The 252,774-nt window shown below is 42.4% G+C and overlaps 4 protein-coding genes and 2 pseudogenes across 18 annotated transcripts; 2 read left to right on the top strand and 4 right to left on the bottom strand.

Moving 5' to 3' along the window:
- Positions 1–48,172: 48,172 nt before the first annotated feature.
- On the bottom strand, positions 48,173–81,558 carry LOC112244777 (cartilage intermediate layer protein 1). 2 transcript variants are annotated; one of them, XM_024412556.2, is made up of 10 exons: positions 81,175–81,557; positions 72,035–72,133; positions 70,226–70,495; positions 65,800–65,982; positions 64,868–65,023; positions 64,414–64,731; positions 62,302–62,410; positions 61,997–62,154; positions 52,166–54,585; positions 48,173–52,051 (listed from the first exon to the last, which is right to left on the bottom strand). In XM_024412556.2, the coding sequence occupies exons 1-9, from the start codon at positions 81,236–81,238 to the stop codon at positions 52,181–52,183; spliced, it is 3,762 nt and encodes a 1,253-aa protein (XP_024268324.1). In that variant the 5' UTR covers positions 81,239–81,557; the 3' UTR covers positions 48,173–52,051; positions 52,166–52,180. The 2 variants fall into 2 exon arrangements, with proteins under 2 accessions (XP_024268324.1, XP_042179001.1); XM_042323067.1 differs by lacking the exon at positions 70,226–70,495 and having other exon boundaries at positions 81,175–81,558.
- Positions 81,559–85,322: 3,764 nt separating this feature from the next.
- LOC112244736 (yjeF N-terminal domain-containing 3) lies at positions 85,323–159,502 on the bottom strand. Of its 2 annotated transcripts, none has more exons than XM_024412507.2 (6): positions 159,297–159,502; positions 100,479–100,587; positions 94,210–94,320; positions 87,192–87,305; positions 86,824–86,974; positions 85,323–86,128 (listed from the first exon to the last, which is right to left on the bottom strand). In XM_024412507.2, the coding sequence occupies exons 1-6, from the start codon at positions 159,350–159,352 to the stop codon at positions 85,932–85,934; spliced, it is 738 nt and encodes a 245-aa protein (XP_024268275.1). In that variant the 5' UTR covers positions 159,353–159,502; the 3' UTR covers positions 85,323–85,931. The 2 variants fall into 2 exon arrangements, with proteins under 2 accessions (XP_024268275.1, XP_042179000.1); XM_042323066.1 differs by lacking the exon at positions 159,297–159,502 and adding an exon at positions 106,928–107,050.
- A 1,318-nt stretch (positions 159,503–160,820) lies between these two features.
- Positions 160,821–161,734, top strand: LOC112244749 (annotated as a pseudogene).
- Positions 161,735–162,941: 1,207 nt separating this feature from the next.
- Positions 162,942–202,308, bottom strand: LOC112244754 (transcriptional repressor p66-alpha). 9 transcript variants are annotated; one of them, XM_024412522.2, is made up of 11 exons: positions 202,226–202,308; positions 176,567–176,880; positions 174,073–174,202; positions 173,812–173,943; positions 172,099–172,173; positions 169,976–170,110; positions 169,281–169,475; positions 168,810–169,077; positions 166,854–167,257; positions 166,056–166,281; positions 162,942–165,459 (listed from the first exon to the last, which is right to left on the bottom strand). In XM_024412522.2, the coding sequence occupies exons 2-11, from the start codon at positions 176,872–176,874 to the stop codon at positions 165,320–165,322; spliced, it is 2,013 nt and encodes a 670-aa protein (XP_024268290.1). In that variant the 5' UTR covers positions 176,875–176,880; positions 202,226–202,308; the 3' UTR covers positions 162,942–165,319. The 9 variants fall into 9 exon arrangements, with proteins under 9 accessions (XP_024268290.1, XP_024268295.1, XP_024268292.1 ...); XM_024412527.2 differs by having other exon boundaries at positions 166,155–166,281; XM_024412524.2 differs by having other exon boundaries at positions 169,281–169,451.
- A 6,256-nt stretch (positions 202,309–208,564) lies between these two features.
- Positions 208,565–215,740, bottom strand: LOC112244757 (MAU2 chromatid cohesion factor homolog). Of its 5 annotated transcripts, none has more exons than XM_024412532.2 (19): positions 215,486–215,740; positions 215,138–215,155; positions 214,638–214,709; positions 214,427–214,522; positions 213,977–214,071; positions 213,795–213,822; positions 213,196–213,351; positions 212,864–213,010; positions 211,995–212,085; positions 211,806–211,909; positions 211,537–211,614; positions 211,323–211,397; positions 211,130–211,213; positions 211,000–211,049; positions 210,770–210,847; positions 210,555–210,666; positions 210,086–210,176; positions 209,842–209,969; positions 208,565–209,644 (listed from the first exon to the last, which is right to left on the bottom strand). In XM_024412532.2, the coding sequence occupies exons 1-19, from the start codon at positions 215,738–215,740 to the stop codon at positions 209,570–209,572; spliced, it is 1,833 nt and encodes a 610-aa protein (XP_024268300.1). In that variant the 3' UTR covers positions 208,565–209,569. The 5 variants fall into 5 exon arrangements, with proteins under 5 accessions (XP_024268300.1, XP_024268302.1, XP_024268301.1 ...); XM_024412534.2 differs by having other exon boundaries at positions 211,332–211,397; XM_024412533.2 differs by having other exon boundaries at positions 214,644–214,709.
- Positions 215,741–216,043: 303 nt separating this feature from the next.
- LOC112244759 lies at positions 216,044–222,202 on the top strand (annotated as a pseudogene).
- The last annotated feature ends 30,572 nt before the right edge of the window (positions 222,203–252,774 follow it).

Raw genomic sequence — 252,774 nt, 5'->3', positions numbered from 1 at the left:
CGTCACAGTCCTGGAGGACCTTGTCCATCAGCCTCTGGAAAGTCGCAGGGGCCCCATGAAGGCCAAACGGCATGACCTTGAACTGGAACAGGCCCATTGGCGTCCGGAATGCAGTGTAGGCCTTGGATTGTTCATCCAGGGGCACCTGCCAGTACCCTTTGCAGAGATCCAATGTGGTGATGTAATGAGCTCTACCTATTCTCTCCAGTAAGTCGTCAATGCGGGGCATGGGATAGGCATCAAACTGGGAGATGGCATTCACCTTACGGAAGTCCATGCAGACGCGCAAAGAGCCATCCTTCTTTGGGACAATGACAATAGGGCTGCTCCATTCACTTGAAGATGGCTCGACAACATCCATCTCTATCATGGTGTGGACCTCTTCCTTGAGGGCTACCACCAGCCTCTCAGGCACACGGTAAGGATGCTGGCGGACAGGGTTCTGGCCAGGTTTCAAACGAATGACGTGTTCCAGGACTTTGGTTCTTCCTGGTCTCTGACTGAAGAGGGCCGGATACTTGCCAAACAGCTGCTTCAGCTCATCTTGCTTGTCTTCTTCCAGGTGAGCCAGTATGACTTCTGCTCGTTCTTTCCATGCCTCTGTGACTCCCTCCGACTCATCCTCTTCTACTCTGCGGACCAGAAAGGACTTTCCTTTGGAGAGTTCCTCTTTCTCCTCCCAGGCCTTGAGAAGGTTCACATGGTAGGTTTGCTTCTTCTTACCCTTGTCCGGGTGCAGCACCTCGTAGGTCACTGGGCCCATCTTCCTCCCGATTAGGTACGGTCCTTGCCATTGCGCAAGGAGCTTGCTGGTAGACGAGGGAAGGAGGAGCAGGACTTTCTGTCCTGGCTCAAACTCTCTGTGGCGAGCGTGCTGGTCATAGCCTCTCTTCTGGGCCTTCTGGGCTTGCTGAAGGTTTGCTCTAGCTTCCTCTCGGTACCGTTCCAACCTGTCTCGCATCTGGAGGACATACTGGACAATCCCCTGTCCTGAGGTAGCTACTGGGGAACCTTCCCAGCACTTCTTCAGCAGGTCCAGTGGTCCTTGCACTGGCCATCCATAGAGGAGTTCGAATGGCGAGAAACCTGTCGATGCCTGAGGCACCTCCCTGTAAGCAAAAAGCAGAAAGGGTAACCACTTATCCCAGTCTTTATCAGTGTCAGCCACAAACTTCCTCAGCATGTTCTTGAGCGTTTGATTGAATCTCTCTACGAGCCCATCCGTTTGGGGATGGTAGGGAGTAGTCCTCAAGCCTTTAATGCCCAGCTGTCGGTGGAGTTGAACCATCAGTCGCGAGGTGAAGTTTGTCCCTTGGTCCGTCAGGATTTCATCTGGGATTCCTACACGAGAGAAGAGCTGAACAAGAGCACTGATTATCTTTGGAGTGGTTATGGAACGGAGTGGGAAGGCTTCTGGGAACCGGGTGGCATAGTCACAGATCACCAATATATACTTGTAACCTGCACTACTCTTCTCCAAGGGTCCAACAATGTCCATTGCAATTCTCTTGAATGGGGTAGAGATAACTGGCAGTGAACATAGAGGAGCCCGTTCAGACCTACGGACAGCACTGGTTTTCTGGCACGTGGGGCATGATTTGCAGTATTTTTGTACATCAGTATACATGGAGGGCCAAAAGAAACGGGAGCCTAGCCTAAGATAGGTCTTATGTTGCCCTAGATGGCCTGCCCATGGAACTGTATGTGCAAGGTTGAGAACAAGTGGTCTACAGGTAGATGGCACCACCAACTTCCTGCTATCTGCCTCTGACCCAAGGTAGAGTATGTGGTTGTCTACTGTGTAAATCCCCCCACATAAAGATTGACTGTCCCCAGCTAAGGCCTTGTCAAACAAACATTTCAAGGTTGCGTCAGACTTCTGCAGAGTAGCAAAATTTTGTGGAACATCCCATTGCACCTCTAACCCAGACACATCAGCAACAGGTACAGGGGTTCCCACATACTTCTCAAGACGCCGCTGGCGGCGTGACTTTCTGGGCCCTTTGGTTCCCCCCTCGCACAGACTATCACACAATTCAGGCAGAGGTTGTAAACCAGCTTTGGCCTGGGCACGAGTGACAACTGAACATGCCATCTGAACATCAGACTGGCAAACTGACTGCTCATATAGCTGACCCCCCACACTTCCCAACAGATCAGAGAGTACAGGCACATCCCTCCCCAAAATCATCTCAAAAGGTAGCTTCTCCATTACCCCAACTTTGAGGAGGTATTTCTGACCCTGAATCTCAACTGTGAGCTCAGCTGTGGGCTGCTGTGACTGGTCACCATGGACACATTGGATCAGTGTCTGATGACCATAATCAATGTCATTAACAGGTATATTACCTTTTCTGATCAATGACAGGGAACTGCCGGTGTCAATCATTGCAGTAAGACTTTTACCATTCACTTTTACAGGTACCAAGCATGACCCTTCCCGAGTCTGTCTATTCTGAACACCATCCCCCTCTCTGGGTACATAACAGTAACCTGAGAGCTTGGATTTACGTAGCGGACACATTGAAGCTTTGTGCCCCTGCTGCCGGCAGTAAAAACAGGTCAGACCCCTCCCATCAGAGCGAACTGCATGATCCCTTACCTCCCTCCCAGACACATAACCCCCAGAGTTACCTCCACCATCTCTGGCGTTTCTGATGTCCCTTGTGTCTCTGAGACTCCTTGGAGCGGGTGCTGCAGGTTGTGGTGGGCCCCCTTTACGTGCATTAAGATACTGCAGTGCAAGCTTGGCCGCCATAAGCCCGTCCTTGGGCTCGTGCTCTCGGACCCAGGTTCGATTGTCGTGTGGTAGAACTTGTAGAAGTTGCTCGAGGATGATGACCTCCCGATTTCGTCCTGTGTCTTCTCCCGGTCGAACCCATCGTCGGTAGAGACCCTTGAGGCGGTGGTACGTCTCTGTCGGCGACTCACCCGATGGCGTTGATGCAGCTCTGAAGCGTTGACGGTAGGTTTCCGGTGAGATGTCAAACTTCACCAGCAGCGCTTCCTTCAAGCCCTTGTAGACATTGGCCAGCCCCTCATCCATTGCTGTGTAAGCCTCTAAGGCCTTGCCCGTGAGCAATGGGACAAGCCTGCAGGCCCACTCTACCTCAGGCCACTGCCACGTCTTAGCCATGCGCTCAAACCTCAGCAGGTAGTTTTCAATGTCCTCCCCTGCTGGTATGAGGGCATCTTTGGCTCCTTCCTCAGGAATGCTGGAAGATGGACGTTAACACTGCTGGACTGGTCTCCTGGTGCTGGCCTCATTACTGCTTGGGGTGCCTGCTGTGGAGTTGAAGTCCCTGCTGCATCGAGCCTTTGTCGTCCTGGTGTTGGAAGACCCAATCTTGGGCTCTCACTGACGAGTTCCGCCTGGTGGGGAGCTGTGAGGATAGATTGGCGTAGGCCACGTAACTCCTGCTTGAGGTCTTCGTCCCTCCTCTCAAGGCAGGTGAAAAGTTGCTGAAAAAGGGTTACCATGGTTGGGTGTGGTTCTGGTCCCCCAACTGCTCCTTCAGTCAGCAGCTCACCCAGTTCTGGTTGTCTTTGGCCCCGCGGTCGGGCTCCTAGTTTCTCATACTTGACCTCTTCTTCACCAGACGATTCCATGGTATTCCACCCCGGTTCAACTTCAGGTACCTTTTCTGACAGTTGATGCTGTTGCTGAGAACGCAATCCTGTACGCATTCCTTTACCTCTCTTGTTGGAATTCACTGATTTGCGGTACGCCATCCCACCACTGCCACCATATGTCACGTAGAGTAGGCCAGATGGCTAAACTGGATAACCTAACCTCTATAAAAATAAAAAGATGGCGGAACCGCAAAAGTTCTTCTGTGCAAAGGTGTTTATTTACAAGTGATTCCGGAACAGAAAACAACAGTACTGCCATCAACGTCTACCTTATGGGATAGCTTAACAACAATGCTGCCCCATCCACAGCTCAATCCAAAAAATCCCCCTTAAAGACTGGAGAGAGGCTCCTTTTGTAGGGCTAGCCCCTCCCCTCAGAACAATTAACCCTAATTAATTAATCAATTAACAATACAAACCTACATTTTCCATGAACTAAACATACTAAAGGATATACATTGCAACACGGTTTTAAACAATATCACAACATAACATTTACAACATTACTGACAATATCTTTCAATATGCCCATATGCATTAATGAGCCATTTGGGACAGGCACTATAAAGCCAACCCAATTCCCTTAGCTCGGGTCCTTTTCCAGCATACCCAGAAGCTACAGAGATGGAGAGAGAGGAACAGAACAAACAAACAATGCGCTCATCCACAACATTGATAAGTATAATAATTATTGTATCTCTCAAATATGAACATTGACAAGTGTGAAATGCATGCACCAAGACAGAAGTTAAATTGTGTGTCGACCCACATTGTTAACTTATGGTATAATGGCGCAGGGAGGAGTGATGAATATGTGTGTGCGTTAAAGAACCAAATGCTGCCCGCGGCCAGTGACGGACTTCTACGTCACAACCAGATCTTCACTTTCTTGGAAATTTCTCACATGGAATAGTCTTCATTTCTGAGAACAAGAATAGATTGAGTTTCAGAAGAAAGTTCTTTGTTTCTGGCCATTTTGAGCCTGTAATCGCACCCACAAATGCTGATGCTCCAGATACTCAACTAGTCTAAAGAAGGCCAGTTCTATTGCTTCTTTAATCAGAACCGTTTTCAGCTGTGCTAACATAATTGCAAAAGGGTTTTCTAATGATCAATTATCTTTTAAAATGATCAACTTGGATTAGCTAACACAACGCACCATTGGAACACAGGAATGATGGTTGCTGTACGCCTATGTAGATATTCCATAAAAAATCAGCCGTTTCCAGCTACAACAGTCATTTACAACATTAGCAATGTCTACACTGTGTTTCTGATCAATTTGATGTTATTTTAATGGACAAAAAATGTGCTTTTCTTTCATTAGCAAGGACATTTAAGTGACCCCCAAACTTTTGAACGGTAGTGGAAATCAGGTGAAACATTTAGAAATTACAGCACTTAAGGGAGAAAAAGTATTGGGACAAATTTACTGTAACTTTACTACTTAAAGTATTTGGTCCCATATTCATAGCACGCAAGTACTACCTCAAGCTTGTGACTACACATTTGTTGGAAGCATTTACTGTTTGTTTTGGTTGTTTCTGATTATTTTGTGCCCAATAGAAATTAATGGTTAATAATGTATTGTGTCTTTTTGGAGTCACTTTTGTTGTAAATAAAAATAGAATATGTTTATGCCTCTGTCTCACTCATCATTATTCACAATTCAGTCAGGATTATCCATAGTCACGGTAGCATCCACATTAATGTGAAAGTGTTTAGAAACATTCTACTCTTATTTACAATAAAAGTGACTCCAAAATGACACAATACATTATTTTCCATTCATTTATATTGGGGGTCTATGTAAACAGTGCTGTAAACGGTTCACCCAATATGGATGAAAATACCCTCAAATTAAAGCTGACAGTCTGCACTTTAACCTCCATAAGTCATTGCATCATTTCAAATCAAATGCGCTGTAGTAGAGCCACAACAACAAATGTCTCAATACATTTGGAGTTCACTGTACATGTGCAGTCTAGGTATTTTATTTTTTTACCTTGTGTGTAGAAGAGGAGTATCAGGAGCAGAGTACCCAGGTTCAATGGAATGCCCATAGTGAATGGACTTCAGCTGAGCAATTGATGTGATTGGAGACCTGTGAGAAATGTCATTCACTGTCTCCTCTTACACTTCAGCTTTAAATAGGCCTTGGAGGAGACCAGGAATGAATCATCTATGCATATATGTTGAGTGATTGACACTGAGAGTGATGAATGACAGAGCTTAAACCCTTTCCCTTTGTGTGCATGTCATTTATTTCAGGTTGATATATTTGCATTTACTGCCTTCAAAGCACTACAAGCAAGACACCAATAGTAGTAATGTTGAAACTATAGCTAGGCTAGTTATGGACTGTAGGGGTCTTTCAGAGCATCATGGGACTGAAAGGAAAGAACATAAATGCCTTTGGGTGACATTGAACAAATATGCTGTGATTTATGTTTTGAAGATTTATATGTTGTGAAGGTCGCTTCTTGTGTGTGACCCAAGGCTGACTCGTAATTTAGTCTACTGGTGCATAATTTAGAATAAATCAAGCCATATGGTGGCCTGTGATGCACATACTGTACATCTGTCAAAATGTACAATCGAATGCCTCTCATGTAAAAACAGTAGACAGCTTTGAAGATTCTCATTCCCTGTTCATGGCTCTTCCCCGTTCAAGGTCATGGCTCTTATAAGTCTCTTTTTCTGCCATCGGACCCCAGGTAACGTTATTTAAACTTAACCCTAGTCAAGAGTATCGAAATAGGAATTGTTGGGTTTTAGGGTTCATTGTACCCAGTGCTTTGTGATCCGATAGGTTTGTCTGGTATGGGGAAGGCATTAAAGTCCTTTGGGAAGAAAACTAAAGGATCAAGTGACTAGAATCTCTTATATTTTATTAACCTGCACAGACAACAGTGAGCGTCATGGTCAATCAATCTACTTCAACCAAAAATGGAAATAAAATTATACCACTATTAGACATTCATGTGAGGCATATCTCAAAAGCAGATAATGATGTATCTTGGAAGCTTGTGGTTTCTAAAAGGCTCTTTTAGGTTTGTCAAAAGGAGAAACTGACTTGAAAGGTATGGGTACCCTCTGTCGTAAAATACTGAAATATTCTGCTTTTACAAACTGTTATGCTGTTTTCAAATGAAACACAATACCTTGCTCTTGTTAAAGCTTTTATAATGTATTAGTTTCTGTATTCTTTTTGAAAATCATCTGTGGAGGTGATGTACAATTTATTCAAGTGGAAAAGTAATTTTGGATTGTAATTGAACTTCAGGGTCAATGATTGGATCATGGACTGTCACACAAGTATCAGAGCTATCTGACTCAAGGATTTAAGTCTAAATCACTTTGAGGAATTTCCATTTTTTTATTTTTTTATTTGATTTGCCTTTACCCCTTTTTTTCTCCACAAATTCGTGATATCCAATTGGTAGTTACAGTCTTGTCTCATCTCGGCAACTCCCGTATGGACTCGGGAGAAGCGAAGGTCGAGAGCTATGCATCCTCTGAAACACGACCCGCCACCATTAATCTTACACATTTTGCATTTCACCCCTTTCTGCATAGTGCAATCTGTTTCTACTTACTTCAGTAGATTTCCGTTCAAAACATAATAATAGCAGGCGGCAGGTAGCCTAGTGGTTAGACCATTGGGCCAGTAACCGAAAGGTTGCTGGATTGAATCCCTGAGTTGACAAGGTAAAAATCTGTCGTTCTGCCCCTGAACAAGCAGTTCCCCCACTGTTCCCCGGTAGGCTGTCATTGTACATTAGAATTTGTTCTTAACTGACTTGCCTAGTTAAATAAATGTTTTAAAAAAAAATAAAGCAATGAAACTGTTGGCTTCTCTTCTCCCTATGACCTATGTGAACATATCTACATCTATTAGTCGGCTGTCTCACACCCACTCAAAGGGATGCTGCTTCCTGTTTACCATGCAAACCTAAACCAAAAGTCTACTTTCTGATACTTTCTCACCAGGTGACCCTCCTTTCTCGTTACGTGACCCTCCTGTCTACCTCTCTTGTCCTCATATCAGATGTCAACATCATGGGGTGAGTTAAACTGCTCAAGATATATTCCTTCATGGGGTGTATAAAACCTACAAACCAGAAACAACCTATTTCCCTTGGCTAAAAAGGGGTACCCCTTTGTTTTTGGTAAGAGTATAAACTGACCGCGTAGCCCCAGGTATGTCTATTACATACCTTCCAGAGTCTAGACTGAATAATACCCCCTTTCATACCTGAACCACAAGCTTTTATTCTAATTGATTGGAATAGTGTGCAACAGTGGGTTTTGTGAGAAGGAAAGCGAATAAGAGAAGTGAATGGTCTCTGGGAGCTGTGTGATGGCGTAATGGGAATCACAGGAGGCAGAGAGAAACTGAACAGAGAGGAAGCCCAGCAGGAGAGGCCTTTATCGTCAGCTTGTCAGCTTTATTGGGACTGTGGGGATTGAGCGCCGCCCGGTTTAGCCAACAGCCATTGCGGTCGAAAGCAGGGGAAAGTAATGATAGTCATAAAAAGTCCATCAATAATGGTGAAAATTACATGTTTATTAAGAAGAAAGGAAAATTACAACAATAAAAGGAAGACCTTGATCATTGTGTCGCACATCACGGTGAATTCGAAATCACATATGTGGTAGGCCGGGGGTTCATTCATTGTCTACTGTCTACTGGTGGATGTGGCTTTAGTTCTGTGGTATGATCATGTCATAAAGAAGTCTACGCCCAGAAACACATGATTGGATCTGTGTTGATAGGATGGAGAGGAACTAAAGACTGACTTCCTGAGTCCTCCATCAGCGCCTTTCTGATAGGTCTGTCCAGATAACTAGCTACAATGCCTCCAGCCTGTCTGACACCATGCAATGTTCATTATAGAAGTAATCCTCAAAACACTTGTCAAGCGTGCTCTCTGAAGCTGTTCACGTGACAGCTGTGTTGTCTTTGGGATTCATGGTTGAGAAAGTACAAATCAAGAGACATACGATTCATATCTAAAGTCTAGATGCTGTTATTTAGACGAGGGGGGAGAAACATTGGTCAACATTCTATAAGGCACATAAACTAGATTATAAACTTGGTGGTTCCAGCCCTGAATGCTGATTTTGTTGACAGCCATTGTAAATTCAAGCAATAAGGCACAAGGTATATGAACGACACAACGTGGAGTGCCTGGATACAGCCCTTAGCCGTGGTATATTGTCCATATACCACAAACACCCGAGGTGCCTTATTGCTATTATAAAAATAAATGTTTTGTCATACCCGTGGTATATGGTTTGATATACCACGACTGTCAGCCAATCAGCATTCATGACTCGAACCAAATCAAATCAAATTTTATTTGTCAAGTACACATGGTTAGCAGATGTTAATGTGAGTGTAGTGAAATGCTTGTGCTTCTAGTTCCGACCATGCAGTAATATCTAACAAGTAATCTAACAATTTCACAACAACTACCTTATACACACAAGTGTAAAGGAATTAATAAGAATATGTACATAAAAATATATAGATTAGCGATGACCGAACGGCATAGGCAAGATGCAGTAGATGGTATAAAGTACAGTATATACATATGAGATGAGTAATGTAGGGTATGTAAACATTATATAAAGTGGCATTGTTTAAAGTGGCTAGTGATACATTTATTACATCTCATTTTTAATTATTAAAGTGAGAGTCAGTATGTATTTAATTATTCGAGATTTGAGTCAGTATGTTGGCAGCAGCCACTCAATGTTAGTGACGGCTGTTTAACAGTCTGACGGCCTTGTGATAGAAGCTGTTTTTCATTCTCTCGGTCACAGCTTTTATGCACCTGTACTGACCTCACCTTCTGGATGAACAGGCAGTGGCTCGGGTTGTTGTTGTCCTTGATGATTTTTTTGGCCTTCCTGTGACATCGGGTGGTGTAGGTGTCCTGGAGGGCAGGTAGTTTGCACCCGGTGATGTGTTGTGCAGACCTCACTATCCTCTGGAGATCCTTACAGTTGTGGGCGGAGCAGTTGTCGTACCAGCCTTACAGGATGCTCTCGATTGTGCATCTGTAAAATTTCTTCAGCCTTCTGAGGTTGGATCTCCTGGATACCTGGATCTCGCAGCTAGCTAGCTGCTATCCGTGTGACTATCGGCTTATGTCGATCCCAGAGCAAACATAAATTATTCCGGAGCTAGCCAGCTGAAGAGTTCCATCAGTCACTTGGCAGGGTAGCCTAGTGGTTAGAGTGTTGGACTAGTAACCGGAAGGTTGCACTGACAAGGTACAACTGCCCTGAACAGGCAGTTAACCCACTGTTCCTAGGCCGTCATTGAAAATAAGAATTTGTTCTTAACTGACTTGCCTAGTTAAATAAAGGTTAAAAAAAAGACTCCTGGGCTACAATCACCTATCCGGACCCGTTTTACTGCCAACGCGGAGCCCCACCGGGCCTTCACAACTGGACTACCGACGTTATCTGCCCGATGGAGTTATCCAGCCGAGGGAGTTATACCTGAACGCTCATCTGCGGCCCGCTAATCGTTAGCTGTCTTATTGGCTGCTATCTGAATAGATCTATTGGACAATCTTTTTCCTTTTTTCTTGGGCTTCTATAACTATATCTATTTTTTGGCGAATTGGATTGATCCCCTCTACCACACGGAACCCCACTAATCCTACCGACGGAAACACATGAGGTGGCTAAAAACAGACCACCATCCTATGCTAGCTTGCTACCGATGGTCCGGCTAGCTGTCTGAATCGCTGTGACCCCAACCAACCTCACTACTCACTGGACCCTTTTGATCACTCGACTAAGCATGCCTCTCCTTAATGTCAATATGCCTTGTCCATTGCTGTTCTGGTTAGTGTTTACTGGCTTATTTCACTGTAGAGGCTCTAGTCCTGCTCACTATACCTTATCCAACCTATTAGTTCCACCACCCACATATGCGATGACATCTCCTGGTTTCAATGATGTTTCTAGAGACAATGTCTCTCTCATCATCACTCAATACCTGGGTTTACCTCCACTGTATTCACATCCTACCATACCTTTGTCTGTACATTATACCTTGAAGCTATTTCATCGCCCCCAGAAACCTCCTTTTACTCTCTGTTCCAGACGTTCTAGACGACCAATTCTCATTGCTTTTAGCCGTACCCTTATCCTACTCCTCCTCTTTTCCTCTGGTGATGTAGAGGTGAATCCAGGCCCTGCAGTGCCTAGCTCCACTCCTATTCCCCAGGCGCTCTCTTTTGATGACTTCTGTAACCGTAATAGCCTTGGTTTCATGCATGTTAACATTAGAAGCCTGTTTTAGAAGTTTGTTTTATTCACTGCTTTAGCACACTCTGCCAACCCAGATGTTCTAGCTGTGTCTGAATCCTGGCTTAGGAAGACCACCAAAAATTCTGAAATTTTCATCCCTAACTACAACATTTTCAGACAAGATAGAACTGCCAAAGGGGGCAGTGTTGCAATCTACTGCAAAGATAGCCTGCAGAGTTCTGTCCTACTATCCAGGTCTGTACCCAAACTATTTTAACTTAAAAATCCACCTCTCTAAAAACAAGTCTCTCACCGTTGCCGCCTGCTATAGACCACCCTCTGCCCCCAGCTGTGCTCTGGACACCATATGTAAACTGATTGCCCCCAATCTATCTTCAGAGCTCGTGCTGCTAGGTGACCTAAACTGGAACATGCTTAACACCCCAGCCATCCTACAATCTAAGCTTGATGCCCACAATCTCACACAAATTATCAGTGAACCTACCAGGTACCTCCCCAAAGCCGTAAACACGGGCACCCTCATAGATATCATCCTAACCAACTTGCCCTCTAAATACACCTCTGCTGTCTTCAACCAAGATTTCAGCGATCACTGCTTCATTGCCTGCATCCGTAATGGGTCAGCGGTCAAACCACCCTCACTCATCACTGTCAAATGCTCTGTGAAACACTTCAGCGAGCAGGCCTTTCTAATCGACCTGGCCGGGGTATCCTGGAAGGATATCGATCTCATCCCGTCAGTAGAGGATGCCTGGTTATTTTTTTTAAATGCCTTCCTAACCATCTTAAATAAGGATGCCCCATTCAAGAAATTTAGAACCAGGAACAGATATATCCCTTTGTTCACCCCAGACCTGACTGCCCTTAACCAACACAAAAACATCCTATGGCGTTCTGCATTAGCATCGAACAGCCCCCGTGATATGCAGCATTTCAGGGAAGCTAGAAACCAATATACACAGCCAGTTAGAAAAGCCAAGGCAAGCTTTTTCAAGCAGAAATTTGCTTCCTGCAACAAAAACTAAAAAAATTCTGGGACACTGTAAAGTCCATGGAGAATAAGAACACCTCCTCCCAGCTGCCCACTGCACTGAAGATAGGAAACACTGTCACCACTGAAAAATCCACTATAATTGAGAATTTCAATAAGCATTTTTCTACAGCTGGCCATGCTTTCCACCTGGCTACCCCTACCCCGGTCAACAGCACTGCATCCCCCACAGCAACTCACCCAAGCCTTCCCCATTTCTCCTTCTCCCAAATCCAGTCAGCTGATGTTCTGATAGAGCTGCAAAATCTGGACCCCTACAAATCAGCCGGGCTAGACAATCTGCACCATTTCTTTCTAAAATTATCTGCCGAAATTGTTGCCACCCCTATTACTAGCCTGTTCAACCTCTCTTTCGTGTCGTCTGAGATTCCCAAAGATTGGAAAGCAGCTGCGGTCATCCCCCTCTTCAAAGGGGGGGACACTCTTGACCCAAACTGCTACAGACCTATATCTATCCTACCCTGCCTTTCTAAGGTCTTTGAAAGCCAAGTCAACAAACAGATTACCGACCATTTCGAATCTCAACATACAATCTCTGCTATGCAATCTGGTTTCAGAGCTGGTCATGGGTGCACCTCAGCGACGCTCAAGGTCCTAAACAATATCTTAACCGCCATCGATAAGAAACATTACTGTGCAGCCATATTCATTGATCTGGCCAAGGCTTTCGACTCTGTCAATCACCACATCCTCATCGGCAGACTCGACAGCCTTGGTTTCTGAAATTATTGCCTCACCTGGTTCACCAACTACTTCTCTGATAGAGTTCAGTGTGTCAAATCGGAGGGTCTGTTGTCCGGACCTCTGGCAGTCTCTATGGGGGTGCCACAGGGTTCAATTCCTGGACCGACTCTCTTCTCTGTATACATCAATGATGTCGCTCTTGCTGCTGGTGAGTCTCTGATCCACCTCTACGCAGACGACACCATTCTGTATACTTCTGGCCCTTCTTTGGACACTGTGTGAACAACCCTCCAGGCAAGCTTCAATGCCATACAACTCTCCTTCCGTGGCCTCCAATTGCTCTTAAATACAAGTAAAACTAAATGCATGCTCTCCAACCGATCGCTGCCTGCACCTGCCCGCCTGTCCAACATCACTACTCTGGACAGCTTTTACTTACGAATACATGGACAACTACAACTACCTAGGTGTCTGGTTAGACTGTAAACTCTCCTTCCAGACCCACATCAACCATCTCCAATCCAAAGTTAAATCTAGAACTGGCTTCATATTTCAAAACAAAGCATCCTTCACTTATGTGGCCAAACATACCCTCGTAAAACTGACCATCCTACCAATCCTCGACTTCGGCGATGTCATTTACAAAATAGCCTCCAATACCCTACTCAACAAATTGGATGCAGTCTATCACAGTGCCATCCGTTTTGTCACCAAAGCCCTGCTACCCTGCTAGGTAAAGTCCCCCCTTATCTCAGCTCGCTGGTCACCATAGCATCACCCACCTGTAGCACGCACTCCAGCAGGTATAGCTCTCTGGTCACCCCCAAAACCAATTATTTATTTGGCCGCCTCTCCTTCCAGTTCTCTGCTGCCAATGACTGGAACGAACAACAAAAATCTCTGAAACTGGAAACACTTATCTCCCTCACTAGCTTTAAGCACCAGCTGTCAGAGCAGCTCACTGATTACTGCACCTGTACATAGCCCATCTATAATTTAGCCAAACAACTACCTCTTTCCCTACTGTATTTATTTTATTTTATTATTTTATTTATTTTGTTCCTTTGCACCCATTATTTCTATCTCTATTCTGCACATTCTTCCACTGCAAATCTACCATTCCAGTGTTTTACTTGCTATATTGTATTTACTTTTTTTTGGCTTTACCTCCCTTAAATCACCTCATTTGTTCACATCGTATATATACTTTTTTCTACTGTATTATTGACTGTATGTTTGTTTTACTCCATGTGTAACTCTGTGTTGTATGTGTCGAACTGCTTTGCTTGATCTTGGCCAGGTCGCAATTGTAAATGAGAACTTGTTCTCAATTTGGCTACCTGGTTAAATAAAGGTGAAATTTAAAAAATAATAAAAAGAGGCGCTGCTGCACCTTCTTCACCACGCTGTCTCTGTGGGTGGACCATTTCAGTTTGTCCGTGATGTGTATGCCGAGGAACTTAAAGCTTTCCACCTTCTCCACTACTGTCCCGTCGATGTGGATAGGGGGCTGCTCCCTCTGCTGTTTCCACGATCATCTGCTTTGTTTTGTTGACATTGAGTGTGAGATTATTTACCTGACACCACACTCCGAGGGCCCTCACCTCCTCCCTGTAGACCATCTCGTCGTTGTTGGTAATCAAGCCTACCACTGTAGTGTCATCTGCAAACTTGATGATTAAGTTGGAGGCGTGCATGGCCTAGTGTTTAGAACATTTGACTAGTAACCGAAAGGTTGCAAGTTCAAATCCCCGAGCTGACAAGGTACAAAATCTGTCGTTCTGCCCCTGAACAGGCAGTTAACCCACTGTTCCTAGGCTGTCATTGAAAATAAGAATTTGTTCTTAAATGACTTGCCTAGTAAAATAAAGGTAAAATAAAAAAAATGGCCACGAAGTCATGGGTGAACAGGGAGTACAGGACAGGGCTGAGAACGCACCTTTGTGGGGCACCAGTGTTGAGGATCAGTGTGGTTGGATGTTGTTTCCTACCCTCACCACCTGGGGGCGGCCCGTCAGGAAGTCCAGGACCCAGTTGCACAGGGCGGGGTCGAGACATGGACGAAATGCTGCAAAAAAACACTACTAAAGGACACCAATAATAAGATTTAGTGTTCAGCCTCAGAAGTTGCAGCCCAAATAAATGCTTCACAGAGTTCAAGTAACAGACACATCTCAACATCAACTGTTCAGAGCAGACTTCGTGAATCAGGCCTTCATGGACAAAGGACACCAATAATAAGAAGAGACTTGCTTGGGCCAAGGAACACAAGTGATGGACATTAGACCGGTGGAAATCTGTCCTTTGGTCTGGAGTCCAAATTTGAGACCCACCATGTCGTTGTGATATGCAGAGTAGGGGAACGGATGATCTCCGCATGTGTGGTTCCCACCGTGAAGCATGGAAGAGGAGGTGTGATGTTGTGGGGGTGCTTTGCTGGTGACACTGTCAGTGATTTATTTAGAATTCAAGGCATACTTAACCAGCACGGCTACCACAGCATTCTGCAGTGATACGCCATCCCACATGGTTTGGGCTTAGTGGGACTATCATTTGTTTTTCAACAGGACAATAACCTAACACACCTCCAGGCTGTGTAAGGGCTATTAGAGCAAGAAGGAAAGTGATGCATCAGATGACCTGGCCTCCACAATCACCTGAACTCAACCCAATTGAGATGATTTGGGATGAGTTGGACCGCAGAGTGAAGGAAAAGCAGCCAACAAGTGCCCAGCATATGTGGGAACTCCTTCAAGACTGTTGGAAAAGCATTCCTTATGGAGCTGGTTGAGAGAATGCCAAGATTGTGCAAAGCTGTTATTGGGTAGTTAAGGAAAACAAAAACATCACATTTGCCAAAGGCATGTCGTGCTGTGTGTAGTCTGTAAAACTAAACAGGAGGATTTTCAATGATGATATAAGACATTGTTCACGAGAACATCAACTCAACACAGTCTCCCAGACATCTAGCTACCTCATTGATGGACTCCCTGCACCCTGACAGACTTTTGATTTAGATCCTGGCATCTCATCTGATAGCCCTGCCTGCCATGGTAACCCAACTTTAGAGATGAAAACTCTTAACTGGATCCAAATCAGTTATTTTCACCATATAATTCAAAAACATTGGCAGCAGAAGACTGAGAAATTGTGGCTTATTGAATAGAGACTGATAGAACATTTTTGGGCCTCAGTCTATTTATTTTCCTCTATGGAGTGTTCTCTTCCCCGATTGAAGGATGTACTTCTAAAGCTCTCCAGCACTACAACACTGTAATTCTTAGAACAATTGAGACTTAAGCAGTACATAATCACAGCACACAATTGGCATGAACCCGGGAGGGATTGGATCGGTAATCAGAGATACTTAATATGATGAGCTAATGTTGTTAGTAATGTGCTGGCTATAAATAGAAAACCTGCTTCAGCTGGTTCTCCTCTATCTCCATGCAGAGACACGGGCATGCGCTCTGACTGTGAAGCCATGGTCAGTATGCTGTTTATTTCCATTGAATAAAATGCTTCATAGTCTTCCCGTAGAGCAAACAGCAGCTAAACCACAATGAAACTCCATCAGTAGTAACCTTCAATTTCAACTTCTCTATTCTGACGGCACCCATCATGACTGACTAGTCAAAATGACTGAACGGCCAGCATCACATACCAGTGGAAATTGGTGCAGTTTAAGATGAGAGAAGACCATAATTTTTTTTAATGAGCATGGCCTTATTTCTATTACATCATATTGGATGACTGTCATTCATATTCCATTCACCCAGTTCACTGTAACATCGATAGCTTACTACAACCTAGCCTATGAATGAATGTTTACAGCGTAGGTCCACAGGTTGAGAAATTGTAGTAATCAAGGTGACAGATATTGAAACATTCAATTCCGCCTTTTACTTACTGGCCTGCATCTAGCTGATCTAGGGTGTAATCATTAGTCCAACATTTGCAAACAAGAGTTTTTATTGGACAAATTGAGGTATGTTTATCGCCGTTTTGTTCCGTTTGCTTCTGTTTAAGAAACATTTTTCAACCGAATCGACAGATACATACAATTCAGCATGATCCCTTTGATCACTGTATAATTTGTTCTCGCTCTCCTCTTCTCACCTTTTCCCTTCACTTGTGGACTTCAGACACATTAGCTGTCTGTGACCAGTCGAAAAAACTTTTCCAAGCCAAACATTCATATTATAACCGCTAACCGCTACACACAGCCTATGTTGTTGTCACCATATTATAATGTCACAGTCAACATAGCTACTAGACCTAACGCATTAGTAAACACACTACTATCATGCAGTACAGAGAGAAAGGAGTTTAGCAGTTACACAAGCGGGCCCTGGTGGCAATAAATTAATAAAACCAAAAGCTTACCTTGACTTAGAGTTTTGGATAGCCATAGTCAGCTAACTAACATAGCATCACTCTCTGTGTTTGAGTAGGCTAAACTAGCTAGCTGCATTCACTAACTAAGTAAGTGAACGTGAAAGAAATATGAAATATAGCGAGAACTCTCTCTCGCTTCTTCTTCATTTTTTAAGAAATTAATTTGTTAAACTGTTCAACTATTGTCTTTTTCTCTCTGAATCAACTACTCACCATATTTTATACAGTGAAGTGCTAGCTAGCTGTAGCTTATGCTTTCAGTACGAGATTCATTCTCTGATTCTTTGATTATGCGGACAACATGTCACTTCATTCTGCAAAAGCTCTGATAGGTTGAAGGACGTCCTCCGAACGTTGCCACCCCCTTCCATTGTCTATGGAAGGGGGTGAGAACCACGGGCCTCGTAGGTTTTGTATTGAAGTCAATGTACCCAGAGGAGGACGGAAACTAGCTGTCTTCCAGCTACACCATGGTGCTACCTTGCAAAGTGCTGTTGAGGCTACTGTGACCATTGCAAAACAGTGTGTTTTATTAAATTCTTTGGAGACGTGAATATAAACTCAGCAAAAAAAGAAACGTCCTCTCACTGTCAACTGTGTTTATTTTCAGCAAACTTAACATGTGTAAGTATTTGTATGAATATAACAAGATTCAACAACTGAGACATAAACTGAACAAGTTCCACAGACATGTGACTAACAGAAATGGAATAATGTGTCCCTGAACAAAAGGGGAGGGGGTCAAAATCAAAAGTAACAGTCACTATCTGGTGTGGCCACCAGCTGCATTAACCTGTTAAGCTTCCCCCCTACTTTTTCGGAAATTCTGTTAAAAATCGCGCAACATTTTGGCGTCCTGCTACTCAGGCCAGGAATATAGTATATGCATATGATTAGTATGTGTGGATAGAAAACACTCAGACATTTCCAAAACTGTTTAAATCACGGCTGTGACTATAACAGAACGTCTGTTTCATAAAAGCGCAGGAAAATCTGATCACTGGAGATGGAAAAAAGTATCCATGCGCCACTCCCATGAATTGTTAAAGGTGAACCGTAATATATTAGGCCAAGCTTGCAGTACCTACAGCTACCACAGGATCTATAGAGTCTCCTCATTTGAATCTGAATTGATTCTTGGTAGATCCGCCCAAAGGGAACCGATTCTCTCCGACCACCGACCCGAGGCATTGTCTGTCTTTTTCTCCGGACATTTTTCCACACGGCAGGCTATCGAATTTACATCGCCTCCTGATGATTTTTATAGCTTATTAACGTGTAGTTATACCTAAAGTTGCATTAGAAAGGTATTTCGAAGTGTTTTGTAAAAGTTTATCGTCAATTTTTAACTTTTAAAAAATGACGTTACGTTATGAAACGCTCTTTTTTTCCGTTTTCCACACAGTCTTCATAGATCGATATCTAGGCTATATATGGACCGATTTAATCCAAAAAAAGACCCAGTATTGATTATGGGACATCAAGGTGTGCAAAGAAAGAAGATGGTCAAAGGTAATTAATGTTTTATATTTTATTGTGCGGTTTGTGTAGCGCCGACTATGCTAATTCTTTTGTTTACATCCTACGGGTCTTTTGGGGTGTTGCATGCTATCAGATAATAGCTTCTCATGCTTTCGCCGAAAAGCATTTTTAAAAATCTGACACGGTGGCTAGATTCACAATGACTGTAGCTTTATTTTAATACCAAACATGTGTATTTTAATGAACGTTTGCGTTTTAACTAATACTATTAGCATATAGCGTCGCGCATGTGCATTTCTAGAGCTCTAGGTGGGACGTCTGCGTCTCAAGTAAGCTCAAGAGGTTTAAGTACTGCAGTGCATCTCCTCCTCATGGACAGCACCAGATTTGCCAGTTCTTGCTGTGAGATGTTACCCCATTCTTCCACCAAGGCACCTGCAAGTTCTCGGACATTTCTGGGGGGAATGGCCCTAGCCCTCATCCTCCAATCCAACAGGTCCCAGACGTGTTCAATGGGATTGAGATCCGGGCTCTTCGCTGGCCATGGCAGAACACTGACATTCTTGTCGTGCAGGAAGTCACACACAAAACGAGCAGTATGGCTGGTGGAATTGTCATGCTGGAGGGTCATGTCAGGATGAGCCTGCAGGAAGGGTATCACATGAGGGAGGAGGATTTCTGTCCTGTAACAAACATTGTTGAGATTGCCTGAAATAACAACAAGCTCAGCCCGATGATGCTGTGACACACCGCCCCAGACCATGACGGACCCTCCTCCTCCAAATCGATCCCGCTCCAGAGTACAGGCCTCAGTGTGACGCTCATTCCTTCGACGATAAACTCGAATCCGACCATCACCCCTGGTGAGACAAAACCGCGACTCGTCAGAGAAGAGCACTTTTTGCCAGTCCAATCTGTCCAAGCAACAGTGGGTTTGTGCCCATAGACGACTTTGTTGCTGGTGTTGTCTGGTGAGGACCTGCCTTACAACAGTCCAGCCTCTATCAGCCTATTGCGGACATTCTGAGCACTGATCGAGGGATTGTGCGTTCCTGGTGTAACTCAGGCAGTTGTTGTTGCCATCCTGTACCTGTCCCGCAGGTGGGATGTTCGGATGTACCGATCCTGTGCAGGTGTTGTTACACGTGGTCTGCCACTGTGAGGACGATCAGCTGTCCATCCTGTCTCCCTGTAGCTCTGTCTTAGGCGTCTCACAGTACGGACATTGCAATTTATTGCCCTGGCCACATCTGCAGTCCTCATGCCTTCTTGCAGCAAGCCTAAGGCACATTCACGCAGATGAGCAGAGACCCTGGGCATCTTTCTTTTGGTGTTTTTCAGAGTCAGTAGAAAGGCCTCTTTAGTGTCCTATGTTTTCATAACTGTGACCTTAATTTACTACCGTCCGTAAGTGTCATGCCCTGACCATAGAAAGCTGTTTATTCTCTATGTTGGCTGGGGCGTGATAGTGACTAATGTGGGTCATCTAGATGATTTGTTTGTCTATGTTGGCCTGGTATGGTTCCCAATCAGAGACAGCTGTTTATCCTTGTCTCTGATTGGGGATCATATTTAGGCAGCCATTTCCTGATTTGTGATTTGTGGGATCTTGCCTATGTTTAGTTGCCTAATAGCACTGTGAGCTTCACGTTTTGTTTGTGCTTTATTGTTTGGTTTGGTGAGTTGCGATTTATTAAAATACGTGGAACTCTACGCACGCTGCGCCTTGGTCCAATAATTTCGACGAGCGTGACAGTAAGCTGTTAGTGTCTTAGCGACCGTTCCACAGGTGCATGTTAATTAATTGTTTATGGTTCATTGAACAAGCATGGGAAACAGTGTTTAAATCCTTTACAATGAAGATCTGTGAAGTTATTTGGATTTTTACGAATTATCTTTGAAAGACAGGGTCCTGAAAAAGGGACTTTTCTTTTTTTGCTGTGTTTATTTAGTATAGTTTTATCTAAAAAGGATAACTTTTTAAATGTTTCACTTTTTACATTTTTCTACAATTCACCGAAGAGGATGGTCCTCGCCTTTCTCCCCTGAGGAGCCTCCACGGTCACATACCCTATATACCACATGTACCAGGGAACCCAAACAAAAGGGGACATTTTTCTTGAAGGATTATAGGAGTCAGATGAAGAATGATACTTTGGCATTGAAAAAACCCAACCACAGCCTGTATCTGAAAGACAGACATGACCCAGTCTGAAGCATCATGCCATGCTTAGAAGATAAATAAATAGAGGTTGTCTTGAGCCTGAAGAACATCAATTATATCAGCCTGTGTGGATGTTTTGGTGTTCTGCTCAAATCATTGTGATCTGCAAAACATATGGTGTTCATATTCCAAGGTATCAGATGTACATCAGAATAATAGGGGATGGAAACATTTCTGCCAATAAAGCTCCTCTAACTTTGACAGACCCATTAGGAATCAGTCAGTCACAACATGCAGAGATCAGTGGCAGGATGCCAAATTAAAAGCATTGTACACTCGAGATTGTATCTGTGGCTCCTCAGAAGAGAGAACATGAAAGAAAAAAAACTTGCAACTGATTAAGCATAGTAAACAAGTCTAGTGCAATGTTTTCACCTCACTCTAGATTAGATAGTGTTCTGTTGCGGCTGTTGCGTCAGACACAACCACGTAGATCAGATGAAGGCTCTTAGTTGCCAAATCTGTTTTGGTTTAACGCGATCGGATGAATCATGCAACTGCATGATAATGGTTGTGTTGGAGGAGCTCATGCCCCCTTTTCACTTCTCCATTCATTTTTCAGACAGAAATACACGCTTAGCCCGAAATAGAATCCTCTTTAAAGTCAGCGCTGTCTGAGGAACACAGAGCCCCAGGAAAACTACCATGGGATATAGACCAACAGTAGATACCTCTGTCTGTAGACATATCCAGTGTTGCTGATCACAGACAAGGGCCCTGAAAGGCTAAAGTTGCTGTCAAACAGTGTGGTAAAGAAAAGCAAAACATTGAAACAGAATTGTATAGGTTTTCACTGAAAGCCAAAGAGGTTTGTAAGTGGGGACCTGAGACTCCAAAATATTATTCATTTTGTAGGGGTCATTTGTAATTAATAAGCACCGAAAGGCGATAACTATATTTAGACATTTCTCGGTTGAGACCAGGGAAATAATCGAACATCCAGATGTAGCTAGCTCGCCAAGTCCAGTTTTGGTCAAATGTTGTAATTGGTCATAGGTTTTCACCATGGAACTTGTTAGTGGAGGATTCATTACTGTGGTGTGAATACAAATGCAACTCTTGGTTATTCTTGCTGCTGGGCAGTCGAAATGAAGGAGCCTTCATGGAGATATTCCCAATGCCACATGGAGTGACAGACAACCAAGCAGCCTCTCTGGCTCCCACGCGGATGTGTTGCAGGCTTAACAGCCAGAACATGTTAGATCTCTGCTGACATTTCTCTGAAAACCAAATTGGATTACATGGGAATGAATGCCTCATTTTCCATATGGGTTGTTTGGTTGCCACATCCTAGCAATATAGCCAATCAGAAATAGGCTAGTGGTCATTCCTGGATGGTCGTATAAAAATATTTTACTGCAAAAGTGGTTAAATTGATAGATTTTGTAACACGGAACCCAAACCGGCTGCGCGGGTGCGCCATCGTGCGCTATCGTGCATACATTTATTTTGTTCCTCTACACCAAATGTGATCATGACACGCAGGTTAAAATATCAAAACAAACTCTGAACCAATGACATTAATTTGGGGACAGGTCGAAAAGCATTAAACATGTATGGCAATTTAGCTAGTTAGCTTGCACTTGCTAGATAATTTGTCCTATTTAGCTAGCTTGCTGTTGCTAGCTAATTTGTCCTGGGATATAAACATTGAGTTGTTATTTTACCTGAAATGCACAAGGTCCTCTACTCCGACAATTAATCCACACATAAAACAGCCAACCGAATAGTTTCTAGTCATCTCTCCTCCTTCCAAGCTTTTTCATCTTTGAACTTATATGGTGATCGCATCTACACTTTCATAGTATTACCACGACAACCGGCAAAACAGTTCATCTTTCAATCACCCACGTGGGTATAACCAATGAGGAGATAGCACATGGGTACCTGCTTCTATAAACCAATGAGGAGATGGGAGAGGCAGGACTTCCAGCGTGATCTGCGTCAGAAATAGAAAGGAGTTGGCGCACTCGAGCAGTGCGGGTGCAATACATTTATTTTGCGAAGCTCGCACACGCAACATGTCTGGTCTGGTCAGCTTCTAACACACCGCCTTAACTCAAAAAGTGCAGAATTTTGCCTGGCTGGAGGAGGGGTGGTCCACCTAAGCTCATGTAACTCAAAATTGCAAGCTCTGATAATGCTAAAATGTGGAATAGAAGTAGTCAGTTGTCCCTACATACACAAACAAACATCATTAACAAACATATATGATATCTTAATACATCTTAGAAATATATATATAGAACTGTAAACACAATCAACGATGAATATTTATGATAAAAACTTTTTCCAGTCATATGTTTAGCCCCTACTCTTGCAATTACGTTAGGGGGCCCCTTAGATTTGACTCCAAATCCATTATGGATGCCACATTACCATTAAATTGTGGTTTAATCACCTGTATATGTACAAGTTTGTGGGCCTTCACATCATAGGAATTGCCCTCTTCCAGCCATGTGTTATTCTGCACTGTTTGAGTTAAGGGGGTATGTCACAATATCTATCACTCTTTAACAACTTTGCAGTAAAATATTTTTACACAACCATCCATTTCATATATGGGAGAGTCTTCTTATATATCGGGTAGGTGTATCTCAACATTTCTGGGGACTTGTCACTAGGCTAAAAGACCCCACTCTGTCTACATGGCCTTATTTGACAGGCAACATGTGTGGCGCCCCCTTGATCTATGTTGAGTGCTTATATTTTCATTTTCTACAGAGATATTGTTATTTGTCTGTAGGCACACTCCACGCGGAAGGTTTCTTGACACGATTGTGCAATGTCTTTTTTCCACTTCAATGTTTATCTTTAGTTTTGAAATTAAGTGGAGATATAATATCTGCATTTCAAATGTGTGAAAACTGCAGGCAATGAAATATAGATATTTTGACTGTGATTGGGTATAGAAAGGTTTCTCAATAGAGCCCTTTAGTTCACCTTACCGGCCTTCTGAACCTTGAATTGAGTGCTACTGCCCTAGGGAGGCTGTCTCCACACAGGCAGCACACAATGGTATTGGGTATTTGGCTGTGACTGAAAAGAGAGGCAGATATTTGGGAATAGAGCAGACAGACAGAGAATGGAAGAGGGAAGGAATGAGGGGGACAGTACAAAGAGTATATTTAGAGGGGTCTTGTTCGGGCGGGAGGAGTTTTTCTAATAGTTATTGTACTCACTGAGCAATTCTCCTTTAATATTGTGCTTGTTTTTATCTTCCTCCCATGTTTTTGGAAGTGAGTTGAATGATATAAACAGCTTCTCCATACTTTGCATAATGACCTCTATATTTCACTATCACACCTGCTGTTAGTTGACCTGGCTCTGACTCCAGCAAGGGTAGGTAACTCAGAGCCATTCGGGGGTAGACGTAACATAGTACACTTAAATCCAGGATACTCCAACTAGAATGATATGTTACGCTTCATATGGTATATTCATTTGTAGATGTCCATCATCTATTTTGTATGATATGTTACGAATTACAATTTATGTGATATGTTACGAATTGCAATTCGTACAATGTGTTCAGAATTTACAAAACGTAGCCTAGTGGTTGTGCCAAAGGTTGCTGGTTTGAATCCCCGAGCCGACATGGTGAAAAAATCTGAGCAAGGCACCTAACCATAATTGCTCCTATAAGTCGCTGGACAAGAGTGTCTGCTAAATGACAAAACATTTTCTTTTTAAATGTAATGTTACGAATTGCAATTTGTTGTGGCTAATGTTAGCTAGGTAGCTAGGTGGCTAAGGCTGCAGATAGCGAGGGGTTAAGGTTAGGAGTTACGTTAAAGGGTTAATGTTAGGGGAAGGGTTAGCTAACATGTTCAGTAGTTGCAAAGTAGCTAAAAAGTAGTAAGTAATTGCAAAGTTGTTAATTAGCTAAAATGCTCAAGTTGTCCATGATGAGAGCCACACAACCTTTGGGTTGCTAGACGTTTGCGTTATACACCCACCCACCCTCCCTACTTTTGTTTTTGCCTTAGCCCTTTCCTGCAGTCAATGACCAAAAGTGCCCTTTGGGTGGATTGTTATTCATATTTTTCAGAATTTCATAGTTAATAAAGACTACAAAAATCTGGTGTTTCCATGTCAAATGGTTTTGTTATATTTCAGTCTTCTGTGATGTATGTAAAGTGTAATATACTGGGATGCATTTACTATGGTACATCTAGTCTATGAAACCAGGCTGTTTGGGACCACTTTCAAATAGAGGAGGAAGTGCTAAAGAGCAGGTAAGATTTTTAGTTTTACGTTGACAGTATTTATCCCTTTCTGTGAGATGGTTTATGTTTTGTTTCTCTTTCGGGCACCATGAGAAATGGAGAGGCCAATGTGCTCTAGCACTCTTCCGGGTTAAATGAGGACACAGACTACTGTCTCAATCTCCTTTGTTACAGAAGGCCCTCTAACGTGAGGAGAAGAGTGGTGGTCTAAGTTAAAATGGCGAATCCATCTGTGAGCGCTGACGTCCATCTTTGTGCGCTGACGGCATGGCCTTGGCGTTCTCAGCATTTTTTTTCTGGACCCACAGCAAATCCTGGTGATCAGGGCCTGCTCATCTGTTTGGTCCAGAGTTCTCCTGCATGTTGTCTGTTTGTCCGCCCCCATCGTAGGGACATGCTGGTCGTCACGTAACTACCCTGGTCCTCCATGGAGCACTGAATGGCGTCTCATCCTTCACGCTGAGGACAGTCGTTTCTTTGGACACCCTGTTATGAAAGCCATTTCAGTGCTCCAGCGGTTGATTTAAGGGTTTCAGTGAAAGGTGCATTGACTGGTTTGGGTTAGGGTTGCTCTGAGAGGCCCAAGAGGGGCAGAACAGAGTAAATGGCTATCAAAGACCAGACAGACAGTCTAATGATAGCAGTTGCTTTTTCTTGGGACTGATGGATGTGTAAAAAACAACAACTCTAAAGGTGTCCAGAGCTCTTTTTCTTCCAACATGCACCTTTTGTAGAAGCCATTTCCTCACATAAACTGCTACTCCATACAGGCTGAGTGTTACTGATAGTACGGTATATCCTCGAAATTCACTCCAACTTTGTAGCGAGGGTAGTATTTTGATGTGAGGAAATGGAACTGAGGTCAGGTGCTGTTTGAGGAAGTGGAGGGATTGGGTAATGTTGTGGTGGCTAGCTTCTGGTGCAACTGTCTGTCACGGTGTATAAGTGCCCTCGGGTTCAATTTCAATGGGATTCTTATTCATGACTTTGTTGCTTCCACTGAATCCCAAAATAATAACTGTTCACATAGTGGGACAGTCGGAGAATCCATTATGTTATATGAGAGAAATACAGCCTAAGGACTGTAAAAGTATTCATATAAGCCCAGGAAGAGAACACTGTGAGCTCTGGAGAGGAAATGTATAATTCTTGCCCGTTTTATTGGTGTTATTGTTTGGGAACAATACTCTGTTGTGCCTGAATGATTCATGCCTCTGACCGCTGGCATTTAGCAACAACACTAATATGATATTCCTGTTGTGGACGGACAAGGTGTTTTTGATATAACAGGTCGCTGGTATGTGGGAAACATTTGTGAAATAGCTGGAACTGGGGCTGAAGATTGGATTGGGTGGAAGGATAGAGGGAGAGAGGAAGGGGTGGACAAGAGAGAGAGAGGGCCGGTGGTGTAACTGCACGTACATTAGACCTGTATATGGAAAAGTGCTCTCTGATGGGAAAGCTGTCAGGAGTTGAGGAATGGGATCCGGTGAGGGTGTGCTTGGGACATGGCAGCAATGAAATGGAAGGCTTCCGCTCGGTAATGTCACACCGCTGATGCTGACGAAGACAGCTCCCAGACAGAATTATGGAATGGTTGTTGAGAGCAACGGTAAGGGCGGCTATGCAGGCCAGGTAGGCCTGTGATATGTCTCCGGGATGACAGCGTAGAAATAAACAGCTGTCTCTATGACAGTAATAAGAATGTCATATTTAGTGAGAGGCTTGAGGGATGCATCGTAGGGGTCTTTGGGTGCCTCTCTGATCATTTCCTGTCTAGTGATCATCATCAGTAATAATCAAGCCCCTCAGCAGCCAGGTGACTTATCAACTAATAGAAAAATAGCCCTCCTCTAAATACATACAACTGCTGTGCTACTGACTATAAAGATACATTTCTAAGCTCCCCTCTCTTCTGAAGGCATGGCAGTGATGCAACCATGTTAGATTTATACTGGCTTCATCTGAATGGGGATGGAAGAAGTTAATTTTGATATATTTGCTTTAGCTTTTATAGGAGAGTTTTTGTGTAATGGCCATTTATTCTTCAACAATTGTAACTGTTGGGTACATAATACAAAAGGATACCGTATATCTTTAAAACAATTATCATTAAAGTACATACTTACTCACCAAGCCCAAATCAAAGCAACATTAAATCTCAAGACAAATATGGTTATCATTGGAGAGGATAAAATAAAACAAATTGAAATATTGTCTTGTCCATTTGCAAAAGTGATTTCTGTCTTTGGCCTTTGTTCTCTTCCAACCTTCCAACAGAAAGAAGAATGAGAAGGAGAGCGGGGAAAAAAAGAGGTAATCTCAATGTGCCAGAGCAGTTGCAACAATTATCTATGGTTTGACCTGAGCCATCAGAAACAGAAATAGATGAAAAACTGAGGAGAGTCATGAGAACTTTCTTCCGGGCCTCTCAGCGGAGCTAGCAGAGATGCATGACTATGAAGGCCTCCGGCTGGAAAGGCACTCAGCACTTCATCAACTGACTCCACAGAGACGGTCCAGCTCCGGATCTCTCAGAAGTCTGTCGTATCGAGGTAGAGATTCTCTGGGACAATGTGCAGACTTCTCAACCACCCTAGTCCTGTGAGCTAAACTATTTTAAACAGGTGCTAGCACTCTGTAATGGAGGTTTTGAAGTGTCCATGCACCATGAGTACCTGTGGTGGCTGTGCTGGCGAGGCTTAGGATAGTGATAATAAATTCTTTGTTGACAGTGACCGTTTCAAGAGGCAGAAATGTTGTCCTTTTAACGAGGTGAGGACATGTTTGCTGTGTGGTTCTGATGCACAGAAGCACCATTATCTTCCATATCCGTAAGTCATCTGTATCTAACCAGGATGCTGCTGACTTGTCGTTTGACATACTGATGACCCTGTGGATCATAATCTAGACATGCTCAGAAACTTAATCTGAATTTCATCGGAAGAGAACAAAAATATTTTCAAATCAGCTTGACTTAGTGCCTTCTAAAGGCCTTGGGTCAAAAGCACAGACAGACCAGGTCACAAGCACAACCATTCTGACAGAAAAAGCATAAACCTGTTTTCGCTGGAGACCAGCCTTCGTTATGTTTTCGCTATGAGGCCAGCCTTCGTTGTGTTTTCGCTATGAGTCCAGCCTTCTTTGTGTTTTCGCTATGAGACCCAGCCTTCGTTGTGTTTTCGCTATGAGGCCAGCCTTCGTTATGTATTCGCTATGAGACCAGCCTTCGGTGTGTTTTTGCTATGAAGCCAGCCTTCGTTGTGTTTTCACTATGAGGCCAGCCTTCGTTGTGTTTTCACTATGAGGCCAGCCTTCGTTGTGTTTTCACTATGAGGCCAGCCTTTCTTTGTGTTTTCGCTATGAGACCCGCCTTCGATTTCTTTCAAACGTGAGACAGCATACAGAATAAACTAGATATCCTAAATAGTGTTGTTTGCATTGGCTCAAATAGGCTATACAGCACTAACTCAGCCAGCCAGGAGTGTCTGTAGGTGAGGATGGGGGAGAGTGACTGATAAATTGTTTCATCCAGGAGAGAGATTTCATCTGAGCATGGGCTCAAATCATCAGTAAAGTATAAACAATGAATTATTCAAAAAGATAAAAGCAATACATTCAGCACAGGTTTACACAATATGTGCAGGGTAATGTCCATGAATGTGTGGTAGCGTCAGCCACCCCTAAGCCAGATAACATTATCCTAACAACATGTTATGGGGCAGAGAGAAAAATGTGCTGTTTCCTGCAATTATACACATTTTGCCATGAGGCTGAGAACTTAAAAGTTTTAAAGCTAATTTCCTGTAATGTGTGTGACCAGGAAAACAAATAACATGTTTCCTGTAAAATAGGAGAAACGATGAGATGAGAAAATTGGTTTCAGGAAAAGATCTCAATAGAATACACATATTTGTTACAAAGTGTCAAGGGTCAATTATCTGGTTCATTACATTTGCTTTGTAGAAAATGATAAATTCTCAGTTATCATCAAAAGATATATATCTACATAAAAAAAATATTCACATACTTTCATATCCTAACAATGAATTAGTGTCTATACCAAAATAAATGCTTTTCACTTACAAATAGTGCAAAATACATGCCATGCCAGCATTTATAACCATATACATGTATAAACATAACCATGTATAACCAATTGTATGTATGTTTGTCCAACACATCTCAACAGATTACCCACTATAGTAGTGCAAACATAAATGTTACACAATCGACCACAATGACCCCCACTAGCCGTACTACAGCTAACAGTAAAATACATGACCAGCTAAGCATAGACCTGGGTGAAGCTAGCCACAATAAGGATTAGCCTCAAGCGGGATTTGCGTTTTGCCTTCAAAATGAAAGTGCCCCATGGAAAGTGATTCAAATGGATACAAATATTGGAATCATGCCGGCTTGACGTTCGCAACAAAAGGGACACAACATGGAGACAAGATAACAAAATATATTTATTAAATAAAGTAAACTAAATACAATTAACAATGGTGCGTGTAATCAGTAGTGTTAGTGAGTGTTTGCATGCATATATGTGTTGAAAGGTGCCAAAGCAAACAAACAGACAGACAGAAAGGCCGCAACCAAACTCTAACAGTGTGTCTGCATGGAGAGTCTCCTCAATGAATGGGGAAGAGGTGTATTTATCCCGGGACACACCCGAGCCCAGGTGTGCCCATTTCGCTGACGACCCTCCTGGCTCCGCCCACTGACATCCTATTAAGGAAAACAAGAGCAAAGAGAAAGAATTCGGCAGACAGAGTGGGAGGGTGGTCACAGTATTTAGACTAAACAATGCTGAACAAGGTCAGAATGTTTTAATATCAATTCAACAAAAGACAATTATTAGTTAATATGACACAAAAAAAACAGTTGGTGTCACACTGTGGATGTTTTAGACTTTAAAATTGCATTATGGGCATACTCGGAGGAGTTGGGTTAAATGCGGAAGACACATTTCAGTTGAAGGTATTCAGTTGTACAACTGATTAGGTATCCCCAGTTTCCCTTTTAATGCTTGTCTTGGGCAGGAGCTCACCGGAGCTAGATACCTGCACCTGATACTGTTTGAGCTCCTGTTCCTCTTATGGAGTATTAGCTCAAAAGTATTGTGGAGCTCCTGCACCTAAAATTAAATAGTACCGGCATCCAAAATGAGTACCGCCTATTTTAGTCCAAGTCAAGCACTGCGAATACTTATATGTACTGTATCACCTTTCCTATGTATTTGGGGTCAATGAAATTGGGTATCCGCCTACTCTGTAACATTCACAGATTAAGGACTTTGAAACCGGTGTGAAATGAGCCACATTAAGCTCACTAGTCAACCTACTATGTGCTGAACATTCATATTGCAATGTACAGGCTTACCTATGGATCTTGGCTCCATTAATTGGGGTATCAGCCTAATCAGTGACACCCACAGATTACAATTCTGAAGAGTTTACACAAATATGAGCGTTGTAGCTCATAAGGGAATTTTAGCTGTGTGAAATCCCCTCACTATACAGCCTATTGTGCGTATTGACATTCATATTGCAATGTACAGCCTTCCCTATGGTGGGGGCCATGAATATTAGCTGCAATGCTAATATTTGTCTAAACTCTTCAGAATTATAATCTGTGGACCCAATATCCATAGGTAAGGTTGTACATTGCAATATGAATGTTCTTTACATTGTAGGTTGACTGGTGAACTTAATGTGGCTCATTTCACGCCGGTATCAAAGTCTTGCAATAGGTGCTACGATGCTAATATTTGATATTTGTGAAAACTCTTCACAGTTGTGTTCTGTGAGTGTCACTGAGTAGGCTGATACCCCTTTTAGGGAGGCTGTACATTGCAATATGAATGGGGGGGGTTGTGAGTTCAAATCCCAAGTGAGGTTGACTCCCAAGTAATGACTCTGCAAAACCATGCGGATCATTATCATATTTCCCAAAATGCTCTATTGTGATTTAAATTTTAGAATGGTTTCTTTCAATATCTGTGTTTTTTAATGTACATTGATTGACAAGTGATGCACCACAGTTTTGCGGGTGCCCCACAAGGTCGGAGCAAGATATAGGTCTGAGCAAGGTATAGGTCTGAGCAAGATATAGGTCTGAGCAAGGTATAGGTCTGAGCAAGGTATAGGTCTGAGCAAGGTATAGGTCTGAGCAAGATATAGGTCTGAGCAAGATATAGGTCTGAGCAAGATATAGGTCTGAGCAAGGGTATAGCTAATCTCATACTATTCAACGCACTTTGACATGAGGCTGAGAGAAAATGTTGCTGTTTTAAATAAAATGAGGCTGATCGAAAAGGGGATTTAAACATCACTTTACAAGCCTAAGCATAATGTGACTTAATGCTGGTTTTTCTTTAGCTTATGCTGGTCACAAGTGTCAAAAACACAGCAATGGCTGGTCGCCAGCATAAACGCAGCGAAGGCTGATCACCAGCAAAAAACACAACAAAAGTTAGTATGCCAGTATAACTAGCTAGACCACGCTGGTCAGACACGTTTGACCAGCATCAGACCAGCACTGACCAGCAAATGTATGCTGGTCTTTGCTGTTTTTGTCAGCAGGGAAACAAAAAGCGAAAAATAGAGAAACTGGCATCAGAGATAAATATTGTTGCTTTGATTAATACTTGCACTCCCCTGTGCCCTTTCTGAGATTGCAGTCCACATGCTGCATTGTATTTTCTATTTCATTCTCTCTCTTTTTCATTATCTGGACCCTTCATAAGCAATGCTCACTTACCCAGATGGAGAGAGCCCCCCAATCATAAACCCCATTAGATGTCTACCACACGCACTCTCATTCCCAGTATGACACAATACGACTGCATGGGGGGCAATGTATGAATAGAGAAATAAGGCTGCTCCCACCAATGATCTTTATGGGTGATACAGTATACTCTCCTGGACCTTGACGGAGCTCTGTTCCTCAACATGTTCCACCCTGATGGGTATGTGAGACTAGCTGATGCTGTAATGTAACAGCCTGAAAGTGTTGTTCTTGCTACTAGTCTAGAGGTACAGTATGATGGCACGCAGCTTTAAAATGAACTTGGGGGAAAAACCTCCGCAAAATGTATGGAGCCTACATATGTTTCCTGATAACCGAAGACAGACTTGTTGGACCCTGTGGAGCCTGTCTGATTCAATTGAAGACTGAAGTAAATGTTGGGGGTTTTAATGCACTCCAATTGGAATTTAATGTAAACCACATCGTTACATCTTAGTGTAATGCATTATCCGTACAGAGAGGCAACCTGTTGTTCATTTGGGTTGACTGTGTGCTGGAGCCAGAGGTGGGAGCAGCCAGCCGGATGCAGAGACTGGACATGAGGTGTTTTGGGATCCCCTGGGCTGTGGAGGTCTGACACCAGTGGTGGACATACCATTAGGCAGAAGAGGCAATTGTATCAGGCCTTACATCATCAAGGGATCTCATGAGCTGGGAATAACTTAAAATAATAATACTAGTAATGCTCCGCTCGAGGCCACCCCCCTGACAAACGACCAGCAATCATGGGCTGCTCAGATCATTACTCTCATTCTGTCTTGCTTCAGCAGGTAGATTAAGCAGCAGCAAAATCTGCGGGAAGCTTCAAAGTTGCAAAGGAAATGGGGAGGGAGGGGGGTGTTCCTGGCCACTGTGCTCAGGAGGCCTGGAAACTGGTCATATTCAGGACATATCTTTGTAAGGACTGTGTTTGTGCAAAATGTTTCTTTGAAAAAACAGCGTGGCCAGCTGAAACACTGACTGTTGCATCAATTGAAACTGGACGTTCTGAGTAAGCATTCTAATCACAATGGATGCATGTGGTGTAAAAAGTACCCAATTGTCACACTTGAGTAAAACAGTAGATACCTTAATAGAAAGTTACTCAAGTAAAAGTGAAAGTCAACCAGTAAAATGCTACTTGAGTAAAAGTATAAAAGTTTTGGTTTAAAATATACAGTACCAGTCAGAAGTTTAGACTCACCTACTCATTCAAGGGTTTTTCTTTATTTTGACTATTTTCTACATTAAAGAATAATAGTGGAGACTATTATCAAAACTATGAAATAACACATATGGAATCATGTAGTAACCAAAAAAGTGATAAACAAATCAAAATATATTTTATATTTGATATTCTTCAAAGTAGTCACCCTTTACCTTGATGACAGCTTTGCACAATCTTGGCATTCTCTCAACCAGCTTCATGAGGAATGATTTTCCAACAGTCTTGAAAGGGTTCCACATATGCTGAGCACTTGCTGGCTGCTTTTCCTTCACTGCGGTCCAACTCATCCCAAATCATCTCAATTGGGTTGAGGTCGGGTGATTGTGGAGGCCAGGTCATCTGATGCAGCACTCCATCACTCTCCTTGGTCAAATAGCCCTAACATAGCCTGGAGGTGTGTGTTGGGTCATTGTCCTGTTGAAAAACAAATTATAGTCCCACTAAGCGCAAACCAGATGGGATGGTGTATAGCTGCAGAATGCTGTTGTAGCCATACTGGTTAAGTTTGCCTTGAATTCTAAATAAATCAACAACTGTGTCACCAGCAAATCACCCCCACACCATCACACCTCCTCCCCCATGCTTCACAGTGGGCAGTCCCACACAAAACACACGTCCAGGCTGTGAATAGGTGTGTCCAAACTTTTGACTGGTACTGTACTGTACGTAAGTATCAAAAGTAAATGTAATTACTCAAATATACTTAAGTATCAAAAGTAGAAGTAAAAGTACATAAGTATCAAAAATAAATGTAATTACTAAAATATACTTAAGTATCAAAGTAGAAGTAAAAGTATAAATCATAGCCAGGGGCACACTCCAACACTCAGAAATTATTTACAAAAGATGCATTTGTGTTTAATGAGTCCGCCAGACCATAGGCAGTAGGGATGACCAGGGATTTTCTCTTGATAAGTGCGTGAATTTAACAATTTCCCTGTCCCGCTAAGCATTCAAAATGTACCAAGTACTTTGGGTTGTCAGGGAAAATGTTTGGATTAAAAAGTACAATATTTTCTTGAGGAATGTAGTGAAGTAAAAGTTGTCAAAAATATAAATAGTACAGATACAGCAAAAAATGACTTAAGTAGTACTTTAACTTCTTGGATATAGGGGGCGCTCTTTTAATTTATGGATAAAAAAACGTGCCCGTTTTAAGCGCAATATTTTGTCACGAAAAGATGCTCGACTATGCATATAATTGACAGCTTTGGAAAGAAAACACTCTGACGTTTCCAAAATTGCAAAGATATTACCTGTGAGTGCCACAGAACTCATGCTACAGGCGAAACCAAGATGAAACTTCAAACAGGAAATGAATAGAATTTTTGAGGCTCTGTTTTCCATTGTCTCCTTATATGGCTGTGAATGCGCCAGGAATGAGCCTGCCCTTTCTGTCGTTTCTCCAAGGTGTCTGCAGCATTGTGACGTATTTGTAGGCATATCATCGCCCAGTGTCCTTTGTCTAAATTGGTGCGTAATCTCCAAGCTGCACGCATTGATCCATGTGATTGAGGGGAGAGAGGAGACTTCCACAAACGATATATCATCGAAGAGATATGTGAAAAACACCTTGAGGATTGATTCTAAACAACGTTTACCATGTTTCAGTCGATATTATGGAGTTAATTTGGAAAAAAGTTTGGCGTTTTGATGACTGAATTTTCGGGTTTTTTTGGTAGCCAAACGTGAGGCACCAAACGGAGCGATTTCTCCTAAACAAATAATCTTTCAGGAAAAACTGAGCATTTGCTATCTAACTGAGAGTCTCCTCATTGAAAACATCCAAAGTTCTTCAAAGGTAAATTATTTATTTGAATGCTTTTCTGTTTTTTTGTGAAAATGTTGCCTGCTGATGCTAACGCTAAATGCTACGCTAGCTACGCTAGCTGTTACACAAATGCTTGTTTTGCTATGGTTGAGAAGCATATTTTGAAAATCTGAGATGACAGTGTTGTTAACAAAAGGCTAAGCTTGAGAGCTAGCATATTAATTTCATTTCATTTGCGATTTTCATGAATAGTTAACGTTGCGTTATGGTAATGAGCTTGAGGCTGTATTCACGATCCCGGATCCGGGATGGCTAGTATCAAGAGGTTAAAGTATTTTCACTTAAGTACTTTACATAACTGCCGATTTGAGCGTACGCTGCAGGGACCACTGTAGAATGATCACACTGGTTTGTTGGTACGTGCCAAAGGGTTAATAAAGCAAATCTAAAGAAAACACTACTGAAGTTTTATCAACACATCTCCTGCGCTACTCACTAATAGAGAAGCCTTGACCGTTGCTACTCCCTCTTCTGGGACGGCTACAAGGCCCTCCCCCTCCCTGCTTTATGCATGTCATATCACACCTCCATTCTACTCCTCCCCTCCTATAGGAAGAAACTTAAACAGGAAGTACCAGTGGTAAGGACTGTTCAACATTGGTCTGACCAAGATTGTTTGACCACAAGGACAGGGAAATGTTCCAGGTTGTCTCAGAGAATAGCATTGACAAATACAGTGACTGTGACTGAGTTCATCAGGAAGAGGATATTGTTCCCACTGTGACGATTGCAACTTATCCAAACCAAAAATCATGAACAGATGGCAGAATTCTCTCAAACTGAACCACTTTTAACCATGGCAAGGTGACTGGTAACATGGACGACACCCGAGCCATGGCCTGTTCACCCTGCTACCCTCTAGAAGGCAGATACAGCACAGGTGCATCAAAGCTGAGACCGAGAGACTGAAAAACAGCTTCTATCTCCAGGCCATCAGACTGATAAATAGTCACTTCTAGCCGGTCTCCGCCCAGTACCCTGCCCTGAACTTTAGTCACTGTTACTAGTGGACTACCACCCGGAACTCAACCCTGCACCTTAGAGACTGCTGCCCTATGATCGTAGTCATTGAACACTGGTCACTTTAATAATGTTTATATATTATTTTACCTACTTCATATGTACTGTATATACTGTATTCTAGTCATCCTATATAACTGCTGTACACACCTTTTCTATTCATATACTGTCCATGTCTATGCAAACCATTATGTAAATATACAGTATATTTATATTCCAGACTGACATTTCTCCTTCTGATATTTATGAATTCCTTTCTTTTTATTTGGGGTATTTGTGTGCATTGTATTGTAAGGTATCACTGCACTGTTGCAGCTAGAGAAACAAGCATTTCACAGCACCTGCCATAACATCTGCAAAATATAACATTTGATTTATTTGAATTTGATTTTGATGTATCTGATGCTGTCTAGACAAAAAGACTATGGCAGGTCATACTCTCTTTGGCCAGACAGCAGCAGATGCATGGGCTACATATTTAAGACAAAGGGACGCTGCTGCGCTTGCTTGGATGCTTTCTCCAGTGAGAGAGTTTCAGCGACTCTTTGGAGGCTGGCATTATTTTGGATGAACGTGCAAAGGTAACCTACTTTTTAAAGTGATTTGTTTGACAATCAGATGAAAATATGATGACTGGTTCATTAAAAGGTAATACATTTTTTACAGTTAAATTATGTGTTTACTATAAAACCCCTATAAAAAAGATGCCTGGGTCCTCCAACTCATTAAGTCTGCCCCTGTCTGACACTGAACAGGGTCATATTGTGGTATAGTCGGCAGTAGTGAAGAAGAATCCACTAGAGGGGAGGAGGAAGGGGGAGGGACAGGGTCCTCGGCAGCTGGGACTGTCAGCTGACCCTGGGCGCAGGAAGCAGACTGGAACCGTCTTAACACCCCTCCACGGGCCACTTTGCATTCCACTGCTTCCCATTTTATACAGGGCTTTGTGCAACGGCTACCTCACTGCCAAGTCTCTCCAACCGCTGCCTTCAAATTCCTCCAAAGAAGATGGATGACATGGGTTCTATTCTAACTCATTTTATGGACTTTCCAGACACTTTGCTCAATGAGGAGAAGTGACAGTGGGACTTCACAAGTTTCATGTTTTTGTGAGTTTGGAAAAAATACATGTTTGAGTCATGTCTGCCAAGTCTGGCTGAGGGATGAGTAAGTTCACTACTGCATTTCTATGCATTTTTTAATACACTTTTAACATGAAACGATTAGACATTTCCCCAGGGGAAACTTTTTTGGAGGAACAATTTTGTTTTGAAAAATGATAAATGTATTCAGTGGCCTTGTCCTAGTGTGAATTTACCTCATACAATTTAAAGCACTTTAAGCACCTGGAAAAGTGTCTAGACAGTATACTGTAAAACCCAATCCATTATAATTATAAAATCATCAGTAAAACAGGCAGTAGCACTATGTTTTTTCCTCAGAGAGATCCTATATGGCAGGCCAGAATGGCATTAACAGGCCAATGATTAATCAATCATTCTAAGAAATCATACAATGCATACTCCATCATCAATAATGGACCAAACTAACTCATATGCCACACCATGACAGCATCAACACAGACCAACCTGGCCACCTTGGGTCTCCCTCTGTGGTTTCACATAGTGACTACTCCCCTCCTCCTTCTCCTCCTCCTTCACTCCTCACTTCCCTCCCCTCTGTTTTTCTGGGCCCTGCAGACAGCCACTTGGAGAACAAGGCACATTGTGTCTGGATATGATCATGAGTGAAGAGACATAGAGACAGGAATACATTGGAGTCTGATCGCTCCTGCAGACCTGCAGCAGAGGAGAGAGGTGAGGACAGGGGTTAGACTCTGCTTTAGGAATGACACAATCTTTACACCCACTGCAATACCCTAGCTCTGTTGTGATCTGATCCCCCATGAGTTGGAGTTTTTCCTGGAAATAAGAACTAACAGTGAAAAACACTTGGCCCTAGTCATAGCCTTACTCATAAGCAGAATAATCTGGAACGGAGATGGTATCTTCAATCTGATTTATTTTAATTTGATTTATTTAACTAGGCAAGTCAGTTAAGAACAAATTCCAATTTACAAGGACAAGCCTAGAAATAGTAGGTTAACTGCATTGTTCATGGGCAGAACAACAGATTTTTTCCTTGTCAGCTCGGTGATTCGATCTAGCATCCTTTCAGTTACTGGCCCAACACTCTAACCACTAGGCTACCTGCCCACCCACAAAATGTTATTTGTTTTGCATTCAACTTGTCCTTTATTACCCAGAACCTAATGTATGTGCTTACATGGCACTATGATTTGATCTAGACTGTAGCCACACTCCTACATCAGGTGAGGATTATTCCTCTACTCTCATTCTTTCACAATCTATCTAAGCTGTTGGCAGGCGAGCAATGACAGCTGTGTAACATCACAATGACAGCTGTGAAGCATCACAATGACAGCTGTGTAACATCACAACATACATAGAAAGCCTCGGTCAATAGAGAACATGTAGATTACAACAAAAAGTCAATGTGAGTTTGAAGAGAGGAGTGTTGACAGGCCAAGAAGTTAGATGGAGGAGATGGGAGTACAGATATAGGATCTTAATTTGAGCCAGTTTACAACAGCAGGAAAATAATCCTGCAGCAACAGGAAATGTCAATTATTATATGGATTATAATTAATGGACATTTTTGTAGGGATATATATATATTTTTCATAAGGGAAAATCAAGTTGAAAAAAACTACAATACGCTTTGCAGGAAAGTTATCCTGCAACAGGGTGATCAAATCAAAGTCCTATATCTGTATACATTCACTGTTGTATTTCAGCATCTTCAACACAGTGATATAGCCTATGCGCTCACATAACTGTGTTACCCAGTGTGTATGAGGAGCAAACCCAAACAAAAGTCATTTTTCATGCTCTCAAAACATTCCTCGGTGCATTTAATTTCTGAATGCAGATGACTCCGCGATTGCCTTGTGAAGGAGTGTGTCCTTTATTTTTTATAGTTTTGGATATTGAATACAGAAGGTAGAGATTGACAGAAGGTATCAGGTTGACAGGCCTTGCTTTAATCTCATTTACAGTTCAAAAAAAAAAAAAAAGTGGACCGTAAGTGAACCCTAATCAATGTGCTCTCTGAGGACACACTATTGTTTCCAGAGGAACTCGCTACAGGAGAGTTTCCTGTTAAATTCCCACTGCAGATGTAGGTTCTTAATTAGAGCCAGTTTGCTACAGCAGGATAATAATCCTGCAACAAAAGGAATTGTGAATTATTATGTGGATTATAATGAATGGAGAAATCAAGTCTGAAATTACAAACCTTAGAACACTTTTTCAAACTCAAATACACTACAAGTTGTCATTTTCTCAGCAATAAAATTCTCACCAATAAAAGAGTGATCAAATTAAGATCCTACATCTGTGTGTCAGGGTCGTGTCTGGCGGAATATACAAGCGATAAAGAAAGATGGACACATACCTCCATAATGATCAGGCCAAAGGAAATTGCACATACCTTACCAAACAATCTTATTACTTGTACCACAAGTAACTTTGTCTCTAATTCATCTCACCTGTTGAAAACGGAAAAATAGCTGGATAATTGCAAGCGATGAGAATGAGGCATGTTATTTACTGTGAGCAGGTACTGTTATTAACCTTTAGCTGGTGCTTTCACATAATGAAAACCATATTAGCTGGAAACCTATCCCCTCTCCAAGGTTGGCCAATGTGTTAAGAGACTCCTGAGGGTGGTTGCTGGAATGAGGACAGTTTTTTGGGAACAAGAGGAGGCTAATGATGGATGAGTTTGGGCCTCACTAGCTGGCAAATAACTTGTCTGAGAAGGGATTTCTCAAGGCCAAATGTAGCCCTTTGAAAACAAAGTTACACTGACCAGTGGCAGAGAAAGTTGTTTGCTTGTAGAAACCAAGTTCATTTATAGACAATTTGGACCCCGGTGGCTGTTGACTCTGTAGCATATGAGGATGTGTAAAACTTACTCCTCAGCCTGGTGTCCCCACTTACGCCAAAGAATATCTATCTTTTCTGGTGGCACCGACTGGTAAACCGCTTTTGGAGGGCGGTCATGTGTGCTAGCAAGGCAGAGGTCTCAAGTGCGCGCCAGGTATGGGCCGAATCAGGAGGAAGGGATACTCGCTAAGCAAGTAGAGTGATGTAATTTACACTTGCTTGCAGCTACAGTATATTTACTTTTATTGTTGCCTTACGGAGTGCTGTTTCCATTTTCCAAAATGCATATTTCGTCTTTATTTATGAATAGAAAATGTATAGCCTAAGTAGTTTTGACTCAACATCAGTCTTGACCTTTACATTTTTCCACTTTATAGGCTATGAGGACGGACATGTTGCCAAGACAGTGTTTTAGACCAAAGCCATCTCACCCACTTCACAACAGTGTAGGCTATTGTGGGTGACTGGGAACCAGAGGAATGTATTTGAAGAATGCTCTATAACTGATGAATTCATAACCCCACCTTGTTACACAGAATTCTTAGTTAGAACCAATTAAGCAACTTTTGTGCAAAGTTGTGAAATTCCTGTCTACAGCCTAATAGTCAGGCATTGTTGCATTAAAGTGAATATAGAGAGCCTTCAGAAAGTTTTCACAGCCCTTGACTTTTTCCACAATTTGTTGTCTTACAGCCTGATTTTAAAATTGATTACATTTAGATATTTTTGGTCACTGGCCTACACACAATACCCCATAATGTCAAAAGGGAATTATGTTTTTAGAAATGTTTACAAAATTCAAAGCTGAAATGTCTTGAGTCAGTAAGTATTCAACCCCTTTGTTGTGGCAAGCATAAATAAATCCAGGACTAAAAATGTGCTAAATAACAAGTAAGAGGTTGCATGGAAATACTCTGTGTGCAACAATAGTGTTTGAAATGCTGTACCCCACACATACAATTATCTGTAAGGTTCCTCAGTCGAGCATTGAATTTCGAACACAGATTCAACTATAATGTCCAGGGAAGTTTTCCAAAGTTCCAAAGGACACCTATTGGTCGATGGGTAAAAAAAAAATCTGACATTGTCACGTGAGTTGGGGTGGGTATTCTATGTTCTATGTTGTGTATTTCTATATTTTGGCCGGGTAGGGTTCTCAATCAGGAACAGCTGTCTATCGTTGTCTCTGATTGAGAATCACACTTAGGCTGCGCTTTTTCCCACCTGTGTTTGTGGTAAGTTGACTTTGTTTAGGGCACATAGCCTTTAGCTTCACGGTTTGTTTTTGTAGTGTTTATTGTTTTGTTCGGTGTTATTTTCCAAATAAAGAGAAAATGTACACTCACCACGCTGCACCTTAGTCCTCTTCTTTTAACGGCCGTGACAGACATTGAATATCCCTTTGAGCATGGTGAAGTTATTAATTACACGTTGGATGGTGTATCAATGCACCCAGTCACTACAAAGATACAGTCGTCCTTCTTAAATCAATTGCCGGAAGGGAAAGAAACCGCTCAGGGATTTCATCATAAGGCCCATGGTGACTTTAAAACAGTTGCAGAGTTTAATGGCTGTGATAGGAGAAAACTGAGGATGGATCAACAACATTGTAGTTACTACACAATACTAACCTAATTGACAGAGTGAAAAAAAAGGAAGTCTGTACAGAATAAAAATATACCAAAACATGCAATAAGGCACTAAAGTAAAACTGCAAAAAATGTCACAATGAAATTAACTTTGTCCTGAATACAAAGTGTTATGTTTGGGGAAAATCCAACACAACACATCCCTGAGTACCACTCTTCATATTTTCAAGCATGGTGGATGCATCATGTTATGGGTATGCTTTTCATCGAAAAGGACTAGGGAGTTTTTTAGGATAAAAATAAATGGAACCAAGCTAAGCACATGCAAAACCCTAGAGGACATTATTTTAAATAATAATGTGCAAATATTGTACAATCCAGGTGTGCAAAGCTCTTAAAGATTGACCCAGAAAAACAACTGTAATCGCTGCCAAATGTGATTCTAACATGTATTGACTCAGGGGTGTGAATATTTATGTTAATGAGATATTTCTGTATTTCATATTCAATACATTTGCAAACATTTCTATCAACATGTTTTCTCTTTGTCATTATGGTGTATTGTGTGTATATGGATGAGAACAAAAAATCAATTTAATTTGTTTTGAATTCAATCTGTAATAAAATGTTCTATAAATCAAGTGGTATGGGTACTTTCTAAAGGCACTGTAAATCTAACAACACATGCACTAACACAAGTAAACCAAATTTGACCGTTGCGTCTTCCTAATCAGTCTCTAAGACAATTATTTTGTCTCCAAAATAGATATTCATTATCAACCTAATCCTCGATTGAGGTTTTTTATTTGTTTATGAGTATTATGAGTTACTATGAGTGTATCCTGACACCATTTCATGTCATAGTAAATCGTCTTAAGAAGGAGAAAAGTGGATATTTCCTTTCCTTCCATGGATTGAGGCAACATCCAGTGCTGACCTAAAGTCTCTCCGGCCATCTTATAGATTTGCTAACACCAGCCTGCTGTGTAGTCACGTAGGTCGTGCGTCGGCAGGCTGGTGGGCAAATAAAAAACCCTACTGTGTAATGCTTTTCCCTACTTTTATTTGTACTCCATAAATCGGACCAACACCTTTTAGCATCTTCAAACTCCTGAAGTGGGAAAATGACTATCATTGTGGGCACCAGGCAGTGGTTACTGGTTTATTCATATTTTTCATCACCTAGTATATATAATTACTGCTAAAATCATGTGCTTTCACTGAGGTCCAGTGAGGTCAAATATCATGACAGCAATAGCATTCACTCTTTCTGATATCTGCATGTATCCCTATGTGACTATACAGCAGGCCTACCTGTGGAAGTAGATAAGAGATCAGAACAAGGAGCCTCTGTTTTGGGTTGTGGTACTAGACAGTTAGTCACGTCACATATCTACTGCCAGCATTAGGGCTTTTACTATAATAGAGATGGAAACAGAGTTTATGGAAGCTGAAGAAACACAGATCATGAGAAGTAGCATATGTACATTTTGGAAAACACACAAAATAATTGTTATTTGCATAAGAAAATGTTAAAATGTCTCTCAGTACCATAAGGAAACATAACTTTTAATGGTTTTGGATCTTTTGATTTATTGATTATGACTGACTTTCTCCATACTTGACACTTCATATGAACTGTCATCCGGAGTAGACCTGCTTATGATATAATATAAAATATAACAACTTTGGCCTTTATGAAGTGACATCTTCCAAACGTTTCCATAACATCATAATCATATCTCCATTCAATCCATAAAGCTACACCAAAGTTAAGCATCCAGCAGGCTCTTTTTTAATATCATATTTCAAGAACATGGATTATATCTTAAATTGGGGCATGCAGGAAATTATACATTACCTAATGACATCATAGTTATAGTCTAGTAATAACTAAGTAATTCATCATGAAGGGTAGAAACAAAATAGCTGTAATTAAACATGTTGTATTAAATAACTGTTAACAGTCCACAGCATGGAAAAGTCAACCTGAGGATGTCCCCTTGCCAAATACCTGACAGAGGCAGTCTGGCTTCTATCAAATTATGGAACGTCTGATATCCAAAGAGAATAATGAGCGCTAGAATTGATCATTGAGAAAATTGTTTTGAACTATTTGCTCAATATATAAATGTGCAAATGTACTTCCAATGCGGTGTCTCTACCCCTGAAAGCTAATCCTGCAGCTGTTTTGTATTCAGTGCCCAGATATATTGGTGAATGTGAACTACACTAAATAAAAATATAAATGCAACATGTAAAGTGTTAGTCCCCTGTTTCATGAGCTGAAATAAAAGATCCCAAACGTTTTCCATATGAACAGAAAGCTTATTTCTCAAAAATGTTATGCAAAAAATGAGTTTAAATCCCTGTCAATGAGCATGTCTCCTTTGCCAAGATAATCCACTTGACAGGTGTCTGTTCCAAGAGGGTGCATGACCTTATACACATAGCTGTTTCCATCAACTTCCCTTCATGTCAATGGATTACTGGAAAATAAGCCATTTGTTTCTCTTTATAATTCCATTCATGAGCAAAAACAAGGATTGAATTGCCTGCAAATTATTTTGTTAACATCTCACCCAAATAGTCCCACGGGGTAATGATCTTATGTCCAAGGTTAACATAGTTGTCAGATGAGGTGTTTGGGGTTTACTTGGAAGTGGTGGTCTGACTGCTTGTCTGTTGCATTTTGAAACGCCAGTAGCTCCGTGTTGGTATGTCCTAGTGTTGACTTTCTCAACATTTTGAAATGTGTATTCTTAGTCAGTGAAGTGTGTGCAAAAACAAAATAGTCAGAGGCTATACTAGCAACTGTGACAGCAGTATTGAGTAGTGGTGTAGAAAAAAATTGATACCATTACACACTGGGATATTATTTTTGATGATATATCATATTGCTAGTTTGTTGTATCTGCACCCAAAATCCAGTATTTTTCCTTCATAACTTGTTCTCCTTTTTAAATAGGGAGCCAACATGTTTTCAAGTCTTTTATTTCTATGGCTCTCCCTTGTCCCTCTGCAGCAGACATATGGTGAGCAATATGTTTGGAACATCGAACCGCAATACATGTACAATTATGTGAATAGCAATACATAACATATCAGAACCTAGGTATGGTGATAATATCATATCATGAGGTCCATGGCAATTCCCATCCCTAGTATTGAGTGTTATGACACGTTCTGCCCAGAGTGAGCTCTCTGCTCATGTCAAAGATAAGAGTCAAGTTGTGTTTCTTTTCTATATTTCCAGCTGTCACGTATCCACTGTTCAACGTAAGTACTTTTTCATTCTCCCCTCTATGGAATCTATATACAGTATATATTTTGTATTTTCTAATTATATTTCCAATATTCCAATATATATTTCCAATATTTCTATTATATTTCCAATATTCAAATCTTACTGGCATTAAGGACTGCTGGAAAAATGTAACATTTAAGTAGAAAAGTGTCAGATCTTCACACCTTTAAAATGCATTACTGTAAGGTGGAAGAGTATTATATTGAAACTGGTGTGAGGTAACTGAGGTCCAAAGCAGAGTCCCACTACAATGTCCTGATATATACCCGAACCTCTTCCTAACTCCTTTCCTCCAAGCTAGTGTCACCGTGGACAGAGCTTTTCATTATTGTACCTCAACCATTTAACTGCGGACGTGTCCATCACCTACATTTCATCAATGCATTTTGTTCACGTCAGGCTAACCCTCAAAGAAAAGATTACAATAGCTATGAATAGCTATGAATAGCTCCAGTTAAGTTACAGCTACATTAAAAAGCCATTAGTTTGGCTGAGTTGAGGTTTTAAATGAAATAATCCCTGCAGTAGCACAGAGGGAACAGAAACACGAGCCCAGCTATATGACCCCCACTTCAACTGGAGTCTGCCATTTTTAGTACCTAGCTGAGATCCAAAAGAACCCACATGAAGGGTATTGTAATTACTGGTTATGGTCCTGTAATACGTATTTATTAAAGCCTTGTCAGCATTTCCCCTTTGACCGATGCACAGACAGGTTCTTGCCTTACTGATGCAATGGCAAAGGAAAGACTGGTAACTGGCGTCAGCGACTCAGGACCTGAAATGGGCTATTTAGTCAAGAGAAATGTGTTATCTATCCTCTTCTACACTGGCAACAGCATTTACTACATATTCTTATAAGGGCACAAGACGAGACCCAAATGCAGACACAGGAGGCAGATGGTTGAGCTCCAATATTTATTACACCAAAAGGGGTTGGCAAAAGGCAGGTCGTGGACAGGCGAGAGTTCATAAACCAGGTCCGATTCCAAACAGAACAAGGGGATAGGCAGGCTCAAACAGGCAGAGTGGTCAGAACAGGCAGAGTGGTCAGGCAGGCGGATTCGGCGTCAGGACAGGAAGGGTCAAATCCAGAAGGGCTAGGAAAAAAACAGACTGAATAATAGGAGCTAGGAGAAACGTTGGTTGACTTGGCAAAACAAGACAAACTGGCACAGAGAGACAGAAATTCCTTCGGACGGGTGCCAGCATCAGCAGACGAACGAGTGTTCCCAAGACCCGACCTCTCACACCGGCATTCTCGTAGGTGCTCATCAATGGCGATGAGGGAATCGAGGTCCCGTGGTATTTCCAGAGCTGCGAGCTCATATGCAGTAGTTTGAGCTGCCTCTCTCCCGGGCACCGGAGAATCAAAAACCTTCGGCACTTCTGCCATGAATTCCTCCAGGCTGTGGCACACAGCAGATTGCTGCTCCCACACAGTTGCTGCTCAGGATAGCACCCTTCCGGACATTAGCATGATTAAAGACTATCTTTGATTGGTCCAACGGGAACGAAGAGGGCTGATCGCCTGCATAACGCTCCAGAGGTAAGCAGGGTTCTCAAGGGGCCAGGAAAGGTTGAACAAATCCACTAGTAGTAGAAAGGTTACTGGGTGATTGGGAGGTCTCAGAGGTGGACGGCTGCCTATGAGCTAACTCACTGATTTGCTCCATTATAGTCTTGAACCCTTGGTCGTGGCGTTCAGTCAGAGAACGCAGCCCTGGAAGGTACAGCAGTAGCTCCTCATGCCTCCCAATGGTGGCTCCCTGTAGGGAGACAGCGTGATGGAGCTGGTCTCAGTCTGCTGGGTCTGTCATTGCCAGTTCTTACTATAAGGGCACAAGGCGAGACCCAAATGCAGACACAGGAGGCAGATGGTTGAGCTCCGATATTTATTACACAAAAGGGGTAAGCAAAAGGCAGGTCGGGGGACAGGCGAGAGTTCATAAACCAGGTCAGAGTCTAAACAGTACCAGGGGATAGGCAGGCTCAAGGGTCAAGACAGGCAGAGTGGTCAGGCAGGCCGATTCGGACAGGACAGGCAAGGGTCAATACCAGGAGGGCTAGGAAAAGACAGAGACTGGGAAAAATCAGTGGCTAGGAGAAATGCTGGTTGACTTGGCAAAACAAGACAAACTGGCACAGAGAGACAGGAAAAACAGGGATAAATACACTGGGAACTAATGGGGGAAACAGGAGACACCTGGGGGTGGGTGGAGACCATCACCAAGACAGGTGAACCAGATCAGGGCATGACACTTCTTCTACAACAACATTCAGTATATCTTCTTCTTCTACACTGGCAACAACATTCACTACATCTTCTTCTTCTACAACATTCAATACATCTTCTTCTTCTTCTTCTACACTGGCAACAACATTCACTACATGTTCTTCTACAACATTCAATACATCTTCTTCTTCTTCTTCTACACTGGCAACAACATTCACTACATGTTCTTCTTCTACAACAACATTCACTACATCTTCTTCTTCTACAACATTCAATACATCTTCTTCTTCTTCTTCTACACTGGCAACAACATTCACTACATCTTCTTCTTCTACAACATTCAATACATCTTCTTCTTCTTCTACACTGGCAACAACATTCACTACATGTTCTTCTTCTACAACAACATTCACTACATCTTCTTCTACACTGGCACCAACATTCACTACATCTTCTATCCAATAGATGTTCTCACACTTTTCCAAAATAGTGTCAGTGAAAGTGTGGCTTGCCGTTCTAGTTTTCCCTCCTCACAGCCTCCTTATGGGACTTTATTATGATAATATTTCCATTGGCGTTGAGTGCTGTGAGGACAGGACCTGTGCCTTGTGTTTAATGATTCATCACCTGAGGGGTAATATTCACTGACAATTGAGATCATTGTGTATTGTGTATTTGGTAGAACAATCACTTTTTACTGGGTCCCGCGTATATGGTCCAAGAGTAGTATTCACATTTTGTGGATCCAGATGTTTCCGAGTAATCTGTTGTTTATTTTATTGGATTACATTCACAGGTTGTCCTTAGCCATTAGGGGACCCATTGTTGATGTAGGAACTTTGCAATATAGGCTATTAACTAACGTTTGTCTCTCATATGCAAAGCTCTATTTTTGTAATTTGGTGTTTTTTGTAACTGTAGATGCCGGATACTGTAGATGCTACTTCTGTGGTTTCTCGTGCCATTTGATATTCCTTGTTATGACTGTTGTGTTTTGTGTCGTTGAAGTTATGAATTATGCAAACCCAGTTATCCCTTAATCTTGTTGGGGGGGGTTCAATATCATTCTCACGATACCTCACGTCAATGGAATATGCCCTTTTGCCAATTACTTTTTTGAAACTCACATTTGCATATTTCTGAACTATCATTGAATACACACATATGACATGTATCAAGTCAGGACATAATATCACCGGAAATTTTACAGCAAAGGTTTATTTACAATTCCTTATACATTTAGTAAATTCCATACAATACACAATTTACACATGAAAAAGAAAGACAAATGGGCAACGCCATGCAGTACATGTCATGTAATGATTAAACAGAGAATTCTCAGAAATGGATTTATATAATGCGTTTATGGGTCCCCAAGACATCTTCCAGAGCACAGTGGCAACCATACAAGTCTCTCTTAATAGGTCAGACAATATGGAAAGATCCAACGCTCGCTTCGCCAGAGGATATTCCTGAATAAGTTACAGTCTCCCTGAGAGCAGCCAGACTGTACAGGAGAGGACAGATGCATGTACTCATGCTGGTGGCACAGGCACACTCAGAAATCAACCTGAAGCCAAGGCAGGGCTGTATAGTGTCAGTCAGTCTACAAGCACTAGTACCTCAACATTCTACAGGACAAGTGGGAATACGAGACTGTTGAATTACCATGGAGAAGTAGCGAAAACTAAGTGAACATTTTTAAATTGTCATTTATCACTTATTATGTGAAATGTGAAGCACGAACCTGTCTGGGAATTTTTAGAACCTGAAACTGTGTCTGGAATCGAGGGGATCATGTCATTTGACTATTTCTTCTGTATTAAAAGGAGATCTTTGCAATCTGTTTTCTGTTTGAGGTTTTTCTTCCACAACATCGCCATGTTTCTACATTTGAATAGGAAACTCTCTTCCATTCCTCTCTCCTCTTAAAGCTAATGCATCAGGAAACTGGAAACTGATTAGAGACTGTTCGGATAGTCCTTACTATTTCTCACACAATGTGTTATGTAACATTGGCAATTATACTTACTCTGTCTCTCAACCTCCCTCAAAGCCTCTTCATGAATCATCTACCAGTCAACTTATCAGAGCACGTTACCTTTAAACAGACTACTTCCAGAAGTGACAACTACAGCTTCAGATAAGTGATGGACAGCGAGGCCAAAGACCACCTTTCCCCCCTTTTTCTCTACAACAGCTCTCTGTAATTATTCAAATCGATCACAAGATAATCTCACCCTTCTCCCACAAGTGACTCCAGAAGCGACTCCTCTTTGGTGTTGCAAGTCCTCCAGTTGTTGAACAGTTGTTGCTGTGGCCCCTCTCTCTCACCTCACACCCTACTGTGGTTAATGAGAGTTATCTTTTCTACACGTGGACCCAATTACCATCATCTTACTCGTAGCCTGGATGCAACAATCTGCTCCAAATAAGCTGATTGGTTTATTTTAATGAACTGCTGGACTGTCCATTCTAAGAGGGTTTAACATGCCCATGATGGTAGAGGTCATTGATAATGACTAGAGGGCCATAAATGATAATTTCCACGTAACGCTTTCTAGAGGCACTGTACAATATACTTGTTAAATCTATTTGATCCCGAGTATCTATTTTCTAAGATATTTTTTGGGCTGTTGCTAGTTTCAGGTTGTGTGAAACATCTAAACCCCTTTTTTTGTACAATAAACTGTACAATAAACTGTACAATAAACTGCACAATAAACTGTACAATAAACTGTACAATAAACTGCAGAATAAACTGTACAATAAACTATACAATAAACTGTACAATAAACTGTACAATAAACTGCACAATAAACTGTACAATAAACTGCACAATAAACTGTACAATAAACTGCAGAATAAACTGTAGAATAAACTGCAACGGTTTCAATGCACTTCGTTCCCTGAGGTTTGGCTGACTGACCTTTAAGAAAACAAAAAAATGGAGCCAATTTAAAGGTATGGTCGTTTAAATGTTGAACATACTCGACCACAGACCTCTCTTGTGCCTAAATTATATCCACATGCTGTCTGGATATCAACTTGTTTGGTTGTTTGTGACAGTCTCGGTTAAACCCTTCAAAGTAACCCCAAGTGTATATGTAATGTATTTCCTAATTAACAGCTGGGCTGATAACTACGAGCCAGCCATGTTTGTTTCCTTCGTGTTCTACAGGCACTCATTTGGGTTTGGATTAGTTCAGCTCTAGGAGCTTTCCAGCAGTCTGAAGGGACCCACAGCCACCCACTACATAGATAAACAAGTTTGGACCTACTATCAATGGGGAACTTTCCTCCAATTACTGAATCCAATTAAATGGGCCTCTTTGAATGTCTTCCCACTTGCCACTCTAATGCCCAAGCACTGGAGAACCTCTAAAACTCATACTCATTGATGGGTAGAAAGATGGCATGTTCATAATTGGTTCTACTGAAGGACTGTTTAAATAAAACTTAATTCTCCCAGAGCCTATTTTCCCTTAGGGAAACAAATTTGTGGAATTGGTCCTGTAATAATCAGAGGCCTGTCTGCAAGTTAACTATATTAATAATAAGTTGTTGTTTAGTAGCTATGGGGAAATAGTACCGTTGAGATAAATGTGTCCCTCTGGAAAGGGACTGCGTTCTCTAAACTGAAAATATGATTGTACACTTCTTGCTAAAAGTTAATGCGTCATGCAGAAAGATATGAAAACATTATAATGGGAGCAGATTGCAGAAATATCAGAAATATATGTGGCACTGACAGTGTAAAATGATGACGTAACATTTAAGTGATTGTTATACACTGTAATTCAAAAAGCAATTGAATCCTGTACAAGCTCACTTACAAATACACTCGGTATACCATAACCAAACCTACTGAAGGATTCACCCTATTTACCAGCAGTACCTGGTGCAGTATATAATTGGCTTGTCACGTGATGATTTGCAAGGGCTCTTAGGTCAAAATAGAACATAGCTATTGCACTTGATGAGACAAAGACAGACACTCCCACATTTAACAACAATACAGTCAATTTAGTCTTGGAACTAGCCCAGCTAATTATCTGCAATGTATAAATAGGGTTTCTTCTCTGATGTCGATTTGTTTTAGTTTTTTACATTCCTGACAGTAATGTTGGGGGGGATGTTGAAGAACAGACAGAGAGGTGTGTTGGATGAGTACTTGGGGACTTTGTGGGAACTGAGGACTGAAGGGAATTGTGCCATCCCCCACAATATCCTCTCTCTCTCAGGTCCCCTACCGCAGGCTCTGTTCAGTCAACTGCTGAGATGCGTTTTGATAAGGGATGCTTGTGTTGGCTGGGGCCCGGTACATGTTGGATTCAGGTTAGAGAAAAGGTCTGGATCTCAGTTGGCAAAGTGACATGCTTATTTGGAGAGAAAAACGCTAGAAACAAGTGCACTAAGAAGCGTCCTCTGTTCCACAAACTCGATAACTCCTTGCACCTCATTGCATCTTCTTAAATAATGCCTCTTTTTGGCAGCAAAGACTTCCCGGTTTCTAGAAAAGGGGCCCACTGTCTGTTACAAACAAACTAGATCACTAGGACCTCATGTTCCTTTGATCTTGAGGGACTCATGAGTGCAATGGAAAGTGTTGATCGATTATGAAGTGTTTAGCATTTTGATTGGCGTTTACAGTTGCAGTTGGTTATAACTCAAGCGATCAGAGATATCAGAAAAGACGGTTGGTTAACGATGGTTAATGTGGAGCGCGATAAATCCAAATATTCCTCGGAAATTGGTTTCCTTCTTAAAATCCTATTAATGCCAATTAAATAAATACCCTTTGCTTTACTGGACTGATGAAAGCTAAAGAAATGTATTTCTTCTCAAGGAATACAATGAATACTGATATGTATTGCCAAAACCTTCCAGTAAGTTTCAGAGAAAAAAAGTCTTAATTTCTCTCTCCTGTGTGGTTTTGCTGGAGAAGTTAATGCTTCAATAGATTACCGTACTGTGTTCAGAGAAAGTTCACATCCAACATCACCAGGCTGACACAACTTGACATTTCCTTCTTTTGTTTGTGAGAGTACGTCATCTTCATTTCTAACCCAAAGACCTAGGAATAAATTAAAGTTATTAGGATTCAAGTACAGAAAGTGGAAAACTTTACGCACACTAAAAATACTACTTTTGTTTACACTCTGTGGCACAACGAAAACTTGTAACTCACTTATTAACGGCAGATCTACTGCCGGTCCTGTGTCCGCATCATAGATCTCCTCCTGCTAGAGGAGCTGGATCTGCGGCTCGTGGATTCAGAGGGGTAGGTCACTACCCGGGAGGACCTTCCTCGGACCTGCAGCCCCTGCGCCTCCCTCATGTCCCTTGCCATCTGAGACAGGGTCTGGCCGGGGTTTGTCTGGAGGCGTTGGAAGAGACTCTCCCTGGTTAAAGTCCTTTCTGGGCAGCTGAAGGTCAGAGCAACCCCAGTGTCTGACTTCATCTCTCTGGAGAAGCCGTCAGAGGTACCGTCAAAACAGCGTCCAATGGCGATCTCTTTTGCCACCCTTGGGTTCTGGTCCGTGACTGTGTAGATGCCATAGTTGTGCCCCAAGGGGTCGACTGGGGCCAGCATGTTGAAGGCATGGGACTCGTTGTTCGGTGAGGTAGGGGGGTGCTTGGTCAGATACTCCTTTAAGAGGCTGTTGATGCCCACTCTCCGACAGTTGCCCTGTGGGAGGACTGATATGAGGGACCTATCGACTGTGGCTTGGTCGAAGAGCATACCACTGCACTTGAACTCGAGGCAAGCTGCTGAGATGTTGGCCACGTGCATGTCGCGGGTACTGCGGATGTCTCTGATGCCGTACAGCTGGCCTGCAGTCTCAGGGTGGGTGCCTCCATGGTTCTGTGACCTTATCATAACCTCCCTTTGTCCCTGGATCTTGACCTTGATGAAGCAAGCCCTGAACTCTTGAGGGTTGGGCCACCAAGAGAGGTAGTCACCTGTCCACGATGTTAAGTCGTTCTCTTGAAAGGGCACAACGTTATATTCATATTTGTCCTTTTCCACTCTGAAGAATCGGAAATGGTTGGCATTGACTTCAGCATTTTCACAGGATATTAAACTCTGGTAGGGGTATATTGGCCCGTTGGTCTCTTCCAAATTATTGGGGTTGGGTTTTGCCAAGTTGATTCTGAAGGCTGTTTTCTTAAGAGCTGGATCATTGTGGTCTGAACGCTGGTAGTCTATCTTGTCTAAATATGGCTGAGACACTCCAATGATGTTTGGGTTCATCTTGGGGGTTGAGGGAGCTGCTTCCAGTTCTTCACCACCCATAATGCCTGTGACGTAAGCTGTGTAAGCATCAGGCACCTGAGCATCACAGAAGGCTGGCAGGCAGGCTCCGTTGTGTCCAGTTATCACACTGTCAAAGCGACCCCATGCTCTGGGGTTAGAGGAAAAGCCAGGCTTGGGCTCCAAGTTTATCAGGCTGATGACCACACCTTCCAACTGCTCAGTGGCCAGGAATTTGTCACTCATGTATGTCCTCACTTTGACGTAGCAGCGGCGGTTCTCAGGCACATCCAGGTTGAAAAGTCGACGCTCCCTGATTTCCATATTACCTATGAGGAAAGTGCGCTCCTCTCGCTTGCGCCGTCCATTACCACCAGATGTGGTCTGAGTGTAGTGAAAGTCACTCTCTTCCTCCCAGACACCTGTGTCTGGGTTGAGGGACCACAGTTTCATTTTGGGAATGTGTTCTTGCATTTTGACGTGCTGCGTGTCTAGGAGTACTTGGACCGCTCCAGCCCCTAGGACTTCCTGGTTCGTATCATCTCTGAAGTCAACGGAAAACATCCCATATGTCCTCAGTGGAAGCATGTCACCCTCATCGTCCACAAAGTTGAGATCACCAGGCGCTGCAGCAGCTGTGGTGATGTTCCTGGGGTCAATGAAGGTGACACTGGCTTTCACCGTACCTTCGTACACCTCCCCATTTTTTTTGTGGAAAGAATTTGGAGGTATGACAATCTGTCCAATGGAGTCCTCTCCTTTGATTTCTCCTAAGTCAATGGTATTTGTCTCTCCAGCATTGATATCAATAGGTTCCTGCTTTCTCATCACCTTCACGTCATGGTAAACAGAGCCCCCTCTCTTGTCAAAGATAAACACCTTAGGAGTGTCAATGAATTTTTCTGTGGGATCCACAAAGTTGACCACTAGCCTCTCTGTGTCTGGAGTTATATTGAGCGTGAAACCTCCTTTGTACCCTGTGGTGCCCACTCTCTCCTTGCCAACATACATGTGCCCGAAACGCAGTGGTTCATCGTTGTCAACTGTGACCACCCTGCCACGCACAAGCACCTTGGGCACCACACACTTCAGGCAGCCACACTCAGTCACAGCTTTGATGGGTAGGCTGTAGCTCCCACAGTTGATCACCCGGCTCTCCATCTTCTGGACCCCGCAGCAGTAACCACCTCCATCCCTGCAGCGCAGGTCGAAGTCCAGGGAGCCTACACACTTGTTGTAGGTGCAGCGGCCAGCGTTGTAGAGCTTAGAGTCAGTCCCAGGCTGAACACAGTCCATGGGCAGCCTAATGAGGTGGTTCTTAGGTGTGGGGTTGCATGCCGGCATGCCTTTAGCTGTGGAATACACAGTGCATAGAGTTAGCAATGAGATTACACATGTTTTATGGATGTAAACACACACATGCATAATGCATATAATGCACACACATTGGCAAGAAAAAGTATGTGAACCCTTTGGTATTACCTGGATTTCTGCATAAATTGATCATCATATTTGATCTGATCTTCATCTAAGTCACAACAATAGACAAACATAGTAACACACAAATTATTGTATTTTTCTTGTCTATATTGAATACATAATTTAAACATTCACAGTGTCGGTTGGGGAAAGTATGTGAATTCCTAGGCTAATGAATTCTCCAAAAGTGAATTGTAGTGAGCTAACCTTGAGTCCAATCAATGAGACGAGATTGGTGATGTTGGTTAGAGCTGCCTTGCCCTATAAAAAAACACTCACAAAATTTTAGTTTGCTATTCACAAGAAGCATTGCCTGATGTGAACCATGCTGCAAACAAAAGAGATCGCAGAAGACCTAAGATAAAAAATTGTTGACTTGCATAAAGCTGGAAAGGGTTACAAAAGTATCTCCAAAAGCCTTGATGTTCATCAGTCCATGGTAAGACAAAATGTCTATAAATTGAGAAAGTTCAGCACTGTTGCTACTCTCCCTAGGAGTGGCCATCCTGCAAAGATGACTGCAAGAGCAAAGCGCAGAATGCTCAATGAGGTTAAGAAGAATCCTAGAGTGTCAGCTAAAGACTTACAGAAATCTCTGGAACATGCTAACATCTCTGTTGACGAGTCTACTATACCACGGAAGAAGGCACTGCTGTCCAAAAAACCCATTGCTGCACGTCTGAAGTTTGCAAAAGAGCATCTGGATGTTCCCCAGCGCTACTGGCAAAATATTCTGTGGACAGATGAAACTGCAGTTGAGTTGTTTGGAAGGAACACACAACACCATGTGTGGATGAAAAAAGGCACAGCACAGCACACGAACATCAAAACCTCATCCCAACTGTAAAGTGCGGTGGAGGGAGCATCATGTTTGGGGCTGCTTTGCTGCCTCAGGGCCTGGACAGCTTGCTATCACCAACGTAAATGAATTTCCAAGTTCATCAAGACATTTTGCAGGAGAATGTTAGGCTATCTATCCGCCAATTGAAGCTCAATAGAAGTTGTGTGATGCAACAGGACAATGACCCATAACACAGAAGTAAATCAACAACAGAACAGCTTCAAGAGAAGAAAATACACCTTCTGGAGTGGCCCAGTCAGTGTCTTTACCTCAGCCCGATTGAGATGCTGTGACATGAACTCAAGAGAGCAGTTCACACCAGACATCCCAAGAATATTGCTTAACTGAAACAGTTTTGTAAAGAGGAATGGTCCAAAATTCCTCCTGACTTTTGTGCAGGTCTGATCCGCAACTACAGAAAACGTTTGGTTGAGGTTATCGCTGAAAAAGGACAGTCAACCAGTTATTAAATCCAAGGGTTCACATACTTTTCCACTCTGCACTGTGAATGTTTACACAGTGTGTTCAATAAAGACATGAAAACGTATAATTGTTTGGGTGTTATTAGTTTAAGCAGACTGTGTTTGTCCCCCCCCTTTGCCCTCAGAACAGCCTCAATTTGTCAGGGCATGGACTCCACAAGGTGTCGAAGGCTTTCCACAGGGATGCTGGTCCGTGTTGACTCCAATGCTTCCCACAGTTGTGTCAAGAAGGCTGTATGTCCTTTGTGTGGTGGACCATTCTTGATACACATCTGGCATCTACTAACATACCCCGTTCAAAGGCACTTACATTTTTTGTCTTGACCATTCACCCTCTGAATGGCACACATACACAATCCATGTCTCAATTGTCTCAAGGCGTAGAAATCCTTCTTTAACTGGTCACCTCCCCTTCAATTACACTGATTGGAGTGGATGTAACAAGTGACCTCAATAAGGGATCATAGCTTTCACCTGGATTTACCTGGTCAGTCTATGTCATGGAAAGAGCATGTGTTCTTCATGTTTTGTATACTCATTCAAATGAAAAATGACAGATGCGAATGGCGCACTCTGTCACACTTCCTATTAACCAACCAAATGTATGTTTATTACCTAGAATTTCATTGTCATTAGTAGCATTAGTTTAAATGTGTGTAATTAGTATTAGTATGCATTTGCTTGTAATTATTGGTGGAAAAAGAGTACTATTTTTCTTACATGTGTTCACACACACACACACACACACACACACACACACACACACACACACACACACACACACACACCTTATTTCTTTCCACATGGCTCAGAGACATCCATGATTAGCCAAGTTGTACTACAAAGCATTCATAATAGGGTAATTAGATGTGAACTTGGAGAGGACATTTGTTCACAAAGCATTCAGATGGGAATGGGAAAAAAAGGATTATTGTTCCCCAAATGTTGGCAAAAGGAATCATGTTCATGATATCATGGCTGAGTTTACGCTCCAGTGTTCCTGTTAGACTCCCTATCCTCTAAAGAAAAAGATTGTTGCAGACAGATGGAACAGCCTGAATTTCTTCAGGCTAGGGTCCTTTTTTCACAATATCCCCCTGACTGACGTGCCCAAAGTAAACTGCCTGTTGCTCAGGCCCTGAAGCCAGGATGTGCAAATACTTGGTACCATTGGAAAGAAAACTCTTTGAAGTTTGTAGAAATGTCAAAATAATGTATGAGAATTTAACACAATAGATATGGTTGGAGAAAATCCCCCCCCAAAAAATGAGTGAGAATAATTAGTTTTAGTACTGGGACAAACTATTGGAAATTCGTGTTTGGGCGTGCAAGGAAGACAAGATGCACCTGCTAATATTGGTTTCCCATTGAACATACTTCTTTCCATATGAAATATTGTAGTTTGATGACATGTTAGGGTATCTGAGTCAATAGAAACATATTTTGACTTGTTTTAACAAAGTTTTTGGATTCCTTTCTCTGCATGTTGAACGAGTGGATTACTCAAATCGATGGCGCCAACTAAACTGACTTTTTTGGGATATAAAGAAGGATTTTATCTAACAAAATGACACTACATGTTATAGCTAGGATCCTTTGTATGACAAATCAGAGGAAGATTTTCAAAAAGTAAGTGAATATTTAATCACTATTTGTAAATGTATGAAACCTGTGCTGGTGGAAAAATATTTTGATGTGGGGCGGCACCCTCAAACAATCGCAAGGCATGCTTTCGTTGTAATGGTTACTGTAAATCGGACAGTGCAGTTAGATTAACAAGAATTTAAGCTTTCAACTGATATAAGACACTTGTATGTACCTACATGTTTAACCTGTTGAGTGTAGAGGGCAGTAATTTGATGTTTGGATGAAAAACGTATCCAAATTAAACTGCCTATTTCTCAGGCCCAGAATCTAGAATGTGCATATAATTGTCAGATTAGGATAGAAAACACTCTAAAGTTTCCAAAACGGTCAAAATATTGTCTGTGAGTATAACAGAACTGATATTGCAGGCGAAAACCTGAGGAAAATCCAACCGGAAGGGGCTTCTATTTTGCAAGCTCCATGTTCCATAGCCTGCCTTCGCTCCATTTAAAGGGATATCAACCAGATTCCTTTTCGTATGACTTCCCCATGGTGTGACCAGTCTTTAGACATAGTTTCAGGCTTTTATTTTGAAAAATGAGCGAGAAAGATCACATTGCGTAAGCAGCATTTTGCATGCGCAACAGCTTGGAGCAGCCATTTTCTCTCTCTCTCCTATTGAAGAAGCTAAAGTCCCTGTTGATATATTATCGATTATATATTGTAAAAACAACCTGGGGATTGATTATAAAAAATGTTTGACATGTTTCTATGAACATTATGGATACTATTTGGAATTTTCGTCTGCGATGTCGTGACCGCTCGAGCCTGTGGATTTCTGAACATAACACGCCAACCAAATGGAAGTATTTTGGATATAAAAATAATCTTTATGGAACAAAAGGAACATTTATTGTGTAACTGGGAGTCTCGTGAGTGCAAACATCCGAAGATCATCAAAGGTAAGCGATTTAATATTTTGCTTTTCTGACTTTCGTGACCGATCTACTTTTTTTCTACTGTGTTATTGACTTGTTAATTGTTTATTCCATGTGTAACTCTGTGTTGTCTGTTCACACTGCTATGCTTTATCTTGGCCAGGTCGCAGTTGCAAATGAGAACTTGTTCTCAACTAGCCTACCTGGTTAAATAAAGGTGAAATAAAATTTTAAAAATAAAAAACTTGGCTGCTAGCTGTTTGTAATATTTTGTCTACTGAGAGAGATGTCCTTCCATAAACACTTGGTATGCTTTTGCAGAAAGGTTTTATTGAAATCTGACATGGTGGACTAACAACAAGCTAAGCTGTGTTTTGCTATATTGCACTTGTGATTTCATGAAAATTAAATATTTTTAGTAATTTAATTTGAATTTGGCGCTCTGCAATTCAGCAGATGTTGACAAAAATGATCCCGCTAAAGGGATGGGTGCATCAAGAAGTTTTATCCATAATTTTTGTGACTATTTATTTGAATTGCGCACCCTCTAGCTCCACCGGAAGTTGTCCTGGTAGCGGGACGCCTAGCCTGATATATACAGTTGAAGTCAGAAGTTTACATACACTTAGTTTGGAGTTATGAAAACTCGTTTTTCAACCACTCCAAATTTCTTGTTACCAAACTATAGTTTTGGCAAGTCGGTTAGGAAATCTACTTTGTGCATGACACAAGTAATTTTTCCAACAATTGTTTACAGACAGATTATTTCACTTATATTTCAATGTATCACAATACCAGTGGGTCATAAGTGTACATACACTGAGTTGACTGTGCCTTTAAACAGCTTGGAAAATTCCAGAAAATAATGACATGGCTTTAGAAGCTTCTGTTAGGCTAATTGACATACTTTGAGTCAATTGGAGGTGTACCTGTGGATTTATTTCAAGGCCTATGTAACGGCTCTCTTCTATCTCCTCCTCTGACGAAGAGGTAGAACAAGGATCGGACCAAAATGCAGCGTGGTGATGATTCATGATATATTTTAATGAAGGAAAACCTATACATGCAGAAACTACAAAACTAACGAAATGAAATAATGAAAACCGAAACAGCCTATCTGGTGAAATACAAAACACTAAGACAGGAACAATCACCCACAAACACACAGTGAAACCCAGGCTACCTAAATATGGTTCCCAATCAGAGACAACGAGAATCACCTGACTCTGATTGAGAATCTCAGGCAGCCATAGACTATGCTAGACACCCCTACTCAGCCACAATCCCAATACCTACTAAAACCCCCAATACCACAGCACAACACAAAATAACCCCATGTCACACCCTGGCCTGACCAAATAATATATAAACACAAAATACTAAGACCAGGGCGTGACAGCCTACCTTCAAACTCAGTGCCTCTTTGCTTGACATCATAGGAAAATCAAATTAAATCAGCCAAGACCTCATAAAAAAATTTGTAGACCTCCACAAATCTGGTTCATCCTTGGGAGCAATTTCCAAATGCCTGAAGGTACCATGTTCATCTGTACAAACAATAGATACACAAGTATAAACACCATGGGACCACGCAGCCATCATACCACTTAGGAAGGAGACGCGTTCTGTCTCCCAGAGATGAACGTACTTTGGTGCGAAAGTGCAAATCAATCCCAGAACAACAGCAAAAGGACATTGTGAAGATGCTGGAGGAAACAGATACAAAGTATATATACCCACTATATATATCCACAGTAAAACAAGTCCTGTATCGATATCGATATAACCTGAAAGGCCGGTCAGCAAGGAAGGAAGGAAGCCACTGCTCTAAAACCGCCATTAAAAAGCCAGTCTACGATTTGCAACTGCACATTGGGATCGTACTTTTTGGGGAAATGTCCTCTGGTCTGATGAAACAAAAATAGAACTGTTTGGCCATAATGACCATCGTTTGGAGGAAAAAGGGGAAGCATGAAGGTGGCATCATCATGTTGTGAGGAATCTTTGCTGCAGGAGGGACTGGTGCACTTCACAAAATAGATGGCGTAATGAGGTAGGAAAATTATGTGGATATATTGAAGCAACATCTCAAGACATCAGTCAGGAAGTTAAAGCTTGATTGCAAATGGGCCTTCCAAATGGACAATGACCCCAAGCATACTTCCAAAGTTGTGGCAAAATGGCTTAAGGACAACTAAGTCAAGGTATTGGAGTGGCCATCACAAAGCCCTGACCTTAATCCTATAGAAATGTGTGGGCAGAACTGAAAAAGCAAGCAAGGAGGCCTACAAACCTGACTCAGTTACACCAGCTCTGTGAGGAAGAATGGGCCAAAATTCACCCAACTTATTGTGGAAAGCTTGTGGAAGGCTACCCAAAACGTTTGATCCAGGTTCAATAATTTAAAGGCAATACTACCAAATACTAATTGAGTGTATGTAAACTTCTGACCCACTGGGAATGTGATGAAAGAAATTAAAGCTGAAATAAATAATTCTCCCTACTATTATTCCGACATGTCACATTCTTAAAATAAAATGGTGATCCTAACTGACCTAAGACAGGGAATTCTTTACTAGGATTAAATGTCAGGAATTGTGAAACTGAGTTTAAATATATTTGGCTAAGGTGTATGTAAACTTCTGACTTCAACTGTGTTACCCAATGTGTCATTTCCTGGCCCCTCTGCATTAAAAAAAATGAAATAAATAACTAAAAAAAACAAAAGGAAAACGGTAGTCCTGTCTTTAAATATGGATGGAATGTTTTATTAAATAACTGGAGTGTGTTCCCTAGCCTAATGTTCCCTAGTCATGGGAACCACAATGGGCTGGTAGCATAAAGCAGGTTAATCATTCTTCACTCAGAGCCTTGGTGTTCCAGGTGTTGTTGTTCTATTCACAGGGGCAAATCTCTCAGGCTGCAGTGACTCAGAGCCAGAACATATCCTCCTGTAGAAGCCCGTAGCTGAATGCTTTAGCACACTCCCCCGCAGCCCCTTTTTGTCAATCTATATCGTGGCTAACAAGCAACTGGGGAATACGCACAATGTGTATCTACCCTGCATGGATGCGGAAACTCATACTTGTTTGACTAACAGGATTTATTGACAATCTTGGATTTCACTTCAATAAGGGGAGCTCTGCAGAAGTGGGATTTTGGTTTTTACAGTCAATTATAAATAATGTAAATAATCTCTGTTTAGAAAAGGCTGCTTTATACCAATGTAAACATAATAAAACCTTACTGCCAGATTCTGGAGGCCTTGATATTTTACGATCTTATTTTACTTGGGTGTATTTTTTCGATGTTACAGATACAGTGGATTTTCTGCAGGGTTTTTTCCTCACTGACATTCGGTTTGCTGCAGTGTCTTTTCATACTGTCCATTCCTACAGGTACAGTACAGGATTTGATGGATAGGGTCTCTACGTACCGATAACGCTGAGGAATGCCTGTGAGGACTTGATGCTTCCTGTCTGGCTGCTGGCTTTACAGTAGTAATGTCCTGTCTGCTCAGGCTTCAGGTCTCTCAGCACCAGATCCTCTTCATATTTGAACACGTTCCGGTCCAATAGGGTCCTATTGTGATACCTGGAGAAAAGAACATACCATTAAAAACCTATACTGAAAATGTAATTTTTGTAAGTTGTTTAATATAATGTGTTATCTAGTCATGCTTCCCAAAAATATTTGTAAGATTTTTTTCTGGCAAATTAACAAAGGAATGCATGATCATACCAGTAGTATTTGTCTGGCATGGGCTCCCCTGCTGCCTTGCAGCATAACATCACACGCTGTCCCTCATAGCGCACTTTGTCCTCTGGGTGCTTTACAATGTATGGCTTCTCTGCAAAGCAGTAGGAAACAAATCCTTAAAAACCTGGCTCTGGGACTGTTGTGAACGGTACCACAAAGGTATCCTGATCTAAATAAAATGTAATCAGGCCTACAGTTTAAACTCTTCTTGGTCTCCGTACTTATGAACAATGATTGGTGTGGGATTATGGTGAAATACTGCCCCTGTGACTGCATTTATTTTTTATTTAGTTTCCATGTACAGTGGGGCAAAAAAGTATTTAGTCAGCAACCATTTGTGCAAGTTCTCCCACTTAAAAAGATGAGAGAGGCCTGTAATTTTCATCATATGTACACTTCAACTATGACAGACAAAATGAGGAAAAAAAATCCAGAAAATCACATTGTAGGATTTTTAATGAATTTATTTGCAAATTATGGTGGAAAATAAGTATTTGGTCACCTACAAACAAGCAAGATTTCTGGCTCTCACAGACCTGTAACTTCTTCTTTAAGAGGCTCCTCTGTCCTCCACTCGTTACCTGTATTAATGGCACCTGTTTGAACTTGTTATCAGTATAAAAGACACCTGTCCACAACCTCAAACAGTCACACTCCAAACTCCACTATGGCCAAGACCAAAGAGCTGCCAAAGGACACCAGAAACAAAATTGTAGACCTGCACCAGGCTGGGAAGACTGAATCTGCAATAGGTAAGCAGCTTGGTTTGAAGAAATCAACTGTGGGAGCAATCATTAGGAAATGGAAGACATACAAGACCATTGATAATCTCCCTCGATGTGGGGCTCCACGCAAGATCTCACCCCGTGGGGTCAAAATGATCACAAAAACGGTGAGCAAAAATCACAGAACCACATGGGGGGGACCCAGTGAATGACCTGCAGAGAGCTGGGACCAAAGTAACCAAGCCTACCATCAGTAACACACTACGCCGCCAAGGACTCAAATCCTGCAGTGCCAGACGTGTCCCCCTGCTTAAGCCAGTACATGTCCAGGCCCGTCTGAAGTTTGCTAGAAAGCATTTGGATGATCCAGAAGAAGATTGGGAGAATGTCATATGGATGAAACCAAAATAGAACTTTTTGGTAAAACTCAACTCGTCGTGTTTGGAGGACAAAGAATGCTGAGTTGCATCCAAAGAACACCATACCTACTGTGAAGCATGGGGGTGGAAACATCATGCTTTGGGGCTGTTTTTCTGGAAAGGGACCAGGACGACTGATCCATGTAAAGGAAAGAATGAATGAGGCCATGTATCGTGAGATTTTGAGTGAAAACCTCCTTCCATCAGCAAGGGCATTGAAGATGAAACGTGGCTGGGTCTTTCAGCATGACAATGATCCCCCGGGCAACGAAGGAGTGGCTTTGTAAGAAGCATTTCAAGGTCCTGGAGTGGCCTAGCCAGTCTCCTGATCTCAACCCCTTAGAACATCTTTGGAGGGAGTTGAAAGTCCGTGTTGCCCAGCAACAGCCCCAAAACATCACTGCTCTAGAGGAGATCTGCATGGAGGAATGGGCCAAAATACCAGCAACGGTGTGTGAAAACCTTGTGAAGACTTACAGAAAGCGGTTGACCTCTGTCATTGCCAATAAAGGGTATATAACAAAGTATTGAGATAAACCTTTGTTATTGACTAAATACATTTTCCACCATAATTTGCAAATAAATTCATTAAAAATCCTACAATGTGATTTTCTGGATTTTTTTCTTCTCATTTTGTCTGTCATAGTTGAAGTGTACCTATGATGAAAATTACAGGCTTCTCTCATCTTTTTAAGTGGGAGAACTTGCACAATTGGTGGCTGACTAAATACTTTTTTGCCCCACTGTATATGTGCATGTAAAGGACTCAACTACTTCAGACTTTCCTCCAGTGGTCCGTATTGTAGTTTTAAATGTCCTTACCCTAGTCTGGCTACAGTAGATGGATGGTTATAATGACAGACTGACTGGCTCAAAGCAGTACTAAGTACATAGAGAACATACTTCATCATTGGGCTATTTGTTGATATTACTAACTTAGTATAACTCACCTGCGTACTTTAGGACTGCCCGTACCCAGGATGACCCACTGCTGTTGCTGGAGGTGGATGCAGTGGCCGGGGCAAACTTCTCCTTCCTGATGTAGAGCTGGCTGGGGGAACTGGAACAGACCCCTGGGAGCCTGAAGAGGCCTTTGTCGTCAGTGCGGGTACGGATGATCTTGGGTCGGCTGGCCAGCGCTATCCTGGCCCCCATCACGGGGACACCGGTCATACTGAGTACCTCTCCTTGGAGCATGTGGCCCACACACACACAGCGGCTACAGTCCTCACTGGGACGGCCATCAGGACACTCACGCTTACATTTGGCTGCAGATACACACACACACAGACATACACAATAACACCCACACACAATACATTCAGCATACTTTTACACATGATTAGAATGATTATTCAGATTTTACAGCCATATTGTGTATGTTTCTTTAGATTTACGACTTACTCGGGCATGGATATTTCCCACATTTCTGGATTTCAGCTGCTCGTCCAACACACTGCACTGTTATAGAGGTTCTCACACAGGTCCTCCTTCTGATCCTGCGACCCTTGCCGCAGGTCACTGAGCATGCTCCCCACGTACCCCACTGAGTCCACTTGGCTAGTCAAACCACAGAGAAATGGGACATAAACATGAATGATCCATATAATGTAACTGTAGCTTCAAGGAAAGGTGAAAGGAAAGATGCATTGTAACAAAATATTATCACAGGACTTTTGCCAGGCTAGGTCGTTTCCTCCTCTTTCTGGGAGACAGTGCTGCTGATGACCGTTAGAGAGGGAACTGCACAGTGACAGCCTCCTCCTGATCAAAGCCCCTGCAGCTTTATGAACATCGAAGGTGTGTTGACGATGGTGACAGATAATTGTTAGAAGCCCATGTTAGGGAGAAGTTAGCAAAACTGGGGCATGTGGAGAAGATGGTTTAATGTACATTCTTAGGAAAAAGGTGATATCTAGAACCTAATAGGGTTATTCAGCTGTCCCCATAGGAGAACCCTTTGAATAACTATTTTTGGTTCCAGGTAGAATCCTTTTGGTTCCATGTAGAACCCTTTGCACAGAGGGTTCTACATTGAACCCACAAGGGTTCTACTTGGAACCAAAAATGGTTCTCCTATGGACCCTTTTTTCTAAGTGGTTCAGCATTGGCTCTACTGTGGCCGTAGTCACTGTATTTATTAACAGCCGCATACTGCAGCTCCATCTCAGATCTGTTGTGATTGTCTTCATGTCAATAATGACCCTGATCAGCTGATCAGTCTCTTGGTAGTGAATGAATTACGTAAAATTATAATTATTATGATTGGCTTGATGTTAAATATTGGCATGGTATGTTCACTGTAGGTCTATGTGTAGGTTGTGTTGTGAGGATACCTTCACATGGCAGGGTGGCACACTCCATCCTCTCTGTCTGGGGCCCCTGGCATGGCGGAACCAGTAGCAAGGGCATGGGCTGGATGCTCCTACACTTCCTCTGACGGACCTGAATGCCCACGTCATTACAGGCTGTAGCAGAACAGGGGCCCCAGGCAGACCAGTCCATCCAGTAGGCCTGAACTGGACACACAAGACAAGGCATTGTGACAAGGGTGAGTATGGAATCCACATAGAAATGGAATTGGTAGAATGGTCATAGACCTAAAATTCCAGTCCTGGACTGAGAATTACGGATGTAGGATCTTAATTTGTTCACTCTTTTGGAAATGCAAACTTGTAGTGTACTCAAGGTTTAAAAAGGCTTCTAAAGTTTGTAATTTTCACTTTAAAATGTCACTTGATATGAATTGCCCTAACAAAAAATGGGGGGGATGTGGACAGACTCGGTATACAAATCCCAAAAGAAAGAAATGATCACATTTCAATACATTTTTATAGACAATTAGCAAAAATAGATAAGATCTTGCTACCATGGAAAGGAAAATACCTGTCTATTTGTGGAAAAATCACCCTGATTAACTCTTTAGCCATATCACAGTTTAACTATTTGCTTATGGTCTTGCCTACACCCAGTGACCTGCTTTTTAAATTATATGAACAAAAAATATTCAATTTTATTTGGAATGGCAAGCCAGACAAAATTTAAAGGGCCTATTTATATAATGAATATGAATTCGGAGGGCAGAAATGATTAAATATTAAAGCATTAGTCCTCTCACTAAAGGCATCCGTCATAGAAAAGTTATACTTAAATCCAAACTGGTTCTCTAGTAAATTGGTAGGAATGTCTGACCCCATGTTCAAGAATGGCCTTTTTCCCTTTATTCAGATTACAACTGCTCACTTTCGGGTGTTTGAAAAGGAAATAATCTCCAAAATATCACATTTTTCTTTTAAAGCCTTAGAAAGTTGGTTGCAATTTCAGAATAATCCACCTGAAAAGTCAGAACAAATAATACAACAAATACTGTGGTTAAACTCAAATATACTAATTGATAAAACAAAATGTATATTTCGATGAAATGTTTTTTTTTAAATGTATAATTTTAGTGAATGATATCATAAATAGGACATGCAGCTAACACAGACATATGAAAATGTCTGCTCTACCCAAAATTACAACCAACTAATTGCAGCATTACCACAAAAATGGAAGAGACAAGTGAAAGGGGGAAAAAGTAAGGAATTTGTCTGTCGGCCCTGCATTAAAGAACATAAATGGTTAAAGAAAAGTGTGATAAATAAAAACATATACCAATTTCATTTAAGGATGAAAAACTTGACAGCTGTGCCATATAAATTGCAAAATAGTTGGGAAGAGAATTTCGATGTACCCATTCCATGGCACATGGTTTATGAATTGACACGCAAAGCAACTTCGGATTCAAAACTTTGAATTTATCCATTTAAATTACTGTACACAATTCTTGCAACCAATAGAATGTTATATACAGTCTATGGGGGATACAATCTTCCCAGCAGAGTCATTAGATCATTTATTTTGGTACTGTCCATATGTAGCTCGTTTATGGTCACAGGTCCAGGAGTGGCTAAATAATTGCAACATTTGCCTAAAACTAACACTGCAGATAGCAATACTGGGTGATTTGAAAAGCCATGGTCAATCAAACAATAATATAATTATTATTTTATCTTTAATTCTCTATCTGTAGAAGCTATGAGAATAGAAAGGTTCAGTACTTTTGTGAAACATCACAGCACAGTTGGAAAATATATGGAAAATAGAAATCCAAAATGGATGGTGTTAAGGGATAGATGGGAGGGGTTTAATGGAGCTGAAGGGTGGGACTAATAACAAGATAACCAATGTAAAACATACGGGGTCTGTAAAATGTATATAGGTTCAGAAATTCTGTGAAATAGCACAGTTACAAATAGAAATCAAACTGGATGGACATCAGAAATGGAGGAAGGACATAAAAACAAAGAAAATATAACTATTGTAAAATAGATTGTGTCTGTAAAATGTATATAATATGTATAAACAGAAGGTAGAAACCTAAGTGTTATTATTTATTAGTTTACTCCAATTGGGGGAAAGTTGGTAGGGTTTGCAGGAAATAATAAAGCTATATTCTAAAAGAAAGTATGTATATCTATATGTATATGTATGTACAGTTGAAGTCACAAGTTTACATACACCTTAGCCAAATACATTTAAACTCAGTTTTTCACAATCCCTATCATTTAATCCTAGTAAAAATTCCCTGTTTTAGGTCAGTTAGGATCCCCACTTTATTTTAAGAATGTGAAATGTCAGAATAATAGTAGAGAGAATTATTTATTGCAGCTTCCATTTCTTTCATCACATTCCCAGTGGGTCAGAAGTTTACATACACTCAATTCGTATTTGGTAGCATTGCCTTTAAATTGTTGAACCTGGGTCAAACGTTTTGGGTAGCCTTCCACAAGCTTCCCACAATAAGTTGGGTGAATTTTGACCCATTCCTCCTGACAGAGCTGGTGTAACTGAGTCATGTTTGTAGGCCTCCTAGCTCGCACATGCTTTTTCAGTTCTGCCTACAAATGTTCTATTGGCTTGAGGTCAGGGCTTTGTGATGGCCACTCTAATACCTTGACTCTGTTGTCCTTAAGTCATTTTGCCACAACTTTGGAAGTATGCTTGGGGTCATTATCCATTTGGAAGAGCCATTTGCGACCAAGCTTTAACTGATGTCTTGAGATGTTGCTTCAATATATCCACATCATTTCCCTACTTATGATGCCATCTATTTTGTGAAGTGCACCAGTCCCTCCTGCAGCAAAGCACCCCCACAACATTATGCTACCACCCACGTGCTTCACTATTGGGATGGTGTTCTTTGGCTTGCAAGCCTCCCCCTTTTTCCTCCAAACATAACGATGGTCATTATGACCAAACAGTTCTATTTTTGTTTCATCAGACCATAGGACATTTCTCCAAAAAGTCCCCATGTGCAGTTACAAACCGTAGTCTGGCTTTTTAATGGTGGTTTTGGAGCAGTGGCTTCTTCCTTGCTGAGCGGCCTTTCAGGTTATGTCGATATAGGACTTGTTTTACTGTGGATATATATACTTTTGTACCTGTTTCCTCCATCGCAAGATCCTTTGCTGTTGTTCTGGGATTGATTTGCACTTTTCATACCAAAGTACGTTCATCTCTATGAGACAGAACGTGTCTCCTTCCTGAGTGGTATGACAGCTGCGTGGTCCCATGGTGTTTATGCTTGTGTATCTATTATTTGTGCAGATGAAAGTGGTACCTTCAGGCGTTTGGAAATTACTCCCAAGGGTGATCCAGAGTTGTGAAGGTCTACAATTTTTCTTCTGAGGTCTTGGCTGATTTCTTTTGATTTTCCCATGATATCAAGCATGGGACTGAGTTTGAAGGTAGGCCTTGAAATAAATCCACAGGTACACCTCCAATTGACTCAAATTATGTCAATTAGCCTAACAGAAGCTTATAAAGCCATGACATAATTTCTGGAATTTTCTAAGCTGTTTAAAGGCACAGTCAACGTAGTGTATGTAAACTTCTGACCCACTGGATTTGTGATACAGTGAATGTTTAGTGAAATAATCTGTCTGTAAACAATTGTTGGATAAATTACTTGTGTCATGCACAAAGTGGATATCCTAATCAACTTGCCAAAACTATAGTTTGTTAACAAGAAATTTGTGGAGTGATTGAAAAAAGGGTTTTAATGACTCAAACCTAAGTGTATGTAAACTAGTTTTAATGACTCAAACCTAAGTGTATGTAAACTAGTTTTAATGACTCAAACCTAAGTGTATGTAAACTAGTTTTAATGACTCAAACCTAAGTGTATGTAAACTAGTTTTAATGACTCAAACCTAAGTGTATGTAAACTAGTTTTAATGACTCAAACCTAAGTGTATGTAAACTTCCGACTCCAACTGTATATATGTATGAATGTTTATTTATGCATATGTATGGGTATGTATATGTATGTATATGGATATATATATAGATTTACCAAAAAAATATATGGGGGATTGGAAATGATGCAGACAATTACATTGATGGAATCAACAATCTTTCCGCAATATTAACCTGATCCACCCCAAAAAAAAAGAAAAAAAGGGGGAAAAAAAGAAAAAAACAGACCATTAGTGGCCAATGCAGTGCAGCAGATGCATGGCTTAAGTGGCTTTTCCTCCACTGAGGTTCTGTTTCGACTCAGTATACAGCACAGTAACTAGGGGTGACATGGATAGTTGGCTAATCCCCTCACAAAATTCCATTATCCCCTAAGCACAGTATGGGTTCAGAATCCTTAACGCAAAGCTATTATAGCACATCTATAACCCATGTGAATGGGGCATGGTGGTCTGTGGGTACCTGGTGGGCACTGGAAGCGGACGTAGTAGTTGGAGCAGATGCGTCCATAGGGCTGCTCCTTGTTGATGCACCAGAAGCCCTTCTCCAGGCTGGAGTGAGTCACCTCCCCGGTCTCTGCTGCTGCCAACCAGTCCGTGGTGCGGGCCTCCATGGCCACCGGCCGGGCACACACCCTCTCCCTGTAGTAGAACTGGATGGCCTCTAACCGCTCGTAGTCTCCATTCCCCCCTGGATGGTCGATGTTGAACCAGGACGTCCATTCAGTCATGCCTGCCATACATGCAGATTGGGTGAAGGGAGTCATAGACAAGGAGATACGGATCACAACTGGGGGTAAGGTTGCACAGTTTGTTTTTATTTACTCCTTTTTCTCCCTAATTTCATGGTATACAATTAGTAGTTACAGTCTTGTCTCATCGCTGCAACTCCCGTACAGACTCGGAGAGGCGAAGATCGAGAGCCGTGCGTCCTCCGAAACACAAGCCAACCAAGCCGCACTGCTTCTTAACACAATGCCCACTTAACCCAGAAGCCAGCCGCACCAATGTGTCGGAGGAAACATTGTACACCTTGCGACTGTGTAAAGCATGCACTGCGCTTGGACCGCCACAGGATTCGTTAGTGCGAGAAGGGACAAGGACATCCCTGCCGGCCAAACCCTCCCCTAACCCAGATGACGCTGGGCCAATAGTGCACCACTCCATGGTTCTTCCGGTCGCGGCTGGCTGCGACAGAGCCTGGACTTGAACCCAGAATCTCTGGTTGCCAGCCTTAGACCACTGCGCCACTCGCAAGGCCGAAGGTTGCACAGTTTAAGAGAATAGTCTGCTACTGTCATTGTCTGCTGAGTAGAGACACCCAGGGGAGCCTGCGTTGACCAAACTCTTTCCAAGCCAACTCAGAAGGCAGATGAGGAGGGAAAGTGTCATGTCGTCTAGCTTTTGTCTGCCACATGTTCAACTCTTAGGTTTTCCAAAGATGTGAAGAAACAGCCTCGCTGCATTGCATTAGCAACATACCATGGATCTCTGAATAATAGATTTCATAATTGGAACGAGCCCCTTGGGAGGCATCGAGAGAAAAGTGAAGTGATCTATTGGTGGACATTGTCAAGATGTGTGCTCACCGTGCTGTGTGCTATCGTCGGTAGACATTCTCAACAGACATAGTGACCCCTCTCTCTAGTCTCTCTGTTCATTTAAAAGCCAGTGGTTTTCAACCCTGTGGTGACATTAGGTATTTAGTTTTAATTTCCTGTATCTGGATAATGTGTATGTTGGCTTACATATGAATTTGGACTGGATTTAATGAATAGTTGCTTAAATTAAACTGCACTCATGTGAATATAAAGTAGACTCCATGCTATTGTTTGCTCTGATATGATCCTGGCAGGTTAACACCATTGTCTCATTCCACCAGACTGCTCATTCAAAGGAGCGAGACTGAATGTAAGCATAACGGAATGTGAGAGCTGAGTGGGAACTGAACATTGATTACACATTAGAAACAGGGTATAGTTTATGAATTGGAGAAGGGGGGTGGGGCTCATAGAGTCTCAACATTGGCCTTGGACTGGAAATGGACTTGACCCCTAAATATGATGGGTTGTATGTATAAATGTTACTAGTATGTAATAAAACTGTAAAAATTGATTTTCTGCACTTGCCATGGGTGTGTAAAGCCTGGGAGTTTCAGTACATCAAAGGAAGGAAACCCCTCTGTCTGAGGCAGAAGACACATTGTTGAGTGAGTTTTCCCTCCTCAGGTTGTATAGGTCAACCAGGTGGTATTAGGAGTGAGCTCACTCACCTGTGGTCTGCTGTGGCTCAGTCAGCAAGTTGTAGGCCAGCTTCCTGCTCCTGTCTGTCTGACTCCACTTCCTGAGCAGAGAGCTGTTCCTGAAGGGCCCTGGATGGGGAGAACCACACCATGAATACAAGCTATCACCATGACCAGCAGGGCCCAACCTTACCTGCATCACTGCACCACTACCACACTGTAACACTGTAACAGTGACCTCAGGGCTCTGCTCAATGGATCCACCAAGTTTTACAACGGGGAGAACCAGATTTATGAAAGCCGGTTTTCGAGTCTGCGGACCTACTTGTCTGAGGAGTTGGTCCTTGGCATGTTCTCATCAATTTGACAGTGTCTGTGAATGTGAAAGGAATGTCTACGTCTCACTCCGCAGGCTGTGGTTGAAGGCCAGGGAGAAGTTTTGGGGCGGGACACCCGATCTTGGTGCACTGACGCTGGGGTGTCTGTGTCTCCAGATCCCCCGGCCTTGTCTGGGTGCCACAAGAATACAAAGACAAGCCTGGTTCTCTTTTACCACCCCCGCAAGCTAGCTAGGTGCCAGCAATCAGTCTGGAAGAGCTCCATCCAGATGTGTGTGAGAACACCTGATATCACACACACACACAGTCACACACTAGTCAGAAGACTAGACCACAGTCCAAGCACGTTCAGTTTTTTCTCAACAAAACACTGTCCAGTCTCATTAAGGACCTGGGGCCATATGGAAAATCTCTCTCTCTCTCTCTCTCTCTCTCTCTCTCTCTTGCTCTCTCTAATCAGAAGCCAATGAATGAGATGGAGCCTCTATAAAGGGAGATGGACTGGAGGGAGAAAGAGAGGGAGAGTGATGGAGAGAGGGAAAGTGGGAAGGACAAGCAGAGATGATTCCTCATGGTTTCTCAATGAGCCATGTACCAGAGGTTACATTCCTCCACTCTCTGAGGGCAACCTTGTCTATGTCTGGTGGCGTGATAGTGTGTCTGAAACTGTGTGTGTCTTCGAGCTAGTTTTCTGGCTGCCCTCTTTGAAACAAGTCCTGGCTGTTGGGTCCCTCCACAGCCCAAACGTCCCCCTTAAATGAACACATCTCTATCAATAAAGCCAGGAAGCAAGTGGTTAAGCGCCAGCTGTGCCACCAGAGACTCTGGGTTCGCGCCCAGGCTCTGCCGTAACCGGCCGCGACCGGGAGGTCCGTGGGGCGACGCACAATTGGCCTAGCGTCGTCCGGGTTGGGGAGGGATTGGCCGGTAGGGATATCCTTGTCTCATCGCGCACCAGCGACTCCTGTGGTGGGCCGGGCGCAGTGCACGCTAACCATGGTTACCAGGTGCACAGTGTTTCCTCCGACACATTGGTGCGGCTGGCTTCCGGGATGGATGCGCGCTGTGTTAAGAAGCAGTGCGGCTTGGTTGGGTTATGTATCGGAGGACGCATGACTTTCAACCTTTGTCTCTCCCGAGCCCATATGGGAGTTGTAGCGATGAGACAAGATAGTAGCTACTAACAATTGGATATCACGAAATTGGGGAGAAAAAAGGGGGTAAAATAAAAATAAAATAAAAAATAAAATTAAATAAATAAATACATAATAATAATAAAGCCCGGATGCTGAGGAGACCCATTGAGACACACACAGCTGAGAGGAATCAGCTCACGTAAGCCATCCGTTAGTCGTGACTTGTCTAGCATATGCTGCCAATATGCCTCACTTTCCCCTCTTTTCCACCTCATCCCCGTCTCAGATACGGTTTGGCCTTGATCCATCAGTCATCTCTACATCTGCCTTCTCTTCCCTTCTCTGACATTCCTCTCTATCCTCATCTGATCTTGTCATTATGCTGGAATGAACCATGCAGCAACGTAGCCAGTTGTGCCCTTTGATATTACCTACACTCACGTCCCACATATGCGTCAGCGTCAGGCATCAAAGGGCTGACAGCGGAGACGTGTGTCCTTTCTTTCGGTTCCCAACCGCCTGCCTGAAGCCATCGTAGCCTGAGAAAGCCATTCCCACCACGGACTGTCTCACGGCCTGCCTGACTGACTAGCTGGATGTCTGTGAGAGCGCTTACCACTTTAGGAGGTCCACCGCTGAGTTTATGGACACAGTCACAAAGACCCAAAGCAGAGGCAAGTTTCAGTCCCAGCTATTTATTGCTGACTGTGGGTCTTTTTTTGTTACGCCAACACTATTCTCTTCCAATTTTATGGCTTTGGAGCATTTTTTCCTAGTATGGTCTTCAACCCAGTGAATGGCTTCTCTTACAATTGGTATTACATAAGTTCCAGGTCAGTCTTTGCAGTCTGCTTAAACCAGACTGACCGCTGCCCTCAGCTTTGCAGGCCTACATACTGCAGCTGTGTGTAAAGCAAGGGGCTATCTTTCAATGCAAGGTGGGCTTTTCATATCTGGCTTGATACTGTAGATTATAGACAGGGGTTTTAATATTTGATTGACATGATGGAATCACTGGCTAAATAGAAACAAATGTCTCTCCGCATAACCTCTGCACTGCTGGTGTGCCCATGCGGGCTTGGACACACTTCCAAGTGACGTTGTCATATTAACAATCTACTGGACAGAGAACTGCACTATTACCAGCCTTGGATACTCCAACATGGGCACATTGCTTACACGTATCACTTCAAGATGTTTGATATTGAAGCCTAAACCATTAAAAGATTACAAGAGTAATTTAATGAGGTGCATAATGGCATTAAATATTTTTATGTCGGAATCCATATTTAATATAATATAAACACGTCAGCCTTGCAACTTCAGCTATGGCAGTTGTCCACTGGCCTGAGTGGCCTCGGCTCCAGTAGTTGACTTTGACTATTTAACGTTCCTTTGAGTGGTTTGTTAACACTTTATATGTGAATTTAAAAAGCCAGTGATTTTATATGTGCTGTTTCATGCTAATGGTACGTCAGTGGCGTTACCTCATCCAAAACATGTTGAAACACACTGTTATGTCAGAGGAAACACACTTAAACTTAACTGGATTTCCTCCTTTGTTTGAGGTCCTTACTCCTGTTTAACCTTCCCTAATAGAGACCTCTCTACTACATCGCCACCACCAACAAGATACTGAAAGAGGTCAAAGTATAGTCCCATGTAATGGAACCAATACATTAGCAATGGTTCCAAGTATGTTTCTGTGCCTATTAGCAGACCCTCTTTCTCCCCCTTAATATAGACACACAGGCTAGCTTCTCTCAATATAGACACACAGGCTAGCTTCTCTTAATATTGACCCACAGGCTAGCTTCTCTCAATATAGACACACAGGCTAGCTTCTCTTAATATAGACACACAGGCTAGCTTCTATCAAAATAGACACACAGGCTAGCTTCTCTCAAAATAGACACAAAGGTTAGCTTCTCTCAATATAGACACACAGGCTAGCTTCTCTTAAATTAATATAGACACACAGGCTAGCTTCTCTCAATATAGACACACAGGTTAGCTTCTCTTAATATAGACACACAGGCTAGCTTCTCTTGATATAGACACACAGGCTAGCTTCTCTTAATATAGACACACAGGCTAGCTTCTCTTAATGTAGACACACAGGCTAGCTTCTATCAAAATAGACACACAGGCTAGCTTCTATCAAAATAGACACAAAGGTTAGCTTCTCTCAATATAGACACACAGGCTAGCTTCTCTTAATATAGACACACAGGCTAGCTTCTCTCAATATAGACACACAGGTTAGCTTCTCTCAATATAGACACACAGGCTAGCTTCTCTTAATATAGACACACAGGCTAGCTTCTCTCAATATAGACACACAGGTTAGCTTCTCTTAATATAGACACACATGCTAGCTTCTCTTAATATAGACACACAGGCTAGCTTCTCTCAATATAGACACACAGGTTAGCTTCTCTCAAAATAGACACACAGGCTAGCTTCTCTTAATATAGACACACAGGCTAGCTTCTCTCAAAATATAGACACACAGGTTAGCTTCTCTCAAAATAGACACACAGGCTAGCTTCTCTCAATATAGACACACAGGTTAGCTTCTCTTAATATAGACACACAGGCTAGCTTCTCTTAATATAGACACACAGGCTAGCTTCTCTCAAAATATACACACACGCTAGCTTCTCTTAATATAGACACACAGGCTAGTTTCTCTCAAAATATAGACACACAAGCTAGCTTCTCTTAATATAGACACACAGGCTAGCTTCTCTCAATATAGACACATAGGCTAGCTTCTCTTAATATGGACACACAGGCTAGCTTCTATCAAAATATAGACACACAGGCTAGCTTCTCTCAATATAGACACACAGGTTAGCTTCTCTCAAAATAGACACACAGGCTAGCTTCTCTTAATATAGACACACAGGCTAGCTTCTCTTAATATAGACACACAGGCTAGCTTCTCTCAATATAGACACACAAGTTAGCTTCTCTTAATATAGACACAGGCTAGCTTCTATTAATATAGGCATACAGGCTAGCTTCTCGTAATAAAGCTGAATACCATGCAATGTTATATTAGTGATGGAGACGAACTCTCAACTGGGTGATAGAATTTCTACGTCAGATCCAGTATTGTCTCAAGCTCCCCTCTGCCTGCTTCTGCCCTTGCACTGCTTTGGCCATTCTGGTGCCAATGCCTGGTGTGGCTGGCATTGTTGTGTCTACTGGACTCTGATACTTATTCTGGGGATCTTGCCACTATAAAGTGGTGCTGGGCTTTAGTTACAGGGTACACAAGGACTCAAACATCTATTAATATTGCAGGCCCTTCTAAATGCCATTCTCCTCTCCTGTTGCCTTCTCAGCCGGGTGTTTTCCGAGACAGAGCTGCATGCACACTCGGCAGCAGCCAGATACTAATAAAAAGTTGCAGAAAATGAAAAAATAAGTTTTGAAGTTACCCAGAGAAAGGACTTCAGTAGTCAGATTAGACAGATTGCCAACCCAAATCTGTCTGGGCTGAGACACAGGCCTTTCAGCAGGTCTGGATATTGTTTAAAATATTCCAGAGCCTTACAAGAAGAAAATGTAAAAACACTTTTCTGTGTTATGTAACAGCTTGGATGGAGTGGTGGCTCACGGGTGTCACGCCCTGACCATAGAGAGCCTTTTAATGTCTCTATTTGGTTTGGTCAGGGTGTGGTTTGGGGTGGGCATTCTATGTTTAGTTTTTCTCTGATTTTGTATTTCTATGTTTTGGCGGGTATGGTTCTCAATTAGGGACAGCTGTCTATCGTTGTCTCTGATTGGGAACCATACTTAGGTAGCCCTTCTTCCCTCCTTTTTTTGTGGGAAGTTGTCTTTGTTTGTTGGCACTATAGCCTTTAGCGTCACGGTTGGTTTTTGGATTGTTTATTGTTTTTGTCGGCGTCATAATAATAAAAGGAATATGTACGCTCATCACGCTGCACCTTGGTCCTCTTCTTTCAATGGCCGTGACAGCGGGGCTGAGCACTGGGCTGAATGTTGAGCGTCTCTCCACAAAGTGTTGATGCAACTTTTCCATGCCACAGCCCCACACTTAATTGTAATAAAAGGTGTGTGCAGTGAAGTGTTAGAGCACTGGAAACATCCGTAACCTGGCCTTATTAAGATTTAAGCAATAAGGAGATATTTGTTCAAAATCAGACGCATTTTATTTAGACAAGGGTTTGTGTCAAACCAATGGACATTAAATTATTGCCCAGAAAGTGTGCATGTGTGTACTTATGCATGTGAGTTTTTATGCCATGGCCTTGCAGACATGTGGAAGTTGTTTTGTTTAGTTGGCCTATTATCTGGCTGAGGTGTGCTGTGGTAGAAGAATCAGATGGTCTCTCTCTCTCTGCTTTCTCCCTCCATCAATCTTGGCTTCAGGGCTGGTTGGGGAGCCACTGACTGATTCTTGGTCAAAGGCATATGTGCCTCATTATACAGTTTTGCCCCTGACATGAACTAATGATGCAAATCCACCACAAGATTTGGCGGGATTTTAAAGAAGAACACAGAGGCTTTGTGTTCTTAATGTGATTTTTTTCTACCGCACTGCATTTCCTCATTCAGGCTATAAAAAAAACAATTGGCCTCAATGGTATTTCCACATTAAGTCCACTGCAAGTGCTCACCTGGGTTTCTGCAATGGGTATACACGAGCTCTAGAAACAGCTGCTTATTGTGCATTAGCCTAGTCCTATGCCTCAAAGTAATGTTTGTGCACTTTCATCCTCAAACGCAGGCATCGCATCTTCAAACGGTAGTGAGCCATTTGGGCCTTCACGTGATGATTGCTGGGAATACAAGGGACTTTGATCCCTTTCTTCTCCCTCCCATTCTCATTTAAGTCAATGGGCTACACATCCTGATGTGGTGATTGTGGTTTAGCTGGACCACTGCTCTCCAGTCAGTCTGTGGCCAGCATCTGGAGAATGAGCTAGTCCCTCTGAATGCAGCCAATTAGCACAGGGACAACATTGACTTTGGAGCTCTGAGACTGCTTCTTCATGGTCCCAGTTGGCCCACCTCCACCTCTATCCCGAGACTGGTATGGGTATGGGAGATTACAGTTCATTACGGGCAGCATGTGTGGCATCTGGCTCTTTAAAACACTCCACTAAGACCTGGGACTTAGTTTAGCTTGATTGATAGTCACAGTGTTCCATTTCGGTATAGTCCATTTCGGTATAGCATCCAGGAGCAGAAGCTGTCTCTTCAAATAGGGAAAACACATCATAAATCTCTGAACTCTGAGCGGGATGGAGATAATGATGGAGGGAAAGTGATAGAGAAGGAGCAGGAGGGGAAAGGAAAAGTAAAAGGAAAGAGTGAGACAGGGAGAGGGGAAACCAGAGAGAGTCATTTCACCTGTCAGTTAGGTGAGAAAGTGGGATAGAGGATTTGTGTTTACTTGTTTTATTGGTGAGTGCTGACTTGGTGAGTGCCCCAGCCGGCAGGTAATGTATCGAGGTGAGATTGGGACAAATACTACCCATGTCTGCCACAATGTGTTGGCGAGTGAATACATCACTATCCATTCTATCAAACACCTAGTCAGTGGGATAATTTTCCTGAACAGGCAAAACTATCCAGTACTTGCACTGAATTCTTAAAGAATCCCAACACACTTACTGTATAATAACTAGTTTACTGTCACTTTCACACACCCCTCAAATTGAGGGGCCCTGATCCCTACAAAGACATTATATAATCGTCCCCAGAGAAACATGTGTTACCCCTAACATCCATCTGCTTCTCATTAACATGACAGCATGTTAGTAAAATGAGAGTGCTGATGACTTGACACAACATGATTAACACTTCCAGTGGTGGGATATCCCTGCAGAGACAGACAGCCCCCCTGTGGTGCTACAGTATGATCTCACCATTCACAACTAAAGAACCACTACTGGTCCAACACTGACATCCACTGGGATAGGCTACTTTCTCACCTTGCAAAGTTTAGGTTCAGGAAGACAGAGATGTGTGCAAGTATTTCTAATGATTGATTTGATTGGTTTATTTTTATTTTAGTGCCATACACCGTTTGGTGCCAAGACACTATTTCTTAAAGTACATGTGCACAAAACTCAAAACAAAATGAAAATGTAACAAATTCAAATTCAAAAATAGTAATCGTAACTAATAACATTTTTTTTAAATGTTCAAATGGAAGGGCTAGATCTGTCGCTATTTTCCTTATATACAGAGTTTACAAAACATTAAGAACACTTTCCTGATTTTGAGTTTCACCCCCTTTTGCCCTCATAACAACCTCAATTCATCAGGGCATAGATTCTACAAGGTGTCAAAAGTGTTCCACAGGGATGCTGGTCCATGTTGACTCCAATGCTTCCCACAGTTTTGTCAAGTTGGCTGGATGTCCTTCGGGTGGTGGACCATTCTTGATACACACGGGAAACTGTTGAGTGTGAAAAACCCAGCAGGGTTGCAGTTCTTGACACACTCAAACTGGTGTACCTGGCACTTACTACCATACCCCGTTCAAAGGCACTTAAATATTTTGTCTTGCCCATTCACCCTCTGAATGGCACACATACACAATCCATGTCTCAATTGTCTCGAGGCTTAAAAATCCTTCTTTAACCTGTCTCCACCCCTTCATCTACACTGATTGAGGTGGATTTAACAAGTGACATCAATAAGGGATCATAGCTTTCACCTAAATTCCCTTGGTCAGTCTATGTCATGGAAAGAGCAGGTGTTCTTAATGTTTTGTACACTCAGTGTTTATGCACCACGTTCTATAAGCTTTTTAATTGGGTGCCAGTCAGACCTTAGGTGCGGGTAAAGCTTAAAGCAGCAGCACGTAAAGATATAAGCGTATTTTTCTTTTTTAATTAGCCACGGGAGGAGGGTGATGGGAGGGAAGTTAATTTGCATATCTACTGGCTGAAAATTGAGACTGTGTGAGTTCAGTTTGTGCCCTCGTGTCCTCAGGTGACTGCAGGCACGGGTGGAATGGTGGCGTGGGTCTACCTTAATCCATGTAGTGCCTTCACTGCAAACACACACGCACAGAGAGAGAGTGCTACACTGACCTTCAATGTGTTATATGTATTGTAAATCTTCTGAATGGCACAAATACACAATCCTTTTCTCAATTGTCTCAAGGCTTAAAAATCCACCTTTAACCTGTCTCCTGCCATTCATCTACACTGATTCAAGTAGATTTAACAAGTGACATCAATAAGGAATAATAGCTTTCATCAGGACTCACCTGGTCAGTCTGTCATGGAAAGAGCAGGTGTTCCTAATGTTTTGTCCACTCAATGTATACTTTTATGCCATAAGAATGAGCTACTACAGACAAGCAGTGGATCATTGACAGCATGTGTCAGAATGATGAAGCTGTTCAGGCTTCAGGGCTGAATTGGCTATTATGAAGTTCTCATTTGAGTAATGACATTGCTTACCACAGCTACAGTTAAATGGCATGCAAGACAATGGCAATGATACAAAACACAGTGGCAGTGTTATGAAGAACCTATTCTAAAATGTCCTGGAAAATTAGTTCTGCTGATGAGTACACAAACAATTTCAATGACTTTTTGTGGGATATGTAAAAATGATATAAGAGTGATATAATTATTTACACATCAATAATGAATCTGAACTAACATCACATTTTGAGGAGGACATTAACTTGACATACCTTGAGCCGCTGCCACTGCCACCAGGAAAGACAGGAGTAGTGACACTTTTGTAACGTCCCACATGGTGTCCCACAATCACACACTTGGATGCTTTCCTTCTCTCTCTCTGCGTGTATTATATTATCAAGTCAAGAGGAAATTGTGTTGTTCTTCAAAATGGCAGGCAACAGAGTCTGAGTGCTCTCAGGTGTGAATGATGGTGGTTGGAAACCTGCTCCTGTCCCTAAACCCAGCCATATGAAGATTGTAAATTAGACGGGGGAACAGGAGTCTTAAAAGAAGGGACACCCAGAGTGCAGTCTAATCCAGCCCCCCTCTGCTCACCATTGGCCAGTGCTCTCTCACATCTGTGTCTTCCATAACACTCCCAAAAAAATGCAGGAGAGAGCGGGGCGGAATATTACTTCAAATAAAATGGTGTTTTTTTACTTTTCACAAAGTAAGATTTCATCGGTTCTGTCTGGATTGTAATACGTTTTTGGGCTGTTACTGAAGGTTGTATCCACCAGAGTACACAGAATGCATCACACTAAGATATTATGATTATGTTTGTATACAGAACTCGTAAAAACGGACAGCTTTTCTACAGTTATGCTCAACCTCAGTGTAGTGTAATTGATGAAACAAGCCTGTCAATTGCGTAACAATGGCATTCAAATTGGTCATAACCAAAAATATATACTTTGGCATGCAAAACATGTTTTTGTCATACAATTCATCAAAAGAACTACACTGAACAAAAATATAAACACAACATGCAACAATTTAAAAGATTTTACTGAGTTACAGTTCATATAAGGAAATCAGTCAATTGAAATAAATCCTTTAGGCCCTAATCTATGGATTCACATCACTGGGAATACAGATGCATCTATTGGTCACAGACACCTTTAAAAAAAAGTTGGGGCGTGGATCAGAAAACCAGTCACTGTCTGATGTGACCACCATTTGCCTCATGCAGTGTGACACATCTCTTTTGCATAGATTTGATCAGACTGTTGATTGTGGTCTGTGGAATGTTGTCCCACTCCTATTCAATGGCTGTGCGAAGTTGATGAATATTGGCGGGAACTGAAACACGCTGTCGTACACATCGATCCAGAGCATCCCAAACATGCCCAACGTGTGACATGTCTGGTGAGTATGCAGGTCATGGATGAACTGGGACATTTTAAGCTTCCAGAAATTGTGTACAGATCCTTGGGGGTCATGCATTATCCTGCTGAAACATGAGGTGATGGCGGTGGATGAATGGCATGACAAGAAGATCATCAAGGACAACAACCACCCGAGCCACTGCCTGTTCACCCCGCTACCATCCAGAAGGCGAGGTCAGTACAGGTGCATTAAAGCTGGGACTGAGAAACTGAAAAAACAGCTTCTATCTCAAGGCCATCACTGTTAACCGCTACATGGTTGGTGGGTCCCCCTCGGGATGGTTGAGCTAACGTAGGCTAATGCGATTAGCATGAGGTTGTAAGTAACAAGAAAATTTGAGATAAATAAGCTTCCAATAGTGCTACGCAAAAAATGTACTTACATTTTAACTCGGAGGTTCCGAGTTTCCGAGTTGTCTTGAACGTGGCACTAGAGTAGAGCTTCACATCGTTTGTGTACTCACAGACAGCATGACAATGCCAGATGGTCAACTTCTGGTTAGAATTTGTAACTTTAACAACTGCTGATTGCACGATGATTCTCTGCAAAGAGGGAAGTGGCATCATATGGCATGCCATTCAACAAACACTCACTTCAAAACACACAGAGCCATGCTTGTGAGATAGAATGCACTGACTAGTTGCAAATACATCATCAGCAACTGTAATGATGTTTAGGAGTTATTCCGTAAAATTCCCTCCGGTAGGTTGGATAATTCCATGCAGATCTGTGAAAAAAATATGCACTAGTCTGCCCTCTTACTTAGATGTTCTACCCTTAGTTCTAAATCACTGAAATCCAGAACAGCCTACCAATCAACTGTAATAGAACATGCCTCTTCCAGAGGAGGCTGGTGGGATGAGCTACAGAAGGATGGGCTCATTGTAATGGCTGGAATGGAATAAATGGAACGGTATATAACACCTCAAACAGAAGTATGAAAACCTATAGCTTCTCCTCCCGGCCTCCTCTGGTCTGCTCAATATGATATTAGCATCGGCTATTATCTGTTCATTCTCTTCCACCCTCTAAAGACTTTGAATACCATTAATTAGACATTAGAAAAATACATTCTCACTTAAATATATGAGAAAGAGCCTCTCAGAAAATGCAGAGGAACAGAATGAAAAATATGAGCAGTAAATGTTCAGATGTATTCCAAAAGCCTCAATTCAACATCTATTCCACATTGGCCATTGAAATGACATGGAAACAACATTGATTCAACCAGTGTGTGCCCTGTGGGTGGGCTCTTTGCGCTTAACAGGTTTTACACCGTTGTATGTTATGCACTTAGAGGACAGTGCAGGGTTTGGTATAAATACAATATGACTTCTTGCACACAGTGCTAACACTTAGAGGACAGTGCAGGGTTTGGTATAAATACAATATGACTTCTTGCACACAGTGCTAACACTTAGAGGACAGTGCAGGGTTTGGTATAAATACAATATGACTTCTTGCACACAGTGCTAACACTTAGAGGACAGTGCAGGGTTTGGTATAAATACAATATGACTTCTTGCACACAGTGCTAACACTTAGAGGACAGTGCAGGGTTTGGTATAAATACAATATGACTTCTTGCACACAGTGCTAACACTTAGAGGACAGTGCAGGGTTTGGTATAAATACAATATGACTTCTTGCACACAGTGCTAACACTTAGAGGACAGTGCAGTGCAGGGTTTGGTATAAATACAATATGACTTCTTGCACACAGTGCTAACACTTAGAGGACAGTGCAGGGTTTGGTATAAATACAATATGACTTCTTGCACACAGTGCTAACACTTAGAGGACAGTGCAGGGTTTGGTATAAATACAATATGACTTCTTGCACACAGTGCTAACACTTAGAGGACAGTGCAGGGTTTGGCATAAATAAACTAGCTAGTACATAAATCGTCCTGTACCCTACTCACATCCATTCACAGGCCTATTATAAACATGTTTAGATGTCAAGTCAAAATGATGAGACACTCGTCATCAACTAACTACCCAGCTTGCACTACACTTGTTTGCCACATTGATTCTACACTGAGTATACAAAACTTTACGAACACCTGCTCTTTCCATGACATAGACTGACCAGGTTTATCCAGGTGAAAGAGATGATCCCTTATTGATGTCACTTGTTAAATCCACTTCAATCAGTGTAGATGAAGGATTTTTAAGCCTTGAGACAATTGATTTATTGAGACAATTGTGTATGTGTGTTATTCAGAGGGTGAATGGGCAAGACAAAATATTTAAGTGCCTTTGAACGGGGTATGGTAGTAGGTGCCAGGCGCACCGGTTTGAGTGTGTCAAGAACTGCAACGCGGCTGGGTTTTTCATGCTCAACAGTTTCCCGTGTGTATCAAGAATGGTCCACCACCCAAAGGACATCCAGAAAATTTGACACAACTGTGGGAAGCATTGGAGTCAAAATAGGTCCTTTGAAACACTTTCGAAACCTTGTAGAATCCATGCCCTGAAAAATGTAGGCTGCTCTGAGGGCGGGGTGGGGGGGTGGGGTGCAACTCAATATTAGGAAGGTGTTTTGTACAATCAGCGTATATTTGAATTCAGTTGTAATCAATAAACCAGAGACAGCTTGTTTTACTGTAGCATCCCAAATATGAAAACATTTCCTCTCAAATGCAGAATTGATATGAACTAAGCACACTGCAGACACTAGTTCTGATTCCACTCCATCAACTCTGGATTTAGAGAGAATTATTGAGGAAATCATTCAGCATGTAATATCATCCGTCTGATCTCCTGCCTGATCTCTTCTAACAATGTCTGAGGATTGGCATGGATTTGCATAACCTACTGTGTTATCTCTGATGTTATGAAGCATAATGGCAGTTTTATCCACCAACACAGTTTGGATTCTACAAAGTTGTAACTCCTGTGGAGGATTTCCTGTCATGATTACCTTTAATCTTGTCAGCTTTCATATGTCCTACTTTCTTACATCGAATCACATCGGAATCAAAACAATTGTTAAATGAGATATTTTATTGGACAAAGAGTTAACTCTGTAACTGCAAAGCAACGAACAGGTGTTACTTGGACTAAGGAAATGCAGCAGTGTAGACTCAATTACATTTTTAAATATATGCAGCTGCTAGAAAGTAGTATGACCCAAAATCCAAGCATTCTTCAATAAGAAAAACAGAACTCAAAACATAATACATAACAAAAAGCAGTTAACTCGAAGGTACAAAACACCTCTTCCGCACAACATTCATAGCTGAAGGAGAAAGATCATCTCAGAACATTGCAAAGAAGCAATCACAAAAATGAGAATGACGCAACTCACTTGGTAACTCACTTTGTAACTCACATGAAAACTCACATGGAAACTCCTCAAACCATTTCCAAAACAGACATACCACTCAGACCTCCCACAGATTCTATACCATTTTTCTATTGTATTTGAGCAAACAGAGTGAATTCTGGGTAAGGCTAAACCTGCTCTAGTCTACACCCATTGGAGAGATAGCACATGAACGGTAAAGCACAGTAACAATCTATAAAATACAAAACGTGAATATATTATCCATATTTATCCAAAATGAGGACTGGTGAGGGTGTACAGAAGATTTTACAATTCTATAACACAGTCTATGCCTGGATATTCTGGCAGGTTCAGATCGTATTTCTTCTGGATGTCATAAGGCAGGAAGCGTCCCGCCAAGTAGTGCTTCCCTGTGAAACTGGTGGCACATCTCTTTGGTGCCATAAGCGAGATCAGGACGTCTGGGTTGATCCCATCTGAGGTCACCTGGTCAACATCCCAACCTTTAATAAACAAGGAAATGATGATCACCATTTGAATTCCATCTCCATTGATGGGACAACTAACCTGCCATCTACTAGCTATGTCACGTGACATAACATCATGGAGAGCATGAGTATCTCACTTGAGCTTCTCCTTTCAACTTTAATCGGCATTTCATATCTTACAGATTAGACACCTGCCAGGTAGCAGCATTCCAGAGCAAGTTAAATGGGGAGAGGGTGTGATATAATGGCCAAATATATGTACTACACTTAGCTATATGCTTTACTATCTCATTCCATCCAGGTTGGTCTCTACAGCTCGGTAGTGTTGAGGATGACTTGAGGTTGATCTGACAAAGGCTATCGCAGTTGCAAATGTGGCCGGTGAATTGTGGAGCACACAGGAGGCTGCTGAGGGAAGGATGGCTCATAAAAAATGTCTGGAATGGAGTAAATGGAATGGTATCAAACACATGGAAACCATGTGTTTGATGTGTTGATACCATTCCATTGACTCCGTTTCAGATATTACTATGAGCCCGTCCTCCCCAATCAAGGTGCCACCAACCTCCTGTGGTGGAGCATGTACAGGCTTTTATTTTGTATGGTTTACTCATGTTTATCTCAGAGCTAAAATCCTGTTTTGGGCAAATTTCTGTACATTTGTGCAACACTGGTACATGTTGAATGTGCAGCATTGCTTTCAGCCTTACCTGAGGGTATGTCCAAACTTACGATGGGGATCTTGACCTGCTTCAGAGTGACTAGGATGCCAGCGTAGGGCTCCTTCACATCTGTGTGGTCAGTCTCTGGCCCCAGGATGGCATCGATCACCAGGTTATAGGCATCGTTGATCAACTGCACCTGAACACACAACCACAACTCAAACTCTGGTCAGCATCTAGACAAGAGCTTTACATTGCTCTCACAGCTCCAGCAAGGTGCACTTTCATAAGTCAGTTCCGCTAGCAGATGTCAACTTTAATTCAAGGATTCATTTGTACAATACACAAATGAATACTTGAATTAAACTTGACATCTAACATTTAATGTTTTATAATCCTTTTTTTATGTTGCTCACCTCTGTTGGGAGATAGGAGAGGAATGGGATATCCATCTTTTCACACTGAACTGTGAAGTCCTGTTGAATGGTGTGAGGGGTACGTTTGGGATAGTAGATGGTTGGCTCATACTCCTGTGTGAGAGAGAGAGAGAAAATACTACTACCGGTCAAAAGTTTGGACACACCTACTCATTCAAGGGTTTTTCTTTCATTTTTGCTATTTTCTACATTGTAGAATAATAGTGAAGACTATGAAACGCATTCATAAAACTATGAAATAACACATATGGAATCATGTAGTAACCAAAAAAGTGTTAAACAAATCAAAACATATTTTATATTTGAGATACTTCAAATAGCCACCCTTTGACTTGATGACAGCTTTGCACACTCTTGACATTCTCTCAACCAGCTTCGCCTGGAATGCTTTTCAAACAGTCTTGAAGGAGTTCCCACATATGCTGAGCACTTGTTGGCTGCTTTTCCTTCACTCTGCGGTCCGACTCATCCCAAACCACCTCAATTTGTTTGGGGTCGGGGGATTGTGGAGGCCAGGTCATCTGATGAAGCACTTCATCACTCTCCTTCTTGGTAAAATATCCCTTACACAGTCTGGAGGCGTGTTGGGTCATTGTCCTGTTGAAAAACAAATGATAGTCCCACAGCAGAATGCTGTTGTAGCCATGCTGGTTAAGTGTGCACAAATACACATACAAAGATCATCCGTTCCCCAACATCGCGTCTCACAAAGACATGGCGGTTGGAACCAAAAATCTCTAATTTGGACTCTAGGCCAAAGGACAAATTTCCACCAGTCTAATGTCCATTGCTTGTGTTTCTTGGCCCAAGCAAGTCTCTTCTTATTATTGGTGTCCTTTAGTAGTGGTTTCTTTGCAGCGATTCGACCATGAAGGCCTGATTCACACAGTCTCCTCTGAACAGTTGGTGTTGAGATGTGTCTGTTACTTGAACACTGTGAAGCATTTATTTGGGCTGCAATTTCTGAAACTGGTAACTCTAATGAACTTATCCTCTGCAGCAGGTAACTTTGGGTCTTCCATTCCTGTGGCGGTCCTCATGAGAGCCAGTTTCATCATAGCGCTTGATGGTTTTTGTGACTGCACTTGGAGAAACTTTCAAAGTTCTTGAAATTGTTGGGATTGACTGACCTTCATGTCTTAACATAATGATGGACAGTTGTTTCTCGTTCCTTATTTTAAATCAAATCAAATTTTATTTGTCATGTGCGCCGAATACAACAGGTGTAGACCTTACAGTGAAATGTTTACTTACAAGCCCCTAACCAAAAATGCAGTTTTAAAAAATAAAATAAGAAATAAAAATAACAAGTGATTAAAGAGCAGCAGTAAAATAACATTAGCGAGACTATATACAGGTGCAGAGTCAATGTGCGGGGCACCAGTTAGTTGAGGTAATATGTACATGTAGGTAGAGTTATTAAAGTGACTATGCATAGAAGCTGTTTAGAAGCCTCTATTCTTGCCATAATATGGACTTGGTCTTTTACCAAATCTTCTTTATATCCCCCCTAACTTGTCACAACACAACTGATTGGCTCAAACTCATCAAGAAGGAAAGAAATTCCACAATTTTTTTTTAACAAGTCACACCTGTTAATTTAAATGCATTCCTGGTGACTAACTTATGAAGCTGGTTGAGAGAATGCCAAGAGTGTGCAAAGCTGTTATCAAGGGAAAGGGTGGCTGCTTTGAAGAATCTCAAATATATTTAGATTTGTTTGACACTTTTTTGTTGGTTACTACATGATTCCATTTGTGTTATTTCATAGTTTTTATGTCTACATGGTTATTCTACAATGTAGAAAATAGTTTAAAAAATATATATATATAAAGAAAAACCCTTGAATGAGTAGGTGTTCTAAAACTTTTTACCGGTAGTGTATATGAAAATGAAATATGAATGAAATACTCCGTAACCATATAAATCAATACAGGCCCTCTAAGATGACAAGGTGACAATTTAAGAGAGAACATACTTTGCTGTCTGTGGGTTGATCAGGGCTGGAGAGACAGACAGCTAGAGACTGACAGGGCTGCCCTCTGATTAGCACAGCGCTGTAAGCCTACTAGCACTCTGGACTCTGGGATGACTAAATTACAACTCCATGATTAATGATAGACGTTTAGGGAGAGTGGAAAGCCAGACACCTGTGGCTTGTGATGTTAAACGACGGCCAGCCATGATCCCCACCGCTAATGGGCCTCAATCACAGTGATAAGTACCTCATACAAGTACCTCATACAAGTACTTGGGAGTATGGCTAGACGGTACACTTTCCTTCTCTCAGCACATATCAAAGCTGCAGGCTAAGGTTAAATCTAGACTTGGTTTCCTCTATCGTAATCGCTCCTCTTTCACCCCAGCTGCTAAACTAACCCTGATTCAGATGACCATCCTACCCATGCTAGATTACGGAGACATCATTTATAGATAGGCAGGTAAAGGTGCTCTCGAGTGGCTAGATGTTCTTTACCATTTGGTCATCAGATTTGCCACCAATGCTCCTTACAGGACACATCACTGCAGTCTATACTCTTCTGTAAACTGGTCATCTCTGAAAACCTGTAACAAGACCCACTGGTCGGTTGATGCTAATTTATAAAACCCTCTTAGGCCTCACTCCCCCCTATCTGAGATACCTACTGCAGCCCTCATCCTCCACATACACCACCCGTTCTGCCAGTCACATTCTGTTAAAGGTCCCCAAAGCTCACACATTCCTTGGTAGTTCCTCTTTTCAGTTCGCTGCAGCTAGCGACTAGAACAAGCTGCAAAAACCATTTTATCTCCATCTCTTCATTCAAAGACTCAGTCATGGACACTGTTACTGACAGTTGTGGCTGCTTGGTATGATGTATTGCTGTCTCTACCTTCTTGCCTTTGTGCTGTTGCCTGTACCCAATAATGTGTGTACCATGTTTTGTGCTGCTACCAAGTTGTGCTGCTGTGATGTTGTGTTGCTACCATGTTGTTGTCATGTGGTGTTGCTGCCATGCTGTGTTGTCATGTGTTGCTGCCATGCTATGTGGTTGACTTAAGTCTCTCTTTATGTAGTGTTGTGGTGTCTCTCTTGTCGTGATGTGTGTTTTTTCCTATATTTTTAATCCCAGCCCCCAGCCCCGCAGGAGGCCTTTTGGTAGGGCGTCATTGCAAATAAGAATTTGTTCTTAACTTATTTGCCAAGTTAAATAAAGGTTAAATATATACATTTGAAGTCGGAAGTTTACATACACCTTAGCCAAATACATTTAAACTCAGTTTTTCACAATTCCTGACATTTAATCCAAGTAAAAAATCCCTGTTTTAGGTCAGTTAGAATCACCACTTTATTTTAAGAATGTGAAATGTCAGAATAATAGTAGAGAGAATGATTTATTTCAGCTTTTATTTATTTCATCACATTCCCAGTGGGTCAGAAGTTTACATACACTCAATTAGTATTGGTAGCATTGCCTTTAAATTGTTTAACTTGGGTCAAACGTTTCGGGTAGCCTTCCACAAGCTTCCCACAATAAGTTGGGTGAATTTTGACCCATTCCTCCTGACAGAGCTGGTGTAACTGAATCAGGTTTGTAGGCTTCCTTGCTCGCACACACTTTTTCATTTCTGCCCACACATTGTCTATAGGGTTGAGGTCAGGGCTTTGTGATGACCACTCCAATACCTTTGTTGTCCTTAAGCCATTTTGCCACAACTTTGGAAGTATGCTTGGGGTCATTGTCCATTTGGAAGACCCAAGCTTTAACTTAACTGATGTCTTGAGATGTTGCTTCAATATATCCACGTAATTTTCCTTCCTCATAAGGCCATCTATTTTGTGAAGTGCACCAGTCCCTCTTGCAGCAAAGCATCCCCATCCCAACGATGAACCAGACTTGTGGAGGTCTACAATTTTTCTTCTGAGGTCTTGGCTGATTTCTTTTGATTTTCCCATGATGTCAAGCAAAGAGGAACTGAGTTTGAAGGTAGGCCTTGAAATACATCAACAGGTACACCTCCAACTGACTCAAATGATGTCAATCAGCCTATCAGAAGTTTCTAAAGACCTAACATAATTTTCTGTAATTTTCCAAGCTGTTTAAAAGCCCAGCCAACTTAGTGTATGTAAACTTCTGACCCACTGGAATTGTGATACAGTGAATTATAAGTGATTAGCCAGCAGCATACCACCCATGATTAGCCAGCAGCATACCACCCTGCATACCACTGCTGGTTTGCTTCTGAAGCTAAGCAGCATTGGTTCTGGTCAGTTCCTGGATGGGAGACCAGATGCTGCTGGAAGTGGAGTTGGAGGGTCAGTAGGGGGCACTCTTTCCTCTGGTCTAAAAAATGCCCCAGGGCAGTGATTGGGGACACTGCCCTGTATAGGGTGCCGTCTTTTGGATGGGACGTTAAACTGGTGTCCTGACTCTCTGAGGTCATTAAAGATCCCATGGCACTTATTGTAAGACCTCGGTGTCCTGGCTAAACTCCCAATCTGGCCCTCAAACCATCACGGTCACCTAAGAATCCCCAGTTTACAATTGGCTCATTCATTCCCCTCCTTTCCCCTGTAACTATTCCCCAGGTCGTTGCTGTAAATGAGAACGTGTTCTCAGTCAACTTACCTGGTAAAATAACGGACAAAAATTTTTTATAAGTGAAATAATCTGTCTGTAAACAATTGTTACTTGTGTCACAAAAATTACTTGTGTCATGCACAAAGTAGATGTCCTAACCGACTTGCAAAATCTATAGTTTGATAACAAGACATTTTTGGAGTGGTAGAAAAACAAGTTTTAATGACTCCAACCTAAGTGTATGTAAACTTCCGACTTCAACGGTATCTTTTTAAATAGTGTAAGTGAAAGGGCCTCAGTGTCCTGCTGGTCATGCTGGGTATGTAAACCAGGCAGTGAGAGGTTTAGGTCCCTCCATCTCTGACTAACTGGCCCTGGTCAGTCAGAGGATTAAGTGGTCTGTTAGCCCAGACATCAGTCTACGTGCTCCAACTCGCTCCTGGGAGACATTAAACCAATCAGGCTTCAACCACAGGGGCTAAAGAACAGGCAACTGACGTCATCTTTCATAACTGCCGCTAAAGAACCCAGAGAGAGACGACCCTCTAGGGTGGCTGCGACCCCTCCGTGACCCCTTGGTGTCCTGACTTAGAAGAGGTAACAACGTCAACAAGAGACAGACATACCTTGGGGATGGAGGCACCATCAGGACGCTCTCTAGCATCAACAAGCGTCAACTAAGAGGTATATCAACAGGTTACAGACAGGGCACACGCCTTTTCCTGTTGATGTTAAGCCTTCCCACCGTTGAACTTCCTCTCCCTGATGGATGAGCATTCTGAGTAGGCCTTGAAGGAGCGTCTTTCCTGTGGTCACAGTCCGTTGAGATTCACAGTGGTTTGTTTCAACCGTGACACAAAGGCAACATTCAAAGGACATTATGGAATCTCTGAGACTCATCAGTCGTGATGAACACCTAGACTCTTTCAGACGTCGAGGCCAAGGTGTTTATGTTCAAAAGAAACACGAAAGAAGCACATTATGTTCCGAAAGAACTGTAGAACATCATGTGCATCCTCCCTTGCCTGAACAACAGGCTGGACTAACGGTCACAGACATAATCATACTCAGACAGAATCTGACAAAGGTGAGCTTTGACTTGGGGACTGTTTGTCTTTTCCATATGCAATATTTTGGCTCGTCATTTATTTAGCAGTGGAAAGAACCATGGATGCATGCCAAACATACTGTGTCCTTTACACTGATAACAAGTTCAAACAGGTGCCATTAATACAGGTAACGAGTGGAGGACAGAGGAGCCTCTTAAAGAAGAAGTTACAGGTCTGTGAGAGCCAGAAATCTTTCTCGTTTGTAGGTGACCAAATACTTATTTTCCACCATAATTTGCAAATAAATTCATAAAAAAATCCAACAATGTGATTTTCTGGATTTTTTTTCTCATTTGTCTGTCATAGTTGAAGTGTACCTATGATGATAATTACAGGCCTCTCATCTTTTTAAGTGGGAGAACTTGCACAATTGGTGGCTGACTAAATACTTTTTTGCCCCACTGTAAATGGTGAAGTTATATAGATACAGTCCGTTTAAGGCAGGAAAACAATAACGCATTTATGGTTTCGACCACATAGAATAAAGAAAGTAGACTTGCCGCACTATATCATCGGTAAATAGCCCACCCATTTTTACCTACCTCATCCCCATACTGTTTTTATTTATTTACTTTTCTGCTCTTTTGCACACCAATATCTCTACCTTTACATGACCATCTGATCATTTATCACTCCAGTGTTAATCTGCAAAATTGTAATTATTCGCCTACCTCCTCATGCCTTTTGCACACAATGTATATAGACTCCCCTTTTTTTTCCTACTGTGTTATTGACTTGTACATAGTTTACTCCATGTGTAACTCTGTGTTGTCTGTTCACACTGCTATGCTTTATCTTGGCCAGGTCGCAGATGCAAATGAGAACTTGTTCTCAACTAGCCTACCTGGTTAAATAAAGGTGAAATAAATAAAAAATAAATAAATAAAAATCATAACGTGTAAATCCTTATTCAAATTATGTTTTTAGTTCATGTACTGTTATCGTCTGTAGTATTGCAATAAATGTCTTCACATGACAGAACAGCATATCCACAGTCATGCAAACGAATGTGACTAAAGTCATGACATCAACAACATGCTATCATGGTATGCTACCACTGCCAACTGAATCCATACAGTATTTGAATGAGGGTAACAATGAAGTGATGTCATCAACATTTTCAATCCCATCATGGATCAATTAATCATTCATGTCTACTTATAGGAGTTGTAATGAAAATCTCCTAAACCCTTTTACTTTATACTGCAATAAACTCACTGAACCATTTCATTCATTACTAACTATAGTCTGACATTGTCCACATGGCCATGTGTGTGAGATGGCTGGTGGGTGCATGGCTGGTGCAGTCTTCTGTGGTATACTTACAAATATGCGCAAGTGGCGGGCACACACCAGACCGATGGAGCCATTCTGGTCAGGACCACAGACTACCAACACTGTTGGCTGCTTCTTACCCAAGGAGGTCAGAGGAAAGGCCTGGAGGGAGAGAGAGACAGAGAGTGAGACAAAGACATCACCAGTTAGCCTAGCAGAATCATTGTCCAGGGTACAGGTCATCCAACCCGTGAGGCTGATCCTCCATCACTGTCAAACTCTCTCCTTCGCGTACCAGGGACGCAATGCCATAGCCAGGGGAAATGGCACCCAGGTCTTTTTTTAAAGACAGAAAGCCCCAAACGAATTAAACCCAGACAGGAGTGGAAAAAATACCAGACCCGGACACCACAGGATGCTCCCTTTAAATAACATACGGTACTACTTTCCATCAGGCCTGAGCCATGAGTTTTCCCACCGGGCCACTGGCATCTCCCCCTCTCTGTTTTACAGGGGCACAGCACATACCCCAGTAAATCCCCTCACACGTCCTTAAGAGAAGCAGCAACGGTATCCCCCACTATTTCCTGCTGGAGTTGGCGTGTTAACTTAAGTGGTCCAATCTTCCTCCTCACACCTAAATAGGATCAGTAGGGGAGTGAAACATGTAGTGTTGCTAGCTACTAGCAACATCACAGCTAAAGGTTTCTTACCTTACTTTCCAACAACTTTAACACACCAAATATGTAGCCTTACCCTAGGTATTTCATATACCGGACACATTTCAATATGGCCGCTAAAACCGGGACTCTAAATGGAGTGGTACATTACAGTGCAACAAATGGAGCCGTACTCTAATTGCCGTATCTGATTAATACAGACATGAAAGAATTAATTACAGTAATGATGGCGGGAGAAGAGAGACAGTAGCCATTATCTGTAACATAAATGTTCTGTCTAGGAGTAGATACACTCTAAATGAGATGAAAGAAGGATGGTAATGGCAGCATCAAGTCCGTGAGGTGGAAGGATAATGATGGCAGCAGAAGCTACCTTCCGAGCGTAGCGAGAGAGGAAATAGATAGGTAAGAACATTTAGCCTAAGTGGCTGAAACAGGTGAAATGACTTCCTGGTGTCATTAAGGGTGTAGTAGTGTGTCTCCTGCTGTGCACCAGGGTTTTCATGTGTGTCTCTCGTTGCACTGATGTGATGACACCCTCTCTGACTTGCTCCCCTGTGGCAAATGCTAACGCTAATTAGCACAGTAGCCCAATAAGAACCAGCCATCTTTGATAGGAGTGACATTCAATATCCACATACTGTGAATGCAGTGGAAAACCTGAGTGCCTTTTACAGCAGCATCCTAACTGTATCATATTATATTTTCTATCTTATCTCACCTTGCTTTAGGATTGGGTCATTAGCGCTAACAAAATGATTAAAGAATAAAGAGAAGGTCATTTCAGTGGATATCTAAAATTCACATCCAGTGGAACAAGCTGGTTATAGAGGAGTAGGTTGCCCTGGTCTGGGTTTAGTAGTCAGGGTGTAGCCCTGCTACCCTGCCTCCTATCTGGAGGAATGGGGTTATGTCAGCTCATGGTGCCAGGCTCTGCAGTCCTATCCTCATACATGCGCGCACACACACACACACACACACACACACACACACACACACACACACACACACACACACACACACACACACACACACACACACACACACACACACACACACACACACACACACACACACACACACACACACACACACACACACACACACACACACACACACACACACACACACACACACACACACACACACACACACACAGGAGCAATGGCTGCATTGACTCTAATAAGGTCCCTGAGGCTAAGCCTACTTTTTTCCCCCTACACTTATTCTACCAGGTAAGTCGACTGAGAACATATTCTCATTAACAGTAACCACCCTGGGAATAGTTGTTTTTAAGTGGTACAGTGCCTTGCGAAAGTATTCGGCCCCCTTGAACTTTGCGACCTTTTGCCACATTTCAGGCTTCAAACATAAAGATATAAAACTGTATTTTTTTGTGAAGAATCAACAACAAGTGGGACACAATCATGAAGTGGAACGACATTTATTGGATATTTCAAACTTTTTTAACAAATCAAAATCTGAAAAATTGGGCGTGCAAAATTATTCAGCCCCCTTAAGTTAATACTTTGTAGCGCCACCTTTTGCTGCGATTACAGCTGTAAGTCGCTTGAGGTATGTCTCTATCAGTTTTGCACATCGAGAGACTGAAATTTGTTCCCATTCCTCCTTGCAAAACAGCTCGAGCTCAGTGAGGTTGGATGGAGAGCATTTGTGAACAGCAGTTTTCAGTTCTTTCCACAGATTCTCGATTGGATTCAGGTCTGGACTTTGACTTGGCCATTCTAACACATGGATATGTTTATTTTTGAACCATTCCATTGTAGATTTTGCTTTATGTTTTGGATCATTGTCTTGTTGGAAGACAAATCTCCGTCCCAGTATCAGGTCTTTTGCAGACTCAATCAGGTTTTCTTCCAGAATGGTCCTGTATTTGGCTCCATCCATCTTCCCATCAATTTTAACCATCTTCCCTGTCCCTCCTGAAGAAAAGCAGGCCCAAACCATGATGCTGCCACCACCATGTTTGACAGTGGGGATGATGTGTTCAGGGTGATGAGCTGTGTTGCTTTTACGCCAAACATAACGTTTTGCATTGTTGCCAAAAAGTTCAATTTTGGTTTCATCTGACCAGAGCACCTTCTTCCACATGTTTGGTGGGTCTCCCAGGTGGCTTGTGGCAAACTTTAAACAACACTTTTTATGGATATCTTTAAGAAATGGCTTTCTTCTTGCCACTCTTCCATAAAGGCCAGATTTGTGCAATATACGACTGATTGTTGTCCTATGGACAGAGTCTCCCACCTCAGCTGTAGATCTCTGCAGTTCATCCAGAGTGATCATGGGCCTCTTGGCTGCATCTCTGATCAGTCTTCTCCTTGTATGAGCTGAAAGTTTAGAGGGACGGCCAGGTCTTGGTAGATTTGCAGTGGTCTGATACTCCTTCCATTTCAATATTATCGCTTGCACAGTGCTCCTTGGGATGTTTAAAGCTTGGGAAATCTTTTTGTATCCAAATCCGGCTTTAAATTTCTTCACAACAGTATCTCGGACCTGCCTGGTGTGTTCCTTGTTCTTCATGATGCTCTCTGCGCTTTTAACGGACCTCTGAGACTATCACAGTGCAGGTGCATTTATACGGAGACTTGATTACACACAGGTGGATTGTATTTAATCATCATTAGTCATTTAGGTCAACATTGGATCATTCAGAGATCCTCACTGAACTTCTGGAGAGAGTTTGCTGCACTGAAAGTAAAGGGGCTGAATAATTTTGCACGCCCAATTTTTCAGTTTTTGATTTGTTAAAAAAGTTTGAAATATCCAATAAATGTCGTTCCACTTCATGATTGTGTCCCACTTGTTGTTGATTCTTCACAAAAAAATAAATGTTTATATCTTTATGTTTGAAGCCTGAAATGTGGCAAAAGGTCGCAAAGTTCAAGGGGGCCGAATACTTTCGCAAGGCACTGTAAGTCTATCGGCCAGCTAACTATCTAAACTTGTAGCAAGCATGGCCGAATTACCAACCGGGGTGGGGCCCATTGATCATCCGTTATCATATTAAAAACTGCAAACATTTGCCTCCACCCTATGGCAAAATGTGCAGAATTTCAGCTGTAAAACTGCAAAAAATACATCTCTGCCCATGGCAAAATGAGTAGAATTGCATGAAATTAGTTATTATATTTGTGGCCCCCACCCCCCATGCCCATCCCTGCACTATAGGGCCTCTGCTCTCATCCATCTGACACACACACACACACAGACACACCACACACACTTGCCCCCACACCCACGTGTCCCACCACACATACAGCCACAAATACAAAAAAAACAAAATACCATGATATTTAGTATTTTTACAATATAATGTTTCATTATTTTAAATGTTCATAAATTATTGTAATTAAAAAAAAGACATCAAAATACTATTCATATTACAGAGCAGGTGGTAAAGCTTCATGTGACACCTGCTTTGTAGCATCTACAGATGAAACATTATGGTGCCTGGGTAAGGCCAAAATGGCACAAATATTCCAACTTCAATTCATTATTTCTCAATGATGCCTTAAGATACAAATGTCAAATATGTATCAACAATCTTTCCTCCAAAGGACCCTTTTATGGATTACATTTTGTGAAAATCGAAAATATAATGGTCTCTTTTGTTCTAGTTTCATAAGGAATCACCCAAACATAAACATATAGCCACACACTCCTGATGAAAGCTGAGCGGGATAATCAATGTGTTTTTCAATGGACACGTTGACATATTCAACACATCCTGAGTAGACAGAACAGGGACACAGGGACAGCAGACTCCAGCATTTACTGCTCCATGGAACTGGAGCATTCTTTGTATCCCCAGGTGCTGAAAGGCCTTTGCCTGCTATCCCTACCCCTAGGCTAAACGCAGGTGCTGCACTCACGCACGCCAGATCACAGAGGAACACCGATGAGATGGACCCTTGATGGGCCCGTGTGGTTGATGCCAGGGGGGTTGAGGTCTTTGGGCGTATATGGGGTGGATTACTCTGTGAGGAGTTCATGTTATCTGGCAAACGCAACCACTGTAGTGAAATCCCAAAGCCTTACTACTGAACTCAAAATCAAATCAAATGTATTTGTCACATACACATGGTTAGCAGATGTTAATGCGAGTGTAGCGAAATGCTTGTGCTTCTAGTTCCGACAATGCAGTAATAACCAACGAGTAATCTAACCTAACAATTCCAAAACTACTACCTTATACACACAAGTGTAAAGGGATAAAGAATATGTACATAAAGATATATGAATGAGTGATGGTACAGAACGGCATAGGCAAGATGCAGTAGATGGTATCGAGTACAGTATACACATATGCGATGAGTAATGTAGGGTATGTAAACAAAGTGGCATAGTTTAAAGTGGCTAGTGATACATGTATTACATAAAGACGCAGTAGATGATATTGGGTACAGTATATACATATGAGATGAGTAATGTAGGGTATGTAAACATTATATTAAGTGGCATTGTTTAAAGTGGCTAGTGATATATTTGACATCAATTTCCATCAATTCCCATTATTAAAGTGGCTGGAGGTGAACAGGCAGTGGCTTGGGTGGTTGTTGTCCTTGATGATCTTTATGGACTTCCTGTGACATCGGGTGGTGTGGGTGTCCTGGAGGGCAGGTAGTTTGCCCCCGGTGATACGTTGTGCAGACCTCACTACCCTCTGGAGAGCCTTACGGTTGTGAGTGGGGCAGTTGCCGTACCAGGCGGTGATACAGCCCGACAGGATGCTCTCGATTGTGCATCTGTAGAAGTTTGTGAGTGCTTTTGGTGACAAGCCAAATTTTTTCAGCCTCCTGAGGTTGAAGGCTGAAGGCTGCTGCGCCTTCTTCACAACGCTGCCTCTGTGGGTGGACCAATTCAGTTTGTCCGTGATGTGTACGCTGAGGAACTTAAAACGTACTACCCTCTCCACTACTGTCCCATCGATGTGGATAGGGGGGTGCTCCCTCTGCTGTTTCCTGAAGTCCACAATCATCTCCTTTGTTTTGTTGACGTTGAGTGTGAGGTTATTTTTCTGAACTTTGATGTCATGCATGTGGGTGCAGTAGCCCCAGGCCGAGCCAGACGCGGCTTGTCTAGCTACGTACTGTATGTGTGCTGCGGCTGCTCGAGCCATGGACCATTATCTTTTGGTGATAATGATGGTAGGTGGATGTGGTTGAGGTAATCAGACGCTCTGAGGGGAGCTCTCACTCTTTCTTGGTCTCTCTCCCTCTTTATCTCTGATAGGAAAGTGTCTTATGTCTGAAAGCTCAAGGAACATTAATCACGCCACACCGGGTTCCTGTGGAGGATACGACTGCAGGGTTAAACCAACCGACCGCCTGGTCAAAGTGTTCCTGACACAAAGTGTGTTCCTGACAGCTCCACACTCCGTACACTGCTGCTGACCACAGGCAGTCTGACTGGGAGAACTAACTTACAGAACGCTCCCCACACATTACACAAAGAGACAACACACACACACACACACACACACACACACACAGGGGTCTGATGTAAAAAGGGATTTATAAATACATTTGATTGATTGATGGATAGATAGATTAATGAGTAGCCCGAAAAAGGTGGTTCTTGGAAAGAGGAGTGGGGGGATAAGGGTGGTACATAAAGTACCTTGGTGATGGCGATGGCACAGGCATGCCCCCAGATCTCTATCAGCTGCTGCTGGCCAAACCTGTAGTCCCTCAGCAGCTCTGTCTCAATGGCTGCTGTCTCCACTTTACTGTAGGGAAACACAACACAGAGCAATAGCATTAGCATCATCAATCAGATTCAATCAATCACAATTCAATTATATATTGTGTACGGTAGCACTGTTAATGAATCTCTCAGCAAACTAGACCTAAACCTCAAAAACATATGTTGCTGTGTTGCGTGTTAGATGAAATGCTCGGTTGGTGATTGTCTGATGCCTGAGGTATTTCCTTTGAGTGTAATGACACTACCAAGTTGAAGTTTATGAAGTAGATATTTATATGGCTCTGAAACAGATATACAGGTAAGGCTGACAGGCCTGAACTGACAGTCCTGAACTGATATCATAGCTCTGCCATGTGGGCTCATTTCACCAGAGAGGGAGCTGCTGTGGAAACACAGAGAAAGTACACTATTCCATATTACACTAGAGACACCTGGTGGAGAGATGGAGTACTACATCAATACTTTCTCAGAATACGATGGAGAATATTATAATCAAAGCATATAGTATGATAACATACACAGAGTATACCTGTTACGAACACTTTCCTAATGATGAGATGCACACCCCACCTCAATTTGTCGGGGCATGGACTCCAAAAGTTGCCGAAAGGTTTTCACAGGGATGCTGGCCCATGTTGACTCCAATGCTTCCTACAGTTGTGTCAAGTTGGCTGGATGTCCTTTGAGTGGTGGACCATTATTGATACACACAAGAAACATGAGCTTGAAAAAACCCAGCAGCGCTGCAGTTCTTGACACAAACCGGTGCGCGTGGCACCTGCTACCATACCTCGTTCAAGGACACTACAGTGCCTTGCGAAAGTATTCGGCCCCCTTGAACTTTGCAACCTTTTGCCACATTTCAGGCTTCAAACATAAAGATATAAAAATGTATTTTTTTGTGAAGAATCAACAACAAGTGGGACACAATCATGAAGTGGAACAACATTTATTGGATATTTCAAACTTTTTTAACAAATCAAAAACTGAAAAATTGGGCGTGCAAAATTATTCAGCCCCTTTACTTTCAGTGCAGCAAACTCTCTCCAGAAGTTCAGTGAGGATCTCTGAATGATCCAATGTTGACCTAAATGACTAATGATGATTAAATACAATCCACCTGTGTGTAATCAAGTCTCCGTATAAATGCACCTGCACTGTGATAGTCTCAGAGGTCCGTTAAAAGCGCAGAGAGCATCATGAAGAACAAGGAACACACCAGGCAGGTCCGAGATACTGTTGTGAAGAAGTTTAAAGCCGGATTTGGATACAAAAAGATTTCCCAAGCTTTAAACATCCCAAGGAGCACTGTGCAAGCGATAATATTGAAATGGAAGGAGTATCAGACCACTGCAAATCTACCAAGACCTGGCCGTCCCTCTAAACTTTCAGCTCATACAAGGAGAAGACTGATCAGAGATGCAGCCAAGAGGCCCATGATCACTCTGGATGAACTGCAGAGATCTACAGCTGAGGTGGGAGACTCTGTCCATAGGACAACAATCAGTCGTATATTGCACAAATCTGGCCTTTATGGAAGAGTGGCAAGAAGAAAGCCATTTCTTAAAGATATCCATAAAAAGTGTTGTTTAAAGTTTGCCACAAGCCACCTGGGAGACCCACCAAACATGTGGAAGAAGGTGTCCTGGTCATATGAAACCAAAATTGAACTTTTTGGCAACAATGCAAAACGTTATGTTTGGCGTAAAAGCAACACAGCTCATCACCCTGAACACACCATCCCCACTGTCAAACATGGTGGTGGCAGCATCATGGTTTGGGCCTGCTTTTCTTCAGCAGGGACAGGGAAGATGGTTAAAATTGATGGGAAGATGGATGGAGCCAAATACAGGACCATTCTGGAAGAAAACCTGATGGAGTCTGCAAAAGACCTGATACTGGGACGGAGATTTGTCTTCCAACAAGACAATGATCCAAAACATAAAGCAAAATCTACAATGGAATGGTTCAAAAATAAACATATCCAGGTGTTAGAATGGCCAAGTCAAAGTCCAGACCTGAATCCAATCGAGAATCTGTGGAAAGAACTGAAAACTGCTGTTCACAAATGCTCTCCATCCAACCTCACTGAGCTCGAGCTGTTTTGCAAGGAGGAATGGGAACAAATTTCAGTCTCTCGATGTGCAAAACTGATAGAGACATACCCCAAGCGACTTACAGCTGTAATCGCAGCAAAAGGTGGCGCTACAAAGTATTAACTTAAGGGGGCTGAATAATTTTGCACGCCCAATTTTTCAGATTTTGATTTGTTAAAAAAGTTTGAAATATCCAATAAATGTCATTCCACTTCATGATTGTGTCCCACTTGTTGTTGATTCTTCACAAAAAAATACAGTTTTATATCTTTATGTTTGAAGCCTGAAATGTGGCAAAAGGTCGCAAAGTTCAAGGGGCCCGAATACTTTCGCAAGGCACTGTACATCTTTTGTCTTGCCCAGTCACCCTCTGAATGGCACATATACACAATCCATGTCTCAATTGTCTCAAGGCTTAAAAAATATTCTTTAACATGTCTCCTCCCCTTCATCTACACTAACTTAAGTGGATGTATGTATGTCATGGTGTATATCATGGAAAGACCAGGTGTTCTTAATGTTGGCCTAATGGTTAAGAGCATTGGGCCTGTAACGAAAGGTTGCTTGTTCGAATCCATGAGCCAGCAAGGTGGATTAATCTGCTGTTCTGCCCTTGAGCAAGGCAGTTAACCCCCAACAACTGCTCCCTGGACGCCGATGATGTGGATTAAGGCAGCCCCCTGCACCTCTCTGATTCTGTGGGGCTCTTTTTAAATGCGGAAGATACATTTCGATTTAATGCATTCAGTTGTACAACTGACTAGATTTCCCACTTTCCTCAAAGGTGACATTTGTGGTTCCAGCAGGACTATTTTTGTTTACAGCAGAATGTATTTGTCAGCTGATGCTCTGCTCACACACACATGCACACAGGCTCGTGCAGTACCGGAGCGCCAGTCCAGGTCCAAGAGGCTTTTAAAGAGCTTCTACCCCCAAGCCATAAGTCTCCTGAACATCTAATGAAATGGCTACCTAGACTACTTGCATTGCCCCCCTCTTTTACGCTGCTGCTACTCTCTGTTATTATCTATGCATAGTCACTTTAATAACTCTACCTTCATGTACATATTACCTCAATGACCTCTACTAACCGGTGCCCCCAAACATTGACGGTACCCCCTGTATATAGTCTCGCTTTTGTTATTGATTGCTGCTCTTTAATTATTTGTCACTTTTATTTCTTACTTTTAATTTTTCTTAAAACTGCATTGTTGGTTAAAGGCTTGTAAGTAAGCATTTCACTGTTTTATTCAGCGCATGTGACAAAACATTTGATTTGATTTGATGCACACACATTTGTAGAATTTTGCATTTTTCAAACACCTGAAACTGTATTTTCCTGCAATCTAGAGCCAAAATCATTATGCTTAATTTGATGTAAAAAAAACATGTCTATTTTTCTGCATACAGTATCTAAGCATACCTCTTGAGCTGTCCTCCTGATTGGTGGTTATTTTTTAAAGAAATGAAATATTCTTCTCTGCATCTCTGCTAAAATCTGGGTAATTTGATTGAAAGGAATGAGAGTCTTATTTAGTACATTGTTGTTTTTTTTAAAGTCTACCAACTTTGCCAGCAGACAAGCCAGCTAAGATAGATAAGCTAGCTACTCTAACATGATTGATAGCCTGAAATGGCTTCTTGGTTATCAGGTCATGAGATTGGGAACCTATCTGGCCTAGCTAAATCCAACTTCATAAAATTGGTTAGTAGAATTACAGAGAGAAAAAACTAAGCATTGTTGGTATTTAAATGTAAAAAAAATAATATATAAATAAATAAATAAGAAAAACAGGACAAATCTGAGGGGGCACATGCCCCTGTGCCCCCTACAGGCATGACACCTCTGGACTTAATCATCCTCCACTTGTGACTACAGAGGAAAACGGAGCATACAGGGAAGCTAAAAGGGCCACTGACATCTGAAGCATGTAACAACTTCAGGAAGTTCAACAAGGACTAAGAAGGTTGTCCCTGATGTAAAACCTCATTGAGATATCTTATGATGAAACACTCTAACCATATTTACAGTTCTCATGCAGATGAAAGTCACACGGTGAAAGCATTTGAAAACAGTACAACTTAATGTCCTGGCATTACAGGCAACAACCCCACATTCACATATTGCTTAAACCAATAAACATAATCTTAATTTCACTGTGACTAGTTGAATGCTTAAGGTTGCCCCAGCATTGGCCCATTGTTCTCTTCTCTTTTGGCTCTAGGATCACTGTGTTAAAACCTACCGCGTCCAACGGGGCTTTTGGCATTTAGCTCAGCCACCAGAGCATCACACCTGTCACCCAGGGCTAGCCTGGGGCAGACTTCCTGGCTCGCTGTGACATGATGGTCTTTACAAAGATCACATTAGTTCATTGGATTGGATGGCTGCTTTCATAATAGGACGATAGTACTTTTACAGTAAGCAATGTAGGCTACAATTCATCCGCGGTCACTGCCTGAAGGCCTACATAAAATGTAAAAACTTGTCCCCATGGCTAGATGTTGCCCGTAAGCACAGATTTAGGATCAGCTAACCCTCCACAACCCTAACCTTAAACAGTACGGGGGGTGGGGGTGACTGCATCTGTCTGGAAAACATCATCCTACTCCACTGTCTTCTAGACCAGGCCAAATGGCACCCATATGGAGCCTGCTGGGTCCACATAATTCAATATAACTTATTATATATCTTTGTCTGGGTCAACAATGAGACAGAAATCCCTGTTCCTGTTCCTCCCAAGTCCCCAGCGAACAGATAACACACAGTACTGTAGTCCTTCACTCAAGCACATAAAAGCCCTCGAGGGAAAGGGAGAGATGGATCCAACTTAGGTGCACCAAGGGGGACCATATGTCAGTGAAGGTGCTCTGAAGAGCAGAGGAGGAGGGGAGGGGAGGGGGTGTTGCACATACGCTTGAGTGGCTGGAACAGCAGCAGCAGAGACAGTAACAAGCTGGAGAGACCCAGTGTTGCACCCCTCCCTCCCCTGGAGTCTCCATTAATCTCCATGTGTGTGGCGGCCACGGCATCCCTATGGTGTGTCACTGCTCCTCACCACTCAGGCTGTGGCCCAGGGTGCTCAGCTGTGATCACATGCCTGTTAATGAGCCTGTTTACCTCCACAGCCTAGTTGTCCCTGAAGGCTATAGCAGACACAAACAGAGGGGGATACATGCACACGCATGTGAGCACTGCACGTACATGCACATACCTTTTCAAACACACACTTACTCGCATGAGCAGATGGCTGCTCGCAAAACACTTCTCCACCACGTCACACCAAAATATACAGTAGGGCCTACACAAAAAACATTCACGACTAAGGCTGTGGCGACCACATGACTCAACATCACAACACTTTCCAATGTCTAATGAGCTCATGTTTATGGGAGAGAGTCAACAGAGCTGTCTGACAAAACTAATGAAAAACACAAGAGTGCCTGCAGTAACGCTGTACTAACGCTGTACTAACAGTACACTCTCAGGAGACTGATTAGGTCTGGGATGATGAAGTGATTCATATAAATTGCAGCTTGTTAATTGCATGGAGTGTCAATCCATCTTCATTTATCTGGATCTGTTCATTAAGACAAAGTTACAGTGAAATGTGTGCAGGAGCAGAAAGCTTACACTTTTTTAATAATAAAATAACTGAGTATTAAGGCTGTTCTTCCCCTCCTCTCCTCCTCTCCCATGCCCTCCTCTCCTCCTCTTGCATGCCCTCCTCTCCCATGCCTTCCTCTTCTCCTCTCCCATGCCCTCCTCTCCTCCTCTCCCATGCCCTCCTCTCCTACTCTCCCATGCCCTCCTCTCCTCCTCTCCCATGCCCTCCTCTCCTACTCTCCCATGCCCTCCTCTCCTCCTCTCCCATGCCCTCCTCCCCTCCTCTCCCATGCCCTCCTCTCCTCCTCTCCTCTCCCATGCCCTCCTCTCCTCCTCTCCCATGCCCTTCTCTCCTCCTCTTGCATGCCCTCCTCTTCTCCTCTTGCATGCCCTCCTCTCCTCTTGCATGCCCTCCTCTCCTCCTCTCCCATGCCCTCCTCTCCTCCTCTTGCATGCCCTCCTCTCCTCCTCTCCCATGCCCTCCTCTCCTCCTCTTGCATGCCCTCCTCTCCTCCTCTCCCATGCCCTCCTCTCGCATGCCTTCCTCTCCTATGCCCTCCTCTCCTCCTCTCCAATGACCTCCTGTCCTTCTCCCATCCAGGATCTACATTAACTAAACAGCTCCTAAAATAATCTGGTAACTCTGTCTTTTCACTCACTTCACAGTAATTACCCAGGCTCCTCTCTGCTGATGCTTAAATAACTGTCTTGTAGACTGGGTGTCCCTCCTGTATGTCCTCGTCTCTGTTCTCATCTCTGCTTCTTTCTGTCCTCCTCTCTGTCCTCCTGTCGGTTCTTCTTTCTGTCCTTCTTTCTGTCCTCCTCTCTGTCCTCCTCTGTCCTCCTTTCTGTCCTTCTTTCTTTCTGTTCTCCTCTCTGTTCGTTATTTCTGTTCTCCTCTCTGTTCTTCCTTTCTGTCCTCCTCTCTGTTCCTCCTCTGCCCTTTTTTCTGTTCTGATCAGACCAAACACAACACAGAAGAGCCACATCACATGAGGTAAAAGAGAAACAAGTTAACATGGAAGAATGTGTGGTGGACACAGTATGTGTCTTTTTCCGGTAACCCCCTCCCTCTGTTCTATCTCTATTTTCTTTCTCCCTCTCACACACCTTCTCTCTCTGTTCCTATCTCACTCTCTCTTCTGCTATGATGAAGTCCCAGCCAGTCTCCCTGATGCAAAATATCAAAAAAGAGGGCCTGACAAGAGCAGAAAGAAAGACCCAGATGGAGAGAAATAGATTCATATAGATACAGTGGGATCCAAAAGTACTGGCAACTGGCAATGCACAAACAATACTTAAAAAATATAAACAATATAATTACAGCGACAAACTCAAAATACCAACATGTGAAAACTACTGTACTTTATTAATGTTTCAATGGAACCCACCAAAATCATGTATTGATTTAATTAAAAATCAATGTCCTCTAAATCAAGGTTTCACAATTATTGGCACCCTTAAATATTATTGTAAATAACATCTACCAAAATTAAACCAGGAATTAAATTCCACTTATTTAAGTTTATCTAAGTCTTAAGGATCTATATTGAGCCTTTAGATCACTTCCTTTTTCACTGGGGTATAAAAAAGAGGTAACACACATGCAATATCCCTTTGTCATCCAACACCATGAAGAAAACAAAAGAACTGGCAGTTCAAAAGAGTCATATGGTCGTAGACCTTCATAAATCTGGTAATGGCTACAAGAAGATCCACAAACGATTGAATATACCACTGAGCACTGTCAGGGCAATTATTTAAAAATTCAACAGTCAAAAACCTCACAGGTAGAGGATGCAAATGCATTTTGCCCCCCAGGATAGGGAGGAGGATCGTGAGAGAAGCAACCAAATCCCCAAGAATCACTGTGAAATAATTGCAGGCCTTGGTGGCGTCTTGGTGTCACCAGGTTTCAAAAAGCACCATCAGACGCCACCTCCACAACCACAGGCTCTTTGGAAGGGTTGCCAGAAGAAAGCCCTTTCTGACCCCAAGACACAGACGCAAGCACATCGAGTTTGCAAAACGTAATTTAAATTATGATTGGAAGAAGGTGCTCTGGTCAGATGAGACGTTTTGCTCAGATACAACATCGGCATGTTTGGTGGCGAAACAGAGATGCATACAAGGAGAGGCACTTCATACCCACGGTGAAATATGGTGGTGGGTCAGTGATGTTTTCAGGCTGTTTTAATTCCAGAGGTCCAGGGGCACTGGTTAAGATTGATGGCATAATGAATTCCACTAAGGATCAGGCAATTTTGGCTGACAATCTGGTTGCCTCTGCCAGAAGGCTGGGGCTTAGCCGTAGGTGGACTTTCCAACAAGAAAATGACCCATAACATACCTCAAGATCCATACAGAAATGGTTCTGTGACAACAAAATCAATGTTCTGCCATGGCCATCTCAGTCGCCGGACCTCAATCCAATCCAAAACCTGTGGGCTGAGTGGAAGAGGGCAGTTGATAAGCGCAAACCCCAGAATGTGAAGGATCTTGAAAGGATCTGCATAGAGGAATGGTCCAAAATCCCTCCAAATGTGTTCCTTAACCTTGTCAAACATTATAGGAAAAGACTCCATGCTGTTATTCTTGCCAGAGGTGGTTGTGCTAAGTACTAAATGAGGAGTGCCAATAATTACGAAACCTTGATTTTGTTGAAATTTATTTTGTATTAAATAATTGTATGATTTTGGTGTGTTCCATTGAAACATTAATAAAGTACAGTATTTCTCACATGTTGGTATTTTGAGATTATCTCCATAAATATATTGTTTATATTTTTTTAAGTATTGTTTGTGAATTGCCAGTCAGGGGTGCCAGTCATTTTAGAGCCCACTGTATCTACAGTACCAGTCAAAAGTTTGGACACACCTACTCATCAAGGGTTTTTCTTTATGTTTACTATTTTCTACATTGTAGAATAATAGTGAAGACATCAAAACTATGAAATAATACATAATGAATCATGTAGTTACCAAAAAAGTGTTACACAAATCAAATCATATTTGAGATGCTTCAAAGTAGCCAACCTTGGCCTTGATGACAGCTTTGCACACTCTTGGAATTTTCTCAAACAGCTTCATGAGGTAGTCAACTTGAATGTATTTGAATTCACAGGTGTCTTGTTAAAAGTTAATATGTGGAATTTCTTTCCTCAATGCATTTGAGCCAATCAGTTGTGTTGTGACAAGGAAGTGGTGGTATACAGAAGATAGCCCTATTTGGTAAAGACCAAGTCCATATTATGGTAAGAACAGCTCAAATAAGCAGAGAAATTACAGTTCATCATTACTTTAAGACATCATGTCAGCCCTAAAGGACTCAGACCATTAGAAACAAGATTCTCTGGTCTGATGAAATTAAGATTGAACTCTTTGGCCTGAATGCCATGCATCACATCTGGAGGAAATGTGGAACCATCCTTACGGTGAAGCATGGTGGTGGCACCATCCCTATGTGATGTTTTTCAGCGGCAGGGACTGGGAGACTAGTCAGGATTGAGGCAAAGATGAACGGAGCAAAGTACAGAGAGATCCTTGGTGAAAACTTGCTACAGAGCGCTCCGGAACTCTGACTGGGGCGAAGGTTCCCCTTCCAACAGGACAACGACCCTAAGCACATGGCCAAGACAAGACAGGTGTGGCTTCGGGACACGTCTCTGAATGTCCTTGTGTGGCCCAGCCAGAGCCCGGACTTGAATCGGATCAAACATCTCTGGAGAGACCTGAAAATAGCTGTGCAGTGACGCTCCCAATCCAACCTGAAAGAGCTTGAGAGGATCTGCCGAGAAGAATGTGAGAAACTCCCCAAATACAGGTGTGCCAAGCTTGTAGCGTCTGTGAGAGAAAAATTACAAAATCATGTTATAATACTGTTTATGCATCGAATTGCTTTGATGAGTACTCTCTCATCTGTATCTATGGGACTGAGTTGGGCCTCTGGAGCTTGAGCTGACAACTGACAATGACTTGGTGATAAAAACCTTCCATAGACAAGATGTGGTGTGTGTGACCCGAGATAGAGATAGCCTGGAAAAGTTAGAACAATCCCTCATTGTCTCATCTTCATCCTGGCATTTGGGAAACTAAGCCAGGTTGGGGGTAAAACAACATCCTGTGCAGATAACCAGGAGATGAACCCAAGGTGGCTTATGATGCCCCCCGATCAGCATTTTTAGGTTGCCTATATAAGATCTGTTTTTTTTTCATTATCAGTTCAGCTCTCTGCAACACACTCAAGAGGGTGGGGTCGACAGTTTCATTATTGCAATAATTAATCGATATTGAATAAAGATGATTGTTTGAAGAAATGACAAAAGTCTCTCACTTGATTAGAATATTCCACGACACGTCATACCCAAGAATACTCCAGGCTGTTATCGCTGCTGAAGGTGCTTCAACAAAGTGCTGAGTAAAGGGTCTATATACTTATGTAAAATGTGATATTTCCATTTTTAATAAACCTGTTTTTGCTTTGTCATTATGGGGTATTCTGTATAGATTGATGATGAAATGAAATAATTTAATCGATTTTACAATAAGGCTGCAACGTAACAACATTTTGAAAAAGTCAAGGGGTCTGAATACTTTCCAAATGCACTTTATGTATACTGCATATATGAGAGAGAGAGAGAGAGAGAGAGAGAGAGAGGAGCATGCGGGAGATGACTAATTGACACCAGCTCATTCCTGTCTCCAGTGTTATACTTCTAACACAGAGGTTGTGGAGCCACTGAATACATTCAGCAAAGGCCTGAGAAACTTAACCAAGGTAATGCATCTCATTATGAAAGTAAAGAGTGAAAAATCTTCCCCTTTATTTACATTAGCATTAACATTTAATGTCATTGTGGGCGTAAGTGGTGCTAGAGCAAAAACGGTTTGGTCATAAGTTGGGTCATGGTGGCCAGGGAAATAGAATATTTGAATTATACAGCACATAGAGACTTTGAGGAAAAGAGCTGTGGAGATGTTTCCCTGCTGAGCACTCAATAAATTCCTGGCTTACAAATCATTACTAATGCATGCTTCAGTCTCTTCCTGCTGCCACTACTTCAGGTCATCTGATGTTCGACTGTTCATCCCGCTGTGTGCACAGGTGTGTGTGTGTGTCTGTGCACATGTCTGTGTGTTTTCACACGTGCGTGTGTGTGCGCGTGTGTGTGCGTGTGTGTGTGCGTGCGTGCGTGCGTGCACAGGTGCGTGTGTGTGGGCACAAAGACGAAAGATCACCTAAGGACACACAAAAAACACAAAGTACTGAAGTACATTCTCCTCATCACTCAAGACAAGTGTAGTTACAGGAAGCCTCCCATCTGAGGAGACAGGAAGAGAGGAAAAAGAGGCCAGGCTTGGCTAACAATAGCAGAGAGCAGAGCAGAGAGAGAGAGAACAGAGATTAGTAAAATCATCCATCACTGTCTCAGTCGGGCCTCAGCCTGAGGGGAACATCGTGATTTAGTGGTGCGAGGACTAAAAGCAAGGAAAAATATATAGAGAGAAAGAGAGTGATAGAGTAAGTGTGTGTGTGTGTGTGAGCATGTATTTGCGTGTGCGTGTTTATGCATGCGTTTGTGTGTATCTAATGGGCCAAAGGAGATGAGATCTGTGGCGCATTTGCCTGTTGGCCATCAGCAAAGCTGGAGAAGTTGCAGGAACAGCCGTGGGGACACGTGGCTCAACCTCAACCATAGCCACAGCCTCACCCATAGCCTCTTCCACAGCCTCACCCACACCCTCAGCTGGCACAGAGAAGACTGGGCTTACCTTGCCTCAGCCTGGTCACATTATGGTCAGAACCTGCTTATGTTATGCCTTCCATCTCCTCCTGTTGATTCTAATGTTAGAAATGATTTGTCACACATATCACCCATGAACAGTGCACTGGGGTATCAGAGTGGTGAAACTATAGTCACAGTGCCACTCACAAAGGTCAGTCATTCAATTCATTTCAGGGCTATAATGAATCCTGGGGGTGGATGGACGTATTGTATGGACATTTATGGACAATGTATTTATGGTATGGACAATGTATTTATGGTATGGACAATGTATTTATGGTATGGACAATGTATTTATGGTATGGACAATGTATGTATGGTATGGACAATGTATTTATGGTATGGACAATGTATTTATGGTATGGACAATGTATTTATGGTATGGACAATGTATGTGTGTGTGTGTGTGTGTGTGTGTGTTGGGATGTCAGTGTGAGTGTGTAGGTCCAGTGTGTGGTGCACAGAGTTAGTGCAAAAAAAGAGTCAATGCAGGTAGCCCGGGCAGCCATTTGATTAGCTATTTAGCAGTCTTGTTTACCAGTCTTATGCCCTGGGGGTATGAGCTGTTCAGTCTTGTTGGTTCCAGACTTGGTGCACTGGCACTGCTTTACATGCGGTAGCAGAGAGAACAGTCCATGGCTTGGCTGGCTTTAGTCATTATAGAGGTCCTGGACGGCAGGGAGTAATCATTTTAGCGGGTGCTGCTAGCGCTAACTTCTTTACAAAATCATATACGAATCAGCAGTAAGACCACTCGTCAGCCACTGTGCACTGGGAATCAAAAGATACATTAAAGACCCAGTTCTGTCACATCCCATTGGGTTTCAGTGACCTTAAAACATGCTGCAGATACCAGTGAAAGGATCACTAACTCAAATTAGAATGCTATTGGCCTGAATACAGCCCAGACTGAGGGCCATTCTCACCTCTACCCGATTGCCCAACGTGAAATATAACAACAATGCATCAACTGTCCTGTTTGGTTACATGCCTGTGTGAGTTCCTCACTTTCTGTCCCTCTCGCTGTCAATTCATTCTTTCTTTCTCTGCTGTGTCTGACTCACATATTTCATTCTTTCTTTCTTTCTTATCTCCCCCCTCCGCCCTTCAGATCACTAATGAAGTCACATCTCCCCTACCATCTCACCTGACTTTCCATCCTACCCCAGCCACCCATCCCAGCCCCCCACCCCCTTGGAGGATAAAGGAGCAAGGATGCTTGATAAGGAGCTAGCAGATGCTACGGTTATCGATCCTGCATCCCATCCTGCTGAGCAACCATTTCGCCCACCTGCTTCCAGACATTCCTGCTCCTTCATCCTTTATCCTGTTTCCTGATGGTCCAGCTTAGGGGGTCTGAACTAATAAAACAGAGATAATGAATCAGGATTTTACTGAGCTGATCAACACCCTAAAAGTCTCTGAAAAGCATCCAATTATCTCTGGTTCTGTGAAGTCGCTGGGTCGCGGCTGTGAAAGGTTCAGCAGAATCTTAGCACGTCATATCTGGTTTAAAGACTACTGCCACTCTGTTGGCATAACTTTTGACAACTGACACCTTTTGGAAACAAAAGGTGTCAGAGATGATGGACTCCACCCAAACCATCTAGGAGCCTGGACCCTCTATACATATTTCAAGGCTGCATTAAGATATTGACTCAGCCCTGTTCAAGTAATACATCCCATCCTCTCAAAGCGTTGTTGTCGTACTGTTGTCTATACTACCAGGGGTGTTGTCAGTTGTAATCTTGTACCCATTGGTTTGAACTCCACTCTTAGATCTGCTATTGTTAGATCAAAAGAGGAGCCCAATGTGGTCTGCTCACCCAGTGCCTTTAGTTCAAATGGGAATTCCATAAACTTCAATACCACATAGTAGTTAACTAAACTCAGCAAAAAAAGAAATGTCCTCTCACGGTTAACTGCGATTATTTTCAGCAAACTTAACATGTGTAAATATTTGTATGAACATAACAAGATTCAACAACTGAGACATAAACTGAACAAGTTCCACAGACATGTGACTAACAGAAATGGAATAATGTGTCCCTGAACAAAGGGGGGTCAAAATCAAAAGTAACAGTCAGTATCTGGTGTGGACACCAGCTGCATTAAGTACTGCAGTGCATCTCCTCCTCATGGACTGCACCAGATTTGCCAGTTCTTGCTGTGAGATGTTACCCCACACTTCCACCAAGGCACCTGCAAGTTCCCAGACATTTCTGGGGGGAAAGGCCCTAGCCCGCACCCTCTGATCCAACAGGTCCCAGATGTGTTCAATGGATTGAGATCCGGGCTCTTCGCTGGCCATGGCAGAACACTGATGTTCCTGTCTTGCAGGAAATCACACACAGAACAAGCAGTATGGCTGGTGGCATTGTCATGCTGGAGGGTCATGTCAGGATGAGCCTGAAGGAAGGGTACCACATGAGGGAGGAGGATGTCTTCCCTGTAACGCACAGCGTTGAGATTGCCTGCAATGACAACAAGCTCAGTCTGTTGATGCTGTGACACACCGCCCCAGACCATGACGGACCCTCCACCTCCAGAGTACAGGTCCTGCGACGGTGGGTTTGTGCCCAACGTTGTTGCCGGTGATGTCTGGTGAGGACCTGCCTTACAACAGGCCTACAAGCCCCCAGTCCAGCCTCTCTCAGCCTATTGCGGACAGTCTGAGCACTGATGGAGGGATTGTGTGTTCCTGGTGTAACTTGGGCAGTTGTTGTTGCCATCCTGTACCTGTCCCGCAGGTGTAATGTCCAGATGTACCGATCCTGTGCAGGTGTTGTTACACGTGGTCTGCAACTGCGAGGACGATCAGCTGTCTGTTTTTTCAGAGTCAGTAGAAACGCCTCTTTGGTGTCCTACGTTTTCATGACTGTGACCTTAATTTCCTACTATCTGTAAGCCGTTAGTGTCTTAACGACCGTTCCACAGGTGCATGTTAATTAATTGTTTATGGTTCATTGAACAAGCATGGGAAACCGTGTTTAAACCCTTTACAATGAAGATCTGTGAAGTTATTTGGATTTTTACAAGTTATCTTTGAAACACAGTGTCCTGAAAAAGGGACGTTTCTTTTGAGTTTAGTTTGTTTTCTTCTTTTACTAAATCAGAAGTTTTTATCCTGGGTGACTTAAATTATGATTGGGAAACACAGTTTTTGTATTTTATTTGAATGTGTTGATGTAGATACTGAACAAAAATATAAAACGCAACATGCAAAAATTCCAAATATTTTACTGAGTTAAATAAAGTTCTTTATAAGGAAATCAGTCAATTGAAATAAATTCATTTGGCCCTAATCTATGGATTTCACATCACTGGGAATACAGATATGCATCGGGGGGAAAAAAGTAGGGGTGTGGATCAGAAACCCAGTTAGTATCTGGTGGGACCACGATTTGCCTCATGCACTGCGACATCTCCTTCGCATAGAGTTGATCAGGTTGTTGATTGTGGCCCCTGGAATGTTGTCCCACTCCTCTTCAATGGCTGTGCGAAGTTGCTGGATATTGGCAGAAACTGGAACATGCTGTCGTACACGTCGATCCAGAGCTTCCCAAACATACTCAATGGGTGACATGTCTGGTGAGTATGAAGGCCAGCAAGAACTGGGACATTTTCAGCTTTGTTTCAGAATATTTAATTGTCTGGCAACAGCCCTGGTGGACATTCCAGCAGTCAACATTCCAATTGCATGCCCCTCAGAACTTGAGGCAACTGTGACATTGTGTTGTGTGACAAAAATGCATATTTTAGATTGTCCTTGTCCTTATTGTCCCCAGCAGAACATGCACCTGTGTAATGATCATGCCGTTTAATCAGCTTCTTGATATGCCACACCTGTCAGGTGGATGGATTATCTTGGCAAAGGAGAAATGCTCACTAACAGGGATGGAAACTCATTTGTGCACATCATTAAGAGAGAATTACATTTTTTTTGTGCGTATGGAAAATTTCTGGAATCTTTTATTTCAGCTCATGAAACATGGGACCAGCAGTACATGTTGCGTTTATATTTTTGTTCAGTGTAATTACACTGTAGTCAACTTTCCATTTATTGAGCTGTGCTTTCAGACTGAAACTTAATAGACCCCCGTCACATCACCTCTTTTCTCTCACTGCTGAGGTTGGACAACATGGGGTTTTGACCCTGGAGGTTGCTCATCCGCAGTAAACAAGCCGTTCACTCTCTCCTGTTGTGGGATGGGCAGGCAGCACTAGCTGATTGTCCAGTGAATACCATCTTTTCGCTTGACCTCTCTGACATATCCCCGGTGGTATCCTACCATCTCAGCTTCCTGTCTTACGCCTCTGACCAGTGTTCTCATACACAGAGACACCAAGGATGAGATGTTCTCACCTACCTGCCCTATGAAACACATCAGAGTCAGGGCATCAGTTAAGCCTACGGAGCTACAGTAACAGTGGACCCTCCATTTTGTACTTGATTCTTCCCTAGAGACTTAGAAAACAGCACTATAAGCTTAGCAGTGCACTGACAGACCTAATGGTGGTGGGTAACCTAGAGGGAGGATATTTGTCAAGCAAAACCATGGCAATAAGAGTGAAGAGGATTACATGACATGCAAGGATGTTGCTAGATTAGGTAAGACTGGCTTCTCTACATCGACAAACAAAAACATTAGTAAACTAGGCCTGTTTTGTTCTGAGTCTGTAAGCCTGAAGGCTTGGTTTGTTGTGATGCCATAAGGCATAGAGCAATCTTTTTTTCCATCCCTCTCTCCCTAGCTCTCTCTCTCTCCCTAGCTCCCTCTTTCTCCCTCTATCCTTATCACTGCATTCTCTCCCTTTCTCCATTTATCACGCTCTCTTTTTCTCCATTTCTCTCCAGTTAACCATGTCACTTGTTAGTTACAACATATAATTACAGACTAAGTACTGATGTTTCTACCTTTGACCTTTTTAACTGCCACTATCAAATGTCTGCCAGTGTTGAATGTGATGTTTAAAGTTTTACACCAGACTGGGGCAAGGACACACTGATAATGTATCTGTGACACTGTGATTCTGTAGCTGCTGATGTTGTGACTTCCTACAAGCCTCTCGGGCTGGTGTTTACAGAACATTTGGTGCAGTGTGATTAATATAAAAAGGGCCTTCTCAGAGATCGCCCGTTACACATTTTTCTGTTGCAACTTGTAATTAAAGCAAAATTATTTTGATATCAACAACTCGTCTCCTTTTTGTTTACCTGAAAATGACTGTTACAGATGGCTATGAGGATGGAATACTCAAGGTTTCAGCCTTGTTTCAGGTTTGTTTCCTTGGTATTAAAACGAACCACTGGAATACGGTGAATGAGCCCACTGGGCACATATTGCAGTTCAACGTCTAGTTTTGTTTTATGTTTGGTTGAGTTGTCACATACATTCATTTATCATGAAATCAACAACAACAAAATCACCAAGTCATTGGATTTAGGTTAAAAGTTGGGTGAAAAAAAATACTAAATTCCCTTAAGTTGATGACTTTTTGTAAATCCAATTATTTTTCCACATTGAGTCAACGTCATCACATAGATTTTGGAGGTCGAAATGACGTGGAAACAATGTTGATTCAACCAGTTTTCCCCAGTGGGAGCCTTGTTGTACTGTCAATAGATGATCTTGATTTTGTTGTAGTCAACTACTTGGTTAAAGGTGATACTGGTATCAGACACCACTGGCCTTTCTGTAGCGTGGTTAGTAGGTACGGGGTCAACAGAGTGGGAAAACGTGTTCCTCAAGTGCAAGGCAAGTCTGCTGTGTGTTTAGTTTGTACATTGGAGGAGCAAAACTACATCTTGCAAACTCGAGTGGCATCCGCCTCTGCGGTGATGGCCTTGTGAAAACGTAACCAATCGGTTTTACTGACCACACAATTGTGAGAGCCCCCCGGGACCAGGGATCAGCAACCCCAGGTCTCCTTTCGATACTGCTATAGCAAAATAAATATACAGTGTTTTGTGTGTTGCAGGGTGAAATAAATTTGTTCAGATTGATTCTTTTTAGTTGTCAAAAGCTGTAAGGAGTAGTTCAAATGATGTGAACATTGGTATATGGCTGATCTATTTGATCATTTGGGTCCATTACACACACTACCGTTCAAAAGTTTGTGGTCACTTGTTTTTGAAAGAAAAGCAAAACATTTTGTCCATTTAAATAACATCAAATTGATCAGAAATACAGTGTAGACATTAGTCATTTACAACATGAACATTGTAGCTGGAAGCGGCAGATTTTTTAAATGAAATATCTACATAGGTGTACAAAGGCCCATTATCAGCAACCATCACTCCTGTGTTTCAATGGCACGTTGTGTTAGCTAATCCAAGTTTATCATTTTAAATGGCTTATTTGTTCGTTAGAAAACACTTTATTAAATTATGTTACCACAGCTGAAAACTGTTATCCTAATTAAATAGGCAATAAAACTGTCCTTCTTTAGACTAGTTGAGTATCTGGAGCATCAGCATTTGTGGGTTCAATTACAGGCTCAAAATGGCCAGAAACAAATAACTTTCTTCTGAAACTCGTCAGTCTATTCTTGTTCTGAGAAATGAAGGCTATTCCATGCTATTCCATCTCGTACAACGCTCTGTACTACCCGCAAAGTAGTAGTAGTACCCGCAAAACACCAGTCTCAAAGTCAACAGTAAAGAAGCAACTCCGGGATGCTGGCCTGTGTGTGTGCTTTTCTTTCAAAAACAAGGACGTTTCGAAGTGACCCCAAACTTTTGAACAGTAGGGTATATAAAAAATAATTAAATAATGAAGGGCGAGATTGACAATAAACAAATGTTTTATAACCACGTACACCAGATAGGTGCAGTGAAATGTGTTATTTTACAGGGTCAGCCATAGTAGTACAGAGTTCTTGGAGCAAATTGCTTTAGGGCACATTGACAGATTTTATAGAGCAAAACTAGAGTAAGACTAAAATACATAAACTGTTTCAAGTTTTATTAGTCATTTGTACAGGAAACAGATGGTATACAACGTCCAACAAAATGCTTACTTGCAGGTTCCTTCTCCACAATGCAACAATTAGAAATAATAAAATATAAGAATCCGAACATTAAGCATATGGCTCAGTAGAATAGAATAAATATAGCCTAAATATAACACAGGAATGCTCAATTTATAGTCCAATATTTACACATGTATCAGGGAAGGAGGGATTTGGGGACAAGTGTTTAAATTGTGCAGCAATAGCAATAGTACTGTAAATGGTACAGCAGTTGTGATGTGTGTGTTCCTATATTTGTGGTGACCAGAGGTCCGCACAAGAATAGTTAACAAAAACATTTGACCAACTGGGGACATTTTGTTGGTCCCGAGAAGGTCAAATGCTATTTTTAGGGACTTTAGGGTTAAGGTTAGAATTTGTGTTAAGGTTGGGGTTAGGAGCTAGGGTTATGTTTAGGGTTAGGGTTATGGTAAGGGTACGGGTTAGGGTAAATAGGATTTTGAATGGGACTGAATTGTGTCCCCCAATAAGGTTAGTTGTAAAAAACTGTGTGTGTGTGTGTGAGAGAGAGTGTGACAGTGCATGTGTGTTAAGGTGCGGAGTCTCAATGCAGGTGGTCAGTCCGTCTGATGGCTTGTAGATAGAAACGGTCTCTGAGCCTGTTGGTATCAGACTTCATGCTCCAAAACCGTATGCCCGACGGTAAGGGAGTGTACAGCTTGTGGCTGGGGTGAGTGGGGTCCTTGATGATGCTGCGGGCCTTCCTCTGTCACCGTTTCAAGTAGATGTCCTTGAGAGGTGGGAACATGGCCTCAGTGATGTGCTGAACTGTCTTCAGCACCCGCTAGAAGACCTTGAGGTCGTGGACGGATCAATTTCCGTACCATGAAGTGATGCAACTGGTCAGGACGCTCTCGATGGTGTATTTGGAGAGGACCTTATATGCCTTCCAATAAAGAGAAAGTAAAATGGAGTTGTGGCATCCCTGTGAACAAAAGTTGTTTGTTATATTATTGTTAAAACCTTTTTGTTGGGAGCCACACTTGGGCTCCCAAGGAGCCACACACTTGTTGGGAGCCAAACTGTTTATTAAAAAAACAAATAACTTAAAGAATCTTTGTCTATCAGATACCGTTTTGGAAATAAACTTTGGGAGTTTAGTTAGTAATTACTAACCTCAGAACTTTTGGCCGGAGTGTTGATGGTATGGTTCATAATACACATATACAGTTGAAGTCGGAAGTTTACATACACTTAGGTTTGAGTCATTAAAACCCGTTTTTCAATCACTCCACGAATTTCTTGTTAACTAACTATAGTTTTGGCAAGTCAGTTAGGAGATCTACTTTGTGCATGACACAAGTAATTTTTTAACAATTGTTTACAGGCACATTATTTCACTTATAATTCACTGTATCACAATTCCAGTGGGTCAGAAGTGTACATACACTGAGTTGACTGTGCATTTAAACAGCTTGGAAAATTACAGAAATTATGTCATGGCTTTAGAAGCTTCTGATAGGCTAATTGACATCCTTTGAGTCAATTGGAGGTGTACCCGTGGATGTATTTCAAGGCCTACCTTCAAACTCAGTGCCTCTTTGATTGACATCATGGGAAAATCAAAAGAAATCAGCCAAGACCTCATAAAAAAATTGTAGACCTCCACAAGTCTGGTTCATCCTTGGGAGCATTTTCCAAAAACCTGAAGGTACCACATTCATCTGTACAAACAATAGTACATAAGTATAAACACCATGGGACCACTCAGCCATCATACAACTCAGGAAGGAGATGCATTCTGTCTCCTAGAGATGAACAAGCTTTGGTGAAAAGTCCAAATCAATCCTAGAACATCAGCAAAGGACCTTGTGAAGATGCTGGAGGAAACAGGTACAAAAGTATCTATATCCACAGTAAAAACGAGTCCTATATCGACATAACCTGAAAGGCATCTCAGCAAGGAAGACGCCACTGGTCCAAAACCGCCATAAAAAAGCCAGACTACAGTTTGCAACTGCACATGGGGACAAAGATCGTATGTAAACTTCCGACTTCAACTGTATATATTTGGTAAATAACTTACACAAGGAAACAGTTCACTAAATATTTTGGAAGGACTCTACTTTAAAAAGTACAAATGGGGTACTTAAAGAAAATTCGTTTTTTCAGTGTACTTTTGTGAAATGTTGGAATACCGCTGTTAGAAGGAAAACAATTCTGGAGCCAAGCCAAGGCTTGTAAAGTCATTTAAATACATAGCGCTTTCGACTCAATGATTGTGTTGTACAAATCGATGGTTTTAATAATGTATTCCTTAGTACATTATTACATCAATGATGTCGCTCTTGCTGCTGGTGATTCTCTGATCCACCTCTACGCAGACCACACCATTCTGTATACTTCTGGCCCTTCTTTGGACACTGTGTTAACGAACCTCCAGACGAGCTTCAAAGACATACAACTCTCCTTCCGTGGCCTCCAACTGCTCTTAAATGAAAGTAAAACTAAATGCATACTCTTCAACTGATCGCTACCCGCACCTGCCCGCTCATCCAGCATCACTACTCTGGACGGTTCTGACTTAGAATATGTGGACAACAACAAATACCTAGGTGTCTGGTTAGACTGTGAACTCTTAAACCTAGAATCGGCTTCCTATTTCGCAACAAAGCATCCTTCACTCATGCACTTACCCTTGTAAAACTGACCATCCTACCGATCCTCGACTTCGGCGATGTAATTTACAAAATAGCCTCCAACACTCTACTCAACAAATTGGATGCAGTCTATCACAGTGCCATCCATTTTTTCACCAAAGCCCCATATACAATCCACCACTGCGACCTGTATGCTCTCATTGGCTGGCCCTCGCTTCATACTCGTCGCCAAACCCACTGGCTCCAGGTCATCTACAAGTCTTCGGTAAATCCCCGCCTGCTAGGTAAATCCCCGCCTTATCTCAGCTCACTGGTCACCATAGCAGCAGCCCGTAACACGCACTCCAGCAGGTTTATCTCACTGGTCACCCCCAAAGCCAATTCCTCCTTTGGCCGCCTTTCCTTCCAGTTGTCTGCTGCCAATGACTGGAACGAACTGCAAAAAATCACTGAAGCTGGAGACACATATCTCCCTCACTAGCTTTAAGCACCAGCTGTCAGAGCAGCTCACAGATCACTGCACCTGTACATAGCACATCTCTAAATAGCCCACCCAACTACCTCATCCCCATACTGTATTTATTTATCTTGCACCCCAGTATCTCTACTTGCACATTCATCTTCTGCACACCTACCATTCCAGTGTTTACAATATAGCAATTCATTACTTCGCCACCATGGCCTATTTATTGCCTTACCTCCCTTATCTTACCTCATTTGCACACACTGTATATAGACTTGTTCTACTGTATTATTGACTGTTTGTTTATTCCATGTGTAACTCTGTTGTTGTATGTGTCGAACTGCTTTGCTTTATCTTGGCCAGGTCGCAGTTGTAAATGACAACTTGTTCTCAACTAGCCTAGCTCGTTAATTAAAGGTGAAATAAAAATAGTAATTTGAAAATGTAGTAACCTGGTATATTTATGGTTACCAATAGATGGCAGTATTGAGTCAAGGCGAGAGTTTGCTTCCCGCTATCCGTAGCTATTTCCTATGTCTGCCTATATAACTATGATTAAGAAAGCTTCAGGTGCTTAAGCCAGGTGCATTGGAGAATGTAATTCTAAGTTACAATTCAATACTAAACCGTACTTAAGTCTCATGAGTCATAACTCCAAGAAGCCTTTAAGGATACTACAGAAACTAATGTTTAAAATATACAGTCACACAACAAGTGTGAAAGTTGACTGCATTTGCATTTTTGTTAAAAGTATTCAAGGTATTTGCAAACACAAAATGTGTTTCTTGGCACACCAGTTAGTTGTCTATGAAATAGATAAGGTATCATTAACCTCTTGGGTAGGGGGCAGCTATCGGAATTTTGGATGAAAAGCATGCCCAAATTACACGGCCTGCTACTCAGGGCCAGAAGATATGATATGCATATAACTGGTAGATTTGGATAGAGAACACTCTAAAGTTTCCAAAACTGTTAAAATAGTGTGAGTATAACAGAACTGATTTAGCAGGCGAAAATCTGAGAAAAATCCATTCAGGAAGTAGTTTTGTTTTTGTCGTTTTCTATTCAATGCCATTACAGTATCCATTGACTTAGGACTCCATTTGCAGTTCCCTATGCCTTCCACTAGCTGTAAACAGAAATCGTTAGAAATCGTTTCAGGCTTGCATTCTTATAAATGAGGGAGTAAGACCAGTCTGAACGAGTGGACCCTAACGTGTCGAAGAGCTTTTTCAGGCGCATGTGCATTTCTTGTTTACCTTTTATATTGACGACGTTATTGTCCGGTTGAAATATTATCGATCATTTAGGCTAAAAAATGAATGAATGTCTTCTGATTGCCACCATATGAAGATCATCAAAAGGTAAGGGATTAATTTTCTCTCGATTTCTGAGTTTTGTAATGCTTCTGCTTGCTGCTGTAATAATTTGTCAACTGGGCTATGTTCTGGGCTAGGTATGTTCTGGGCTAGCTATGCTTTGGCCGAAAAGCATTTTGTAAATAGGACACTGTGGTTGGTTTAACAAGAAGTTAATCTTTAAACCTATGTAAAATATGTTTTGTTTTCTGAATTTTTATAATGAGCATTTCTGTAATTGAATTTGGCATTCTGCAACCTCACTGGATGTTGGCCAGATGTGACGCTAGCGTCGCACGTACCCTAGAGAGGTTAATCTACAGCATTTATACAGCCTTTATAATTTTAAGGTCTCAAATAAATAAACTTTTTGGAAGTAAGTATTTACAAGTAAACACACTTCCTTATATCCAATGATTGACATTTTTTCTACAAGCTCTCAGTCTTATGTCAGAAGTAGACATTCATCTATGTTTCTCAAACGTCTATGTTTCTCAAAGTTGTATCAGATGTCAAATTTAAGTATTTATGGTTAAGTTTAGTCATTAACTCTGAATGTTTTAGGTCAGGGTTAAGGTTTGTGATTGACTGAAAACAAAAATATCAAAAACAACTTATCACTGGATTCTAACATGCAACCTTTGGAATCACAGGCAAGGATGTTTACACCCATCCACCATCATGTCCACACTGCCCAGCAAAATCAAAACCTACTTGAAGCTAACAGCGCTCACTGTTGCCCCTAGTGGCCGGTTCCACGTCATCCTCAGACATGGATGGACGTCAGATACGGACTTGTATCACAGGTGACCTGCCTGGATTTATTATACCTCCTGGTTGGTTTGTTTAGAACTAAATAGTGTATTTTTTGTTTTAAGGTGGTTCTTGAACACGAAGATTACTAGAAGTGAAGAGATGTGGAATGAATCATGTCGAATACTCCCCTTGGTAGATGGTTATTCATTCAAGCATATTTATTAGTGGGTTTGTTGAATGGGGTAATAGAGACTGCCATTGGGCTAGGGACATACAGTACCTGAATTGTTTTGGTCTACTTGGGTTTATTTATTTTATATCATGGAGGTGCATATTATTATTTTTTTATATCTCTCTCCCTCCCTCCCTCTCACTCTACTGTGACATTCTCATGTCCCCTGCCAGTTTGTTCTAGAGAAGCAGGTTAATGTGCTCATTGGGAGTCCTACAGTGTCTCTCCAGTAGGTCCGTGAGTGACGACATATTGACTCATTTTTTCAAAACAAAACTGTCTGTCAATGTTGGCTCATGCTTGCCCATGTATTCCATTCAAACAAATCTTTTGGGTTGGTTGTTTATTTTAAACATCATGTGACTGGTTTTGTGTGAATCAAAACACTTTTTCAAATCACAAAGTTTAAGTTCCAGTGCAGTCAAATGTGATTTCCTTTTGTTTTATAAATATTTCCACACGACGAGGTCAGAATAATACTGTGTAATTGTGAAAATTATGATAATGCCCTTTTAGTGCAAGAGCTGTTCGAAAATACCTCCTGAAATGTCCGTCTGTTTTGGTGGGATGGAGTTTTGGCCTGCCTGGTAAATGATATAGTTAATAGACCAATAAGACAGTTTCAGATTCCCCTCCCCACTCAGACCACCCCCAGACAGTCCTAACAAAATTCTTGCTTAAGAAATTGCTCTTTGCTAAGAATATATATTTTCTTACCATTTCAATTTAAAGCCATCACAGTAAGGTACTTGATTGTTACCCAGAAATGATTTGATATCGAGAAAAAAAGTCTGCATCGGACCGCTAAAGGTGTCATTCTCAGAGAAAGCACTGTCACATAATCTCATTTCAAATGCAATCATAACATGAAAGGCAATTTCAATGCAACAAAGCCAATAGTATCATAGACTTTATGACAACGTCATTCACACAGAACATTCGTTTCATCGAGACACTTCAAAATCCACCAGCAGAACGACAACAAAGAGAAAGGTGTTGAGAGGTGAGACGTCTACTTGGTCCAAATGGCTTATTCTTCATCAAGAAACTCCCAGATTCAAAAGAAGGTTCAGAAAATCTGAGGGTAATGTCTGCATTTGGATTATTTCAGCAACTTCGAATCACCTCTCTGCAGAACAATATCTATGGGCCTGTGGGAGAACAGAGGCGCTAAATTGGAGAGCTGCTTCCTCTGTATGAAATGGCTTTTATGGCTCTGTTCTGCAGTCCAATCGCACATAAAGGGCCACATGAGAAATTCCTGGGTTTGGTCCAGGAGAGTAGATGGGACACAGTGCTGCTGAAGAATGTCTTGGGCAGTGGACTGAAAACCCATAAACAAAACAACTGATCACTTTGGGATCATCTAATTTACCTCATATTTCATGAGGTTCACTTTGCCTTGGTTGGGGCATCCTGGAGGCATCCACCAAAGGAGATGGATGGGACTATGCTTGCACAGATACATTCACAAACATCCACAATCCCGACACAAACACCTGCCACACTCTTCTTTCCTAATACACACACACACACCAGGTGCAGGGCTGCCTCCACCTCTGCCTGGCCTGTGTACAATTAATGAGTGGAGCACTGGGGGGAGGGGGGGGTCATGACAGAGGGCATGGACCCAAGTGTCTATCCTGGCAAGGCGCCGCAACCTTTGACAGCTGCATTGTAAGCCCTAAGGCATTTTTACCTCAAATACTTCTAGTAAGTTGAACTCAAAGTCAATGAAAAGTCTTTATTACTTAAAATGTTTATGTGCTACAGCCTCAAAACTAAATGAGAAGTCAAATCAACTATTAAGTTATGATAAATTATACATTTTTAAGTAAGCACAACTATCACTGCAAGTTTAAAAATCTTGATTATAAACTGTTGATATAACTAAAACATGTATTGTATATTCAGCATTAACTTTATAAGTAGTTCTAACTCAAAAGCAGTCAGGACAATTAGATACTAATATTTATAAGTTCACAACATTTGATTGGTTTTGAGTTCAAGAAGAAAAAAAATTGTAGGTAATATAACATAACTAACCTCTGCTTAAGCAAATAATAATTTAAGTAATTGTTGACATTTAATAAGTACAACAATTTTTTTAAATGATTAAATATATGTTTTTTACGTAAGTGATGTAAACAAGACATTTTTAAGTTCCATTTATATGAAATTGACTAGTTTATTTTGTTTGGTTAATGAGTTTGTTGTGTTAGGGAGCTCATTATAATACCCAGCATGCTTTCATTTTGTTAATTTTTACATTTCCACTTTGGTCATTTAGGGGACGCTTTCATCCAGAGTAACTTCAGTCAGTGCATTCAACTAAGGTAGATAAACAATCACGTGTAAAAAGTCAAACATTTCTGGAACCATTACTGAAAATGCCGTTGTAGGTAAAGTGGTCTGTTGGTTGGGCAACATTCTAGATGAGTGCTGCAAGTTATGAAGCTACTAAAAAGTCTTACAGAAGTACAAGAGACAGATGGGAGCAGCAATGGTCTCTATTGAATTCCCTGTTATGATATTTTCATTGGAACTGAAGTTGTACTTTCTCTGTAGTTTAGATAAAAACTTTTTTTAAGGAGCAACAGCTTGAAAATATTATGATATGTATATGTAACAAAAAAATATTGAGTTACAAATTGTAAGTAGTCCAATCAACCTAACATTAACAGTTTCTTAATACATCTGTTAGTGTTTAAGCCATTAATACGTTTAGCATTTAACAATGATCTTAAAGTTCAATGTACTTAAAACCTTTGACTTCCTTGGGGTGTACAATCACTTCAAGTAACTACTCTGATACGGGTGTTCAATGGATTTCCACAAAAGTTGAGTAATGACAGAACATTGGGATTTACAGTGTGCTAGCATGTGGTATGTGGATGTAGGTGATGGGAAGCCAGTCAAGCCACAGAGAGAACAAGGCTTGTGGGGAGGAAAACTACAGTATACTGCCCCAAAGATGCCTTTTATCTGAGCTGTCTCCAATGAGCAATGGGAAGAGGACCATAGATCTTCACTGCACGTTACATTGATAATAGGGAGAGAGGTGGTAGTGATGGTGGGTGTGACAGCATGGCAAGCAACCTGCCAGCCCACTGCCCACACAACAGCCAATAAAGTCGATACTTGGCAACAACGAGCTAATTACAATTAACTTCCAGGCAGATAACCTTGAAATAATCGAATTATGCTTCAAAAACAGCCCAGTTAAAAGGCCTGTTAAAGATCAATTACGGACCTACAGCCTCCTCTGTTCCCTTCAATGTTTATAAGATGGCGGGCAAGAGAGAATGCTGAGCGCTTGTTTGTACGGCGAACCTTAACCTCAGGGAACCGCTGATCTTTACAAAGTGTGAGTCTCCTAACATACTAAAGCTTCTACTCAACCTGTGGTCCTCGCTTATAATGTATGCACACTTGCCATTTGGATACATTATACACAGAATGTCATCAGCAGGGGTTCTTGGGGAGCCTGAAGGGGTGGTAGAGAGGGAGTGTAGCCTGCTGGGGGGGGTCTACCACTGTTGGCACTCCTCTGATGATTAAGGGAGGGAGCAACAGGGAAGGACAGGTGGTACAAGAATGTGCCCCCATCGTGGGGGGGCGTCATAAGATGAGGGGTGTCATGATCATCCTGGGGGCTGGAACCATTTCCTTACATGACCTGATCTATCATCAGAGTCCCAGAGAGTGACATCTGCTCCCATCCAACAAAATCACCACAATGCCACCATCACATCCACTCTGGCCCAGCTCCACTGGCCCTCACTCAGGTCGGGAGGACTGTGTGGAGAAAGAGGCTCTAAGGGTCAGTGATGTGGAGGATACATAGAGCAGGCCCAAGGCCCTAAGATCTGATATGGCTGTAGCCTGCTGTATTATTAGGCATGGCCCCTAAGACCCTCACAAACATCTACAGATGCACCATAGAGAGCATTGTCGGGCTGCATCCCTGCCTGGTACGGCAACTGCACCGCCCGCAACCGCATGGCTCTCCAGAGCGTGGTTGCATGCATGCATGCATATATATATATATATTTCACATTTATTTAACCAGGTAGGCTAGTTGAGAACAAGTTCTCATTTACAACTGCGACCTGGCCAAGATAAAGCAAAGCAGTGTGACACAGACAACACAGAGATACACATGGAATAAAATGGAATAAACAATAAACAAGCCAATAGCGCAATAAACAAGTCAATGACATAGTAGAAAAAAAGAAAGTCTATATATAGTGTGTGCAAATGGCATGAGGTAGGCAATAAATAGGCCATAGTAGCGAATAATTACAATTTAACAGATTAACACTGGAGTGATAAATGAGCAGATGATGATGTGCAAGTAGATGTACTGGTGTGCAAAAGAGCAGAAAAGTAAATAAAAACAGTATGGGGATGAGGTAGGCAGATTAGGTGGGCTATTTACAGAGCATACTTCCAAAGTTGTGGCAAAATGGCTTAAGGACAAAGTCAAGGCATTGGAGTGGCCATCACAAAGCCCTGACCTCAATCCCATAGAAAATGTGTGGGCAGAACTGAAAAAGCTTGTGCGAGCAAGGAGGCCTACAAACCTGACTCAGTTACACCAGCTCTGTCAGGAGGAATGGGTCAAAATTCACCCAACTTATTGTGGGAAGCTTGTGGAAGGCTACCCGAAACGTTTGACCCAAGTTAAACAATTTAAAGGCAATACTAATTGAGTGTATGTAAACTTCTGACCCTGGGAATGTGCAAAAAATCATTCTCTCTACTATTATTCTGACATTTCACTGACATTTCACTTAAAATAAAATGCAGATCCTAACTGACATAAGACACATTTTTACTAGGATTAAATGTCAGGAATTGTGAAAAACAGTTTAAATGTATTTGGCTAAGGTGTATGTAAACTTCTGACTTCAACTGTATTTATACACACACACACTTGTCGTGACGTTGTATTAGTTAATGTGACGACTGTTGCTCATCGAATGATTACAAGTTTCTAATTACATGATTAACTGAATCAAGCAATTATTAACTCATTAACCTGGGGCACCATGGGAAAACTAGCTTTTATTGAGTTTCTATTTCCCAAATTAACTCAAAGAATATCAGAATATCGATTTTATAACAGCCGCTAATTAACCAGTTGCCTCTAACAATCTCATTCTGAACGTCGTATAGCCCGTGAATCTGCACAGACCCGGGTCTCACCAATGAGTTCGTATCACACCAATCTTAGTTGAATATATATTTACTAAAAAGCTAAAATGATGATAAATGATAACATAGACAAAACACATTATAGGCTATTGATTAGAACTTAGTATAATGGGCCAACACACTATGGCGCATGTTACCCACAATGGGAATTGGGAACTGATCAAGACAGTCATGACACACTTATATTCTGACATTGCTCATTCTGATATTTTTTATCTTTTGGATTATGTGTGTATTGTTATTGTATTACTAGATATTACTGCACTGTTGGAGCTAGAAACATAAGCATTTTGCTGCACCTGCGATAACATCTGAAAATCTGTGTACGCGACCACTAAACTTTGGTTTGATATAGAGTCAGAGGGGCTAGGGCAGCCCCAAGCCAAGAGTACAGGACATTCAATACAGTACACTATCATTCTGACTGAGGACATTAATGGAGGAATTCCAACTCACATTACCTCCAATCACCAACAGGCCAAGAGAACATGAGCCAACACCAGTACTTCTCATCTCTCAACCCTGCAAGAAGGCATTGCTTGTCAAAACACTGGTTTAGTCATTCAGTACATTCTGGGAGTGTAATGGAGTGCTAGAATGTATTTAGATTCTGAAGCACTTCACCTCAACAGCCCCATTAACCCACCGCTCCATTCATCAAACCAACCTCAGTGTAATATCCACCGACACCTGACATTGAGAGCACAATACAATATTAATTCATGTTCATCACAAGTGGGATGTTATTACACAAATAGGGCCAATAGCATCAGTCAGATTGTAATAAAATAGCGATATGATATCACAAAATTGTCACCAATTACGGGAAACTAAACGTCAGAAAATTGCTAAGCAGAGCGACTGTCAACAGCCTTACTGATAGTGTGTCGCAAACATGGAGGGAACAACCTCCGTGTGTTTATATTGACAGAGGAGGCCAGGGTCTCCACAAGATATCACAGCCACAAAGTCAAAATTGGCTGAAAACCAAAAATGTCCTTTTTGGTCTTAATTTAAGGTTAGTCATAAGGTTTTTGTATTTGTCTTGATAGCAGTGTGGTACAGGTTAACATCAGGGTTAGGTTTAAAATCGAAATAGGCAAGGTTTAAGACTTTGTGGCTGTGTTAACTAGTGAAGCAAGAGGGAGAGAGATATCTGTAACTGAAGATTGTGTCTGTGGGCTGTTGTAAGCCTTTGGTGGTCCCACTGTCGTCCCATTGGGAGCAGAGAGATGAGCAGAGACATGGTTAAATCAATTGAGCCACAGTACAGCCATAAGTCTATAGTTAGCTTTCCACCTATAGTCCAGTCTATATATCAATCCAGACCATGCCAGAAGAGCTGTGGAGTCTCTGTTGGGCATGCAATATATTTTAATAATTAGGCAGTAGGCAGATGCTTTTAACCAGAGAGACTGCATACGTACATAAATACAGGGACATCAAATGTTGTGCTTAAGTATTTAAAAGCAAGTGTTGACAGCAGTCTTCTGACTAGAATGAAAAATGTACTCTTACCAATGGAATGATATCTCTGTCAACCCTCTCTGGTCCCTCTTTGGATTCAGTGTTATCATCTGGCTAATGACAGAGATAAACTATAGGATGGTTTATATTGCTTTCTCAACTCAAACTGAGATGATGATTCTTCAAATGAATGACTGGAGTAATATAATGATATGTGAGAACCAACCAACAGTGAATGAAAAGTGTCATTCCCTTCAAATAAAATTCTGAATTGGCTCCAACTGGCCTTGATGTTCTATCATGCACATGCCTGCTCAGTGCTGTCAGCACAAGAAAGATGAGGATCATTATTAAATACAATTAATGAATACAATTAATAAAAGTGTGACTTAGCTAGTGGCTACACTACAAACTGTCATGTTGATATTCATACCAGCCATTTACTGCAGTCTCATGGCACTAGGGATGTGAGAGGTTATTTCAATATCCAAACAAACGTTAGTACTCGAATACTTGGTTGAGAATTCATTTTTTATAGGCCTATTTTAACGCTGAAAAGGGTATCCAATATCCAATTGATAGTTACAGTCTTGTCCCATCACTGCAACTCCCGTACGGACTCGGGAGAGGTGAAGGTCAAGAGTCATGCGTCCTAAGAAACACGACCCTGCCAAGCCGCACTGCTTCTTGACACAGCTCGCTTAACCCGGAAACCAGCCATACCAATGTGTCGGAGGAAACACCGTACAACTGGCGACCTAAGTCAGCGAGCAAGCGCCCGGCCCACCACAAGGAGTTGCTAGAGCGCGATGGGACAAGGACATCCCGGCCGGCCAAACCCTCCCTAACCCGGACGATGCTGGGCCAATTGTGCACCGCCTCATGGGTCTCCCAGTCACGGCCAGCTGCGACAGAGCCTGGGATCGAACCCGGGTCTGTAGTGACGACAAACATTGCAATGCGCTGCCTTAGACCACTGCGTCACTCGGGAGGCAAAACCACTTATTCTAAATTAAATTAAAATATCAACATGACATTGTTACATACAAAGATATACCATGACATTTCAAATTATTAATTTAATAAAACAACAACCCTTTCAATAGCTGACCGGTAGCCTTCGTGTGTAGCTTGCTTTTTATGTTGGCCAATCAAAGCAGCAAAGAGGCTCAAAGTGTAGCAAGTGGAGTGAGAGTTCAGTGCAGCATGTGGCCTCAATAAGCCTAGCTAGCTATAGCTGGCTAGCTTAGCTACCTTCTCTAGGCTACTCCAGTCAAGACAGGTACTGTTATATGGGATGATAACATTGTGGCTGCTACAAGTTAGCTAGTCTTGGCTGTAGCCGAGTTGCCTTGGCGTCTCGCTATCTCTCCCTCCGTCTGCTCGCTCCCATCTCACACATCCCGCCCCCTCTGCAGCTGCAGCAATACAGCACCAGCCTCTCTCCCTCGCCGCAGCAGTGCTCAGGTTAAAAACGTACATTTAAAAAAAAAAAAAAAAAAACTCATCTGAAAAAATACATGTATCCAGATATCCAACAAAAATTCATGATACTAATCACATACGGAAATGATTTCAAACACCCCATCCCTACATAGCATCCCAGCACATCCTCCACTGGTCTCTTCTGAAAAGTCTAGGCCGGAGCACCATTCAACTGGATGTCAAGAGACTGATGTAAGACAGGAGACATCTCTCCCCTGCCCTCCAAAAGGTGTGACTATGGCTGGTCAGTGCTGAGAGTCCTGTTGATAGGCTGTCGGCCCTGTCCAGCCATTGGCAGTCTTTCCACATCGCAATCAGGATGACTGGTCACAAGTAGCCAGTGGGGAACTGGCTTTAGCAACAAGATCAAATCACAGAACCCGATAATGGAACTGTCCTACCTAGTGTCACTGAGCATTCCACGAAAGGTGTCAGAGACATCTGCATTGCCTTGGTTTGTTATAGCACCACTATTACTATTGTCTATGGATAGGCAACAAAGTTGTGATACATAAAACACTCAACTTATGCAACAAGACATGGGCCTAATAGAAAAGCTTCAAATGCATCTATGTACTGGCAGAAACTAGGAGAGGAATGTGGAGCTAATGCAAATGACAGTGGCACTTTCCATTCTGTGTGTTAGTCCAACAAATTACATAATCTAAATCCTGAGCCGGTACTCCTTGAGCGGGAACAAAACAGTGCAACAATCAAAGCTCAGCAGAGCGAGACAGTGAACCTTATTACGGAGGAAAGCCTTCCTCGCTGTCTCCTGTGACACACACGCGCATGCAGGCACGTGCACACACACAAATGGCACTCAGGCATGGAGAAAATATACAGCGATGAAGTGAATGGAGGAACATAGTCGTAATGCCGTACATGCACCTACTACAGCCCAACACCCACACTGATATCCTCCTACAGTTACTTCTCTTCTCGGACATTGTAGTTGAATATTATACAATACCACAATGCGCTTACATAACATACTCGCTTTTATCTTAAACAAACTGAATACTGGTAACTGTGTTTGACTAAAAACAATAAAAAGCCCTCCAGATTTAGCACAAATCACACTTACAACCTACTTTTCCATTTCCCAGCCAACTTGTTGCTCACCCACCATTTCCATGGTGACTCGGTCATATTCAACATATGTGAATGGCAAGTGTTAATACCAGATAATAAAGCAGCATCTGCTCACAAGTCATCTGACATATCTTATTAACTGATGCCTGCTTCTCTCAGCTCCTGAATGTGTCCTATTTCTCTGGGAAGAGATGTGTGTGTGTGTGTGTGTGTGTGTGTGTGTGTGTGTGTGTGTGTGTGTGTGTGTGTGTGTGTGTGTTTGTGAGAGATAGTCATCAGCTACACAGTAGCAAAGGTCAATGACCTGCTCTAGACAGCATCCTCTGACATTATAACATGAGACAACTGGTGGACCATGCTCTCATTCTGTCAGTATGAGAACATCTTGTTGCAGCTGTATATGTTGACCCATATACATACGGTGTTTTGCCCCATATACATGTAGATACGGTGTTTTGCCCCATATACATGTAGATACGGTGTTTTGCCCCATATACATGTAGATACTGTGTTTTGCCCCATATACATGTAGATACTGTGTTTTGCCCCATATACATGTAGATACTGTGTTTTGCCCCATATACATGTAGATACTGTGTTTTGCCCCATATACATGTAGATACTGTGTTTTGCCCCATATACATGTCGATACTGTGTTTTGACCCATATACATGTAGATACTGTGTTTTGACCCATGTCTGTGACTAATGTAGCGGATGATGTAGCCTTGAGGACATAGATACACAGTTTGTCAAAGTCAATGGGTGCCAGTACAAATTAGTTAGTCATGGGTAGGTTGGTGTCAACAAAGGGGATAATGTGAGGTTATACTATGTTTCTGATGTTGCCTTGTACAACAAGTCCTTCAGGAGCTGCAAAGGCAGTCATGCATTCCTCCATCAATACACACACAGGGCTCTTGTAGAAAAGCATGCTATATATCTTCCCTTTGATTGACTCATGTAGAAAACCACCAAACTATATACAGTATTATCCTCAGGTTGGCTCTTGTAGAAAACCAAAAGACCATACTGATTGGCTATTGCACAAAATTATCAGGACATGCATCTTTCGAATTGGCTCCTGAAAGAACCCCCATGCTATACATCATCCTGCGACTGGCTAGCTCAGGCTGGTCTCCCAGTGGAAAGGTGCAGTATAGAGAGCAATAGTAATGGTGTTTTTTTGTAGGCACTAACTCCGCCATGGCTCGTTGGTCGAAGCCTATGGGAAAATGAATGGTGTTTTTGGACGGTTTTTGGATAACCACCGAAAATAAGGTCTGTTGTAAACACAGGCTTAGGATATCTTATACACTTTGTTCTATGAGAATCTTCATCAGCTAACATCACTATTTGTGAATTTTGAAGCATTTATGTAATTAAAGAAGCACATAAAGGCTTCCGAATTCATAAAGGTCATATTAACTGACTGATTATCTCATAGAACAAAACACATAAGATTTCCTAAGCCTGTGTTAACCTCAGACCTTAATTTCAGCACTTATGCCAAAACCCTATTAGGGATGACTGAACGAACCAGAGGTAACTCATTTCCTGTTTTTAGGACTAAAAGCTGGTGAGCTCTATGGATGTGATTGATTGGTGCTGTTCTAGGCAGGCCATATCCACAAATAGATAACATGCTCAATAACCCTACTGACTTCGCTGTGTACACAGTTCAAATGGAGATTTACAGACCAGGCAAGAAGCAATTTAGAGCAATCAGTTAGCGATTTTCTCCCACCACTTCAAATCCATAAGTGCAGAGCATAGACACAAATCAGTTGCTGTGACCACTGTTGTGCTTACATAATTGTCAAGGGGATTTTTTCCCTCTAGATAATTAAGAAATATATGGAGCAAAGTCAGCCGAGTTTAGGTTTACTGCATAAGGTATGATCACTGGTCGTTGGAAATGAATATTGATATATTGACACTAACCCTGTTTTAATTAAAAGTGAACAAACAGACATCCACCCTTAGGCACAGGTTTAATCTCAGATCTTCTATAGAGTAAGAGGTCTCTGAAAATAATCCTCTCTTATAGAGACCTTCCTAAAATAACCCTGGGCCAGCAAGAATGTTCCTGCACTTGCCGTGCTGGAATTTGGCCTCCTGTTGCCATGGAGATATAAAAGTGAAGGGGGTCGCTCCCAATCTGTATCCAACTGTTCACCTACTGCTTCTTCAAACCTCTCTATGCCATCCACAGAAAAACAGAGAGAGAGAGAGAGAGAGAAACACACACACACACAGAAAGAGAAACACAAACACACAGAAACACATACACAGAAACACACACACTTCAGTCCTGTCCATATTCCCCTCTCAGGGTACAGTGGCTTGCGAAAGTATTCACCCATTTTGGCATTTTTCCAATTTTGTTCCTTTACAACCTGGAATTAAAATGGATTTTGGGGGGGTTTGTATCATATGATTTACACAACATGCCTAACACTTCGAAGATGCAAAATATTTTTTATTGTTGCACAAACAAGACAAAAAAACAAATTGAGCGTGCATAACTATTCACCCTCCCCAAAGTCAATACTTTGTAGAGCCACCTTTTGCAGCAATTACAGCTGCAAGTCTCTTGGGGTATGTCTCTATAAGCTTGGCACATCTAGCCACTTGGATTATTGCCCATTCTTCAAGGCAAAACTGCTGCAGCTCCTTCGTTGGATGGGTTCCGCAGCAATCTTTAAGTTATACCACAGATTCTCAATTGGATTGATGTCTGGGCTTTGGCTAGGCCATTCCAAGACATTTAAATGTTTCCCCTTAAACCACTTGAGTGTTGCTTTAGCAGTCTGCTTAGGGTCATTGTCCTGCTGGAAGGTGAACCTCCATCCCAGTCTCAAATCTCTTGAAGACAGGTTTCCCTCAAGAATTTCCCTGTATTTAAGGCCATCCATCATTCCTTCAATTCTGACCAGTTTCCCAGTCCCTGCCAATGAAAAACATCCCCACAGCATGATGCTAACACCATGGGATGTTGTTCTCGGGGTGATGAGAGGTGTTGGGTTTGTGCCAGATTTGCGCATTTTCCTTGATGGCCAAAAAGCTACATTTTAGTCTCATTGGACCAGAGTACCTTCTTCCATATGTTTGGTCTCCCACATGCCTTTTGGCAAACACAAAACATGTTTGCTTATTTTTTTCTTTAAGAAATTGCTTTTTTTCTAGCCCACTATTCTGTAAAGCCCAGCTCTGTGGAGTGTGTGGCTTAAAGTGGTCCTATGGACAGATACTCCCATCTTCGCTGTGGAACTTTGCAGCTCCATCGGGGTCTCTTTGTTGCCTCTCTGATTAATGCCCTCCTTGCCTGGTGAGTTTTGGTGGGTGGCCCTCTCTTGGCAGGTTTGTGCCATATTCTTTCAATTTTTTAATAATGGATTTAAATGGTGCTCCGTGGGATGTTCACAGTTTCTGATATTTTTTTATAACCCAACCCTGATCTGTACTGCTCCACAACTGTGTCCCTGACCTGTTTGGAGAGCTCCTTGGTTTTCATAGTGCCGCTTGCTTGGTGGTGCCCCTTGCTTAGTGGTGTTGCAGACTCTGGGTCCTTTCAGAACAGGTGTATGTATACACTGAGATCATGTGACACTTAAATAAAGTCCACCTGTGTGCAATCTAACTAATTATGTCACTTCTGAAGGTAATTGGCTGCACCAGATATTATTTAGGGGCTTCATAGCAAAGGGGGTGAATACATATGCACCCACCACTTTTCAGTTTAATTATTTTTTTTATTAAGTCATTTTTTTTCATTTCACTTCACCAATTTTGACTATTTTGTGTATGTTCATTATATGAAATCCAAATAAAAATCTATTTAACTTTGCGCACCCATCCCGTTAGCAGGATCATTTGTCAACATCTGCTGAATTGCAGAGTGCCAAATTCAAATTAAATTACTAAAAATATTTACTTTTCATGAAATCACAAGTGCAATAAAGCAAAACACAGCTTAACTTTGTTGTTAATCCACCTGGCGTGTCAGATAAAAAATTTAAATAAACTTTACAGCAAAAGCTATCCAAGCGTTTATGTTAGGACCTCTCTCTCAGCAGACAAAACATTACAAACAGCTGGCAGCAAAGTAGATTGGTCACGAAAGTCAGAAAAGCAATAAAATTAATCGCTTACCTTTGATGATCTTCGGATGTTTGCACTCATGAGACTCCCAGTTACACAATAAATGTTCCTTTTGTTCGATAAAGATTATTTTTATATTCAAAAACCTCCATTTGGTTGGCGCCTTTTGTTCAGAAATCCACAGGCTCGTGCAGGTCATGACGGGCAGACGAAAATTCCAAATAGTATCCGTAAAGTTCGTAGAAACATGTCAAACGTTTTTTTATAATCAATCCTCAGGTTGTTTTTATAATAAATAATCGTTAATATTTCAACACGACTGTAGCTTTTTCAATAGGAGAATGAAAGAAATTGACTGCTCCAAGCTGTTGCGCATGCAAAACTCTGCTGGCACCCAGCCATCCACTGACGCGATGTGATCAGTCTTGCTCATTTTTCAGAATAAAAGCCGGAAACTATGTCTAAAGACTGTTCACACCATGTGGAAGCCATAGTGAAAGGAATCTGATTGATATCCCTTTAAATGGAGGGAAGGCACGCAATGGAACAGGGAGATTTGTTTCTCTTAGGCACTTCCTTGTTGGATTTCCCTCAGGTTTTCACCTGCAATATCAGTTCTGTTATACTCACAGACAATATTTTGACAGTTTTGGAAACTTTAAAGTGTTTTCTATCCTAATCTGACAAGTATATGCATATTCTAGATTCTGGACCTGAGAAATAGGCAGTTTCATTTGGGTACATTTTTCATCCAAACATCAAAATACTGCCCCCTACACTCAACAGGTTAAATTACATTACAAATTACAAAAACACTAATGGGGTGTAGATATGGAGTTGACATAAAGTACTAGACCTGAGAAAACAACTTTCACAGAGGGCGCTGCTCATGCCCTCCATAAGGGTTGATGCGCAGTCAGTAGCCTGAGTAAATATAAATAATCTATCATTCACCCATTCAGCTGTCCCTGAAACAGCTGACAGAGGTACAGGAGCTGCTTGTGTATTATTGTGCTCTGCCACTCCAGCCACCTCTTTGATAGAGATTTAGCTGGGAGTTGATGGGGACAGACACACATAAAACAGCAGTTTGAATAGATACTGGCATCAAAGGGACAGGATGCTCTCATTGGTCCTGCCTGTCACATTAACCCCACCTATCACAGTGGATCATGTTAGTAGGGGTCCATGCACGTACAGCGTTACCAAAACATCTGCTAATACACTTCTACTCATACCATATTAGTGCTAATGAAGAACTGTTTCAGTAGCTACAGCGAAACATATCTGGTCTGCAAGTTTGGAACCTATTTAGAATTCTATTTCCACTATCCCTTCTCATAGGCATACATGAGGTGAGGGCATAAGGGAATAAAGAATGGGTTATTTTAGGTTAGAAGGCATCTCAAAGCTCGCAATAGCACAAGCTAAATGAAAGTGCTTATTTCCAGTGTGTGAGGGAATGGGATTCCAAATTGTGATCAGTGTAGCCCCTCATTTGTCTTCTTGTGTTTCCCTGCCTTAACATCTGTCCCGATCTGAATGGCCTGTGCTACCTGGAACTTGCCTGCCAAGGAAATCATCTCCATCTGCTCCTCCTCCTCCACCCTGTAGTGAAGTAGACAGAGGACAGCAAGAAGAACGTTCCAATCAGTGCTGGTTCTATGTCACAAGTTGTGGAAACCGAAGGCAGCGGCATACTGATAAGCGGGAGTGACTGCGAAAGGTTCGGAGCAGATCGACATAAGGAATAGTTTCGCTGCACTGGTGACTGATCTACCTGCGCCTTCATCTCTGGGATTGCCTGTGCCTGCGACTGCGCTGTCTTCAGCAGCGGCTTCGTTGTCGAGTTCGGCTCCTTTCCCTCTCTCTGGATCTGACGGGGCACTGCCTGCTGTGGAAGGTCTGGACCTATCGTCTTGTGCAGTGGGTGTACACTATGCTGCTTTTCGTGGGCCCGTGAAAGACTCAACGAATTATGTTAGGTGTGGGAATGGGCGGATTTTGCCATTTCCTTTTCCGGCCATTGTACTGGGCAGTTCAAATGGTGAGAAATGTCTCAGTCCCTGGAGAAAAAAAATGTGTTCTATACAGGAGCACGAATACAGGACATCAAGCTGCTTCCAAATATTTTAAACCAGCATCAGGAAATTTAGTCTATCATAGTTCATATTGTAATTACTTCGCCACCATGGCCTATTTCTTTCCTTAACTTACCTCATTTGCACTCACTGTATATAGACTTACTGTTTTCTTTTGTTCTACTGTATTCAAATTCAAATTTTCAAATCAAAATTATTATTGACTGTATGTTTTGTTTATTCCATGTGTAACTCTGTGTTGTATGTGTCTAATTGCTATGCTTTATCTTGGCCAGGTCACAGTTGCAAATGAGAACTTGTTCTCAACTAGCCTACCTGGTTAAATAAAAGGTGAAATAAAAAAATGTGGAATTCAATGACATTATGAAGGGCAGTTCAGAACAGCTTTAGATGGATTTTAAAGAACTGATTGGGTCACTACTTGACACCAACAAACGCCCCATAATATCTGTCCCTCTGCCCTCCCTAAATCATGGCATTGGACGATTCTGACTTTTATCCCTCCATAACTGGCTACGAGACTACTGCAGCTCTGTAGGTATAACATTTATTGAAAATGTTGATTCCTTCTGGAAACAAAGCTCGTATTATAAGGAGGATGAGATCCACCCAAATCATTTGGGTTCCTGGATCCTTTCCCAGCATTATAAAGCTATGTTGAGACAATGAATTATCAATGGCCCAAACCCAGCTCAGTTAATCCCTAACATTGTGTCCTGAGTTGTCATAATGCTTCAGCAAATGTACATTATCCGAGGGGCAATGGACGACACAATGTAAGTAACCAAATGTATGTCCCTCTTACTGCCCTGAATGCTTCTGCTGATCCCAAAGCTATTGTATGCAGTAATCATGTGCCTATGAACCAGAGTGATACTTTTAGAAGTGAGGTGATGTGCCCTAGTAGGAAGTCAACTATATGCAGCTCAACCTGCACTAACATAAATAACATGAGCATGTCTACCTCTGCTAAGCTTCCCAGTAAAGCAATACAAATAATCAAGCATCCCAGAAAAGTGCTTAAAATAGCAAACGCTAACATATGTAGCTTAAACAATGTTCATGAAATCAATAATCTGACAATATCTGAAACTCAATTAGATCATGCGTATGATGATACAGTGGTAGCAATACATTGTTATAACATCTACGGAAAATACAGAAATGCCAAAGGTGGAGTTGTGGCCGTTTATTCCTGTAAATCTTAGAGGATCTCATGTTAATACTGTTGAAGTAATATGGTTACAGGTTCATCTGCCTCACCTACAGCCCATTCTGGTGGGAAGCTGCTATATACCACCAAGTGCTAACAGTCAGTATCTGGATAACATGTATGTGATATCAACAGAGAAATATATTTTCTGGGTGATTTAAATATTGACTGGCTTTCATCAGGCTACCCACTCAAGAGAAAGCTTCAAACTGTAACTAGTGCCTACAACCTGGTTCAGGTTATCAGTCAACCTGCCAGGGTAGTTAGAAAAAGCACATGAATGAAATCAACAACATGTATTGATCACATCTTTACTAATGCTGCAGAAATTAGCTTGAAAGCAGTATCCAGATCCATAGGATGTAGTGATCACAATATAGTAGCCATATCCAGGAAAACCAAAGTTCCAAAGGCTGGGCCTAATATAGTGTATAAGAGGTCATACAATACGTTTTGTAGTGATTCCTATGTTGTTGATGTAAAGAATGTGTGTTGGTCAGTTGTGTGTAATGAAGAGCAACCAGATGCACCCATTTTGCACCCATTTTCAAAAATTACAGTAAAAATGGTTCAATCCTGTGAATTGATGAGGAATTTAAAAATGGTATGGTTGAGACGAATGAGACAAAAGGAATGGCAAATAAGTCTGGCTGCACAGCCGATTGGCAAACGTACTGCAAATTGAGAAATCAAGTGACTAAACTGAATAAAAAGTAGAAGAAACTATACTATGAAACAAAGATAAATTAAATAAAGAATTCAAGTAAAAAACTTTGGAGCACCTTAAATCAAATTTAGCTCCATCAATCATTGAATCAGATGGCTTATTCATCACAAAACCCACTGATATTGACAACTACCTTACTGATTTTTTCTTTGGCAAGATCAGCAAACGTAGGCATGACATGCCAGCAACAAATACTGACACTACACTTGCAAGTATATCTGACGTAATTAAGAAAGACAAGAATTGTCATCTAGAATTCCATAAAGTTATTGTGGAAGAGATGAACATGTTATTGTTGTCTTTCAACAATGCCAAGCCCCGGGGTCTGACAACCTAGATGGAAAAATACTGAGGATAATAACGGACAATATTTCCACTCCTATTTGCCATAACGTCAATTTAAGACTACTAGAAAGTGTGTGCCCTCAGGCCTGGAGGGAAGAAAAAGTAATTATGCTACCGAAGAATAGTAAAGACCCCTTTACTAGCCCAAATAGCCAAATAATCAGCCTGTTATTAACCCATAGTAGAATTTGAAAAATATTGTGTTTTACAAGATACAATGCTATTTTACTGTAAACAAATTGACAACAGACTTTCAGCACGCTTATAGTGAAGGACATTCAACAAGCACTGCACTTACACAAATTAATGATTGACTGAGAGAAATGTATGAGAAATAGATTGTGGGGGCTGTTTTAACTTCATTGCGGCTTTTGACATTATCGATCATAGTCTGCTGCTGGAAAAATGTATGCATTAAGGCTTTAACATCCCCTGCTACATTGTGGCTAAAGAGTTACCTGTCCAACAGAACACAGAGTGTGTTCTTTAATGAAAGTGTCTCCAACATAACTCAGGTACAATTACAATTTATTAAACGACATGCCACTGGCTTTGAGTAAAGCCAGTGTGTCTATGTATGCGGACGACTATACACATAAGCTACTACAGCGACTGAAATGACTGCAACACTTAACAAAGAGCTACAGTTAGTTTCAGAATGGGTGGGAAGGAATAATTTATTCCTAAATATTTCAAAAACTAAAAGCATTGTATTTGGGACAGATCATTCACTAAACCCTAAACCTCAACTAAATATTGTAATTAATAATGTGGAAATTGAAGTGACTTAACTGCTTGGAGCAACCCTGGATTGTAAACTGTCATGGTCAAAACATATTGATACAACAGTAGCTAAGATGGGGAGAAGTCTGTCCATAATAAAGCGCTGCTCTGCCTTCTTAACAACGCTATCAACAAGGCAGGTCCTGCAGACCCTTGTTTTGTCGCACCTGGACTACTGTTTAGTCGTGTGGTCAGGTGCCACAAAGGGGAACTTAGGAAAATTGCAATTGGCTCAGAACAGGGCAGCACAGCTGGCCCTTGGATGTACACAGAGAGCTAACATTAATAATATGCATATACATCTCAAAGTGGAGGAGAGATTGACCTCATCACTACTTGTATTTATGAGAGGTATTGACATGTTGAATGCACTGAGCTGTCTGTTTGAACTACTGGCACACAGCTCGGACACCCATGCACAGAGCAAAATACATGCCACCTGAGGTCTCTTCACAGTCCCCAAGTCCAGAACAGACTATGGAAGGTGCACAGTACTAAATAGAGCCATGACTACATGGAACTCTATTCCACATCAGGTAACTCATGAAAGCAGTCAAATTTGATTTTTAAAAAACAGATAAAAATACACCTTATAGAATAGCGGGGACCGTGAAGCAACGCAAATATAGGCACAGACACATGCATACACAATAATATACACATGTACACATGGATTTTGTGTTGTAGATACAGTATGTGGTAGTAGAGTAGGGACCTGAGGGCACACACTTAAGTTGTGAATATTTTGTGAAAGTACTGTAATGTTTTTCAAACTGTATAACTGTCTTGGCAGCAGCTAATGGGGATCCATAATAAACACAAAGGCAAATAAAAACTCTGAAATCCTCCTAGGCTAAGCACATTATAATGTACTTTCTTTCCCATTTTAAAATGGGGTAAGGCCTCCTGAAAGTAGAATGACAAGGAGGACACTGATTTGGAGAGAGAGGAGAAGCAACAACAATGGACAGAGTATGGTGGGGACAGAGGAAATTATCTCAAGGGCATCTCAATCACATTATATTGTCTAGGACATGGAGAGCCTGTGCTGGTACTAGTTGAGGTGTTTTCTTCCATCACCTACAACCACTCTGATTCCCCATCCTCGCCTTTCGAGGTCTAACTGCCCTCCACACACACACACACACACACACACACACACACACACACACACACACACACACACACACACACACACACACACACACACACACACACACACACACACACACACACACACCTTCATTCCTAAGATTTAGTCTCTGCTGATGCTCATTAAAGAGGTCTGAAAGAGACGAGAAACTGTTCATCTTACTCATCAGTGACTCCTGTCGTGAGCACCCCCTTCCTTCATCATCACCTTAATACCCCCCCCACCTCATCAGGCTCCCAGCAGCTGTCACACAGCATCAAGCAAAAGCAAATGGAGGAGTACAGATTGTCAAATAATGGATCTCAGCAGGCAACAGCTCCGATGTCCAAATGTACAGGGTAAGTGATCATGTAGCCCAGAGGTTCTTACGCTTTTTCAGCTTGAGAAACGAAAAACACAGAATTCTGCTTTAACGCGACCCCCGGTAGCAAGACTTCATATAGGCTCAATATACACTGAGTGTACAAAACATCAGGAACACCATCCTAATATTGAATTGTACCCCTCCCCCCCGTTCATTTCTATGAACAAGAATAGACTGACAAGTTTCAGAAGAAGTCCTTTGTTTCTGGCCCTTTGCTGCCTGTAATCGAACCCATAAACCCTCCAGATACTCAACTAGTCTAAAGAAGGCCAGTTTTATTACTTATTTAATCAGGGCAACAATTTTCAGCTGTGCTAACATAATTGCAAAAGGGTTCAAATCAAATCAAATCAAATCAAATTTTATTTGTCACATACACATGGTTAGCAGATGTTAATGCGAGTGTAGCGAAATGCTTGTGCTTCTAGTTCCGACAATGCAGTAATAACGAGCAAGTAATCTAACTAACAATTCCAAAAAAAACTACTGTCTTATACACAGTGTAAGGGGATAAAGAATATGTACATAAGGATATATGAATGAGTGATGGTACAGAGCAGCATAGGCAAGATACAGTAGATGATATCGAGTACAGTATATACATATGAGATAAGTATGTAAACCAAGTGGCATAGTTAAAGTGGCTAGTGATACATGTATTACATAAGGATGCAGTCGATGATATAGAGTACAGTATCAACGTATGCATATGAGATGAACAATGTAGGGTAAGTAACATTATATAAGGTAGCATTGTTTAAAGTGGCTAGTGGTATATTTACATCATTTCCCATCAATTCCCATGATTAAAGTGGCTGGAGTAGAGTCAGTGTCATTGACAGTGTGTTGGCAGTAGCCACTCAATGTTAGTGGTGGCTGTTTAACAGTCTGATGGCCTTGAGATAGAAGCTGTTTTTCAGTCTCTCGGTCCCAGCTTTGATGCACCTGTACTGACCTCGCCTTCTGGATGACAGCGGGGTGAACAGGCAGTGGCTCGGGTGGTTGATGTCCTTGATGATCTTTATGGCCTTCCTGTAGCATCGGGTGGTGTAGGTGTCCTGGAGGGCAGGTAGTTTGCCCCCGGTGATGCGTTGCGCAGACCTCACTACCCTCTGGAGAGCCTTACGGTTGAGGGCGGTGCAGTTGCCATACCAGGCGGTGATACAGCCCGCCAGGATGCTCTCGATTGTGCATCTGTAGAAGTTTGTGAGTGCTTTTGGTGACAAGCCGAATTTCTTCAGCCTCCTGAGGTTGAAGAGGCGCTGCTGCGCCTTCCTCACGATGCTGTCTGTGTGAGTGGACCAATTCAGTTTGTCTGTGATGTGTATGCCGAGGAACTTAAAACTTGCTACCCTCTCCACTACTGTTCCATCGATGTGGATGGGGGGTGTTCCCTCTGCTGTTTCCTGAAGTCCACAATCATCTCCTTAGTTTTGTTGACGTTGAGTGTGAGGTTATTTTCCTGACACCACACTCCGAGGGCCCTCACCTCCTCCCTGTAGGCCGTCTCGTCGTTGTTGGTAATCAAGCCTACCACTGTTGTGTCGTCCGCAAACTTGATGATTGAGTTGGAGGCGTGCATGGCCACGCAGTCGTGGGTGAACAGGGAGTACAGGAGAGGGCTCAGAACGCACCCTTGTGGGGCCCCAGTGTTGAGGATCAGCGGGGAGGAGATGTTGTTGCCTACCCTCACCACCTGGGGGCGGCCCGTCAGGAAGTCCAGTACCCAGTTGCACAGGGCGGGGTCGAGACCCAGGGTCTCGAGCTTGATGACGAGCTTGGAGGGTACTATGGTGTTGAATGCCGAGCTGTAGTCGATGAACAGCATTCTCACATAGGTATTCCTCTTGTCCAGATGGGTTAGGGCAGTGTGCAGTGTGGTTGAGATTGCATCGTCTGTGGACCTATTTGGGCGGTAAGCAAATTGGAGTGGGTCAAGGGTGTCAGGTAGGGTGGAGGTGATATGGTCCTTGACTAGTCTCTCAAAGCACTTCATGATGACGGATGTGAGTGCTACGGGGCGGTAGTCGTTTAGCTCAGTTACCTTAGCTTTCTTGGGAACAGGAACAATGGTGGCCCTCTTGAAGCATGTGGGAACAGCAGACTGGTATAGGGATTGATTGAATATGTCCGTAAACACACCGGCCAGCTGGTCTGCGCATGCTCTGAGGGCGCGGCTGGGGATGCCGTCTGGGCCTGCAGCCTTGCGAGGGTTAACACGTTTAAATGTCTTACTCACTTCGGCTGCAGTGAAGGAGAGACCGCATGTTTCCGTTGCAGGCCGTGTCAGTGGCACTGTATTGTCCTCAAAGCGGGCAAAAAAGTTATTTAGTCTGCCTGGGAGCAAGACATCCTGGTCCATGACTGGGCTGGGTTTCTTCCTGTAGTCCGTGATTGACTGTAGACCCTGCCACATACCTCTTGTGTCTGAGCTGTTGAATTGAGATTCTACTTTGTCTCTGTACTGGCGCTTAGCTTGTTTGATAGCCTTGCGGAGGGAATAGCTGCACTGTTTGTATTCAGTCATGTTACCAGACACCTTGCCCTGATTAAAAGCAGTGGTTCGTGCCTTCAGTTTCACACGAATGCTGCCATCAAGCCACGGTTTCTGGTTAGGGAATGTTTTAATCATTGCTATGGGAACGACATCTTCAACGCACGTTCTAATGAACTCGCACACCGTATCAGCGTATTCGTCAATGTTGTTGTCTGACGCAATACGAAACATCTCCCAGTCCACGTGATGGAAGCAGTCTTGGAGTGTGGAGTCAGCCTGGTCGGACCAGCGTTGGACAGACCTCAGCGTGGGAGCTTCTTGTTTTAGTTTCTGTCTGTAGGCAGGGATCAACAAAATGGAGTCGTGGTCAGCTTTTCCGAAAGGGGGGCGGGGCAGGGCCTTATATGCGTCGCGGAAGTTAGAGTAACAATGATCCAGGGTCTTTCCACCCCTGGTTGCGCAATCGATATGCTGATAAAATTTAGGGAGTCTTGTTTTCAGATTAGCCTTGTTAAAATCCCCAGCTACAATGAATGCAGCCTCCGGATAAATCGTTTCCAGTTTGCAGAGAGTTAAATAAAGTTCGTTCAGAGCCATCGATGTGTCTGCTTGGGGGGGATATATACGGCTGTGATTATAATCGAAGAGAATTCTCTTGGTAGATAATGCGGTCTACATTTGATTGTGAGGAATTCTAAATCAGGTGAACAGAAGGATTTGAGTTCCTGTATGTTTCTTTCATCACACCATGTCACGTTGGCCATAAGACATACGCCCCCGCCCGTCTTCTTACCAGAAAGATGTTTGTTTCTGTCGGCGCGATGCGTGGAGAAACCCGTTGGCTGCACCGCTTCGGATTGCGTCTCTCCAGTTAGCCATGTTTCCGTGAAGCAAAGAACGTTACAGTCTCTGATGTCCCTCTGGAATGCTACCCTTGCTCGGATTTCATCAACCTTGTTGTCAAGAGACTGGACATTGGCAAGAAGAATGCTAGGGAGTGGTGCACGATGTGCCCGTCTCCGGAGTCTGACCAGAAGACCGCTTCGTTTCCCTCTTTTTCTGAGTCGTTTTTTTTTTTTTTGGTCGCTGCATGTGATCCACTCGGTTACACTGGTTGTAAGGCAGAACACAGGATCCGCATCGCGAAAAACATATTCTTGGTCGAACTGATGGTGAGTTGACGCTGATCTTATATTCAGTAGTTCTTCTCGGCTGTATGTAAAGAAACCTAAGATGACCTGGGGTACTAGTGTAAGAAATAACACGTAAAAAAACAAAAAACTGCATAGTTTCCTAGGAACGCGAAGCGAGGCGGCCATCTCTGTCGGCGCCGGAAGTATGAGTGTTCTAGTTGATCGAGTTTTCTAATGATCAATTAGCTAATCCAAGTTTATAATTTTAAAGGCTAACACAACGTGCCATTGGAACACAGGAGTGATGGCTGCTGCCTCTGTACGCCTATGTAGAAATTCCATAACAAATCTGTAATTTCCAGCTACAATAGTCATTTCAAACATTAACAATGTCTACACTATATTTCTGATCAATTGATGTTATTTTAAATGAACAAAAACATGTGCTTTTCTTTCAAAAACAAGGACATTTAAGTGACCCCAAACTTTTGAACGGTATTGTACACTGTCAACTGTGGGACCTTTATATAGACAGGTGTGTGCCTTTATAAATCAATTCCAATCAATTGAATTTACCACAGGTGAACTCTAATCAAGCTGTAGAAACATCAAGGATGATCAATGGAAACAGGATGCACCTGAGCTCAATTTCGAGTCTCATAGCAAAGAGTCTGAATACTTATGTAAAGAAGGTTTTTATTTTTTTACATTTAATACATTTGCAAAAATGTTCTAAAAACCTGTTTTTGCTTTGTCATGATGGGGTATTGTGTGTAGATAGTAGTGTAGTGTGCTAAATATTTTTTTTCATTTTATCAATTTTAGAATGAGGCTGTAACGTAACAAAATGTGGAAAAGGTCAAGTAGTCTGAATACTTTCAGAAAGCCCTGTATATACACACAGACACATACAATCACGCACACACACACACAGCCAGTCCTGACAGGCTAGCTTAGTGTATCCACTGAGATTACACACAGGCATTTAGAGGTCAGATACACAAGATTTTGCTCAGCCATTTGAATAATGTAAAACAAATGTTAGACTTTTTGAATGAGAAAGTGTTTTTCCCTGCCCTCCCCCATTCTGTCTCTTGTTATACTGTGTTGACAAAGCCTGGACACCCTGCTGAATGAAGCCTTGGGTCTAATATAAACCAGACTCGGCAGGGTTATGTAGCTAAAGAAGACAGGAACTATCCAGAATTTGGACATGCATAAGAACCATAGCTCCAATCGCAGCAAATGCTGAGCTGCTGTGTCCCTCATTCCACACTGCCCGGGACCGGGATTTGCTAGCTAGCTCTGTGCTGCATGGATGTACTGCTGTGGGCAAAGATACAGTGTCTGTCTCCCTGCCTGCCTGCCTGCTTGCTGGTCTCCTAAGCCCCCCTACTGTAATTCAATTGAAACGGGCCTATCCGTCGCTATGCATCCACCCACCCAACCCAACCCCACCCCTCAACTCCACCCAACCCCACACAGCTCACCTCCTCACAGATACAACACTGACAACACTCCACTCAAACAACATCTATAATCACATATCCTTCCCAGCCTCGAAAACAGTTGCTGTGACAACATATTATGGCATATGCATGGATGTATCGCCCCTTCAACACAAAAAATGTATGCATATGTAAAATATACATTGCACACACTACATAAAATCTCTATGCATTATGCATGGAGTTATTGGTGGTTGGTAAATGAACCACTATCAGCCTGGTTATGGGAGTGGCTGTTTCCCTGCAGTATAAATACAGCCCAGAGGTAAAGACTATAAAAGCAGTGTAAACTGTTACCGTGATGTTTTTTTGCGGCTAGAACTTAATGAACTCCAAATAACCAGGAGAGATCAGTGAGGCTGGAGCCTTCTCTCCAGGGTCATTCTCTAGTCAATGAGGCTCAGCTCACATATGGAAGGCAGTAGTACAGTGGCACTACAATGAGAAACAGAGTGTTAGAAAGAGTGGCAAGAATGTTTACCGGCATAGGAGATATGGATAATGTTGAGACAATGTTATTCTGACGTTGAAAGACCCATCACTGGTGAATTTGAGGAAAATGTAAACCAACATCACTAGTCTGGTTCATTACATGGTACTGCATACGAGATTAATAAAAATACAGCATTGTATGTCATGCATATAAATAGGCTGTGAGCTATCAGGCCAGTAGCAGTGACAGTGGGCCAGGCCAACCTCATGATATTTTTCACAGTAGGCTAATACATACAAATCAATACAAATACAGGATGCCTATGGGTAATGCTTATGAATGGGCCATAGCTATCAAGGCCACTGACAGTGTGACAGGACATCAGGACAGAGGGTGTGAATGACAGTGACATTAGAGGCAGAAATCTCTAGACTTGTAATTACCAGACTGATCACCACTACGTGTGCAGCATTAAATATAAGCTTGCGGCATCAGTAGGCTCGAGAGGCTAATAAATCTCTCCGGCATCCAGACATTAAGTCTGTAACCTTCCCATTGTGTTCCATCCAACACCATGTAATTTACCATGTTCCTCACTGACTGTATGGTGTTTAGGTGCCAGCGTGTGTCAGACAGGGTGTGTGGGTCTGAGATAGGCATCTGTGTTTGCTTAGGTGCATCATGTGTGTTTGTTTGCACAAGCCTGTATGTGTGTGGAGAAGCTCCATCAAACACCTCTCCTGGAAGCCTCCTACTCTATAGAGAGAGGAACAAGCCATCTGTGTGGACTATGAGGACATCCCATTTGGGGGGGAAAAAAATACATTTGAAATGTATTTCTAGATACATTTTTAAGGACACGTGTGAAATATTGAAAAATTGGCCAAATAATGTTTTTTTTAAATGATTTAATACATCCCAACATGTACAGTGCAGCAAAAAAGTATTTAGTCAGCCACCAATTGTGCAAGTTCTCCCACTTAAAAAGATGAGGCCTGTAATTTTGTTCATAGGTACACTTCAACTATGACAGACAAAACGAGAAAAAAATCCAGAAAATCACATTGTAGGATTTTTAATGAATTTATTTGCAAATTATGGTGGAAAATAAGTATTTGGTCAATAACAAAAGTTTCTCAATACTTTGTTATATACGCTTTGTTGGCAATGACAGAGGTCAAACATTTTCTGTAAGTCTTCACAAGGTTTTCACACACTGTTGCTGGTATTTTGGCCCATTCCTCCACGCAGATCTCCTCTAGAGCAGTGATGTTTTGGGGCTGTTGCTCGGCAACACGGACTTTCAACTCCCTCCAAAGATTTTCTATGGGGTTGAGATCTGGAGACTGGCTAGGCCACTCCAGGTCCTTGAAATGCTTCTTACGAAGCCACTCCTTCGTTGCCCGGGCGGTGTGTTTGGGATCATTGTCATGCTGAAAGACCCAGCCACATTTCATCTTCAATGCCCTTGCTGACGGAAGGAGGTTTTCACTCAAAATCTCACGATACATGGCCCCATTCATTCTTTCCTTTACACGGATCAGTCGTCCTGGTCCCTTTGCAGAAAAACAGCCCCAAAGCATGATGTTTCCACCCCCATGCTTCACAGTAGGTATGGTGTTCTTTGGATGCAACTCAGCATTCTTTGTCCTCCAAACATGACGAAATGAGTTTTTACCAAAAGGTTATATTTTGGTTTCATCTGACCATATGACATTCTCCCAATCTTCTTCTGGATCATCAAAATGCTCTCTAGCAAACTTCAGACAGGCCTGGACATGTACTGGCTTAAGCAGGGGGACACGTCTGGCACTGCAGGATTTGAGTCCCTGGCGGCGTAGTGTGTTACTGATGGTAGGCTTTGTTACTTTGGTCCCAGCTCTCTGCAGGTCATTCACTAGGTCCCCCCATGTGGTTCTGGGATTTTTGCTCACCGTTCTTGTGATCATTTTGACCACACGGGGTGAGATCTTGCGTGGAGCTGCAGATTAAGGGAGATTATCAGTGGTCTTGTATGTCTTCCATTTCCTAATAATTGCTCCCACAGTTGATTTCTTCAAACCAAGCTGCTTACCTATTGCAGATTCAGTCTTCCCAGCCTGGTGCAGGTCTACAATTTTGTTTCTGGTGTCCTTTGACAGCTCTTTGGTCTTGGCCATAGTGGAGTTTGGAGTGTGACTGTTTGAGGTTGTGGACAGGTGTCTTTTATACTGATAACAAGTTCAAACAGGTACCATTAATACAGGTAACGAGTGGAGGACAGAGGAGCCTCTTAAAGAAGAAGTTACAGGTCTGTGCGAGCCAGTAATCTTGCTTGTTTGTAGGTGACCAAATACTTATTTTCCACCATAATTTGCAAATAAACTCACTAAAAATCCTACAATGTGATTTTCTGGATTTTTTTTCCTCATTTTGTCTGTCATAGTTGAAGTTTACCTATGATGAAAATTACAAAAATCATCTTTTTAAGTGGGAGAACTTGCACAATTGGTGGCTGACTAAATACTTTTTTGCCCCACTGTATACAGTGGTAATTATTGGGACAGTGATATAGGCTCTGTACTCCAGCATTTTGGATTTGAAACGATACAATGACTTTAAGGTTAACGTGCGGACTTTCAGCATTAATTTGAGGAAATTTTCATCCATATCGGGTGAACCATTTAGAAATTAAAGCCTTTTTTGTACATAGTCCCCAATTTTAGGAGGCCAAAAGTATTGTGACAAATTCACATTTGTTTGCTAAAGTAATCAAAAGTTTAGTATTTGGACCCATATTCATATCACTGAATGATTACATCAAGTTTGTGACTCTACAAACTTGTTGGATGCATTTGCTGTTTGGTATGGTCGTGTTTTAGATTATTTTATGCCCAATAGAAATGAATGGTAAATAATGTAGTGTCACTTTGGAGTCACTTTTATTGTAAATAAGATTACAATATGTTTCTAAACACTTCTACATTGTGAATGCTACCATTAGTAATGGGCAGTCCTGAATGGATTATGAATAATGAGGAGTGAGAAAGTTAGACGCACAAATATCATACCTAAAAAATATATTTTCACATGTATTCATCGATAAATTTTGTAAATATATACACTACCATTCAAAAGTTTGGGGTCACGTAGAAAAGTCCTTGTTTTTGAAATATTATTCTTGTATATTAACATAACATCCAATTGATCAGAAATACAGGGTTACACATTGGTAATGTTGTAAATGACTATTGTAGCTGTAAACGTCAGATTTTTTATGGAATATCTACATAGGCGTACAGAGGCCCATTATCAGCAACCATCACTCCTGTGTTCCAATGGCACGTTGTTAATCCAAGTTTATAATTTTAAAAGGTTAATTGATCATTAGAAAAACCTTTTTGCAATTATGTTAGCAATTATGTTGTCCTAATTAAAGAAGCAATAAAACTGGCCTTCTTTAGACTAGTTGAGTATCTGGAGCATCAGCATTTGTGGGTTTGATTACAGGTTCAAAATGGCCAGAAACAAAGGACTTCCTTCTGAAACTCGTCAGTCTATTCTTGTTCATAGAAATGAAGGCTATTCCATGTGAGAAATTGCCAAAGAACTGAAGATCTCGTACAACGCTGTGTACTACTCCCTTCACAGAAAGCGCTAACTGGCTCTAACCAGAATAGAAAGAGGAGTGGGAGGCCCCGGTGCACAACTGAGCAAGAGGACAAGTACATTAGTGTCTCTAGTTTGAGAAACAGACACCTCAAGTCCTCAACTGGCACTTTCATTAAATAGTACCCGCAAAACAACAGTCTCAACGTCAACAGTGAAGAGGTGACTCCGGGATGCTGTCCTTCTAGGCAGAGTTCCTCTGTCCAGTGTCTGTGTTCTTTTGCCCATCTTAATCTTTTCTGTTTATTGGCCAGTCTGAGATATGGCTTTTTCTTTGCAACTCTGCCTAGAAGGCCAACATCCCGGAGTCAGCTCTTCATTGCTGATGTTGAGACTGGTGTAAGCCTTTGTAGATATTCCATTTAAAAAATCTGCAGTTTCCAGCTACAATAGTAATTTACAACAATAACAATGTCTACACTGTATTTCTGATCAATTTGATCAAAAATTGACTTTTTTTCTTTCAAAAACAAGAACAATTCTAAGTGACCCCAAACTTAACGGTAGTGTATTTTTAAAATGTATTTGGTAATGTTACTTTTGATTGTATTTGTAAGAAATGTACCAATCATACTGCAATGAAATCTATATTATTTTACTTTTCAAGGCAGAAACATTTACATACATTCAGGCAGTAACTAACAATCATTGATGTGGGAGCAGTTACTTTCAATCATTCAGACATAGACCTAGAGCACCAGTCAAAGGTTTGGACACACATACTCATTCAAGGGTTTTTCTTAATTTTGACTATTTTCTACATCGTAGAATAATAGTAAAGACATCAAAACTATGAAATAACACATATGGAATCATGTAGTAACCAAAAAAAGTGTTAAAGAAACCAAAATATATTTGAGATTCTTCAAAGTAGGCACCATTTGCCTTGATGACAGCTTTGCACACTCTTGGCATTCTCTCAACCAGCCTCACCTGGAATGTTTTTCCAACAGGTCATCTGGTGCAGCACTCCATCACTCTACTTCTTGGTTAAATAGCCCTTACACAGCCTGGAGGTCTGTTGGCTATTCTGGGGCGGCAGGGTAGCCTAGTGGTTAGAGTGTTGGACTAGTAACCGGAAGGTTGCAAGTTCAAACCCCTGAGCTGACAAGGTACAAATCTGTCGTTCTGCCCCTGAACAGGCAGTTAACCCACTGTTCCTAGGCCGTCATTGAAAATAAGAATTTGTTCTTAACTGACTTGCCTAGTTAAGTAAAGGTAAAATAAAAAATTAAAATAAATTTGTCCTGTTGAAAAACAAATGATAGTCCCACTAAGCACAAACCAGATGGGATGGAGTATTGCTGCAGAATGCAGTTGTAGCCATGCTTAAGTGTGGCTTGAATTCTAAATAAATCACAGACAGTGTCACCGGCAAAGCACCCCCAAACCATCACACCTCTTCCTCCATGCTTCACGGTGGGAACCACACATGCAGAGATCATTCTGTTCACCTACTCTGCGTCTCGAAAAGACACAGCTGTTGGAACCAAAAATCTCACATTTGGACTCATCAGACCAAAGGACAGATTTCCACTGGTTAAATGTCCATTGCTTGTGTTTCTTGGCCCAAGGAAGACTCTTATTATTGGTGTCCTTTAGTAGTGGTTTCTCTGCAGCTATTCAACCATAGCTGCCTGATTCACAAAGTCTCCTCTGAACAGTTAATGTTGAGATGTGTCTGTTACTTAAACTCTTAAATGAAAGCATTTATTTGGGCTGCAATCTGATGTGCAGTTAACTCTAATGAACTTATCTGCAGCAGAGGTAACTCTGGGTCTTCCTTTCCTGTGGTGGTCCTCATGAGAGACAGTTTCATCATAGCGCTTAATGGTTTTTGTTGCGGCACTTGAAACATTTTCCAGATTGACTGATCTTCATGTCTTAAAGTAATGGACTGTCATTTCTCTTTGCTTATTTGAGCTGTTCTTGCCATAATATGGACTTGGTCTTTTACAAATAGGGCTGTCTTCTGTATACCACCCCTACCTTGTCACAACACAACTGATTGGCTCAAACGCATTAAGAAGAAAAGAAATTAACAAGGCACACCTGTTAATTTAAATGCATTCAAGGTGACTACCGGATGAAGCTCGTGGAGGGAATACCAAGAGTGTGCAAAGATGTCATCAAGGCAACAGTTGGCTACTTTGAAGAATCTAAAATATATTTTGATTTGTTTAACATATTTGGTTACTACATGAGTCCATATGTGTTATTTCATAGTTTAGATGTCTTCACTATTATTCTACAATGTAGAAAATAGTACAATTAACGGTAAAACGATGAATGAGCAGGTGTGTCCAAACTTTTGACTGGTGCTGTACATGGAAACATTAAGCGATCTGGGAATAAAGAAATAAAGGGCATGAAGCTATGAGTTTCAGATGGTTCTCTTAAAAACGGCATTGTTGGTTAAGGGCTTGTTTAAGTAAGCATTTCACGATACAATTTGATTTCTAAAGGGGGGAAGATTCTATGGTAAGGGCTTTCATAATACAGGGTAAAAAAACAAAGACAAACACAATACCATATATGCAATATTAACTGGGGCTAAGGGGTGGTATTAGGTAGGTGGGCGAAATAGTGACAGCCTTGGCGTCACCTTTAACAGAGTACAACATAAAAATTAAACTGGCATGACACCTGCATGTGGTTAACCCAAAGAGAGCTGATACAAGGCCTCCAACAAGCCACGCCTCCAGATCCTCTAATAGGCTGACACAGCTACAATATATTTGGTCAACATTTATTTTTTATTGTACTTGACACATACCAAAAGCACTATAATGCATTCAAAGGTCTACAAAAATCCAAACATGATACATTATTAGTCATGTAGTGGCTCCAGGTCTTTCACATCTTGGGCACTAGATTTTTTCATAATTTAATTAAACTGAAGACAGGCACTTCCTAAAGTCCTTTTTTTATGTAACCTCTTGAGATGGCAACTATTTTATGACGTTTAACAAAACGTTGTTTTTTTACTCACCATAACAATTTAAATCATCTCCACTAACCATGTTTCCATCCACAGTTTTCATGAGTGTAAAGTCATACCATTAGATATTTTTTACTGTCACGATAGCTGTGATAGAAATGGGAAGTTTTGGTACAATTTGATAAATGACGACAATTTGTTCGTTCGACATGGTGGGATCTTTTTTGTCTGTAAAATTTATTATGCGAGAAACGGCTTTATGCGCAAATATTGATATAATAACCATCATATCGAAATAAACTCACACGATGATATGTTGTGTGGTCCTCGCACTACGATTTGAGGAACCATGCAGTTTATTAGGCTATGGACGACATAAATTATGATCAACTTCACAGGGTGGTGAAAGTGCACGATGATCTTGATGCTCCTTTCCAATAAATGTCGATGGCCTTATTGTGACATGATGATCGATGTTTGACAAATGAACATATTCTCATTTTTATCCATAATAATCTCATCATATAGACTAGCATACCCACTGTATCTGGAAACTGTTGGCCAAGACCAGAGTAAGCACATTTGCTATTTAATACAAACGTTTTTATGACAAAACTATTGTTTTTTATTTTTATTCTGTGCATGAAAGCATAAGTGAAAAACTACATTCTGTGTGCCCTACGTCATCACGCACTGCTTTTTATCTGCAACAGGTCAGTTTGGTGGAAACACCAATGATGGGGAAATGCGCCTATTTTGTTTATGCAGATTTTGGAATATTTGCTTCAAAATGTGTCACCAATTGGATGGAAACCTAGCTACTGGTCAATACGTAAAGACTCATTTAAGAATCCTCTGAAGGGGCAAACTATGTCCTATGCTGAATTAGGAAATACCTTGGCCACCCTGTAGACCAGATAGCCATGCATTTCTGGAATTGTCATGTATTTGAGCAAAAATGCAAATGTCCATGGATCTCTGGAATACATTTAATATCTCTGGAATACATTTAATATCTCTGGAATACATTTAATATCTCTGGAATACATTTAATATCTCTGGAATACATTTAAGGCATTTTAAGTGAAATATATTGAAATGTATTTATATTTTGTATTGGACTATGTGGACATGTGGATGAGTGTAACCTCTGAGGCTCTGAGGTGCCCACCTCCAGGTACCACTGTCATGCTGTTATTTTTATTTTATTTATTTAACTAGGCAAGTCAGTTAAGAACAAATTCTTATTTACAATGACGGCCTACTCCGGCCAAACCCCGACGACGCTGAGCCAATTGTGCGCCATCCTATGGGACTCCCAATCACAGCCGGATGTGATACAGCCGGAATTCGAACCAGGTACTATAGTGACGCCTCTTGCACTGAGATGCAGTGCCTTAGACCGCTACACCATTCGAGAGCCATGTAATGGCCTGATTAGCTAACATGCATCCCTGATTTAGAAGTGATGAAATTACACTTTAGGACGGCAGCAGGGACATGGTTAGCATACCAACACTAAATTAAACATGATTGGCTGATTCAATCACAGGAACAGTAATCATAATTAATTCAGGCATCTTGATCCCGCTAAGGAAGACAGGTGGAGAGAGGTTGGAACTGCCTAGAATACACACAGCAGGAACAGTTAGATTTTCTAGGGCAGATGTGTGTTTTGTCCGTAGTCTCTACCAATATCTAATCAAAGTACTAAAAGCAATACTCTTAGCTCAATGTATGCAAATTGTATTCAGAGTTATATATATATATATATATATATATAAACTCCATACATTTATAAATAATGTACATTAGAGAGTCCATCATCCTCTTTCATATCAACACAGTGTATTACAATCAGCCTAGAACTTAGTCTTCTGTCTTAAACAGACAGGGGATCTCCTGCTCCAAATCAATACCTGACAGGCAGGCAGCAGAATCAAGCCCGAGCAGGTATCACCTTAGCCCTTGATCATGACAGTTCCATTACATTACACATAAGAGTCATTGGACGAAGGTGTCTTCTGTGCTTGGTCTGAACATTAACACGCATCACTTGCGGAACAGTTTTGGAAGCATAAGGACCTCATCTTTCATATCAGAGAGAAATCATTTTCAAATTGTCTAACGACACAAATATATTGTCACTGAAAAATACTCTCGGCGGCAATTGTGTTCAAACCGCCTTGATATGAGTCCCCTTTGTTCTTTTTCTCTCAGGGCTGCAAGAGAAACATGAGTTGGTGTGACAGGTTTTGTTATCTGTTGCATAAAAGTACAGTAATGAATGCAGTTGGCAGCCACAGGGGGGACTCCTCTGGACACTTGTCTCTACACAGAGAACCACCTCTCTGGATGAAAACCTACATCACACACCCAACTTAATGTCTACAATATAAAAACATAAAAGCTCATACGCCATCAGCTATCAAAAGGTCCGCTCACATTTACAAGCAGGATGTGTAAAACAGAGTTCACAATCCATAATAAAAGATGTAGGCTACTGCCAGCCGGCATTGGATCATTTTTGTCAATTGAGAGCAGGAATAGCTGTGTTTCCCTAATTCTGCTAAGTGCCTTACCTGAGATACCGCAGTAGCTCGATGGTCTCCGCCGGTTCAGTCGAGCTGTGGTTCATCTTTTGGCAGCCTGGGAGGATTCAGTACATACGCAGAAGGAGGGTAGAATGAGCTGCACTGCTTTACAGAATACACTCTTGTTCTCTCTCTGTCTGCTATTTCCCACTCAAAACGCTCTCTCTCATGTTTGTATCAGCAGCCCTTCTCTGAGAGAGACAGCCAATTAAGACGCAGGGAGATATGGACGTAGCCAGCTGATTGGCCCAGCCTGCGGTGAGTCGTAGAAGCTCAGACAGAAAGTACTGCCCCCCCCTCAGTGGCAAAACCAACAAACCCTCTGTGGAGAAACTGGAGTAGAGTGAGGAATGCCTCAAAGCTCTGCAGATTACAATCACACAGACACAATGCCTGTCATCTTATAGAGGGGGAGGCTGGAAATGTATACAAATGTATATAGACACATTTTAAATCTTTGGTGGCATTGAGCATAATACAACATTCACAAAATCCCATAAATACCAGATTAATGTATTGCATTGAATATAATGATGGTTTAATCTGTGCCTGAAACTTGAAGTAGATGGGATCATGGTTATATGTGTTTGAAGCATGAAAGAGAATAAAACATGTTTACGGTAAATCCCCAACTGCACACACACACACACACACATTATGCATGCAAGTCTATGACGCAAACACACACACAAATTATGCATGCAAGTCTATGATGCAAACACACACACACACACACACACACACACACACACAACCTCCATAAGCAGAAGTGTATACAGTACAGTAAAAACCACCATTGCCAATAGCTACCAAGCCAAGGGCTGTGGCTCCTAACTTGGTCGAGATATCAAACAATAGCTCACATTGTTCAGGAAAGGTCAGTGCTGCTCACAACATTCTAGCCTGTTCTACATTCCAGCAGGCCTGCTCTATGAAGTTCTAGCTAACAGTCAGCCAACAGCCTGCTCATTTTATGAACAATTGAAAGTCCAGTTGTTTTTGGTCAGTTTGTATAGTGTGGTGAGTGACAGGACAATGGGAAGACGCTCATCTGGACACCAATTTTGGGGAAAATGTAGATTAGACTCCTTCCTTTTTGTTCCTTCTATTGAGTAAGTTCTTGTAAAAAAAAAAGGAACCCAAACAGCTGTACCTGTGTATTAATAGAGACAGACACATGCATGAGGCCAAGGAGATTATTGGTGCGGTCTACCACCCTGAGGTCATATTAAGACATTACAGCTAACAAAATCCAATTAGAGGGATTGTTGCATTTCATACAGCCAAGTAGACAAAATAATATAAAAATGTATTAATGTATCAGAGTCAGTAATATGTGATTATTTAGGCTAAGCCCCAGCATGCCACTGGCGATAAACCCTCATGTGCTGGCAGGTTTTGCTAGTTTTAATGTCTATGGTTGTCATAATGTCGTCATAATACACGCGCAAACACGACCGTGACCTTATCAATGTGTCTCCAATGTTTTTTATCTCAACGTTGTCACCGCCACCTGAGACACCTATCTGTTCCTCAAAATGGTCGAAGAGCGTGCGACCACCGGGGTTCATGACCCGATGGGGCAACAGCCAGACAAATTTTGAAGAGCAGAAAGTCAAACATACCTTTTTAAACATGTGCACGGAAAAAGTTCTGCGCGGGATGGGCTACAAATTGGGGGTGACAATCGGCGAGGGAAGCTACTCCAAAGTCAAACTCAAAGAAACACAATTCCGAGGTCGCCATAAAAATTGTGGACCGCAAAATGCGCCTCACGACTTTGTCCACAAGTTTCTACCCAGGGAGCTGACGCTTCTGAGGGAAGTGAGACATGACAATATTGTCCATGTGCACGAATTCATCGAGGTTTGCATCGGCCAACTATACATCGTGATGGAAGCGGCAACAACGGGCCTTCTCCAAAAAATCCAAGAGGTAAATTCCATCCCCATTGTCCAAGCCAAGACCATGTTCTCCCAGATTGTCAGTGCTGTGAACTCCATCAACACAACATCGTCCACCGAGACATGAAATGTGAGAATGTACTACTGACAAGGGACAACAAAGTCAAGATCACGGACTTTGGTTTTGGGAGGTTTGCCATGGGCTATCCTGAGCTGAGCAGCACATACTGTGGTTCCGCGGCCTACGCCGCACCCGAGGTACTGCTTGGAGTTCCATACGATCCCAAGAAATATGACGTGTGGAGCCTGGGTGTGATTCTGTATGTCATGGTCACTGGGTGCATGCCTTACGACGATTCCAATGTCCGCAAACTCCCTCGCACTCAGCGCAAGGCCTTGGTCTACCTGGATGACGTCACCGTGGAAGAGCCATGCCAGCTGTTCATTGCCTATCTGTTGCAGTTCAGCCCTTCTTCCCGCCCGACAATCCAACAGGTGGCAGAGCAGTCTTGGTTGCAATAGGCAAGGATGTGCATGATTAAATCATGTGTACCCTAATTGGAAATCCGACCACTTTCATTTGTTAATTTAGGTTAATGATCGCTATTAGCTGCTGGACATATTGTAGGTCTATTCATGTGCTAATTTATTCAGATGTATTCATGAAGTTATGTTGTCTTTTGAACAATATAAAGCTATAAGTAGACTGTTGGGAGACAACAAAAAAGCAAAACACTCAATATTTTTTGGGACTCTAGGCCTGGCTACTTTGCATAGTCTACTTTTCTCTTCCATTCGTAATGAAACACATGGAGCGAACATTTTTCACTGAACCTACCAACTGACCTGTTGAAACAGATGAGTCGTATACTATTGTAACAATATCTGAAGCTTTGTTTACACCTGTAAATCAAAAGGATTTGACATTTAAAAATGCGACCATGCACAAATCTACATCGGCACAGCACCACCTCACTTTAGAAACGCTCAGCTTCAAAATGTCAAGCAGAGACACAGGTATCTTCTCTTGAACCGAAGAGAGCGCACGGCCTGTGACCTGAGCGTCAACGCAATCAAGGGGGAAAGACACTGCTTTGGAGGCATGACCAGACAACCGCTATAAACTGGTGCAGTACAATGCTGTGCTCGCCAAACCACTGGAGGGGCCAGAGGGAGAATCAGCTCTAGTCAAAGAGAAGCTTGGAAGAATTAAGACGCACTTCCCTCTGACCAAACTCCATCTCAGCTGTACTTATGCCGAAGGTGGTTGACAGAATTGAGCGCTAAAGGGCATCCAGAGATTTTTACGCACACATTTAACCTATTTTACACACGCCTATGCAGTCTTCCTTTTGATGGGAAATTGACATTCTTCTGAATTATAATTCATGCCGTGCTGCTGCACCTACGTGGATTGCCTAAATAGAAGCATTGAGAGAACACAACTGTCATTTTAATGTTACAGCTTTTTCCATATAGGCCCATCGTTTGAATTTTAGACTGAAACATCTGATCAATCTTGGGCAACTGCAATTGATGATGCATTTGAGTGCAATAAATACTTAATCCCTTGTGACATATGGATTTGAAAGGTCAGGCCAATAAGCCTGATCATGATATAAACTACAAGGTGCAATCCAATACAACAAAATGTGAACATTTCAAAAGTCAGCAAGTCATTCAAGTCAATATTACACACTTTAACAATACACAATCCCCAGAATAAAAATGGGCTTAAAATTAGTTTTATTATCATTACTTGACAGGAAAAAAAACTAAAACAAATAGAAGCATTTCTTGTAAAGAAAGAAAAACGAAAAGTTCAGGGTTAGGTGCTATGCTTTAGTCTAAACAGTACTAGCTCCCCTGGTAAAACGGAATGGTGTTTGGTTGTCGAACTGCAGCAGGCAGTATTCAGGACAGCACAGTAGTGGCTGCTGCACCAGCAGCCTGGAACAGGTCATTGCTAGATGGATACAGCTTATGTGAAATTGACATCGAAAGTTTTTGTATTTTCACGAACCCTAATCCTTTTCCTAACCTTAACCTAATTCTCCTAACTTGCTATGAAGTCATTTTTGGCCAATTCGACAAATAAGCTGTAGCCGTTCTAGCTATAACCCCTGGAACACTGGCCAAGACAATCACCATCAGCCATCATGTTTCTGAGCAGGCCCCCAAGAGATTGACAAAACAGGCAAATCCCAAATTACACCCTATATAGTTGAACACTTTTACTCACAGCTCTTTAAGTAGTTCACTATATGGAGAATGTGGTGTTATTCGAGATGCAAGCAAATTAATCCATCTGAAATCTGATCTAGGGGCAGCTATGAAAAAACAAGGTGACAAAATTATGATAATAGGTGGTCAGACAAATAGTTTAAGATTACAGAAAACAACAGGGTTCATATGAAAATGTATGAATTAATTAAGACTGTACTGTCTAAGGACACACACTGCTATCAAAACATATCAGGAGAAAGCATGGACATTTTATAGGGAAAAATTAAACATGAATGTGGCTGCACAAGACATTGAGATACAACCTAAATTGTAGCATCGTTTGATCACTTCCTTTCATTTCTACTAGGCCACTGAACTGTGGTGTAGTTCTGAACCATGTTGTTTTGATACAGAAGCGTAACCTCATAAGCCCTCATATACTGACACGGCACTGTCTTATTCCTTCTGAGGGAGCTTTGTAAGCATGGTGCATTTTTCAACAGCTTCTCGCCCTGTATTGCACCACCTAGAAAAGTAAAATACCGCTGGCTTTTCCACCAGACGGACTAGCTAGCTAATTAAGGGACGTGACAACTCATACACTCACCTTTGTAAAAGAAAATACTAAAAGTATAATGTTGCTAGGTTTTCACATAACTACATTCTGAAAGCTGTCCAGCCTTTTAGATCAATGAGTGGGCGTGTAGGAACCGCTGGACACATGTAATCTAGAGTAGATCCATTGGAACTGAGGGCGTAAACAATATCTTAACTAATGACCCTACAACTACACCCAGAGACGGCATTTGCCTAGAAAAAAAGTAATGCATCACAACCGATGACTAAAAGCTAAATTATTTCATAAGATCACGTCCCTTCCCCCTCTCTTGCATTTCAGGAAAACAAGCACATCCCGTCTTTATTTTAACGACGAGGGTTAAAACAGAAGAAAGAAGGGATCCATTTGGGTGCAACAATTTCTTTGGAAGGTAACATTTTTTCAAAACTATTTTCAAGAATAGTCCTCCCACAATATGTTCTGTGTTTGTACATACAGTATTAAGTCAGTTACTTCATGGTTTTTTCAGCTTAGAAAACAAGTTTAAAAAAAATGTTTACACTAAACTATCAGATGTAAAACCACCTCAACAGTAATGTTACCTTTCAAACACAGACCTCCATGAGTCCAGTTCCAAAATAGTACAATCTCTCGACACAGGATATGAGTTACAGAAAAAAATAAAATTAATCTAACATTCAACCATACAAAATAACCAGACACACTGTAGGCTTCTCCTCAGTTCTGCACCACTGTCGACTCAAAAGAAGCAGTCTGTATATATAGATGTTTAGATTTTTTTCCCCAAGTCTTTTTTATTATTTTGTTTTTGCAAAGCTGAAGCCATTTTCATATTCCGTGGATGGTCCTCTAGTCTCAGTCAGTGAGGCCAGAGAGAGACCCGGTCCTGGCTCTTCCAGGTAGAAGGGAGGGGGGGCGGGGGTGTGTTAACTGTCCTGTCACCTGCAGAGCCAAAGATACTTCTGGCCTGGTACATCCATCCCTCTCAGTGCGAATGTGTGAAGATCAGAACTGACCATGGAGGACAGGGCAGATGGGCACCAAAACTGTTTGAGAGAGATGAAGTCCATGCAACCCCTTTGACCCATGGGATGTAGCGTATCTCAGAGCCCTGTACTGTCCCAGTAACACCAGTACTCCACAATGGAACTGAAGACTCCGGACATCAGAGGAAGATGGTGGGAATTGGTTTTATTTCATAACTCCAGAGTAGATCATCTGGTGTTGTTTTCCCAAGAGGATTCCATTGTTAGGTTAATCATGAGAATGACTATTATAAAGATTGATAATAAGTGGTGGTGTTATTTCCATGTGTTGGCTGTCTGGGAGATGGAGCGGGAGGGAATCATGTCCAGGAGGTACTCTCTCTGGCGCTCCAGGTTGGCTGAGGTGGTGGTCTTGTGGACAGACAGGCTGGGGTTCACATAGCCCATGGTCACACCTGAAGGAAGACAACAACCACAGCAGTGAGTATACAGGACAGGACAGGAACCAAGCCCAAAAAGCAGATATCTCAAACACCCTGTACCATCAGTTAGCCTGTCTGCAGGCTATACAGCCATAGCAGAATAAAAGGACACAATTACATTTTAGTCACTTAGCCAGAGCAACTTACAAAACCAATTAGGGTTAAGTGCCTTGCTCAAGGGCACAGGTTTTTCACCTAATCGGCTCTGGGATTAGAACTAGGGTCTTTCAGTTTCTGGCCTAAGGCTTTTAACTGCTAGGCTGACTACCACCCAACCTGTAGAAGGCCCCGATGAATGAAACAATTCTACATTCTAACAATGAGTCTAACCCACCACCTGTTAATAACACAGGAAAGGCAAGGAGAGAGAGAGAGAGGGGGACAGCTTGCTAATCATATCAGACTGACTGTCACCACATTGAAGTAAAAACAAACCTTCCACAACCTTTAGTGACACCAGGATGCATTTCAGGTCACTAGGTAGGGAGAGAATGGCGAGAGAAGAGAACAGATGCAGAGAGAAAGGAGGTGAGGACAGGCTTGTCTCTGTTCTGTAGAGGTTCATCTACCTGAGTTCCCGGTGGTCTGCTTCCTCCAGGCGTTGGGGTTGGCCGAGGAGTTACTGCTGCTGCCCTTTGTCCCCTGCACCGGGCGCATGGCATGCTTACCTGGCCTGCTGACCAGCGACGCTGCAGTCACAGCGTTCTGCAGCTGCTGAGAGGATGTGGAGAACGAGTGAGTGACACCACGAGACCCCACCACCTGCTGCACACTACGGGACATCTGACCAGAGCTCTGAGAGAAGGGAGAAAACAGGAACGTTAGTAATTAACCAATGTGTTCATAGACTCAAAGTATGCTACAGTTGTTTTTTTTTCTTCCAGGAATCAAAACATGTACACCAGACAAGCTTCCCCTTCCTTATGAGTTAGTTTAAATATACTTAATTATCAAAAGTAAAAGTATAATAATTTCACATTTCTTACATTAGGCAAACCAGATGGCGCCATTTTCTTGTTTTTTATTTACGGATAACCAGGGGTAGACTTCAACACTCAAACATCATTACAAATTAAGCATGTGTGTTTAGTGATCAGAGGCAGTAGGGATGACCGCTGATGTTCTCTTGATAAGTGTGTGAATTAGGAAATGTTACTTTCCTGCTAAGCATTTAAAATGTAACGAGTACTTTTTGGTTGAAGGGAAAATGTAAGGAGTAAAAAGTACATACTTTTTTTAGGAATGTAGTGAAGTAAAAGTTGTTATAAATAGTGAAGTACAGATGCCCAAAAAAACTACTTAAGTAGTACTTGAACGTATTTTTACACCACTGGTGTGTAGCGTTTGTGTTGTGTCCCACTGCTGACCTGCTTGATGGAGGAGTGGTGGCGGGCCATAGGCGTGCCTCTATGCTGCTGGAGCTGGAGCTGGGCTCTCGCCTGCTTGTACTGTTGAGACACCAGCACATGCTGCTGCTGCTCACTCTTCATCCTTGAGGAAGAAGAGGGCATTTTGGAGACGGGGGAGGCGGCCTGCTGGAGGATCCGCTGCTCTACTTCCTGCTCCTGCTGCAGGGCCTTGACAAAGGCCGCCTTCAGACGGTTGGTGTGCTGCGCCTTCAGGGCCTTCTTGAGGTTGGACGACATGCACTGGTCGCACAGGACGGGGCCGCTCTTCTCCGAGCGCCAGCACGACGTGAAATCCGTCTTGCACTGGGCGCAGGTGTGCGGCTCCATGGGGATGGCGGTCACTGACTGACCCTGTTTCTTGCCTGAGTGAAATACCAAAAAATGACATTTCAGTATTATGTACCTTAGGCCTATATCCATCCTGCCCTGCCTATCTAAGGTCTTCGAAAGCCAAGTCAACAAACAGATCACTGACCATCTCGAATCCCAACTTACCTTCTCCGCTGTGCAGGGTTTCCGAGCCGGTCACGAGTGCACCTCAGCCACGCTCAAGGTACTAAACGATATCATAACCGCCATCAATAAAAGACAGTACTGTGCAGCCGTCTTCATCGACCTGGCCAAGGCTTTCGACTCTGTCAATCACCATATTCTTATCGGCAGACTCAGTAGCCTCGGTTTTTCTAATGACTGCCTTGCCTGGTTCACAAACCCGCACGCCCGACTAGCATCACCACCCTGGATGGTTCCGACCTAGAATATGTGGACATCTATAAGTACCTAGGTGTCTGGCTAGACTGTAAACTCTCCTTCCAGACTCATATCAAACATCTCCAATCCAAAATCAAATCTAGAGTCAGCTTTCTATTCCGCAACAAAGCCTCCTTCACTCACGCCGCCAAACTTACCCTAGTAAAACTGACTATCCTACCGATCCTCGACTTCGGGGATGCCATCTACAAAATAGCTTCCAATACTCTACTCAGCAAACTGGATGCAGTGCCATCCGTTTTGTTACTAAAGCACCTTATACCACCCACCACTGCGACCTGTATGCTCTAGTCGGCTGGCCCTCGCTACGTATTCGTCACCAGACCCACTGGCTCCAGGTCATTTACAAGTCCATGCTAGGTAAAGCTCTGCCTTATCTCAGTTCACTGGTCACGATGGCAACACCCACCCGTAGCACGCGCTCCAGCAGTTGTATCTCACTGATCATCCCTAAAGCCAACACCTAATTTGTCCGCCTTTCCTTCCAGTTCTCTGCTGCCTGTGACTGGAACGAATTGCAAAAATCTCTGAAGTTGGAGACTTATCTCCCTCACCAACTTTAAACATCTCCTATCTCAGCAGCTAACCGATCACTGCAGCTGTACATAGTCCATCGGTAACTAGCCCACCCAATTTACCTACCTCATCCCCATACTGTTTATATTTATGTACTTTTCTGCTCTTTTGCACACCAGTATCTCTACCTGCACATGACCATCTGATCATTTATCACTCCAGTGTTAATCTGCAAAATTGTAATTATTTGCCTACCTACTCATGCCTTTTGCACACAATGTATATAGACTATTTTTTTCTTTTTTTCTACTGTGTTATTGACTTGTTTATTGTTTACTCCATGTGTAACTCTGTGTTGTTGTCTGTTCACACTGCTATGCTTTATCTTGGCCAGGTCGCAGTTGTAAATGAGAACTTGTTCTCAACTAGCCTACCTGGTTAAATAAAGGTGAAATAAAAAATATAAAAAAATAAACTTTTCAAATAGAGCAAGGTGCTAGAATGAGAAGAACCCATGGCAGCCAACAAACAACTCACTGTAAGAGATTAGCTAAGACTACTACTGCCACCATAAAGACCTTGTGCTGACGCAAGGAATCAATATGTTTGATTAAAGTATAAACCCACCCCGTCCCAGTGTGTCCAGCAGGTTCTGCACCACCTCCTCCAGGCCCATCAGGTAGATGAACTCGTTGTTGGCTGCTGACGGCAGGAAGTTGCGCTCGGGCGCGGGAGGTTTGGGAGGAGGGATCTCCAGCAGTGTCTTCTCCAGCTGCTTACGCAACGCCAGCTTGGCGGCCACCTGGCGAGCAGCCGGGGACTCGTTGGCCTGGACCGTGGACACGCCACTGCCCATCGCAGCCTGAGACGTCACAGATGAGCCCTTCTGAGAGCCCTGGGAAACAGAGACACGCTCACTAGTCAGGATGAAATGAGATGAAGGAATAGTGCTGTTGTGAGTCCAACACTGTGGGGATGCATTTCTGAAATGTGCGTTTTGGAAGAAGACTTAATGTAAGATGCTGGCCAGTACACTGGTGACCTGGCAATAATGTAGTAATGTTTCTGACTGACCTGGGTGATAGAGTGTGTTCTGACCTGTGGTATGTTGACCAGGACGTTGGTGTTGGGGACATTGGCCACCCTGATAAGGCCCTGTTGGATGACCCTCTGACCCTGCACCTGGACGTTGGGGACCGAGGCCCTGGGGGCCAGCAGCAGGGGAGGGGGGGCCGACCCAGAGTGCTGCTGCTGCCGCAAGGACGCGATCTGCTGGGGAGACACCGCAATGGGCTGACAACGTTACACACACACGCACACACACACACACACACACACACACACACACACACACACACACACACACACACACACACACACACACACACACGGCAGGAAATAAGGAGAGGAGAAGGGGGAAGTGGAGTCACACACACAGGGAGAGGTACAGAGAGAGGAGAGTGTAATGTTTACTGTTAATTTCTAGTTGTTTTTAGTTGATATTGTTTTGTGTCTTCTCACAGCCCAAAGCCCATTGAATTGAAAGGACATTGAGAGAAAATATGTCAATATCCATATCACTGTAAAAATTAATTTACTGGAATAGACTGACAAGCACACTGCGTGTAGAACCAACTAGTATTGTGCATTTAGTCTATTACTTAGAGTTCACTGCCATGGAATAATGTGTTTTACAGCATGAAAAACATATGAAAAAATACACGGATGTAGAATTCATATTAATAAGTCACATTGCACAAGACAACAATAAAATAAGTTTAAACAGTAATCACCAGAGTATAAATTACCTGTGCCCCTCTGACGAGGGGTGGCATGACAGTCTGGGAGTTCAGTTTGGACGGGACGTGCTGCCCACCCCGGACTAATGGAGGAGGGATCACTATGCCTGAGCTACGGCCTGACGACACCTGGACACAAAACGACACCAGGGTTTAAACTTTACACAACCAAATCAAATTGTATTAAATCGCATACACAAACATTTAGCAGATGTAATTGCGGGTGAAGCGATATGCTTGTGCTCCTAGCTCCAACTGTGCAGAAATATCGAACAATACACAATCTAAAAGTAAAAGAATGGAATTAAGAAATATTAGGACGCGCAATATCAGAGTCCAAAGTGTGTGCGTGTGTGTGTATACATACAGTGGGGCAAAAAAGTATTTAGTCAGCCACCAATTGTGCAAGGTCTCCCACTTAAAAAAATGAGAGGCCTCTAATTTTCATCATAGGTACACTTCAACTATGACAGACAAAATTAGAAGAAAAAAAAATCCAGAAAATCACATTGTAGGATTTTTAATGAATTTATTTGCAAATTATGGTGGAAAATAAGTATTTGGTCAAGAACAAAAGTTGATTAACGCTTTGTTATATACCCTTTGTTGGCAATGACAGAGGTCAACCGCTTTCTGTAAGTCTTCACAAGGTTTTCACACACTGTGGCTGGTATTTTGGCCCATTCCTCCATGCAGATCTCTAGAGCAGTGATGTTGCCCAGCAACAGCCCCAAAACACGGACTTTCAACTCCCTCCAAAGATTTTCTACAGGGTTGAGATCTGGAGACTGGCTAGGCCACTCCAGGACCTTGAAATGCTTCTTACGAAGCCACTCCTTCGTTGCTCGGGCAGTGTGTTTGGGATCATTGTCATGCTGAAAGACCCAGCCACGTTTCATCTTCAATGCCCTTGCTGACGGAAGGAGGTTTTCACTCAAAATCTCACGATACATGGCCCCATTCATTCTTTCCTTTACACGGATCAGTTGTCCTGGTCCCTTTGCAGAAAAACAGCCCCAAAGCATGATGTTTCCACCCCCATGCTTCACAGTAGGTATGGTGTTCTTTGGATGCAACTCAGCATTCTTTGTCCTCCAAACACGATGAGTTGAGTTTTTACCAAAAAGTTATATTTATTTTGGTTTCTTCTATATGTCATATATATATATATATATGACATTCTCCCAATCTTCTTCTAGATCGTCCAAATGCTCTCTAGCGAACTTCAGACGGGCCTGGACATGTACTGGCTTAAGCAGGGGGACACGTCTGGCACTGCAGGATTTGAGTCCCTGGTGGCGTAGTGTGTTACTGATGGTAGGCTTTGTTACTTTGGTCCCAGCTCTCTGCAGGTCATTCACTAGGTCCCCCCGTGTGGTTCTGGGATTTTTGCTCACCGTTCTTGTGATCATTTTGACACCACGGGGTGAGATCTTGCGTGGAGCCCCAGATCGAGGGAGATTATCAGTGGTCTTGTATGTCTTCCATTTTCCAGCCAATCAGCATTCAAGCTCGAACCACACAGTTTATAGATAGATATATCCCCTCTGTAAATTGTATATTCCGACTGTAATCAGCCTATACTCCAGAGTTATGTTTAGAGAGAGAGTTTATTAGTCACATGAACAGGGTTGCAGATGTGAATGAAAATCTTAAGCTTCAAGCTCCAACAGTGCAGGTCAAAGGGAAGTGAATGAAACAGTCAAATGAATAATAACATACATATTTACAACTAACATGATAAATTACCATTGGGGTGGGGGCAGTGAAAATGTCAGTTGAGGGGGTGGGAATGTCTATAGGGGGAGAAGTGGGAGGGGGATGGGTAGGAAGTCCAGGAGGGGGACAGGGGGAGCAGTGGTCTGACTAGTGGTGGCTATTCAGCACAATAAATGTCAATTGGGTGGGGGCAGGGTAAATGTCCATTGAGGTGGATATTGTGTATGATGTCCAAGTAGACTCGTGTCTCTATTCTGTTTGTATATTGTCTATTGCTGGCAGCACCACACTAAGGCAAATTCTGGGTATATGTATAAAACATTTTTTTTAAATGTGATTCTGATAATAGCAGTAATGTAATGACTTGTATAGTAGCGGTGAGCAGTAGCTGTCTGTACCTGTAGTGGTCCTTTGCCTGATGCGATGCTGCCTCTGACCAGAGGTGGAGGAGTAGCCACAGAGCCAGAGGTTGGCTGGAGAACAGAGGGAGAGAGAGAGAGAGTGAGGGAAAGAGAGAAGAGAAAGAGTGAGTGAGACCAGACAATTGATGGCAAGCTTTGTGCGTGTGCGTCTGTGCGCGTGCATAGTGCATTTGGAAAGTATTCAGACCCCTTGACCTTTTCCACTTTTTGTTACGTTACAGCCTAATTCTAAAATTGATTAAATCGTTTTTCTCCCCTGAATCTACACACAATACCCCATAATGACAAAGCGAAAACAGGTTTTTAGACATTTTTGCACATTTCTAAAATAAAACAAACTGAAATATAATATTTACATAAATATCTCCCATTCTTCTCTGCAGATCCATCCACTTCTCTGCAGAGCATTGTCAGGATGGATGGGGAGCGTTGCTGCACAGCTATCTTCAGGTCTCTCCAGAGATGTTTGATCGGGTTCAAGTCCAGGCTCTTGCTGGGCCACTCAAGGACATTCAGAGACTTGTTCCGAAGTCACTCCTGCGTTGTCTTGGCTGTGTGCTTAGGGTCGTTGTCCTGTTGGAAGGTGAACCTTGCCCCCAGTCTGAGGTCCTGAGCAGGTTGTAATGAAGAATCTCTGTACTTTGCTCCCTTCATCTTTGTCTCGATCCTGACTAGTCTCCCAGCCCCTGCCACTGAAAAACATCCCCACAGCATGATGCTGCCACCACCATGCTTCACTGTAGGGATGGTGCCAGGTTTTCTCCATACGTGACGCTTGGCATACAGGCCAAAGAGTTCAATCTTGGTTTCATCAGACCAGAGTATTTTGTTTCTCATGGTCTGAGTCTTTAGGTGCCTTTTTGCAAACTCCAAGAGGTCTGTCATTTGCCTTTTACTCAGAAGTGGCTTCGGTCTGGTCACCATAAAAGGCCTGATTGGTGGAGTGCTGCAGAAATGGTTGTCCTTCTGGAAGGTTCTCCCATCTCCACAAAGGAACTCTGGAGCTCTGTCAGAGTGCCCATCAGGTTCTTGGTCACCTCCCTGGCCAAGACCCTTCTCCCCCGATTGATCTGTTTGGCCGGGCAGCCTGTTAGGAAGAATATGGTGGTTCCAAACTTCTTCCATTTAAGAATGATGGAGGCCACTGTGTTCTTGGGGGCCTTCAATGCTGTAGAACTTTTTTGGTACCCTTCCCCAGATCTGTGCCTCGACACAATCCTGTCTCTGAGCTCTACGGACAATTCCTTCAACCTCATGGCTTGGTTTTTGCTCTGACATGCACTGTGAACTGTGGGACCTTACATAGACAGGTGTGTGCCTTTCCAAATCATATCCAATCAATTTAATTTACTACAGGTGGACTCCAGTCAAGTTGTAAAAACATCTCAAGGATGATCAATGGAAACAGGATGCAGCTAAGCTCTATTACGAGTCTCATAGCAAAGCGTCTGGATACTAATGTAAATAAGGTATTATTTTTTTCAAATATATTTTTTAATACATTTGCAAAAATTTCTAAAAACCAATTCTGGCTTTGTCATTATGCGGTATTGTGTGTAGATTGATGAATAAATGTAATTCATTTTAGAATAAGGCTATAAAGTAAGAACATTTTGAAAAAGTACAGGGGTCTGAATACTTTCTGAATGCACTGGATGTGTGTGTACGTGTGTGTGTTTGTTTAGATACCTTCTGTACAGTGCTCTCCTTCTGGATCTGGCTGTGTCGTAGTTTCTTCAGCAGCACCAGCTTGGCCTCCTGGAGTCTCAGCTCCTCCTTCAACTGTTTGATGATGCGCTCCCTCTCATCTGGGCTGCTCTTCTACACAAAGGAAGACAGCAGGGGATCATACACACAATTACATTAGAATTGATTTGCATCCATGATGATGAAGACACATTGGGAGTAGCACAAAGAGAAGAATCGTTCTCTGTGTGTGTGTGTTCGTACCCTGAGCAGGTCAGTGTCTGTCTTTCTGTAGTAGTTCAGGCCGTTCACGATGGGGATGGACAGCTCGTTATCTGACAGCACTATGACATCATTGTTTGGTGACAGGGGTTGTCTCTCTTTCTTTACGTCACTGAGAGAAGAGAGAATAATAGGAAAAAATAAGACATGGAAAGCAAAGATGATATGGAAAGCCAAACCCCCTTTCCTCACGCAAATTCATTTGTGCGTGATCATACAACACTCATTAATCATATTACAAAGGATGGCCACAATGGCCAGTATGCAAACAGACAGAATCAGCATTTGTCCAGTAGAGGGCGGTAAATGATAACTTTTCAGTGATCTACGAGTGAGTGGATACTGTTGGGACACCAAAGTCGATCTGAGATTCATAGACCCATCATAGTGGAGTGGGAGCTCTGTTCACAGCCCAGTCTGAATAAGAGCCTTCCTCTTCATATCTTTTCACTGGTATGGTAGTGTCAGAAACTTGGGCCAAAAGTAGTGAGTTTATGACCAAGTTGTAGGCCCAGCCTGGGAGATTACATCTGACCTCATTGCTTCCTCCGTGGCTGTAGCTAGCTGTTGTTTCCTCCAGCCTGAGGACAAAGGGGAGCAGCGGTATGTAGTGTGGAGCCTGTGACAGAGAGGCCGACGGAGATGGAATGCTCTCCCCCCCCCCCCGACACAGCAGGCGTCCCGCTCGTACCCTGTGGGTGGGGTTGGTGACTCTTGGTAGGGACAGTAGCTGTGCCTGAGGCCCGGTATGTCAAGGACCCACCCCTCCCAGCTGCTGACACCAGAGTCGCAGAGCAGAGGCCTACAGGAGACATTGGAGGGGAAAGCGAGAGGGGAGAGGGGAACGTGGCTAGGACCCAGCCTATTGTATACACTCTCACTCACTCATTTACTGACCATGTGTCTTGGGCTACGGTGCAGAAGGTAGGGCACTCAACAAGGGCACAGTCTCCCTGGCTGTAGCAAAACTGTGGTAACAGGGATTACGCCTGGTTCAGTTTAGAGGGGAGGCAGAGGGAAATACAGTAGCTATGATTCACAGTCACACCATCCACAGCTGGTTATTCAGGGGCCATGTAAAGCAATGGCCCACTTTGGGAAAAGAGTAAACTGATGGATAGGGAGGCCCCCCAGACACACACACAGTGACCTAACCAGGATAAACTCTTAGCCCTGGCAATGGGCAAAGTGAGGGTTATTATCTGTGGTGACAAGGTGATCTCCTCCACCCTGAAAGCTGATTAGACAAGCATAAACAAAAGCCACGTACCTGGTTACATAAGATCCAGAACCTCACTGCTTCTGTTTCTACTAGCTACTGCTTCTCTGAAACACTCTGCAGTATTGACTTCCACTGAATTAGTAAACTCATGGGAGCAAAGTATCAGGTAGAAAAAGTGCATTCCTTCAAACCACTACTCATGAAACGTCATCAACAGTTCTCTCTAGCTAGTCTAATAAGGTCTACCTGGCCAAAATAGTGTTTTTTAAAAATATATTTATAATTCAATGAGAGTGGAATGCAATGCTTATTCTAGCCTTCGCACCCTGTTTATGAAAACAGTTGGATCAAAATGCTAGATCTCCTCTACAGTGCAAACACTACAAGTTCAATAAAAAAAAAGTTAAAACTTTAGCAGTACAGGCTTAGGGTGATGCAAAGGTGACAAGGGAAAACTTCTGCAGTACATAAAAGGTCCTTCCTTGGAGGCTAGCTTCCTTTCTCACTACTGCCCTTACCTCTAGTGTATATTAATCACTCTACCGAGTGAAGAGAACGTGTGACATCAGACATTTCCCTGCCCTGGTCATGTGACACACCCATCCAACAACAGCCCCTCCTTCCCCCAACTGCTCCTTCCAATCTCCAATGTGGAAACCATGGCAACGGCCAGCTGGAACCAGTTTGTGACAGTTTGTGACCTTCATTTTGTGTGAAGTGAGGCAGAGTTCAGGTGCTGGAGAAAATGGAGGCAGTCAGCCGGAGCCTCAAACTTTTCAAAATGGGGGCAGGCCACCCTGAACCGAGGGAGTACAGACATGCACTTCCTGTGTGAGAAGCCCACTCGCTAGCTAGTGCAGACAGTAGTTCAAACACACACACAGTAGTTGTCAAGCAAATGTCCCTTTCCAGTCAAAACAAAGCAGTAGAATAATCTAATCACCTAAATAGACCCTGTACAGACTCAGACACAATCCATCATATTGTAAACATGCACCACAGGCCAGATGGGAAAAAGAACAATTTAGACCAACATTCGAAAATGAAATGTAAATCCAGAGTGTGACGGTAATACTATTAACAAAAAGAGACAGTGTTTGAGGGTACCACAGTTCAGTTAGGACTGGTTCAAATTTACAGCTAGATAGAGTGTAGACTACCACTGTGTGTGTGTGTGTGTGTGTGTGTGTGTGTGTGTGTGTGTGTGTGTGTGTGTGTGTGTGTGTGTGTGTGTGTGTAATCAGTTTGTTTCACCTCTTGGATGTGCTCATATCTACAGGCCTGTCCCCAGTCTGCACCTCCACTTTGATGGTAGCCTTAACCTCACCGGTCTTCAGGATGCTCATGCTGGCCACCTTGGCTGTCTGCTCAGTCTTCACCACATCTCCTCCTCCACCCACAGCCACTAGAGCTATAGGTCCATCTGCTGCAGGTAGCAGGTCACAGTTCTCCAGCTTTACCTTCTTACTGTCCAGCTCCCATCCAGGGCTGCCAGGGGCAACCACATCCCTCTCCAGGGCCCGCTTCCGGCTGCGCGTCTGACGCACCGCCTCCTCCGACATCACTGCCTGGGATAAAGAGAGACGGGGGTTAGAGATATGGATGAACACACAGGTCAGTGTCTGTGGACAGCATAGTTTTAGTAATGACGCACCGCCTCAAAATGAGTTGAAGTTCAACACTGGCTGATAATGAGTGTGGTCATGCAATACAAACAATGAAAACAGCACAAATCAAACCTAAATGCCCACCAGGGCCCCATATCAGTGGAGTGTGGACTGTGGTAGCAGGCTGGGTATTAATTCCTCCAGCTGTACTGGGGGGGGCTCTCTGTCCGACTGACCTGACTGCAACACAGTCTCTGAGTGCCTGTTCCCCAGATGCTGACCCAATTCCCCCCTCATTACCATAATAGAGGATGTAGAAGGGAGACCCACTCAGCTCAAACACCAGCTTCACCCACAACTATTACACCACACAACACCATAGATGAAGCATCACTCAAACAGACATGCAAATATCTCAGACACACAAATGCAGGTTATGAATTGAAACAAGAATCAAAAGTGTGACCTCGAAAGTGTGTGCGTTCTGGACTAGAGTTGAGGTACAGGGAAACCTACTCTTATCTCCTTTCAAACGGTCTGACTTAAATATAATTGTCTCATCTCCCCCCTTATAGAGGTTCTAAACAATCATTGGGGCAGCCACTGTATACCTGTGTACACACTAGAGGTCGACCGATTAATCGGAATGGCCGATTTCAAGTTTTCATAACAATCGGAAATCGGTATTTTTGGGCGCCGATTTGCCAATTATTATTATTTTTTTTACACCTTTATTTAATCTTTATTTAACTGGGCAAGTCAGTTAAGAACACATTCTTATTTTCAATGACGGCCTAGAAACGGTGGGTTAACTGCCTCGTTAAGGGGCAGAACGACAGATTTTTACCTTGTCAGCTCGGGGGATCCAATCTTGCAACCTTACAGTTAACTAGTCCAACGCAATAACGACCTGCCTCTCTCTCGTTGCACTCCACAAGGAGACTGCCTGTTACGCAAATGCAGTAAGCCAAGGTAAGTTGCTAGCTAGCATTAAACTTATCTTATAAAAAACAATCAATCATAATCACTAGTTAACTACACATGGTTGATGATATTACTAGATATTATCTAGCGTGTCCTGCGTTGCATATAATCTGACTGAGCATACAAGTATCTAAGTATCTGACTGAGCGGTGGTAGGCAGAAGCAGGCGCATAAACATTCATTCAAACAGCACTCTTGTGCGTTTTGCCAGTAGCTCTTCGTTGTGCGTCAAGCATTGCGCTGTTTATGACTTCAAGCCTATCAGCTACTGGCTCTGAGCCTTGGGGTGGTTGTTTCCCTTGCTCTGCATGGGTAACGCTGCTTCGATGTGGTGGCTGTTGTCGTTGTGTTGCTGGTTTGAGCCCAGGGAGGAGCGAGGAGAGGGACGGAAGCTATACTGTTACACTGGCAATACTAAAGTGACTATAAGAACATCCAATAGTCAACGGTTAATTAAATACAAAATGGTATAGAGGGAAATAGTCCTATAATTCCTATAATAACTACAACCTAAAACGTCTTACCTGGGAATATTGAAGACTCATGTTAAAAGAAACCACCAGCTTTCATATGTTCTCATGTTCTGAGCAAGGAACTGAAACATTAGCTTTCTTACATAGCACATATTGCACTTTTACTTTCTTCTCCAACACTTTGTTTTTGCATTATTTAAACCAAATGGAACATGTTTCATTAATTACTTGAGGCTAAATTGATTTTATTGATGTATTATATTAAGTTCAAATAAGTGTTCATTCAGTATTGTTGTAATTGTCATGATTACAAATACATTTAAAAAAAAAAAAAATCGTCTGATTAATCTGTAGACTTTTTTGGTCCTCCAATAATTGGTATCGGCGTTGAAAAATATAATCAGTCGACCTCTAGTACACACTTCTCCCATCAGATAAAGAAAGCTGCTGACTCAAGGTCTTTTTCATCCACTATGACATCAGAGCAGAGCTCCACATGACCCTTCCCAAGATTCCATGGGAGACATGAAGCACTTCCCTGAGAACTGGTTTAAACCGGTCTGTGGTTTTAATCCCTGGAGAAACCAACTGGCAGCGGGAGAGTCCACAGCCGCCTGCAACTGGGGAGGGAGGGAGACAGCGTCGCCTGGATTCCAAAACACAAATGTCTGCCAGCGAAAAGGCCACTGAAACTTTTACACAGACAACTGCAGGACACAAAAAACTCTATATCACCGAATCGATCACCATCAATAGGAATCCATGTAGCCTATAAAGTCGAATGGAAACTGTGAGATTGTAACTTTATTTTGGTGTACATACAACCATTTAAAACACTGATTGCCAATGATCATCGCACCGAAGCAATACGGACTCATTCAGAAAAACAGAATAGCACCAACTTAGTTGGGGTCTAAACTTAATGTTGAGAGTTAGAATAGTAGAATACACAAGGTGCAATTTTGAAATGTTATTGTGCATCAGCAGTCTTTCTTTTTACATCAGTCATTGACAGTCACTCATTTAGCCCATGTCAGCTAAACATGTTTATGGCAAAATGAGTAGAATTGCAGGAAATTAACTATAACACTAAAGAAATGACACTCCGCTGTCAAGAGGGGGGCCGCTAAAATGTGTTGCACAGAAGTTAACAAACTTGAATAATGTGACATAGCATGTAGAAATGTTGAAACTGTTCGCAAAACAATGTCCATACAGGCTAGAACACTTTACAATGCTAGAAGATACCAGTAACTTCCAGCTTTGTAGCTCAACTTTCCTTGCTATGCTAGCTGACAGTGAAAGCTAACATCAATTGACTAACCTAGTACTTTGTTTGTGATAATATGCAAACCATAACACAAAATATGCTGATTTTAAAGATGAGTGCCACCAAAAACTTTATTCATTTACTTATTCGGTCTCTCACATCTCTCCAAAAGAGTATCTATTGCCTATGCTCTGTTAATGTCATTACTGGTTAAAGAGACAGCAAACATTTTTATAAAAGCAGCTACTTCTATGTAAATGTTTTTTGATCACTACAAGAAAATAAGTCCCAAATGGAAGGGAAACAGATTGTTTGTCATCAGCCAAAACAAGCTCAATAACTTAATGCATGCACAGACTCCTATTGAATATGGATTCAAATCAAATCTTATTGGTCACATACCCATATTTAGCAGACATTATTGCAGGTGTAGCAAAATGCTTGTGTTGCTAGCTCCAACAGTGCAGTACTGTGAATAGGCCTAGGCTACAGTACATCTTGATTTACCCAGTTTATCTATAGAGATTTCCCACACAAATAAATGATTGCCATTATGTTGTTAGATTTTGTTTTTAACCAATCAAATTGATTGCATAATTGATTCATTCATGCATACATGGCAGTCTCTGAAAAATGTTACCGTAACAAAATTATAATGTAATGATATTGAACTCAAAAAGACGCCCAACAACTGAACAGAGCAGTGGCTGAGTTTCTCTGTCTGGATCAAGTGCCATTCTGTGACTTTAGCTAATAGGCCTTTTTTGCAGTGATATTGTTTCGGTACCGTTTTTGTATCAAGTATCGTGATGGTATCGATTATTGTGATACTAAATCTGGTATCGAAGTCAAAATTCTGGTATCGTGACAACACTACTTAGGGCCCCCAAAAGGCTGGCTCTGACTGCATGTGTAGCAGTGTTTCCATTAGCTGGTAATAACCAGCTTTTTTCAACAACAAAAAATTAAAAATGAAAGTTGATAAATTGGCACCGGCCAATTGTCTGGGAGAAAAAAATATCCCATTGCAAAATTATGCTTTTTTTTGCCTATTCATTGATGAAAATAGTCCATGTAAATACATTTGACCAGTCATGCTTATCGGTGTATGGGTTAATTTGCATCATTTAGTGGAATTCAATTGGTGCGTGTGTATTTTCGTTAGTTGTTATTATTCTTATTTATCACCCGTGCACAGCATACAGATACAGACCCTAGCTTAAGCAAAAAATCTGTCAGACAACATGAAAGCTGCTGCTACAGCGTCTGTTGATGCTGGAGTGAAACGTGCTTTTAAATCAAATCGTACTTGTCACATTCGGCAAAAACAACAGGTGTACCATTAAATAGTTACTTACGAGCCCTTTCCCAACAACAGAGTTAAAAAGCAGGAAAAAATACATACTATTGATTTTTTGTTGTTGTGCAAATGTAACACAAAATAATGAGGCTATTACAAGGACTACCGGTACTGAGTCAATGTGAAAGGGTACGAGGTAGTTGAGGTAATATGTTTTATAAGCCCAATCATTGCCCAACAATTCTAAATATAATCTAATATTAAAAAACTGTTTTGATAGCCATTCTTAAAAAAGAGCTACTATCTTTATTTCTGAACTGGCAACTGAAGTGCACTTCCCATTCCAGTGCATATAACTGTAGGCAGGCTTCAGCGCGTCACACACCACTTTGCAATGAGCTGGAGGCAGTACGCATTTTGAAAACATGTTTAAATTGTTTGAAATCTGAACGTTTTACTACATATCTTGAGGTATCTTTACCTCGCTTCAAAGTAGCCTAGCCAAAATACGACCAACCGTGAAAGCAATTTTATAAAGACTACCATATGCCATTGAAACCAGCAGCCTATTTTCCCTCAATTTCTATAATTGTCCAGTAGCCAAAAGGCACAATCCTTATCATATTAGCAACCCATGCTAGGTTGTTGAATCTTTAGATGTCCACGGATATTTTAATCTCTGTGTCATAAAACCTCTCCCATCTGCAGTGCGAGTCTGACAAGTGTTTTTCCACTAACAGCATTATGGAACAAACATTCACACACGTAGCCTTCTGCCTTGTGCGAATTGCTGCGCTTATAATGTGGAGAAATAGTAGTTAATCAACATTAAGCTAAAACGTTCTGATCTGTTGCATCAGCATCGTTTCAAAAAATATATTTTTTAAAAATGGATGTAGCGTAGGCCTACCGGTTGTATGAATTTGGGATCTATCATTCCACAACTGTCCCAGAGTCTGTTCGGAATAGGCTGTTCCTTTCTCGCACAAAACAACAAGCTCACCAATAGAATTGGTACACTTTTCTTCTATAGGGATAGTAGATTGACAGAGTAGTGGTTTTGTTGTTCATTACTTGTCTTGTTGGCTGAGGAAAAGTAAAATGTGGACATTTATCCCTACATCTTCAAACGCAAAACGGAATTCGGTAAGGACGCACCTCGTTGCATGTTCTAAATGTGATTTCTGTCATTCTGAACACCGTGGATGGACGCCCTACACACACCCAATGCATATGGGTCCGGTAAATTTCTCAAATGTCCAGTAAATTAAAATGCTGCCGGTCAAATGTCCCGTGCCACATTTTTCTAATGGAAAAGCTGATGTGTAGGTTTGGATGTGGGTACGCAGACCTGTGAGCCACTGCAGCCCCTCATGTTGCCCATCCCTGCTGTAGAATAAAACATTCACCAGTGCTCTGAACCTTGTTTACTCTTTCACATCTGGAGACTAGAATGTTGACCATGTTCAATTAGTCAGAATCTGTGCCCTATGAATGTGCTGGCACATTAGAATCAGGGCTTTACATGCTTGAAAATATCACTGGTATGGCTCACATCAAAACAGATCACACTCTGGTGTACCTTGAAGAGTGTACAAGGCTGGCCTAAACACTCAGCCACTCAGGCTACTTTCTGCAACAGGGCTATTATCATGTCATCTTGACACTAGCACAAAAAACACATTCACCAGTCAAGTGCTCCATGTCAAGGTTAAGGATAGACATGTCTCAAGTCATTTGCTTTGATGACTGTTAGCTAAATCTATTAATACTTTATTCAGAAGGTCCACACATTCAGCTAGGGCTTGTCAAGTGTGTGCAGTTCACTTTGTCACAAGTGAGTTTGTTGTCAAAAACCACTTGATCGCCAGTTTATTGGAACTGTAAATGAGTTGAGTGGATCAGTCTGAAATCCTCCAACGCTGTTTGGGACTGGGGTTCAATTCCCACTTGACTTGTTTGAGGCACACATGAGAACAAAAGATACAAATATTTTAGAGGTCAGACAGGTGCTTGGACTTTTGAGTAATTGATAGCCGCACATACATGCATGCCAGGATACCAATCCCAGCCACTCCTAGCACTGACGCTTGGGCTAAAGTAAACAGCCTCCAATGGTCCTCTGACAGAATAGTAACTCAAACTCCAAAATTCTCTAACATGACAAGAACAGCTTGGCCAGGCTGATGAAAATGTCCAACTCAGCATTTTTCTCCCACTCAGTGACTATATTGCCACAGATTTACTGGTCCTGAACATCCCTTCACTGTCATCCTCCACATCTGCTCAGAGCTCACAAAAATGTGGCTATTTTCAAGGTGGGAGGGGCAAAAAGACCCTCAAAGCAACATCCACTGCCTATTGCAGATCACATTTCAATCAAAACATTAATGCAAAATGTAGGTGGGGCTGGGAGCATTGCATCCGGCTTATAAAATGGCGGGTGAAACACTTGAGCTAAGAGGAGAGGGACTGAGCTCTGCAACATAACAAGGACAGATGTGCCCTGTTTGTGCTCATTGATGGGTACAAAGGGCATCCATCTGAAGGGGGTGGAGCATTCATAAACCACAGAGCACACAGTTCTTCACGATCCGGATGCTTAAGAAATCCCGCTACGACCTCCCACAAGCAATCAAACAGGCAAAGCGTCAATACAGAACTAAGATCAAATCCTGCTACGCCGGCGCTGACGGATGTGGCAGGGCTTGCAAATTCTCACGGATTACAAAGGTAAACCCAGCCGTGAGCTGCCCAGCAATGTGAGCATACCAGACAAGCTAAATGCCTTTATGCTATTGTCGAGGGAAACAACAACCATGCATGAGCGCACCAGCTGTTCTGTACGACTGTGTGCAACTGGATCCTGGATTTCCTGACTGGTCGCCCCCAGGGGCATAGGTAGGCAAGAACAAATCTGCCACGCTAAGCATCAAAAAGGGGTACACTCAAGGGTTGTAAACGTAGTCCCCTCCTGTTCTCCTCGTTCACCCACGATTTGATGGCTGCGCAAGACTCCAATACCATCAAGTTTGTTAACGACACGACGGTGGTAGGCCTGATCAACAACGACAATGAGGCAGCCTATCGGGATGTCAGGAAGTGAAGAGTCTTGGTGGTTCCAAACTTCTTCCATTTAAGAATGGAGGCCACTGTGTTCTTGGGGACCTTCAATTCTGATCTGTGCCTTCACACAATTCTGTCTTGGACCTCTACGGACAATTCCTTTGACCTCATGGCTTGATTTTTGCTCTGACATGCACTGTCTACTGTGGGACCTTATATAGACAGGTGTGTGCCTTTCCAAACCATGTCCAATCAATTTAAATTTACCACAGGTGGACTCCAAATCAAGTTATAGAAACATCAAGAATGATCAATGGAAACAGGATGCACCGGAGCTCACAGCAAAGGATCTGAATACTTATGTAAATGTGATTTAATTTTTATGTTTTTATAAATTTGCAAACATTTCGAAAAATCGGATTTACTTTGTCATTATGGGTTAGTGTGTGTGGATTAGAGGGGGGAAAAAAACATACTTTACGAATGCACTGTATATCCTCGTAACCCTGCGCAACAACTCAGTACTGGTACTTCCTGTATATAGCCATGCAATTTTTACTCGTTATTGTTATTCACTGTGTTTATTCCTCATGTCACTATTTCTATTTTATCTTCAACTCTGCATTGTTGGAAAAGGACCCTTAAGTAAGCATGTCACTGTTCGTCTACACCGGTTGTTTACGAAGTATGTGACAAATCAAATTTGAGCTCACACATTAACACACAGTGACCCTGGATGGGACTGGTGGTCACTGAATACGCTCCCTGAATGCAACCAGGGACATCAGGGCCTAAAATGTCCACAGGACCTGAAAGGGCACGTTACAGTGTAGTATGAAGCAAGGTAAGACTTGCCTCATTATTTGAAGTGAAGCAAAACGTTCAGGTTTCAAACAATTACACTGCCTCAAGCTCACATTGCAAGCACGTATGAACTGCTCTTGGTGTTGGTCTACATGATAATCATAGGAGCCAGAATGGCCGCCTCAATGTCCTCCCTGCTGATGACATCCAGTGGAGTCATCTCAAAGGGAGCTATTCCTGTTTGTAGCTCAGGCGTGCATCACGGTCTGTCTCCATGGCGCGTGGCTAGAGCCGTCTCATAGGAGATGGATGGCATCATGAAGATGCAACATCCACTGTGCTGTAGACCCTGCTTCTAAGCAACAAAGGGAGGAGATCAAATAGAACATCAGCGTGTGTGCGTTCAAGATGGAGACACACAATATGTGTCTGTCCTCAACTGATACTTCACACTCAGCCTACCTACCACCCCATTGAAGCTCACTTGCTTTTCACCAAGCAATGTCTATCTGTGAGAAAATCAGGACATTTTGCATTAGACAACCCCTGGGATGACAGGAAAATAAATCAGATAGCAGAGAAAATGGAGTAGAGTACAGCTAAAACACATGTACTAAAAGGAAAGTAAAAGAGTCTATACATTCACTGCCATTCAAAGCGACACGAGAGTGAATGACTGGGAAATAACATTGCATCAGTGTTTCAGCCTGTCATCTGCACTGATATGGGGCTGAGAGAGCGTTTTGGAAGCAGGTGATTGCAGGAGTGGAATGATGAAAGTGAGCTTAGAGCCCATACAAGGACAGATTGATAATTACATTTATTTGTGCTTTTCACTATAGTACTCGGGTGTCAATCAACAGAGTGTTACTGTGTAGGCATTGCTTTCAGTCAGTGACCTCTATTCAAGAACATTAAAAGTATTTCATCATGAAAATATGCGTTCAGGATTTCTTTCAAAACTTGGCCAGGACAACAGACTAAAAAACATGTTTACTTTGAAATTGAGGGGAGATCATTATCTTGCTATAGGCAGAGGACCAACTATGGATCTATACAGAACAAAAATATAAATGCAACATGTAAAGTGTTTGGTCCCATGAGCTGAAATAAAACAGAAATTTCATTACACACAATAAGCATATTTCTCTCATTTTGTGCACACATTTATTTACATCCCTGTTAGTGAGCATTTCTCCTTTGCCAAGATAATCCATCCACCTGACAGGTGTGGCATATCAAGAAGCTGATTAAACAGCATTATTATTACACAGATGCACCTTGTGCTGGGGACAATGAAAGTCCACTAAAATGTGCAGTTGTCACACAAAAGGTAGCGTGAAATTGGCATGTTAACTTCAGGAATGTCCACCAGAGCTCTTGCCAGATAATTGAATGTTAATTTCTCTACCATAAGGCACCTCCAATGTGATAGAGAATTTGGCAGTACATTCAACCGGCCTCACAACCGCAGACCATGCATAACCACGCCAGCCCAGGACCTCCACATACGGCTTCTTCACTTGCGGGATAGTCTGAGACCAGCCACCCAGACAGCTGATGAAACTGAGGAGTATTTATGTCTGTATTAAAGCCCTTTTGTGGGTAGAACTCATTCTGATTGGCTGGGCCTGGCTCCCAAGTGAGTGGGCCTATGTGCTCCCAGGTCCACCCATGGTTGCGCCCCTGCCCAGTCATGTGAAATCCATAGATTAGGGCCAAATGTATTTATTTCAATTGACTGATTTCCTTATATGAACTGTAACTCAGTAAAATCGTTGTGTTTATATTTTTGTTCAGTACAGAATCAATGAGTGGCATTAGGCAATATCTGGCAACTCCAGTGTCAGTCAGGAACATAGTGGAATTTGGGAGACTTACAATTTAATCAACACCTGTCAGGGTAATGTTAAATAAAGGAACTGACAGATCTGACTAAATTATGAATTTCAGGCAAGCTAAACACCATCACATCTCAATCCTCCATTCAAGTTTGTACACCACATTTGGGAGTGGGGTGAGAACCAATGTCACTGTGTTGATACTCAGCACATAACACAATATAAAGTGCAACCTGTTTGCGAAGGTGATGGTAACTTAAAAGACAGAAAATGAATGCTTTAATTAGTCTTGATAAAAACAGTCAGCGTTAATCTACACATTCTAAATGCAAACAATCAGCTCAGGTCTCATAATGACAATTGTTAAGGGCACTAATTTATTGCACCATTGCATATATACCCATGCATTTGCCTAGTGATACCAGCAAACGTACATAACGTTAGAGCTCTCAGCATCAAATTAACTGCACTATCAGTACAATGCCCATCCCTACAAGATTCATTACCATCCATTGATAATGGAGTTGCATGCAAAATTTCCAAAGAGATAGCGAGTGGAGAGAGATTACTGGTTTGTGTTCCATCGAGATTATGGCGAGGACACGAAGGTCTCTGGTAGAAAACAAGGCCTGGGGCAGATCTAGCCAGGGAGAGAGAGACAGCCAGAGGAGCAACAGGCCACCCAGCAGTCTGATCACGTGTCCATTCAGATTTATATTAAACACACCAACATTGGTGTTGCTTTTTATTGCATCGTCCAATTTCCACCCTGATCGCTAAGAGAATGAAGCTGCACACACACCAGCCATTTTTCGCTTTCATGCTTTGATTGCAGACCTGTACTGTTGATGACTTCTTACCAATTTACCATTAGAATTTAAGTGAATTATTCCATGTTCAGTGATTCCTGCTAGAAACAATGGCCATAGTACACTAGGCAAGATGGAGAGCATAGAGAACATATTACCTGGTTTGACTTTCCAATGAGCTCATTCTAATTTCATGGGCAGTCCTTTAGGGAGACAGAGTATTACGATTGATCCATTTCCTCAGGTAGCTAGCATCTACTATCTGATATGTTGGATGTAATGATCTTCCCTAGGGACTGGACATGGCAATTAAAGCACACGGATGCTTTTGAATACAGGCTCTATTGGATCCAGTGAGGGGGGAACAACAGTATAATATTGCCCAATAAAATGGGCTGCACACAAAGCCATGAATCTCCTTCTCATGCAATTAGTTTCTCTTCCCTGTGATACGTTGACTCAAAATATATATTGTTCTAGATTTGATTAACACACAATTCATTTCTGTTTGATTATTCATTCGAGGTCACATTTAGGTTGAGAAGGACATGTCCAAATTACTGAATGAATTTTGAAAGAAACTGGAGGGAAAGTCAACCCACTGAACCCAGTGCTGTTTTTGGAATATCTGATGTGCAAAAAAAACCATTGCTTAATCTGGCTTCACCAAACTGAGTACATGGGTACTAAACAGAGAGAGAGAGGGAGCAAGCTGACTGGGTGGTGGGGGAGGGGTGACTGGCCTGGCCATAGATCGACTGTACACTGACAAACACTCTTGCTCTTCTGCGTCCTCACTCTCCCTCGTTCTCTCGCTCTCTCTCCTATTGGTTGTGGCAGAGAAGGTTCCCCTACTGGTTCGGTACTGAACACCAAGGGTTAAGTACTGCCATTTTAACACCACTGACAGATCAGGCCATTAGGGTGTTACCTAACAAAATGGAAGCCTTTAACCCTGCATCTGCCAGTTAGGCTCCACCTGGATTCCACTTAGCAACATGACGACGAACGGCATGGGCAAAGCCCAGGAAGTGCAGCCAGACCACTACACGTGACCACAAAGGAATGCGCACATGCACACACTGACACACACACGGAACAGACGATCACTAAGAACACTACCCCCCTTCTCATACACACACACACACACACACACACACACACACACACACACACACACACACGGAAAAGGACAGAACTAGTTGACTGTTTACAATCACAATTCAGGCCGATCGAGGCGCGGCATGCACTACATTGGGACATTAAGAGCAGATGAACTCATATCATTAATAGAATGAAAAACCAGAAGCTGTACCTCTGATTCCATTAACCATCTGATCTTCATGATGAACCAGCCAGTGGATAAACTCACCAGCTAGACTTGACTTGTTTTGCCTTGAAGTCATGATTTTTAATGCCATTATCTCCATTGAAGTTCAGCTTACCCTGCTTATGGTCAACTACAGGACCCTGATTCTCCATAACTTCAAGTGGAGGGTTACAATAGGTTATAGGTCAGTGCTGACTCCGAGCAAACAATGACTAGGCCTAGCTTAACTCAGAAGAACTTGGCTGTCTAACCAGGGCTCTAAAGTGTGAGAAAAATTTGCTGTGACCACAAGTTTTATTTTGAGAGCACTTTGTGACTAGGAACAAAATCTTCCAGATAATAATTGTTTCGTGCTGTACCGTTGTGGCCCTAGAGAAAAAAATTGAGTGCACATTCAATAGGGTCATGGTTGCACCATTACTACAGCAAAAGCGGTTTGCTTCAAGCCCAACCAAGTCAAAATATCTGATCCATATTACAGCCGCAACATTTTAATCTTCCTATAACGGATCATGGGCCGTTCTAACACTACTCACACATCGTTAACCATTGGTTTACACTTTGTTCAGTCATATTACCTCATTGGCTAGCTAACCACCTAGTAACGGAAAAAGAAAGTGATAACTTCTTCAGCAGATCAATGACCATAGCAATGCGTGAATGACAGATCTCTTGCAAGTTGACATCACAGGATGTTTTTAAAGAAATGTGTTTGTGCAGGTACAGCCAACTACGGCAAAAATAATATTGCGATATTGCCAAAACGACCAGATCAAATGTTCAATGTAATGCATCTCAATAGGAAAATAGTGTTTTTACACAATGTAGAAACCTACTTTTGTAATTTCAATGACCGGTATTGGTATCAACATTTTAGCTTTTATAATAATAATAATAATAATGTCTTTACAATGTTACATACAGTATTAGTTTCTAGGGCACAACATGTGCTTCAAAAGTAGCTCAGAGGTTGCGTTATTAAAACCTCTTTGGGCTAGGGGGCAGTATTTTCACGTCCGGATGAAAAGCGTGCCCAAAGTAAACTGCCTGCTACTCAGGCCCAGAAGCTAGGGTATTCATATTATTAGTATATTTGGAACAAAACACTCTGAAGTTTCTAAAACTGTTTGAATAATGTCTGGGAGTATAACAGAAGTGATTTGGCAGGCGAAACCCCGAGCACAGTCCATCCAGGGAAAAACATTTTGGAGTTCAATCTGTATTCCATTAGATTTCTATGGCAATCCCTTTTTAATAGAAATATGCTTGCAGTTCCTATGGCTTCCACTAGATGTCAACAGTCTTTAGAAATTGGTTGATGTTTTTCCTTTGAGAAATGAAGAAGTAGCCCTGTTATTTCCATGTGTCACTCCAGGTGCACTCTGTTTTGGTGCGAGCGACCTGGAATGTGCTTCTCTTTGTTTTTCGTCCGGTATTGAGCACAGTAGTTCCAGTCTAAAATTTGATCGATTATTTACATTTTAGGATACATCAATTTGGATTAGGAACGTTGTTTGAAATGTTTGGACCAAGTTAACTTATTAGATACTTTGTCGGCATGTTGGGCGAGTTGGAACCGGTGTTTTTCTGAATCAAACGCGCCAAGTAAATGGACATTTTGGGGATGTAAAGAAGCAATTTATCGAACAAAAAGACCATTTGTGATGTTTATGGGACATTTTGGAGTACCAACAGAAGAAGATCTTCAAAAGGTAAGGCATGAATTATTTAGCCATTTCTGACTTTTGTGTAGCACCTGCCTGGTTGAAATCTGATTTTCATGTGTTGGTATGCTGGGCGCTGTCCTCAGATAATCGCATGGTCTGCTTTCACCGTAAAGCCTTTTTGAAATCCGACACTGCGGCTAGATTAACAAGAAGTTCATCTTTAAATCGATGTATAACACTTTTATGCTTTATGAATTCTTATGAGTATTTCTGTTTTTGAATTTGGCGCGCTGCAATTTCACTGGGTGTTGTCAAATCGATCCCACTATTTAAAAAAAATTTTTTTTTTTACATTTTACCTTTATTTTACTAGGCAAGTCAGTTAAGAACAAATTCTTATTTTCAATGACGGCCTAGGAACAGTGGGTTAACTGCCTGTTCAGGGGCAGAACGACAGATTTGTACCTTGTCAGCTCGGGGATTCGAACTTGCAACCTTTTGGTAACTAGTCCAACGCTCTAACGACTAGGCTACCCTGCCGCCCCAAAAGGGGCTAAAGAGATTGGCGTGCGAAGGGATCCATAAGAAGTTAATACAAGTTCAGAAATATGCATTTTAAAAATGCAGATATTAAACTATAAAATTAAAATAAATCCCCTGCATTTTATATTGAAAGTCAGTGTTTCTGCTTGAGTGATCAGGGACCTGCAACTATAGTTTTCCTTCACAGAAAATACATCAGTGCAACAATTTCAGCAGAAAATAGATTAATTTCATCAGATGACAACAAAAGTGCAACACTTTTGGCTAGCAGAAATTACAATAAGAAGCATTTTAGATCTGCGTTGCACCCCCTCCCCTTTTGCATCAGAACAGCATCAATTCATCTGGGAATGGACTCTACATGTTGACTGATTCCCAGTTGTGTCAAGTTGGCTGGATGTTCTTTTGGTGGTGGACCCCTCTTAATACACACAGGAAACTGTTGAGCGTGAAAAACCCAGCTCTATTGCAGTTCTTGACACATACCGGTGCACCTGGCGCCTACTACCATACCCTGTTCAAAGGCACTTGAATATTTTGTCTTGCCCATTCACCCACTGAATAGCACACACGTCTCAATTGTTTCTTTAACCTGTCTCCTCCCCTTCATCTACACTGATCAATAAGGGATCATAGCTTTTACCTGGTCAGTCTGTCATGGAAAGAGCAGGTGTTCCTAATGTTTTGTGCACTCAGTGTAGGCATCTCAATCAATTACATTTTTTACGTTGGGAGTACCAGTGCTATGAAATGTTTTAATTTAGAGCCCTGCGTCTAACACATACTTAAGCCAATATGCTGGTAACAAAACCTGAGCTTGAATCTTTGGAGCAGGCTATCTGTATATGATGAAAAACATCATCATCACACTTTGTTTTGAACTGGAAGTGCTTTACTGCTGACATGCACACTTTTTGGGACCACATCAACAGTGGACAAATGAACAACATACTGACATATCCCTTTAAATCTATTCTGTTACAGGTGTTTGTGAATCTTGATGCAAATTAAAGTATCTATCAACATCAGGGATTACTTATCCTTACATCAAATACAGAACTCTAAGCCCTGAGACATGCAACCACGAGTTGCCCTCCTGGAACTCTACAAAAGTTCCAAGTATTTGCTCATGTAACAGTATAGCTTTAGACCGTCCCCTCGCCCATACCCGGGCGCGAACCAGGGACACTCTGCACACATTAACAACAGTCACCCCTCGAAGCATCGTTACCCATCGCTCCACAAAAGCCGCAGCTCATGCAGAGCAAGGGGAACTACTACTTCAAGGTCTCAGAGCAAGTAACGTCACTGATTGAAACGCTATTTAGCGCGCACCGCTAACTAAGCTAGCCGTTTCACATCCGTTACAGTCACCCCCCTTTTGACCTTCCTCCTTTTCCGCAGCAACCAGTGATCTGGGTCAACAGCATCAATGTAACAGTATAACATTAGACCATCCCCTCGCCCATACCCGGGCGCGAACCAGGGACACTCTGCACACATTAACAACAGTCACCCCTCGAAGCATCGTTACCCATCGCTCCACAAAAGCCGCGGCCCTTGCAGAGCAAGGGGAACTACTACTTCAAGGTCTCAGAGCAAGTGACGTCACCGATTGAAACGCTATTTAGCGCGCACCGCTAACTAAGCTAGCCGTTTCACATCCGTTACACTAACATTGATCTCGAACCAAGCCTTGAAGGAATCCACAACAAGGAAAATGTATAGCCACAACCGATTGCAATTGTACCAAACAAGGTGGCTTGGGATAAATTCCCTATTGAATTTAACCTTCAAACCACACGTTCCTGGTGACAAGGGATATATGTGATCTGCACAGACTATCCTATGAGTGATAATCTCGCATTTCAGCTAAATTACTTCAAAACACAGATCACAAATCCCCTAAATCTAGACAAACATACCAAAAGACTCCACACACATTCATATCCGATTACATTTCTTGGAATTGGCCTGCGGGACGAAGTGGGCATAAAAAAAAGTGTTCTCTCCCACAGCACTGAACAGACAGAGGGTATCCCAATGAACAAAAGACTACACAGTCCTATTGTGTCACATCCACAGCAACCAAAACAAAACAGTAACCAACCTACAGCCACTACTGCCTACCTGGAAGCTATTGAAGCTGTGACAGTGACACACATTCTATAGGTGGGCTAGATGAAGCTCAGTCAGCACCTACACTAGTGTGGCACCTACACTAGTGTGACATCAGTTCAGCACACAGCTAGCTGGCCTGGTTGCGACACAGGCAGGCAGCAGGGCACCCGGATGCTTAGTCCCCCTCTTGGATGAGTGCCTTGATGCTGTATTTGTGTGGCTGCCGCACTGAGTGTTCCAGAGTTGCCATGTCAGCACTGGCCAGTTAAAACAGACAGTGGGAGCTATTGTTAGGAGAAGAACTGGAAAAATTTAGCAATACCATAGCCCTTGCTTCTTCATCCACGACTCTTGCTAAACCTGGAGTAATTGAGAATGTTCTGAGGCATTCCAGAGAAGGAGTGTGATCACATTTTGTAACAGTTTCCATGAGTTTATATTTTTATGATGTCGCAAACATCTGTCCGCTAGTCAACTCAATGCATTAATCATATGAAAATAGAGGACAGGATAAGTCATATGGTTCTCATAAAAAGTCACGACTCAAATATATAGGACACCAGTAGACACAAGGACATCATTCTTGAATAGCCCATTTGGCCTACCTAACTGGTTAACAGGTGTAGATTTCCCTATGGAATACCAGAGCCAACCCCAAATGTCTGATGAGCTTCACAGCTTCATGTTGAAAGAGTGGAGCCTCTCATTTGTGAATCTACACAATGAGGAACCATGCTTGAATTGAGCTGCCTGTTGACCCCTTGGGCAATGAGTTGCCATGTTGAAGATGATGGCCTGCACTAAGTACACAACTCAGTCGTCAATGGCTCAAGAGTACGTTTAAAAATAAAACAATCTTCCTCTGCCATCCAGGATCTGAAATAATAGGTCAACTGAAAGCAATTTCTTGGTAGAATTCTGTCCTGTTGCCTTCACCTGTCAAACCAGTCCAGAGGAGTCAAGGAGAGAAATATGCTATTGTGACAGACTCGAAGTGGGGTGCTCTCTTCTTCCTAAAACTAAGGCTCATTGGTCAGCGTTCACATTTATATTGACCATCCACACACCTGATCACCAAAGTTCTAATATTTTCTGGATTACTAGGTTTAGGCTGAATCCAGCACAAACACAGCGTTCCTCAAGTGGTAGAGCTGTTCTGTTTCTGACATGAGGAATCGGTAGACTTGGTACACACAGTTGAGTCAATATGAAGTCCAACAGGGTAAACATGAAGAGTACAGACATGAGATTCCTCCCCCACCTCTCAGAATAGCCTAGGGCCTGAGGGTTGGTGAGATCTGGTGACCAACACAGCTAATGTCCTATAGTAGGCCTATTCTCTCAATACAAAGAAAATAAACATATGGATAGACAAGGCATAGCCTAGAAATGTGCACAATACCACCACAGGACAGATCCCAAAAGAGACAACCTGATGTGTTGCCCTCTGAAAAATGTTTAGGAATCATTAAACAGGGCCACATTATGTGACATATCATAGGGACATTGTCATTTGCTCCCTCCCTGGAGCTCTAGTCGTAACATGCACATCAAATTTGCTAATGAAGTCTCTTCTAAAGATAATATGAGCATGTGCATCTATAGGTTGGTTCTACCTCATACTACACACCCTGACTTGAATCCCTGCACTGGCCCTGCTGCTAGTAGGCTATAGCCTATTAGTAGTACATGAATCGGAAGCCCCCGTAAGGCCCCAGAAACCAATCCTCCATGACTACCTCCCTACAGTGTCAGGAAGCTGGTCTCAGGGAAACCAAAGCTTGTGACTGGTTGACTCAGACCATGCGTGGCTGGCCCTCCTACATTTGCTGTTAACCACTCAATGACGCTGTACACTTCCCTGGCCAGTGATAACAGCAGAGAGAGGACACCAGCCCTCTATCTCCCATCTGTTTATCTGACCGGCAGCCAATCCATAGTTGTCTCCCATTCCCTTATAACCTCATCGCTCAAGATGACCATGCTACGACCTGTTCAACAATCAATCGGTACCATTTCCCACTGCTGTCCTTGAAGGTGCCCTGCTGCTTTGCTATTATAATAATATATCAGCCAGACATATGGATGGATGGAAAAGATATTCATCCCTCCATATAGTGCAGTAGGCTTCTAAATTAGCCCTAAATTGAGGAGCATTACAAGTGACCGACGCAGAGCTGAAAATTGTATTATTACAGAGGCGCCCCTTTATCAGTGAATCTCCAGTCATTAATCAGCTGAGGAGGGTCTGACATCTCTCTGGGAAATCACAGGTACAGCTTGCTCTCTGCGGGGCTGAAATGGATGCTAGATAAGCACCAAACAAATTTTTTTAAATTCTAGCCCATGCATTCTGTAAGCTTTCAATAATGGATGAACATACTAGGCCTATAGTAATAACCACTACATACTAGAGGTCGACCGATTAATCAGAATGGCCGATTAATTAGGGCCGATTTCAAGTTTTCATAACAATCGGAAATCGGTATTTTTATGCACCAATTTTGCCCATTTTTATTTTATTGATTTTTACACCTTTATTTAATCTTTATTTAACTATGCAAGTCAGTTAAGAACACATTCTTATTTTCAATGACGGCCTAGGAACGAGGCAGAACGACAGATTTACCTTGTCAGCTCGGGGGATCCATTCTGGCAATCTTACAGTTAACTAGTCCAACGCTCTAACCACCTGCCTCACGAGGAGCCTGCCTGTTACACAAATGCAGTAAGCCAAGGTAAGTTGCTAGCTAGCATTAAACTTATCTTATAAAAAACAATCAATCAACAACTGTCGTTGCTCCAATGTGTACTTAACCATAAACATCAATGCCTTTCTTAAAATCAATGCACAAGTATATATTTTTAAATCTGCATATTTAGCTAAAAGAAATCCAGGTTAGCAGGCAATATTGACCAGGTGAAATTGTGTCACTTCTCTTGCGTTCTTTGCACGCAGAGTCAGGGTATATGCAACAGTTTGGGCTGCCTGGCTCTTTGCGAACTAATTTGCCAGAATTTTACGTAATTATGACATAACATTTTAGGTTATGCAATGTAACAGGAACATTTTAGACTCATGGATGCCACACTTAGATAAAATACGGAACGGAATAAACGTTTTGTTTTCGAGGTGATAGTTTCCGGATTTGACCTAAGACTCATATTTCTGTGTATTTATTATAGTTAGGTCTATGATTTGATATTTGATAGAGCAGTCTGACTGAGGGGTGGTAGGCAGCAACAGGCTCGTAATAGTCAAAGGTATATGGTTTAGAGAGAAATAGTCGATGCGTTATAATTCCTGTAATAACTTGCGGCTGAACTTGAAAGGGGTTCCTTCGTTATTTTACCATTCATGTCTTCCATAGAGAATGTCTTGATCTACTTCAAATAAGGTCTGTGTTTCGTGCAGGCTTAAACCGCCTCGGCGTTTTGATACCCGTGTAAATCTCACTAGGATAAGGTAACATTTGTCAAAATATTAAGGTGTTATGGGAATTATGACTCGCACTTTGGTAGTCAATTCTTACCATGTCCATTATTAAAATAGGATTTCCTGCAAATAGAAATTACAGTTTTTGTTAAATCTAGAATTGGCTTCCTATTTCGCAACAAAGCATCCTTCACTCATGCTGCTAAACATACCCTTGTAAAACTGACCATCCTACCAGTCCTCGACTTTGGCGATGTCATTTACAAAATAGCCTCCAATACCCTACTCAACAAATTGGATGCAGTCTATCACAGTGCAATCCGTTTTATCACCAAAGCCCCATATACTACCCACCATTGCGACCTGTACGCTCTCATTGGCTGGCCCTCGCTTCATACTCGTCGCCAAACCCACTGGCTCCATGTCATCTACAAGACCCTGCTAGGTAAAGTCCCCCCTTATCTCAGCTCGCTGGTCACCATAGCATCTCCCACCTGTAGCACACGCTCCAGCAGGTATATCTCTCTAGTCACCCCCAAAACCAATTCTTTCTTTGGCCGCCTCTCCTTCCAGTTCTCTGCTGCCAATGACTGAACGAACTACAAAAATCTCTGAAACTGGAAACACTTATCTCCCTCACTAGCTTTAAGCACCAACTGTCAGAGCAGCTCACAGATTACTGCACCTGTACATAGCCCACCTATAATTTAGCCCAAACAACTACCTCTTTCCCAACTGTATTTAATTTTTATTTATTTATTTATTTTGCTCCTTTGCACCCCATTATTTTTATTTCTACTTTGCACATTCTTCCATTGCAAAACTACCATTCCAGTGTTTTACTTGCTATATTGTATTTACTTTGCCACCATGGCCTTTTTTGCCTTTACCTCCCTTCTCACCTCATTTGCTCACATTGTATATAGACTTGTTTATACTGTATTATTGACTGTATGTTTGTTTTACTCCATGTGTAACTCTGTGTCGTTGTATCTGTCGAACTGCTTTGCTTTATCTTGGCCAGGTCGCAATTGTAAATGAGAACTTGTTCTCAACTTGCCTACCTGGTTAAATAAAGGTAAAATAAAATAAATAAAAAAACAGTTTTTGTTTTCAACATTCATCACAGGTAACTTAAAACTCTATTTTTATTCAAACAGTTGAGAGTATTTGTCTCCTAAGCAGCCTCTTCAGTATCATTGTCACTTCAGAGCTGTGTGTGTGTTTTACAGATGGCAGAGAAAAGCAGAGCACCAGTGTGGGACTATTACATGGAATTGGCACCAGGGAAAGCAAGGTGTCTTATTTGTAATAAAGATGTAAGCATGGGGTCAGCAACGGCTAAATCAACAAATACCACCAACCTGTGGAATCACCTTAAAGAACACCCATCCAAAAGCCCATATGTATTATATTAAGTTAAAATAAAAGTGTTCATTCAGTATTGTTGCAATTGTCATTATTACAAAAATGTGTATATATAATTTTTAAAATCAGCCGTTTAAATCGGTATCGGCTTTTTTTGTCCTCCAATAATCGGTATCGGTGTTGAAAAATCATAATCAGTCGACCTCTACTACATACTAACCTCTCATACGAGGTAAAATGACCTAATGAGGTCGAGTGTCCATAGTGCATCAATCTTATTCACCACAAAACAATTTACAGTCACACTGCAACAGGAACTGTTACTTTGTGGTCACTTGAATTACGACAGACACACTGGCTTGTAATGAAAGTAATCACCCGTATGAGGTATCTGTTGAGCATGAAAAACCCAGCAGCCTTGCAGTTTTTGGGGTAAACTGGTGCACATGGCACTTACTACCATACCCCGTTCAAAGGCACTAAAATATTTTGTCTTCCCCATTCACCCTCAGAATGGCACACATACACAGCTTCAAAATCATTCATAATCCCTCCATCAGTGCTCAGACTGTCCACAATAGGCTGAGAGAGGCTGGACTGAGGGCTTGTAGGCATGTTGTAAGGCAGGTCCTCACCAGTCTTCACCAGCAACAACGTCGCCTATGGGAACAAACCCACCGTAGCTGAACCAGACAAGACTGGCAAAAAGTGCTCTTCACGGACGAGTCGTGATTTTGTCTCACCAGGGGTGATGGTCGGATTTGCATTTATCGTCGAAGGAATGAGCATTACATTGGGGCCTGCATTCTGGAGCGGGATCGATTTGGAGGTGGAGGGTCCGTCATGTCACAGCATCCTCAGACTGAGCTTGTTGTCATTGCAGGCAATCTCAACGTTGTGTCCCTCATGTGGTACCCTTCCTGCAGGCTCATCCTGACATGACCCTCCAACATGACAATGCCACCAGCCATAGTGCTCGTTCTGTGCGTGATGTCCTGCAAGACAGAAACGTCAGTGTTCTGCCATAGCCAGCGAAGAGCCCGGATCTCAATCCCATTGAGCACGCCTGTTGGATCAGAGGGTGCGGGCTAGGGCCATTCCCCCCAGAAATGTCAGGGGAACGTGCAGGTGCCTTGGTGGAAGAGTGGGGTAACATCTCACAGTAAGAACTGGCAAATCTGGTGTAGTCCATGAGGAGATGCACTGCAGTGCTTAATGCAGCTGGTGGCCACACCAGATACTGGCTGTTAATTTTGATTTTGCCCCCCCTTTGTTCAGGGACACATTATTCCATTTTTGTTAGTCACATATCTGTGGAACTTGTTCAGTTTGTCTCAGTTGTTGATTATTATGTTCATACAAATATTTACACATGTTAAGTTTGCTGACAATAAACACAGTTGACAGTGAGAGGACTTTTCTTTTTTTGCTGAGTTTAGTATGGAGCTGTGGCTCTGAGTATTGTTTCTTCGTCCTATGCAATGTATTCCCACTCAATTTGGTGGAATTTTCTCCCCCTGTTCAGAGAAATTACTTGTTAGCTTGCCATGAATATTTCATGAATATGGATTTGTTAGCTTTATGTCCTACATCCTGATAGTACCAGGTTATGACCACTAGATGATGCTGTTTCGGCTATCAGGTGATTATTTTTTCTCTTTCTCAAAAGTGCACTGCAAATGCGAGCGGTTTCACATGACAAATGAAAATATCCTTCAGAAATGTAATAGAGGGAAAATCTAAAGATGCAACAACAAGCATGGGTTGGAAATATGACTAGGTTGTGTCTTTGGCTGCCGGACAATGAAAGACAGTTGAGAACATGAGGGAAATACTGGTTTCAATGGCATATGAAGAAGTGTTTCTAAAATAATCTCCTTAACATTCCTATGGTTGGAACATGGCAAGACCTTCCACATCCAGATTTTAACCAATTACATTTATGGTTCAATAGTTTCAAAATGTTGACTGCCTCCGCTCAGATTGCAAGGTGGGTGACGTTGCAGTGTGCAAAAGGCACTGGCCTTAAGTCTCCTATCGGAATGAACATGCCTCAAATATGTGGACAGAACCAAGCCTTTAGATATTAATAATGATCCTACATTACAATTGTCAAGATCCCAGAAATGTTCCATATGCACAAAAATCTTATTTTGCTCAAATTGTAATCAAATTTGTTTACATCCCTGTTAATAATGAGCATTTCTCCTTTTCCAAGATAATCCATCCCCCTGACAGGTGTGGCATATCAAGGAGCTGATTAAACAGCATGATCATTAAACAGGTTCACCTTGTGCTGGGAACAACAAAAGGCCCCTAAAATGTGCAGTTTTGTCACACAACACAATGCCACAGATGTCTCAAGTTGAGGTAGCATGCAATCGGCACGTTGACTGCAGGAATGTCCACCAGAGCTATTGCCAGAGAATTGAATGTTAATTTCTCTACCATAAGCCACCAATGTCATTTTAGATCATTTGCCAATACGTCCAACCGGCCTCGCAACCTCAGACCACGTGTAACCACGCCAGCCCAGGAACTTCACATCCGGCTTCTTCACCTGCGGAATCAACTGAAACCAGCCACCCGGACATCTGGTGAAACTGGGGAGTATTTTTGTCCGTAATAAATCCCTTTTGTGGGGAGAAACTCATTCTGATTGGCTGGGCCTGGCTCCCAAGTGGCACCTGCCCAGTCATGTGAAATGCATAGATTAGGGCCTAATTCGTTTATTTCAATTGACTGATTTCCTTATATGAACGGTAACTCAATAAAATCATTGAAATTATTGCATGTTGAGTTTATATTTTTGTTCAGTATATGTAATAAAACGTCTCATTAAAGTTTGGCTACATTTTCAGGTGCCTCCCTTATGTCAGCATCGGTTTGGACTTGATGGGCTGTAGCCAATATGCATAGCCAATATGGATATTTGGGTTAATGGCCTTGGTGCCCTAGCAGATGTTGGTGCCATGGCAGATGGGCACCTCTTGAAGACTAAATGTCCTTGCCCCTAAAATCACGAAATTCCAGGCCTGCTATATACACTCATTGTTGAGGTGGGGGGTGTGTGTGTGGCTTTTGACCATTTCTTTGGATTCATCATGTTTTACTAATGGTTGGAAAACAGTTTGATCCAAATGGGATGTTTACGACTATAATATTATTTATATGAATCCTATAAATTAAACTACCCAATTTGGCTCTAATCAATTTCTCAGAGATCAAATTATATTTCAACAAAATAATGTTGCAGGTATGCTAATCGTATCGGGTTTTTTTACTACAGAAACGATGTCAGAACATTCTGAGATGGTGGGTGTCATGGCTTGCTGAAATGACATGGAACTACCCGAATGAGTACTTTAATCATGACACAGAACCATAATAACTGCTTGCTTGCCATACTGAATGTGGCGCGCACATCGTCCACCAAAAAAAAAAGTACATATACATACACACACTTTTAATGAATGAGAGAACATTCAACTACACATCAAAATAAAAACGTGTTCACTCAATTCTGCGAGAATACCGGCTTCTGATAACAAATATACAATTATTCAATATCCTTTGTTGTACTGTGATACAGTAAAAAAAAAAAATTAAAAAGTGAATTACAACAACAACCTGTCTCCCACCACAGTCCAACCAAATCGATGTTCCAACTCGCTAACAACATAGCTAACTAAAGCCAGGTCGCGAGTTAGCATAGCTGACACTTGATTTCTATTACGGGGAACACAATTAAAAACGTCCTGATCGTGTTTGGGTTACATTTATTCTTAAAATGTATAATATTTCGTGTATATAAACCAGTGAGTGGTGGGATTCAACAAATTCCCACTCATGACAAGCTAACGTAAGCAGGCTGGCTAGCTAACGAACTCGCTCGGACACTCGCATGTACAGACAGACAGCCACTCCGGGATTCAGTCACAAAAATAATAAAGGAATCAAATTTGAGAGTCGAAATCAATTTGTTGTTTTTGGCCTAGTTTAATGCATGTTGTAAAGAAAATACTTGTATCCGACTTTTAGAACATTAACCGGTACAAGTTTACATGCATTCTTTGACTTTTGAAACGGTTTGTTCTGACTTTGCAGTGGCTAGCGAATTACAGTTAGCGAGAGACACACAAACCATTACCTAGGCTAGCACTCACAGCAGTTAGCCAGTTAGGTAAGGATATAATTACGTTAACGACTGGAAATAAGTTTAACTTCGTCTGCTTAATTAAATTCAAAATCAATATTACTTTAACCCATCAATTGAAATTATATCTTAACTTACGGAGAAGAGGTGTCGCTGTAACGCTTTTCACTTGTTTTGACAGACTATTTACTCCTGTAATTCGATGAAGAAAAAAAAAAAAACGATCCCGGGGATCCCCTCTTCAGCCCTGCCCGCTGCCACTCCGGTTGCCAAATAATGAGCTTCTCTCTCATACATGGAACACAGCGTCACATCACTAAGCATGTGGTCACACAAGGTGGCAACCGAGTCCGATTACATTAGTGCCACTGACTATATCATGTGTGTAAAAATAAATTTCAAAAGTCCAGTTTTCAGTAGCCTGTCTCGTCATTGCAATGCTTTGCCCCACAACCACCACAGGAATACTTTCCATCATTCTACCTACCTCACACCAGTGCTGTAATCAATTGTCAATTCACCAATTATCAATGTCTGACATGAATTAATGTCTTTAAAAAATTCAATTACTGTCTCTCCATGAAACTAACAGAGCATTTATTTATTTTTTACAAAAAAATGTAAAAATCTCGTCCTATAGCTAGTCAATGGAAACGGTTAATGATGTGTAAATATTTCTCATATTGTCATCATGGCACTTGACAATTCAGTGCTTTGAATCCTCCCTAAAACAACCATGGGCAGCTCTTTCATTCACAGTCCATGCAACAGTAAACAACAACAACAAACAAACACAATATTGGTACCAACGTGTAACATACCAGATGTATGAATGTACTATGTGATGTCTCCACTGTCTTTCAATGAGTCCGGACCAATCTCAATAATTCTCCTGATCATGTCTTTGGGGGCATGAGGATCTTTGAACAGTATCTCAGTGCACACATGTCAGTTATTGCGAGAGAGGGACAGAGAGAGAACAAGAGCGAGAGAGAGAGACTACGGAATCAGAGACAAGTAACAGAAGTGGGAACTGGGGGCTGAATAAAATTATCCAATTTTGGGGTAAATTCCACCAATGAAACCCCTGAATATCACAATCACACTGCAGTGATATCAATATTATCCCCCTGACTAAGTAATGCTGTGAACCTAATTCCAATCTGAAGTGAACCAAACCTAATACTCATCACCTGGGCCGATAGAAGTGTCTTCAAACTAACTAACCTTGGTGCCCTCATTAATTTAATCAGTTATGAATTCAGACATGCAAGCATATACATTGGCCAAAAGTGTGTCTTATGCCTGAACTCTCAGGTTTGATCCAAAAAAGTTCCGGTGGCATACGGTTGGCATCCTCTTCTAAAGGAGTTGGTGACATTCCCTTCCTTGGATGGATCAGTGTGGGAAAACAACCTCAAGAAACAGGAGCAATTAAACCGTACCTATGCACTCTGCACAATCCATTTTAATAGGGGCCAAATGTCAAGCGATGTGTAAAGTGTCAGAAACCTGTTCTTTAGAGAAAATTGAGAAATAGTGCTTTATAGCTTCAAACCAGTACACAAAAAGAAGATGAGTCATATCAATGTCGGCACAATGTGTGACACTGGCTTAAAGCAACAAGGCACTATCAACTTAATCCCCACTGAAGTACAGGAGCAAAAACAAGGAAATACCCCTCCCTGTCACGATCAACAGGACTCACTATTTGGCAGGAAGCGTCTCCTTTCAGAACTGTTTATGCTGACACTGATCACCAAACAAGCATCACTGCCCAAAAACATTTATGAACATACGTAAAAATCTAACAACATATTACTTTCTAAAATGACGTGCAAATTGAGAGGCTGATTCGTATAAATTGATTGCATTTTTTTGGGGTGAACAGAAATTGTTGTAAACTTGTTGAGTGTGCAAGTCATATCAAAGGAGAGACAGCCATGACATCTGCATGGCTGACTGGTAACAAAGACTGTCATGTGACCATTACTGGCTGACCATTAGGTCGGTATTTATCCCTGCAGTAATTCACCATCAGGAGTGATTCAGCATTCCTGAATATTCCTGAATAAGGAACATTAAACGAGATCGACAAATCAGACGCAGCAGTCAAAGGGAAAGAGTAGTTTTACAAGGTATCCTCCTCTGTCCTGTGCCTGAATGATACTCTCCCCAAAATAACTCAACTCTGAATCTCATGTTGGACCCACAAGATACATGATGTCTTGTCTTGTCTTGTCTTTATGGGCCCATGTATTGTACTGTGTAGTTAGTTGGGGACAATTTATTTTATGAAAGTGATATAATGATAACTATAAAGGAAATTATTCCTATGTAACTGCACAGTACAATATGAATATAGATGACTACTGTGTGAATAAGGAGTTAAGTCAATGTATCTCTAAAATATAAATGTATGTAGGCTATATAAAAGTACTGCATATTTATCACAACCCACTGAACACAGACGTCAATTTAACGTCTACTCCACGTTGGTTCAACGTAATTTCATTGAAATGGCGAGGAAACAACGTTGATTCAACCAGTGTGTGCCCAATGGGAACATGGTAGTGGGAAAAGTCATGATGAACTCAATATAGAACTCACTTCTAATAAACACTAAGTACACTTACTGACAAACATTCCATAACACTTTGGTTGCAAATACCATGTTTATACAGACTGCTATCCAAAAATGATTGAAAAACTGTGTAATCGTTTAAAAACACATGCATTGAATAAAATATGGCAAGCACTCAAACTTTGTGTCCATATATTTGTTGTTTCCAACTGTGGTAATTTAAAAATTATTTGAGATGTGTATTCAAAAATGCAGGTGGGTTTTTATGACAGGGCCAAATGATACTGAAATTCACAGTCTCAAATCAGGTTTATCAAAACACAGCTCAAATGGGGGCCCTGCTGGTCCATGAAATAACTGCACTTGGTGGACAAGAAATTAAAATCTTATATTACTATTGAATTCAAAAGTTGTGCTACAAAATGATGACTAGTTGTGAAAATCCTCAGGAATTGGCTAGCAGCAGCAATTGTATTATTCATAGTGGATTCATATTAGTAAACTCAATGCATAAGGAAAATACCATCCATACAAAGTAAACCACGCTGTTAACCACAACAATCCTTAAATTAAAATAAATGATTGCGGGTGGTCATATCTGTTTGGATGCTTCTCTCTTTGTTCTTATATTTGTGTTCCAGCAGCCACCGAGTAGACTTCAGCAAGGACAACTTGTGCTTCCTCCTGGCATTTCTTTCCTCCTGCTCCTCAGTGGGGCCAAACAGTTCGGGTTCCTTTGGCCCAGTGTCTTTGGTACAAGTAGTGTGAGTGGTCATATATCTTTGGCTGCCTCTTTCTTTGTTATTCTCTTTGTGGTCCAGCAGCTGCAGAGTACCCTGGAACAAAGATGCCTCTGCCCTAGACCAGGCCTGCGTTTCCTCCTCTTCCTTAGTGGGGCAATAATACTTTTTAGCACAGTCTCCCAGCATCCTCCCATAGTATCCTTGTAAACCAATGTCACTGTTATTTATTTGGCTCAGCACTCTGTCAGCTGTCTGTAGCACGTTCTCCATGTTCTGGTAGTCCTCTGAGAGGGCTGCAGCCACCCTGCAGTGCTCCTGCTGCTGCCAATGCAGCTTATGGTGCTGCTCCTGAAGCTCTGATCGGAGGGGCTGCTACTGTGAGAGGACAGAATTGTGTTCGAAGATCCGAAATTGGTGGTCAGAGTAAAGGCTCTTGCACATGGACTTCAAGGCTTTGTTCTTTGTCTGCATGGCCCTGTACTAACTGGTCAGAGTCTGAAGTTTGTTCTGGAGGCCCTGGTAGTCTGCCTCAACGTCCTGGAACTTAGATTTGAGGCTGTGATGCTGGACTAGGAGGGTTTGATGTTTAGAGACCATTGTTTTCTGCTCTGAGATCAGATCCTAGTATTCAGCGAGGAGGCTGTGATGATCCCAGAGGAGTTCCTGATGCTCACCTGCTAACACTTGGTGCTGCCACATAAGTACTTGGTGCTGTGACTTCAGAGCCTCATATGCTGAGCTCTCTGTCTGGAGTCTCTCGCTCAGCTGGACACTGTAGACTTTTGCTGTGTCCAAAGCTGACTTCAGGTCTTTGACCATGGCCTCACCTTCCACAACCAGGCAGTGGCAGCGACTGCGTTCGGTCTGCAGGCTGGAAGTTAGGTCACTCTGTTCTTGCTTGCTCTTTTCCAGGGCTGGACTCTTCTCATGGAATTTCTCAGCCTTGACAATCTCCGAGGCCACAGCCTCCTCCAGGTCACTGGTGACTGCTCTGGTCTCATAAAGCTCCTCCAGCACACTCTAATGCTTGGTCGCCTCGAGGTCAGCCTGGAGCTTCTGTCTTCTGATCTTTCCCTTTGATAGTTCAGAGGTCATTTTGATGGTGCTTAGACTAATTTTTTGCATTTACCTGAAGGAAGGCCTTTACTTGAGCCCTCAGGTCCTGCCCTTGGGAGCTCAGATCTCGCTTTTCAGAGATCCCTCTCTCTCTCTTTTAGCTGGTCACTTTGAGCTTTATCTGCAGATGTAGCAGACTTCAACTCTTATAGGTCTTTCACCATAGCTGTTTGCTCCTGCCCTGTTCCTCTGCCAGCTCAGAGGCCCGTTGGTGAGAGATTATCCTTGGTTTTGCTCTGTTCCTGATTGGCCCATCAGCTCCAGCTCCTCAGCCTCAAGCTTCTTGATCTTGCGCTGCTCGGTTTTAAAGTCTGATGCAATGTTGTTGTCTCTCAGCCGGAGCTGTGTGTTTGTGCAATGCTCCTCTTCCAGTGAAGCATGTAGAACAGCTTTAGCTGCCCTTTCCTTCTTCAGAACCTCCCTCTGTGCAACCAACTCTGAATCCTCCCCATGGGATGGACGTGCTGCAAGGGACAAAGATTACTTGTTCCCTTCCTCAGCAGACTTTTTCTTGCTGGTAAAGGCAGACAATGTGGAAGAGGCAGCCTGTTCCTGGACCTCCTGAACAATAGATGAGGCAGACTTCTCCTGCCTCTCCTCAACAATAATGGTAAACTCCTTTCTCTGCCCCTCATTCTGGGGAAGCAGCATCACATAGAGGTATCTCATTTTAGTATGTGACCACTCTTAGAGCATATTTTACTCACATTAAGAATAACGGTATCATGATTCTTACCAGTGTCCTCAGGATGGAAGGGACAAGGGCCTTGACTTCCTCAATGGAACTGTTCTCCACACCGTGGCTGGTTGAACCAAAGATGGCAGAGCATTTGTAGAATTTCTCCTGGACGTCCTGGACTTCCTCAACAATAGAGACAGACTTCTATTGCACTACCTCAAGGATAGAGACAGAATTCTCCTGCACATCCTCAAAGATAGAGACAGACCTCCTGCACATCCTTAACAACAGAGACAGACTTCTCCTGCATATCCTCAACACAGGAAGTTGGTGGCACCTTAATTGGGGAGAAAAGGCTCATGGTAATGATTGGAGTGAATCAGTGGAATGGTATCAAATATATCAAACACATGGTTTCAAGGTGTTTGATGCTATTCCATTTGCTCTGTTCCGTTCTCCCCTCAGCAGCCTCCACTGATCCTCAATGATAGAGACAGACTTCTCTGTCTGCTTCTCATCAGATTCCTAATGCAGCAACATCACATGAAACAGAGGCATCTAGTATTAATATGGGGCCGATGTTGTAGCATCTTTACTCACACTGAGAATGATTCTTACCAGCAAATTCTTAACATATAATTCATATTGAAAATTCGTAACATATTATACAAATTTATGATGGACATACACAAATTAAAAAATACCATTCCAAACATAACATATTATGCTAATTTGAGTGTCCCGGATTTTCGTTTACTATGCCTGCGTTTACACAGGCAGCCCACTTCTGATCTTTTTCTCACTAACTGTTTTTTGACCAGTCAGATCAGCTCTGAAAAAGTGTCGATGTGAAAAGCTCTGATGTGATTGGTCAAACAACCAATTAGTGGAAAAAATATTAGAATTGGGCTGCCTGTGTAAACGCAGCCTTTGTTGAAGTGGTTGCAAAAATGTTGTTCTAGGTATGATTACAAAAATAATTTGAGAATACATGGAATGGTGCAAAGTGAAAACCTATTATTGAATGAAGCATCTGCCAGGCACATTCCCTTTTCTGATTATTCTTTTCATTGCTCCCGTTTGCCCAGTTTCACTTTAGTCTTGATGCACACACAGCACGGCATTATGCAGGGAGTTGGGGCTCAATCATTTAGAATTAAATTAACTCAGTGAATTGCATTCTCATCTATAGATCATGTGGACATAAATATCTTTCATAAATAGTTATCATGGTATGAAATCATTATATGCTACTTGAATGCATGTTGTATTTTCAGTACATTTGTCAGAAATGTCATGATGAATTAAAGATATCTAAATCACCCCACTGACAATCATTCTCAAACAATGCAAAATGATGGTTGCAAATACCATGTTTATTCTGACTTTTCTCATAAGAATTATTAAAACAAGCAATAAAAGTATAGGCATTGAATAGAATATGGCAAGTACTCAAGCTTCTGATGTGTCTGCTCATTAAGATCGACATAAATACTTTAAAAAGCATTCAGTTGGAGTACTACATCGGAGAGTTTAAAATTCATTACACACTTGACTAAATTTCCGTTATAAAATGTCACTGTACAATAAAGGTTTCGTATGTGGCATATCGATATAATGTATTGTCAAGAAAACCCTTAACTAGAACTATAAAGACAAATTCTAATATTACAAAAGGTAGCATAGATTTTTTTCATCTGAGGTTCCTTGTATGTTCATAAAATGTCCAACTTCATGATCTATGGAACTTAAATTAACTATAGTTCATATGTACAGAAAACAGATGAGTTTGTGATGCATCTTGCTAATCTATGACAGGCCAAATATGAAAAAATCTCTCAAAGCAGGTTTTTCAAAGAAAAACTCAACAGGGACACCTGCTGTTCCATTAAGTAACTGCACTTGTACATTCAATTATTTCGCTACTCTCGTTTGTAGTCTTTCAGCAAGAAATTCAAACCCTTGAGCTCAACAACACTACCCATTTAACATTCAGATCCATGTTAAAACTTAGCATGAAACAAAACATGTTACTGGTTCAATACATGAGAAGTGATGCCAATTGTACCTACACTAATTCATGAGGATAGGATGGTACAAAACAATGAAGCTGTGAAAATCTTCAGCAGATGGTTAGCAACACGTGTAGAGTAAATCAATATCAGGAACTTCCATGCATGAGGAGTAATTGCATTCATACAAAGAAAAGCTGGAAAAAAAACATGAATAACTTATTCATATAACTGCTACAATGTTCACACTCCCCCTCAAATTTTCCTAAGACAGAAAGAAACTATGGTTCCATTCTAGACATCTTTGAGGCCAGAAGGAAGGCAGCCCTTGTGTTACGAGCCTGGTGCTCATAGCAGGCTGGCCAGGCTGGATGTTGGGCCGTTCTGGGCTTGAAACTGCCCAGGTGGTGGGCCGTCCGTCCACTGTCACAGAGAAGAGAGAGACAGATTTGTTAATTACCCATCTGAGCCAGACAGACAGTCATACAGACAGATAGAGAATACAAAAGGACAGACAGAAAAACACAGCGAAACAAGCTACATCATCGATCTACAAACCACAACTTTGATGGCAGTAATAATGAAAGATAAAAAGTTAACATGGATAAGTTGATACGTACGCTGATGAGGTTGTGTTCAGGGAGGCTGCAGGCAGCGATGTGGTCTTGGAGAAGCTGCTGCGAGAAGTTCTGGTGCATCTGAGCTGCTTCATGGGCATCTATGGTGTTTCCCAGGGCCTTATTCAGATCTACAGGGACAAGACAAAAACAATGTGGTCAAGGAAACCTACCTCAAATCATTTAAGCCTAGTAGGGAGCAATGAAGCTCAAACCAAAGAAAGAAAATGTGCAGGTGTGGGCGTACCTTTCAAAAGGGCCGAGGACCACAGCTGGACAGACATGTCAGGGATCTTGCTGGCCAGCTGCATCGCTGGAACCACCATGTTGTTGCTCTCCTGGAGAAAAACAACATATTGTTATGCAACCTACCAAAGCTAAATATTTTGCCGCAAACACGTTGAATAAAATGTATAAACAGTACGGCATGGACAAAAAAAGGTTAAAATTTGTATATGGGACACAGGCACACATTTTTTGTTGTTCTATTGTTTGTACTATTATGTTTTTATTTTTAGTATATCATTGTATTTCAAATTTGTGTGACCTTGCTTCCTTGTCTATCAGTGTCTTGTTACTTGTGGACCCCGGGAAGAATAGCTGCTGCTTCAGCAAAGGCTCATGGGGATCCGAATATACCAATAAATAAACCAACAGGGGCAGGGTAGACGTTTCTGGATAAAGATCCATTTGTGACCATTGTGGAGTGATCTTACCCTGTGGTTTCCCAGTACATAGAATATATGGCCTAGCAGAACAAGTGAGCAAGCCGTCAGTCTATTCAGGTCCTCCGCGTTGGACATCTTCAAAGTTTCTCTAAGGAACCGTCTGCAATAAGAATATCATGACGAAATGATTATTTCCCAATTCCCACTGAAAGTTTGAGGAACTTATGGGACACTTCTCAGTAAAATAGTTGTGGGAGACTTACTTGGCCTCGTTGTAACGTCCTTGAAAAAAGGACAAGAGTCCTCGGATGTAGAAGGCTGCAGCGCGGAGACAGTGAGAGCTGCAACACAAACACACATCAGTCAACTCGAAGTCAATACACCTTCTCACCAACAGGCTGCACACGTAACCTTAAAAAATTATGTATTTGGCTCTGATGAGCAAGACTGAGTAACCATTAAAATCTCTGTTATGCAATACACACTTACACACCTCACAGGAAAGTTGTGATCAGGGTTTATCCTCTCAAGGAGACTGTAGAGCTTTAAAAGAAAGAACAAAGTTAATACAGTAGACAATAATTTATTTAGAGTAGAAAAGAATAGTGTGTGTGTCTACCAACCTCCTGGTGTCTGTTTCCTTCCCTGATGTAGACGCTGGCCAGGTTTGTTACAATGAACGCCCACAGCTCCTGGTGTGTGGTTAGCTAGAAAGAAAACACACAGATTTACTCACCATCACAAATGTGACAATGTAAAACATATTAAACACATGCAAACATAAACCCGTATAATAAGCTTAGCGTTACGACTTACGTCACTTACCCGCAAAGCGGCGGTGAACTGTGCCTCTGCATTGTCCATACAGTTGACAGATATGCAATACAGGCCCTGAAAAATGGAACAGCATATACACAAAGTTAAGTGTTTTAGAGATACAGTAGTCCCAGCTACAGAAGTGGGATGGTAACTGTTATTAAAGGCAGTGAATTGAGGGTATGTCTTCTGGGTGAAGGTTTAAAATACTCACTAGTAGAGTGTGAAGCTGGGCAGCGTGATTGGTGAATAACCTGGGGGACTGTTGGCACAGTTGGCAGACCTGGGAGATCTGGGATATGGGGAGAAAAAGTCATCATCCTCATAAATGACATGGGCATGAAAATGCCGGTCATATAGTTCTGTAGCTACTTTGATTAAACTTTTAACATTCCACTATAACTTCACACAGTGTTGCATTTCAGAGTGAATGAGTAAAGTTGAACAGAAATAAAAATGGGTTAATAGTTGGTTCTATACTACCTCTTGTAATGCGGTGGCCTTGTGACCAGTGACTAGCCGGCACATGATGATGTGCTCCAGCAGAATGACCTGGAAAGTGGAGAGGATGGGACTGCTGTCCAGCACTGAAATAGAGGGGAGTCAAGAATACCTTTTAGACAACAGTGAGTGTTAAACAGAGGTGAGATAAGTGTGCTTCAAATCACATACTTTTTAGTTTCTCAAGCTGCATGAGTGCTTTGTCTGTGTATTTCTGTGCCTTCTCCAAATACCCTGCTTGCATGGAGTGCATGACAGTCACCTGGAACATATAGAGAACAGGGTTATTACCAGGGTTGGGGAATATCTGATTATATGTAATCAGCTATGTAATCTGATTTTTATAATCATTTCTAATCCATTACCAGCAAAAATATTGTAATCAGATAACAGATACTTTTGTAAAAAAAATAGATGATTACCTCATGGATTACTTTGTTTTCTCAATGACAAATTCAGCATTGAAAAAAGGTTTGTTCCACCTGAGCGAGTCTGACCACTATGATGACACACCAAATGCGTTTGATGGATCCTTTTTGTCTTCTTCTAATGCCTCTTAAGGGGCATCAGATTACATTAGAGTTTGGGTAATCCAAAAGTTACGTTACGGACTACAATTTTGGACAGGTAATGAGTAACTAACAGATTACATTTAGTAAGTAACCTACCCAACCCTGGTTATTACTAAGGCTGTGACAATAAGAGTATTGCAAGTTTATCCATGGCAAAAATGAAAACACGAAGCAGACCTTTAAGAACCTGCTGTATGTAGAATATTGTGTGCAATAGCTTGGAAAATAAATACATTTTACTCTGGATGAAAACATGATGATGTTTGTTTACAAGATTAGTAAAGACTTTAAATCCACATTGTGTTTTGTTTACCACCGGGATACTGGGATCATTCCTGCCCTAGTTATTACCATGTAACATGTTGATATTACCACAATATAGTCATCCAATCCTTTCAGATCTGCACAAGTATCTAGGGCAGAATCAGTCCTCAGGCATCAGGTGAATGAGGAAGAGATTGGGCTCACCAGGTAGACGAGAACACACATGTGCTCTTTGGGCAGCCAGTGGAAGAGGTCAGCCGGGTTACTGGGCAGGATCTCATCGTCGTGGAGTGTAGAGATAGTCTGGATGCACTGCTGCAGCTGCTTCAGACAGGGCTTCACACTCTTCACCTGCAGCACACAACGTAAGGAAGGGGTGGGTCACTATCAATGCAACTACTTAACAATTACGATACAAACTAGAGGGAAAGTATTTATTTTTGAACAGGGGTGCGCCCCTGTTGTCATAGGTGTCCTTAATTCACTGCCCTTGACAAGCGTTGTGCACCCTGGTCTTGGCCAAGAGGACTCCTTACCTGTCCAGCGTCCAGGTAGTGTGTGACCTGCAGCACCAGAAAGAAGACCCTGAGAGACTCTTTCTGGATGGGGTTTCCCTGCCAGTTCTCCACGATGGTCCCACACAGAGTGAGCAGAGGGTGCACCTCCCCCAGCTTCCTCTCCATCAGTAGGAGCTGATACACAGGACAAAAAGACACCTTATGGTAAAGACTATCCAGTGCAAAAGTATTTTTTATTTACATCCTTTAAAAGGGATACTTTGGGATTTTGGCAATGAGACCCTCCCCAGAGTCAGATGAACTCGTGGATACCATTGTTATGCTTCTGTGTGCAGTTTGAAGGAATTTGCCAACTAGTGATAGCGCAAAGACGGGAAGGAAGTCTATGGTATATTGGGAAACTACCTCTAACTTCCTTCATTCTGGACGCAGAGACATAAAAATTGTATCCACAAGTTCATCTGACTCTGGGGTAATAGATAATGGGCCTCATTGCCAAAATCCTGAAGTATCCCTTTAAGTGCATAACATACTCAAGATATCTGTTTACCCTTATTAAATGCAAAAGACAGCCATTAAAAATCATGCATTTTTATAACAAAGAATTTGAGACTTACCATTCCTTTACTCAGGAGAAACAATGCTCTGTGAAAGCATACATCACCTATTCAGTCTATCGTTATAGGAAAATGTCAAATAAGTCTATTGGAGGGCATGTTTAATAACATCGCTCTTGTTTCAATGATGAATCAATGTGGACATAAAAAGTAAATGGTTCATAGCATCAAGGTTACAGTACCTGGTATATTCTGAGCCCACCACTCTGGCGTACTCAGCACCGACACCCAGGAGGTCACATGCAGACACAAGGTCCTTTTCTAGAGTATGCAGTTGCTGATAGGGTAAAAAAAAAGAAGAGAAATTCAATGCATTGCAATGTATCAGTCTACAATCAAACATCCAACAGAAATTTGCCGTCTTTCAGATGGGACATTAAACGGGTGACCTGACTCTCTGTGGTCACTAAAGATCCCATGCCACTACCGTAAGAGTAGGGGTGTTAACCCTGGTGCCCTGGCTAAATTCCCAATCTGGCCCATTCATCCCCCCTTTCCCCTATAAGTATTCCTCAGGTCATGGCTGTAAATGAGAATGTGTTCTCAGTCAATTTACCTGGTAAAATAAAGGTTTAAAAAAATACAACTATTCAGTTCAGTCAGTATTTACAATAAGGAACGACACAACGTACCGCCAGTTGAAACAGCAGGCGGCAGTGCCAATAGGGAGTCTGCTGTGAGATCTGAATTGCCTTTCGCAGTAAAGGCTTTGCAGAATCCACCAGATTCTGAAAACAGAACATACAGTGTCATAACGACTCAACCTTACACTTGCATATAAACATGATTTTCAAATGGATCTCCAGACAGCAAAGATTTCAAATGTATTTTAGTTTTATTTACCGGTACCTGCTGACAGTAGAGTTCTGATAAAAGACTTGCAGCCTCAAATTTAACATCTTCAAACTGTGGGATCTAAGATATTCCATGAAGGAAACCTCAACAAATCAAAGTGTATTGGTCGGGTACACAGATTTGCAAATGTTATCACTGGTGCAGTGAAATGCTTGTGTTTCTAACTCCAACATTGCTGTAATAATACCTAGCAAAACGCACAATCTTGACATGTAATTTGACTACTGAGATGTGCTTGGAGCAGCAAACAAATATCTGAGAAATGTTCTGAAGAATTGCACATTGTAATGCTAGTTGGTAATATACTATACGCCATTTAGCAGACGCTTTTATCCAATGCGACTTACAGTCATGCATGCATACATTTTACGTACGCAAATCGAACCCACAACCCTGGCGGTGCAAGCGCCATACTCTACCAACTGACTAAGCTCTGTGTTGGTCTCCAGCTAGTGTTGGGGTTGAAACCATATCATTGAAAAGGATACTTGTTGTGAAATGAACCACTAAAAAAAAGAGATGTTAGAGCCAAAAATACACATTATGGATGCATAACTTAGTCAAAGTAATCAACTGTTAGCAACTTGTAAAAACAGAGTGAAGCTAGCTAACGTTACAGTAGAAGTTACAGTAGAAGCAATAGGACGGGCGGCTAAAATATCATGCGAGCTAACTAACAAATACTATTCTGAATGCAATTACATATGAATTAAATTATCAAAGGGTCAGGATCTAAAACTAGCAATACAACTTTTTCCCATTTGACTATAATAGGAGACGCCGATGAGCGCATCTCTGACTCCATCCTCGAGCTTTCTCAAACTCTCCCTCCTCACCGCTTTCTCCAAGTGGCTCCGCGCGAGCTCGCTGTTCTTCGTATGATGATAGAGGACCGAGCCTAGTTGAAGATGAGTTCTTGCCTCAACCCTTTGCGGAGGTTTAAACTGGAAAACAGCTTGAAGACAATGTACACACAGACGAATTTTGGGTGGACTTGAGGTGCGGAAATGTTCTGCAAAGCCGAGAAGGGCGAGGTACCAAGATTCCGGGGCCTCTACGTTGGACGCCATTTTCCCAATAACAACAACCATTGAGCACCGTGTCACCCTCGCGTGTTTTCGACTACAAGCGAGATCTTTGTTTTTTTAAACATCCGTGGTACTTGTAGTCCAAAACAAGTACGTGCCGTAATAATCTATATTTTAGTCCAAAACAAGTACGTGCCGTACGTGCTATAATAATCTCGTGAGCGAGAAGAATTCCAATAATTTTTTAGGCAGACAACACCTAGAATTAAACCACCGCCTTTCTCAGTTTGGGAGAATCGTCAATCTAGTCAAAACCTCGTCAACGGTGTGAAAGAGTGACGAATAGACGGCGGTGTTGCAAAACCACAGAGATTGACCCAACAACACCAAACAAACAAGGAAATGTGGACGGAAGACGAAAGTAGAGTTAACCATTGAATGTAAAATCATTTGGAAGATTTGCCAGATCTTCATCAAACACACACACACAGTAAACCAGATTAAAGGTGAGGGAATTGTTATGCGCATTCATTTCAGCCTGGTGTGCAGCAATGTTGACATTTTCCTTGCATTGATTGTTTATGATAATAATGAGTACTTATGTCACTCTGAATCCCAACATTACTTATTTGTAATACATATCTTAAATAGGTAGCTCCAGTTTAGATCCCTGTAATATGGATATCTTCCATCCAGATGTATATATCGTAGATAAATAAACTCAGCTATATAAAATGTACATGTATTAAACGTGAAGCTATAAATAGATTATAATGGGTCATTTCGATGTACTGTTTTACAAGTAAAATGTATGATATTATATATTTATATTTGGCTACATCTAATGCTTTGCAAGTATAGAAGTTGATACATTTCCAATAACTGTATTTAACAGCATATTTAATGATTGTGACACAGAGCTCATCTATGAAGTGGGAGTGTTTGTTATTTTCACTATTTTTATGTCTCCTGCAGTGGATTGTCTGGTGTTGGCTGACTGATTGTCATAGATAGGCCTACTGGTTGTTGTGGTCAAGGGCACACATGGCCCATACAGTGAAGGACCACCTGAGAGCACTGCCCCAGGCTGCTGTCTCTCCCTCCCTCCAGCCATGCTAAAGTGAGTCCCCCTCAGCCCCAGCCCCTACCTCGGGGGTTTTCCCTGAAGCAGAGTTGCATTTGACAGTTGTGGCTGCTTTGCGTGATGTATTGTTATCTCTACCTTCTTGCCCTTTGTGCTGTTGTCTATGCCCATTAATGTTTGTACCCTGTTTTGTGCATCTACCATGTTGTGTTTCTACCATGTTGTTGTCATGTTGTGTTGATACCATGCTGTGTTGTCACGTGTTGCTGCCATACTTAGGTCTCTCTTTATGTAGTGTTGTGTTGTCTCCCTTGCCGTGATGTGTGTTTTGTCCTATATTTTTATTTAATTTCTATTTTTAATCCCAGCCCCCATTCCCACATGAGGCCTTTTGCCTTTTGGTAGGCCGTCATTGTAAATAAGAATTAGATCTTAACTGACTTGCCTAGTTAAATAAAGGTTAAATAAACTCATTCCAGTCAGGCAGGTCTACATACCACATAACTGTTTATTGCAGGATCATGCAGGTCAGGACCATACAGCTGAAGGCTGCCAAACATGTTTACCACAACAGCCAGTAAGTAACCTTGGGTTAGCATGGGAGATCCTGGCACATGGGTAATGTGGCCAAAGTGGACTAGACTAGATCTTTATTTATTGCTAAGTAGTACATAATGCCACTGGCAACATTAGTCATCACCACTGTTTTGCAAGTTCTTCAATTGCCCAAGAGAGCAACAAAGAGCACTCTAGAAGTTGGTCAAGTCAAAACTTGCCAGCCTATGCATTGCTGCTGGGCTCCTTGCAAATTCCCAGTGTGCCCTCAAAATATGTGTCTCCACCTGCATCCCAAACCCACCGTATCAGAGAATTGATTGTTTCCAACTAGCTTTTACAGCCTCCAAACACACCCTGACCCTTGACTGTCTCTAAGCTCAGGGGTCACCGTCAACGCTGATACAGACGACTGACACACACATACATACATAAACACAACACATACTCAGATGTAGCTGCTTTTCTTGAAGCATCTAGGTCCAGCTGAGGGCTTATCTCCACCTTTAGTTAGAGGCAGGGAAAAGCTGTTTGCACGTGTATATTTGCCATTCTCTTTCTGGGTTATAATGGGAGTGCTGTGCATGAGGTTAGCCTACAAGATACAATGACATCATGGTGCATTACTACTCTGTATTATGACTATAAGAACATATTGTGGCGCAGCGGTCTAGGTCACTGCATCTCAATGCTAGAGGCGTCACTACAGACCTTGGTTTGATTCCAGGCTGTATCACAACCGGCTGTGATTGGGAGTCCCATAGGGTGGCGCACAATTAGTCCAGCGTCGTCTGGGTTAGGGTTTGACTGGGGTAGGTCATTGTAAATACAAATTTGTTCTTAACTGACTTGCCTAGTTAAATAAAATAAATATATATTTTATTTATTTTATTAGTTATACAATTGTAAATATTGATTACTGCACTGTTGGGTTAAGGTCACAAGTTAAGCATTTCACTGTACTTCTGCATGTGACAATAAAACTTGAACATGAAGAAATGTGTAAATGGTGGCGAGGTTTACTAAAGTCTACTGTAAAGTGGGTTAGGAATCTGCAGAAAGACAGTTCAGATTACACTCTGGCAGTCCAGGCACATAAGAAACCTTAAGCCTACATGTGTTTCCATCTGATACCTTTAGCCTATATATGCAGCCAGTGATAATGCCATGTTAGAGTCTCCATTACTGCAAGGGTGTGACTTATGGAGTATGTTTTTGACTGATATCATTTCAAAGTGTGTTTGTCTTTAGTGTCCTGTGTGAAGTTGAGTACTCAGTGTTTCTTTCTGTGTGCAGAGATTGACAGTGTTGGACACCCTGCTATGTGGAGCGTTCGCAGGTGCTGTGGCAAAAACAGTCATAGCCCCCCTGGACAGAACCAAGATCATCTTCCAAGGTAAGTCCATTTCTCTGGAAGAACATGCATTAGGAATACAGAGTAGGGGTTCCCTTCGGAAATACTTATTTCATTGTTAGTATCTTTACCAGTTATTATGCCTTAATACTTATTTCATTGTTAGTATCTTTACCAGTTATTATGCCTTAATACTTATTTCATTGTTAGTATCTTTACCAGTTATTATGCCTTAATACATATTTCATTGTTAGTATCTTTACCAGTTATTATGCCTTAATACTTATTTCATTGTTAGTATCTTTACTAGTTATTATGCCTTAATACTTATTTCATTGTTAGTATCTTTACCAGTTATTATGCCTTAATACTTATTTCATTGTTAGTATCTTTACCAGTTATTATGCCTTAATACTTATTTCATTGTTAGTATCTTTACCAGTTATTATGCCTTAATACTTATTTCATTGTTAGTATCTTTACCAGTTATTATGCCTTAATACTTATTTCATTGTTAGTATCTTTACCAGTTATTATTCCTTAATACTTATTTCATTGTTAGTATCTTTACCAGTTATTATGCCTTAATACTTATTTCATTGTTAGTATCTTTACCAGTTATTATGCTTATTATTATTGATACTTATTTTCTTCCTCCTGCTTTAGTGCTAAGGTGAGTCTATTACAAGTCTCCTATATAACTTGCATTACACTAAATAAAGATGTACTTGATGTTTAGTATGCATGCTGCCATACGGGTGAATCCTAACTTCTACTTAAATAAAACAATTCACCTAGTCTCCCATTGACTTCAATGCATGACTAAGTGAAAAGGTTATAAATCAAATCAAATCAAATTTTATTTGTCACATACACATGGTTAGCAGATGTTAATGCGAGTGTAGCGAAATGCTTAGGATTTGCCCCAAGGTGTGTTGAGTTAGTGTTAAAGGGATACTCCACGTAAGCCCTTGTTCTACTTACCCAGGATCAGATGAATTAGTGGATACCATTTTTATGTCTCTGTGTCCAGTATGAAGGAAGTTAACGGTAGTTTCGTGGGCTAACGCTAACCAGCGTTAGCGCAATGACTGGAAGTCTACAGGTTCAGTAGCATCATTGTGTTGCTGTGTGTGCCCCCAGGAAGCCTTCAGACTCATATATTGTACGTACATGAAAGATGGCTTCCTCAGCCTGTGGAGGGGCAACTCTGCCACCATGGTGCGAGTCATCCCCTACGCTGCTATCCAGTTCTGCTCCCATGACCAGTACAAGGGAATACTGGGGAGATACTACGGCTTTCAGGGAAAGTGAGTAGAGTACCCATCGGTATGAAGAATCGCAAATACACACACTGTTTAATGTAGCACCATTTGACCTCTGGTGGTCTCCATCAGCCTCCAAAGCAACTCTTCAGTGATCGTTCTTGAACAGAACAAACCATTTTCTCTACTGTGACAATTCCTAATAATACAATGATACGCATTCATTGTAGAAAACATAGATGTTCTGTAACATGATGGAATCCATCTGGTCTTTTTCAGAGCCCTGCCTCCTTTTCCACATTTCCTGGCAGGATCATTGGCTGGCACCACAGCGGTCATGCTCACCTATCCCCTGGACATAGTGTGGGCCAGGATGGCAGTGACGCCCAGGCAAATGTAGGGCACTCTGATAACGCTCGTCATTTTCTATCTTTGAATGTAAAAACATACCTGCATGTGGCTCCCCTTTGCACACTTGTTCAGTGTTCAACAGGCATGTACTTTAAGTTAGTATAGGTCATATTACTATCCTAATCAATATTCTTATAGGTTAATATCCTTCTCTTATCGTTCTTGTTTCGGTTGCAGGTACAGCAACATCATGCACGTTTTTGTGCGCATCACACAGGAGGAGGGCATAAAGACCCTGTACAGAGGCTTCTGCCCGACCATCTTGGGAGTGATCCCGTACTCAGGAATCACCTTCTTCACATACGAGACCCTCAAGAAACTGCATGCAGGTACAGACTTTTAAAAAATTATAATTATCTTTATTGGATAATCAACTTTTTAATGAAGGGCTGAGATTCACTTAAATTGATCCCTCTCTCTCTCTCCTCCCATCCCTCTCTCCAGAGAGAACTAGGCGGTCCCAGCCATACTCTTACGAGCGTTTGGTGTTCGGTGCGTGCGCCGGCCAGTCGGCCTCTTACCTGCTGGACATGGTTTGCGGCATGCAGACGGCCGGGGTGACGGGCCAACAGTACGGCAGCGTCCTGGGCACCATGAAGACGATCGTGGTGCAGGAAGGGGGGTGCGTGGACTCTACAAGGGCCTCAGTATGAACTGGATCAAAGGGCCAATCGCTGTGGGGGTCAGCTTTGACCTTATGCACAACCTACTGCACAAGATGCACCAGCTGGGATACTTCACACACTGAGCCAGTAGGGGGAGCCAGAGGAGAAGCTCACTGTTGGGACCAGTCATTCGCTCACAGGGACTAGCACGGGCGCAACTTTCACTGGGGACAGAGGGACATGCCCCCCATTCTGAAATTGCATGTTTGTCCCCCCGAGTTTTATCATTGGATTGTGATACAAAATGAGGCAACAGTGTGCTTTAGGACCATGCGGACGCATCCGAGCGGTCGGGTAGGCTGTTTGGAGTGTTTTTCTGACTGGATTTTTTTTTAAGTACAAAATATATGTCCCCCGCACTTCTAAAACCAAAGTTGTGCCCCTGGGGACTAGAATGGCAATAATATACCAGACCTGTCTACTCACAATATGGATCCTCTCAGTAGGCCTATGCACTCTACATGTCAAATTGGAATTCTAAGGAGAGGGTGGTACTGGACAGACAGGAGGAGGCAGAAGCTGTCCGTATTAAGCACGCACAGCCAGACCCCTACTCCTGCTGTTGATGGATGGAGTGTCTGCACTAGGGCCAAAATAAGTGTCCTCAAACTGGGTAGATGTGTGCAGATGTTTGCAATATGAGAGGTATGACAATGTGAAAGATTTTTTGTTTCGAGGCCTGATCCTTGTTTGAGATTGGGGTATTATGTTGGCACGGGCACATTTTAAAGGCCCAACGTAGCTGTTTTTATATCAATATCAAATCATTTGGGTGACAATTGAGTACCTTAATGTAATATATTTCTATTATAATAGGCAAATATTGCTTTTTAGCAAAAAACTATTTCTCAAGAAGAAGTTTGCTAGGACTGTTAGTGGTCTGAGTGGGGAGGGGAAAACTGAAAACTAACTGTTATTGGCAGAGAGGTTTGGAACTGTCGTTGTTACTATTGGTCTATTAACTAATTTTCTGCATGTTGATTTGAGCATGGAAAGCCAAAATTCCCGCCCATGCAAACCTGCTGGTTATAAATTCCTGTGTAGATTATGGCTGGTTGGTAAACATTCAGAAAATAACACTGATCACATTTTCACACTTCTATAGTGTTAGTTTCATCAGCTGTTGTACAATATGATATAAACACAGGAAAAACTGAACTGTACTTGAAATAAAATATATTTTTTTCGTGACAGTATCTCTATTTGTCCATAAGGTGGAGCCAAGTGATCAGCAAACTGAAAGCTGGCCTATACTAGAGTGAAATATTCTAGTTAAGTATGCTGAAAAGTCAAGTAATAACTGCTAAGCCTAAAATAAAATGGGCAAAATTCTAGATCATTTATAGTATTTGGTTTCAAAATCTGTCATTTTATTTGATATATTTTTATATATATATATATATATATATATATATATTGATATATTGATATATTGATATATTTGATCCTATCCTTTACGGCTATACCTCTGAGACGGTGCAGCCACAGAGAGACAGTGGGTTGATGTAAATAAGCATCACTAGTTGTCAGTATCCCCTGGTGAACCTCAGGTTAGCCCCTGATGGGACATAGTTCAGCTTCTGATTACACCCTGCCTTACCTTGACCTTCACATTGGTCGCTGTGGGGTTTGAGTAGGACCATTGCTGAAACTATACCTTTTTACACATTTATACACCCACTAATGTGCAGAACAAATCCTCTCACACGAACACTTTCTATTTTATTTCATACATTTTTTATTTTCAATATACTGGTTGGATTTCCTACATATTACTATGTCAATGTAGTTGAGTGCAAACCCATGCCACTCTTTCTAGTGCCACAGAAAATCTGCTGTTTAGTCAAGTCATGCACCATTTTATAGAATTTTCAACCTTGAGTTCTTTCTTTGATATAAATGTTTTTATTCCCCAAAGCTTTTTACCAAGCTTAACAATTATGAGTCAACCTGTGAGGTGCCACAATGTCAGGGCAGAACTGAATTGGCACTTCACTTAAGGGCATACCCGCACAAGCACAGATAACCATTGAAGATATCTCAATAAAACAACAATGTTAGTAGTCCCTTAAATTACCAGGAAATTCCAGGTGCTCCTACCCAAATGGTACTATTACTTTCTGAACAGCTAAATAATACCTTCACAGTGTCATATCTTGCAATCTTTTATTTGACAAATGCATTTGCTTCAGTGTGCTTTGGCCAGTCAGTTCACTCTATCTATTGCTCATGCTCCTCAAAGTATGGTGAGGCGATATTGTGCTCAATGTGGAGCCACTTAACCCCCCTTCTGTGGCCAGTTAATGATACACACCAGTGGATGTGAACCTGGGTGTCTGCTGCCACCTGACAGACCAACTGACCGACCACTTGGCTGGAGAGAGGACCCTGTGTCTCTGCTTCTCAGCCTTTCTGCCTCAGTCTCATCCTCCCTCTCTCTGGCCTTGTCTCTCTGCCTCCCTGTCTTTCTGCCTTCCTCCCTCCCTGTCTCTCTGCCTCGTCCTGCCTGTCTCTCTGCCTCCCTGTCTCTCTGCCTCCCTGTCTCTCTGCCTCTCTGTCTTTCTGCCTCCCTCTCTCTGTCTCTCTGTCTCTCTACCTCAGCCTCCATGCCTTCCTCTCTGTCTCTCTCCCTCCCTATCACTCTCCATCCCTGTCTCTCTGCCTCCCTGTTTCTCTGCCTCCCTCCCTCCTTCTGCCTGTGACCTTGACTGTGAATTCTGGGATACCCTGCCACCCAACAGTGAGCAGCCAACCTGGGAGCGCCACCATCTAAACAATAGAACTGTGCAATAAAATGGACTGAGGGGGCCTGGGATGGTGAGAGTGGGACGGGGACAGAGATTCATGTTGGAGGCGTGGTTGCCATAGGTACCTGGAACCATGCCAGAGAGGAGAGGAATGTATTTTCATGTATTCAAATCTTGCATGAATAATTAACTATCCAGCCCTGGAACGCAGGCAGCAAACAATGGCAGTTTAAACATCTGCACCCTGGTCCTCTTTCCCCTTGTATCCCATGGCTGTGTGGGAGAGGTGAGGAGGTTATACTGGGAGGTACGCTGCTTGGAAATGCATTTGATTCTAATGTGTTAAGATGGAGGATACATGTCTGGTTAATATTGTTTCCCACATAATAATACAACGGCTGTGTGTGACTTTCCAGGTGTAGGTTCATTGGGTGCACCGCGATCCCTCAAAAACAATCGGATTTTGACACATGCCACATTACCAGGTTTAGATGTTTAGGAATACAATGAAAAATGGAGCAATGTGAAACAGTTCACTTTGAGCTTATACCCAGACAAGAGCGTACTGGCTCAGTAGAGGGGGAGAATATGGCTGCCCATCAGTGCAGTCAGACAACCCTGTGGCACTGCAAAGGCATTCTGGGTAAGATCCTGCTGCAGTCACTTTGATAGCCAGCCACTGTCAGGTTCACAAGCACCTGTTCCGACAGTAGCTTTCATAAATTCCACCGCATTAAAATGCCTAGAAAGACATTATAGGGACATAAATAGCCTTGTAAACGTATCCAGTTAAAACCCTCAAAAACAGTAAAAAGGACAGCGAGAAAAAATATAAAATCATCATAACGCACAAGACAATAAAGCCTCAGTCAGGAATGTAAGCTCAATCAATCCCTTCATTCACAGAGGCAATATTCTCAAGTATTATAGAATGTTGCCTCCCCCACAGCCCCAGCCCACTCTCCCTACCTCAGTCTTGTTCATTTTATAAGATACAGCATATTGCCACTTATCATCTGGCAGTGTTGTAAAAGCACTGAGGTCACTGCATTACGGAGCTGCTGGGCTCAATACTTCCATTAGAGGGCGTGTTCAGGCTACGCTGGGCTCCATACCACTCCTCCAAGTGTATGGGAGGGGCCACACTCACAAATGGAAACTCCCTCACTAGTCTACAACTAAACCACACATACATCTAGTTACAGTGCCTTGCGAAAGTATTCGGCCCCCTTGAACTTTGCGACCTTTTGCCACATTTCAGGCTTCAAACATAAAGATATAAAACTGTATTTTTTTGTGAAGAATCAACAACAAGTGGGACACAATCATGAAGTGGAACAACATTTATTGGATATTTCAAACGTTTTTAACAAATCAAAAACTGAAAAATTGGGCGTGCAAAATTATTCAGCCCCTTTACTTTCAGTGCAGCAAACTCTCTCCAGAAGTTCAGTGAGGATCTCTGAATGATCCAATGTTGACCTAAATGACTAATGATGATAAATACAATCCACCTGTGTGTAATCAAGTCTCCGTATAAATGCACCTGCACTGTGATAGTCTCAGAGGTCCGTTAAAAGCGCAGAGAGCATCATGAAGAACAAGGAACACACCAGGCAGGTCCGAGATACTGTTGTGAAGAAGTTTAAAGCCGGATTTGGATACAAAAGATTTCCCAAGCTTTAAACATCCCAAGGAGCACTGTGCAAGCGATAATATTGAAATGGAAGGAGTATCAGACCACTGCAAATCTACCAAGACCTGGCCGTCCCTCTAAACTTTCAGCTCATACAAGGAGAAGACTGATCAGAGATGCAGCCAAGAGGCCCATGATCACTCTGGATGAACTGCAGAGATCTACAGCTGAGGTGGGAGACTCTGTCCATAGGACAACAATCAGTCGTATATTGCACAAATCTGGCCTTTATGGAAGAGTGGCAAGAAGAAAGCCATTTCTTAAAGATATCCATAAAAAGTGTTGTTTAAAGTTTGCCACAAGCCACCTGGGAGACACACCAAACATGTGGAAGAAGGTGCTCTGGTCAGATGAAACCAAAATTGAACTTTTTGGCAACAATGCAAAATGTTATGTTTGGCGTAAAAGCAACACAGCTCATCACCCTGAACACACCATCCCCACTGTCAAACATGGTGGTGGCAGCATCATGGTTTGGGCCTGCTTTTCTTCAGCAGGGACAGGGAAGATGGTTAAAATTGATGGGAAGATGGATGGAGCCAAATACAGGACCATTCTGGAAGAAAACCTGATGGAGTCTGCGAAAGACCTGAGACTGGGATGGAGATTTGTCTTCCAACGAGACAATGATCCAAAACATAAAGCAAAATCTACAATGGAATGGTTCAAAAATAAACATATCCAGGTGTTAGAATGGCCAAGTCAAAGTCCAGACCTGAATCCAATCGAGAATCTGTGGAAAGAACTGAAAACTGCTGTTCACAAATGCTCTCCATCCAACCTCACTGAGCTCGAGATGTTTTGCAAGGAGGAATGGGAAAAAAAATGTGTCTCTCGATGTGCAAAACTGATAGAGACATACCCCAAGTGACTTACAGCTATAATCGCAGCAAAAGGTGGCGCTACAAAGTATTAACTTAAGGGGGCTGAATAATTTTGCACGCCCAATTTTTCAGTTTTTGATTTGTTAAAAAAGTTTGAAATATCCAATAAATGTCGTTTCACTTCATGACTGTGTCCCACTTGTTGTTGATTCTTCACAAAAAAATACAGTTTTATTTCTTTATGTTTGAAGCCTGAAATGTGGCAAAAGGTCGCAAAGTTCAAGGGGGCCGAATACTTTCGCAAGGCACTGTATATACCCCCAATCACTCTTTCATTTTTTTATTTCCCTCCCCCTCTCTCTGATGCACGCATGCATGAAAGCACACACACACACACACACACAACACAACACACACACAAACAGGATTCAATAGAACTCCTATACAAGGCCTCAGATGCAGCATATCTACTTGCATAGTTGTGTAACTCCCAAATAAAAGTTGAAAGAAAACTATTATTTTATCAAGTCACAATCAAACATTGATTTCATAACATTTAGCTGATTTACTGCAAAAGATGAGGGTAACTGTAGGTCACTGCCTCTGCAAAAAGGAGGGTAAAAGAGTAACCAGTAAGAAAAGATAGTGGGGTGCATCGCTAGGCCATGATAGTTGAACGCATGCTTTGACTGGGTGGCACTTTGCATCTGACCTCCCTTCCCTCCTCCCACTACCCTCCCAGGCTCTCTCCCCTCCAGCCTCTACTCGACTATAAAATGTTGCTGCACCATTGTTTCCCCATGTGTCCTTGTGTCTCTGTTGGCAGAGTATAGACAGAGGTTTACTCCTCAGCGATGAGTGGCAATCTGCCCTGCCTACTGTATTAAAATAGGGACCATTTTAAACAGCCATGTATTTTCAGAGGGGGATGGTCGGTGCGTCAGGCAGACTTTGCATGAGAAAAGCCGGGGTCCTGTGAACCTTCTGCTCCAAATGTCCACATTCAATAGCTCCACCATGGTTAGTATGACAAACTGCGCCTCCAAGTTCTCAGACTTTCTTGAACACACCCCTATCCCCCACTCCGCACTCCTCAGCCCTCTTGTCCCTCCCCTGCACCCCACTTGCACCTCCTTGCACCCTCTGGGCTGAGCTTGTTCTTTTCATTAGTTGTCTGGGCCAACAAGTCCATAGGGTTAGGAAAGTGACCCCTACACACAGAGAGGACTCATATATAGATAGTACACTGATTTAAGCGCATGATAATAGAAATAACAACACAGGAAATGAAACATATCCAGTACAACTTTAAAATATCAGATTTAAAAAAATATATTCTAAAAAACTTAAATGTATTCAATGTATTGACTAAAAACATAGAGTAAAGAAATATGTACTGGCCTGGCCACGATATAGACAGATATTCTTGCATATAACCACAAATTGATATCAGTGCAATTTACTCTGAAGCTGACATTGGCACACCTTGCCTCTATGGCACTGTACAGTAACACTGTGATTGTGAACATTACAGATCTTAATACAAATACATATGAACAAGGTTACTGTGGGAGGCAATTCATTTTGATCTATAATGAGTCCATTGTCTGTTGTTTTTTAATATAAATGGCAGTTTTGATAAAGACTAGTACAAAGGTTGGTATGGATGCCAGTCTGTTACTGATGATGTCATAAACACTGGACATTTTCCCAGGAGGGCTATTCTGTAAGCACGTATTCACATGAGGAGCAATGCCTACCTTTTCCTAATGAAAAAAACTAAACTTGGAAATAAAAAGACTGGTCAGAATGGGATAATCTCCCTCTTTCTTTCAGGCCAGGGCCCAGGGCCTCTCCCATATTCTAATATTACAAATGAGGCTGTGTTTCATTTTATCTGCCAAACCCCAATAGACTGTAGATACTATGTCGACATCCCATGGGTTAAAATACAACAGTTGGAAGGTTGTAAAAGGTGTCAATTCAACACATTTTTGCAGGGAGGGAGATTACTATTGTCACACCCTGATCTGTTTCACCTGTCTTTGTGCTTGTCTTCACCCCCTTCCAGGTGTCGCCCATCCTCCCCATTATCTCCAGTGTATTTATACCTGCGTTTCCTGTTTGTCTGTGCCAGTTTGTTTTGCTTTGTCAAGTCTACCAGTGTTTTTCCCCGTGCTCCTGGCTTTCTCTAGTTCCTGTTTTCTAGTTTTCCCAGTTTTGACCATTCTGCCTGCCCTGACCCTGAGCCTGCCTACTGTTCTGTACCTTGTCACACCACACTGGATTTCTGACCTCTGCCTGCCCTGAGCCTGCCTGCTGTTCTGTACCGTTCGGACTCTGCTCTGGATTACTGACCTCTGCTTGTCCTTGACCCCTTCAATTGCCTGCCCCCCTGTTTTTATACTAAACTGTCTGCATCTGGGTCTTCTCCTGAGCCTACTCTGTAAGTATATATTCACATGAGGAGCACTGCCTAACTTTTCACAATGAAGAAAACTAAACTTAGAAATAAAAAAGACCCTGGCTGGTCAGAATGGGATAATCTCCCTCATTCTTTCAGGCCAGGGCCCAGGGCCTCTCCCATATTCTGTTATTATAAATGTGGCTGTGTTTCATTTTATCTGCCAAGCCCCAATAGACAGTTGGATGGTTGTAAAAGGTGCCAATTCAACAAATTCCATTATTACACAGTAGGCCTACTTGAAAATTATACAACAAAACACACAAAAAACACATTTAAATAGATAAATTACATTTTGTTAGTAATGGATAACTGACATCATCGATTGTTACAGCAGTGCTGTCCTGACAATGTTATTTTATTATTCTTTATTGCATATTCATACAATTTTGAAGACATCCTGCATGGACCATGTTGTATTTTTCATAGGTCTGTGGTGTGCTCATGTGAGCTAATTCAACAAATCAGAGGCAGGTGTACTAAGAAAATGGAGGAACAAAATTAGTATTTATATCCAAACTGAAATGGGAGAGGCAGTAAGGACACTGCTGACCTGCAAAATGACTAACCAAAATCTAAAACTGACCCTTACCTTAACCCTAACCTTAAACAAACCCTTAAACCTGACCCTAACCGTAACCTAATTTTAACCAATTCTGAAATGAAATATTGGTTTGCAGGTCAGGAGTGTCCTTATAGAATTTTCCAACAGAAATACACAGGAAACAAGCCAGACTCACATCTGAGGCAACAACATGTGGCATTGGAAACTCTTTATACATACACATTTGTATCTGAGGTGTGTTGTTTGTTTTGGTTAAATGACATACGTTTAGATGTCATATTAGTAGAAACATTATAGATTTGATATAGAACATTTTTAGAAGCGTTTTAATATTGGTTTAATAATGTTATACCTTATAACATAATCCATTTACTACTGTAACACTTCATGAATATACATTTTACAAAAGTTTTATAGTATATTATTCAGTCAGTCAAAATTAAGTGGAATTTTCTGTACCCGAGAATAAAGCATTTAACTGTTATAATAAGAAGCATTTTGCCTCCTTTCCAATCATTTAATAGTCTGAATATAACATACACCTTTAATATTCTAAATACAATAACACCTTTAATAGTCTGAATATAATATACACCTTTAATAGTCTGAATATAATATACATCTTTAATAGTCTGAATATAATATACACCTTTAATAGTCTGAATATAATATACACCTTTAATAGTCTGAATATAACATACACCTTTAATAGTCTGAATATAATATACACCTTTAATAGTCTGAATATAATATACACCTTTAATAGTCTGAATATAATATACACCTTTAATAGTCTGAATAGTCTGAATATAATATACACCTTTAATAGTCTGAATAGTCTGAATATAATATACACCTTTAATAGTCTGAATATAATATACACCTTTAATAGTCTGAATATAATATGCACCTTTAATAGTCTGAATATAATATACACATTTTATAGTCTGAATATAATATACACCTTTAATAGTCTGAATATAATATACACCTTTAATAGTCTGAATATAACATACACCTTTAATAGTCTGAATATAATATACACCTTTAATAGTCTGAATATAATATACACCTTTAATAGTCTGAATATAATACACACCTTTAATAGTCTGAATATAATATACACCTTTAATAGTCTGAATATAATACACACCTTTAATAGTCTGAATATAATATACACCTTTAATAGTCTGAATATAATATACACCTTTAATAGTCTGAATATAATACACACCTTTAATAGTCTGAATATAATATACACCTTTAATAGTCTGAATATAATACACACCTTTAATAGTCTGAATATAATATACACCTTTAATAGTCTGAATATAATATACACCTTTAATAGTCTGAATATATCATACACCTTTAATATTCTGAATATAATATACACCTTTAATATTCTGAATATAATATACACCTTTAATAGTCTGAATATAATATACACCTTTAATAGTCTGAATATAACATACACCTTTAATAGTCTGAATATAATACACACCTTTAATAGTCTGAATATAATATACACCTTTAATATTCTGAATATATCATACACCTTTAATATTCTGAAAATAACATACACCTTTAATAGTCTGAATATATCATACACCTTTAATAGTCTGAATATATCATACACCTTTAGTCTGAATATAATATACACCTTTAATAGTCTGAATATATCATACACCTTTAATAGTCTGAATATATCATACACCTTTTATATTGTAAATATAATATACACCTTTAATAGTCTGAATATAACATACACCTTTAATAGTCTGAATATAACATACACCTTTAATAGTCTGAATATAATATACACCTTTAATAGTCTGAATATAACATACACCTTTAATAGTCTGAATATAACATACACCTTTAATAGTCTGAATATAACATACACCTTTATTAGTCTGAATATAACATACACCTTTAATAGTCTGACTATAATACACACCTTTAATAGTCTGAATATAGTATACACCTTTAATAGTCTGAATATATCATACACCTTTGATAGTCTGAATATAATATACACCTTTAATCGTCTGAATATAATATACACCTTTAATAGTCTGAATATAATACACACCTTTAATAGTCTGAATATAATATACACCTTTAATAGTCTGAATATATCATACACCTTTAGTCTGAATATAATACACACCTTTAATAGTCTGAATATATCATACACCTTTAATAGTCTGAATATATCATACACCTTTAGTCTGAATATAATATACACCTTTAATAGTCTGAATATATCATACACCTTTAATAGTCTGAATATATCATACACCTTTTATATTGTAAATATAATATACACCTTTAATAGTCTGAATATAACATACACCTTTAATAGTCTGAATATAATATACACCTTTAATAGTCTGAATATAATATACACCTTTAATAGTCTGAATATAATATACACCTTTAATAGTCTGAATATATCATACACCTTTAATAGTCTGAATATATCATACACCTTTAATAGTCTGAATATATCATACACCTTTAATAGTCTGAATATAATATACACCTTTAATAGTCTGAATATAATATACACCTTTAATAGTCTGAATATAACATACACCTTTAATAGTCTGAATATAATATGCACCTTTAATAGTCTGAATATAACATACACCTTTAATAGTCTGAATATAATATACACCTTTAATAGTCTGAATATAATATACACCTTTAATAGTCTGAATATAATATACACCTTTAATAGTCTGAATATAACATACACCTTTAATAGTCTGAATATAATATACACCTTTAATAGTCTGAATATAATATACACCTTTAATAGTCTGAATATAACATACACCTTTAATAGTCTGAATATATATAACATAGTCACCTTTAATAGTCTGAATATAACATACACCTTTAATAGTCTGAATATAACATACACCTTTAATAGTCTGAATATAACATACACCTTTAATAGTCTGAATATAACATACACCTTTAATAGTCTGAATATAACATACACCTTTAATAGTCTGAATATAACATACACCTTTAATAGTCTGAATATAACATACACCTTTAATAGTCTGAATATAACATACACCTTTAATAGTCTGAATATAACATACACCTTTAATAGTCTGAATATAATATGCACCTTTAATAGTCTGAATATAACATACACCTTTAATAGTCTGAATATAATATACACCTTTAATAGTCTGAATATAATATACACCTTTAATAGTCTGAATATAACATACACCTTTAATAGTCTGAATATAATATACACCTTTAATAGTCTGAATATAATATACACCTTTAATAGTCTGAATATAATATACACCTTTAATAGTCTGAATATATCATACACCTTTAATAGTCTGAATATATCATACACCTTTAATAGTCTGAATATATATCATACACCTTTAATAGTCTGAATATAATATACACCTTTAATAGTCTGAATATAATATACACCTTTAATAGTCTGAATATAAGTCTGAATATAATACACCTTTAATAGTCTGAATATAATATACACCTTTAATAGTCTGAATATAACATACACCTTTAATAGTCTGAATATAATATACACCTTTAATAGTCTGAATATAATATACACCTTTAATAGTCTGAATATATCATACACCTTTAATAGTCTGAATATATCATACACCTTTAATAGTCTGAATATATCATACAATAGTCTGAATATATACACCTTTAATAGTCTGAATATAATATACACCTTTAATAGTCTGAATATAACATACACCTTTAATAGTCTGAATATAATATACACCTTTAATAGTCTGAATATAATACACACCTTTAATAGTCTGAATATAATATACACCTTTAATAGTCTGAATATAACATACACCTTTAATAGTCTGAATATAATATACACCTTTAATAGTCTGAATATAATATACACCTTTAATAGTCTGAATATAATATACACCTTTAATAGTCTGAATATATCATACACCTTTAATAGTCTGAATATATCATACACCTTTAATAGTCTGAATATATCATACACCTTTAATAGTCTGAATATATCATACACCTTTAATAGTCTGAATATATCATACACCTTTAATAGTCTGAATATATCATACACCTTTAATAGTCTGAATATATCATACACCTTTAATAGTCTGAATATATCATACACAATTCCAATAAAAAAGAGAAATTGCCATCATGTTCATTAATACCTCATCTAATTATTGATCTGATTTTTTTTTGATAATTAAGTTCTATTTCCTTTGTTTTTCTGTGGACTCTTATTTGCTTTAATTGGTCATATGCATGACATAGGCCTGCTTTGTCTACTGCTCTGTCATTGTAAAGGTCATTTGTGTCAGTAATGTTTGGGGTTGTTAGGCACCTACAAACAAACTACCACTACTAACTTAGCAATAGTGCCTCAATTATAGGACAATGGCCACCCCTAATCCCTTTGATTACGGTCCATAGGACTTTTACTGCCCTGCAGGGAGGAACTGTTTGTTGTCATAGGAAGTCATTGGGCAGTGGAGAGGAAGCTGGATGGCTAGGTTCAGGCCATATGACATACCATAGTAAATGGTAAAAAAGGTGAAAATTCATTCAAATAGCATACATTTGGTTAAGGTGATTTTGCTCAGAGGAGTTGTCTGTTCATTGTGCTGTTGGCCAGTTGTTATTTGATAGGTGAAATTAAAAATGTAAAAAATACAGAATGTTTTTCCACATTAGGGAAACAAATGTCAAAACATATTCAAACATACAGCAATTGTAAACCAGGGACAGACATCAACATTGGGTCTTATTTGTGGGATAAGTCATTTGTAGACTTTTTATGGCAAATAACTCTAGCAAGTGTTTTGTGTTGCTGAATATTAGTGGACATATTGTAGGGTTTATGCCCCATATAGGGATCAAGTCTGTGTCAGCAAACTTTAGGTGTAATCAGATATTTTTAAAAGTTATGTTGACTGGGTCTAGAAAAATTACAGGTATATTTATTTGTTTTATTTAATGTTTGCCAACAGACCTCAGAACTGGATAGTGGATAGTGTTGACCCGTTTAGTTTGAGTTTAAATTCTCTCACCTTGTTTCTTCACAATAGTCATCATAACTGAAGATATTGATACAGTAATTGCCAATATATTGTTGGTGTTATTTACTATCATTTCAGAATGTTTCCCACCAGGCCACTGTAGGATGCTTGGCCCGTTCTGTTCTGATGACCCCTCTTCGCCTCACAGGACAGAAACAATGAGAAGCCTTGCCAAACACCTAATGGTAGCCTGGACAGTGAATAGGATGAGGTCTCTGCTCTGTGTGTGTGTGTGTGTGTGTTTCCACCCAGAGAGGGGGTCACTCCTGTAATCTCCAGAGCAGTGTTTAAGACAGTGCCTTGTAAGGTTGGGTTTATCCCTGGTGAGAGTGAGGGAATCTGTCCAGCTCAGTAAGCATGTATATCAGGCCATCTCACGGCTCACTGGACTCTCCCTGGGTGGGCCTGGGTCAATACCACCACTGCTGACTGGCCGGGCAGAATGGGATAATCTCCCTCTTTCTTTAGGGCCTCCTCTCCTGGTGGCCGAGTCACAGCCTTCGGCCATGGCGGCTTGGCTCTAATTTCAGGTCATCCCCAGTCGGAGGGGGGGAGCCCATTTCAGCCAGAGCACTGGAGCGCACTGGGGGCATTGGGGCATCGCATGAACTGGCTGTTGGGAGAAAACAATAGGAGGTGTGATAACCAATAAACAAGGCCGGTGTGTGTGTGTGTGTGTGTGTGTGTGTGTGTGTGTGTGTGTGTGTGTGTGTGTGTGTGTGTGTGTGTGTGTGTGTGTGTGTGTGTGTGTGTGTGTGTGTGTGCAGTGCAGTGCTTTCTTCAGCTCCAGCAGCTTGCTTCAACACCCCCTATGCTCACACACACGCAGGGAACAAATTGACACCAACAATGTTGGCCACTTGGTTTAACTGTCTGCTCTCTGGTCCTTCAGGGTAACTCTGAGAGGATCTGAATAACTGCACTCTGTCAAAACTACACTCTGTCAAAAGTTTTAGAAGACCTACTCATTCAAGGGCTTTTCTTTATTTTCACTATTTTCTACATTGTAGAATAGCGATGACATCAACACTATGAAATAACACACATGGAATCATGTAGTAACTAAAAACTGCTAAACAAATCAAAATATATTTTATATTTGAGATTCTTCAAAGTAGCCACCCTTTGCCTTGATGACAGCTTTGCACACTCTTGGCATTCTTTCAACCAGCTTCATGAGGTAGTTACCTGCCATGCATTTCAATTAACAGGTGTGCCTTTTTAAAAGGTTAATTTGTGGAATTTCTTTCCTTCTTAATGCGTTTGAGCCAATCAGTTGTGTTGTGACAAGGTAGTGGTGGTATACAGAAGATAGCTTTATTTGGTAAAAGACCAGGTCCATATTATGGCAAGAACAGCTCAAATAAGCAAAGAGAAATGACAGTCCATCATTACTTTAAGACATGAAGGTCAGTCAATACAGAACATTTCAAGAACTTTGAAAGTTTCTTCAAGTTCAGTCGCAAAAACCATCAAGCACTATGATGAAACTGGCTCTCATAAAGACCGTCACAGGAAAGGAAGACCCAGAATTACCTCTGTTGCAGAGAATAAGTTCATTAGAGTTACCAGCCTCAGAAATTGCAGCCCAAATAAATGCTTCACAGAGTTCAAGTAACATCTCAACATCAACTGTTCAGAGGAGACTGAGTGAATCACAGCTTCAGTCGAATTGCTGCAAAGAAACCACTACTAAAGGACACCAATAAGAAGAAAATATATGCTTGGGCCAAGACACACGAGCAATGGACATTAGACCGGTGGAAAGTTGTCCTTTGATCTGGAGTCCAAACTGGAGATTTCCTGTATCCCTGCTTTCTCAAGTTCTGTTCCCTAATTACCCTGGTTCTGACCGTTCTGTCTGCCCTGACCCGAGCCTGCCTGCTGTTCTGTACCTGCCTGACTTTGACCCGTTTAAGAACCTCTGCCTGTCCTGACCCCGAGCCTCCCTGCTGTTCTGTACCTGCCTGACTTTGACCCATTTAAGAACCTCTGCCTGTCCTGACACCGAGCCTCCCTGCTGTTCTGTACCTGCCTGACTTTGAACCTCTGCCTGTCCTGAAGCCTGCCTGAACCTCTGACCCTAAGAACCTCTGCCTGTCCTGACCCCAAGCCTCCCTGCTGTTCTGTACCTGCCTGACTTTGACCCGTTTAAGAACCTCTGCCTGTCCTGACCCCAAGCCTCCCTGCTGTTCTGTACCTTATTGACTCTGCCCTGGATTACGGACCTCTTTTGCCTGCTCCCTGTTTGGGTCAATAAACATCTGTGACTCTAGCTGTCTGCATCTGGGTCTTATCCTGAGTTCTGATAGTCCCACAGTTGACAATGCATGTCAGAACAAAGTCATGAGGACACAGGAATTGTCCGTAGAGCACAGAGACAGGATCGTGTCGAGGCACAGATCTGGGGAAGAGTTCCAAAACATTTCTGCAGCATTGACGGTCCCCAAGAACACAGCCCGCTTGGAGTTTGCCAAAAGGCACCTAAAGACTCTCAGACCATGAGAAACAAGATACTCTGGTCTGATGAATACAAGATTGAACTCTTTGGCCTGAATGCTAAGCGTCATGTCTGGAATAAACCTGGCACCATCCCTACGGTGAGCCTGGTGGGGGCAGTGTGAGCATGGTGAGGGCAGCATCTTGCTGTGGGGAAGTTTTTCAGCAGCAGGGACTGGGAGACTAGTTAGGATCTAGGCAAAGATGAACAGAACAAAGTACAAAGAGATCCTTGATGAAAACCTGCTCCAGAGTCCTCAGGACCGCCGACTGGGGCGAAGGTTCACCTTCCAACAGGACAACAGCCCTAAGCACACAGCCAAGATGACACAGGAGTGGCTTCATGACAAGTCTCTGAATGTCCTTGAGTGGCCCAGCCAGAGCCTGTATTTGAACACGATCATACATCTCTGGAGAAACCTTAAAATAGCTGTGCAGCAACGGTCCCCATCCAACCTGACAGAGCTTGAGAGGATCTGCAGAGAAGAATGGGAGAAACTCCCAAAATACAGGTGTGCCAAGCTTGTGTGTCATACCCAAGAAGACTCGAGGCTGTAATTGCTGCCAAAGGTGCTTCAACAAAGTACTGAGTAAAGGGTCTGAATACTTATATAAATGTGATATTTCAGTCCTTTTTTTTTTGCTAAAAAAATCTAAAAACCTGTTTTTTCTTTGTCATAATGGGGTAATGTGTGTAGATTGATGAGGGGGGAAACTATTTAATCAATTCTAGAATAAGGCTGTAATGTAACAAAATGTAGAAAAGTTGAGGGGTCTGAATACTTTCGAATGCACTGTATGGTCATTGATCAACTTCAATATTGCCCCTTGACACATTCAAATGTAAAGATAAAGTAAAATAGTTGAGGCAGCTTTTATTTTTGCAAATACGTTCACTTTATTTGTATTTTTTACCACAAAATAATGAAATATGCAGCATCCCTTAATTTTTACATTAAAAATAGTTATTACAATCAATGATATGAGCATTATATGGATACAAGTATGAAGTTGCAGTGCAAAGGCTTACAAAATCTTGAGCAAAATCAAATATATTACTTTAAAATTCTTTACCCTAAATTACAGAGGTGCAAATGATCCCTTTGGGCCTCAACCAATATCCACATAAAATTAGTTCAAACATATTTCATTTAGATCTAATAAAACTATTCAAAATAAAAAATCCACCTTGTATAAACTCACCTTTCCATGTTAAGACTCCTCCTTACCTGTCCACAAATAAAATATAGGTGATCAACTAAATCCTCCGGTCTTTTTACTGACCCTTATTCCAATCACAGAGGAGGCTTTACCTCTTCTCTGTGTCTGGTCAGGTCTGGTCAGGTTTGGTCTGGTCATTATGCTGGTCAGGTCAGGTCTGGTCAGGTATGGTCATTATGCTGGTCAGGTCAGGTCAGGTCTGGTCAGGTCAGGTCAGGTCTGGTCAGGTCTGGTCAGGTCAGGTCAGGTCAGGTCTGGTCAGGTCTGGTCAGGTCAGGTCTGGTCTGGTCAGGTCAGGTCTGGTCAGGTCTGGTCAGGTCAGGTCTGGTCAGGTCTGGTCAGGTCTGGTCAGGTCTGGTCAGGTCTCAGGTCTGGTCAGGTCTGGTCAGGTCAGGTCAGGTCTGGTCAGGTCTGGTCAGGTCAGGTCTGGTCAGGTCAGGTCAGGTCAGGTCAGGTCTGGTCAGGTCAGGTCAGGTCAGGTCTGGTCAGGTCATTATGCTGGTCAGGTCAGGTCTGGTCTGGTCAGGTCAGGTCAGGTCTGGGTCTGGTCAGGTCTCAGGTCTGGTCAGGACATTATGTTGGTCAGGTCTGGTCAGGACATTATGCTGGTCAGGTCTGGTCAGGACATCATGCTGGTCTGGTCTGGACATTATGCTGGTCAGGTCTGGTCAGGTCTGGTCAGGACATTATGCTGGTCGGGTCAGGACATTATGCTGGCCAGGTCTGGTCAGGACATTATGCTGGTCGGGTCAGGACATTATGCTGGCCAGGTCTGGTCAGGACATTATGCTGGTCAGGTCTGGTCTGGTCAGGTCAGGTCTGGTCAGGACATTATGCTGGTCAGGTCTGGTCAGGTCAGGTCAGGTCTGGTCAGGACATTATGCTGGTCAGGTCAGGTCTGGTCTGGTCAGGTCTGGTCAGGTCAGGTCTGGTCAGGTTTGGTCAGGACATTATGTTGGTCAGGTCTGGTCAGGACATTATGCTGGTCAGGTCTGGTCTGGTCAGGTCAGGTCTGGTCAGGTCTGGCCAAGTCTGGTCTGGTCAGGACATTATGCTGGTCAGGTCTGGTCAGGACATTATGCTGGTCTCGTCTGGACATTATGCTGGTCAGGTCTGGTCTGGTCAGGTCAGGTCTGGTCACAACATTATGCTGGTCAGGTCAGGTCAGGTCTGGTCAGGTCTGGTCAGGACATTATGCTGGTCAGGTCTGGTCTGGTCAGGTCTGGTCTGGTCAGGTCAGGTTGGTCTGGTCAGGTCTGGTCTGGTCTGGTCTGGTCTGGTCTGGTCAGGTCAGGTCTGGTCAGGTCATGTCTAAAGTCTGGTCAGGTCTGGCCTGGTCTGGTCTGGTCAGGTCTGGTCTGGTCAGGTCTGGTCAGGACATTATGCTGGTCAGGTCTGGTCAGGACATTAGGTCAGGTCTGGTCTGAAGGTCAGGTCTGGTCTGGTCAGGACATTATGCTGGTCAGGTCTGGTCAGGTCTTTATGCTTATGCTGGTCAGGTCTGGTCAGGACATTATGCTGGTCTATGCTGTCTGGACATTATGCTGGTCAGGTCTGGTCTGGTCTGGTCTCATGTCTGGTCAGGTCAGTCAGGTCAGGTCTGGTCAGGACATTATGCTGGTCAGGTCTGGGACATTATGGTCTGGTCTGGTCAGGTCATGGCAGTTGGACAGGTCAGGTCAGGTCAGTTCTGGTCAGGTCTGGTCAGGTCTGGACAGGTCTCAGGTCAGGACATTATGCAGGTCTGGTCAGGTCTGGTCAGGTCATCTACAGGCTGGTCTGGTCTGGTCAGGTCAGGTCAGGTCAGGTCAGGTCAGGTCAGGTCAGGTCAGGTCTGGATCTGGTCAGGTCAGGACATTATGCTGGTCTGGTCAGGGCAGGTCTGGTTAGGTCTGGACAGGTCAGGTCAGGTCAGGACATTATGCAGGTCTGGTCAGTTCTGGTCAGGTCTGGTCAGGTCTGGTCAGGACATTGATGCTTGATCCTTTCACTGCATTGCCATTGTAGCCTCAGCATCTGAAAATACACAAGACAACAGAATAATCTGATTAGGACATAGAACATTTCTACATGGACAGTAAACCTGTTCAAATCCAGACATCTAAAACATCAGCACGCGTTGATTGGCAGTGCCCTCTGATCATGTACACACGTGCAGTGTGACGTTGTGTGTGTGTCATCTCCCCTCCCAGCAACGTTTTGCTGTTGTTGTTTACTACCAGTTGTGTGTGTATGTGTGTGTGTGTGTATCAGTCATCTGTATCAGTGTTTAGGGTGACCCCTGAGCTTGCCAACAGTTAGGGGTCAAGGGTCAGAGTAGGGACTGTCTGGGCGCACCGGCTGACCCCCAGCACCTGCAGCCTATAGGGGGAGGGGAACCCTCATCACCCGGACCAGGCTGATAACACCTCTGGGATTAGGATCCAGACACAAACACACTGACCCCACTCCTTGCTCCCAAACACACACACACGTCATAGACATTGGTCCCTGCTTGGTCATAAACTGATGTCACGATCGCTTAGGCTGCATAACGCAGGTTAGGTCTGGTCTGGTCTGGTCAGGAAGGAGGAAGGGAGGGAGGATGCTGAGTCTGGGACTGTCACCTAATTATCATTCTTCTCTGAGATGAGACTGCATGGGGGGTTCTGTCAGGGCTTTTAACCATTAGTAGACATGATCTGATGTAACACCATTGAAGATCTCTGACAGTTATGCGATTTCTTTGTGCAAATGTAGATGATACATATATACATATCTGGTTAGATCTCTAACAACAAGAGAGCCTAGGACCAAACGATACAGTACATCATTATTACAGACTCACCAGACCCTGTGACCCTCTTATCATAACAACCAAGGAGAAAGAAACTGCTCTTCAGGAGGAAACGGCACTAACAGGGAACTGAGCTGACCACAACCCTAAATAGTCCTGTTGTGTTAATACCACTCCTCCTTGCTTTTACTGGGGTCTAGAGAGGAGGTCCTACCAGGATTTCCTTCCAAACAGACATCAACAATAACCTGTCTGCTCTGGCCTGGCCTGGCCTGGCCTGACCTGGTCTTGTCTGGCTTGGCCTGGTCTTGTCTGGCTTGGCCTGGTCTGGCCTGGTGGAGCGGGAGGCTTGGCTGATTTATCAGGGTATTTTACTGGGGAGACTATTGGGGGCTGCGGAGACACTGGGGGTGGGGAGACATGGGGAAGGGGACAGGGGAGAGAGAGGGGAATGACAGGTGGCAGGAGAGGGAGAGGGGAATGACAGGGGGCAGGGGAGGGAGAGGGGAATGACAGGGGGCAGGGGAGGGGAGGGGGGACAGGGGAGGGACAGGGGAATGGGGCAGGGGAGGGAGAGGGGAATGACAGGTGGGCAGGGGAGGGAGAGGGGAATGACAGGGGGCAGGGGAGGGAGAGGGGAATGACAGGGGGCAGGGGAGGGACAGGGGAATGACAGGGGGCAGGGGAGGGAGAGGGGAATGACAGGGGGCAGGGGAGGGAGAGGGGAATGACAGGTGGCAGGGGAGGGAGAGGGGAATGACAGGGGGCAGGAGAGGGAGAGGGGAATGACAGGGGGCAGGAGAGGGAGAGGGGAATGACAGGGGGCAGGGAGAGAGAGGGGAATGACAGGGGGCAGGAGAGGGAGAGGGGAATGACAGGGGGCAGGAGAGGGAGAGGGGAATGACAAGGGGCAGGGGAGGGAGAGGGGAATGACAGGGGGCAGGGGAGGGAGAGGGGAATGACAGGGGGCAGGAGAGGGAGAGGGGAATGACAGGGGGCAGGAGAGGGAGAGGGGAATGACAGGGGGCAGGAGAGGGAGAGGGGAATGACAGGGGGCAGGGGAGGAGAGGGGAATGACAGGGGGCAGGGAGGGAGAGGGGAATGACAGGGGCAGGGGAGGGAGAGGGGAATGACAGGGGCAGGGGAGAGAGAGGGGAATGACAGGGGGCAGGGGCAGGGGGAGAGGGGAATGACAGGGGCAGGGGAGGGAGAGGGGAATGACAGGGGGCAGGGGAGGGGAGGGGAATGAGGGGGCAGGGGGGAGGGGAATGACAGGGGGCAGGAGAGGGAGAGGGGAATGACAGGGGGGGCAGGGGGCAGGGGACAAGGGGCAGGGGAGGGAGAGGGGAATGACAAGGGGCAGGGGAGGGAGAGGGGAATGACAGGTGGCAGGGGAGGGAGAGGGGAATGACAGGGGGCAGGGGAAGGGAGAGGGGAATGACAAGGGGCAGGGGAGGGAGAGGGGAATGACAGGGGGCAGGGGATAGAGAGGGGAATGACAGGGGCAGGGGAGAGAGAGGGGAATGACAGGGGGCAGGGGAGGGAGAGGGGGATGACAGAGGGCAGGAGAGGGAGAAGGGAATGACAGGGGGCAGGAGGGGGAAGGGGGAATGACAGGGGGCAGGAGAGGGAGAGGGGAATGACAGGGGGCAGGGGAGGGATAGGGGAATGACAGGGGGTAGGAGAGGGAGAGGGGAATGACAGGTGGCAGGAGAGGGAGAGGGGAATGACAGGGGGCAGGGGAGGGAGAGGGGAATGACAAGGGGCAGGGGAGGGAGAGGGGAATGACAGGGGGCAGGGGAGAGAGAGGGGAATGACAGAGGGCAGGGAGGGAGAGGGGAATGACAGGGGGCAGGAGAGGCACAGGGGAATGACAGGGGGCAGGGGAGGGAGAGGGAATGACAGGTGGCAGGGGAGGGACAGGGAATGACAGGGGCAGGGGAGGGAGAGGGGAATGACAGGTGGGCAGGGGAGGGAGAGGGGAATGACAGATGGGCAGGGGAGGGAGAGGGGAATGATAGGGGGCAGGGGAGGGAGAGGGGAATGACAGGTGGGCAGGGGAGGGAGAGGGGAATGACAGGGGGCAGGGGAGGAAGAGGGGAATGACAGGGGGCAGGGGGGGCAGGGGGAGGGAGAAGGGAATGACAGGTGGGCAGGAGAGGGAGAGGGGAATGACAGGTGGGCAGGGGAGGGAGAGGTGAATGACAGGTGGGCAGGAGAGGGAGAGGGGAATGACAGGGGGGCAGGGGAGGGAGAGGGGAATGACAGGTGGTCAGGAGAGGGAGAGGGGAATGACAGGTGGGCAGGGAGGGAGAGGGGAATGACAGGGGGCAGGGGGAGAGGGAGAGGGGAATGACAGGTGGGCAGGGGAGGGAGAGGTGAATGACAGGTGGGCAGGAGAGAGAGAGGGGAATGACAGGGGGCAGGGGAGGGAGAGGGGAATGACAGGTGGTCAGGAGAGGGAGAGGGGAATGACAGGTGGGCAGGAGAGGGAGAGGAGAGGGAGAGAGGAATGACAGGGGGCAGGGGAGGGAGAGGGGAATGACAGGGGAGGGGGGCAGGGGGAGGGAGAGGGGAATGACAGGGGGCAGGGGAGGGAGAGGGGAATGACAGGTGGGCAGGGAGGAGAGGGGAATGACAGGGGGCAGGGGAGGGAGAGGGGAATGACAGGGGGCAGGGGAGGGACAGGGAATGACAGGGGGCAGGGGAGGGAGAGAGGAATGACAGGGGGGGGGCAATGACAGGGGGGGAGAGGGGAATGACAGGGGGCAGGGGAGGGAGAGGGGAATGACAGGGGGCAGGGGAGGGAGAGGGGAATGACAGGTGGGCAGGGAGGGAGAGGGGAATGATAGGTGGGCAGGGGAGGGAGAGGGGAATGACAGGGGGCAGGGGAGGGAGAGGGGAATGACAGGGGAGGGAGAGGGGAATGACAGGTGGGCAGGGGAGGGAGAGGGAATGATAGGTGGGCAGGGGAGGGAGAGGGGAATGACAGGGGGCAGGGAGGGAGAGGGGAATTACAGGGGAGGGAGAGGGGAATGACAGGTGGGCAGGGGAGGGAGAGGTGAATGACAGGTGGGCAGGAGAGGGAGAGGGGAATGACAGGGGGCAGGGGAGGGAGAGGGGAATGACAGGTGGGCAGGAGAGGGAGAGGGGAATGACATGGGGTAAGGGAGGGAGAGGGGAATGACAGGGGCCAGGGGAGGGAGAGGGGAATGACAGGTGGGCAGGGGAGAGAGAGAGGGGAATGACAGGGGGCAGGGGAGGGAGAGGGGGATGACAGTGGGCAGGAGAGGATGGGAAACAGCCTGGGGATGCTGAAAGGACTGCACAGAGGCACCAGCATCATTTATGCAGAGTTTGGCTGAGGGGTGGAGGGTGTCTAGGACCCCCTCAATAGCCCTTGAGGGTGGCTGAGACTGAGGGTGTATCCATGGTGCGAAAGAGGGTGTATTTTTGGAGGGGAGGAGGAGGATGGAGAAGGAGGAGGAGGGGGGTGGGGTGGCTGGGCACTGTGCTCAATGACGCTTGTCTGCCTGTCTGTCTGATGTCCCATTAAGGTTTGGGACAGGCCGGGGCTGAGAGGGGAGGAGAGGAGGGAAGGTGCTGTTCAATCCCCTGGTAGACTGCTGCTCCATCTGCTCTGCTCTGTTCTATTCTACTCTGCTCTACCCTACTCTGCTCTGGGCTCCCCATTAGAACAGCAGGCCTGTCTGCTCTGCTGCATACTAATTCTGCATCCCCACCACAGCCACCAATGTCAGCTAGTAGTGAGGCTCATGAGAAGCAGGGTGCATCAAGAGAAAGACAGGCAGCTCAGTGGGGAGGCTCTGCCGAGGGAGATTGGCATATGCTGGATGGTTGTGTGTGCTGCTGGGCTGTTGGCTCAGGGCCTGTGGTATGAGCCTGGTGGTTGCAAGTGTGTGGACGGCCAGATGATGGTTGAGTGTGGTGATGTGGTCAGACAGTTTAATGACACTTCTTAACCATGGACATACCACACAGACAACACTGACATATTGTACACACACCATAGGACACATGAGTTTGATACATGGTGTGATGTGATGCCTCAGAAAGAGATTGTTCTGTCATAATGAAAAATGAGACTGGAAAATAATCACAGATACTATATAAGTTGTCTCCTTTCAAAATGTTGATCAGTAAATGTACTGAATCCCGTAAGTATCAACATGTAAATGTAAAAATGTTCATTGTAAACACTCTTACAAAGAAACCCTCTATTGTGGCAGCAGAAAAGGGTGGTTCTCTGATGACATCGTCATGGTAACTACCAGCAGGAGCAACATAAAGACTGTTACTGGGCTGTGGGAGCTTTGTCTCTGGTCCTGGTGGGCCAAAAGGCCTGAGAGGAGGGGAGAGGGAGAGAGGAAAGAGAGGGATAGAGGGATGGAAACAGAGAGAGAGAGAGAGAGAGAGAGAGATAGAGAGTGAGAGAGTTTGGTTTGACCTGACTGACAGAAACTTGGGGAAACCTGAAGTTGGTTCCATCCAGTCCGTCCAGTCTGGCCCCCCAAAAAAGTAGGGGCTCATTAAAATGTCATTGGATCACGCTTCGCATGAATCGTGTGATTTTCCCTCCACCATAAGTGACCATGACTGAGTGGTGAATGGGGGACCGGGGAGAGCTGGACCAATAGGGTGCCATGCTGAGTCCCCATGGGTACCAGCCCCTCACCGAGGGGGGCTCATTTAACCATTGTTCGTCTGTTAACACAGCTTTTTAAAACGCCTCTTTATGGACTCAGCAAAGCACACTTCATTCCACGTCCCCAAAGCCAGAAAGGAGTAAAAAAAGACTAGAAAGAAAAGAAAAAAGTGAAGTCGCAAGAAAAACAGCTTGAAAGATAGAAAGTATAAGATGTATAACTGTGATTATTCTCCTAACCACGATCCAAAAATAATGACTCTCAGTGGGCTGCCTCATAGTTCAACTTAAAATGATTTACATTTCTCTCACAACTAGTATTATCTATTAAACATGTAATACATTCAATATTATGTCCAAAAAAATCTATATCTTTTATTACAGTTTTTTAGATCACAATGATCCTATTTGATGACCGTGGATAGATCCTACATTAGACTAACTAGGTGATTAAAAGCAGGTCAATGACAAGCTCCATCCTCTCTGGTCCTTTGTGATACAGTCAGTACTGACTCATGTCCTCCCAGGACTGTGGAGTTCCTACAGCAGAAACAATAAGAACATCAGCATCAACCTGCAATATGTTCATCCTCCAATGGAAACAACAGGCCTGTCTCATGTACGGAGTCTTCCACAGTCTCACACAACAGCCAGGATGACAGTAAAATACATAGCAATGAAGTCAAGTTCACAACAATAGAGATAGTGGGGAGTGTGTGTGAGTGTGTGTGTGTGTGTGTATGTGTGTGTGTGTGTGTGTGTGTGTGTGTGTGTGTGTGTGTGTGTGTGTGTGTGTGTGTGTGTGTGTGTGTGTGTGTGTGTGTGTGTGTGTGTGTGTGTGTGTGTGTGTGTGTATGTGTGTGAGTGTGTGTGTGTGTGTGTGTGTGTGTGTGTGTGTGTGTGTGTGTGTGTGTGTGTGTGTGTGTGTGTGTGTGTGTGTGTGTGTGTGTGTGTGAGAGAGAGAGAGAGAGAGAGAGAGAGAGAGAGAGAGAAAGAGAGAGAGAGAGAGAAAGACAGAGAGAGAGAGAGATTGTGTCGATGCACTCAGGAATATCTCAAAATGAACATCAAACTGCGTTGTAGAGAGTAGTCCCCCCCAAAGCTGGAAACGCTCACACCTTCCTCCCTCCCCTTTCCCGTCACCCTACGCTTGCTGAGTGAGGACCTCCCCACCCCCCATTCTATTCTTTAGCTGTCTGCTGCGTGCCTGATGGAAAAGCGGTGTGACACAGGGGTGCTACACCAAAGGCAAAAGCCCATTTGTAAATCACAGCCCAACATAAACAGTGTTTAATAGGGGTTTTTGGACGTTTTTGGCAGGGGTACACCTCCTAGCCGCTAGCATTAACAGCAATCTAACACAAGCCCAGACAGCTATAGCCCAGTGTGGAAACACCTTCCTCCCCGCCCCAGCCCTCTTCCTCCAGCCAGCTGAGCTGATGGTCTTTGGGCAACAAATTAATCAGAATACATTTACATAGAGATTGTGCTACGCTGGCAGAGGCTGACCACCGCTGAGAATGTATAAAGAAAATATGTGGTGAGGATGCAGGTTTTATGTTGCGGTGAGGGGGAGGAGGCAGTGGCAGAGGATTGTCAGGCTCCCAATGTGCCAATGTTCTCTCTTCGCTAATTACATCAGTGGTAGATAGGGGTGATAGAGACACCACAGCACAGAGACACCACAGCACAGACACACCGTAGCACAGACACACCACAGCACGGAGACACCACAGCACGGAGACACCACAGCACAGACACACCACAGCACGGAGACACCACAGCACAGAGACACCACAGCACGGAGACACCAAAGCACGGAGACACCACAGCACAGAGACACCACAGCACAGACACACCGTAGCACAGACACACCACAGCACGGAGACACCACAGCACGGAGACACCACAGCACAGACACACCGCAGCACAGACACACCACAGCACGGAGACACCACAGCACACCACAGCACAGACACACCGTAGCACAGACACACCACAGCACGGAGACACCACAGCACGGAGACACCACAGCACAGACACACCACAGCACAGAGACACCACAACATAGAGACACCACAGCACAGAGACACCACAGCACGGAGACACCTCAGCACAGACACACCGCAGCACAGACACACCACAGCACGGAGACACCACAGCACGGAGACACCACAGCACAGACACACCACAGCACGGAGACACCACAGCACAGAGACACCACAACATAGAGACACCACAGCACGGAGACACCACAGCACGGAGACACCACAGCACGGAGACACCACAGCACAGACACACCGCAGCACAGACACACCACAGCACGGAGACACCACAGCACGGAGACACCACAGCACGGAGACACCACAGCACGGTGACACCACAGCACGGAGACACCACGGCACAGACACACCGCAGCACAGATACACCACAGCACGGAGACACCACAGCACGGAGACACCACAGCACGGAGACACCACAGCACAGACACACCACAGCACGGAGACACCACAGCACGGAGACACCACAGCACGGAGACACCACAACATAGAGACACCACAGCACGGAGACACCACAACATAGAGACACCACGGCACGGAGACACCACAACACAGAGACACCACGGCACAGAGACACCACAGTACAGAGACACCACAGCACGGAGACACCACAGCACGGAGACACCACAACATAGAGACACCACAGCACGGAGACACCACAGCACGGAGACACCACAACACAGAGACACCACGGCACAGAGACACCACAGTACAGAGACACCACAGTACGGAGACACCACAGCACGGAGACACCACAACATAGAGACACCACAGCACGGAGACACCACAGCACGGAGACACCATGGCACAGAGACACCACAGTACAGAGACACCACAGCACGGAGACTGACTGAACAAAGACACTTTTACTGCCTACGAGGCTGACACCAGCTAGGCACTCTGCAACAAGATATACTGGGGTACAACATATGACAAAGAACACGCATCTATATGGACACACACCAACATGTACCCACTGACAAAATCAGACCTTCGTACACTTACAGCATAAGCCCTGAAGTACTCACACACACTATCCCTCACACAAATGTTATATACACATACACACATCTAACGAGACACCACTAGCACCATGCTGCTGTATCTCTAGCATCGTAGATAGGCAGCTATCTATCTATCTATCTATCTATCTATCTATCTATCTATCTATCTATCTATCTATCTATCTATCTATCTATCTATCTATCTATCTATCTATCTATCTATCTATCTATCTATCTATCTATCTATCTATCTATCTATCTATCTATCTATCTATCTATCTATCTATCTATCTATCTATCTATCTATCTATCTATCTAATCCCAAAATGGCTGCTACCTCAGTGAATAATAAGAACAACAATTAGAAGCAGCAGCAGCAACTTCATGTTAGGTGATATGATGGATGCCAATACAAGAGGGGCCTTTTGAAGTAAACGGAAGCATATTAACAACGTATCATTACTTCAAACCAAAACGGATTGCTATGGAATAAATCATTATTGGCCATTATGGAAGTTTATGTCAAACATTTTCATGTTAAAATCTACTTCATCCCATGTACAATTTATACTAATGTATCTAGGCAATTAAAAGGTTAAGCATGTTTATAGAATGGATAAAATACATTTGGAAAGGAAAATATTTATGTTTATATTATAATGAAATATCAGCAAATTTGACACTATTTTACACAACTCATCTCAGAACATACATTTTAAGCAATATTATTATGCGCAAGCAAAACTACAGACAACAACTAGACTACATCTTCTGTTTTAGGATACATCACAACTAGCCATGCCAAAAAACGAAGGATGAGAGAGAGGAAAGAGAGAGAGAGAGAGAGAGTGGACAGAGAGAGAGGACAGAGAGAGAGAGAGAGAGAGAGAGGGAGGTGAGAGAGAGTGTGGAGAGAAAGGGGTCAGTAGGGACAAAGCTAAATGTGTACCCGTGTGTGTGTCAACCCCAGCTGAGCAGACATTTTGTTGACATGCTGATAGGGATTTAAGCAGTGGGTGGGTGGTGGACCAAGGTGAGAGAATGATGGGAGAAGGAGAGCGGTGGTGGGGGGGGACGAGAGAGAGGGGCTCACAAACATGCTGTTACTAAGCTTTATTTCAGCATGAGTTGAGACGATTAGGTTTGGGAGAGGACGAGAGGATAGGGGAGGAGAGGAGGGGGTACGGTTCCTCCAGAGGAGAGGACAGGGGGACAGGTCTATTGAGGTAGTGATGGGGAGAAGGGCTCTCTTTCAGCCCGACTAATGAAGCAGAAGCCATTGTGAATAATGGAATCTACCACCTACTTTCTCTGCCAAACAGAGAAAGTAAAGTCCCTCCTCTTAAAGGGATACCATTGTTTACACTGCTGAAGGGTAGTGATACTGTACTGTGTATGCATGGTTCAGCACACCAAATGCCATAATATGGCAATGATAAGGTATCGGAATATTTCTAATAAAGGATATTTATGTAAACCATTTATCAGTGATATAGTGCTTTAAAAAATGTACATGTCTCAAATTACAAAGTGATATTCAATTCAGATTGTTTTGCCAACATGGCATAATACATTAATATTTTTAAGGAAATATAAAAAAGAAATAGGTTCCCAAAATAATTTTTTAAAAATAGGTCCATACAACGGAATAAAAATGACTTTCACCCTACCACCTACTTTTAAATCGAATTGTTTCTATGTACATTTAATTAAAGCATACATGTCTGCTTACTGTGTATGTCTGCTTACTGTGTATGTCTGCTTACTGTGTATGTCTGCTTACTGTACGCAAAATCATCTATGACAAAAAGTCTGAGCCACATCCTAATGTGCAGTCAGCATCATGACTAACCTCAGTAGGGACCAGCCACATAGACCGAGACGGCGAGCCCAAGGGAACATAGTCTGTCTCTGTCTCTACCAGACTAGGGGAGGTGGAGGTCTGGAGGTGGGGGTCTCCGGGAGGCAATAAGTAGCAGCTTATAAAATAAGCAAACACATTTGAGGCAGCACCCAGACAGGCCAGGCTGCACAGCAGACGACATCCCCCCTTTGACCTTGACCCTTAGGGTCCTTCTTCACCTGCTCCTGAATGGAAGTCAGTGCAGCTGGGCCGTCTAGCCATTTGCCTGACCGGATCCCTCCATATTTTTTTCCCCGTTCCCACGCTTGGTTACCATCCCCCTCTATTGGGGTTGCTCTGAGACTGAATGGTGAAATCTAGTTTTTATGTGGTGAATTATGACTGGCTGCTTCTGATGTCTGATGATACAGCTCAATCATCCAACATGTGCTTTCTATTTGCCTTCTATTTTAGCCTTTCTTCTTTCCTTTCTTTCACACTATTCTTCCCATTGGTTTTAGATTTCCCCCTTTAATCACCCCACAAGTATTACCCTTTCAGATGTAGCAGTTATTTCAGCTTTTGGTAGATTTTTCTCTCCAGTTCTTGTCGAAAAAAGCATAGACAGGAGAGTTGTGTATAGTGTGTGTTGAGTGAAGCTTTGTGCTGATGCTGGGCTAATGTTACGAGTTAAGCAACATGCTGGGCTGTAAGGTGTGTGTCCGGTCCTGATCAGTGTTTGTATGTGTGTGTGTGTGTGTGTGTGTGTGTGTGTGTGTGTGTGTGTGTGTGTGTGTGTGTGTGTTGTGTGTTGTGTGTGGTGCTGATCAGTGTGTGCTGTGTTGCAGGGTTCAGACCACCCCCTCAGCCCCACACATTTTCATTATGGTCCAAATCTCAGGCCTGTACTTGAGCTTGGCCTCTGCCAGCCAAGCGGAGCTTTAATCACACATACAGCACTCCACTTTCATGTCCCTTTCATTCTCCAGCCATTCCACTCCCTACTCCCGCTTCATAATTCGGCCCTCAGAGCTGTCTGTGTAGCTGAGTGTTTGGGCCCTTTGAAATGACATCATCAGTGACTTGGATAAATGCCTGACTGTTTTCCCTCTGCTGCCTGTAATCAGCAGCCAACCAGCTCTCTGTATTGGAGCGTTACTAAAGAAACTCTTCTTAAGGAAGTTGTTCACTAGTTTCTCCGATGGCTGAGGAGTGATGTCTACAATGATCATTTGTATGATTTTACATTTTAAAGCAGCAGTGCTGTTTAAGAGTCTGTTCTTACAGAGGCTGTCCGTCCGTCACTAATGGCTGACAACTCCGCAATTACAAATGCAGGCCATTTTGTTTTGAGTTAATAAATGTGCCAAATCAATGATACAATAGCTCCCTCAAGTACATGATTACAAAAACACTACAAAATATCAGATCATTATCATGAGGCTATATGTTTGAAATCAACATTCAGATAACTAGAACAGGAATGAAGAAACTCAGTATGTCTCAACAGGAAGAAAATAACTAATAAATCACATGTAAACACTACCTTGCAGAGCAGCTTCTTATTCACGTAATAATAATAACATGAAACTAACCTAGTTAACTTACAAGTGACAACCTATTGAATGTATGTTTTTATTTCTGCTTTTATAAAATATACCATTACCTATCGCAATTCAGCACAGATGTGTCTTTCCAAATGTTTGGGATGAAAGCATGAAAAAAACACATATTTATCCCATTTCCACACTGATGCTTTTAAAAACTAAACACAGAATGTACGCATATGAATGATCTTTGATTATAATTAGAAAGTAGGGCCATGTTAAAGCATGCACCAGTTATTTGTTGGAACACAAAACCAAGGAAATGCTAAGCAGGTCCGGGAGGTTGGGACACTGGCTGTAAATGCTTTCAGCAACTATTACTTCTGTGGGTGGACCACATTCAATCAATATCTTAGCAAATAAAAGCTGTGGGCACTCACGGTGAGGGAAGCTTCATGAGACGAGGCTGCAGTCACACACTAACGAACAACGTGCCCCCTAACACCACCACCACTAACACTTTGAAGTGGTCCACAGGAAATATCCTACATAAGCTAGTCATCTGTCAACACCATGAACACACTAGAAGGAAATAGAAAGGATTCTAGTTCTGTGGCAGAAGTGGTTTGTCCTATAGATATTGTATAGATTTTGTTTTTGAGGTGACAGTATGCTTTGCCAACAAAATATCTTCATACTTCTTCTGCCGGATATGACGATGGAATTAATGAATCCAATCCAAT

This window comes from Oncorhynchus tshawytscha, linkage group LG06 (assembly GCF_018296145.1).
Source record: "Oncorhynchus tshawytscha isolate Ot180627B linkage group LG06, Otsh_v2.0, whole genome shotgun sequence".
Taxonomy (NCBI): Eukaryota; Metazoa; Chordata; class Actinopteri; order Salmoniformes; family Salmonidae; genus Oncorhynchus; species Oncorhynchus tshawytscha.
Note: the sequence above shows the minus strand (reverse complement) of the source record. Positions and strands in the feature narration are given on the sequence as shown.

Bases quoted from the DNA above. Each gene is read 5' to 3' on its own strand.
- LOC112244777 (XM_024412556.2), bottom strand. From the start codon at position 81,238: ATGTGGGACGTTACAAAAGTGTCACTACTCCTGTCTTTCCTGGTGGCA. The intron at 65,983-70,225 runs GTACCCACAGAC...TTGTGTGTCCAG, and splicing joins CCGCTTCCAGTGCCCACCAG to TTCAGGCCTACTGGATGGAC. The intron at 62,155-62,301 runs GTATGATCATGC...TCTTTTCTCCAG, and splicing joins ATGCCAGACAAATACTACTG to GTATCACAATAGGACCCTAT.
- LOC112244736 (XM_042323066.1), bottom strand. From the start codon at position 107,022: ATGAGAACAGAGACGAGGACATACAGGAGGGACACCCAGTCTACAAGA. The intron at 100,588-106,927 runs GTGAGTGAAAAG...GTTTCCCTACAG, and splicing joins GCCTGGGTAATTACTGTGAA to TAAAGTGGAGACAGCAGCCA. The intron at 86,975-87,191 runs GTGAGCAACATA...TTGTGTGTTCAG, and splicing joins TCTCCTATCTCCCAACAGAG to GTGCAGTTGATCAACGATGC.
- LOC112244754 (XM_024412522.2), bottom strand. From the start codon at position 176,874: ATGTCGGAGGAGGCGGTGCGTCAGACGCGCAGCCGGAAGCGGGCCCTG. The intron at 169,078-169,280 runs GTCAGAACACAC...TCTGTTTCCCAG, and splicing joins TCCTGGTCAACATACCACAG to GGCTCTCAGAAGGGCTCATC. The intron at 165,460-166,055 runs GTAGATGAACCT...GTCTTCCTTCAG, and splicing joins GCAGACCACCGGGAACTCAG to GTGTGACCATGGGCTATGTG.
- LOC112244757 (XM_024412532.2), bottom strand. From the start codon at position 215,740: ATGGTTGTTGTTATTGGGAAAATGGCGTCCAACGTAGAGGCCCCGGAA. The intron at 212,086-212,863 runs GTGAGCCCAATC...TATATGTTCCAG, and splicing joins TGTGTGTTCTCGTCTACCTG to GTGACTGTCATGCACTCCAT. The intron at 209,970-210,085 runs GTACGCCCACAC...TTGTCCCTGTAG, and splicing joins GTCCTCGGCCCTTTTGAAAG to ATCTGAATAAGGCCCTGGGA.